This window comes from Sphaerodactylus townsendi, linkage group LG02 (genome assembly GCF_021028975.2).
Source record: "Sphaerodactylus townsendi isolate TG3544 linkage group LG02, MPM_Stown_v2.3, whole genome shotgun sequence".
Taxonomy (NCBI): Eukaryota; Metazoa; Chordata; class Lepidosauria; order Squamata; family Sphaerodactylidae; genus Sphaerodactylus; species Sphaerodactylus townsendi.
The window spans coordinates 75,846,156-76,055,017 of NC_059426.1; the positions used below are offsets into that span (position 1 = coordinate 75,846,156).

Genomic DNA, 208,862 nt, shown 5'->3' on the forward strand with positions numbered 1-208,862 from the left:
GGGATTCTTCCTGCCTCTATTTGCTGAAGGTTGCCCCAGGACATTGCTCTGCAAGCTCCGATCCTGGGCACTTTTTCAACCTGAAGTTTTTCCTGCTGATTCTGGCAATATATAGTTTTCCTTTTTAAAATTTTTTGGGGGAGCTGTATTTGAAGATATGCAGTCACAAATACAAGAATCTTAGCTAATTTGAAGACAGGTCTACCACCCATTGAAAAAGATTGAGTAGACCTGCCCCCTGTGGACCATCTTTATTTTTCTGTGCAGTAAGAGAAAACTAAGACTGTACATTTTTAACTTTCGTTATATTAGGTACAAAGGAAACTCTGGCAGCCCTTCCTTTCCCTGTTTGTTATTGTTTCAGTGGTTAGCATCACAAAACTAGGTCACAGTAATCCTAGGTATAGACTACTAAAGAGGGGAGAGGGAAAGTTTAAGATAGAGGGGCAGATGAAGGTAGGTTGGCTTTGGGAGGGAAGGAAATAGGGTTACCAACTCCAAGTTATGTAGTACCTGGGGATTTGACAGGGATGGGGAGGCTTGGAATGGTGGGGTTTGAGGAGAGGGGAGGAGGGATCTCAAGTAAACATCTGGAAAGAGAACTGGATAATAGAGAAAATGTGAATCCTACTTAATAGTAATAATAATTAAACATGAACTGAGTTATGATTTCATAATTGTAACTAGAGAGCAAGTGGCAAATTTTTAACCATGATTATATTTAGCACAGAGGAAATCAGGAGCCCTTCCTTTCCCTGTTTTTTGTTGTTTCAGCTTGTGCCAATAAAAAGAGATACATCTTCTCTGTTACAATATTACAACCATGTAAATATGGAGGTTCATGTATTATATTTTAATTGTACTTGAGCAAATACATACTTTACATAGCTCCTTGAGAATCAGCATCATAGTGTTGCACTTATAGAACTAATTTCTAATTTTCTAAAAGATTTTCAACTGAAATATATGGTCTGTTCAGGATAGACTTCTTCCTTAAGGCCCAAGTAAAATTTATATGTGTTTTCTTGTAAAAATTTTCTGTAACATATTTTGTAAATATTTAGCTACCCCAAAGATCTTGAGCAAAGACTGGGTTTCATGCCAATAATACTATGCAGTTTACTTAGTATGCTAATACTGTTACTGAAAATAGAACTGCATAGGAATATTTCCAGTTCTATTAATAATGCCTAGAAGTACATGTAACTAGTACATTCTTCCCAACGCTCTTTCTAATGCCATAATGTAGTAAAAGTAAAGGTAACCTTTCCCCTTCAGTTGTGTTCGACCCTGGGGTACCACTGCAAGCATAATGTAGTATGACGCTACAAAAATAACTCTATTGTTAAGACTATCTAAGCTAATAGAAAACTTAGGTGAAAATGTTTTGTTAATGTAGTGCTAAAAAGATAGTAATTAATACTCAGTTACCTGAATCAAGCATTTCTGTCCTGTTTTTGGGTTTTATTTTCAAAATGAAAAGCCAACAAACTTAACTTACATCGTCCTTTGAGGTACAGCATTGATTGTGGGCTCCAGTTTCTTGCTAGAATCTTACTCTGCAAAGAGAAAAATAGTCATTACTCACTAGAAAATGTCCTATATTATTGTGGGGGGGGGGAGTATTAACTTTAATTTTTTACCTTTCGAGCACATGATGATTTAACTACCAAAAAGACCATCATGAAGGTAAAAGTGCAGACAAATGCAGTTTTAACTCTCTGCAAGAGAAACAGCATTTATTTTGTCTTTTGGAATTCAGATAAAACATTAAAACGTTACAATCAAGCCTTATGCATATAGCTTAAGCTGCTTACCATGCTAGGAGGTCTTTTACACTCGCTTCTGTCACCAAAATGGTACCAAAAACTTGCTTGGGCACCTTGCTTTTAAATAGCTGACAATAAAACACATAAAGCTCAGTTTGGGTTGAGGATTTATTTTTTTCTGATGGCATTATGTTCCAGGGAAGGATTTATACTTACTTTAATATGTTGGAAAGGAGACAAATAGTATTTACCCTCTTTAGTGATCACCGCACCAAATTAGAGTTGGAGGCTTATTGATGAAAGGTAGCTAATGACAGTTGTTCTCCTGAGGCCTGGAAACAATCTGTACCTGCTGGGAAAAAAATACAAGACAAAAGATGGGTAAATGTCAAGCATTTGTACTTGGTACGTCACACATTTTACCTGTACCTTCCATTCATTCTTCTTCAACAGTGAATAACTGGCTAGGGATTTGGTTAAGCAACAGGCTGTTTCCACTTGCATGCAATGTGCTTACTTTTATGGAGATCTCTTTTGTTTTGGCAATCAAAGTTTATTCCTAAATCATGGGCAGCCCAATCCAAAGACTGAGGTGGCCAAGAATGGCACCACTACCATGCCTTCAGGCAGTGGTGGGATTCAATTAATTTAACAACAGGTTCCGGGGGTGGGATTCAAATAATTTCACAACTGGTTGTTTACAAGCACCATTTTAACAACCGTTTCTGCTGAAGTGGTGTGAACCTGCTGAATCCCACCACTGTCTTCAGGCCACCACCAGAGGGATTCCAAGCAGCATGGAGAGACAGCTAACATTTTTTTTTAAAAAACCCTGTGGCCTGGAAACCGTCCATGGGAGTTAGCAATGTATGTCTAAAGTCCCAGCCATGGCATTCCCAGTCCCAAAGGCCAGGTGGAAGTCAACTAAAGTTGACTCCACCCGCAGAAACGCCCTGGTCAAACCCGCAATGCAAGCAACTAATCGAATACCAGTGTTCCTCCATGGTGGTGCCCACTTCCAAATTTCTCTACCACAGAGCTGAGCAGCCCTCAACTCCTGGTGCCTTTGCCCTCTTTGCCAGCAGGGGTGCTCCTTATACCAGCAGAGGGTGCTGCTTCAATTGACCCATTCGCCTCCCTCCCATAGGACTGGGCTGTCAGAAACTAAATTACTGTGCATAAGTTTTTTGTTTGCAATGACGTTTTCTTTTTATCCTTTACTAGCGGGCCCGGCCATGCTTTGCTGTGGCAATTGTCCTTCTCATCACAGTCCGCAACCCACACAGCTGTCCATGCAGGTCCAATGATCCCCAGCATAACCTTTTTGGGTGGTCAAATGGAATCCCTCTTTCCCTTTCAATGCACATCGTTATATGGTGCTGTCTTGTTTTTTTAGTGTAAGGTAACCCTTCCCATTCCACAATGGAACAGTCCAGAGTGTGAATCCCACTGTCCATGAGGCTGGTTGACACGCACAGTCCTGGCTTGGGTAAGGCAGAACTGGGGCAAGCAGGCTATCCCAGTCAGGCAGCAGAGGCAGGGTGGTGAGGCGCTCAGATTGAGGCCAGCTCTCTGGGTTCCTTAAAGAGACCCGCGATGCAAAAGAAGCGGAGCGGTGAGTGATGTGGTTACTTGCCCCCACTTACAGATTTTCTTAGAAGAAAAGGCTAAACTCCAGCTCGCTTTTAGTAAAAGAGAGCTGTGGCGAATATGGGTGAGGAAGTGATAGGTGAGGGAGAGGTGGTGTGGTTGGCGTATGTGAGGAGGGGCAGAGTGAGGTGTGTGAGGATGAGCTGGATGTGTATTGTGTGGTAGCAGTGGGTGAGGCACAGAAATTGAAAGTTACCTGTGTGTGCTTGCTTGAGGAGGGAACCCCCACCTGGCGCCTCACACGACAGTAAAGTGATAATAATATGTGTTTCACTTCCCCTTGTATTACCTAACAGTATTACCTATTTACTGTTTTAACTGCTCATCTCTGGCCATCTGCGCAAACATTCTAAGGGCATACCAAGCCCTCAGGCCACAGACAGACAGGCTGCACAAACATTCTAAGGGTGACAGTTAAACACAGCCAGCTTCAGGCCTGGTGCTCCAGGAAAAAGACGTTTTACCTGGCTCAGGCATGAACTTTCAGTGATTTGAAGCTCTGATTACCTGCCCGCAACAGAGAGGGACGTCCTGTGAAAATTTGCGGGTGATCCATCCAGCAGCTTCTGAGAGAGACCATCAGGGACAAACACACTGTTAGATTTTTATATATATAGATTAGATCTTCAGTTTTAGCAAACCAGCCACATATTACACGAATGCATGTTGCACACAATCTTCTTGCTATGAATAGTTGCCATTTTGTGTGAATGGGGTAATGAATGAATCCCATATTTTGAGAGAATGCTTTCAGACATACTGAACATGTATGAAAAATACAAGCAATTCACACAAAATGATCATGTGTAGTGCTTATTCCTGTTATTCCTTGTTGGAGGGTCAAAAGTGAACTTCTGAAAAGTGATTTATAAAGGGGGATATCATAGAGCTGTTGGCTTGTCTCCTAGCCCTACAGAAGACAGGATACCAGAATATGACCCCTCCAACAGTGAAAATACGGAGAAATGTGATTTAATTGTGATTCTGAATGCTACATAAATCTAGACTTTCAATGTATGTATTTCATTATGTTCAAATAATTATATTTTATATATGTGACGCTCTCAGTATTCAGAGTGCTTTGCATATGTTAGCACAGCATTTCTTCTGAAGAATTCTTTCTGAAGGCACTCCTAGCAACATGCAAACTTTGGTGAATCCCCCCAACACACACGGACAGAACCTGCAGCCTCCCCTGTGAGCCTGAAGAAGGCAGTCTTGTATAATTGTCATCAGAGATTCAGGAAACTTTGGAGGGACTTTGGGCTGGCTTGGCTCTCCCAGACAACACCAGAGAATCCACAACTTCTTACTCCATCCAAATTGAATGACCACCCCCCCCCCTTCCTTCAAGTTTCCAACAATTGAAAACAATGGGGGTTTCTCCAAATAGTCTCTGGTGAGATGCAGAAATGTATTTCTTGTAAGAAATTTTAATTAGACTCACTAGGGTGGGAACTCTGATATATGCACAATTTCCTTGTTTACAGATTTCCTACTTACCGGTAGTTTTAGTTGGAGGAACCTGATGGATCCATGTAATTCATCCCTCTGTTGTTGTAGGCAGTAGACTCAGTACAGACATGCAATGTATATTTAATTTATGGATTTCACTATCACTAGATATTGTGAGGTCAACTGGTTTACATGATTTGAAAAAGAAATTAGACGAATTCATGGAGAATAGATCCATCTATAGTACTTAGCTGTGATGACTAAATGGATCCTCCATATTCAGAAGCAGTATACTTTTGAATACCAGTTGCTGGTAGTAGTAATAGAGGGAGTGAGATAAGGCTAGCCTGGGCCATCCAGGTCAGGACAACATGTGGACCTCTATGGTTTTCCATTCGGACTGTGAAGTAATATGATCCACCTTATAATCTTGGCCGTATTGTGTCAGTGTACAGTGCTATCAAGTTGCATCTGACCCAGTAGGGTTTTCAAGGCAAGAGACAGGCAGAGGGGATTGGTCATTGCCTTCCGCTGCATAGTGGCGTTGGTATTCTTTGGCTGTCTCCCATCCAAGTACTAACCACGGCCCATGCTGCTTAGCTTTTGAGGTCTGAGGAGGTCAGATTAGCCTGAGTCACCCAAGCTAGGGCTAATTAGCTTTTATGAAAGCAACCTTAATTAAAAAATCTATTTTCATAAGCTGTAATGTGACAAATTTATGGTGACAGTTGTGAGTTGATGCTGTTTAAGTAGTAGTTTTTTTAGCACAACACATATTGTATTTCTGGGTTTAGTGGGCTTTTTCACTAAATGACTTGTTTCATTTTGTGTATTAAATTACAGCTTGGAGAGTATTATTATCTGATACACAATAATGGAGAGGCTGATCACTGCATCTGTAACAATGAAATAAATGGTTGCCAAAAAAAAAAATCAGGCAGAATTGTCTATCCACTTGAACACAGGGAAATTATGCTTACAAAATGTGACTTCCCTCAAGGTTTTCTGTTCTATTTCATACTTTTTGGAAAGTTACATATATTCCTACCTTCAGAACTTCTGGCTTGACTGATACCAGCTAAATTTCTCACGTCTAGCAGTACAATGCTATGCAGAGTTACCAGTGGCGAAGCTCCCATGGGGACATCCGGGCACTCCCCGTGGGAGTCATGTGAAGGTGTGTGCAAAATCACCCGCCCTGCCCCCTCCTCTGCCTGATCGCGCCCCCTCATAGTTGTCCTCCTCCTTGTCCGCTCTCTCTGTTTCTTTCTCTATGGCTCATTCCGCACATGCAGAATAATGCACTTTCAAACTGCTTTCAGTGCTCTTTGAAGCTGTGTGGAATGGCAAAATCCACTTGCAAACAGTTGTGAAAGTGGTTTGAAAACACATTATTTTCCGTGTGCGGAAGGGGCCTAAATAAAAAAACTCATGTCTCTCTGCAAGGCTCCATTAACCCTTTCTCAGGCAAACTGTCAGCTGCAGCAGGGGCTTCCTCAGAGGAGCTATCAGTTGTGTGTGTGTGTGTGTGTGTGTGTGTGAGAGAGAGAGAGAGAGAGAGAGAGACAGAGACAGAGAGACAGAGAGAGAGAAATATGCTGATGGCATGCAGCTCTTCCTTCGAAATAAACAGCCAAGACAGATCTATCCCTATCCCACTGCCTGCATGTTATGGTTGGATGGTTGAGACAAAGCTGACTGAAGTTGAATGTAGCAAAAACTAATGGAGGTCAATACTCTGGGCTGATTGGTGGCCTGGGCTATTCAGTCTTGCCCTACCAGGAGACACCATCATTGGGGAATGCCCTATCTAATCCCTCAGCAGGTTCTGCAAGCTGCACAAGGTCCATCCTTTCTTGGGCCACATCAGACCTGCTTCACTGCTTTCATTATTATGGTGTGGATCTGCTTATTCTCACTCTTATTGACAATTTCAGTAGTTTTGATCAACTCTATCCCTGCACACTAGCAGTAGCCTCAGAATTCTCTGAGTGGCAAGCACCACTCCTTCATGACCAGCTCTTACACCTGTATGTGGAAAAGAGGCTGTAACAGGGTTTGGACCTGCATCTTGTGCTGTTGATTATGTTTTGGCCACTCATTAGGATTAAGACTCTTTAGACTTCCCTCTTCCTTACTGGATTTCTAAGGATGTTACAAACAGAGGCATAACCCCTCGTGGATTTTTTGCATTTCCCTGGTTCTTCATTATTATTATTTTTAAATATGCAGCACTTTCAGTTTTGGAATGAGGACACTGTGGGTTCTAATCTTTGCACCCTCCATTAATGAAGATTCACAAGGTAAGGGTGTTTCATGAACAGGCCAGGATTCCAGACTGGGGATTATCTCTCAGTCCTCATGTCTCACAACATTAACTTTATGCTTGTTTCTGATATCAAACATCTGTGCATTATTTAAATGTGATTTCTTTGGTTTGATTGGCTAGGGACCCAACACTATGTTGTACTCATCTCTCAGGCTCGAAGAAGGACTGCTCAGCACCCTCACACAACCCATTTTGTGGGTTGATATTGGCTATCACACTGTCTTTTGAGCACATAACTGTTCAATGCCACTTTAGCTATGATGACTCTCTCCAACACAGTGCTATTTTTCTTTGCCATGTTTCTCTATGTATTTTGGTTGGGACTTTTGTAGAGAGCTCCCTGTTCCTTTATAAGACAGTTCTGGGTGAATGTCCATATGCTCTGTTAAACAATTGTTTAAACATCTGACTGTAAATTGGTTTTTTTTAATTTCTTGAATGAACTCTTATCAAATCTGATAATATTTCAACATTTAACCCTTGGTTATCAATAAACAGGTCTCTCAAATACTATAAGTAATAAAAATAATATTTTCAAATAGATTTTAAAATGTTCAGTCATTAAATTAAAAGAGAAGAAAAGATACAAATAGCCTTAGAGGCAGATGCTGTCTGTGTGGTAAACTGAAAAATCCATCATGGGAAGACAGAAACAGCTGTGAAATGACTAACATAAATTGAGTCAGAATTGGCTTCGAAAAAGCCATTTAACCCTTTCTTGCTTAAGATATTGTTCAAGTCACTGAGTTTAAAAGGGGTGTATTATCGGTGAGATAGGCTAAATGAAGAATCTATAAACAGATAAATCTAAGCATTTTACAGCATCTCATTTCTTGACTGGGGTTTTAGCTCTTCACTGCCTCACCTAGCCCATACAAAACCAGTTTCTCCTGCTCTTTCACGTACCACTGCAAAAGGAACAAAAGGGCTGTTTGTTTTGCTGGAGTGATAGATTCTGAAATTGACATAAAATTTACATATAGCAGGTAAATAACAACAGCAGGCATGAGTGGATTAGGTGAGATAAGCAAAGGGGTAGTAGGCATGGAGAAATCAGCGCTGGTAATGAGACAGGAATCCTAGGTCTCTATTTAGTCTAGGAGAACATTTAGTCTAGCCTTGTACTTCAATATTACACATAATTAAGCAGTCTCTCCTTCTAAACTCCCATTGAAACCTTTTTAAGAGAACTGATACTCTTTCAGGGGGTCAGCACCATAGTGCCTCCTCTAAAGGCAGCACAGGTGCCAGGAGAGGCCAAAAACACTAATCTTAGTTTGTTCTCCCGAACAACTTATACCAGGCTTTTTGCTTGCGTAGGTCTATGTCCCTGGGAGGCAGCATTCCTTGGCCGAAAGGGCCCTGTGAACGTCCCTGGAACACTCCTTGGAACACTAACACAGGCATTTGTGGTGATGGCCAGCCACTGTAGGGCCCAGCTTCCAGGTTTGGGTTCTGCAGTGGCTGGCCGCCAAGGTGAGTTACTCAGTGCAAATGTCTGTATAACTCTATGCAATGGTGGTGGTACACACATTGACATAACCCTTCCACCACTTCCAATATGGCGTAGCTGGGCCAGAGTGCGCCCAGTGCATTTGCAAAAATGCTTGCTGTCTGTCCTTCAAGTGATTATCTCTGCCTGAGGGCTTGGAGCAGATGCAGTATAGAGACTAGTTTTTTTCCATGAAAACAACACCTTGTCTAAGAAAACTCCTTTTCTCCTAGGTACAGTGGAACAAGCTTCTATGCATGGGTTGTTTTTTTAAATTGTAACAGGACTCACTGGCTAAAAAGGATGTTCAGAAGTCTCATTAATCCCCTTTTAGATAATGGGATGTCAGGGAGTATTTGCATAATTAAAAGATTCCATTTTGCTCGGATAATTTATATTAATTGTTCATCTCAGTTTGGCTAAATATTAAAGATCTCTCCCCCCCCCACACACACACACATATAATTTCTAGTCACACAAATAGATGGTTTCATTCAGTGGAGATTATTTTTGAAAACCAGTTTACTGCAAATATGAATTACCAAGTCAAACTGAATTAGCACCATTCCTGCAAAGAACATTTAGATCATAATTCTCAACTAGTTTTAAGGAGAATTAAGGCAAGTCTAGACAGTTCTACCTTCTTTAGCACCTCCCACTGAAAACAAGCTAGTGCGTTGTTTAATAGGGGCTAGGGAGCACCTGCTGGGCCTGCGGAAGACCCAGAAGTAGATCATAACACTTGCTAATCAGTTTGGGGGGTCGGATTGGGGGACTCCTGATTGTGAACATGATACTCAATTACACCTCTGCATCTACTTTCCAGATGTCAAATGCAACCATTTTACATGCTTTAATGTAGCATTCAGACTATAACTACTGACTTTCATAACCTTGGATGTCATTTTATGGTGTATGACTACTACATTCATGCCCACCACCCTTTTCTGAGCACAATGTGGTTCCAAGTACATCTTTTTTAGCCTCCTGACGTGTTGGTGTGAAGATATTATTGTGAAATATTATGAGCAAAAAATAATTTGTTGACTGCTGTCTCCTTTTTATAGAGGCTTCTCATATATGTTAAATTGTACAGTTTGTCTCATTAAATGTAACTTGTTATAACACTTATTAATCACTCTCAGGATTCAGGAATGATGATTTAACAAAAAAAATGCTCATGTAGGTCCCTCCCTGTGCAAAGGTAAATTTTCACAAAGCACTGGTTGATGCAGGTTAGCATGGCATTCAGGGATTCAGAATGATACAGCACCAATCATCTGATGTGGGTGCACAACAGATAGGGATGCGCATCTTCATCTATACTGATTATCATTGTGCCAAACATCAGAGCTCAGTGATAAAATCTGCATGTTAATCACCTGTTTATGTGGCTCCGTGAAACCTGATCTTAGTGCTATCCAGTTCTGATCTATGTATACAGAAGTGCTAATCTGTGTATATCTTGTCCTTTTTGCCTGTACTCACCAGCATATCCTGGGGTTCTGTTAATTAGAATATTTATACTGCACTTTCCCTCTTGGCTCAAGTCAGCTAGTAAGTCCCCTCAAGTCACTGTATAAGTCAACCATATGTTGGACTGGAAAGTAAATCTGCTTATCTTATTTACCACAATAATGTTATTTTCCTTAAGCATAGTTAAAAGTTTTGCATCCAGAAAACTCCCCAATCCTCATTCCCACCATAATGTCATGAGAAACTGATATTTATATTTTAGGTTATACTGCCACCTAAAGGCTTGTTGACAGTCCCCGACTATGAAGCCACAAGTAAGGGTAATGCAGCCACACAGCATGAAAAAAGAATGAGAAGTAGTGAATTAAAGGATAACTATTACAAACATAATGAAATCCAACATTAATGCACAGATGAGAGTGTCAAAAGTCCCACCGAACAGTTAGTACAAAAGTTTTTATGTGTACAAAGAACAATGTACTTCTACTTGAACAATTTGCTCCGCTGTAGAGAGGGCTGCTTTCACTACCATTCCTCAGATGGAATTTCATTAGAGTATTTTGGAACACCATTCCCATATGTTTAGGTAGCATCACAGCTAATTATAAAGTAGCATATAATTTAATTACTCATTGAGTAAGGAAGCATTTCCTTTTGGCTGTCCTGTTCCTGTTGCCCATCAGTGTTCTTGAGTGCCCCTGAGTTCTAGTATTATAGGAAAGGAATAAAAAATTGTTGGAGTAGACAATGTCTAGAGCAGGGGTAGGGAACCTGCGGCTCTCCAGATGTTCAGGAACTACAATTGGCCATGCTGACAGAGGCTGATGGGAATTGTAGTTCCTGAACATCTGGAGAGCCGCAGGTTCCCTACCCCTGGTCTAGAGCATAAAGAAAAGAGAAGGTGGTAGCAAGAAGACAGGTTAGTAAGATCAGTACCTTATCTCCTGTTGTGCCATTCCTTATCTGTCTCCAGACTGCTACTTTTCTCACAACCACTCTTTGGGGTTCAGTCCATGTTAGGGCAATTTTCTGCTTCTTCTCAGAAGTTTCACTCTTTCTTTCTCTCAACTAGTGAGGTAGCTAGGATTCTAACTTTGACTCTTCTCTTTACTATCAAGTATGTTAGTTCCTGAATAAAGGTTAATCTATATTTTAATCAGGCTGTGCACCTCAGGCCCGCACATGCAGAATAATGCACTTTCAATCCACTTTCAATGCACTTTGCAGCTGAATTTTATTGTGCAGGATAGCAAAATCCACTAGCAAACAATTGTGGAAGTGGATTGAAAGTGCATTATTCTCCATATGCGGAAGGGGCCTCAGCTCAGTTCATTAATCTGCCAACAAAAGTTCTCTCTATCCACTTTCTCTCCTTGCATAATTTAATAAACCTCTATCCCCTTAACTATCTTTTTGCCTAGACTGAATAGTCCCAGAATCATCCAAGCATTTATAACCATTCATCATCCTCTTCCATACCTTCCACTTCTACAATATTCTTTTTGAGACATGATGACCAGAACTGCACACAGTATTGCAAATGAGTCCACACCATAGCCTTATACAAGGGTATTACAGTGTTGGCCATTTTTATTTTCAGTCCCTTCCCTAATAATTCCTCACATTCAGTTTGCATTTTTATTGCGTCTGTACACTGAATCAACATTTTCTTCAGCCTTTCGACTGTAGCCCCAAGAATTTTTTCATTCTAATTCTCAGCATATATTTAAAATTAATATGTTTTGTTCCTCTATGCACCACCTAACATTTGCCCATGTGGAACTTCATTTGTCACATAGTTACCCACTCAATGGAGCATTGCAACAATAAGCTTAGGAGGTTCTCTAAATTCCCAGCTTTTATTTTTCTTTTGAAAAGTACATCTCTAACCTCTTTGCTCGCAGAGATATAAGAAAAAAGACATATCTCCACCAAAGATTAGACTAGAGACCTACCTTTTAAAAGTGAAAGCTGGGAATCCGGAGAACCTCCTAAGCCTATTGTTACAAAGCTCCAGCAATAGACCACTATTTTAGTGCCTTGTGCTTAAAAGGTGGGGTGCTATGATGCCATTGATGATATCACCACCCTCCCTTGGAAATACTCATTATTGAAGTCATGTGCAGAAGAAAATAAGCTGGCTACACAACTATGAAAGTGTACAGGAAGGGCTGACATGCAGAACAGCCATACTCAAACTAACTTTTGATTCAAGTAACTGAAGTATGTAGAAAAGCCCCTTAGTTATTATTGAAGAAATATCAGCCACTAACCTGAGCTCTAACTGGGTTTGATTCCCTACTCTTTCACATGAGTGCCAGACTCTAATCTGGTGAGCTGGGTTGGTTACTCTGCTCCTCCACATGAAGCCTGCTGGGTGACCTTGGGCTAGTCACAGTTCTCTTTTAATTCTTTCAGCCCCACCTCCTCACAAGATATTTGTTGCAGGAAGGGGAAGGGAAGGTGATTGTAAGCCTCTTTGAGACTTCTTAAAGGTAGAGAAAAGTGGGGTATAAAAACTAACTCTTCTTCCTTTGTTAGGCTAGTACAGCAGCAATCTAACAAAAGAATGGTCAGTCAGCAGCCATAATATTGTGCTGCCCCTGGTGAAATTTTCAGAAATAAAAAAGTAATGTGCGGTTGCCCCATCACTATTCTTCGTCTCTGCCATCAACTTCATCATCAGTTGGCTGTATTAAACTGATGAATACTGGAACTAATTTGGAAATTGAGGGATGCCACCTTACTTTTGATCAAAACCCTACATGTAAATTTCCAAAAAAAGTTTCTTTCTCCAGACCCATGCTCTTGATGACTTTTTAAAGAACCAAATTTCTACAATTGCCTATTTTTTAATATAAGGTCTCAGCAGATAAGCAAAATATCTATTCAATCAAATCTGTTAGGCACATGTTAAATTGGGGTAATTTTAATTCCCTGTAGTCTGTGCAAAGCCCATTGCAAATATAGCAGCTGCAAGAAAAGAGATCCCCATAGAGCATAACACAACTTCTGGCAATATGTGCATTTGGCATGTGCCCAGGCACCACACAAAGCTTTTATGATGGCCTAGGAAGTTTGTGTATGGTTCCTATAGTCCCATACTGAGCTCCTGAGAGACCTAGCACTTTACTTAATGTTTTAACATGATGAATGCCTATGTATGTGCCATTGGGAGGGTCTAACAAGAAATACTTTTCAGTAGTTTTCCAAACTGGCATCAATAGCTTATACTTGTGGTGAATACTTGTGGTGAGCTGAACTGAGCTCTGCGTGCTTAATATTTGAATGAGCATTTCACCATCTGTACCATCTGTACTGTATGCTGTGCTGAAAGATACAATGACTCAAGTGCAAACTTGCACGCAAAAGACTACAGAAGAAAGTGGACAGAAAAGCCCTTATGTGAACATAGTAGATTCAGAGACCTTTATTAGACATATACATCATAGGGACAAAGAAGAACAAATCCAGTAAAGAACATTGAAAGTAATGTGAACAGAAGCCAAGGTAACCTAGTTCACAATGCACAGCAAAAATTTGGCTACCGTTTCAGTTATTTGGACCTCATAATTGTTGAGCAAAAAAGTAATCTTTGGCCCCTTCCGCACACGCAAAATAATGCGTTTTCAAACCACTTTCACAACTGTTTGCAAGTGGATTTTGCCATTCCGCACAGCTTCAAAGAGCACTGAAAGCAGTTTGAAAGTGCATTATTCTGCATGTGCAGAATGAGCCCAAGCGTTGATAGGAAGATCCGAGACACCAACCGTGGTTAAAGCAGAGAAGTCAGCCCAAAGACTGTTGTACTTAGGACAGAAGAGCAAGATGTGTTCAAGGGAGTCAGTATAAGAAGGGCAGAAAGAACTGTGTTGATCATGCTGAGGGATGTTTGAGAACCGGCCTTGAAGTAGTGACAATGGAAAAGAATTGCATCTTGCTCTTGAAAATGCCCATCTGAGTTTATGATTAAGAAGTTGGTTCAGGTAATGGGCAACATAGAGCTTTCAGGGAATAATCCCAAAGTACAAGGGTGAACAGGAACTCTGTGCCTTGGTCAGAAGGTATTGATATTCCTGCTCAAATAATTTATTTTTTAGTTGAAGATAAATCTTGTTGGCAACCAGCATAAGCAAGGAGTCCCAGGAAAGACCCAAGGAGGAGATCTTAGCCTCGATTAATAGCCACCAGGCAGAGATCTGGAGTTCACACATCACAAGTTGGACCAGGCTATGCGAGTCAGAATGAAAACAGAGGCAGACCCAAAATTTGAAAGTAGTGGCCCATGCCCTGGTTTCTAAAAGGTGTTGTCCTGCCTCAAGGCAGAGGACTGCGTAGGGGACACAGTGTGGAACTCCAAAGATTTTATATAAGAAGCTGGACTGCAACTGTTCAAGCTTGGATTTCCATGTGTGGATCCATATAGGAACCCCATACATTAGATGCTGAATCACTTTCATGTTGAATACCTTCAGGGCCGCCAGAATGAATCTGCCATCATTAAGGGTAAAAAACTTCAGAACAGCAGCAGAGGCACATTTGCTACCCTTCAAGATCCTGTTTAGGCCAGGCTTATGTTGGAAGACAACCCCTAAGTATTTGAAGGATCTGACTTGCTCAATAACTGAGCCCTGAATAGACAAAATCATAGGACTACGAGCGTTTGAGAAAACCATTTTGGATTTTGTTGGATTGATTGAAAGCTGATTAGATAAGCAGCAGTTGTTGCATTTGAGGAGTAAATTCTTGAGGCCAACCTTTGAGTGGAACAGCCGAACTGCATTGTCAGCATAAAAGAAGATTGGGACCAGAACATTATCCAAATGAGGACAATGAGATTTTATGCTGTTCAGGGTTGGGGCAAGATCGTGAACATAGTAGTCAAGCATATATAAAACATAAATATATTTTAGATTAATTTTCAATGCCTTGGGGAAGAGTATCTACCTTTGAAATAGCATTGACTCACATAGATGTAACTGGCCCAGATGACTTTGTTCTACTATTCTTTATTCCAGGGCAGCCTGACTCTCCACATAAACAATTCAGATGCTCCAGTGTTTTTGGTATGGTTATTTCCCTAAACTGTAGTACTTTAATCTTCAGCAACTGTCAAATTATCATGTAATGACAAGTACCGGTAGGTACACTGTGATTAAGTTGCGTAAAAGCAATCTATTTCTCTTCAAGAGACTTTACTTTTTTATGTAGGGTAACATCACCACTTAATGAATTGGATTGCATTACTTTTTCTGCTGCCTCAAGAAGGAGAGGTGATCTTGCCTGACTTCTGCACCATGAGACCTCCAGTATTGCCTTTGTGGGGATTAAAACAGGCTCCTCCTCACCCTTGTGCTAGCCAAAAAGCTGGTAGGATCCAACCCAATGGACAAACAAAAAGATCAATTAGATTCTTAATGCTTATCTAGTTATTTAGGAAATCTGTATGTGAATCTTCTTCAAGGAAGCTTTCAATTAAAATAATAAATATAAAACAATCTCATAGATATTGAGCATAAAACTATCCATAAAACATTTTAGATCAAATGGATATTTACACATGAACCTAAAACAAGAATCAAATTTTCCCCCTAAAGCTTCACGACATAGTCAAGACACATATATTACTGTATTCATGCTCCAAGTAGGCTGTCCACCTGATAGACAAAGTGCATCTTAAGAAATTCACTCTACTTTTCCAGTCATCATGAACCACTTCAAACATCAACCAATGCTATGGGCTCTTGAGAAACATATGTTAATAGGCCTTGGTTTACTAAAAAAGGGAGCAACTGTACTCAGGTTTCTCAGAGCTTCTCAAAAGAAAAAGCAGCATTGTGGTCTATCAGAGATGCTTTTTGAATAAGCAGCAAAACTGGCAAATGGTTTTAGTTTTCCAATCTGCAAAACAAGTACAAGTTCCACTTTCTCTGCTATGTTTTTATGTCCATCATTAGAAAATGGATAACTTTGACTAGATGGATTGATGCCCAGAAAAATCTCTGAATGAGTTAATCTATTGGTTTACAGTTTTGATTCATATATTTCTATGTGACATTTATTCTAAGCTCAGAGAAGAGCTCACCTCATACCATCAGAAGTGGTACATTGGAAGGTCATGTGGGTTTCACATAACTGGACCTGGCAGTGCAATCCAGAGGGGGGATCGAATCCTCCTCTAGAGGTAACACAGGCTTACATCAGCAGATTTGCTCTCTCCTGGGCACTTTCGCCGGTGGAGGGCGAACCCACTGGTGCCCAGCTGCAGCAGAACCCTGGGATACCTGTGGCAGCCAGCTCCCCGCCAGCGTGCCCGCATTTCCCAGAGTTACACTGAAAACTACACCTCCAGAGTCTCCATGGCCTCTGTATGCCAGTGGGGTTGCCAGCAGAGATACACCACAATTTTCATGGTGTAGGATTTTTTAACCTTTTGGGGCTTCCTGCTCCATGGAAAAGCCCTTTAGAGCGGGCAGAGCAGTGCCGTCTCCGCCTGTTAGCTCTGGATTGAGCTGTAAATAAGACAGCCACACTCAAAAAACATCTGAATCTCTCAGATGTGAGTTGCATAAGACTGACTAATCTTTCTGAAAACACTTTGGTAGTTCAGAATGGTACTTGGACAATTTATTAGGAGTTGTGGTCTATACTACTGTGTATAGTTTGCTGTAAACTGGATCTTGCTTACATCATTTAATGTGCCATGTTAACATTTATGTTGTGCTTCATTCTTGTTTTTTTTTAGATATCTAGTTGGTTTTACAATGCAGATTCAATTTCATTGTTTGTTGTCTGTTCCATCCCATTGATTTTATTGACTCACTCTGTGTAATCTGCCCTGAGTCCCAGTGGTAAATGCAGACTATAAATAACATAAATAAGAATGATATAAAAAGCTCATAAAATGTATTTTATCTTTTCATCTTTAGATAGGACAAGTAGGGGCTGTGCAAGTCTCACAGAAGGGAATCTCATGTCTTCCCCACTGGCATCTGGCATCTGACACTGCTGCTGAGTCCAGAGTCACTCCCAGTGTTCACTGATTTAGCCAGGTCTGAGGTGGCTCCCAGTATCCACCACCATGGCCAGTCTCAGAGCCTCTCCCAATGTCTGCCACTACTGTGGTTGGCCCACAGTGGGTCCCTGTGGCTGGTGAGGGTGAGCCTACAGTGGGTCCTAGTGGCCAGCATGGCTGTACCTGCAGCATCTCTTCCAATGTCCACCACCACCACTACAGGTGAGTCACAAACTGCATAATGGTTAGAATATATATATAGGTAATATATATATATATATATATATATATATATATATATATATATATATATATATATATATATATATATATATATATATATATATATATATATATATATATATATATATATATATATATTGTTAGTATTTTATCTTTGAGGTAATATATATATATATCTTTGAGGTAAAATATATATATATGAGGTAAAATATATATATATTGTTAGTGTGCAGCATTGCTGGAACTATTTTGTAGGTAAGGACACATTTAATTCAAGTAAGGAGACAACACTGGGCAGGATTCTTAATATGAAGTTTTATTCTTCTGTCCTTCTTATAGCTCCAGCTCTATTTCCTCCTCTACCCCCCTGCCTCTGTTTTTTCCTTCAGTATACAGGGAGCTAGTCTGCCCAGGCTTCCTAATAAGATACACTTCTACACTTCAACAACAAAATAACTTGCAAAACAATTATTAAAATACAATAGTCCATTCTGCCTGTATTAACTGACAGCACAGAATTTCTCATTCTCAGAAAGATCCTAAAGAAAAGAGTCAAGTAATGTAGTTGCTTGCTTCTCCAAAGCGAATGAAGAATTGCTTTCCACTGAATCTGAACTTTTGTTTCTTCTCATACATCCAGAATTCTGAAAATCTTGAGGACAGGTTGAGGTAGTGACAGGAGAACACACTGTGGCAAGAAAATAATGATTATAACAACAAAGTTATTGTGCCCTGTCAAGGCAATATTGAGAAACAGATGTTTAGGAGTTGGAGAGTGGTGATCACTATCCACTACTGATGAGGTAAAAGGACTATAAATGAAAACAGATTAAAGGATACATCACATACATTATTGATTTGCTATTATGGGTTATCGTGCACTATGTAAAAAATGACAAATTCTTCATGGACTATATCCTAATATATATTTCCTAAGGAATGGAATGTTGCGACAACTCACTTTGCACCAATCCCGCCCTCCCACTGGCCCTGGCAACAGCACTTGAAATCCCCCCACCCTCCTCTGGCTTCAAACCCAAGCCAGGCTCAATGTGGCAGAGGCACCAAGCTGCCCTCCTACCAGTCCTGGCAACAGCATCCCCAGTCCCCACCACCCTTCCACAGCCCAAAAACCAAGCCAGGCCTGACAGGGCAGAAGCACCAAGTTGCCTCCCCACTGGCCCTACCAATAGCATCCCAAGGTGAGGAGGTGTGGCCAAAGCAAGGAGTAAGTTGTTGAGTGGGGGGTTGGAAGAAGTGGTGACAGAATCATAGAATCATAGAGTTGAAAGATACTCCAAGGGCCATCAAGTCCACCCCATGCAATGCAGGAACCATAGGCGTAGGGGGGAAATGGTGTCAGGGGCAAAATGGTGCCTGGGCCCCGCCCCCACGCCTCACGCCCATTTACCTTAGTCCAGCCTGCTGAAAAGCTTCTGCTGGACCTGGCTGGGCGAGTGGGGAGGGTTGTGGGGTTGTCCCCCTGCGGTGCCCTGCCCCCACCCACTTACCTTAGTTCAACCAGCTGCAAAGTGCAGCTGGCTGAAAAGTTTCTGCCAGGCCTTGCAGGGCAGGCTGAGGGGAAGGGGAGGGATGTGAGGGTCAATTTTTCACTCCCCCCACGTAACTCACTGGGGGTGCCTGGGGTGTTTGTCTCCTGATGTCCCCATTATAGCCAAACCACTGGCAGGAATACATAATCAAGGCACTCCTGACAGATGGCCATCCAGCCTCTCCTTAAAAACCTACAAAAAAGGAGACTCCACCACACTTCGAGGTAATAAGAACATAAGAACATAAGAACCAGTTCCATGGTCCCCACTGCAGCCTGTGCCCCCTTCTTCCTGGAAACCAGCAGCCATGCAGGATTCCCCACTGTCAACTGATCCAACGCGCAATCAGCTCAGGGGGTGTCCTGATTGGCTGCTGCGTTGTGCTGGGGCGGGGAATTTTTTTTACTTTCAAAGTGACTGATCCACGTCTCTGCGAGCATGCGCAGAACAATCCTATACTCACACACACACACCCCTCTCCACAACAATGAAAGGCTCAGCCTGGTTGTGTTGTACTGCTTTGCACTGCACGCCCCTGCCTCATTTTTATTTAAAAACTCAAAAATCGGCCCCAGTTCCCTCATGCATGAAAACGAATTTTTAAAAAATTATTTGTCCTTGGTTGGACTAGAACCAGCAATCTATTACATGACAGCCCAATGCTCAAGCATCTGAACCACAGGAGCCTTGCTGGCTGAAGGGGGCACTTGGCTTTAAGTGAATGCAAGGTTAACTACCCCCTTGCATTGCTATGCAACAGACCACACGTTGCCTCGACTCCACGTTTCTTTAACTGTGCTAAACTGTGCATTTCTCCGTGATTTCTACACTAGTGGGGGTTGAAACATTTGTACAGGAGGTGAAGAGAGAGGTTCTCCTGGATCCCTTGCCCGATGTTGCATTGGGTGGTCCTCGCAAAACAACTTTTAAAAAACTGCTGAACCACTCCACCTCCCCCACCCCACAACATTTGTTTAAGAAGCTCCAAAGAAAAATGCATTTACAAACTGCCTTTTGCTGCATGCTCAGCCAAAAGGGGACCCAGCCAAAAGGGGAAGATATTTTAGAATCTCTCTGCGGAGATCACAGTTGTGTGTGTGTGTGTGTGTTTGCTGAAGCGCTGAGGGATCCCCGATTAGCCAATCAGCCCTGGGCTGGAGTCCCAGGGAGCTCAGAAAGGTTTTTCAGGAGGTGGCAAGCAGGACCTAGGGCACCAATCAGGCCAGATTGACTTCTGCCTACTTCCCAAGTGCATTTTTAGATCAACTTCTTCAATAGCCTCAATCAAACAATGTACGGTTCTGCAATAAATAAATAAAGGTAGACAACAGAAAACTTGTCCTGTTCAAAAATCGGCCCCAATTCCTTCATACATGAATTTTATTTACAAAAAAAAATTACTTGTCCCTGGCTGGCCTAGAACAGGCAAGCTATCACATTGCTCAACAAGGCTACTTTAGCTTTAGCACCCTGGGCAACAGAAGGACTATTGGCAAAAGGTGATAAATACTGGGCTTTAAGTGAATGCAAGGTTTACTATGTAACTGGCCACAGGTTACTTCAAACAGAGGTCAATCTTGGCTCAGGAAAAACTTTGAGGCTTCTTTCCCAGAGCCTCAAAATCCCTTCTGATGTCCCGAAAGCTACGTCTTGCTGTGTCATTTGTTCCCACGTGAATCAAAAGGAAGGGGTAATGGTCAAGTGGGTTTGACAAGTCTTGTCAGCCTCTCAGTGATATCATGGATTTTTGCCCAGGGAGACAGTATACCTCTCGTGACATCTTGTCAGGCCTGCAAATCACTGCTTCTGTTCCCCTCAGCAGGGATTCCCCAACCATGCCTACATGTCTCCTCTGAGGTTTTTCAGGGGCCATTCTATGGGCTGAACCTTCTATCGCTTGCACATTCTCTGAGGTCTGACTCTGGTCGTTTCCCCACTTACCTCGACCAAAGGTTGCTGCGCGCTACTCCCAGAGCGCGTCATTTCTGGCGCGCTCCTGGGCTTCCCCACGACCCTGCGCTCTGCGCGGGGTCATCAAAAAGCGCCATTCCGAGGAATGCCAGGAATTACGCGCACTGAGGCGGCACGACAGCGGCAGCGTCGGGGCAGATGCGTTGTTGCCGCCTCTGTAGTGGGGAGTGCCGGGGGATCCCGCGCTCCTTGGGGAGAGTAGCGCGCAGCAGCAGGTAACAGGGGAAACGACCTCTGTTACGTCTGTGCCTGTTCCTTACCCTCATTGAGAAGAGAAAGAACTTCAAATCAATTTTGTAGGTTTAAGCTCACAGAATGCTCCCCAGTCCCTCTACTTCTTTGTGTCACATTCCTCCAATTGCACACCTTCAGTGTTTGAGAGCTGCTATCTTCCTCGGAGAGATCCCAATGTGTTCCTCACCCAGTAACGTCTGTTCCACTCTGTCGAGGAAATCTTCCGTTTTGCTAATGTCTTGAAGGGTAGAAACTTGCTCCTCAAACTGCTGGACCTTCTCTTCTAAGAGAGCAACCAACTTAAACTTGCTGTAGATGTAAATACACAAATCCTCTGGCAAAAAAAATAATAACCCCACAGCTGTTGCAAGTAACTGCAGCAACTTTCCCACCAGCCATATTTAGCAGTTAAGTAGTGCAGGGCCTGCTTTCAAAAAGTCCTGTAAGAATTTCTCAACAAAATAGTGTTCCCCTTACCTTTTTAGTCAAGCCCCTGTTTACTGCTCTCCAAGGATGAGACCTAATGGCTAAACCCGTGGCCCCTAGTCAAGACTCCAACGTACCTTCTACTCTCCATCAAAATATACGTCCTTGTTCAGTAAAAGAACTATGCGCGTCACTGCTTCCAGAAAGTGAGCAATAGAGTTAATAGCAAGCCCCACCTCTCAGAAGCCTGAGGCAAGATATGGCCAGAACAAAGAACCCCCCCCACACACACACACAAACAAAAGCCTTCCCAAGCCCTCAAAGAACAAGCACACAAGCCCTCAGAAATACAAACTGTTAAAGATTTGGCTTTGAGAAAAACCCTCCAAAAAGATAACCAGAGCTCACCTAGTGCTTTCTGTCCCAATCCTCCTCTCCACTGCTACTCCTCTCCACTGCTTCCAGAGAGAGGTGGTGGAGAGAAAATGAGTGGCCAGGAAAAGTGGAGGTTGAAGCATGTGACAATTTTTTGCGGGGTGGGGGGGTATGAAAAGGCAGTGGGAGAAGGGGTGAGAGAAGGCAGGTGGCCAGGAAAAGCAGCAGCCCTTCCAACAGTCCCCCCTCTCCCCCATCTAGAGCACTTTTAATTTTAAATGGGCTTTACTGCTAGTAGCAAAATAATGCAGAACCAATTTCTTGTTCTGATAAGCATCAGGATACAGAATTCTAAAGACAAGAAGAAATGTCAGAAGAAATTCATGATAATTTTGCAACAAGTAGGAAGAAAAAATTACATGGAGCAATGCTGAACAATTTTTTCACCTAATTTTTTAAAAAAATTATAAATAATTCAGAACTACTGTGAAAATAATCCAGTTCTTTTAACACATGACTCCACCACTGCCATGAGAGCTATTTTGGGCCTGCCTTCATAACAGCCATTGGGTGGGACCCATCCTCATTCTTCCACAAAATTCCAAGTGTCTGAAGGCTTAACAAGTTTAAGGATTTCTATACTATGTCTATTTGTAAATCATTCAGTCATACATCCAACAAACCTGTAATGAATCTTGCAGCTTTCCATTAAGTTTTCTGGAGCACCAGAGCATTGTGGGCACTGATTACAACTCAAAATAGCATTTTCTTCCATTTTTATTGAACTCCATTTTGTTTTGTACTTTAATTTTGAAATGGGATACAGAAGAATTACTCTCCCTGTCGATATATGCTGGGATTTCTTTTATATGCATTAAACCAAGCTTCTATTCTTTTGTAAAATGTGTTCCCATGTGGTCCTGAATAATTTGCATTGAAGTGCTGTGTTACAGAACTGCATTGTCCAGATCTAACAAAAGGAGCCTAGTTTCCCTTGTGCTATTAGGCCATTAAAATGATAATTGAATTACATATACCCTAACTTATTACTGGCTTTTTAAAAACTCAGAGTCAAGCCTCCAGATGCTCCAAATCCCTATTCAGTACTCTGTTGCTGACAGCTACTTTATGACCTTTTGTTAAAGAGGCATATGGGACAAAACACCAATCATCTGCTTAATGAGTCTATCCCATTGAAGATGGATGTTTTATCCAGTTCAGAAACACTCACCTACAAAGGAATACTTTTTAAAATACTTTCCCAACCTGGTATCAGGATGTATTTTGTTAAAAACAACCCAATATTACCTTATAATGTACATTACTCAAGGTTTGTCACTCTTAATATGAAGAGTGCATAGGGACATGTTGAATAATGGTGAATAAAGAAATAATGGTGAATGGTGAATGAAGAAATAATGAGGAACATTCAAAGTCCTACAGCAATCAGTATATCAGTGTACAATTCAGCTTAAGTCAGAAGGCCCTTCTTTGGGGGGAACTAGAAAGCAAGCAGATAATCTACTTAGTATAACTTTAAAAACCAATTATAGATGCTCTCATGTCTTTAAAAACACTAATATGTCTGCTGAAAGTCAATATATTGTTCATGACTCATTCATAAGCCTGATGAGAAAACCTAAAAAGCATATACCCATAAACTGTTTCAGCACAAAGTAGAGATAAAGCCTAGTGATCAATTTAGGAAAATCTGCTTTGTATTCTAGCACCAAGCATAGACCCATCACATGCAAAATAGAAATGCATAATTTGTGGGAACCTCCTCCTTGTAATCAATGGGAGAAGACTCTCCAACATAATGAAAGCGGCTTGAACTTTTGATGCATTCTAAGGTATTGATTTCAGGACAATTTATATGTTGAAAATACATTCACCAGATTTAAAATGAGACAGGATAGCAAATGTTGACATTGGAGTGAATTATTGAGATAGGATCTCGCCTTGTTCAGAAAATTGCTCCCTTTTTTGTCAAGTCCAACCCCATCCAAATTTCACTGCAATTAATAATGAGCTGAACTGAGGACCTCACCAGCCAGTCCCCGTCTTTCTATGGCCCCTTCCGCACACGCAAAATAATGTGTTTTCAAACCACTTTCACAACAGTTTGCAAGTGGATTTTGCTATTCCGCACAGCTTCAAAGAGCACTGAAAGCAGTTTGAAAGTGCATTATTCTGCATGTGCGGAAATACTTACTGTGTCTTTATCCTTGTGAAGACTAGAAGTAGGTAGGGTCTAGTAGGCATAGGAAATTTTCCTCTCAGCATCCAAACCATCAGAAAGAGGCCTATAAGTAAAATACTATTTTCTGTACCCCATAATTAATAAAATAAACTCATTATTCCATTCAAACAAAAGTAAAAGAGGGTGAGGGTCTCTATACACACCACATAACTCTTTGTAACTGTGTGACTGCTCCTGGGTCTGCATCTGGCATTCTGTTTTTAAGAACTGAATAATGAATGATCAAATGTGACTGACTCAGGCCGTTTCCGCACGGGCGAAATATGACGTCGTGGAAACGGTAAAAGAACCGCCATAGCGAGAGCGTTCGCACGCGCAGCGGCGGAGGTGCGCATTCGCGCCGTCGCGGAAACGCTAAACCGGCGCAAAGACGCCGTATTCAGAAAACGCTTTAAACCACTCTTTTTCCCCATGTGACGCATCGACGCCGCACTCGTGCGAACAGCCGCAAGGGAGCCGTCTTCAAAATGGCGACTGCCAGACGGCCAAGCTGGGTCACCTTTTCCCCCCCCCCACACACACGTTTGTCCCTGGTGCTTTCCCTGCATGGCCAAGCACCTTTCCCAGACCCATGCACTGGGACTGACAGTAGCTGGGAGGGGAGGCACTGACAGATGGGGGACGGGCAGGACATCAGGGCAGTCACGTTGTCCATCGCACTGCTGCGTGGGCATGGCGTCGGGCCTGCACGGCTTCGCGAGTGCGCAGGCGCAACGTCGCGAGACGCCGCTTCCGCAGCGCTTCAGTGCGAACCGTCACATTTCTGCGGAGCTGCGGGCGTCCGCAGCTCCGCCTGTCTGTGTGAACGCTTTTTTTCGTATGCGTCGCAATTTGCGACGTCATCGCGTCGCTGCTTTTGGCCGTGCGGAAACGGCCTCAGTTTGTCTGCAACAAAATGTTAGCCAGTTGACGGTACCATTATTTTTACTAAAAGTTGTAAACTGCTAGGATTTTGCTGGGGTCTGTTTTTGTTTTCAAATAAGATGACCCTCTATTGTCTGTTTTTATTTTCCTTGAATACCCATGTGGTAATCAGACACCTACAGCAATCAGCTAGAGATCATGAGCATGAAGAACTGGCATAACAGCAGAGGCGTAGCTGGGCCAACCTGCGCCCATTTTCTCCCCCCCCCGGTGTCCCCCACTCCCCCTTGTGGTGCCCCCACTCCCCCTTGCAGCGCCCCCCTGCCCCCCCTGCGGCGCTCCCCTTTCCCCCCTTCCCCCCATTACCTTAGTTCCTTTCCTTTTTCAAAACTTTTTCAGGCTGCAAAAGGTCTGTTCTTAGTAAAAACGGCCTGATGGGAACTATACTTCCCAGGAGACTTTGTGAGCGCCAAGGTCTCCTGGGAACTGTAGTTCCTCAGGCTGTTTTTACTGAGAACAGGCCTTTTGCAGCCTGAAAAAGTTCTCAAAAAGGAAAGGAAATAAGGTAAGGGGGAAGGGGGGGTGCTAAGGGGGGGCGACACGGGGAGGGCACGGGGGTGCCACGGGGGGTGCCATGAAGGGGAAGGGGGAGGGGCCTTGAGGTGATTTTCTGAGTCAGCAGTCTGATATAGCAACCAAGGAAGCCTATGCAATTCTGGGCTGTATCAATAGGAGTGTAATGTCTAGATCAAGAGAACTAATTGTACCACTCTAATCTACATTGGTCAGACCTCACCTAGAGTACTGTGTTCAGTTCTGGGCACCCCAATTTAAGGATATTGACAAGCTGAAATGTGTCCAGAGGACAGCAACCAAAATGGTAAAAGGCCTGGAATCCATGCACTATGAAGAGAGACTTAGGGACCTGGGAACATTTAGTCTGGAGAAGTGAAGGTTAAGAGGGGACATGATAGGTATGTTTAAATATTTGAAGAGATGCTATGTCGAAAAGGGAGCAAGCTTGTTTTCTGCTGCCTCAGAGACTAGGACACGGAGTAATGGATTCAAGGTGCAGGAAAAGAGATCCACCTAAACATTAGGAAGCACTTTCTGACTGTCAGGGCTGCTCGACAGTGGAATTCATTGCCTCTGAGAGTGGTAAAGTCGCTTTCTCCAGACGTTTTTAAACAGAGGCTGAATGAACATACGTTGTGGATGCTTTGATTGTGTGTTCCTTCTGATTTTTCCACTTGGTCACTCCAAAATCATAATCACGTCACAGCCTGAGCCCTTAGCCACATGTCTGAACACAACAATCATGCATCCCATGCTCTGTGGTGCCGTAATGGCACAAAAATGTGGTAAAAATGCAGATCCTCATGGATCCTCCTGATTTTTCCACTTTGTCACCCCAAAATCACCATCACATCACAGCTCATGCCCCTTGCCAGATGTCTGAACATAATAATCATGCACACCATGCTCTGTGGCACTGCAGTGGCACAAAAAATTGCTTAAAAACATGGATCCCCGTGTATCCTTATGATTTTTGCACTGTCATCCCTAAATCACCATCACATCACACCCAAGCCCTTAGCCACATGTCTGAACACAACCAGCATGCATTCCATGCTCCATGGTGCTGCAGTGGATTCTCATGGATCCTCCTAATTTTTCCACTTGGGTGGATTCCGCATGGGCCAAAAACAACGGTGTGAAAATGGTGTAAACCATTTTACACCATTTTCACACCGCTTTCACACCACTGTTTTTGGCCCATGTGGAATCTGCCTCGGTCATCCCCAAATCACCATCACAGCTCATGCCCCATGCCAGATGTCTGGACACAACAATGATGCATCCCACACTCCATGTGAGAGATGTGGGATGGGGTGAGGCTTGCTGTTATGCCCAGCTGGCACTGTGGTACAGATTTCAATTGCAGGGGCTCTACTGGGGGTCTTGCTCTGGAAGAGCACCAACTTCTCCGCAGGGCTGCTGGGAAGTCTCCTGAAAGGAACCAGCCAACTTTGCTGAAATTTGCTTGGGAGGGGCAAATGCTGTGAGCACCCAATTGAAAGTGAAGCTGATACCCACAGAACAATTGCCCAGCCATCCAAACTGCAACAAAGTTGGCTGGGTCCTTTGAGGAGACTAATCAGCAGCCCTGAGGGAAATAGGTGCCCCTACCCAGAGCTAGACCCCCCACCAGAGCTCCCAATAAAATCTCCAGCACAGAGCCAGCAGGGCATAACAGCAAGCCCCATTGAAGTCTATGGTGGGAAAAGTTGATTAATTTTTCCCGCCACAGAACTTGCTGAAGAGCTGGGAGATTCTACGCTCTGAAGTGGCTCCATTGCAGACAATGGGGAATTTCTGGGTGTGTCTGTGGGGTGCACATTTTTAAGCTAGTGGCACCAAAATTCTATGGTATCTTCAGGAAACCCTCCTGGTGATACTACCCAGGTTTGGTGAACTTCAGTTCACGGGGTCCAAAGTTATGGACCATCAAAGGGGGGGACCATTGGAAACAATGGGGGATGGGGCCACCCCCTTTGGGGGTCCATAACTTTGGACCCTGTGAACCAAACTTCATCAAATTTGGATGGTATCATCAGGAGAATCTCCTGGAGATATCCTGAAGTTTTGATGCTACTAGCCTAAAATATGTGCCCCTTACAGGACGAAAATGGAAAAAACCTTAAAATGCCAAAAAATGCTAACGAACCCGAATTTTTCAGTATATTTTAAGGTTGAGCGATATTGGAAAAATTTGGGGAATTGTGGATTTGGCTTGATTCGGCCATAAAATTAACAGTATGGCCAAATTAGCCGAATCCCCGATTCAGTATACCCCAATAAATTAATTAGCAATTTTTTGGCATTTTTAGGGTTTTTTTTTTAAAAAAATTGGACCATAGGGAGTACTTTTCTAAAGTTAGCAGCACCTAAACGTAAAAAACTTTCAAGTTTTTAAAAGTTCTCCCAATCACTGGGGAGGGTGGAAGCAGAGCAGGAGAGCGGGGGAGGCAAAAAGAAACCCTACTTTATAGTTCCTTGGGAAAACTGTCTGTTTTTATTATATCAATACATTTATATATCGATATTAGCATTTAGAGAAACAGGAAGGAATTGGCAACATGGAACAGGGGTCAGGGGAAGGCATGGACAGCAGTGCAATGGAGTGGGAAGGCTGGCCATGGGCATAAAAAAGATGTCTGGGGCAAAGCTGGGCTCACTGGCAAATCTCTCCACTCTGGCAGCTAAGCAAATTAAAAGTCATGTTGAAGTGGTGTTGCTTGCCATGGAGAAACTGGAAAGTGAAAGCAGGGCTCTAGGAAATAGGTCCATACAAGAAATCTTGCTGCAATGGACATTTGTTTCCACTGTTCAGCAGACACCTTGTGCATAATCAGCCTCTGAGTATTTTTCCCCAGTTCAGCAGTAGTAGTAGTTGTTGCAATAGGTTCCTGTTTCTTTTTTCTCATTCTTTCTTATCTCTTCAACTTGATTTGACTGGGTCCTTGAATGTCTCAGAAATATAAAGTAATTAACGAAGAAAATGAGATTTAACTGTGCCACAATAAGAACAGTCTGTTAAGAAAAGCTCAGATGTTACAGACTGGTTACAAAGATGCCTGTGCTTCTATTTGCAAGGGGTGAGTGTGTGTCACTTTATCTGCTTCCCCCTGTGCTGCATCCCATGATGTTTCTGAACACCCCCCAGCATTCAGGAGCAGTGTTTAGGAGCAGAAGGTGAAGGATGCTGCAGTGGTGTCTTTTTATCAGCGCTTGAAATGATCTAAGAAAATAATGTAATCATTATTTTGAATGTAATCACTATTTTAACATCACATTCACAGTTGTTGCTAAATGGGCAGCTATGTTAGTCTGTAGCAGCAAAATAAAACACATGAAAGTATGTGCTAAAATCCATTTGGATAGTCTGTAAGATGCCTTACTCATCTTTTATTTTACTGTCATATTAAGTATATTTGATTCAAAGGTATGTTTCCTTAACAGAAATGCCTTTCTAGAGTCTTTAATGTGTTTGCAAACTACTATCAAATCGCATACCAAAGTGGAAAATAGATGATGTAACAGTACATTTGCAGTATTTCATGTTTGTTTAATCTGTTAAAACAGTGCTAGCAATGTACATAGCATTGTGTAGTGTGGAGGAACATTAGCAGTAGCGAAGAGACTGAAAATGAGGACAAGAGAGAAAAAGGCAAAAATAAGATCATATAGGGTGAGTCATCAAAAAGATGAGTTGAGGGAAGGCATTTGAAGGAAGGGTGAGTAAAGGAGTTTTAGAATGAAGCAAGCAGAAGACTTTCAAGCTCAGTGTATGAACCAGCGCTAGATAACCACAAGAATAACACTCCACAAACTAATTGCTGTTGAGTGACATAAAACAGAATTGTAAAGGAGTAGCATGGCCCTGTCTTTCCATTGTGCACACAGCAGACTCAACAGAACAGTAGAAATTATTCCTAGAGGTTTACCAAGGCCATGTTAGCTAGAAAAATCATGTGTTCCTTTTTTTCCTTCACTCCCTTCTTCTCGCTTTTCCTTTACTCTGCTATAGGCAGATGGCTCTCCCTATAGAGAAGCTGCTTGAAAAAACCCCTCGCTTCCTCTAGCCTGTCTTGGGGGGTCATATTTCAACAAAAGTAGTGTGGCCTAGTGACTATTATTTCAGTGGAACAGACTGGAGAAAATGGCTGCTTTGGAGGATTCTGTAGGTCCTTCCCTTTTCCAAACACCACCATCCCCGACTTCACTCCAAATCTCAAAAATTTACTCAACCCATAATCCAAACTTCGACATGTTTCCTTTAGGCAGAACAATGCAAATAGCAGCAGAACAGGAATGTCCAGAATGTAACTTTCAGCTGATGCTGGAGATCAGTGGGATGTTGACTTCTGATCAGCGTCCTGGGACACTTGGCTGGGTATTAGCCTTCCTGAGGGGCAGAAGCAGTGGTGGGATTCAGCAGGTTCACACCGCTTCAGCAGAACCGGTTGTTAACATGGTGCTTGTAAACACCCAGTTGTGAAATTATTTGAATCTCACCACCGGAATTGGTTGTTAAATTATTGGAATCCCACCACTGAACAGAAGGGGTTTAAGGGTGGGGGAGGGGAATCAGAAGCCTGCTGACACACCAGCCAACTGACAGTCAGTTTCTGACCTAGCTTTGAAAACTTAAAAAGAGGTTGGATTAGACTAGTGGTCTATTGAGACTGGCAAATTGTTTCACTCAGCCGTTGCCCTGTTGGGCCAACCAACCACGCTATGGAGTTCAAGGCTTTCCCCATGCTTCTTCCCAGCATTGGTGTACACAAGTTTGCTGCTTCTATATATATGAAGGTTTCCTTAACTAACGGCTAGTAGCCGTTGTTAGGCCTATCCCCCATAAATCCCCCTTTTAAAGCCACCTACAACTATGGACAGTGCAACTGCTGAAGTGAATTCCACATTATTTTTACTGTATTTGTTGCCCATTTTTATCCTCAGTGGCGACTTGCATTCTAGCATAAGTTAAAATTGAATAAAGTGGTCTGTGGAAGCTTAAGCTGGAACAAAATCATAATCATTGTGAAGGTGCCACAAAACTCCTGTTTCTTTAGGCACCAACTAGCATGAGTATCCCTCTGGATTTGGTTACTTTACAAGGGATACAAAGTTAAGTGACTATGGAACCAAAGAAGCTGGTGAGACAAATTTCTCCTCTTCAGGTAGTTTGTTCATTTTCTGCTGCCATGTTTGTTGGCTGCACTTACTCTCCTTTTCTTAGAGTTCCTTGGCCAAATGTATAGATTTATGCCTTTTTGTTGGGGAAGCATAGTAAAGTCTCACTGTTTTCCATCCTTTTTTTCTTACTGCAACTGCAGGTGTCATGAACAGATACATGTAATAGATTAGAGACTGTGAAAGTTTATGCCAAAATAAAATGGCTGCCTGCAGATAACACAGGATTCTGTGTTGTTTTTGCTATAATGGATAAGCATAACATTCAGCAATATTATATTGTTCCTGGTTACTCAGCCGAGTTGACAATCACCTTCGCCCTCTTAGAAGTCCAGAGAAGCTCAGGCCCATCCAGCTTTTGAAGCTGCTAGCCAGAATAAAAATAGAAAGATGACACATGATGTACATTAAAAATCTGCAAATTTGACAAATGCCAAGAATTTAAAAGAGATAAAGATAGCCATAGTAAATTATCTGTAAGACAAATAATTCATATGTATTCTCTTTAGGGCCATGGTAAATCTGGTTGAATTCCCCAATCATCACTACTAACCTTTGAAAAAGAAATTATTTATAAGATAATTTCCTCCTTTTGTTCCTTGTCTATACCTCTCTACAGAAGCTCCAAAATATTAAAGGAAAATGAAACAAGTCGCAGCTGCTAATTGTTTTTTATTTTGTAATTTATCCAAAGTCAAATAATTGTCAAATAACTGTTTTACAATATGACATCACAGAAGAAAGAAAAGACAAAAAGAGGTTTATCATGAGTAACTGTGTAGAAGATCAATGTAAACAAAAGACAACATTTGGTTTTGTTCAAAGTTCCAGTTAGATTATCTTAATTCATAACAGAGTATAAATACATTCTCTTTCAAGACTTATTTGTTTCTTCTGAAGAAACTGTTGTAGATATATTGTCAAGAGCACCAGTTTCTGCAAAATAAATAAAAATATATGAAAATGAGTGCAATAGATACATCAAAGAACGAAGTGGGGAAAGAGTTAGTTTTAAATCTGGACAACTAGTATTCATTTCTAAAATGATAGAAGGCGAAAATATCCTAGACATTTTTCCTCAGAAAATCAAGTAAATTTATACTTGTATTTGGCAACTCAGTTCCATGGAAATAGATTAACAGTAATGTTGCAGTTGTGTAGATGTAATTCTAGGACCCTTACTGGACAACAAAGACCTGTTCGGGACTAAAATTAAACGGCAAATGAATGGAGATGGTGGGAAGAGTGCTTACCTTGAATCTGGACAACTAGCATTGATTTCTAAAATGATAGAAGGCAAGGAGGTCTTATATATTTTCCCTCAAAAAACCGAGCAAATATATATATTTGTATATTGCAACTTAATTTGTTCCCTATAGACTGTTTCCCACAGTTGCAGCTGTGTAGATACAATGAAAAGACCTTTACTGGGCCAGAAAGCCCTGGTTCAGGACTAAAATTAAATGAACTCTGTATGTGTACAAGAAAACTAGAGTGAGAACAAAAATTCTGAGTATTTCCACTCAAACCAAAGAAGACAGGGGAGAGGTGACTGTTGGAATTTAAGGATGCATTTCTAAAATGTAGTTAATGTGTTGTACTTACTGTAGTGTTTTGTGGGGAAAGCCCTGCTTTTGTTTGCTCGTGTTCTGTTGTATATTAATCACAGGAGAATTTTACTCTACTATGATTATTTTAAAACTTTGCATTTGTTCATTATTACAGTACATCCACAGTGAGGCAAAATACTTATTCATGAGAAGAGGATGCATGGATTTGGGCACTTTTCAAGTTTTTCACTAATCACTTGTTAAAAGAGAATGCTTCAGAAAAAAAATCTTCAAAGTATGGCTATTTAGAGTTTGGAATAGAATTTTGAAATTATAATCTGAAAACCATTGTGACTGTCGGGATCATTAGGAATTAGAATGTCTGGCTGCTTGGTGGTGGTACAATAGAAATCTATTACTCGTAGTACCATTTATTTTGCACCAACAGTACACTATACCCTTGATAGAAGAAAGAAGCGATAAAGTCTTTAACCAGAGGACATTCAACCAGATGGAGTATGGTTCTGTTTCAAACTCAAATACCTGTGCACCACCTCACACACATCCATTTTCAAAGTGATAATGAATATAAAAACACAGAAACATGTATTTTTTGTTTCAATATTAAATAAAATGTTTCAATATAAAAACACAGTAACATGTATTTCTCTTGAACATTGAACCGTCATAATGAATGTATGGGATGCATGTTCTCTGCATAACTCTTCTTTCAAAAGCAAATGCAAGTTTCTTTCTCTTCCCCCCTCCCCCTCCATATATTATGGGGAGAATTTTGCCAGCTTCATTTTGTCTCTTTCCAGCCTGCAGACATAAGAGTTAAGAGAGGCCAGATGCTTAAGTCCTTAGTCATGAGCTGGAGACTAAGAGCATTTGGCCCTTTGGATTAGCCAATGGTTCACAGTCTGTGCTTTCAAATGAGTCAGTCACTGAATACAGGACACCCCAAGACTGGAATGTAGTTTGTCATTTTTTATTGTTTTATTTATAATGTGTTTCTCTAACTGCTGGAAGCTGCTTTGGGTCCCTTCAAGGGAAAAACCTAGAATATTTAAATAAGTAAATTTTAATATAATATCTATAGGAAGACCCCATGCTTTATAGAAATGTTTTTGCATGCAATATCAACCCAAAGAGATATAATTATATATTTTTCTAGTTTTCCCCTGATATTGTTTCAGCTGATGTAATGGTATGTTCAGAGGCAGTATCTCTCTGAAGACAAAGTGCTGAGGGGCAACAATGCAGGGAGCTTTAGCCTCCATGTATGGATTATAGATTCCCCAGAAGCATCTGGTGGCCACTGTGTAGTGCTGCCAACCCTCTGGTGAGGATAGAGATCCCCTGCTCCAGCCTCTCCACTGCCTAGAAAGGAGATTGGGACAATAGCATAACATCACTTCCACAAAAAACCTAGAAGTGAAGTCAGTCCCCTGAGATATAACCAGAAACTCTATAGTTCCACAATAGAATTTATGGTGATACCCATAGAGGTATGATATACCTTCTGGGTTTTCCCCAGACATGATGCCATACCAATGGCCATCCATGTCCCTGCTCCGCAGTCTCCTGCTGGTTGTCAAGTCATAACTGGCAGCCCTCCCATTGTGGGAAACAGGATATTGGGCTAAGTGGGCCACTGGACTGATCCAGCTTTTCTTATGCTCTTACAGATAAATATTTCTTATCATAGCATCAATCATTTGAATAATTGTGTTATAATCAATTCATATTATCCTCAGGAGGCACAATAAATTGAATTACAGTTTGCTGCTCCTTGAATATCTAGGATCTCTGAAGATGTAGTGTGGAGCTGTCCTCTGTAAGGTAATAGCGATGATGATGTATTTGTGCTGTCCTTGCTACTGCATAAGGCTGATTAATCCACGAACACCTTTGTTGTACCTCAGCCTGTGTCCCTAATTCCATATTGAGAAAATGTATGGTACCGAATTGGCAGGCTTTGAATCAAAGGCTACCTCATTGCTAACAGTACTATCATAATGCTTGCAATTACAGAGCTAGCCTTTCATCTCAACATCATTATTCCCTCCTAGTACAAACAATGTCTATACAGCAGACTTTTTAGCAGGCAATTCCATCTAGCCTAAATGACCTGATGAAATTTTGGAATGACAAAACAATTTATTTCATCAGCAATTTTCTGAAATAATTAGGAACTCATTTTGAACTGGAAAATCTACTTCTTTGATTCTTTATATTAAATCTTCAAGTAAAATGTTGAGACAATGCTAAATCTGAAGCGAAATTAAGTATTTTCGAAGATGGTAATTACAAGAATAAAGTGTGACAATTTAAAAATTATAACATTTATTTATTAATTGGACTTTTAGGCTGCCCTTCCTCTTTCAGACTCAAGATGGCTTACAACAATGATAATACAATTAAAATTCCAGTCAGCTATCAACATTAAAAAAAAACATGAAACTATCAAAACTCTGGCACTAAAAAATTCAGAATTTGGATTGGAATCAAAAAACCACTACAATGTCAACATAAAATGGAAAAAAGGGAAAGGGGGGGAAGGAAAGGAAAGGAAAGGAAAGGGGAAAGTAGGCCAGCTAGATGGAATACTCTTGCTGCCCTCAACCAACGGTTTGGTGGAATAGTTCTGTCTTACAGGCCCTGTGGAACTGTGATAAGTCCCATAGGGTCCAGGTCTCATTGACCGAGCATTGCACCAGACTGGGACCAGGGCCAAAAAGGCTCTGCCCCTGGTCAAGAACACCCAGATAACCTAGGAATGGGGACCACCAACAAGTTGGCAGTAGCAGAGCACAAAGCTCTCTGCAGGTGCTCCTGTCCAAATGTGTGGGGAATGGAATAAGGTTTTCTGTTCTTAGCTTGCCTTCAGCTACAAGCAAATGGATTGCAGAACACCACATATTGACTGATTTAAAATATTTAATTACTGCCTTTTTATAGCCTCAAAGCAGACATGTTCTTCTGGAAAGAACTTTTGCTATCACATCTAGGCTCATTTGATCTCAAATATTTGGTTGACATTTTCCTCTAAGACTTTGCATGTCAGGTTGAAGTACAATTCATCTTGCTTACTGAGTCACCCAGGGCAGGCCAAATGTGTAGCTCCCTTTTGTGAAGTAAATATCTATACATTTATTGATTTATTTACATTTATAACCCGCCCTCCCCCGAAGGGCTCAGGGCGGCGCACAAGAGGACCAACATTGTAACCTCAGTACAAATCAGGTCAATAAAAGGTCTTGGGTGAAAAGAAATGTTTTACAGGCCCTGTGCACTACTTGTGCATTTTGCTCCAAAGACCAGATTTAAACATGATGCAGGGCCCAGGGACACAGAGGAACTTACCTGCACTGGGACAACATCTTGCTTAAACTGGGCTGTGCACAGGCTATACATATAATAAATACCCCAGCTATATATATTTTCCACAAGTAGCAACTGATACCTCAGTTTAAACACAAAACTGGATAGTCCATTGCTTTTGCTTAAAGGAATAGTATTTTCACCTTTTCAGGACTTGCCTGTAGATTCCTAGATCTGAAATCTACAGTGCTTATTCTCTTTGACCACTCATTATCACCAGTGCTTACAGTTGGCAGCTAGATGACCAAGGTATAAGGCTTTCACGAGTGGAACATGAAATAATCCCTTTGGGGATTGGGCGGTATAGAAATCCCATAAATAAATAAAAATAAAATAAAAATAAAGCCTTATTGTATCAAAGCTGGCCAATCCTGAACCCAGGGCCTTATTATTATACTCAAGGTCTTTTTTCTGGTGAACAGAGGCATAGTTTTCAGGAGACAATTGTTTCTCAGCTACCCACCTTCTTTGAATACTATGATTAGTTCCAGCTGACCCTATGAACCTATAAATATCTCCTACCTACTCCTGTTTTGCACTGCATGGCCCCTCAGTCATACTCCATATTTTCAGTTCCAGTGTCCAAATGTTAATCTGCTTAGAAGGATATCCTAAGTATCAGTCCTAGCTTCATCTCTGATTACAGAAGCCAGGTTCTGGCATAACTGTCTCACCATAATGACTGTTGTTGATACTATCTACGGTTGCTGACACCATTATTAAATTTCTGAAAATTAAGTTCATGTTAGCAACACTGGAATCTAAGTGCTGAATTCTACAATATTCTAGGAACCTTAAAAGGCCCAGTTTATAATTAAGAATCTGATTTAAGTAAGGACTGAACAATAAGATATTCAATATTACTAATAAAGCTATACTACTAACCTTTAAGATGTAAGTAGGTCAAAAATTCAATAACTGTACGCACAACATTGTCATCTGTCTGTGTTCTTCCAAAAGTATCTGGAAAAATTAATCAGGAATTACTGCATTTGTTGTTTAGGTAACAAAATTCAAGTTGGAGGGGTGGGACTAATCACAATAACAGTACATCTGAAGATGTAAGGAGAATTTTTAGGAAACAGCATAACTCTGAACAGAATTATACTATTGTAAACACACTGACTTTAATAGATGAATCCAGAGTGTGGGGCAAATCCCCCTCTGGAGCTGACACACCCCTCTGCTGGTGTGGCTGCACACCCTGCTGGTGCAAGGGACAAATGTACCTGTGAGGGAGTTACTTAATCTTACAGGCAGGTGCCATACAGCTCTGGAGCGCCTGATCCAGAAACTGCCTATCTTGCCCACCCTGCTGGCACAAATTGCTGTGCTGGTGTGGTCAGGATGTTTTGGGGCAGACCAGAGGGTGAAGTCAACCTTAATTGGATTTCACTGGCCCACCCGGCCCCTGTGCACTGGCAGGGGTAGTTCAGAGATACACCACTTTTTCTGTGGCGTATCTGCTAATTCTTGGACCATTCTAACTTGCTTTTGTTTTTCAGGCTTCCCATTCCACGGGAAAGCCCTTTGGAGGAGGTAGGATGGCACTGGACTGGCACCATCCTCACCCAGCCCACTCAGGATTGGGTTGTTAGAATAGGATAATTCTGCTTGGGGCTGTACTATAGAATTGATAATGCATAGTTCTCTAGCTATGATCGGTCTCTCTTACCAACACAATAACATTGACCATTTCAGTATCTTTCTCCAACAGTGGAGCTTCATTTCAAAACCGGGTCAATTGCATTTTTGAAAAGTATTAAGGTGACCTAAAATAAATATGAAGTAATGGGGTGATGTCACATCATGACATTTACGAGGCAGATTGTGTTTAAGGGGTGGTTTGCTATTGCCTTCCCCAGCCATCTATGCTTTATCCCCAGAAAGCTGGGTACTCATTTTACTGACTTTGGAAGAATGGAAGGTTGAGTCACCTTTAAGCCAGCGACTTGAAACTGACTTCTGTTGAGCTCTAACTTGGGTCATGAGCAGAGCTTGGGCTGTAGTACTGCAGCCTACCAATTCTGTGCCATGGGGTCACTTTAGATGGCCTAATACAGTCTAAACAGGTTTACTGACCTCCAGGAGCCACTGAATCTGATGACAATTGGACGCCAGTTTAATTTTCTTAAAAGAAGGAACCTATGTATGTCTAGGTCAGTGATGGTGAACCTTTTCGAGACCGAGTGCCCAAACTGCAACCCAAAACCCACTTATTTATCGTAAAGTGCCAACATGGCAATTTAACCTGAATACTGAGGTTTTAGTTAAGAAAAAATGGTTGGCTCCAAAGCGTGCATTACCCGGGAGTAAGCTTGGTAGTAGTTGGTGGTTTTGCTTTGAAGCAACTGTGCAATGCTTTGAACGGGTGAATCACGACCCTAGGAGGGCTTAAGCAGAAGCAAGCCCCATTGCCAGCAACTGAGCTTACTCCCAGGTAAAAGAGTAAGCATAGGCACCAGCCCTCCCAGCCGAGTCCTACCTGCTCGCCACAGTGCGCATGTCGTGCCCAGTGGCTCAGCCCAGCCTAGATGTGTGCGTGGGATGATTTTCGCCCCCCCCCCATGACGAACTCTGTGTGCGTGTGCCCACAGAGAGGGCTCTGAGTGCCACCTCTGGCATGGGTGCCATAGATTCGCCACCACTGGTCGAGGTAAAGTAACTTGTCCTGCTTGAGCCTCTCATAGCTTAAAGTATCTCAGGAAGCATTCATCTCCCTAAACCTAGTTCAGCCTCCCTCCCAATCCAGGACTAGCTTGTAAGGTCTCTGGCCTTTAGCAACAGAAGGAATTTGGAAAGAAGAGGATTTATTTGGATCAGAGGAGAAACCCTTCTTCTGATCCTAATTAACTGCACCTCCTATGACTCTTTCTACAGAACTCTACAGAACAAAAAGGACAGAACTCTTAAAGTGTTGTGGTACCGCGGATTGAAGATGAGGACTCATGTCTCGTGGTCCCCCCCCCCCAGTTTTCTATGTAGCATAGAGAGCAAAAGGTAAAAATACCTCCTTTCTGTACTATTTATTTTTATAAAGATTTATATTCTTTTTTTCCGAATGGTTCAAGACTGCTTACAATGATAGTTAAAACATTTCCAGTTAAAACCACAATAAAATTACAAGCACCCATCTCTCTCACTCAAGTTCTCAGATTAAGATGGGCATTTTCTTGCTCACCTGTCTCTGAACCTCTACTGTCACTTCTGTAACATGCAACAGAGCACTGTTAAGCTAGTCTGCTGAAGTTTAGGGCGAGATGGACCAGAAATAGTGAAGAAAATTGTTTACCCCTAACCCTTGCATCAATTCCTAATGAGCCATAGTATTAAAAAATGGAGTATTAAGAAACAGACTGTGTATACATAGTATTAAGAAATGGAGATTGTTTACACTACATTCATTCAAAATCTGAGACCTGCCTGTGGTCAAAGTAGTCCTTAATAGACCAATAATCTGATTCAGTATAAAATTAAAGGCAGTTTTGTATTGTTCATTTATTCACATATTTATATCATTCCTTTTCTCATGGTTTAAAGTGGGTTATAAATTGCAATGCAGAATATAAAGGGCCTTTCTGTATTCTCGCTTTTCTTGCTATTGTTTTCCTGTTAAAAGAGGGCTCTTGTTCCACGTGTGTTTTGCTCCCTCTAGTGGATGGTTTGATATTACATGGCTTTATGTCCAGCAAGCGAAAGTCCTGGCAAATAAAATAGCTTACAGCACCTCCTAAATTTTTTTACAGATGGTGCCCCACTCACTTTAGGAAACCTGTCCCAGAGTGGGAGCTATAATATAAAAGGTATAGACTTTAGTTGATGATGGGCAGGGTACTTTAAGAGAGGGGAAGATGGTAGCCTAAAGATTATTGTGGGAGGAAATAATATTTTTGATATGTGGGTCATGATACAGCAAAACTTTCACTAAATGCCCTTTGGGAATGAGAGAATTGCAGCTATCAAGAAAAGTTTGAGGAAAGTCCCTGAGAGGGAGAGAAACTCTCAATGTAAATACCAGGAGGTAAAACAGGCTATACAATCTGCTACCAGCTATCTATCCTTGCTACCAGGTGATTAGAAAGATCAGAAACTATTCAAAGATGTCCATTTGGTGATCTCAGAAGGAGCCTCCCTTTACAAAAGTAACAAACATTGTTTGCTGGGCTGCTGATCAGCTGTCTCTGAAAGCCACACAAAGGAAGAAGGTAATTCTATTACCTGCTTTTATATTTTCTTCAGGCTCTATGTCACGTTTACCAGCTAGACCATGCTTGTCATTAAAAACTCTGTCTATTGCATCTGTTGAAAAATGAGACACAAAAGAGGTTTTATTGCTCTATAATAGTGCAGTGTGTTAGGAGATTCTTAATTATCAATATACTTGGTAAAGAGTAATTTTTTTTAATTTTTGAAAATGAATGTAACAGACACTTGTAATGGAATGATGCCAAGGTTAACAAATGGAAAGATGAATTTCACTTCACATCAGTTGTCTGACAGCAACACCATCACGTAACTAGCAGCACCAGCACAATATTACAAATTGCCATGGTGCAGCTGCATGTCACACTCCAGCCACCTATCCATTGGCTCAGCCAACTGTGGAACTGAGCCATCACTGCTGAATTTTAGCAAACACCTCCTTTAGAATATTACCCTTCTTTGTTCACTCCTGTAAAGTCTTGGTTGAAAGAGGGTGCACAAAGTATGCAGCCCATTGGTGTCAAGTCTTTTTTAAAAATTGATTCTACTGTTCTTCCCTCAGTTTTTCAGAATAAATTGTCAGTTGCTTCGACAGTAAACTGCAGTTAGTTTACATGAAAAATCTCCAAAAACCATCTTACATTCCCCAGGTAGCACTTCTCTCCCCCTTGTACTGGGCATTTCCTTGAGCAGCTGTTGAATACGACCTGAAACAGATGATGGCTATTACCCAACCTTAGAGAAAATGGAACTAGATAAGTACATCTCCTCTACTTGGCATGGAGAATTGTCTGCCTACAGTCTATTTTATCACTGTTCATTTGAAGCCAACAAATAGAACAAACCCTCATATCTGGCACGTATCTTTTACAGTTTACTTTTTTATAACTATTTTAAAGACCTTCATTATGGCTTTTACACCACCACCCCAAGTAAACTCAAATAATTGTAACCAAAATGCTGAGCAATTGCAAATATAAGCATGAAAGGGAGTGTATGTGAGACTTACAGTCAGACAAGTTTTTTGGGGAGAAGGTTGATTGTTTTTTATTAAAAGTATGTGTAGAACAATATGGTTTCACTTAATTTTAACCTGACTGTTGACTATTCTTTGAAGCAGTAGTTATTTCACAAGACAAAACATCTACAGTACTCATTCAAATATTTTCCTTTACATTACATTGTAATATTTACCCATTATTTTTGTTTCCAAGAAACAGCTTTTGTATTCTGTATTATTGCAGGAAAATAGTTCCTACCCCCAAAAAGTGCAAAGGAAAAAAAGAAAAGTGTTTGTGTTGTGTCCATTTTTTCTTGATTACTTTTTATGGTAGCTCATAATTAAAATCAAAATAAGGAACAGTCTTAGAGCACACTTTTCTTTTTTCCCTTTCCTCCTGCTCTTCCTTCCTCACAATTTATGCTGCAAAACCTGTTGCTGAATCAGACCAAAATTTGTAGAACAGCAAAAAAATAAATAAATAAGGGGGGGCTTTTGTCATCTGAAAACACTCTAAAAATGGTACAAAAAAGTTATACTATCAGTATTTCACACAATCCTTCGCTAGAGTGCTGGCCACCACCAGGCTTACATTTGTCCTTATTATGTATTTCAGAAATATTCATGGGAAAGAGTTTCACCACAATGCAACAATGATAGATTCTGCACTTCATATTTATAATGAATGTCAATCATGATAAATGAATTTATAATGATTGCATCTCGTTATACTGTAAATTTTCTGACATATGTGAAGTCATACTCTCACAGTGTGGTACTTATTTTAGAGTTCTTTAGGAGACAGCCTTCAGCCATCACCTCTAGAGAAATTTCAGTGGGTCTTTCTGTATAAATAGCACCCTCAGTTTTCATAGCTGCAGTGTCAAGAAAGGGGAAAACGGAATTTTAAGTAACTGACTGAAAGAAGCCTTGTGATAAAAACAGAGCATGTTAGTGCTGTATATGCTACCCTTTTTAATAGAAAATCAAAGATGGACAAAGTGTATCTAATGTAGCTACAGCTTCAAAGAAGAGAAATCGAAAACCTCTGTGTCAATTTCACCTCGTGCAGTAAATCCCCTATAGCTTCAAATTTGGGAATTAAAAGTAGAAGGTAGGCTGAACAGGGGATTCTGGAGGTATAACTAGGCAATAAAGAAGACAGGGCTCAACACTTTAGCTAAATATATTACAAAGCTCAACGATTGTTCTACAAGTGTTATGGAAACTCTTAGAACTTGCTGCCAAAAGTTTAAAAGCTTAGGATTGTGCAGGGAAATGACAGAAGGCGTCCAATGGTTTAGGAGAAATGACATCAGGCAAGGGAATGAATGATATCAGTACTGCAGAAAAACATTATAGTATGTGCACTGCAGGCTTTTGAACCTTATTGTGAATCCTTACCCTCAGCCATCACTTTGCCCTCTTCCAAATGGAAATGCTAAATGGCACACCTGATCAGTGCTGTGAAAATTATTTCCCAGATGTATGTACCATATAATATTATATAGCATAAGCCCAGGGCACAAACCAACCTAAATACTGTTCCATTGTTTTCGGCGGGATTCAGTTATTAATAACTTTTGCTGGATTGTGCCTTGAACAGTTACAAACTGACAGAAATAGGTCATCCTTGCCACTCAGTCACAGAAAGAAAGGAAGGCAGAAAATGAAAAGGTGCCCTTTTCCAGAATCCTCTTCGCACTAATTAGAAAATAAAATGAATTAATTCAGCAAAGGTGCCCAGAGATGCCAGTGTGTATACCTATTGAATTTGTGAAATAATCATTGCTTAGAACAATAATAAGAACTGTTGACATCGAACTGGCAGGGTAACACTGGACCCTAAACCCCACTGAATAGTCCAGAGTAGGTCTGCTTAAGATGGCACTGTAATTGGCATTCACAATATTCAAATGAAGGAGATTAAAACAAACATGACAGTGCAGTAATGATTTGCAGTGTAATCATATTATACTAGTTAGATATTAGGGATTGCACAGGATTGCACTGTTCACACCCTAGGTAGGGAAGAGAGCTGGCATGCAATGTTGATATTTATAGTATGCAAAGAGCTCGGCTATCTTTATGATACTTATTCTCTAGATTTGAATAATGTAAAATATTGGGACTCACGTGGGCCAAGCAGATAACCAGCACTATTCATAGTCCAGCCCCTTTTCTCTTTAGCCTTACAGAAGGGAAAATTGGAAGAAGATTATTAGGTGCTCATCTTACACCAAGCGTCATTTAAAAGAATAAGCTGGGGAAACAGATGATCTATAAGAGGCTGGTCATATGTTCTGCAAAACAAAACTTCCACTTCTAAACCTGTGAATGCAAAATAAATATATGGTGTTATATTTAATTTAGATGATCTGCTGGAATTTTTAAAATTAATTTCCCTGTTTCATCAAGTCACATTTTCCCCACAGAGGTATAAAATCTTCAGATTCAAATTATTCTTGAAAGGGTTTCGCCCTGCCTTTCATTGTGCTCTCAAGGAACAAGTATTTGCTTTGTTTTGAGTGCTGTCGTGGTTTATATTTGAAACGTTAATTTGGGATTGACGAGCAGAGCTAGGCAGAGGCAGAGCACACGCTTCATCCACTCCGCAGGAACTCGCGCCGAAGTCTGAAAAGTGATACTTACGGACAAAACCAGTCCGACCGTCTCTGAGAGGGCGGCACAGAAGAGGAACGAAACAAGCAGGAGACCAGCGCACCTCTGCATCTGAAAAGGAGACCAAGACCCCCGTCACCCCTCGCCTGCTAGCCTAAGTCTCTCAGCCGTGGACTTTGACAGCCCTCCTTCCCTTCCCGCCCATCCCAAAAGCATGGGGGAAAGCGAGCAAGCAAACCCCACTAGCCGCGACGATCCGCTCTTGGAGAGGGAGAAGGACTCGCCAAAGCCTCGGGCGCTCTCCCTCCGCAGTCGCCGCCGATGACTTCGTTTACGCGGTGGCTTAAAGGAGTTCCTTTTCTTGGAAGTTAACGCCCCCACCAAAAGTTGTCGCCAGAGGAGACCCGTGTACTTATCCTGAAAGCACCTTGGAGGGCCAAGGGATGCCGCTCTGATATTCAAGGAGCTGAGCTCGATCGTAGGTCGGGGGCTGTCGGATCTCCCTCGGGGACTCGTCACTGCATGTCTCGGAAGGAGTGCTTGGGCAGGTGTGCTTGGGGCGCCGGGAGAGAAGCGCGGGGAGGGTCTCGGCAGGTACCCGCTCCTTCGCAGCTATTTATGGGCTGCGGTTCAACCTTGCAAGAGCTGCTCATCTCTCCCCCGGGAATCAAGAGCCGCCCACATCCCTTGGTCATTTCCCCTCGCCATGGCAGTGCATTAGGAAGGGCAAAAAATTACAGCAATTCAATTAGTGGCTTTTCGAGGCAAGACGTAGGCTGCAGATGGATAACAGCCTGACCAATTACCTTTCATTACGCCTGGGCTGGCCACCGTGGCTGAGCAGTGAAAACAACTGTATTCTAGGTAGACTGCCCTCCCTTCTATCTTCCTCGGGCAACTTCAGAAGTTCTTTGTTGTTATAGGAGAAGGCGGCGGCTAAATTGAATAGAGTTATCTCTTTAGCTGATCAGACACCAAGTCGAACAAGATGGGAAAGGAGGTTTATTAGGTTCCTTAATAAGATCCACAGCTTGTCAATTACAGCATTCAGGCAAAGGCAGGATTTCAGTTTCTTTTCTAGGAGTCCCATCAACCTCACATATACTCAGATGATAAAGAGTTCATTTAAAATTCCTTTGAATCACGAGAGAGGCCATTAACTTTTCATACAGTATCAAGGTATCTATTATTAAGGTACAGGGCAGTCTGGTCTAGTTCCTTGTGAAGTCTACAGATTGCTGTCCTAAACTTCATTATGTAATTACACTATCCCCGAGTTCAGGATCAGTTTTGTTTGGAGCTGAAAACACTGGTAGAACACATTAAGGTGTTGCCAGGTATAGGAGCAAATACACAGGTAACTAATAGTAACCCAAACATGCAAACCTTTAAAAAAAACAACCCTACTCTTGCACACGCAATCTCCAAGCTACACATTTATTTGTGTCATTCAGTGTCAGGACTTACTTCCAAGTCACTCTTCAGTACCTGCTAGAATTGACTGCAATCCCATCCCTGGCAGGTGGGTGTGCCTCAACATGAATTATACATCAGTTAGAGCCCCATTTGTTGTTGCTAATCAGTAGAGCACTGGCGTAATGCCCATTGGGCAAGGTGGGCAGCTGCCCAGGGCATCACCTTGTGGGGGGCATCAAAATGCTGGGTTCGTTTTTGGGTATTTTAGTGGTTTTCCATTTTTGGCCTGCAGGGGGCGCAGTTTTAGGCTAGTGGCACCAAAATTTCAGTGTATCATCAGGAGACTATCCTTATGCTACCCCCCAAGTTTGGTGAGGTTTGGTTCAGGGAGTCCAAAGTTATGGACTCCCAAAGGGGGTGCCCCTATCCCCCATTGTTTCCAATGGGAGCTAATAGGAGATGGGGGCTACAGTTTTGAGGGTCCATAACTTTGGCCCCTGAACCAAACTGCACCAAACTTGGGGTATCATCAGGGCAGTCTCCGGGTGAGACCCTGAAAGTTTGGAGACTGGTGCCTCTCTCAGTGAAATGTGCCCCCCACAGCCTGCAGCAACCCCCATTGACAGCAATGCAGAAAACTCAATGCAGAACAAAGATTCTTGGACAAATTTCTAGGATGTTCCTGCAGGGGGTGCATTTTTGGATGTATCGGCACCAAAATTTCAGGGTATCATCTGGAGATGATGGCACCCCCCCAAGGTTTGGTGCAGTTTGGTTCAGGGGGGCCAAAGTTATGGATCCTCAAAACTGTAGCCCCCATCTCCTATTAGCTCCCATTGGAAACAATGGGGGATGGGGCACCCCCTTTGGGAGTCCATAACTTTGGACTCCTTGAACAAAACCTCACCAAACTTGGGGAGTAGCATAAGGACAGTCTCCTGATAATATGCTGAAATTTGGTGCTGATATGTCTAAAAATGCACCCCCTGCAGGCACCAATGTCCTGGTGCAAAAAAATTTGGTTGTGGTGGAGTGGCCGCCCATGGGGGGGGCATCCAACCCAGGTTTTGCCAGGGCTACAGTTTGCCCAGGGCTGCCTCGTTACACCCCTGCAGTAGAGGCATACGGTCTCTATAGGAACATGAGGTCAGCCATGTCACCAAGCGACAAGAGGCGTATCTAGGCAAACTGGAGCCCATGGGACAAAACCTGAGTTTGGTGGCACCCCCCTATGGGCAGCCACCCTCCCCCACCATGACCAAACAATGATTTTTGCATCAGCTCACAAAACACCTCCCACCCCCACTCCCACTGGGCTCACCAGCTGAGATAGCTGCCCCTCCCCGGTGCTGACTACCCCCCACCAGTGGTATTGTGGACTGATGATCACAGGGGCATAGCTACAGAAAATAGCACCAAGGGCAAGTACTGAAATTGTGCCCCCCAACACTTAAATATGTATCCATCTATTAATTGTCCCCTGGAGACCATAATAGCAATATAAATAAACCTTAACTGATTATAATTTTGGTATGTTGAATCTGTACCTGGAGCACAATCAATTAAAACCCCTGACATACTAGAACTGAATAGATACTGATTATGGTTGCCAACTGTCAGGAGAAAGATGTCTTATCCCTTTAATAGAGACTTAATAGCTTATTTACCTCTGTTCCAGTTCATAATAGCTTATTAACCTCTGTTCCACACATAAGCTATATCCTAAAATCTCCAGGAATTTCCTGACTTGGAGTTAGCAACCTCTGTTAAAGGAACACTGTGGTGTAATGGCTAAGGTCTTGGATTAGGATCTGACAAACCCAGGTTCATATCTCCACTCTGCCATGGAAACCTGTTGAGTGAGTTTGGATCCTGTAAACTTTGATTTTTTAAAAAATCAGTAATTTCTACAACTTACACTTTGGAAACAACTATTCAGTTTAACAGACATTGCTGTGTATTAGCCATATTAATTTGAGAATCAAATTAATAGCCAAAGCTATACCGAGTTTGCTGAGGTTCTCACCAGATGGTACGGCAGCAGAGGGAATGAGTTATTCCTATATCTTTGATAATTTTCCCACGTCTCTCAGAACTGGATTAGACAGCTTGGTGCCTGCTTTACTGATTCTTAATAAATACTTCTGTTACCAATACCAGAGTCTGGTTAATGATCAAAGTCAGTTGGCCTAACAATTAGATATTTTAGAGGTATCAGAGTTTCTACCAGATCCCAGGGTGCTATGGACATGCCATTTGCAATCTTCTGATGACTTGGGTTGTATTTTTATATGCCATATTCCATATATTCTGTAACAGCTTTAGAGGCTTCCTTCATTTTTTTCTCATTTGTAGGAACATTTATGATTTTTTTTAAAAAAGAACCAAGAACAGAGATATATTGATGAGGGAAAATGAAGATTGATGGTAATAAGGGAAGACTCATTTTCCTCATCCTCCCAAAGCGGTAACCATTGTTTTCTCATTTTCTAATCTAGCTATTTCTGTCCAATATACTCAGGAGAAATGTGGTTAGACTTAGATCAGTGAATCATTTGCCCATTTTGCATCAGCAACTCAGTGTCACACTGAGACAAATGTAAAAATATATGTTGAATTAAATCCTATCATCCTTTTCAGATCATCTAACTATGCATTAATCATCTTCACATGTTAAGAAAATCACTTTATTCTGTAGCTATTTCTTGACAATCTGTCTAAGCTCTAATATAAATGAAGACAACTAATTTTTCCACCCAAAAAAGCATTTATATAAAAGCCATATTGCTGTGAAGAAACATTATATTAAACTAAATGGCCAACTCAATTAACCCAAGTTGGTTAAGTTTACGACCATTTGCAACCCAGTCCAGGCACAGAAGGGCATAAGGATGTATGGCATTTGCCCTGAAGATTGGCAAACCATATAATATATGGACAGACCTGGTATAAATATTCAGAGCTTGGTTTTCTGCCCTAGCAGTAGTTTCTCCTGTTACATTTAACCAGCTCAAATATGCCCTTCTGTTCTAAATCAGTTCATTCTCCATCTGCTCCATCTACCAGGATAAAACTGCAGTAATACTTGCATAATGTTGTGTTTTGTAACTTTGCACTGATAGTTGTTGATGCACCTAACATTTGTATTTAGTGACTGGGTTTTAAATAAACATATTCAAAATATTTTGATTGATGGGGTTATGAATTGGGTTGAGTGGCATTTCAGAAAAATATCCAAGGAAAAACATTGATCCCCAATCCCCTCCCCCACAAACAGAACAGAATAAGACTAGTTTGGTAAAGTTGACCTGATAGTCTGAGGCACTCTTTGATGCAACATTAGCAAAGTGTTGAAAAACAAAATCAAACAAATCTTACATTTGTCACTCAGGACACACATAAAGGTTTTAGTCCTAGAACCAATTTATGCAGTAGGTTCAGTAGGTGCACATGGTGTGGAATTTTCATGCTTTTGCATGCGTCTCTCCTGTTAAGATGGTCTTTCAGTCCTAAAATCCAGTTCTCTTTCAGTTTGCATTACACCTGCAAGCTGGCTAGAGATCTATTTTCATAGACATGCAGGAAGGAAGCTCTCAGGAGATTTCATCAGGATTTAAACAATTTCCATCCCAACATCATGTTCACCATGGACCTAGTACACTTCATGGGCACCATTATGAAACTATGCTAAGGTTCATAAACACCACCTTATATTGGAAATCCGCTATCAAACATACCAGTATTCTTCCAGCTGCCATCTGAAATACATAAAACAATTCATAATCTATAACTAAGCACTTTTTTACAATCACACTTGTGGTAGGTGGGGCTGAGAGAGTTTCAACGAACTGTAACTAGCCCAAAGTAACCCATCAGGCATCATGTGTAGGAGCAGGGAACAAATCCACACCATCAGATAAGAGTCCTCTGCCAATGCCGAATTTAGATTCAAATTGCGCTGCCTGCACTGGCTCCCGGGAGACTTCTGGATCATCTTTAAGGTGTTGTTGTTGACCTTTAAGGCCCTTCACTGCCTGGGATCCTCATACCTTCAGGACCGTCTGACCCCATATGTCCCAAGTAGGCCTCTGCACTCTGCGGAGGCGAATCTTCTGGTAGTTGCCCACCCCTCAATGATACGGCTAGTCTCTACCCGGGCCAGGGCTTTTATGGCCCTGGCCCCTGCCTGGTAGAACATTCTTCCTCCATCTGTTAGGGCTCTGTGGGACCTTGGGGAGTTCCACAGAGCCTGTAAGACTGAGTTGTTCCACCGGGCTTTTTGGGGAGGCTGGCCGTGGATTTGCCGCCCCTCATGATACCCCCACTTTGATTCTGTTTATGTTATCTTCGGCTTTTTGCTGAGTTCCCTCCCAAGCTTGGGGTTGGGTGCCGCCAATAAAATTTTATGTGCCACTGCTACTGTATTTTAAACAATTTGAATGCTTATATATTTTCCTATTATTGTATTTTATATGTGCCTATTGCCCTTTGTTCACTGCTCAGAACGCTTCAGGGATTGGGTGGTATAAGAAAATTAATTAATGTAATAATAATAATGATAATAATAATGATGATGACGACGACAATAATAATAATAATAATAATAATAATAATAATAATAATAATAATAATAATAATAATAATAATAATAATAATAATAATAATAATAATAATAGAGTCCCTAGGCTATTCCACTGTGAGGCGCCTCCCAATCTCCCACCCTCCAGAAAATGGGCTTACAAAATGGTGTCCATTTCAGTGAAGTCCTGGAACAATAAAACCAGTTAAGAAATCAGTGCTAGTGTGGAGTTATTGGCTAATGGAGTGCAAGGAAAATTACTGAAGGGTTATTTAGAGACTACAGTGCATTATGACAGCATGTATAAGAAAGCCCTATGATGGTGTCAGAAATATTATATATCTTGGCTGGAGACCCCCTAGATTTTGAGGCCCTAGGCTTCAGTTTGCCAAGCCTATTGGTAAATTCAGTAAGAACATAAGAAAGAACCTGTTGGATCAGACCAGAGTCCATCTAGTCCAGGACTCTGCTACTCACAGTGGCCCACCAGATGCCTTTGGGAGCTCACATGCAGGATGTGAAAGCAATGGCCTTTTGCTACTGTTGTTCCTGGACACCTGGTCTGCTAAGGCATTTGCAATCTCTGATCAAGGAGGATCAAGATCGGTAGCCATAGATCGACTTCTCCTCCATAAATCTGTCCAAGCCCCTTTTAAAGCCTCTTTTAAAGCTACTGTCTGCCGCTCATGTGGAAGAGTAGGGAACATTCAGCTAAATTCTTCATCAGTGCCATAGTTTTGTTAATTAGCATCATACCCCAACAACTACTTCTAGATTGTTACTTGTATTTTATATCATAAGATACCAAGTATAGTGGAAAAAGTTAGTAAATGCTAACCACAAGTCAAATTTTGGCACCAAAATATCCTAGACTGATAATTTGGCATCTAAATAAAGGCCAAACTATAGCAACAAGAAATCAATAAATAGATTACCCACTTTTATAAATGAAATACCATGTTTCCCCAAAAATAAGACAGGGTCTTATATGAATTTTTGCACCAAAAGATGCAGTAGGGCTTAATTTCGGGGTAGGACTTATATTCGGGGAAATACAGTACCTTCAAAATTAATTAAGGCAGGCTCTCGGCAACCCATTGCTTCCCCGTCACATGTGACACAAGCTGCATCCTCATTGGCAGGGAGCACAGGGCATTGTCTGAGATTGTGATCTGTAACTACCGGTAGGGCTTATTTTTGGAGAAGGGCTTATATTTTAAGCATCCTCCAAAAATCCTGAAAAATCATGATAAGGCTTATTTTCGGGGGAGGGCTTATTTTGGGGAAAACATGGTAGCAGCTGTCGGATCTGAAATGAATCAAGGCTGTGACATAGCGGGATATGCTCTTAACCCTCTTCCCTGTGCTATTGTACTCTCAGTCGGCTCTTGAGGTAGTTACAGTGGTATTGTGGTGTAAGCCAGTGTTGTTGGACTGGGCCTGAGAGTTTCAGGTTCAAATCTGCAATGGCCATAAAATTTATTGGGTAATCTTGGGTCAGTCATTCTTTCTCAGCCAAGTCTAACTCACAGGGTCATTTGAATAAAACAAGAGAAAATGAACTCCTTGGAGAAACAGTGGTTAAAAATATACTTTCAGTCAATACATAAATTTGTTCAGTAGAACAATAAATTTGTTTAGCTACCCAAAATAGCATAGCCCTTTAAAATAAAAAGAATGCTATAAATATTAAGATTCATGATGTTTACCTGATGCCTTATTTTCTTAACTTTGTAAATGTTGTGGGTTTTAGAAATTGTTTATCTGTTAAGTTTGAAAATAATAAAAAATGGTAAAAAATAAATAGTAGTTCCCAGTATTCCAATAAATAGAACCCAGGGTGGGTTTATGAAGATAGCAACAGTCTTGATGCTCAAAGGGTAGTGTCAGTAAAGAGAGGGATCAAGAATAGCTCCTACCCCAATGGTATCTTGAAGTTCACATCTTAACTTACAAGAGCAAACTACTGTACAATGGGATGAAAAATGATTCTACACTTAGTATACAGAAATACACTGTGTCTTCAGGGGACTTTGCAATAGAAAAGTTCTATTTCCAATTATACATCAATTACTGTAATAAAAAGCAATTGCTTGCTAATTAAAATAATTAACAGTTCCAGGGGAGGTAGCATGCAGATATCCTAAACAAATAGATACAAAAGTAAGTAGTACTGTATGGTATAAGTCTAGAGGGATAGTTTTGCTAGTCCATTGTGACAAAAACAAACATCTTCAAGATACACAGTATTTTATTCCAGCATAAAGTCTTGTGGACTACAGCCTACTTGTTTAAGTTTATGGACAGGCATTTTTAAAAGTTTCCCTTATACTCAGTGGCAAGCCATACTTTTTCCTATCTTTCTGTTGTACCAAATAAAGTAATCATTTTGGCTACTGCAAATGATAATGCTTAACAGTATGAAGACTGATTGCTTTATGCCACATTACAGATAATACTGAGTTCTGTGTTTGAAAGCAGGAGCACCATAACTCAGCTAAAATTTCTGCAGCTGCTTAGAGAATACTTCTACTGAAGATTCAGGATGTCTCATTACTGAATTGGAATGTTACATTTATATGAGAGCCAAACAATTCTCCATTTCAAGTGCTTTGAATGGGTGAATGAATGGAAACCGTCTGATTTCAGTATCAAATACGTTTCCCCCTTAAAGTATATTTTAATGCTGAAAATGGAGTTAAATCTAAATATTGTCCATGAGGGTTGAATCACAGCAATAAATTATTAGAAACCTTCAATTTGCCTCGTAGAGAAGACTGGAATTATAATTTATCTGTTACTTTAATCTTCATGGCACAATTTAGACTCGAAGAAGGAATCTAATAAATACTACAGCATAAAAAGAATACACTCAAGACTGAAGCATATAAAATGCAACCAACAGCAGATAGGACTAAATGTCATTCAGCAATCCAATGTATGGAATTATTCTGTAGTTTTGGTGCCTTTGGTTTCCTAAGCAGTACACAGTGCAGGAGAACCTCCGAGAATAAGTTTCCTTTGGGTGATGCTTGACATCTCTTGTAATAACACATTTGGTTACAAATGTACAGATTATTCAGGCATTCTGGGAATATGGTTATAAGCACAAAGGCAGACTGTGCTAGTCCTAAAATAAAATCAAGACTTCAAAAAAACGAAACTCCCTTCCCACAAAACCCCTTAACATCTCTTCTAGACTAGGCAGACCTGACTAATGTCTCCATCCTTGCATTTGTAGCTTTGGTCAAAGGAACTCAAGTCCATCAACACCTCCCTCCCCCGTCAGTGACCAGACCATTCCAAATCTTAAAATGACCACTTTGCATAACAGGATAGCATGACTCACAGCTGCATATTAGGGATATGCAGCTGCATATTATTTCAGGGATACATTATTTCAGGGATACATAGCGCAGAGTTTTGGGATATCAGCAAACTTCAATATTCTATTTGTTGTCGAAAATAGAGATTCTTCCCCCATACACCTGGGTCTATGGGCACAGTGTCCAGGAGCTCTCAGGCTTAATTGCTGGATTCTTCAGGTAAAAGGTTTCAGATAGCAAGGCTGGAAAAGACCTGTGCATCATTCCTGGAGAATCACTGCTTGCCAGAGTAGGCAGTGGAATGATCTGACACACTATGAAAAAACTTCATGTTTGTATATTTTGGAGTTATTGGTGTAGCTGTATAGAATTACCTTTTGCTAACGCAGTTGGTTTTCATGACTTCTGTATTTCTGAGAATTCATTTGGATGCACAATGAATGTTCAGTCCTTTCAAAACAGTCAGTGTTTATGTATTTTTATTTTAACCCTGCCTTTCAGTTGTATGTTGGCTCCAGAAAAGCTCACAGGTATAAAATTCTAATATAAATAATAATTAAAGTACAATACAAAACATTCCTTGGGAGGGAATTTTCTGTTGCACTAGATCATAAAGTAGTGTTGCCAAGTTCCAGGTGCAGCCTGGAAATCTACAGGAATTACGACTGATCTCCAAACAACAATGATTCATTCTCCTGGAGAATTGCTTGGAGGGCAAATTCTATGGTTTTTCACTTCACTGAGATACCTCTTTCCCCTGGCTGCACCCAGAAAGTCCAGAAGATTCTCCATCTGGAGTTGGGAACTCTATTGTCAAAGAATGCCTATCTCCCCCACCCCTTTAGTGATAGCAATTGGGTTTTAGGCAGGAGGACCTCAGCTCCAAAATACAGATGCAGTCAGATCTTTGGACATATATGTTGAGCTGCTGGTCCTTTGCATAGCTGATGTGCTGATTAGTAGGCAAAATAAATGAGAAATCTCTCCAGTGGCACTTTAAACACTAACAACATTTATTCCATCATAAGCTTTTCTTAGTCAGAACTCAGATACATCAGACACATAAAGTGCACATCCATTATGCAAAATAACTAGCTCGTTTATTTCTGCTTAGAAATAAACAATTAAAAATCAGGCGCGTTTTGTTTGGGAGGGAAAGACGTTTGGAAACTGTTCTTGATTGCTTCACATTTAGCAGTTGGTCTCTAGTACCTCAAACAGGTTTGGTTATTTCAGAACAAATAAGCAACCAGACACATGACACAGTCTTCAGACTGTCGTTAGCAATGCATAATACTTCGTTGAGAGGCTGCTCTTTGTACAAACAGGGAGACCTTCCTCCATATGTTTCTTTCGGGTCTATTACATTCAAATACAGTGCCTCTGAACTCAATCTTTTCTCCCCCTGCTCCAGAGCAGCACCCCGTCCCCCACGCGCTCTCCCGAAGAACTAGTTGTTGAAGGAACACGCGACTCAGCCCACACCCTCCAGGCTTGAAGGCGCTTGAAATCTAACGGTTGCAGCTTGCAGCGGAGGGATCAACGACTGCCAAAGCGCAAGCAGTGGAATCACTGATGGTGTCGCGCGCAAAGCCTAACGATCTCTTGGAGGGCGTGTGAAAGGGTAGAGATTGCGAGGGGGAAAGGCCCGACTTCGCAGTGTGTTTTCAACCCTTTCCTCTGGAAGCCCTTAGCGCCGATGAGGGACGTGAAAAAGTGGTGCTCTGCCACATAGCGGGCGCGATGAATCCCTTCAACGTCAGCTTTCCTTTCGTGGGCAACAGCAGTTTAGACTTTTTCAGGGCTCGAGACCACATGAAGTCCGACTACACAGTCGTTGCTCGAGTTTACCACTACCTTCTACCAGAGTACTTGCCATTCTTGCTGCTCCTGGTATTTTTGGCTTGCACCACCGGAGGTAGGATGTCGCTGCTTACAGTTTATGGAATGCTGCGTGTTATCTACCACATCACCTACTGTCTAGACAAAATGCCTGGGGATAAAGCCCCGCCACTGTCCAAGAGCTGCGTTCCAAACGGCGGCTCTTGCCTTTCCATTTCCGACCTATTTAGGTGAGCCGCAGCCAGTAGCTGCACATCAGCCTTCTGTGAGACAGAAGCCATGTGTCAGATGGGCTATTTCAAGTGGGTGCAGCTTCGAACTAGATGTGAGGTAACCACGATCTGAAAGATAAAGCGAGGTAATTTTTTAGCAGTGGGCCTTTCCCCACTTACCTTAAGCCCCGCGCTACTTGAGAAGAGTAGCGCAGGGTCCCCCGGCACTCCCCACAACAGGGGCGGCGACAGCGCAGACGCCCCGACACTGCCGCTCTCACGCCCCCTCAGCGCGCAGCATCCCAGGCACTCTTCTTAACGGCGCCTTTTGATGACTCGAGGTCGTGGGGACGCCTGGGCGCGCACCTGGGATGCCGCCCGCTGAGAGCAGCGTGCGGCATAGGGGGGATCAAAGAGAGTGGGGAAAGGCCCAGTGTGAAGGCCGTTTTTATGTGGTAAGAATGAACCTGATACTCAAGGACGTAGGTAAGGGGTCTTTTTTCTCGGGGTTCAACCCCCCATTAAATGTCTGAAGCTCCACCCCCATTTGTGAGTTTTTTGTATTTTTAACTTTTTTTGGTTTTTGGCGTGCAGGGGGTGCAGTTTTTAGGCTAGCATCACCAAAATTTCAGGGATTTGTTCAGAGACTCTCCTGATAATACCACCCGGGATTGGCGAGGTTTGGTTCAGGGGGTCCAGAGTTATGGACTTCCAAAGGGAGTGCCCCATCCCCCATTGTTTCCAATAAGAACATAAGAACAAGCCAGCTGGATCAGACCAAAGTCCATCTAGTCCAGCTCTCTGCTACTCGCAGTGGCCCACCAGGTGCCTTTGGGAGCTCACATGTAGGATGTGAACACAATGGCCTTCTGCAGCTGTTGCTCCCGATCACCTGGTCTGTTAAGGCATTTGCAATCTCAGATCAAAGAGGATCAAGATTGGTAGCCATAAATCGACTTCTCCTCCATAAATCTGTCCAAGCCCCTTTTAAAGCTATCCAGGTTAGTGGCCATCACCACCTCCTGTGGCAGCATATTCCAAACACCAATCACACGTTGCGTGAAGAAGTGTTTCCTTTTATTAGTCCTACTTCTTCCCCCCAGCATTTTCAATGAATGCCCCCTGGTTCTAGTATTGTGAGAAAGAGAGAAAAATTTCTCTCTGTCAACATTTTCTACCCCATGCATAATTTTATAGACTTCAATCATATCCCCCCTCAGCCGCCGCCTCTCCAAACTAAAGAGCCCCAAACGCTGCAGCCTCTCCTCATAGGGAAGGTGCTCCAGTCCCTCAATCATCCATCCTTGTTGCCCTTCACTGCACTTCTTTTTTCTATCTCCTCAATATCCTTTTTGAGATGCGGCTACCCAGAACTGGGACACAGGTACTCCCTGCGCGGTCACACCCACTGCTTTTATAAGGGCATGACAATCTTTGCAGTTTTATTATCAATTCCTTTCCTAATGATCCCCAGCATAGAGTTTGCCTTTTTCACAGCTGCCATGCATTGAGTTGACATTCCCATGGAACTATCAACTAAGACGCCTAAATCCCTTTCCTGGTCTGTGACTGATAGCACTGACCCCTGTAGCGTGTATGTGAAGTTTGGATTTTTTGCCCCTGTGTGCATCACTTTACATTTTGCTACATTGAACTGCATTTGCCATTTCTGAGCCCACTCACCTAATTTATCAAGGTCCGCTTGGAGCTCTTCGCAATCCTTTGTGGTTCTCACCACCCTACATAATTTGGTATCATCTGCAAACTTGGCCACCACGCTACCCACCCCTACTTCCAGGTCATTTATGAATAGGTTAAAGAGCACTGGGGGCTAATAGAAGATATGGGGGCTAATAGGGGGCTAATAGAAGATAACTTTGGACCCATAACCTTTGAGGGTCCATAACTTTGGACCCCCTGAACCAAACTTCACCAAACCTGGGTGGTATCATTAGGAGAGTCTCCTAAAGATATCCTGAAAGTTTGGTGCTGCTAGCTTAACAATTGCACTCCTGACAGCAGGCACCTATCCAAATTTCTCCAGATTCTCCTTTTAAATGTACCCCCTTCATCATGGATTTAAAGGGAGAATCTGAGGTCCCCAGTTTAAACATTGAAAGTGATGCTGTTTCAGGGTGGTGGATAATCCACCCCAAAACAGCATCACTTTCAATGTTGTTTTAACTGGGGACCCCAGATTCTCCCTTTAAGGTGGATTTAAAAGGAGAATCTGGGCTCTCTAGTTTAAACACCATTGAAAGTGATGCTGTTTGGGGGTGGATTCCAGTATCAAGGTGGTCGCCCATCAGGTGGGGGGGGGGGGCAAAATTCAGATTTTGCACTGGGCTCCATTTTCCCTAGCTACGTGTTCCCAGAGGGGAGGGCAGAAAGGACTGCTGGCAGCCGGCTGGGAACCCAGCTGGGGGGGGGGCAGGGGAGTCTGCTGTCCCTGGCCTCGGAGAGCTGCTTTTATAAGCACTGAGGCTGGGGTGGGGCTTGGGGAGGCATGGCCACACCCCCAGGGGCAGGTGGGGCATGACCCCACCTTCGACCCCCCATAAAAATATATACCTACATCACTGCTGATACTTGATTCAGCCAATGTTGAGCATTTTGAGGTACCATTGATTTCAGTAGAAAATAAATGTAGTATATTTAAAGGTAAATCTCACTAAATTTAATGAGACTTTTTCTCACTAAAATTCGCTACATTTTCTAAACATGCACAAGCTGTGGGTGAGAAATTTGAATCCCTCCATTGAGTTCAACACTCCATGCGCCTGCAGCATTTTCAAGCATCCTCTGGCCTTTCCCCTCCATGTTAAATTACTATATATCTATATCTCCTTTCAGTGGCCTTGTTGTCTAGCTGAATGAACATAATGGGAAACAGTCACTTCAATATTAGGAAGAAAAGGCAGGGCCCTACAATTTTTTTTTGCAGAAATGGCGATCTCATCCACTACCTTTGCTTCCTTCCCTCTCCACACTTCTCTTGGTTTCTGTTTTTCTTCCTCCCCACTGCCTACTGCCAGTTTTCCCTCTTCTTTCTCCATTCTTCACCTCATTGATCTCTCTCCCTCCATCATTTACTTGTTCTTTGGACCTCCTGGATCCATGCTACAGTAACATCGAACCTAGACTACTTGAATGCACTGTACATTGGTGTTCCCTCAGAATCAATTCAGAAATTCACAACACCCTAGAGATTCTGGCCGTGAAAACCTTGGTCAATACATTTAGAGACTGTTAATCTTGAATTTCAGAATTCTGTTCAAAGCTAATATTTGGATGGGTCTGTGAGTTAATCTGAAAATGTGACTTTGTGCGTTGGATATGGGTATTGAATATTCAACAGCATATTCAACAGAGGAATAAAAAAAGGTTTATTTACTTTCCATAGAGTTGTTTTGATGTTATATAAATGCACTTTGATGACACAGTAATATTAATAACAGTAATATTTTTTCAGCCTTGTTGCGAACTGTTTTGAGAGATGCAAAAATTCCCATTCTTATTATAATGTCTGTCATAGGAGTTGGCCTTGGAATATCATCACATTATATACACAAGGTATTGTATAATCAGTTATTAGAGTGGGAGAAAATCAACAGATATATTTTACTGATATATTATAAATAAATTAAAAATAGAGATGGAAACACTAAGTTCAGAAGATGAATAGGGGAAGGAGAAAAATGAGCCTCCCTATTCTTTCTTTGGTTTTTCGTTAGGCTTCTGCCAGCAGAGTCCACTGTAAGTTGTTTCCATGGAGGTACCTCTCAACAAGCCAAACCCAAAGCATAGGCATTGTCAAGAAAAATATAGAGAGAGATGTGGTATCTTGTGGAATTAACGAGTGATTCTGATAAACTTTTCTGAAATGTGCAGCATGGTTGTGGAAGATCTGGGGGAAGCCAGTCAAGTGGCAGGGTGAGAGGAAGAAAGTGTCAGCAGTGGCAGACGTCAACAACCGTGGCATGAGTTCACTCATCATTTTTTTAATGGGTTCCCTGCCTGTCTTTTTTTTAAACTGAAAAGTTTAGTTGTTGGCTTTTTATTTTCAGCACCTTTTTGTTTTTTTACCTCCACATCCCACTTCATAGATCAGTCCATTAAGGTACCTGCCATGGCTTCAAAATTTCTTTCTTGATTGGCAATTGCCTGTTCAAGTCCTACCAGTCTATATTTGAAGTAAGGGATTTTTTTATCTTAGTAGGCATCCGTTTCCATTTAGTTACATTGAGCTTTATTTGCTATGTGGTGGCCCAGTTACCAAATATGGGGAAATACTTTTTCTAATTAAAATTTAATTTTATGTATTTTAAAATATAACAACAAAAAAAGGGAAATACACGAAATTCATGAAATTCAGAAAAAGGACAGTACTTTAACAATCCCATCTATAAATCCAATACAGAATAGATCAATTAGCAAACTTAGCAGTTAAAAACAAAAAACCTTCCATCATTGGCAGTAGATTCCAAATAGATTTGTTCTCCAAATCTGTATTTCTGAGACTGGTTCTCAACTTATTATTACATATTTTCAATTCAGGAGATCTCATTAAATACCTTGCAAAATTATTCCAAATTCTCCTAAAACCATCTTCCTTTTTTCTTCGTATTATTCTAGCATTATTAGTTAATTTTTCCAATACCATGAAATTCCTTACTTTTATCCACTATCATTCTAATGAAATATTATTTGCATTTTCCCAGCTTTTGGCAATAACCATCCTGGCTGATACAATAAGAAAATGTATCAGTATTTTTTGTTTTCAGTGCACATTACATTAGAAAATAAGTTTAACAGAGCTAATTCAATCATTGTTTATAACTATTCTTTGTAATTTTACTAACCTCTACAAAAACAGATTCCCAAAAACTTTACTATCACAGGGCAAGACCACCACATGTACTCAATCCCCCAAAATCTTTCCAAGAATTTTTATTTCCAACCTTCATCTATATATATAAAAATCTAAACGTGTGTTTGTCCCTGATGGTCTCCCTCAGAAGCTGCTGGATGGATCGCCCCCAAATTTTCACAGGATGTCCCTCCCTGTTGCGGGCAGGTAATCGGACCTTCAAATCACCGTAAGTCCATACCTGAGCCAGGTAAAATGTCTTTTTCCTGGCGCACCAGGCCTGAAGCTGGCTGTGTTTAACTGTCACCCTTAGAATGTTCGTGCAGCCTGTCTGTCTGTGGCCTGAGGGCTTGGTATGCCCTTAGAATGTTTGCGCAGATGGCCAGAGATGAGCAGTGAAAACAGTAAATAGGTAATACTGTTAGGTAATACGAGTGGAAGTGAAACACATACACACTTTGCCGTGTGAGGCGTCAGGTGGGGTCCCCCCCCCGCACACACAGGTAACTTTCACTCTCTGTGCCTCATCCACTGCTACCACACAATACACATCCAGCTCATCCTCACACACCTCACTCTGACCTCCCTCACATCCAACCACCACTTACCTACTTCCTCACCCATATTCGCCACAGCTCTCTTTTACTAAAAGCGAGCTGGAGTTTGCCTTTTCCTTCTAAGAAAATCCGCAGGGTGGGGGCGAACCAACACTACCGGCTCTGCTTCTTTTGCACGTGGCCCTTTAAGAACCCAGAGAGCTGGCCTCAATCTGAGCGCCTCACCACCCTGCCTCTGCTGCCTGACTGGGATAGCCTGCTTGCCCCAGTTCTGCCTTACCCAAGCCAGGACTGTGCGTGTCAACCAGCCTCATGGACAGTGGGATTCACACTCTGGACTGTTCCATTGTGGAATGGGAAGGGTTACCTTACACTAAAAAAACAAGACAGCACCATATAACGATGTGCATTGAAAGGGAAAGAGGGATTCCATTTGACCACCCAAAAAGGTTATGCTGGGGATCATTGGACCTGCATGGACAGCTGTGTGGGTTGCGGACTGTGATGAGAAGGACAATTGCCACAGCAAAGCATGGCCGGGGCTGCTAGTGATATGATAAATCCTAACTAGGGTATATTACCATATTTGAACGACCTTTACCTCATGCAATTGTACACTCATGAAATTAATGTGAATGGAACTTGCTGAAATATTCTGTCCATTCACTGTCATTTATAGTTAGAGTTTAGCCTTAGGGTGTTGTGGTTTCTTAGGCTTGGGGAGTGACATAGCCTAGTAGTAGCATTTTCTTCCCAGATATTTCAGAGTTATCTGTGGCTGGCATCTTCAGAGGATCCTCTGAAGATGCCAGCCACAGATGCAGGCGAAACATCAGGAGAAAATGCTACTGGAACACAGCCATACAACCCGAAAAACCCACAACACCCTAGTGATTCTAGCCACGAAAGCCTTTGACAATGTATTTAATTCTGTTTCCCAGTTCCTTTTAATAATCTGTGATAGCTTTTGTTCATGATTCAATAATATCTTATCTATTTTTGTTATTAGTTTCCCTTCTTCCTTTTCTACATTACATACTAGTTCTTCAAATTTAGTAAGGGTCTGTTCGTCTGATCTCTCATCTAGGCCTGGTGATTCGGATATCCTAATCACCAAAAATGGCCAAATTGTATTCAGGCAAAATACATTTTGCCTGAATACAAGCCTATCAGAATAGAAAGTATTTGGATTGGCGTGTATGTATTTGGTGGCATTTGGGGATTGCTTAAAAGATCCTTGAATGTTGCCACTTTCCCCCTTCCCCCAGCAAGTGCCTGCTAGCCGGAGTCCCTTTAAAGATTTCTGGCTTGCAGGTGTTTGGTGGGGGGAGGGGGATGGATTCTCTGTCAAACTGAAGAGAGTCCAGCCCCACTTCCCCGGCCAGTGCCTGCAAGCTGGGAAACTTTAAAGGGACTCTGGCTGACAGACGATGGTGAAGGGAAGCAGGGCTGGACTCTCTTCAGTTTGACAGTCTATTTAAAGATTCCCGGCTTACAGGCACTTGATGGGGGACTGGATTCTCTGTCAAACTGAAGAGAGTCAACCTTTCTGCCCCTGCTAGCCATCCCCACCTTCCCATCCCAGTGCCCCTGCTTGCCACCCCCCACTCAACAATCACCATCCTACGCTCTGTGGCCCCAAAGTGGTGCAAAAATGTGGTAAAAAAGCACAGATCCTCATGGATTCTCTTGATTTTTCCACTTGGCCACCCCAAAAATCATCACCAGATCCCAGCTCATGCCCCAAGTCACATGTCTGAAAACAACAATCACGCATCCCATGCTCCGTGGCCCTGCAGTGGCACAAAAAAGCAGTAGGATAGGGTGAGGCTTGCTGTTATGCCCAGCTGGCTCTGTGGTAGAGATTTCAATGGTGGGGCGCTTTGGTGGGGGGGTCTTGCTCTGGGTAGGGGCACCAAATTTCCCGCAGGGCTGCTGGTGAGTCTCCTGAAAGGAATCCGCCAACTTTGCTAAAGTTTGCATGGGAGGGGCAAATGCTGTGGGCATCCAATTGAAGGTGAACCTGATCACAGAACTAATGCCCAGCCATGCAAACGTCAGCAAAGTTGGCTGGTTCCTTTGTGGAGATTCATCAGCAGCCCTGCGGGAAATAAGCACCCCCACCCAGAGCAAGACCCCCTCCCAGAGCCCCCAATAACATTTCCAGTACAGAGCCGGCTAGACATAACAGCAAGCCCTATTGAAGTGTATGGTGGGAAAAACCGATTAATTTTTCTCACCATAGAACTTGCAGAAGAGTGTGGCAGATTCTGTGCTCTGAAGTGACTCCATTGCAGGCAATGTGGAAATTCTGGTGGTGTTTGTAAGGTGCAGATTTTTCAAGGTAGAGGCACAAAACTTTTATGGTATCTTCAGGAGACTCTCCTGATGACACCACCCAGGTTTGGTGAACTTTGTTTCAGAGGGGGTGGGAGATGAGCCCTACCCTTTGGGGGGGCATAAAATGTAACCCCCAAAAGCAAAGGTCACCAAACTTGGGTGGTGTCATCAGGAGAGTCTTCTGAAAATACCCTGAAAGTTTTGTGTCTCTACCTTGAAAAATGTGCAGTCTGCTTACACACCCAGAAATTCCCCATTGGCTGCAATGTGTCAAGACTCCCTTGACCAGACAATGGAACACTTGTAAAAAGTTCAAAGGTTTCTTTATTGCTGAAGTTGAAGTGAAGCATGGTTGGAAAAGAGTGATCTGGGGGCTGGTTACAGCATACAGAGATAATATAGAACAGCTATTCTCCCCACTTCCCTGTGAGAAGAGTAACAGCCAGGAATTCACACAGGAACACAGGCAGAGATAAGGCACCTGGAAAGCAAAACAAAAATGCAGCGCAAAGCAGTTCACAGTCTCCCAAGGCTCCCAACCCCCATATTACAATCACAGCCTGACATTTTCCGCCTTCTTTAAGGCCCTCCCCCGGGGCGGTTTGGGAATGCCCGATGGAACTGCTTCACTAGCTTAGGAGCTCTGACATCTTTAGCAAACACCCATTCATCATGGCTGGGCAAAAATCCCTTCCAGGAAACCAAATATTACAGGCGGTTACAATGCAAGCGAGAGTCCAGGATTTCTTGAATTTCATAATGTTGAGCCCCATCAATCATCTGAGGAGCTGGTTGAGTAGGTGTGGGGTGCCAAACATCTGAAGCATGAGCCTTTTTGAGCAAGCTGCAATGAAATACAGGATGAATTTTACTAAGAGCCTTAGGCAACTTAAGTTGTACAGTCTCATTATTAATAGCATGAATCACTTTAAAAGGACCAATAAACTTGTGTCCCAGTTTATTAGTGTACTTGCGAATATCTCTTATTTTTTTGGTGGAGAGGTACACTAAATCCCCCACTTTCAACTCCATGGGTTGGCGTTGTTTGTCAGCCTGTTTTTTTCTGGGAATCTTTAGCTTTCTGTAGAGCCCACAGGATAGGATCCCACCCATCCGCAATCCATTGGATCCAGTCTTGTAAATCAGGGGATATGACTGGAGCTTGCCCCAGAAAGGGGAGCGGCTTGGCTAATCAACTTGAAACCACTTCAAAAGAGTTTTTTCCAGTACCACTGTGCACTGCATTATTGTAAGCATATTCTGCATAAGGTAACAGGTCGATCCAATTGTCTTGGTGATAATTGCTGTAACACCTCAGTTACTGTTCCAGAGTCTGATTGGAGCATTCCGACTGGCCATCAGATTGGGCATAGTAAGGTGATGTCAGACCCTGTTCTAATTGTACCGTTGGAGAATATTACACCAAAACATACTGGATTTTGAAAAATTCATCTTTAAACCTAAAACTTGATTAAATTTTAAAAGTTTCTCTTTCAAAGATTTTATAGCTGCTTTCAAGTCATATATGGGTATTAACATATCATCTGCATACATGGTTAGAAGATACTCTTTCCTTTCACATGTAACTTTTCTAATCTTGATTAGATCTTAATTTATTAGCTAAAAGCTCTAAAACTAAAATGAAAAGCATCAGAGTAGGCATCCTTGCTTAGTCCCACATTTGATTTTACCCGATACGCAATATTTATTACTATATCTGCATAAGATGTAGAATAGATAGCTGAAATTGCATTGCTAAATCTGTTCCCAAATTTATAGTATTGTACTTTTTAAAATAATCCAAGTTCATGAAATCAAATGCTTTATAAATGTCCAATGATAATAAAGCCATAGTTGCTTTTTAAAAAAATGAAATGGAAATCCTATTACTTTCCTAATTGCATCTGTTAACATTTAGGAACAAATACATACTGATCCAATTTTATTAACCTTGAGATACACTCCTTAAACTGGAAGCTAATATCTCAGTAAAATTTTTATAATTTGTATTCATTAATGATATTGAACAATAAGCCCTTGATGCTGGGTCCCTTCCTGGTTTTGGAATTAGAACTAATTTTGCTTTCCACCAAGGAGGCAAAAGTGATCCCTCCATAATTTCATTTAACAGAAGGAGCAGATGAGGAGCTAAATATTTTTATGCTGCTTATAAAGTACTGGTGTGAATCCATCTGCTCAGGTACTAAGCCTTTAAAGAATTAATTGTTGTATTAATTTTCTTTAATAGTACTTCAATAGTTATTCATTTATTTAACAGATCTCTATTTTCAGAATTTATTCTGGGAATATATGTTGACAGGAAATATTAATTTATTAATTAAGATTGTATTGCATTCCCTGCATATAAATTATTATAAAATTCCAAGAAGGAGTACAATATGCTTTGGCTTATTAACCAAATTCTCCATTGAGGTCTTGATCGCCATAATCCACTCTTTTTTTGTAATGTCTCAATTTTATTTGCTAACATTTTAGAATATTTCCCATCAAATTCATAATATTTTTACTTTGTATAGTTTAATTTTAAAGTTGTTCTATTTATATTCAATTTGTTCTTTTGCAAAAATCTAATTAAATTTTATTCAGTGTCAATCCTGATGTATTATAATGTTCTGTAACTTACTGATTTCTTTATATCAATGCTTCCTTTTTTGTTTGCTTATTTTGGATACATTTTGAATACATGCTTCCCTTCATTATCACTTTCGTAGCTTTCCAATGTAGCCTATATGATATGGGGACATTCTCAGCAAAATATCTCAGCTAAACTGAAACATTATGTGAATTATGGCCAGAATTATATCCGTACTTTTTATTCTAATATACATGGCCCATTTTCTAGATTGGGTGCTATCCTTATAGCTAAAGAATCCTAATACTGGGTAAATAAAATGTTGATCATGCCCCTATCACAGCCAAGATTGATATAAAGCAGAATAATTGTAATTATACAAGGCAGTTTAATCCAATTTTAGTGACAGAAGAAAACATATTAAGAAAACATTAGAAAAATATTTTGCTGGCAAAATACTTTCTGAGTTCTTTAAAAATTTTAAAAATATATTGAGTAATGAAACCAAGCCTAGGAGAGCCACGCTTGTTTCAGTAAAAATCTGGGTCCTTTTCTCCAATAACTCCAACCAGCTGAGGTCTCAAGGATTTGTTGTAAAAGTTCAAAACAAAAAAATAAAACATAAATGCAGTTAAGAGATTGCTCAGCTGAATACATTCCTTTTGGTTCTTTTGTCCCCGTTCCGGGAACCCATGGCCCAGAGATGCTTCTCTGACCACGTCTCAAGATGGAATCTAAAATCATTTGTTTTCCCCCTCTCAGGAAAATTCTGTTCCGGCCACGAGGTAACTTAGGCCTTTGAAGTGGCATCCTGGCACCTTTGTATGGCTTCCTGTCCTCCCTCCAGGAGATCAAAAGGCAAAGATGCTTTTCACAGTCATATGTGATTTCCCTTTGCTGTAGCAATAGCATCATTCCATGAAACTCTCCTTTTCAGAGATGAAGTCTGTAAACTCCATGTTCACATACTTCAGCTTCCTAATAATACTGGTTGCATAATATCACATGTTCCTACCTAATACATAGTTCAGCTAACTATTTTCCATCACAGTCTGCAAAACTGCTTCTTCACTGTTACTCCTTTTAGTGAGATATGTTCCAGACTAGCAATAAAGCCTGTTGTGTGAAAATATACAACAGACACTGGAAAACTAGTCCTCCCAGGGCAAGAGACATGGACAGAGCATATCTACAGGACAGGCCACATCTACAGGACATATTGCACCCCCCGCCCCCATCCTTGCTTTACAAAGGAGGTGCAGGAAAGTGCCTATGAAGATGGGGAGAATTCTACCCATCTTCATAAGCACACTCACCCCTTTTGCAAAGTTGGATCCCAGCTTTGCAAAGGATGGAGCCAGCAGGGTGCCTCTGAAATTGGGGAGAGTTCTCCCAATTTTGTCATAGACGCATCCTCCTCCCCACCCCATTTGCAAAGCTGGATGCTGACTTTGCAAAGAAGGGAGCCAGCAGGGTGGCTGTGAAGATGGCAAACCTGATATGTGAAATAAGGAGTCTAGCAAGTGGAAACCCTCAAGTAGGGACTTGAGAAGATATTACCCCTACGTTTTTTCTTATTCTCCTCCTTCTCTTCCTCTCCCTCTCACTCCTGCCCACCCTTCACTTAATCATCTCTATTTTTGTCCCATTATCCTAACACTCTGGACCCCTAACCCAGCTCTATCTGTCAGCCCAATTATTCTGGCTGTCTCTTTCTTTCTTCCTACTCCAACTATCTATTCTCTATTTGTTTGCAACTCTACCCCAGCTTCTTTTATCCTTTTCTGGCCACCTACTCTAACTCTCTTTCTCTTTCTGCCCCTCCCTAGTACTCATTTTCTTTCTCTCTCTACTCCAACTCTCTCTTTTTTTCTCTTCCATCCCCTCAGCCCAATTCTTGGTCCCTTCATTGAGTACTCTGGGAGGGCATGGTGAGCCCCCCCCACGAGATCTGGATCTGGTGAAACTTTCCTCCTCTGTCCCAAACAGCTTGGGGCAGGATGTCCTCTTCAGTCCTGGCCCCTAGAACTGGGCTTACTGCTGACTTACTCAAGAGTTGGCTCAAGCAAGGAATAGGACCCTTCAATGACCCTTACTGGAGAGTTAGCTCAGGCAAGGAATAGGACAGCTCCATGAGAACCCCAGAGCTTTAAGAAGTATTACTAGCTGAGAAAAGGAATCTGGGAGTTGTACTTGCATCGGTTTCTCTGTACTCACAGAGTCCTTTGCTTTTCTGGTTCATTGTCAGAAACACACTGTTCAATTATATGTTAAGAAATGACAAAGTGGATAATTGTAGTATTTGTAGACTATATAGTAAGATAACTTATGAACAAGTTAAGTAGTACTGAACATAATACAGTTCCTTGGGCCTCCCCTCCACTTCCACTACTTCCTACAGTGTGGAAACTGTCAATTTAAGCTCTAATTCCTGTAATTTAACCAGTTTTTAGTTTGTGAGGACATGTTCTCTTTATCCCCTGACTTTCACATTTATTCAGAGTCCTTTGGTGAAAGACTATCAAAACTTTTTGGCACATTTTGTTTATATAATTAGTCTAATGTTGTTTTCACCCTTAATGTTAACTCCTACTAAGAATTCCAGTAAATTGTTGAGGCATAATTCTTTTGATTTTTTGTTCAGAAGGTTAAGAAGATTGTAATATTTACAATGCAAACCATTCTGTCAATAACTTTCCACTCTTTTTTGTGTTACCAGTTACAGATGCTCAAGGCAGTTGCAGAAATAGATCCTAATTTTTTTCTTCATATGTTTACACCAGTTATAATATTTACAGCTGCATTTGACATGGATTTTTATGTATTTCGAAAATCATTTTGGCAGGTAATATTTATTATTTTTCATTTCTGTTTAAAATTCATATCTCAAAATATTTAAAAAATATGATTTGACTACATCTAAATGATTTCTGACAATCCCTTCTTTCCAGAAAATGAAATTGATGGGGGACAGTTTGGAGCAGAGAGTCAGGTTCTTAATCTTTTCACCATCTGCCAGTTTTCTGCCTTAAATCACAAAAATAAGGTTTTCCTTCTTCGGGTTTTGCATTACTTGCAAAGGCAAATGTGCTTTTGAACTTGTGTGAATTTGGGGGGAAATTGCTTACTTATTTTAGCAACAACAAGAACAGCAATGACCTTTATTGGCATGAGTCTTTAAAATTACAGAGTGCTGCACTTCGACTCACAAATCCTCATAGAAGAAGAGAGGAACTTGGCCACCTCAACCATCATTTGAGAGTGCTGGCCATCAAGGAAGTACTATACTATCAGTGGCATAACTAGGCAAACTGGAGCCCTGGGCAAAACCTGAGTTTGATGTCCTCCCCAGGTGCATGCCTGGTGCAACGTGCACCCCCCGGCCCCCTTGTAGCTATGCCCAGTGGTGAATCTAGGCAAACTGGAGTTTGGCGCCCTCCCCATGGGCAGCCACCCTCCCCCCACTGTGACCAAACAATGATTTTTTACACCAGATCGTTTCAAAGTCACCATCACATTATAGAGTTCCTGGAGTAATGAACTAACTGCCTTTGCTGTGCTTTAAAAACATAACATCTGTGAGGAGAGTAGTTCAGTCAATATATGTAACTGGTTCTATTGATATCAGTCTGTGAACTTTGTGAAAGCAATAATATACACAGACTGAGAGAACTGGTGGTGGGATTTATTGAGGGGCCAAGGTGAAGGGGCATATAAATAAACCAGTGAGGAATATATCTTCTAGTGAGGGAAGAATTCCTGGGTACCTGTTAGTCTGGTGTACTGGATTTTTGCTTTGTATTTCCTCAAAAGAAAGTGATTAATGTTTAAGTTTGGGTTTCTTTCTGTGAGGGCTGTGCGGGGGTACTGAGTATATGTTCCAAGCCTGTTAGGACCCTGTGTGTGAGCAATCCATTAGCCAGCAACATCTTAAGTACTGTGCCATTTAATGAACATCTAAGTAACAACTGAATAACATCTAAGCAAACCAAGAACTGCAACTGAACAATCTTAATAAGCCTGTGCCTGAAAACTGAAAACTGAGTCTCTATGCCTAAGCTCTTTTGTATATATTATTCTTCTGCCTCATCCATTCCTCACCTCCAAGTTTTTTCCCTTTCCCATCTCCTCTCTGTTAATAAGCCTTTTATTATGTTAAAGTTTGAAATCTGTGTCAATATTATTATTTTGTGTGCCTTACTAAGGGATTTGCCAAAAGAAGTTAAAACAGCGGGCACCCTTCACCTTCTGGAATAGTTACAGGGCTGATGAATAGTGCTTTTGTTTCACTATATGCTACTATTTCTTAAGCACCTCAGTTTCTGAAGGGAAAAAGGAAGAAAAAAATCTAACAAAGAGGTCAGTGAGTTGTTTCCCTGCCTCAGTGATTTAAGAAGGTGAGGAGGTCCATCTCAGTAATGTATGGAAGTATATTGCTTATTAGTATACCATTACTATGTACACAAATGTACAATTACATCGAACTCTTTACTTTTGAGTTACATTTTGAGGGTTATCTTATGCTATAAATACCAGTATGCCATTAAAACTTCACTATGGTAAAGTGTAATTTAATGTAAATTTATCTAATAAACTATACTGAAGTAACATAAGATGCGGGATTATTTTTACTCAAGTAGCATATTCACAATTTGCTTTACAGGTGTTGGTCCTTGCAGTTCCTGGATTTTTGATGAATAGTGCTCTCATTGGTGGATTAACTTATAAAATCAATAGGTATGGCTGGGATTGGGATACTAGCATGCTATTTGGAATAATACTTAGTACAACGGACCCTATCCTTTCTGTTGTTTCTTTAAAAAACATAGGTAGGTCCAATTCTATACTGATTTTCTTATATAATGCTGAACAAAACAATAGTCTACTCTAGTTATGTTTTTTGGAAGCAATGCATGTCATTAAGTAAGAAACATTATTCTGCTCTGGAATATGAGTTAAACATTAGTTAACATGAATGATATATGGCAGAGATACGTAGCGGCAATCTCCAACAAATATAGTTTGATGGCTATTGACGAACATATCTCAATTTGTAACAGCAACAGATATGGGACTGAAGTCAGAGATCCCTCAGTGGAAGGGCAGGAAGTTAATAATGTTTGCTTTCCTCTCCCCTCAGCAGCAGTTTCCAACCCCAGGAAACTGATTCCTAGGCCACAGTTTCAGGACCTTCATGGATTTAATATCTATAAATGCTGGTGCGCTAGAATGAGGAGGCACCAAGATCTTCCTTACTGCCTTTACAGTTGGTGAATTTCTGATGAAAGAGGAAGCAATTTTGTTGCCTTATGTAGCCCACCAACCATTGGTGGGATTCAGCAGGTTTGCACCACTTAGGCAGAACCAGTTGTTAAAATGGTGCTTGTTAGCAACCAGTTGTTAAATTATTTGAATCCCACCACCAGAACCTGTTGTTAAATTATTTGAATCCCACCTCTGTCACCAACCCACGTGGCTCTTACTTCATGTGTGTCCCAGAAATCAGCTTTCCCTGGGGTCAGCAATGACTTTAGAGGAGGAGGAAAATGAGGAAAACCTGAGATTCTTCTGTCAGTCCATCCCAGAATCCAACACATAGTCTTTAATTTCTCCAGAATGGAAGACTTGCCATCTCTGGCCTGTACAGTTCAGTCAATGTCAGATGGCTGTACTGAAAATAAAGATAAAATAAGTATTATGCTGGACTGTCAATCATAAATCATAAATATTTGGTGGTAGTACTGAAGTTTGAAATTTGTGATTTACTAAGAATTATAGGCACAGCAAAGGAAACTTTTCAATCTTACACAGGCTTTTGTCTCTACAAGCTGAATGGAGCCTATTTGACAAGTATGACCTAGAAGTTTAGTAAATCCATGTTATCCTACTTCTCTGGGACTTCAGAGAATAAAGGGGACCATCAAGCACCCATAAGACCACAGTTCTTGATTAACAGACTGTGTTTAATTTGCTGGGTCACAAATTGTGCAGACCTGCTTATACCCATATGCTTATTGATTTCTTTACCACATATCCAACAGCACATAAGTGTAGCAGTCAGGATTGTGCACATGTATCCCTAGTTAAATAATTGTCAACAGCACCTATAAGTTGTTTGGGAGAGAGGGAAAAAGGAAAGTGATGTTAGTCAAGCCCTCTGCATTCACTCCTGGATAGTTAATAGACAATGTTATGCATTATCTGGCCAGGGCTAGAGGTGTGAAGGCAGATAGTTGAATTGGACCTGGAAGGAGCCAGGCATGTAATGTATGTTCTTTTTGTACAGCTCTGTGCCCAGGTGATATAAAAGCTTTTATAGTAAGTCCTGTGAGTTTTGGAGAACTGGCTCTTGAACCTGAAGATCTGAGTCTTTCTCTAGCTCTGGAGAATAGTTCCCTCTGTGAATCCCAAATACTTATACGTTTTGCTGAAGTCCCTGTTGAGACTGGCACTTTTGTTAGACTTTTGATTCTCAAATGAGATGCTCTTGAAACCATAGGTTGAATTAGGTTCATAGTGTTCTCTGAGGCCCTTTCCGCATGAGCAAAATAGAGCTTCCCAGAGACGTCAAAAACGCTGTCCCTGGGGAAGCATTTGCAGAGGAGGAGCTGCTGCAAAGGAGGGCAGTGTCCTGGCTGCCCCAGAGCAGCGTGAAGCCGCCACTTTAAACCTCGCAAAACTAGCAAGGTTTTTGCAAAGCGGCGGCTTCCCGCCGGTGCGGTGCGGACTGCACCGCCGGGACACCACCGCTTTCCCCATTGCCGCCACTGACCTGCCTGTCCAGCGTCACTCTGGAGGGCTGGAGGGACACGCCCATGCTGCCCTCTGACCCCTGGAGGTCGGAGGGCAGCGTTGGCAGGTCCCTGTAGCTCTCCAGAGCAACACTGGAAGACGAGGTCAGTGGAGGGGACTGGAGGAGAAGCGACTCTGTGTGGAGCCGCCTCTCTTGCTGGGAGGGAAGTCAGGGGCTGCTTGCATGCTGCGGTGCGAACAGCCTCGGAGCCTCCACCAGCATAATTCAGGCAATTATGGGGATGTGCCAGCTATTTTTAGCTGAATTACTATGTCCATGTAATTCAGGCCAAATTGTGGCACTGGATCACACTCTCTTTCATTGTGCGAGATTTGCCAAAGTTAGAATGAACCAATCCTCCCTCACGTCACTCCTAAATAATCAATGCCTTCAATTCGGTGCCGTTTGCATGGCACCGGCTGGGAAATACTGTTTCCCAAAAGTCTCACTCATTGAGTGAGGCAGGGAAACAGCGTTTCTGCCCTGGTTGGGCAGGGGGGAAAGCATGCCGCTGCCTTGATGTAGAGGCAGCAGCTGTGCAAACAACGCCCCTGGAACTGTGTTTTTACTGTTCCAGGGGCACTGTTTGTGGCCCATGCAGACTCCACCCTTGCGAGTCTCTAAGCAACAAATTAATGCAAGTAGACTTTTTGTGAACAACCTCAGCTAGAGCCAAGGCATTGTCAATTGTTGAGAAGACACACGTGGCTATGCTTCACTGCCCTACTTCTTGAAATCAACTCTAGAGTAGAGGACTTTTTTAAAAGAAAAAATAACATAATTGTATTCACTAATACAATATATAATTCAATGAAAATTACTTAAAGTACATGTGTATGTTGTTACACAAAGAAACAATAGTGGAGAAGAAAAAAGAAAAGATATATAAAAGAAAAAAGAATAGTAATAGAAAAATCAGCAAGTTGTTGTCATCGACTTCCCTCTATTTTCCCCCACAAATGCATATTCTTATATTATTCACTGTAAGATAATGAGATGTCTCCACTATATCATAATAAAATACTTCCAAACTTTCTAATAGTTGACTATATATTTTCAATATACATAATATTAATTAAAAATAACATGTTAATCTAATTCAGGATCATCATTCCTTATTCCTATACAATACTTTCCCACTGTTCACTCATCCTTCCAACATTTATTCTAATGTCTCTTCATTCCATTATTATGTATTCATAAGAGTATTCATATACTTAATAAATGGGAGCCACAGTTCATGACATTTTTCTGAGTCTTCTCTCAGGAGACAAGTCAATTTGTCTAATCTGACAACAGACCAAACTTTCTCAGCCCACACATCCACATTTGGTACTGTCTGCTTTTTCCAGTTTCTGGCCAAAACAATTCTTGCTGTTGTGATCAAATACAAAACCAAGGTACTATTACTCTTTCTCATCTGTGCCTCTGTTATTCCTAATAAGTAAGGTTCTGGTCTCATTTCATCTTCAGTATCTTTTGCACCTTCTTGTGCACAGCTTTGCAATATTGGTTTACTATCCTACGCTGCTACTACATGTGATAAAGGTTTTATTCCCTGCTCTAGAATATGTGTGTAGAGTTGCTGCATCTTGTTTAGTTTAGCCTCCCATACATAGTCTTTCTTTAAGGCACTGAAGTGATGTACATGTAAAGAATCATGGGCCAGCCCTTTCACTACAGCTTTTGAGAAAATTATAAATGTTAAAAACTATTTGTATAAATGCATCAAACCTTTGCAGTGACCTCACTTTTGGATTAAAGCATAATTTTTATTTGTCAAATTTAAAAAGAAAATTCATTTGCTTTGCTATTTTCTGGATTTTTCTTTAGGTCTTTCAAACATTATAATCAACATGATTACAGGAGAGTCTTTGTGTAATGATGCAACCACATCAATTCTTTTTGATCTGTATAGGGATCTTGTGGAGAATGTTCATACAGAGATAGGTAAGTCCATCATTTTCTGTTCTTACATGAAAATATTACCCACATAGTGCCATGAGCCTAGGTCAGGGGTCAGCAACCTTTACTATCAAAAGAGTCATTTTTGCCCCCTGCCCCTCCAGAAAAAAACTGTCTGGAGCTGCAAAACATATTTGATCCTTATAATGAAGGTTATGAAGGGAACACAGCCTATTAAATCTAAATTGGCCTATCAACATTACCAATAGGTCTAAGTGAGCATTCTATAATATGTTTTACATTTGGCTATATTCTGCAATGGACTATTTATGATTACTTTGTATTTTAACTTTGTATTTTCATTACAATAATACCATGTTTCATTGTATTTATAAATGACCCATGGACCATAATAACAGCAGAGGCTGACCAGCAGTAAAGTCAAGATGGTGTTGATAATGACTTTTTGATACAGCACATTGTGGTTAGGTACAGTGGACTAAGGTCTGTCAGAAGAGGGAGTGTGAACCTCTAAAGTAACATCTTTTCTGAAAAAAATCTTTCCTAAGTGACACCTGCGAGTGTTTGTGAATGTTTTCAACTGAAGTGCCAACTACATCTCTGCAACCATTAAGCTTTGAAACCAATACACTTTAAAATCCTCTCAGGTTACCTGAGAAGCCTACATCTAAGCCAGTAATAAACTTTTTCCAGTTTGTTTGATTTCCAACCGTTCCAATTTATTTTTGTCTGTGTGTGTCCTCAGAAAGGGTGGTGACCATTTAATCAGTTTGTGGGCTATAGTACAGATTGGTGGCAGCGAAAAACAAATTAATTAAGAGGAGGGTTCCTGAAACCAGCTACCAGGGATCCTTCCTATAGCAGAAGCTAACGACCTCCCGTTACATATGTGACGAATGTGACCTCCCGTTACATATGTGATGAATGCCCTTATAAAGCGTTCAGTTTCCAGGGTGAAAGTCTACCCTGAAGGGGTTAAGCCCTGGCCAGCCCTGATTGGCTAGGAAAAAAAATGGCAAGAATATAAATAGAGTCAGTCAGCGTGCTGAGGGTTTGATTTCAGAAATTCATCAGCACAAAATACAGTGATTATCATCAACACTTATTGCTTTAAAAGATAGGCAAGCTCATGAAGAGGAATGGTATTAGCTATACCAGCTAAACAGAGCCTCCAGGTTCACAGACACTATAACTCTAATCATCAACTGCAGGAGAAATGCTGCAAGGGAAGGCTATTGCCTGTAACCTTCAAATGTGGGATTCCTTGACATAGATGGGTTTTGATCTGATCCAGTAAGACTTTTCTTACATATTACCAATCCCACTTGCCTACATGCCTTAAAAAGATCAAGTAAAAAATGATAAAGGCCTTGCCAAAGGGATAGATACCTTTGTTCTGTTCTCAATCCCCCATCTGCTTTATACGGGGATGGGGCGGTATAGAAGCCTCAAAAATAAAAATAAAAAATAAATACCTGAAGTCTAGTCCTTTTCCTACAGCTGCTGCCCCAACAAGATTATCAATCTACATGGTGGGGCTGGGGGAGGGGAGAAGGCAGCAGTAAAAGAAAGCTGAATAAGCGGATCTCAAAAAATGCCTATTTTTGCTGGCATTTTTTTTGGCTGCTTTGGTCCACTGCCTTAAAAAAGAACCTTTCCCCTTACTTACCTCACTTACCTGCCATCTGTACACTAAATCTAGTGTCCAGCATTCAAACAGGATTTGAGTGGCCAGATCCATGTGGAGTTCAGGAGTGGGGGTGCCATTCAACACTAGGCTTGGTTTGGCTGGGTCCAGCTTTAAACTGCAGCCTTTGAGCCCACAGTTTAAAGCTGGACCCAGCTAGGCAGAGCACAGCATCAAAGTGCAAGGTTGGCTAGGTCAGGTCCAGCTTTATACTGCTGACTGTACCCTGAAGCTCCACCTGGCCAGAGAGTGCAGAGCAGTAATGGGATTCAGCAGGTTCGCACCACTTCGGCAGAACCGGTTGTTAAAATGGTGCTTGTAAACAGCCAGTTGTTAAATTATTTGAATCCCACCACTGGAACCGGTTGTTAAATTATTTGAATCCCATCACTGGTGCAGAGCCAGTAGTATAAAACTGGACCTGACATGTCCAAATTCACAGTTCAATGCTGGGCTCAGCCTGGTTGGGTCCAACTTTAAACTGCAGGCTTGATTAAAGCTGGACCTGGCCAAGCCATGCACAGCTTTGTATGGTGCACTCTGCCACATGTGGAATTTAAGGGCCAGCTCCTCAGGGAGCTACTGTAGAAGGCAAAAGAGCTAGCTACTTGTGGCTCTGAAACTTCAGACTGTCAGTCACAGGTTTAGGCAATAAGGCTGAAGAGCAAGTATGACAGAAGTTTCTTCTGATTGCTTATAATGAAACTGTTTGTTAAATTGTTAAATTTTGGATGCCTGAGCACAGGCTTCAGTCCTATATAGCCATAGTATGGGTAGAGGAAAAGCATGTACAGTGATTGGAATATTTTTATTACAGTCAATCCTCCTGTACCTCCAGCAACCTGGGATTTTGGTTTAGTAAAATAGGTCAGTTTAAACATGTATTAATGCAATAAACACATTTCTGAATACTTCCATCTACATTTGTGCTTTGCTCACACCACCGCTATGTAAAATGTCACTAAAAAGCTGGATCTCAAACAGTGGCGTACCTAGGCAAACTGGAGCCCTGGGCAAAACCTGAGTTTGATGGCCCCCCATGGGCAGCTACCCTCCCCCACTGTGACCAAACAAAGATTTTTTTCACCAGGTCGTTTCAAAGTCACCATCACATTATAGAACATCCCCCAACTCACAAATCTGAACACAGCAGAAATATTTTTTGAAAACATTTTCAAAATGCTTTCAAAATGTTTTATTACTGCTATGAAAACATTTTATGGTGTTGTATCCAGTTTCCCCAACTGGTGGAAACAGCATCACTTTCAATGTTTTTTAAACTGGGGACCCCAGATTCTCCCTTTAAGGTGGATTTAAAAGGAGAATCTGGGCTCCCTAGTTAAAACAAGTGATGCTGGAATCCACCCCCAAACAGCATTATTTTTAATGGTGTTTAAACTAGGAGCCCAGATTCTCCTTTTAAATCCCACCTTAAAGAGAGGGAGAATCTAGGGGTCCCTGGACTAAACTAACATTGAAGAGTGATGCTGTTTGGGGTGGATTATCTTCCACCCTGAAACAACATCACTTTCAATGTTTTCACTGGGGACCTCAGATTCTCCCTTTAAATCCATGCCGAAGGGGGTGGATTTAATAATAATAATAATAACCTTTATTAGGCATTGAGAGAATAAAAGAAAGAAAGAAAACAAGCATTGTTAGGAAAGGGGTGGATTTAAAAGGGAAATCTAGGGAAATGCCTGCTGTTAGGGAGTTACTTACCTGCTGTCAGGGGAGTGCAATTATTGAAGATAGCAGCACCAAAATGTCCAAGTATCTTCATGAGACCCTACTGATGATACCACCCAGGTTTGGTGAAGTTTGGTTCAGGGGATCCAAAGTTATCTACCCTCAAAGGTGTAGCCTCCATCTCCTATTAGCTCCGACCCCAAACAATGGGAGATAGAGCACTCCCACAGGGAGTCCATACAACTTTGAGACTCCTAGAACCCAAATCTCCTGGAAACCACAAGGTGAGATATCATCAGGAGAATCTCCCGAAAAATCCCTGAATTTTTGGTGCTGCTAGCCTAAAAGCTGCGCCCTCTGCAGGCCAAAAACAAAAAACACTGAAAATATTTTAAAAATCCCACAAACGAACCTGCAGTTTTTGCGTCCCCCACAAGGCGGCACCCAGGGCAACTGCCCACTTTGCCCAATGGGACGAAGCCTCTGCAGATGTTAGGGACCTAGTGGATGAAAAGCTGCACAACATAAGTGGTGAACTGAGGAGGAGAAAGTGAGCAATACTATTACTCTCTGCCTTCTCTGTCAATTTAACCTTTTGTGCAAATAGAAGTGCTGTTGGCAAGAAAAGGAAGGCAATTTCATTCTCTTTCCCCATACTATGTTGCTTTCTTGAACATGGATTTCTCAGCTTCTGGAATCACTTTTTAGAGCTCATGATTCATAGAATCATAAAGTTGGAAGAGGCCCCAAGGGCCATCAAGTCCAACCCCCTGCAGTGCAGGAATACAAAATCAAAGCACTCCCGACATATGTTCATCCAGCCTCTGTTTAAAAACCTCCAAAGAAGGAGGCTCCACAACTCTATGAGGCAGTGAATTCCACTGTTGAACAGCCCTGAATGTCAGGAAGTTCTTCCTATTGTTTAGGTGGAATCTCTTTTCCTGCACCTTAAATCCGTTACTTCGTGTCCTAGTCTGGCCACTGTTATCAAACAGTTCTTCTAAGATCTTTGGAATTTTTTTTTGCAATAAACCTAGCAAATTTGATTTTGGCATCAACAGAAAATTTTATTTTTAAAACTTTCTGAATTTCTACATGAATTTATTTCCAACTGTGTTAAGCTTTTTTACACATCCATTTTTTAATTTTTTAAAATTTTCAATACTATAGCACTACACAGATGGTGTACCTACAAGAAAAAAATAAGGTTGAAATATGTAGTTGTCAACCTAATTTCCCTGTACCTTTCCAATATCCCATTCAGTGACATTTAACTAAAAGATCAGAAAACAGAAAATTGAATGAGACCTGACTTGCCTTCACTTTAATCATAATTTCACTAAACTCTAATCATGTCTATTCTTATACCAGCTTTTATTTTAACTAATATCATCTTATCCTTTCATTTATATAACTACGTATCAATAAAAATCTAGAAAGAACAAAATCTTTTTTCTTCACTCAAATTTCTCTCCACCTATTACTTAAAACATTTGTATAACAGTACATTAACAAACCTTGGCATATCTACTTATTTTCTCTAATATAGTTAATCATTACACATCAATACAAGAAATATTGCTGTAAAAGTGTTTTCAGAAACAATGGAGAAAAGACGGCTGAAACATTTCTACCATAAGCGATTATTGTGTGTGTGAAGCGGACAGTACGGAACTCCACAGAGAAAATGTTCATTTGCAGGCTGGGAACAATGTAAATGGCATGTGCAAAAAAGGCCTAAATTTAGAATTGCATCCTGAACAGTAAAGTTAGTTTAGATTGTGGGTCCTATTATAAAATGTTTGGGAATCAGAGGGGTAAAGAGTTTAAAGTGTTGGACTAGGATGTAGTAATGCACTGCCGACCCAGCAGCACCGTGGTAGAACGTTGGAATACCAACGGACCCTCTGACCTTGCAGTGTACCCGCGCCCACTCCCTCATCCCATGGAGTCACGGTCATGAACTGCCGGCTCAATCGCGGTAGCAGGGACAATGGTCTTGCCCCCCAGGTGGAGATTAGGCTCAGGCAGCTTGCAGCTCCTTTCCATGCAGCCAGGTGAGATCATGCATCACATGATGATCTCTCCGACCTCCCGCCTCCCGCTCTCGAAACCCCGGTCCTCCCACCCTGCGCTGATAGAGATAACAATAAAGGTGCCAGGAACCCGGCATGCGGAGACCGCTGGAACCACCGCGGCGGACCTCGGTCTCCAGCAAGCGATCTCCACCAGATGTTATCTCGGCGTCACCGTCTGGTTCTTACGTGACGCGTGGGTGGAGCTACAAGCTGGTGCGAGAACCGGAATCCTCCGAACCTCCACCCTGCTCACCGTGCATACAGGGAAGGGCAGCGATACCGAGTCCGCTGGATGGCGCGTCCAGGACCACCGTTTGTTATCGCCTGTCCTCTGGTCAGCATCCAGGTCTGGCGATCTAGGACACTCTCTTGTCCGGCGGAACACCGGGTAGTATAGGAGCTTGCAAAAGCAGGGCTGCCCATGACAAACCTGCGTTGGCGAACTGGCGATTGAAATGCGTAGGGTCCCAGTAAAGAGAGAGGGAGCTGCGCCATGAAATTGGTTGAGAGATTGAAGCTCAGTGTCCATGGTACCCAGAGGGACGTGAATCTGGGACTGGGAAAACATCGAGCGCACTCTTCGCTGAGAGCCTGTAGCGCGCCGATGTGGCTATACAGACGTGGAGACAATGTTTTGTAGCCATCAGCCTGCAGACCACCTATGGCTCCCTTGCTGTAGAGCCGCCCTCGCTTTCGATCTTTCACCTTCAGAACAAGCCCGGAGTTTTCTCTATCCGCTAAATTGGGCGCCTGTCCTCCTTCACCGCCCCTCGCTCCCTCACCCCAATTCAAACTCTCCTTGACTCCAGCCGCCCCCTCCCCCTGCTCCGCCTTCATTTTCCGAAGCCACTGCACCTCCGTCAATACGTAATGGCGCGGGTTTCAGAGCTTTCCACAAGCAGAGCGTATTAGCCACGATCTGCAGAAGAAAGAAACCCTGACGGAAGAAGTGATGCCGAGATTCTTGCATTGTGCCGATGCTTCACCAGATACTGGGGGGGGGAGGGTGGCGTCATTCAGTGAGGTTAATGAAGATGGTCTACCGCCCTTTAAGCTATAACATCCTCACTGAGCTCCGCCAAAGCAATGCGGAGACTGATAGGGGTCACTAGCCCCTCACGGTAGAGAGGCATGCCCAGAGGCCATCGCGGGAACCACCTAATGGTTCCAGGCGACTGGAAAGACCACCTTTATAGCATGCTCTGGAGCCCTGCACAATTTGTGGTCTGGGAAAGTGAGTTCCATCAACTGGTCTTCAACAGAGCAGCCACCTCTGGCGGCGCCTACACCCTTGCGCGACTTTAAACCTTCGATGCTTTCGCTTCAACTAGCGATCAGATTGTCCTGCCTGAGGCCACCCCTTACGGTGCAGCCTCCAGAGTGCGCCTATAAGGCATTTGTTAAGGTCCCCAGCGCCGACCAATGAACCCAGAGTTTCTCACTCCATCCGGCAAAAACCCCAAGAGCCCTATGCCGAGTTTGTGAACAGGCTCCAGGAAGCGCTCGAGAGGCAGGTAGATGGCGGGGAGGCCTAAAAGCGAGAGCTCCTCGTAAGCCTCGCAAAAGCCTTCTCCACCGGAGTGCCGCAGGGCGATCGCGGGCCTGGGCAAAAATCCTGAACTGGCCGACATGCTTAGAACTTGCGCACTTGGGACATCGGGTCCTCCATACCAAGCTAGCCTCCCTACGCCGCAGCACTCTCCGCCGGCGGGAGGCAGTCTCAGGATGACTGCTTTAACTGCGGCAGACCCGGACACTTCCGAAGGGAGTGTAGAGCAGCCCGGTGGGGGGGCTTACAACTGGCCCGATGGAGGAGGGTCCTCCCCCAGGAGGAGAAGGCCACCCTAAGACCTGATGATGCCCGCGTTGCCAGAAAGGCTTCCACTGGAAAAGCGACTGCCCGTCGGGGAAACTCCCGCCAGGGCGTCTCCCAATGCCCAGGACCAAGGAGGGAATTACTAGAGCAGACCCAAACACCAAGGCCCCTGCCAAAACCACCCCCCTCTCGTGGCATCTGGCTCGCATACACCCAGCCCATCTGCTTTAAGTTCCCCCACGAGGGTTCTTGTCGCCCCTTTAACCCAGTATGGCGGAGCCCATCCCTACGGGACTATTGGGCTGGAGTGCTGCCAAAGAGAGCCTCTGCCGCTGAACAGGGACTGTTCATGGGTCCCGAGTGATCGACTCCACGCGCAAGGACCCATCCATCTCCAGGTCTGGACAAACATCCCACAGAAGAGTTGCCTGCAAGGGCCAGCTGCAGCTCAGCTGATTCTCTTGCCCCATGCGCTGCCAGCTGCCGACCCAATAAAGGGCCTCACGAGGCCCCAGCAGCCAACATAGGCGCCAGCCCTACACCACCGTCGCGGTGGAGAGGCATACTCGGGGAGCTCCAGCCGCATACCTGGGCTTCGCCATAGAAGGATGTAAGTTCAAGGGCACCAGTGTGAGGTGGACACCGGCGCTGATATTACCGTCATCAGAGCAGCCCGAGTGGCCCGACCAGTCAGCCGACCGAGGCTTACCAGCACATCTGGGGGGTGGTGGGGAGACAAAGCATGCGAAGAGGCAGACATCCGCCAGCTCACGGTCATGACGAGCCCAGGGCTCGAGCTGACAGCTCACAGTCCGCCCCATCGTCTTAGACATCCGCGTCCAATCTCTGGGAAGGGACCTCATTGGAGTCAGGTCAAAAGCGACTTTGGTCTGGGATGGGTAAGGCTATCACGGATCATTGAAGTCCCAACTGTGACTAAGAAGTTCACTTTCTATCTCATTAAAGGAAACTGTTTCCCTCCCCTCCCTTTCTCTTTCTGTTTTTTTTCGACCAGTAGAGGCGGGAGGGCCAATTAGCTGACTGGCCCTCCCTGGATTAAAATCTGGAGCCCGTCCTGGGTACACGCAGCACTGCCAGGACAGGCCCCAATAACTCAAGGGGTTGCTGCAAACACAGATCCACTCATGATTTGGGTGGGTGAGGTGTTTGCTCAAAGCATGGGGGGGCAGCTGTATGAATTCAGCTTGCCCAGGCCCTGGCGCTTCGGCCGAAGCGCCAGCCCCTTAAGGGAGTGGTCTCGGCGAGACGGCAATTCCCCAAAGATAGATTCGATCAAAGGAATTTTAGCACCATCAGCTTCCTGCGTTAGCCACCAAGGTGCACGGTGGAGTGCAACTCCCTTGCAAAGAACCCCCCCCCCTCTTTTTTTCCTTTGTGTGCGTAGGGAATTTGCCTCCTAATTGCCTGTTGCTTCATTCCCGGATGCACCCATCCCCAAAAAAAGGTGCTTCCAAAGCCCCCCCTTGTGTTGCTGATGATTAAGCATGCATACCCACAATCCCCCCAGGACCCGCCTGTTTCCCTCCCCTCGAGGCTCGGACCCTCACCTTGGCAGCACCCTGAGTGGCGGCTCTGAAGCCAATTCCCCACCAGGTGTAGCCTACCTCCCTGCCCTCCCTGTCAAAACAACTAAAGAAAGAGGGGTGGCCGGCCCCAGGAGGATTGCATTAAAAGCAACCTTCACAGGCTGCAAAACAAGCCTTCTTCCTTCTTATTAAATTCTAAAACTCTAAACCCGATCCCGATATCCTGCCATCCGGCTCTAGAACCCCGAGCCTGGCGGGACCATTCCCATAACCTGGGAAAAGGGGGTGTGTTTCAGTCCCTCTTCCTACAGGTCCCTGTGGACTCCGATTAAGCCATGACGGAGCCAACCCATGGAATGGCGCCAGGAGGAATACCAACCCCATCCCGGAGATGGAACACATCTCTCTAGAGGGGATCCCAGCCCAGCTGATCTCAACAGGAGCGCCGTCGCCAATGTAAAGACCAGAATGACCTGGGGAGACGTCAAGGCGACTACCAGCCAAGCCCTAGAACTGCTGCGCCAGCAAGACCACCCCGAGACACCCGAGAACCTCTGTGCCGCTCTCTTTGCCATCATCACCGCCAACTCGGCGGCCACCGTCCTTTGCCTGCTTTACTGCCTCCTGCCTATGGCGATCGGCCACCCCCTGACGAGCTTTCACCAGACCAACATCTGGGAGCAGTTTTGCTGCCGCTGCCATAGCGTCTCATCTTTCTGCCTGGGCCGGGTACCTGGGAGTCGAGGAGCCTGCCCAAAGCTCCTGCCTGCTCCCCGTCACCTTGCAGCGCCCGGAGACTTCCTAGCGGAGTCTGGGCTAAGCCCCTTCATGAATGCCTCATCCATCAGGTACTCTATGAGCGCCGACTGAGGGACCCGTCGTCCAGACCACTCCCGGCTGGCGCTCTCTCCCTTGTCCACCAAGACTGTTGCGCTAACCGCGGAGTCTAACACCTGCGCCCAGCATCACGAGGCGCCCAGCCAAAGCGGGGAACCGACCCGGGCCCATTCATCCGGCTACGGCCAGTTGGAGCTGCACACACACGGAAGACTATTCCCCATGTTCGGAAAGCATCCTGCTCCCCAGGGGCTGGTTCTGGACCTGCGAGGGAGAAAACGTTTAATTATATTCCTGCCCGGCTCTCTGCGGGAACTCTTTGTTGCCTCAGTTAAGCCTCACCATCGTCCTACCCCAGGCTCCACCCCGGGAGCCCGGACCGCCCGCCCGCCCGCCCGCTCCGCTCTGCCTTTCGACCCCTCACCAGCCGGGCGGCCAGCGGTCGCCCTCTCCCGAAGCGGAGTTCGTCTCCCTCGCCAACTTCCCACAATTAGGAGTCCCAGTCTCGCTTCTTACAATGCTAAGACTATTGGCGGCTGGCCTGTGCCCTTGCTGAAGTCCATCAACTCTACCTCCCGCAGCTCTGGATGCCCCTGGCCTCCGAGGCAGCAGGAACAGATCAAGCGACCCTAGACAATCGTGCAGCTATTGATTACCTGTTGTTGTTCCCTCACTGCAAGGTTGTGAGAATGTACATAATATGTGTTGTTTTTTAATCTTTCTGATAAATTCCCATTTGATTCACATGAAGAGTCACATTGAGCTGCAAGAAGTTTTATCTAATAATCTGAAGTATGATGTTTTGCCCCATTGGTGGTCAGCCCTCCTGGAGCTGGCTGCCGGGAGGGATGGTTGAGTGCCTGTTGTTACAGCTCTGCATTGGATTTAATTGTGTGCCTCGTTAGCCGGATCTTGTTTACGTTCAATGCGTGTCCCTAATGTGCCTGTAGCGTGTGTAAGAAGCCCCTCGAATTTCCCTTACCCATGGCTTAGAGTTCTAGTATGTGTTACACAAGCAGCTTGGTCAGCTTGACCAGGCAGTGGAGGAGACAAAGCGTCCCTTTAAATCGCCCCTTAGCATTTCGGTCCCCCTTTTTCTAAAATGTAAAGGAGGGAGATGTAGTAATGCACTGCCGACTAACTTAGCACCCGTGGTGGTAGAGCGTTGGAGGCATGCCAGCGGACCCTCCCCGAGCCTTGCCGGTAGCACCGCGCCCCACTCCTCATCCCCCATGAGTCACGGGTCATGAACTGCCCGGCTCAATCACCCGAGGCGCGCAGGGACAATGGTCTTGCCCCCAGGTGAGGATTAGGCTCAGACGCTTACGCTCCTTTCCGCACGTAGCCAGGTGAGATCATGCATCACATGATGATCTCCCGACCTCCCGCCTCCCGCTCTCCCGAAACCCCCCCGGTCCTCCCTCCTACACGCCCCCGATAGAATAACAATAAAAGGTGCCAGGAACCGGCATGCGGGAGACTCGCTAGGAACACGGACCTCCGGTCTCCCGCTGCTGGTGATCTCCACCAGATGTTATCTCCGCGTCTCGTCTCGTTCTTACGCTGACCGCGTGGGTCGACTACACTAGGATCTGGGAGACCTGCATTCAAATGCCTGGTCTAGATCAGTCACACACTCAATCTAATCTACTTTGCAGGATTATTTTAAAATGTGGGTGGGAGATTAATGCATGTTGCTCTGAGTTTCTTAGAGGAAAAGTGAGATAAATGCACTAAGTAGAGTTGTACATACTACCCTGATTGAAAGATGTCCTCAATAATAAAATCTTGTGTTTTGAGAAACAAACCTTGATATAGGAACCAATTAGTTATGTAACAGGAGATGTAATTCTTTGTCAATTATCAGTTGTAAAGCAAGTTGCAAAAACATATTTTTTCTTTCTCTTCTTCCTTTTACAGCTACTGAGATTTTTATAAAATTAACTCTGAAGTTTTTTGCAAGTGTCGTATTTGGATTTTTTTCATCAAGAGTTGTTATGTTTTGGCTGAAACATGTGTTCAATGATGGAATTGTTGAAGTAATTTTAAGCTTCTCAATGGCATATGTAATTTTCTTTGTTGGTAAGAGAACTATGCATAACTTTCAGATTTTAATAGGCATATCTAATCAGCAGTGAAAATAGTTTTCCAGAAAAATTAGAATCAGAAAATGATCTGATGCCCTAATAGAGTATAATCTAATTTAGGTTGTTTGTTTTGTCTTGTATTTAATAATTACTTAATAAAAGCACCTCATGCTAATTTTGCAGCCCACTAGACACAAATACTTCAAATGAAATAGTTGATTAGGAATAAAAATTGAATATGGTTTAAATAATATGTGCAAAAATTCAAAGCAGCATGTGTGAATTATTGTTATTGGAACAAAGTGCGCAGAAATTTAAAGGCAATGCAGCATGTATTTTCTTTATATTGTTTAAATTTAAGGAAAAAACTGAAGGTGCTAAAAACAATTGATACACTTCAGCAGCAATCTTAAGAATGTTTTCCTGGGAGTAAGATGTAAAATGTAATTTACTTCTGAGTAGACCACATGGGATTGCTCCCCAATGTTAGATACAATTAATATGGTTGTTTCTTTTGATTTCAATTGTGTGTCTTGTCTGTGATCTTAGTATTATATTGGTGATGGTATTCATTCATTAATTTCATGACACATTTAATCTTCAGAATTTGAAGCATTTCTTCAGAACAGTAGAGCATGGGAATGCTACCTTACATATGCACAAATATGAGATTAATTTTTGGTTGTTTTTTTTCAGCTGAATGGACTGGAATGTCTGGAGTTGTTTCTATTACTATTTTGGGTCTTCTTTTAGATTCTTTAAGCTTTAGTCCAGGAACCGACATCTTTCTTACTAAGTAAGTGTTTTTTCTCCTCTAAATGTTTGAGCCATTTTGAAAACACTGTTTCTAACTGAATTGTTCCCCTTTCCTGTCATGTAAGGAACTATATGTATTGTTGAAAACTTTCACTGCCGGAATCACTGGAGTTTTGTGGGGTTTCCGGTCTGTATGGCTGTGTTCCAGTAGCATTTTCTCCTGATGTTTCATCTGCATCTGTGGCTGGCACCTTCAGAGGATCTTCTGAAGACACCAGCCACAGATGCTGGCAAAACGCCAGGAGAAAATGCTACTGGAACACGGTCATATAGCCCGAAAACCCCACAACACCCCTAAGAAATTATACTTTATAAGATTGAAGTAGTTGTAGAAAACAGGTCTGACTAATTTGATTACCAGTATGTCATATACAGAATGTTCAGCACAGGGAATTTCAATTGTAAACCAAGCTGTCATGAAAGAAATAGCAGAAGATACATAAGTATTGGTAGGTGTGATGGGGACAGAAGATGTAATTGAGTAATCAAAACGTTAATGACTTTCAATAATGTTCTTAGCATAGTACATCACAGTCTTCGCACAGAGATGTGTGTGACTACTAAATTCTACACCTATGTATCCAAGACTTACACCAATCTTCAAGTTTTCTAGAGTTATGCCAGCAGGAAGCCCTACCAATTGGGCATAGGCCTAGGCAGAGCTCCCAGTGTAGATGCTATGCTGGTATAATGGTAGGTACCAAGGCATGCTGTGAAAGGAACTGGACTTCCTTTGCTCCCTAACTCTTTCCAAGACTTTCTCCCCCCAAGAAGCTGGCATAAAGTTATGTTGGCATAGTCTATAGGCATCCAAGCAAAGGTCAAAACCAAGTCACCCCTCAAGTCAAAACCAAGTCACCCCTCATTCAGACCTGCCCTAAAGTTCCACTGTAGCTTAGGATGACAACTCACAGCCCCATCCAGAGCCCAAGTCTCTGTTGCTACTGCATCACCCCACTACCTCCCAGGTTTTTTTTTTTTTGCCAGCGCAGGTACGCAAGAACAACAACAAATCTCCCTGGCCAGGCAAAAGCCCTCCATGGTTATTATCATCAGTTCCTCCTCCGAGAATGCCCTACCCTCCTACACTGACATCCAATCGGATGTCAATGCAGGGTGGAACACCAGCCAACCTTTGGGATCAGCCACCACAGACCTCCGTGATACCTGCCCACCTCCCTGGTTGCCCAACCTCAGGTGCATTTGCCAAATTTGCCAGCAGGGTGGTAACATTCACCAGTGTAAGCTCATGCCAACTCCAAAGAGCCATCCCCCTCCCCCCATTTAGATGCAGCTGTTAGTCTGCTGGCAATCATACCCTTTGGACACCCACACTAAATAAACACCATACAGAACATACAAAGTTGGTGTAGTAGGGCACAAGCACACATCTATGCCTCTCAGGCCCCTATGCTATACACAGAAAATGTAGCCTTGATTGTTGTTAATGGGAAATGCACAAAGAGGACACTAAACTTAAACACACAGGGGAGAGGACATACCTTTTGGGGCATTCCTAACACTTCTGTGCTCACAGCCCTTACAGATATTTCATCTCTGTAGGCTCACACTGAAGGGAAATTTCCATACTGCCAACAGTGTGTCTGAGTCAGTGCTCCTCATACAGATTATCACACATGGAAAAATGGTGGCCTCAAACTAGGATATCTGCAACCATGTCCCCGTCCCCTTTAAACCCGAAGCTAGGGCAAGCAGTAGCATATATCATGCTGAAGTGACTGCCAGCCCAAGAGAAGGCTATTGACATGATCATTCCAGGACACCACACCCTTTCCATGGGAAACACAGGAAGCCCAACTGCTTTCTGTTGTGACCATCTATTCCACCCTGGTCTGTTGAACTGCTCGCCAAACACTTAAGCGGTAATCTCAGATTTCCAAAACTTTCTAGTAGACTTCTCCCTCTGGTACTTTCCCACCAAAACAATCACATGACCAGGAGGAGGGGGCGCTACTCCCTAAGTTCTCTTTTTGGGTAAAATGTGGCACAAGCAATCAGACTTCAAGAAAGATGTAAAAGCTCTATTCTGTTTGTTAAAATGACCAGGATTTGATTGTGTTATATACCATGAATTGTTAATGTTACCATCTTGGACATCAAAGAATGCAGCAACTATCAAACTTTTGCATTAATTTCTCACACAAATAAAATGATGCCCAAAATCTTACAATAAAGACTATTACCATATGTGGAACAAGGAATGTCAAAATTCAGAAAAGGAAGAGGCACTAGAGATTATGTTGCAAATTTATGTTAGTTACTGGAGCATAGGAGAGAATTTCAGAAGGAAGTTAACTTGTGTTTCATAGATTTGAGCAAATCTTTTGCCTGTGTATCATGGAAAATTAAATAGTTTTAAAATAAATGGGTATGCCACAACATCTGGGAGTGCTGGCAGTGTTACGATTTAATTTCTTGTTTCTTTATCTTTATGTTATCTTTTGATTTCTCCTTTACCATGAAGAAGGGGTAGGATTGTGACAGTTAACAAATATAACAGCAACGTAGCTGTGATATAGCAGCTGCTGATATATCATAAGAACATAAGAAAGAGCCTGCTGGATCAGACCAGAGTCCTTCTAGTCCAGCACTCTGCTACTCGCAGTAGCCCACCAGATACCTTTGGGAGCTCCCATGCAGGATGTGAAAGCAATGGCCTTCTGTTGCTGTCGCCGCTCCTGATCACCTGGTCTAATAAAGCATTTGCAATCTCAGATCAAGGAGGATCAAGATTGGTAGCCATAGATCGACTTCTCCTCCATAAATCTGTCCAAGACCCTTTTAAAGCTATCCAGGTTAGTGGCCATCACCACCTCCTGTGGCAGCATATTCCAAACACCAATCACACGTTGCATGAAGAAGTGTTTCCTTTTATTAGTCCTAATTCTTCCCCCCAGCATTTTCAATGAAAGCCCCCTGGTTCTAGTATTGTGAGAAAGAGAGAAAAAATTCTCTCTGTCAACATTTTCTACCCCATGCATAATTTTATAGACTTCAATCATATCCCCTCTCAGATGTCTCCTCTCCAAACTAAAAAGTCCCAAACACTGCAGCCTCTCCTCATAAGGAAGGTGCTCCAATCCTGGGGAAAAGGATGCATATTATAACCATATGTAAATTGAATGTAAAGAGGTAAAAAGTTTTTGGGAAAGGGTATTTACATATATAGAGAAAATGGTAAAGGTTAAAATAGACAATGATCTATTGTTTACTGGTGTAATTGAGGATGGAAAGGATGATAAAAATATAGACAAAGGTATAAAATAATGGTTAGAGCGGTACATGCAGTAATAGCATATGGTTGGAAAGGTAAGAAAAAATGGACAATCCAGAAATGGCTAGATTATATTTGGGAACAAGTGCAATTAGACATATTTGACATAATATCACAGAACAAATTGTGGCAAGAAAAACAAAGAGAAAATATGAAGATATGGACATTATACGTAGATTGGATGAGAGAAGCCAGAGTCAAAGAAGAAATATGGGACAAGAGGCAACAAAGAATGAACTTACTGCTGTTTGGTTGAAAAGCCGTTAAGATATATATTTCAGGGGGAGGGATAAAAGAGGGAAATGTATGGCTTGGAAAACTGCAAAAAGTATAATAAATTGTATTGTGGTTCCAGAATATACCATAAAAATTATATTAAAAAAGGAAGGTGCTCCAATCCCTCAATCATCCTTGTTGCCCTTCTCTGCATTTTTTTCTATCTCTTCAATATCCTTTTTGAGATGTGGTGACCAGAACTGGACACAGTACTCCAAGTGCGGTCGCACCACTGCTTTATATAAGGGCATGACAATCTTTGCAGTTTTATTCTCAATTCCTTTCCTAATGATCCCCAGCATAGAGTTTGCCTTTTTCACAGCTGCCATGCATTGAGTTGACATTCCCATGGAACTATCAACTAAGACGCCCAAATTCCTTTCCTGGTCTGTGACTGTTAGCACTGACCCCTGTAGCGTGTATGTGAAGTTTGGATTTTTTGCCCCTATGTGTATCACTTTACATTTTGCTATATTGAACTGCATTTGCCATTTCTTAGCCCACTCACCTAATTTATCAAGGTTCGCTTGGAGCTCTTCACAATCTTTTGCTATTCTCACCACCCTACATAATTTGGTATCATCTGCAAACTTGGCCACCACGCTACCTACCCCAACTTCCAGGTCATTTATGAATAGGTTAAAGAGCACTGGTCCCAAAACGGACCCTTGGGGGACACCACTCCCTACATCTCTCCATTGTGAGAACTTCCCATTTGCACCCACCCTTTGCTTCCTGTTTCTCAAACAGTTTTTAATCCATAGGAGGACTTTCCTTCTCATTCCTTATTCTGTCAATGCCATAGAATGAACATTAAAGTCTTCCAGCTTCTGGCCCCATGATGGCTGCATCTCTTCTGAGGGAGAGACAACTCTGTTCTGTCTTTGCGCTTGGATAATATATCTGAGTGATGGTAGCCCCCTGGATTAAAGGAAATTACCAAAGAGAAAGGCACTGTGCTCTGCAGAGATGGGAATGGAGAAGGTGAGGGCACTGGAAAAAACCAGAGGCTTCACTCATGGAAGCCTGCCTACCAACATGGGAAATTAAGCAGTTTTTAACTCCTTTAAACAATAAGTGATGATTGGCCATGCTGGTAGGGGCTGATGGGAATTGTAGTTCCTGAACATCTGGAGAGCCGTAGGTTCCCTACCCCTGGTCTAGTTGGTTTGAGACACGATATCGTCCTTCCCTGGATTTCTATGCTGGCATAGGAATCCTTGCCTTCTTTGAGAACTTCTTCAGCTGAATTTAGGTAACGTATAAGTGCCTTCCTTCCCCCTCCTACTCTAACATCCAAACCTATCTTTTCTTCCCTGCTTATATCACTTAGGAACTGTGTGTATGCTTCTTAACGTCTCACTGTATGATTGTTTGCAACCAAAATTTATATAAAAATATTTCAACTACCATTTGGTCTCTTTTGCATTCTCTGTAGAACGTTTCAAAAGCCAATTCTGGTACAGTTGTCTAATAGATCATACCTAGCCTGCCTCTTGCACTGCCAAGCTGAGTTATTCCCCATTGCTACTTTGAGAAAAACATTCATACTGTTATGGAGCTAGGTAACAAGCAACAGCCAGTCTCCAGAGATGTGCTTTTATATTGGACTTCGCCCAAGGGGTTCCACCCTCGGATGGCAATTCTAATTGTCTCTAGACATTTGCTCACTCAGGCCAGATCAAATATGGCTGCTAGCTTGTTTTTTTGTGTGTTTTTTTGTGAATAGAGGCATTAGAGGCATGTGATAGGGGCATTCAATAGAGCAGGTCTAAGGCAAGAGAAGGTTCACCACTCAAACCCACAAAGCTACCCAAAATTTCCAATACAATGGAAGCATCCATCATCTGGACAGTCAAAACCTAATTTCTGTGTGGTACTGTGGTTCTACATAGGGGCACTTAAAATGTGAAGAAGGGGAACTATCATAGAAGATAGAGGTTGACAGTACTGGGTATTCACTTGTCCTTAGGCCTGTATCTTCAAAAAATTTCTACATTCTAAAACTCTACATTCCAGTCTTAATCTCAAGCAAAATCACATTTTGTAAGTAAATTGGGCAAACATCTCACCACAGTTCAGTCAAGACTGGGGACATTTTTCTAAATTTGGGTAATTGGCTTTATTTGATTCTGTTTTTCATGCTGTTCTAATTTATAACTAGTGACTGTTGTTGTGAATTCATCACCCTCTTAGTATCTAGTATACACTTGGATTTTGCATAGAAATGTAAAAACAAACATTTCATGACTTTTGGCCCCAGTGTTGCAGCTTTCTATACCTGTCATTTGTGCACCTATTTGTGTGTATGATCACATGTGTCTATATGACTAGATGCATCTGCCTGCTGAGAGCAATACTTATTTATTTATTTATTTATTTATTTATTTATTTATTTATTTATTTATTTATTTATTTATTATTTATTATTTAAATTTATAGACCGCCCCCTCCCAGAGGGGCTCTGGGCAGTGTACAACAATATCAATATATATACAACATGTAACAAGGGTCACAATAGTGACCGTTTACTAAAATCCATTAAAAACCATTAAAAACCATTTAAACAGCGGTCAAAACAAAACAATAGTAACAGCGTCCCATGACCCAATTCATTAAAAGCCTCTCCCAAAGAGGAGGGAACGGCAGACTCCCTTCCTAAAAAAGAATAACAAATATGTATATAAGAATGGAATTGTAAAAATTAGGGAGCAGAGGAGCAGAGCAAAGGAGGGGGGCGCACCTCAGCGACTGGGCACTCCAAAGGCCCAGCGGAACAACTCGGTCTTGCAGGCCCTGCGGAATTCACCAAGGTCCCGCAGGGCCTGGACAGCTAGAGGAAGAGGTGCTAAAGAGTCCTGGCCCATGTGGAGGCCGTCAAGCCTGGGCATCATTGAGGGGCCAGGGAACCACAGGAAGTGCAAATTGGCCTCTGCCCGCAGCATCTATGAGAGGCTTCCAGTAGGGGCATATGGGGTAATACGGTCTCTAAGGTACGAGGGTCCCAGGTCGTGTAAGGTCTTAAAGGTCAAAACCCACACCTTGAAGATGATTCGGAATTCCACTGGAAGCCAATGCAGCTGATGCAACACAGGCTGAATATGGTCATGAAAGGCGCCCCCTGTGAGCAAGCGTGCTGCTGCATGCTGGACCAGTTTCAGTTTCCGGATCATACGCAAGGGAAGTCCCGCGTAGAGCAAGTTACAATAGTCTAGCCTGGAGGTGACCATTGCATGGATCACCGTGGCTAGGTCTGCCTTTCTAATCCACAAAAAAGTATACCTCAGAATGGATAGTCTTTAAGGTTTTTCAAAATTTGTTGTTGTTTTGCAACATTCTAATAAAACTACCCCTTGGGAGCTTACTACATAACACACACTATGTCATCATTCACTTCCCATATAAGTAGAACAAACTGTATTTACCAACTTCTGTATTTAAAATCAGACTTCTACATTTCCCAACTCTTCTGTAATCAAACTGAAAATTAAAGCACAACTCATGTGGCATCGCAACTGGGCCTTCTCCTTACTCTTCTATTTCCATCCCTGCTAATGACTTTTGCAAACAATATCTCAGAGATGTAGTTTGTATATCCAATTAGTTACAATAAAAATAAAAAACAAGTCCTAGCGAAAGGTGCATCTTTGAGGTTCACAATTCCAGCAATATAATTTTTTTTCATTTTTATTCAAAGTGCATTTCAAATTTACTGTTACTGAATTTCTATGAAACATGTTAATGAAATAAAACATCATCCATGCTTGCTTATGGTTTAAAATTGTAGAAAAAATTGTTATGAGATGTTGTTTGAAGACTGTTATACTTCAACTAGTCTGTCTCTGCTAATGATATATTGATAACACTTTTGCTCGTTAGAATGATGTAACATCCTTTTTTTAAATCCAGGTTCTGGTCAATGATGACATTCGTGGCTCACCTTATGATATTCCTTATTGTAGGACTTGTGATAGCTGAAAAAACATTTCTGTATATGAATGCCCGTGTTTTATTTTATGTTGTGACAGCCTACCTTGCAATGAATCTTACAAGGTAAGAATTCATATTTTTCTCAGGAGACTTATGAGTCTTCTAGATTAATTGCCAAAAATATTTTGAAAAACAATTCAGTGCTGCCAGCCTACACGGACAGTTCCAAATGCACCATTGTATTATTTCCACTAATAGTATGAATGTGATGAGATGGGCATGCCAATCCAAAGGGGGAGGGTAGTTGCATGGCAGCCAGGGATGGCATCATTATGGTATCAAAGGTGTAGCCTCATCTCCTATTAGCTCCCATTGGAAACAAAACTGAGCCCTCTGCAGGCCAAAAATGAAAAAACTGAAAATACAAAAAATCCCACAAACGAAGCTGCAGTTTTTGCGCCCCCCACAAGGCAGCACCCTGGGCAACTGCTCACTTTGTCCAATGGGAGGAATGCCTCTGCCAAAACCAAAAACCCAAGCAGCATGTACAGTCAACTATCCATCAGTGGTGCTGATCAAAGATGCAGACTGGAGATCAAAATTCCCATCAGTTCTGAGAGGTCTGTCAGAATTACCTATCAAGAACTACTTGTCAGAACTACCTGTCAAGAACTGTAAAAGCAAGACTAAACTTACAGAATGCTCTAATTGTGCCCATAAGACTTATCAGAGAAGTTTGTGCTGAGGTCAGAAATAAGGCCCAAGCTGGAGAAGGTGCCTTTATAGGCACCTAGGACCCTGTTGGTACATTTGGTGTTGTCAGTTATTATTCTCTCAGAAGGGGAGGTGGAATCAGAACTGATGGTGCATTCAGAACTGAGACCATGTTGTTTAGGGTTTCTGCTGATTGCTGGCAAATGAGCGGTCCTTTGGCACTTTGGTCTTGCTGTAGATCTCAGGCATATCTTCCAGAAAGGAGTAACTTTGTTAGATCATAATTGAAACTGACAAACTGTTTGTCTGTAATGTCACCAGTTCTGGCAACCATTACTGTTCAGCAGATTTCATATGATTCATATAAGGAGGAGTAGGCGAAGTAATTGTCCAGTTCTGATGTAGGTTCTGAGGTTCTGTCAGACTCCTCTCCTGATGAGAGGGTTGTGGAAACTTCTGCCATTGAAAGATTTGAAGTTGTATGCACAGCAGATAGTGCCAAGTACACTCAAGTTCACCATAATAGAGCACTAAAGACAATTTTAAAGCATTTAAAACAAAAAAAGGGAAGCAAATGTTTGATTATTCCTTCTGGGTAGATAAGACTAGTGACTTGGTTCCATCTTGATGTGTAAGTCTGCCAAGGAATCAGCTTTGCATGCCAGGCCGTTTGAATGTAGTGGACTTCTGTGTGTTGTCAGTAGTTTCAGCTATATCGGAAGCCATTCAAAAGAGGAATGCATTATCCAGTAGCATCTCTTCTCTCTTACAGGGAACAACAAATTTATTTTTCTTATCTATCAAAGGTGTTTTACTTTTTTGCTTGACTTTGTAACACATAGTTTAATATTTTGAGTATATTTTAACTAATTATTTTCATCTTATATATTCAGGGCTTTGGTTATTTTTGCACTGAGCCCTTTTTTGAGCCGTCTTGGCTATGGATTTAATTGGCGTTGGGGAGCTGTTATTGCTTGGAGTGGAATGAGGGGCACATTTACTTTGAATATGGCTCTTGCAGTTGGTCAAGAAGAAGGTCTAGATAAACAGCAGTGGAAAAGCACGGTAAAGATAAATAAGTTTTTTTAAAAAAACATATTTTTGATCAGTGTGGAAGAAATCTGCTGGGAAGTCTACATTGTATTTACACATTTGTGTACTTGCACTGGTATATCTGAGCATACACATATTTTGCTAACTCTTCTATGAAAACCACTTGTGAAACAACGAACAGCATATTACATAAGGTAATTCAAATATATTTTGAATTTTGTAAAAGAAATCAAATGAGATCTCATGATTAAATTTCAGACTGAAAAATGTTATATTGAATTAGCGGGCCTGGCCACGCGTTGCTGTGGCTGAGTCTGGTGAAGTGGAAAAGAAAGAAAAGGGGAATCGAACGGTTAGAACATGTGTCCTTGCACAATGATTGCAAGGGAGGGGAGGGGCAAGGGGCCCCTCTCTCCCCTCCCTCTCTCCCGTTCCCTTGCATGGCAACCCAGCCAGTACCTCCCTAACATTCCCCTTCCTCTGCTAGGATGAGTGGGCCATGTGCTGGTGGCTGGTCCTGTCCCTTTCACTCCCTTCCCTTGCAGGTGAATTACCTAGCTTAATACACGCTGGGAGGTATGAGCTACATTGTGTTCAAATTTCAGAGCGTTTGGTCCAGCAGACCCCCGGACCCTCCCTCACCTTCCCCTTCCTCCGCTAGGGTGGGTGGGCCATGTGCAGATAGCCCACCCCATCCCTTTCACTCCATAAGGCAGTGGTTTTCAAGGAAGGCATGGTTGGTTCCCTTGTATCAGAGGGTGTTGCTTTGACGGCCGGCAGATGGCGCTGTTGCGGAACAGAACTGTGGTTCCAACTGTCACATGTGTGGCATGTACACAATAACTGGCACGGTTGTGACATGTACACAACAGGAGGTGTGGAAACAGTATGGAAACCTGGCCGCACGCAAATGTGACGTTGTGTGAAAATTTCAAAGCAATCGGTCCAGTAGTTTGGGAGATTACCTGTCAGCTGAAAAACGCACTGATAGATTTTTTTATATATAGATATTGAAACAAAGATGCATCAATAAATTAAAAAGCCACAATCTGTAGAATGGCTTAATTTTTCATTGCACAAGAAAGAGACTAGAATCTCTTAACTCATCATCCATTTTGTTCAGCCATTCAGTTTTCTAAAGTAGTGAACTACCCCTGATTTACACCAGATCTCTCTTTGCTTAATTTCTCTCTTTCCCCTTCCCTGCTCTATAATTTTCTCCATAAAATGAGGACCATGACTTTCCGTCATTCATGGCATTTGAGAAAGTGCACTCTGGCTTATGTCATCTATCTCAGTGATTTTTAAATTATTAATTGGTTAGGATTTATATTTTAATGTTTATTGATTATGGAATGTTTTTAAATCTATTGTAACCCACCCAGAGCCCTTCGGTGACAAGGTGGAATATAAATCCAACAAAATAAATAAATACTCATGCAGGAATAAACAGACTTCATTGAACCCCTATTTTATTTTTTTACAACACAGCATATTTTGCTTCTTTATTGCTTTTCCTCTGCAACTTTCCTTGCCAGCCACTTTCTCTCTAATTGTTTGTTCCTAAACTCATGTTTCTTTTGTCTCTGTTTATTATGAAACCAATTGCATTTTAAGATGTAAAAATGTGGCATAGCATGTAAGTTCTGGCTTCTTTTCAGTACTCTATATTGATTCTCTTAAGTAGAATTAAATGAAATATTTAATGTTTTATTGTAGCTTTTACTAATGATGGTAGTAGGCACTAATTGCTCAAAACTGCCTTTCAGGTATTATTGCATGCCGGAACAATATCTTTATTGACCTTGATGATTAATTCTACCACTGTGAAAAGGATGGTTATGGCTTTAGGTAATGTGCCTTAATTCACCTTTTTAAAGAAGTTTATATTCTATATAAATTAAATCTATTTGAAAAAGGATGTTCTGGTACATTTGATGTGGCAAGGCAAGTTCCTAAGCCTGGAAAGGAGACATATTGCAAATAAATACTCTCTCTCTCTCTCTCTCTCTCTCTCTCTCTCTCTCTCTCTCTCTCTCTCTCTCTGTACTCCCATCCTTGGTAAATTTCCCTTGAGTTGGCCCTAGGCATGCACTTTAACATCTCCGAAAGTCAGGTTCTTGATTGACCTTATTTCTGTCCTGCCAGATGTCCTGACACCTCTCAAGGTGTCCATATCTATTGAATATGATTCTTAAAACATTTGTTTCATATTTGTTCTCCCATTTTGTTTGCCGCAAATATAATAAACAACTAAAGTCTTGGGCAAGCTGGGAAAAATTAATTAAAATAGAACTGCCAAGTTGAACGAGAAACATGAACAGACTGCTGCTTTTAAAATGGTTTTACTTAAATGTGGAATTTAATCAGAGGACTGGCAGAATATGGGAAGACTTAGTCTTGGACTTTTCTACACACTTGACATCCTCTTGATTTTCTTGGCAGTCAAGCCACAAGCACTGGAATCAGTTTGGGCAGGGTTCTTCTGTAAGTCTACCCTCCCTCACCATTTTCACAGCTGTGGAGTCAATTTATTTTCTTCCACATTAGCCTTAAGTAATCAGATTTTTTAATCGGTGCCATCACAGCATACGCATGCATCCTTTTTTGAACTTTATATTGATTTATTTATATCACAGCTGTATTTTTAAAGGCAGTAAAATAGTGATATATTGTTGTAATGACAGATGAAGCAGTTTTTCTGAATCCCCAGCATTCTTTTTAAAAAAGAGGGCCAAGTGCAATCCTAAGTAGGAGGTAGGATGAAAGGAATAGATGTGTGGTAGCTGCGTGCAGAGAGAAGTTTGTGGCACCTTCCCAGCAAAAAAACCAAGAACTATTCCCCAAGGGCTGTGAAAGTCCCCTATGCAGTTCAATGGGCTGCACCATGCCTTTGGATGGGGTATGTCAATGCCAGCAAAAGGCATTCCCAGGCTGAAAGCCTCAGAAAGCTGACTGAAGTCAACTGTGCTCCTGGTAATGCCCCCATCAGCACCAGCACAGGCTCCTGAAACAGAGGAATGCTGGCACCATGGCAGCATTTGTGCCCAGTCATTGCATAGGCATAAGTTTCCAGTCACTGATGTATTTGCCACTTAGGCTGCATTGAGTGGCATTTACACCAGTAGCAGAGTAACACCACATCCAGAACTCTTCCCCCCTTCCCCAACTCAGAATTGCACTGTAATCCTTTCCCTTGCAAATATGCCTGTTTCATTATATCCCTGCAAGAGGCGGGTCTCTAGAGTCCTGCTTTTATAAAATGAAGATGGGGATTCAGAAAATATGCTTGACTTATCATTAACAATGGCCTATTAACAATAAAAACTGAAACCACTTTGGGCTGTCATTTAGGAAAAGTTGTGGTTTGCAAAGGGAGATCTGGAGGGAAGGATGGGCCCTTTCTCCCCAGTCATATTGGATACATTGAATATTGTATCCTTTCATCTTAGTTACTGGCCTATTTGTTTTATGCTATGCTGTGTATCATTATAAATAGATATCTCACTAAATTATACTAATTTCTCTTGTGAAACTTTATGCCTTTGCCACTGGTTGCTATTTTATTTCTGCAGAGAAAAGAAAATGAGACATAGGCCCTTTCTGCATGGGACAATAAACATGGGTGAAAGGCGGATTATATGAATCCATCCTCGCCCTGGCCAATTCGCATGCCTGGCTATCCTGTGGACAGTGAGCATTGCTGAGGAATACACTCCCACGTAGAGATGCTTTCCCCCACCACGATTACATAGCCCCACAGGCAGGCACGGCTGATCCCCCAGAGCAATTATAAGGCCCTGTGTGCCTTCGTGGCTGCGCAGAGAGGCACCAGGGAACACCAAACACACACAACGTGTTTTAACGTGCCTCCTACCCGGCTGTTTGCTGGAGAAAATTGCGATCCTTTAATAACCCGGGTTGGGGGAGGGATGCGGAGCATTAGGAGCAGAATCTGTGCGATGTCCCCCCCCCCCCAGGGTTTTTACTGATGTTATCCCGGTTTAATTGGTCCATGCAGAAAGGGCCATAGTGAATAGCCCTAGATTCTAGCAGTAGCTCTTGTTGAAATTACATATATAAATTCTTGATTTTCTTTTCCGCATCTCCATTATCTCAAGTCTCAAAGGACTACTTCAGGGTTCTATCTCCATTAACTACACCAGGGGTAGGGAACCTTTAACACTCAAAGAGCCATTTGGACCCGTTTTCCACGGGAAAAGAAAACACTTGGAGCCGCAAATAATTTTTGACATTTAAAATAAAGATAACACTGTATATATTGGGGTTTTGTTTTACCTTTTACTCCACTCATTCTGAGAAGCGCATGGATGCGCCTGCCCTGCTGCCTGCAGGGCGGGCAAGGATGAAGCCGGCAGCTCGGCCTTGCCGGTCGCCAGGAAAGCACCCGCCCCGCTCCAACGGGGCGGGCGAGAGGGGAAGCCCGCGGCGTGGCCCAGCTGGCTGTGGGCAATTGGTGCACCCGCCCTGCTGCCTGCAGGGTGGGCAAGGATGAAGCTGGCGGCTCGACTCGTGGAGCCGCAGTGCAAGGGCAGAAGAGCCGCATGCGGCTCTCGAGCCGCAGGTTCCCTACCCCTGAACTACACTTTATCAAGTTGTAGAAGGCCATGGACAATTTGGTTCTTGTTCTTTTTTAAAAAAAACAAGGATTTAGTGGGGTGCTTTTAGCCTTGAAGAAAGAAACGGAGAATGTTGTGCTTGTATCTGTAATGATGTCTTATTTTTAGCACAATGTTATCTTGCAGAGTTCAATGGATCACTCTTTTTATTCTCTTCTTGTCCTAAAGAGCCTTACTTAAAGCCATAAGTTCAGGGGTGTACCACCCAGGGGAACATATGGGGTCAAATGTCCCCGGGCTGCAGCCATTTAGTCATGTGAGTGGGCAGAAAATTGCCCCTACACCCCTCCTCCTTCCCTCCGGGTCCATACACTGACTTCAAGACCTGTTGCAAAAAAAAGTTGTTTGGTCAAGGTGGGAGGACAGCTGCCCATACAGGGCGGGGTGGTAAACTCAGATTTTGCACCCGGCTACATTTTCCCTAGATATGCCTCTGCATAAGGTAGAGAGGTAAAAATACAGTTGCAGTGTGTTTAGAGGAACAGAGCAAGTGTCGTACAGATGCATTTTGGAATTCCTGTTGTTGTTTAAGGACAGTTACTATTTTTCCAGGGCAAGTGATGAATAGTATGGCTGTTCCAGATAAAGACCACAAGAACAATGACCCTACCATTCTCCATGTACAAATAGTCTCTGCTCAGTAGTCATCTTATTTTTAAATTTTTATTAGGATATGTCTGTGTCCCTATTCTCCCCTACAGATCCAAAATCACAGAAATTTACAAAGTACAAAACATTTAGCATACAAAATACAGTTTAACTGAAACAAACACTGTAGATTATCATTCAGTGTGCTGACTAATACAGATCCAAGGCTACAAGTCATGGGCTAAGAGCTGGGACCAAGAACTCTGGCTCTTGCCTTTGGTGTCATACCCAAGGGCTTGCAACTCTGTGCATACCCAGGCTAAGTATCTACAAGAAGAGGAGAAAACAAATTTAGCTACTGTTAGTAAGCTATCAGAATATTTCCAGTTTCCACCCATGCCATTTCCATAGATTGTCATTGCATTCAGATACATTTTAATTATGGTGACTTTTTGTTAATCTCTATGTTTATAGGCCTCTGTGATATCACTCTTCCAAAACGAATGGCTATGAGTAATGCTATTCAGCGTATCATTCAAATGGAGACACACAGCTTTTCATTGCTGAAACTTGACAGATATTTGGCTGATGCAAATTGGGCAATGGCTGAAGAAACCATTAGAATTGATTACCCTTATAAAGTGAGTATCATCATATTATTTAAGATGTCAAATCCTCTCATATTTATTATCAGCTAGCCAACTCAAATTTGATTTATTAATAATGAAACATAATTACAGACTAATTAGCATAGTAACTGCAACAAAGGCACAAATAACTATCTGAAGTTCCTTTTAGTCTGTTCATGAAACAAATTGACACAATTTCGTTTCAATTGTGAAGGAAGCATCAAAGCAAGTATCTTATATCTCATATTATAATTAATCATATAGCACAATTGACAAAAAATCTTTTAATGTCATATTCCTCTGAATTGGATGGCCCAGGCTTCCCCAAGTTTGCCAGATCTTGGAAACTAAGCACAGTTGGCCCTGGTTAGTGTTTAGATGGGATACTGTGAGGTGGGAGCCTGGCATCAATCAGAGAAGCTCCAGGGGGATGGGGGATGAGCAGACTGATGGAAAATTACTTTCACTTTTCCTAGGTAGCCAAGTAGAGGCACCCAGGGTCAGGTGGCTTTATCTCAGTCCCCTGATCTTGAGTCCATACTGTATTCCTGTCTTTCACGCCTTCTGTAGTGTGGGCAGAGGTGTATAGGGAGGAAATGATGCCCAGGGACAACACCTGCTCCAGCCCCCCCCCACACCCACGCCCCCGTGTGCCACCCTGTGCTCAGGGGTGGCGCATGGGGGCAGGGCTCAGGGGCTGCTTGGACAGGCATAGCAGCAGCAGGCCAGCTCCTGGGCCGGCCTCCAGGGAGGGCAGAAGCTGGCCTGCAGGAAGGCAAGGGCAGGGGACTGAGGCAGGTGGCTCAGGAGCTGGCCTGCTGCTTCAGTGCCCGTCTGAGCTGCCCCTGCCCCTGAGTCCTGCCTCCAAGGGGCTGGGGAGTGAAAGAAGCAGCTCAGATGGGTGATGTGGCAGCAGGCCGGCTCCTGGCAGCAGGCCAGCTCTGTTTTAGGTGCCTTCCTCACACCGACCCAGCTCTTCCAAGCTGGGTTGGCGTGGGGGAGGAGGGGGGGTGGGGATGATTTTGCACACACCCCGCCGGTGCGTCCAGGGTCATTTGACCCTCCTGTGTCCATGGACAGTACACTCCTGAGTGTGGGATAGAATTAGGGGAAAGGGAGGGGGAGGCGAACAGGGGTTGATATATTGGGGTTGTTTGAATGTGCCAGCAGAACTGCCTTTTTCTCTCCAGCCACTGATGTCTGCCAATAAAGACTTCTAAACCTTCAAGTTGCAGAGTCTGATTTGAGTTACGGATCTGGGGCTTGACAGATACCACCAAGGAATTCCAGGGTACCTGTGCAGAGGAAGGCAATGGCAAACCATATATTAGTCTCTTGCCTTAAAAACACTATGGGGTTGCTGCAAGTCAGGTTTGACTTGAGGCAATTTTACACACACAATATTGTATTTCTTTGATTATTGTTTTTTATGTTATCATAGTTATATATCAGTAGCAGAGATGTAGCAGAGCCCAGTAGCAGAGCCCAGGAAATAAAAACAGAATTAAGGGTGGGGAATGGGTTTTCTAAGGACTTCTTCAATTTTGCCAGTAGAAAGATTGGGAGATTTTAGGCAGCGTGCGTGTGGAGACCCAGCCACTCAGGAGCCAGCAGCTCTGGAACTTTTCTCTGCGCTGTGACATGCCACAACCACTGCCATGCCAACTGCCTTCTGCTGCTGGGCCCCGGTGATGGCAGTCATGAGGGAGGTAGTGATGGGGTGCTGCTCTACCCACTGCTTGGCCATTGCAAAACAGCTTCCCTTCAGGCTGACTCCACAGAGCGTTGTTTGTCTCAGGTAGCTCCTGTTTGGAAACCAGTGGAGGTGGCAACAGTGAGGATGGTGGTGTTGGTGAGCGCAGTGGATAGTGCTGTCCTGGTGAGAGGGAGAGTCACTGCCATTTCCTCATTTGTGACTGCAGGAGCAGTCAAATGAGGGCAGCTGGCTCTGATTAGAAAAAGGATGGTGCCACCCCTGCCCCAATGCATGCAACTGCAAGATGGCAATTCTTGGAGATAAAATTGGGGGGGGGGGTTGGGGAGCAGAGAGCCCTTAGTGGCGCATACCCTGCCATTTTCTCCAGGGGAGCTGTCTGAAGAACAGTTGATATCTCCAGGTCTTACCTGGAGGTTAGGCAACCTTACAGAATCTCTGGGGGAGAGCGATCAGCTTCCCTACCAGCTGCTATGATGTCACATCCTTGCTGAACCCACTCACACTCCCCAAATCTCCAGGATCCCAGCTTTGCAAACAGGGGAAGCGGGGGTATCAAGATCAAGAGAAGTCTCCCCATCCTCACAAGCACCCCCCCCCTTGCACAGTCAGGGTACAACTTTGAAAATGGGGGGGTACAATGGAGTTGGAGACAACTCTCCCTATCTTGACAGGCACCCGTCCCCTTGCCAAAGCCAGGATCCAGTTTTACAAATGTTGTGTGTGTGTGTGTGTGTGTGTGTGTGTGTGTGTGTGTGTGTGTGTGTGTGTGTGTGTGTGTGTGTGTGTGTGTGTGTGTGTGTGTGTGTAAAGAATAGCAAGATGCAGGCAGACAAGGGGGAGAACAGATGAAAAAAGATGGCCAAAGGGAGAGGAAAGGCAGGTTAACTCACCAACTGTGAGAGATGGTATAATGTTGCTTTTACATATGTTTAAGTATACATGGGATTAGATGATTTTAAAATATACTTTTATATTTTAATATACTTTTATAAAATGTTAAAGGAAGGTCTGTGAAACAACTTGGCTTCAGAAATTGGAGAAGGGAGCATGGTGACCTTGGCAGCAGATAGGAGTACTTTTTATCTATCTTAAAGTTTGTTGGCTAATTGGGATGCAGGATAAAGCACACCTGCTCTGAGATCATATCTCCTCCTTTGAAGTCTGTTAGTACTAATTGAGAGAAAAAGGGAGTGTGATGATGACAAGTGTATTTCTTATGCTAGTTCAGTACATCTGCCCTAATGAGCTGGCAGGAAAAAGGGTTCAAGAGTTTAGTAGGGAATAGTTCATAATATGTTTCTATGTTTAAATGCTTTTATATTGTAGCTAAATAATGAAACTTAAAGAATATGTTAATCACTCATGTTCAATATATGTATCCTAATGCTTCATGTGTAATGAATCCTGCTATAAATGTTATTCTCTCAGTTTGAAGTGTAAAATAGTTAAAACAGCTTGCTTCTCTAGACCCTAATCAGTAGATGCTATTAAGCAGAAACTCCATTCAGAAGCTTCTTAAGGCCTCTAGCTCTTTTTCTAAGATGAATCTGAAGCCTGGTTTCAATAGTCATATACAGTAATGGAATGCAGGTCAGAAAAACCTGGGTTCTTGTGCCAAACAGACACCTGCTGATAAGAGGGCCCCTAACAAGCTTGGGATGGTGTCTTCAAAGCAGGGAAAACCTAGGTTCTTGTGCCAAGTGGTACCCGCTTATAGGAGGCTTAGAGAGAAGGCCTTTTGGATGAACCTGATGAGCTTGTTAAGAGGTGTTTGAAATATGATGGTGTCTTCACAGTAAGATAAGGGAACCAAAGACATGGCAGGTGCATGAACTAAATCATTAAGACACCAACGAGGGGTTGACAACTAAGAAGAACCAAATACTAATTACAGGAAATTACCATATAGAGATGTATCAATTGAAGGAGACACCACCTGGTATATGACATAGTATGCCTAGATGAATTGTAATAGGCTGGGCCCTCTCATCTCATAGCCAATGGAGAGGTGAGGGAGGGATTGGGTGGTCCTGAAAAAGTAGAGCAAAGGAACTGGGTGTCCACCACTGGGTGAACACCCGGGCTTGCAAAACCGTAAACCAATAAAAGCTTTGCTATCTGCTTCACCAACTTTGTCCAGATTATTTTGAGGGTCCTTGGACCCACGTTTCTAACAAGCTGGGTTAACCCACCAAAACATTGGGCCTTGCTGCTAGCAATAAAATAAACATACTCATTGGCCTATGGGGTCAATCACTCCTTAAACAATGAAGATGCCTTTGTCTGTATGCCCTAACATGAAACTTGCTGTATGGATCCAATTTAGTAGAAAGGAGTGGACATGGGTGCTTGGAAGAAAGGAATCCTCCTTTTTAAATGACTTCAGTAGGCATTTCTGTGAACAACTTTTATTTATTTTTTTAGTGTTAGCTTTTGCTTTTAGCTATGTGTTGTCTGTGTAACATGGAACATGATATAGTGAAATTTAAGCCATTTCTGTTGGTTCTCCCATTGTAATGTATGAGATGTCAACCTGGTTATTTGTGGTTTTCTGTGCAGTCCCACATTGGTATTGACATGAGCAGGCTGCCACAGAAAGATCTTCTTCTAGCTTAAAACCACTAGGGAGCAGTAGTGAATTGGCAGCACTACACTTTGACCTTCTATTCCTCATGACCTTTGGGGAGAGAGTAGCATTAAGATCCAACTTGCAATTTTTCCCTAATGTAGTGTCAAAATTTCACCTCATACAAGAAACTTCTAATGTGGAATGAGAACAGCACAGATGGATGTCAGAAGCTCTATTATTTCACTTAAAGAGAGCAAAATTTTTGATAAGGGATAATGCTGTATTTATTACTACTTTGGCCCCTCCAAATGGAAGAGATGTTCATCTCTGACATTGTCTCATTGGATTGTATCCACAATAAGGTTTATTATGCTGAGGCAGGTGTGCCATTACCATTAGTTGTGCATGCATATTCTGCAAGTGCAGGTATCTTCTGCAGCTTTCCTCAGAGATGTTTCAATCCAGGAGATTTGCAGAGTCACGATTGTCCACAGATACATTTATCAAGCATTTTGCCTTAGACTAAGATGGAAAAAAACGAAGCATTGGTTGGAAAAGTAGTACTGCAATCTATGGCCTTTTCTGCACGGCAACGATGGGGGTTGGGTCGGCGCATTCCACGTTCGTGCGAACGGTCCCAGAAACAACAGGGGAAGACGGCGCCGTGGAGTGCCGTCACCCGGCCGACCTACCGTGACCGTGGCCATCCAGCGCGTCGTCGAGGCCTGGGGACACTCTCGCTCCCGCGCCGAAAAGTGCTCTGGCTGCCACAGGGCAGGGGAGGCGGTCCCCAGGCTCCCCGCAACGCGCCGATCCGAATCGCCCACACGGACACGGTAGGTAGAGGTTGGGAAACGGCAGCTTCGCGCCATGAGGTGGTAGTAAGAGCTCTCTTCGCAGCTTCGCAGCCGCACCCCCTGTGCGAATGGCTCCCTGGGAACGGCGTTTTTGCCGTCCCCAGGGCGCCATAATCCGCCTGTGCGGAAAGGGCCTATGTTTCACTGAAATGATTCAGAGAGCTCTTACTACCACCTTGGTGAAGAGGTTGCTAGAATCTCAAAGTAGGATTGCACTGAACACTGAAAATGAAAACAGGGTTGCGCTTACCTGTACCTGCTGTTCATCAGGTGTCTTCAGCCCAGGCACACATTCCCTCCTACCACATTTGCTGTGAGCCCTCAGAATATTCCTTAAAGATTGTGCTTGCAGTGGCTCAGGTGGAAATGAGGGAGGGGGCAATGTTCCATTGGACCATAGGACCATTTAGGTGGGAACAGTTGCAATGGCTCCAAGTACTCCCTAGTGGTTTTAAGGTTGAAGATCTTTCTGTAGCAGGTCTGCTCATATGCAGTCCCAATGTGATCCTACAAAGAAGTCCCTTGATAAACAGAAGTTACAAATAAGTACAGCTTTGCTTTACACTGTGTGTGTGTGTTGTGTGGCAAATTCACTTGTGACTCATGGCAACCTATGAATCAATGCCATCTAAACTATTTTATTGTTAACAGTCTTGCTCAGATTAGCCATACTTTTGTGGTTGTTTCTTTTTCTTTACCCAGCTATCTGTAGAAGAAGATCTCGAGATGCATGAAACAGTTCAATGTCCAGACTGTGAACGTCATGTTTCATTTCAGAGGAGTCCTCAACAACATGGCGACTTAATGGAAGAAGCCAGGTTGCGTCTCTTAAATGCTCAAATAGTTAGTATTTTTCATTTTACTATTCTGACAGTACACTCCTAAGCCCCCCAACATTGGTGTTACCCAAAGTGGTGGGAAGTCTGCCCCTTTTAGTTTGGGGAATTAGCAGGAGTAGACTCTTGGCTTTGCAAAAGCCCAGAATCAGCTTTTTGCAGAAGAAACTTTCAGGAAAGCGAATAAAGTTTAACAATTTTTATTTAGGGATAATAAGCACATAATAAAAACAGCAGAACACACTCACAGTCCTAGGATATAAGCAGTTGTGAGGGGATAGATCTGAAATAGATGAGAAATAAATGGGGAAGGAAAATAAAAGTTATAAATGGGGAAGGCAATAAAAGTCACCTGGTCTTAGAATGGAACGATCCAATGAACATAGCTGAGCAACCTGCGCTTATTTCTGGGAGAAACAGTGCTGTGGAACAGTATCACGGGCAAATGTCCAGTGATACTGAACACTGTTTATTGGGAGAGAGGGCTTCTTGTAGGGAGAAACAGACCCTCAGGATTAGGCAGAGTGATACTTAATCTCCCTAAACAAAGAAAGGCCCCACCCTTCCTGGTTGGGTTGTTGGTCTAATGCACAGGTGTCAAACTTGCAGCCCTCCAGATGTTATGGACTACAGTTCCCATCATCCCCTACCAGCATAGGGGATGATGGGAACTATAGTCCATAACATCTGGAGTGCCACGAGTTTGACACCTATGGTCTAATGGGTTGAGACATCAGCCTGATATTTCCAGGCTTGGGAGTGTCTCTAAGGGGTAAGCTAGTTGATTAAATTACAGCTGGGAAACAATGGCAATCCAAAATAAGATGGTCGTTGAAGGTATTAGTCAAAGGAAGAAGCGTCAGTTAGTACAGCACTGGGCAGGTGATCACATTAACAGATCCTTTGTCTTCACTGGTGTGTACAGTCCAGGGCTGGAGATGGGAGCTCTCTCCAGGGCAAGGTCCTTTGTGCTGACCTAATCCTGTCAGGAAGGGTGTGAGAATGCATTATGCAAGTTGTTGTGGAGGAAGACAAGTCCAGACAAAGTTGATTTTCCTTTTGGTACACTGAGTCACTGCCCAAAACAGGCTCCCTTATTTTGACACTGTGCTGCTAGGCACCCCAAGTGTTGGCTGAGGTGGCTGAGGTATTTTGGAGCTGTATTCCAAAACCTATGGTGATCCCTTGAGTCCATTATAGGTTTGTCTAGTAACAGTGGCATCCTATGTTCACTTAGCAGTGTAGCAATGTGTAAAGAAATACCCGACTCTGATGTGCAGCGGTCATAGTAATTGCACTGGAGTCCATGTCAACCCTACTGCAACCCACCACTTTCCCTTGTGACAGCCATAGACTGAAGCATTCAACTACTCTATGCAAATGGTACCATCCTCCTCTGACATTAGCATACTACTACCCACATGCAGTAGACCATAAGGGAGAGAACAAACGGAACACAACACCCTCCACTAGAGGATATCTGGTCTGATTAATCAGAGCCCTGGAACAAACGTTGGTGTGGGTTTGATTCCAGTCTTTCAACCATGTTGCTTATTATCAGATGTACTTCACATGGCAGAGGCAACACTGTTAGTGATCCAACTACTCCCATGGTCCTAAGGGGAGTTATGAGAATGTTAACACCTGTTAAGATCCTATGATGACCTGTCAGTACTTCAGTCTTCCCTGGTTCCTGTCACAAGATTTTGAGAGAGGACCAGGAGCATGGAAGTTCATAATAATAAGAGTTTGGATTTATACCCGTCTTTCTCTCTTCTAAGTTGACTCAGGACGGCTTACAAACTGGTGAAAGCCAGCATGATGTAGTGGGAAAGTGAAATCTGAAGAACTGGATTTGATTCCCCACTCCTCCACATGAGTGGAAGAGTCTTATCTGGTGAACCAGATTTGTTTCCCCACTTTACATTCCTGCTGAGTGACCTTGGGCTAGTCAGTTCTTCAGAACTCTCAGCCCCACTTACCTTTCAAAGTATCTGTTGTGGGGAGAGGAAGAGAAAGGAGTTTGTAAGCCCCTTTGAGTCACTGAAAACTGAAGACAAGGGAAAATCAGGGACATACCTACCAGAGGGAAAATCAGGGACATACCGGGGCGCTCAAAATCACCCCAATGCACCCCTCCAGTGGAGAGGCATCCCTGCCTGGTGCTCCCCCCTCTGCCGGCTGTAGCGGCCCTGTCCATGGCTGGGACAGGTGTATCTGCCCAAAGCCGCAACCCCCCCCAGCACCCAACAGGCAGGGAGGGGGGGAGGGCAGACCGGGAGCCTGCCATGGGCCTGCCGGGGGCCCCTCTGTCTGGGCCCGACAGACCTGCCCGGCACTGCTGCCACTCCTGTTTCAGCCGCCGACTCTGCCTCTCTCCTGGTTGTGGGATCACCACCCCTGGAAAGAGCAGCCTGGCTCCTCAGCAACCTGCCACTGCAGGGTCCCAGGGGGGCAGAGCTAAAGGCTCGCCTGCTGGGCTCCCCCACCCCTTACTCAGCCTGAGATGCTGCCAATGGCGAGGGGGCAGGGAAGCTCCCACCGCTCTTGGCCCTGCAGTTCTGCCCCCAGGGCCTCCAAATCACTGGGACTCCATCAGCTTCACATCTTTCTCGAGGGGAAGCTGGGGTCCCACAGAGAAGGGAAGGCAGAGACCCCCTTTCCCCCTGCACAGATCTTAGTGAGTATTTCTGCTGCCAGAAGATCCTGTCTGGCCTGGGAGGTCTGCCTGCCACCACCCCACCCCGTGGGCCTGCCACCACCACCACCCCGTGCATCCCACTGTGGTGAAGTGAGTTGGAGTCCAAAAGGGACACTGGGAGGGGCCTATCGACACAAAATGGACCCTGAACAGGGAGTGCCCCCCCCCCCAACTCATTTCTTGCCCTGGGTGCCATTTGTGTCGATACACCTCTGGGGAAAATCCTAAAAGTCCAAATATTTGTGCTAAATGGAGTTGGACCTAAGCCAACCTCCTATCCAAGAATGACAAGGGGATGTCTCCCAATCCACACAAATCCCCATCTTTGAGGTCAGAAGCTACTTTTACCAATCACAGCCATATGCAATATAGTTCTATCTCCATCAAGCATGTGGTAAAGGCTGTTGTTGTGGTGTAGGGCTAGTCACAGTTCTTCAGAACTCTGACAACTCCACCCACCTCATAAGGTGTCTGCTGTGAGGAGAGGAAGGGAAGAGAATTTGCAAGCTCCTTTTAGTCTTCTTACAGAAGAGAAAGTGGAGGTATAAATCTAAACTCTTCTTTTTCCCACTCTTTTTTTAATCCATCCACCCTTTGTCTTTCTTTATTACAGTAAGCCTTTTAAATAAAGACCTTTTTCAGCTTCACAAAGTGTAATCTATTTCTCTGGGATATGTCTCTCAATCCCTTCCCCATGTGTGCTACCAGATTGGGTGCTACCAGGTTGGTTATAAGTTATTTTGTTATTGCTCTAGTACTGCATTGTAAGGTACCTTTTCAGTGGGTCAGTCCAGATGTTTTCAGGAGTTCTTGAGAAGTGGCAGCTGGTTACCAGGATACTTCTCAGGGACCCCTTGGTCTAAGGGAGTTTCCCAGCATGTAAAAGCATAATTTTCTCTTTCCCATGGTACAAATATAGCATACCCAAGACTTCAAGTTCTAGCCCAGTTTTGGGCTAGTTACCAGATATTCTTGCAGATGTCCCAATAAGAGTGGAGGCTTGCAACATCAAGCACAATTGTTTGGGACAGGCTGTTCATTCTGATTACCTGCCCCAGAAACAAATCCTTTTGATCAGTGTAGTATTCTTCTACTGCATTCAGGTTTCATTACCACGACTTTTCTTCTAAGCAACACATATTCTCTATCCATTTCTGCTTCACCATGCAGGCTGCCTGGCTTATATAGCGATCAAGAGGTAGTGTACCCTAAGGAACCTTCCCCTCACTTTTGCCAGAACATAACTGTGTATACCCTCTCAAACTCCTCTTACTGTGTGAACAGTATGATGAAGACAGCTAAAGTCAGTAACAAGTATCAATACCCAAACAAAGAACAACTGTAATTCAATCCACATTTGTATTAAAAAACATCAGGCATTTTGGTTTGATTTATGTGGTTATCAAAGCTGTTCTTTCAGTCAGACTCCTATTCTTTTCCAAACTACTTTGACAGACTTCAAAGTCAAATGTACTGTCCTGATTGGTGAATATCCATGACAAGGACAACCGTACTGGTCACACAATGGATTATTGAGCTGCTTGCAAGGGTGCAGGAGTTGGATTAGAACAAATCAGTTGACAAACCTATAGCAGAGCAAGTAGATGGTCACTGGTAACTGCATCTGTTGGTCAAGTTGTATGCTCAGAAGATTATTGTCATTTCACTGTAGATGGAGTCCATCCTGGCCCCTGCTCATATAGTGTAGCTGCCTAACCTCAGCTCTGACATGTTTTTCAGTGGAGTAAGTTCAGAGTCTCAGATGTGAATAGTATATGTTAGAGTGAAAATGAGAGTGCCAGAGAGAAAAATTGCCCCAGAAAATATATATGGGAGTCTGGCAGATATGTTTCATAAGTGCACCAAATTCTTTATTAGTATAATAGCTACAGATAGTAAATTTATTTGGAATTAATTTCATTTTTCAAAATTCAGGCAACTTATCAGAAGCAGTACAACACTGGGATTCTTAACCAAGAAGCTGCCCACACACTGATCGGTGCAGCAGAAAACTATATTGATATCCAAGGAAAGTAAGTACTCAATTTTAATTTGAAAAACTAGTGTTTCAACTAACTACTCCACTCTGCTAAGGCTGTAGCCTTCCTCCAACAGAAGAGGCATTTCCTCCATTTTCTAAACTATGATTGCCGTGTGTACTCATAACAATACTTCTCTCTTGTATTTTGGAAAGCTTTGATACTATGGCCTTCCCTAGTATATTTATTTTATTTGATTGTTCATTTATTTATTTATTTATTTATTCATTTATTTATTTATATCCCACCCTATCCCCATGGGGTTCATGGGTGGTAGAAAGTGCTGTTAAGCTGGTGGTAGAAAATGCTATCAAGCTGCAGCTGACTCAAGGAAATCCCATATGGTTTTCAAAGAAAAAGAATCAGGGGTGGTTTGCCATTGTTACCTCTGTGTAGCAACTGTGGACATCCCTGGTGGTCTCTAATCCAAATGCTAACCAGGGCCAACCCCACTTAGGATGTGAGGAAATGGCTCCTTTCTTCTCCCTGCCCCCTTTCCTCACCTTCTCCGAGCAGGTATCATAGATTTGGAGGACTTAAAAATGTTAGAAGGACATCAGGAAGGGCTACCTAACCTGCGGGGGGGGGAGATACTTTGACCCAGACTGATCGAGGTCAAAAAGAGATGGGGCCTGGGAACTGCTAAAACTCCTGGGAGCAAGGAGGGGAGGTCTCTGCTAGCTGGGCCACTGGAAGCAGAGCAGTCATTTTGGGATCATATGCTTGCCTAGGGAGCTGACCCAGAATTCCAGGTAATGGGAACTCTCTGTGGATTGTAACCTTCTAAGCTTAAGAGCCTACCCTATTATAACAGCGAGTGGGGTACATATGGAGAAAGGGATAAGGAATTGTGTTTATATCTCATTTGTTTTGGAAACCCTTGCTCGATCTGGTGCAGTTCTAAATGTCAAACTTCCTGTTCAGACAATAACTTGCTTGATGGGTTCAAGGATTTTATTGAGGACATGAGAGTAACAGCAAAATGCACCAAAACTGTTGATAATATGTTACAGTAATCCCCAATCCCCATGTGAAACAAAGCAATAATAAGAGTCCAGCCTGAGAGCTTGTTTCAAACACAGAGCTTCAAGGACAAGAACCAGATAAGCACCTGCAAAGCAAAAAGCAAAGCTCTTCCCCACAGCTCCCCCCCCCCCTTAGTAATGGCATCCTGGTACTGAAACATACTTGTATCCATTCTATTTTTAATACATACTTTTGAACCTTAGATGTGGGGAACAGTTCTCTGTACCACCTAGGCCTCTGTCATTGTGGATGTGCTGTCGGAATAGGAGGGCACGAGGAAGAAGGCTGGCAGTTGGCAAGCAGCGGTTCCTCCAGGGCCTCCAATCTGCCCTGTGGAGCATAGGAGAGGGGAAACAGGAAACCGAGGCTAGGGGAAAGAAGGCTAGGGAGCCATAACCCTGCCCAGTGGGAAGTTCCTCAAATGGTCAGTTGGTGACAGTGGTTTACTCAGAGAGAGAAAGCAAGCTGTGACGAATGCCCATATTAGGCATTTTGGTTTCCAGGGAGAGTCAGCCCTGAAGGGCTGGCATACAACAGGCCTAATGGAGAAGGCCTTTGCAACAGCCAGAGTAAGAGGGAAAAAAGGCTCCACAAGCAGAGAACCCACCTGATTGGTTGGGAAAGGACCAATAACATTTGGCCAGAGCTAGGGGGAGCTAGTGTGCTTACAGCACTTAGAGTGAGTTCAGAACAGAGTCTGTGAGAGACCAGTTGAGACTGAAGATCAGTCAGAACAGAGCAGAGTCTGGCAGAGAGGAGTCAGTTCTGGAAGAAGAGGATTCTGTCTCAGCCGAATTGGTTGACAGAAGTCCAGTTCCTGCCTCAGCTGTGTATGCTTGACAGAGAGAGGAGGCATTGAATTGGTGCTGGCTGAAGTGCCATTCAGGAGCTTGACAGTTTGAAACTGTCCAGACCTATCGAGTCTGCCTTGCCCCTGTGTGTATCAGCATTATCACCAAGTATGGGAGAATCTCCTGGGCTTAGACTGTGTGTTTAAGTGTGATCAGTGGGTATTAGTGCAGTAAAGTCTAGTGTCTGTGAGATAACAACTCAAAGCAAAACCTTTTGTGTAAGGGAAGCTGAAGTAAAGTGAAACCTCTTCGTGAGAAAGCTTAAGTTTTGAACCTCTTTCAAGAGAAGTGACACCTGTGTGTGATCACAGTTTTGTGTAACTATATGAAATAACATCTCAAGAAATAAGTTTTCCTTTTGTAACCGACAAGCTTTTGGAGCCTCTCAAATCACCTGAGAAGCCTGCATTTTAGCCAAAATAAACTTACAAACTCTGTTTAAGTTACCATCAGTTCCAGTCTGATTTCTCTCTGGGTGCCTAGAAAAGGTGGAGTCTTGCTAGCAGCTTATAAGCTACATCCCAGTTATATTTTTGGTGGCAGCGAACTTTAATATTTTTGTCAAGGGAGATCCTCACAGCCTTAAATTTCCTGAGTGAATATCTCCCTGGGGCTTGGCACCTTGAAACAGGTACCAAAAAGGGGAAATTTCCTTTTCTCTCCTTCGCCCCTGTTTGTTTGTAACGTGGTGACCTAAGGGTGGCTTAAGAGGTGGGTCAAAACAGTCTCCTCACCTTTTGGGGCTACCTGGGTTACCACACAAGCCCTTTCCAGAAAAAGGTGGCAACCCCTTGTGGAGGCTTGGGTTGGAGCAGGACCTGCCGGGCAAAGCAGGCCTGTTCCACTACAATTTGGCAGCAGCAGTGGAATAAGGACAAACAGAGAACTAGATTAAGCTGGTATTTTGGAATTGGGCACAGAGAGAGAGAGAGAGCAATTGAAGTTTTGGGTTTTTTTCTGGGTCAACTAGAGTAGGGTCAGAACAGGTTAGCTAGGTTGGAACTTGCAGAGCCACTGAGAATACTAAAAATGTCAAAGCAATAACTTCAGGAGGAAGGCCAGAAGCAGCATATACAATGTGAAAACAAGTCTGTAGATGAGATGAAGGCTGCCTTCATCAGCAGGGACAGCTTCATCTCTCACCACCCCAAGAAGCCCAAAGGAGGATGTCTGGCTCAGGAAGAGTTGGAAAAGCTGCAACTGCAGGCACAGAAGGAGATAGAGCTCCAGAGACTGAGAATGCAGGGTTAAAAAGAAAGGAGGAGCAATAAAAGGAAGACAGAGAAGCCCAAAGGGGAGAACTTGAGAAGGAGGAAAAGTCACAGGAGAGGAAGCAGAAGATGCAGGAGGAGCAGCTGAGACATGACCTCGAGATGTTACACCTGCAGGCAGAACACAGCAGGAAAATAAAAGTTACCCCCAAGGACTTTGTGCCAAACTGGGAGGGGGAGAACCCTTCCATATATCTTGCAAATTTGGAAAAAGCAGTTATGCAGTGGGGGATTGCAGAGGCCCAGTACATGTCATACCTTTGTTGCATCCTAACTGGAGAGCTAGCTGCCATCTATCATAGCATGCCTAGGGCAGATGTGGGAGTAACTTTTAAAGAATTCAAAGCCACCATGCTGAAAAGGTTCAAACTGGGGGCTGACCACTTTTGAAAACAAATTTGGGTCTTATTCCCCAGCAATGCCAAACTTATTCAGAATATGTGGTGAAAATGAGTAAGATGGGGAAGAGATGGGTGGAAGAAAAAAAATAGGGGACTGTGAAGCATTATTACAGTTACCAGTGATCCAACAATTCTATTCCAAACTCCCGAAGGAGCTGAAATGTCTTGTAAATGACAGAACGCCCGAAGATGCCACTCAGGCTTCAGAAATTGCAGATGAGTTGGTCCTGAACAGGGAGGGGTTGGACTGGAGGCCTTCCCAGTTGGGAAGGGAAGGGAAAGGACTCCAGAGGTGTGGGCAGATTCTCAATCAGATGTGCATGTACTGGCTAACAGCCTAGCTGCCAAATGCTGCACCAGTTCCAGCTTCTGGACTGTCTTCAAGAGCAGCCCCATGTAGAGTGCATTACAATATTCTGATTGAGAGGTTACCAGAGCATGTAACATTGTGGCCAGCTCCTCTTTGTCCAAAAATGGATGGAGCTGGTAAACCAGACAGAGCTGTTGGAAGGCCCTTGTGGCCATTACTGTCACCTGAACCTCAAAGGACAGCAGTGAATCCAGGAACACCCCAAAATCTCACACCCAGTCATTGTGGGCAATGCAATCCTACTCAGAACCAGGATGACTTCATGGACTTGGGAGCCTGGAACACACAGAAAATCTATATTGTCTGGATTTAGTCTCAGTTGTTTCTCATCCAGCCCATAACTGCTTCCTGGCAATGGTCTAGCACATGGGGTGCATGTCCTGACTCTGATGAAATCACACAGGGGCAAAAAAACCAAACTTCACATACACGCTACAGGGGTCAGTGCTATCAGTCACAGACCAGGAAAGGGATTTGGGTGTCTTAGTTGATAGTTCCATGGGAATGTCAATTCAATGCATGGCAGCTGTAAAAAAGACAAACTTTATGCTGTGGATAATTAGGAAAGGAATTGATAATAAAACTGCAAAGATTGTCATGCCCTTATATAAAGCAGTGGTGCGACCGCACTTGGAGTACTGTGTTCAGTCCTGGTCACCACATCTCAAAAAGGATATCGAAGAGATAGAAAAGGTGCAGAGAAGGGCAACAAGGATGATTGAGGGATTGGAGCACCTTCCTTATGAGGAGAGGCTGCAGTGTTTGGGACTCTATAGTTTGGAGAGGAGAGCTGGGTGTCTGCTGCATGTTGATGGCACTCGATTCCAAATCCCCTAATGACCTCACCCAGCAGCTTCATGTAGATGTTAAATAGTGTTGGGGACAGGACCGAGCCCTGGGGAACCCCACAAAGGAACTCTCAGTCCCCAAATGCTATCTTCTGGAAACGGCCCCAAAAGTAGGAGAATAACCACTGTAACACAATGCCCACCAACACCGTACCCTGGAGCAAGTCCAGTAAAATATCATAGTTCATGGTATCAAAAGCCACTGACTGATCAATAAGAATCAACAGAGTACGATTTCCCTGTCTCTCTCCTGATAAAGGTCATCCATAGTTTCCGTGCCGTAACCAAGCCTGAAGCCAGATTGACATAGGTCCAGAAAATCAGTTTCTCCCAAGTACGTTTGGTGTTGAGCCACAACCACCATCTCCAGGAATTTGACCAAGAGTGGGATGTTGGCCACCAGGTGATAATTGTCCAGCACCATAGATTCCAAAAAGGGCTCCTTCAGAAGGGGATGGACCATTACCTCTTTCAGAAGTGCTAGCACTACTTCCTTCATCAAAGAGGTGTTTACCACCTCCTGAACATACTGGATAACTTTTATCAGCCAAGATAGACAAGGATCCAGGGGACTAGTAGTAGGCAGGGGACTTGTCCACATCCTTGGACATCAAAAACTGAAATTGATCCAATAAAACCAGACCAGACAGTGCTCCAGACATGTCCACAGGATGCTGTTCAATGGTGGAGTCCAATACCATGCATATCTGAGCAACTTCATCAAGCTAGAGCGCAACAAAAACATAACTACAGATACCACAGCCACAGTCCTCCAACAGCAAACCATACACTGTCCTTGAATAACTCTGCTGTATGGTTACTTGCAGATGCCATGAAGGCAGAGAAATACATCTTTGCTGCTACCACAGTCACTTGGCAGATCTGATAATGGGCCTCTCACCAGTGTCCAGTCAGATCCACAGTGTGATTTCCACCACCTGTGCTCAAACTCTAACCCCCTCCTGCTTCATTGCTCTCAGATCCTCAGTATACCATGGGGCCCAACAGGCTCTACCATCAGGCCTGGGATACTCAGGAGTGATCATGTTAATGACCTTCCTGATCTCACTATTCCAAAATGAGACCAAAGCCTCAACAGGAGTGCCGGCCATGTCATAAATACATAGTTGATATAGTTCTAAAGATGTCTTGTCTTTCCCTAGAAAATGTGTGACATTTATATTTTTGTAATGGCAAATACTTAATAATGAAACCAGATGTATTTTCCCTAATAAAGGTTATCAGAAAATATGTAGAGTTGTAGTGTTTTCCAGTATTCCTTTTAATATACTTCATGATCTTTATTCTTAATTTCTATAGTTATACTAACTTCATTAGTATTGCAGCTATTATTGTGTTCACATGTTAGCTTGTTCTCTCACTTATGTATTATATTCCAGTTTATGAATATCCAAATATTCTAAAATATTCCAGGTTTATGAATATCCAAGAAGTAAAGACATACTGGGAAAGCAAAGGATTACTAGTAACAATTAAAAACTGGCTTCTGGATTGGTCTTATAATGTAAAAGAGGAAAAATTTAGGCCATCAAGGTTAGTACAAAATAATATTTTTGTGCTGAAAAGCCCCACTCGACTTATACGTAAATGAAGGTCCCACTTAATTCTTGTGTGGCATTCCCCCTCTCCCATTTTCGCTCTCTCCTGCCTTCTTCTCTGCCTTCCCCCTTTCAGCTGCTTTCTCTGTCTCTGCTTGGCTCTTCTCTGCCTTCTTCTCTGCCTCCCCTCTTTCAGCTGCTCTCCTCTGCTTTCTTCTCTACCTTTCCCCTTTCAGCTGCTTTCTCTGCTTCTGCCTTCTTCTCAGTGGCAGCCAGTCCCTGGCTCTCGGCGGGTGACAGCCAGTCAACCTGGGTGAGCTGGACAAGCTGCGGGATGGAGAGGTCGATGGCAGAGACCTTGGGATTGGTGAGATGGGGGGTGGCATCTCTCAGTGACAGAGACCCCCAAATAGCGCCTGACTGCATCTATTTTTTTAAAAAAAATACCAGTAGCTGCTGCATTTCCCACCCTAGACTTATACTTGAGTCAATAAGTTTCCCCAGTTTTTTGTGGTAAAATTAGGTGCCTCGACTTATATTTGGGTCGACTTATGCATGAGTATATGTGGTACATAATCTAACACTGGCAAGAGTTCACAATGCTAAATTAAGAGCAAATAATGTAATTCAAGGCAAGCAGATTAGGTAAGTTTCAAGGAAGCAGTGCTGTGGAAGAAAGCAAGAATTTAGCAATGTAGGGTTGCCTCCAATAAGACAGGTAGCTTGAATTGGTAATAAAACTGCAAAGATTGTCATGCCCTTATATAAAGCAGTGATGCGACTGCACTTGGAGTACTGTGTTCAGTTCTGGTTGCCACATCTCAAAAAGTATATAGAAGAGATAGAAAAAGTGCAGAGAAGGGCAATGAGGGTGATTGACGAACTGGAGCACCTTCCTTATGAGGAGAGGCTGCAGAGTTTGGGACTCTTTAGTTTGGAGAGGAGATGTCTGAGGGGGGTTATGGTTGAAGTCTATAAAATTATGCATGGGGTAGAAATTGTTGACAAAGAGACATTTTTCTCAACAACAACAACAACAAGCCTAGGATTGGTGTTTGGAATATGCTGCCACAGGAGGTGGTGATGGCCACTAACCTGGATAGCTTTAAAAGGGGCTTGGACAGATTTATGGAGGAGGAAGAGGAGGAGGAGGAGGAGGAAGAGGAGGAGTTTGGATGTATATCCCCCCTTTCTCTCCTGTAGGAGACTCAAAGGGGCTTACAATCTCCTTGCCCTTCCCCCCTCACAACAAACATCCTGTGAGGTGGGTGGGGCTGAGAGAGCTCCAAAAAGCTGTGACTAGCCCAAGGACACCCAGCTGGCATATGTGGGAGTGCACAGGCTAATCTGAATTCCCCAGATAAACCTCCACAGCTCAAGCAGCAGAGCAGAGAATCAAACCCAGTACCTCCAGATTAGAATGCAGCTGCTCTCAACCACTGTGCCACTGCTGCAAAGTCAATCCATGGCTACCATTCTTGATCCTCATTGATCTGAGGTTGCAAATGCCTTAGCAGGCCAAGTGCTCGAGAGCAACAGCAGCAGAAGGCCATTGCTTTCACATCATGCATGTGAGCTCCCAAAGGCACCTGGTGGGCCACTACAAGTATCAGAGTGCTGGACTAGATGGACTCTGGTCTGATCCAGCAGGCTCATTCTTATGTTTTTATGTTCTTATGAATGAAGAGTGAGCATTGAATTTAAACTTTCATAAGTCCAAGTGGACTGCATTTGTCCTCAGAATAAGATAATAGGACTTGTAGTACAATCTAGAAAATGCTGTTGAGTCTGAAAGGTGTGGGGTAGAATTGGAGCCCTGTGACACAAGAGGTAAGTCACCAGAGCCTGGATGCAGGGATATCACAGCCTTTCTAATACATTTCAGCATTACTTGTCACAGTCCATGTAGTAGGCAGTGATATCAAGTTCATGGGAATCTCTTTAACTTCCTCTTCCCTATGGAAAGGAATATTCTAGACCTCAGTATAAGACACATTTTTAAAGCTGCTTAGGTGATCTATAATGAAATGAATCTTCTACTCCCACCCCAACACACATTTACCACCAGTGCCATTTGCTTCTTCCACCCTCTTCTTTCTTACTGTTCCTATCACTCAGTTTAGTCCTTCTCTATATGCAGGACCGAGCTACTGGCAACTCCAACAGCACATCTCCACCCTGTTTGCTTTGGGAAAATGTATGAAACTGAGAAGACTTAAATGACACTAGGAGCAGATAGGAAGAAGTCTTGGGAAACTTTTGGTTCCTCTGTCATGAAGGCTAGTATTAGTACGGCTAAAAGAAGTAACACATAACCACACTTTACTCCTTGTGATGCCACAAGGTCACTCTATGTCAGACACTGAGAGGCTGACCCAGAGGCCACTCCTGTAAGATACTGAAGTGCTTTCACAGTGCTTTCATAGATAGTGGAAACATAGAGCTGGAAGGTGCCATACAGGCCATCTAGTCCAACTTTCTGCTCAATGCACAATCAGCCTCCAGCATCCCAGACAAATGTTTGTCCAGCCATTGCTTAAAGACTGGCAGTGAGGGGGAGCTCAACATCTCCCAAGGTAGCAGGTGCCACTGTTTCACAACTCTTACTATAAATGTTTTTCCCTAATATCTACTCGGAACTTTCCTTCCTGGTGTCATGAGCCAGCCCCTGGGTACTTACCAGGACACAGAGGACTCTGAGGCAGAACCTGAGGACACAGTGGCTGCTCCTGGAGAAGACCAGGCAGCAGAGTCAATTCCCAGTCCTTCTCTGCCTGATGACTTATAGATGGAGGAGCCTTAAGATCCTCCTAGAGAACCCAGTGATGAGCCAGCAGTGCACAGGAGGTAGAAGCAGAGGCTGCTACTGCAGAAGCACAGAAGGAGTGCTTGTTTGACAGCAAGGTATGGGAGATTAGAAGTCTTCATCTGGTGAGGACTAACTCCTCACAGAACAAGTCTGTCTATATAAGCCTTGCTGTGAGCTTGCTTCTCCCTTAGTGCAACAAGTGTGTTACTTGTCACCGCTGTGTGCCTGGTTCTTTGTTGATTCCTAGCCTGCTCCTCAGTTGTCCTTGACCTATTGGACTGTGACCTGACCACGCTTGTGCTTGCCGCCCACTTTGCCCTCTGGGTCAGACCTGGCCACGCCCCTGCCTGCTGGCAGCACACCTGAAATTTAAACCCATTATTGTGAGTTTTATCCTCTGTTGCCACCAGGAACAGCTCCCTAGCCTACTCTAAGTAACAGCCTTCCAAATACTTAAAACAAGCAATCATGTCCCACCTCAATCTCCTCTTCTTCAGATAAAACATTCCCAAATTCCTCAGTCTTTCTTCATAGGGCTTGGTTTTCAGGCCCCTGATCATCCTTGTCATTCTCTTCACCCACTCCATTTGTGTCCTCAGGTTCTGCCTCAGAGTCCTCTGAATGAATTCTTTGCATCTGTCTTCACCCAAGAGGAGGTGAGGAACATTCCTGCACCTGAACCAAGCTTCTTAGGAGGCGATTCTGAGGAACTAGCGATGATAGTGGTAGACAAGGAAGAAGTTCTGGCAGCCATTGATAAACTAAATGTTACCAAATCCCCAGGCCCAGATTGCATTCACCCAAGAGTTCTTAAAGAGCTCAAGCATGAAATTGCTGATCTTCTCACTTTAATATGCAACTTATCCCTGAAATCAGGCTCCATCCCTGATGACTGGAAGATGGCCAATGTCACACCAATCTTTAAGAAAGGATCTAGGGGGGACCCGGGAAATTACAGGCCAGTCAGTTTGACATCTGTTCCTGGTAAATTAGTAGAATCTATCATTAAAGATAAAATTATAAAACACGTAGAAAAGCAAGAGACCTGCTGAGGGAAGAGTCAGCATGGCTTTTTTGCAGAGGCCAAAATCCTGTCTTACAAATTTACTAGGAGTTCTTTGAGTGGGGTGTAAACAGGCATGTGGACAGGGTGAACCGGTGGACATTGTCTACTTGTGGATTTCCAAAGGCTTTTGACAAAAGTTCCTCACCAGAGACTGTTGAGAAAACTCCAGCAATGAAGGAATAAGAGGGAAGTCCTCCTATGGATTAAAAGCTGGTTGAGAAACAGGAAACAAAGAGTGGGTGTAAATGGGAAGTTCTCACAATGGAGAGATGTCGGGAGTGGTGTCCCCAAGGATCCCGTTTTGGGACCAGTGCTCTTTAACCTATTCATAAAATCGACCTGGAAGTAGGGGTGGGTAGCGTGAGTGGCCAAGTTTGCAGATGATACCAGAATTATGTAGGGTGGTGAGAACCACAAAGGTTATAAGAGCTACAAGCGGACCTTGATAAATTATGGGTGAGTGGGCTCAGAAATGGCAAATGCAGTTCAATGTGAGCAAAATGTAAAGTGATGCACATAGGGGCAAAAAATCCAAACTTCACACTTACACGCTTACAGGGGGTCAGTGCCATATCAGTCACAGACCAGGAAAGGGATTTGGGCATCTTAGTTGACAGTTCCATGGGAATGTCAACTCAATGCATGGCAGCTGTAAAAGGCAAAACTCTATGCTGGGGATCATTAGAGAAAGGAATTGATAATAAAACCTGCAAAGATTGTCATGCCCTTTATATAAAGCAGTGGTTAGAATGACTTGGAGTACTGTGTCCAGTTCTGGTCACAGCATCTCAAAAAAGGATATTGAGGAGATAGAAAAAAAGTGCAGAGAAAGGGCAACTTAAGGATGATTGAGGGACTGGAGCACCTTCCTATGAGGAGAGGCTGCAGCGTTTGGGACTCTTTAGTTTGGAGAGGAGGCGGCTGAGGGGGGATATCATTGAAGTCTACAAAATTATGCATGGGGTAGAAAATGTTGACAGAGAGAAATTTTTCTCTCTTTCTCACAATACTAGAACCAGGGGGCATTCATTGAAAATGCTGGGGGGAAGAAGTAGGACTAATAAAAGGAAACACTTCTTCACGCAACGTGTGATTGGTGTTTGGAATATGCTGCCACAGGAGGTGGTGATGGCCACTAACCTGGATAGCTTTAAAAGGGGCTTGGGACAGAATTTATGGAGGGAGAAGTCGATTTATGGCTACCAATCTTGATCCTCTTTGATCTGAGATTGCAAATGCCTTAACAGACCAGGTGATCGGGAGCAACAGCCGCAGAAGGCCATTGCGTTCACATCCTACATGTGAGCTCCCAAAGGCACCTGGTGGGTCACTGCGAGTAGCAGAGAGCTGGACTAGATGGACTTTGGTCTGATCCAGCTGGCTTGTTCTTATGTTCTTATGTCCACATTCTTTTTGAAGTGAGGCCTCCAGAACTGCACACAATACTCCAGTTGAGGCCTGACCAATGCAGTTTACAGCGGGACTATGACATTTTTGATTTGGATGTTATGCCTCTGTTAATACACCCCAAGATCACATTAGTCTTTTTGTCACTACATTGCATTGACTACTTGTATTTAAGTTACTGTTTACCCATATCCCAAGATCTTGTTCACACACATTGCAACTCAGTAGTGTAGCCCCCATCCAGTATGCATGTTCCTAATTTTTGTTACCCAAATGCAGAAGTTGGCATTTATCCTTGTTGAATTGCATCTTGTTCGCATATGCCCACTTGTCCAGTATGTTCTGATCTTGATGATTACTGAAATCCAGGTAAACAACATTGACAGCATTCCCTTGATCCAGTAAGTTTGTCACTCAATTAAAGAAAATGAAATTCGTCTGGCAGAACCTTTTGGGGACAAATCTATGCTAATATCACCAGATCACCAAGTTGTCATTTAAATCTTGGAGACTGATCTCTTTAAAAATCTGCTCCTGGGACAGACTGGTTTATAGTTTCCTGGGTCATCTCTCCTCCCTTTTTTGAAAACTGGAATAATGTTTGTCCTCCTCCAGTCTTGCAGCACATCTAACCACTGAGCAGTCTGGAAGATGATGGACAAAGGCTCAGCAAGCTCTCTAGAAAGTTCTTTCATCACTCTTGGATGCATACCATTTGGGATTTGTACTTATCCAATGCAGCCAAGTGCTTCTCAACTACCTCTCTGTCCATGTCAACCAGCAGCCTGGATGCCGTGCCTTGCCTACTACCATTTATAGATGAACCTGTTCTCTTCTTCAGAGAAAAAAACTGAGGAAAAACAGAAACTGAGCCTTTCTGTTTTTTCTCTTTCCTCTATCAGAGTTTCTCCAACAGTGGCCCTATTACCTCTTTTATCTTGCATTTTTTCCTCATATATCCGAAGAAGCTTTTCTTGTCATAGCGAGCCTCCCCAGCCAGCCTCAGCACACTTGAACTTTAGCCTCTTTCATGACTGACCCACAGTTCCTAGCAACCCTCAGATACTCTTATTTAGATGCATATAGTTGCCTCCATGTTTTGAACATTACCTTTTCCTTCTTTAGCTCATCATGGAATTCTGTGTTCATCTACATTGGCTTCATGGATCTTTTTTCCTTCTTAGAATAGTGATGCCTCAAGTTTGCAGGAACTCTTCTTTTAGGAGAGCCCACTCTTAAGTTGCTCCTTTCCCTTCTGGCAGTCTTGCCCATGGAATGACTTTCATAATGCCTCTGAGTTTATCAAAGTCTGCCCTTCTAAAATCCAATACACACATGTGGCTATGAACTTTCTTGGTCTTCCACAACAAAAAGAATTATAGGAGGGCATGGTCATTTCTCCATAAGGTCCACCACCACCTTTACCCCATCTACATCTATTGATTGTTGGTCAGCATTAAGCCAAGTATGATGAGCCCCTCATAGCATCTTCCACCATCTGATGAAGGAAGTTGCCAGGCAGAAAGGTCAGTAACTTGTGTAACTGTAGATGCTTTGCAGAGTTTATCTCCCAGCACACATCAAGGAAAGTCATCCATAGTTTCTGCCAAACACATTCTTCCCTGATCTTGATAGATGAAGTCAATCATGCTCGAGATGAACTGGACTATACATCCCAGGGATGCTCCATCCTCCACACAACCCAGTGGTGGGTTAAAATCGAAGCCAAACTTAATGAGTTGGGCATTTCCTTGGAGGACCTGCTAATGTTAACAGAGCAGGAGGTCTATGGGGCTATCAAGAAGAGACTTTTTGATAGAGAGTTTCAACAGATGCTAGAGGAAGCTAATAAAACCTGTTCCCTGATCTCTCTGGGAATACCTATGGATAGATTAATTGTAGCCTGGTACCTTTATCTCCTGGTTGAGGCCCGATGGCGTAGAGCAATCACCTTAGCTAGGTGTAATGCCCTGCCTTCTTCCTTTAGCCTTGGACACCACCTTGGAATCCCACATAAAGAAAGGAAATGCCCGTGTGGCATGGGTTCTGTGGAAACAGTATCTCATATGCTGTTGAATTGTCCTTTTTATGAGATAGGTAGGAAGAAGCACATAATCCCCTTCCTGAATGGAAGTGAAGGCATTACAGATAAACAGAAGGTTATATATCTTTTAAACAGCCACAACTACGAGCTGTTGGAAGCAGTGGCTAAATTTTTAAATGGTGTTATTTTAACTCGTCAGAAGTTGTAAAGGCTGTTATTATCTTGCTAAGTTAATCTTAAACTATCTATATGCCATTAAAGGTATTCGAAATCGAAATTGAAGTCAGTCATACACTAGTAGGTCATTGTTCAGAAAATTTAATGCAGACTGCAGTTCCTTTGTACTTCTTTTGGTTTCATTTACTTGGGCTCACATGATCTGCTCAACATCACTGGTCTACAGACCTAGGAACATTCCTTAACATCCTGATTATTAATGTGAAGCTGGGTATGATATGGAAAAGTGCATTTAATGTAATGATCCAGGTTTTTAAATGATTTGGTTGGCAACTGTATTCCCTTTTTGTCCACAGAAATAAGATTCTAAGGATGTCCCATTATGCAGTATTCATGGATGAATTCGAAGATACAGCTGCTGTCATAACGTTACTGAACATCTGCCCTATTATTTTTCATTTTATACCAGGAATTAAGACAGAATTTCATGAACAACTAAAACTATGCAACTACTATTTTTTGAGTTTGTATATAATCGAAGCAGTAATGAAGGTACGGATTCTATAAAGTTCTGACATTTTTGTATCATTAGTAATATTAATTACTAACATGTTTTATAAACTGGAGTTTAAATTTCCCTTTTACAACTAACCTATAAAATTGAAAATCCAGTTTCTTGGAAATATTGAACAGTACATTGCATCCCTTTGATTGGTATCGCCTTTATTTATTCTATTAGTGTTTTAAAGTTAACAACCAAGAAATCCATAAGGACTTGCAGGGGAACATTCCCCCCTCCCTTCTATTTCCTGTTTTTCTTACCTGACAGCCTCATAGCCTCTCCTCTTTTTCTGCTTCCTTCTCTCCTTCCCATCCATAAGTGAACTTACCTATGTCAGTCCCTCCGCTTCAGCTTTTCCTCATCCTTCCTCCACCTTGGCAGCCTCTCCCCAGGGAAATGTGGCTTAATTGCACACTGCTGCCATGTCTGGCAGAGCTGCTTAGACAGCAAGCTGTCAGGGTTGTATTGGTTACTACGTATTTACTCTCTGGGTATAATATCTGCTTGTGCCTTTTTCTGCTGCTTCAGCTAAGTTGAGACATGGCTCCTGCCAGGAAGTTGGCAGGTCAGGGCTGTTCTGTTAAAGAGAGGGGCTGGGGCCATCTGTAGGAGAAAGGGCCCAAGGGACTTTCAACGGCATTCCTGCTTTCTGTTGCTAGATAATGAGATAACGAGGTGCAACTTGTAGTCTATTCCAAAGCTGCTGGGAATCTCCTAAGATGGTATGGTGGGATGAGGGTTCGGCTGCTATTATATCTGTGGTAGTTTTCCCAGATTCCTCAGAAGCTTTAGCCAGTTAGGTACTTGCTTACTGAATCTTAATAAAGACTTCTATTATCAATACCAGAGTCTGTTTTGTGGAGCTATATAGAACAGGAACTGACATATCCAGATCTAGATCAGCAGCTGTCAAAGGCAAAATGTGCTAGTCAGCAGTTTTACCCACAAGCTGATTGGACGGTGGCTAGTATATAACCATCTGGCTTTTGCGCATATGTGACTTTGAATAAGTCAAAAGCCGAAATCCTCCCAGCAGAAAAAAATAAAACATTGGAACAGAATGAAAATATAGCAGGATCAAAGGAAAATCTTGGAAACCCCAATAAAAGAAGACATTGGGCATCTATCCAAGCCAGAAGAGAGCTGGTGGGTGATTTATAACTCATTAAAAAGCCAAGTAAATAGAAAGAATGATCATGATGCAGAATAACAAGCCGGTCACTAAACGGGACCTGGCAGTCTTTCAAAAACAAATAAAGGAGATAATGAAGGTCTTTTTAAAGACAGTAACACTAAATTACAGTGCTTTTGGGCAAAACTTAGAAATGATGAGGGATCAAATTGATCAGATCCCGGGAAAAGCTAAAGAAAGATAAGATGGGATGGGATTCTCAAGAACCCCCACAAACAAAAAGCGGACTGGCTGAGAAGTCAGTTCTGGAAAAAACGAGAAAACAGGGGAAGTTGAAGAAATCCAAGCATCTCAAAGATGAAAAGAAATTAAGTGCCCAAAAGACTGAACAAGCAAAAACATTTCTACAGAAGGTAGAAATGCAGACTCCGATACAAGTAACTCAGAAGCAGAGTACTTCCATGGAGGCGGGAGCAATTACATAGACGATATTAATCAAGGCCGGTATGCTAAGAAGAATGAAAAGAAGATAGAAGAAAGCAGAAATAGCCAGTTAAAGACTTCTTCCTAGTTTAAAAGCTATATATGTCTCTATTAACTTTTTCAATCTATTATTAACAACTTAAAAACTATATTAACAGACATGTGTAATAAACTAACTTGGTTTGTTATGTTCTCTAATGAATTAATTAGTAAAAAAACACCAGCTGTGGTTTACACTAAACATAGATATTGGTCAGATGCCCAGAAGACTCGGTAAGAAGAATAACATAGACTGTAGGAAAAATAAATATAAAGGGGAAAACAATAACAACTGACATAAGGGGTCAGAATTAGTGATTAAACAGATAAAGAAAAGTCTTTTATATGGCTGGAAATGTACTACATAAAATTATGATGTATTTGAATGTCGGGAGGGATCAGGGTGCGCTAGGGCCCACAGAAATACTCCAACATGGAGGAAGAAGTTTGCCTCCACAAGACCAGTTGGAGAAAGGGAGGGGGGATTCAAGGGGAAAGGAAAAATACGAAACTGAAATTACACAAACAGCAGAGTTCTAACAAAACAAGACTACAAAAAACCTTATGGTTGGCAATAAGATAAAAATAGACTCAATTAATATAAATGGTCTAAATTCTGACTCGAAAAGATAAACTTGCCAGGTTTATCAAACAAATACGTCCAGAAATTATCTGCCTTCAAGAGTCTCACAAAAAGAAGACAGATGAGAGAGATGTAATAAAAGTGCCAGGGTGGAAAATTATAGGTGTATCTAGATGCAATGCAAAAAGAAATGGTGTCGCCATTTTAATATGAGAGAATATGGATTTTCAGTTAGAAGAGTTAACTAGAGATCAGAATGGTCGTTGGATTATTGTCAAAGGGAAATTACATGGATTTCAAATAACAATAATGAATGCATATGCCCCAAATAAAAAACAAAAGACGTTCTTGGAAAAACTATTTGGGAGACTTCACGGATTATTTTCAGGTGATACGTTAATTATGGGATATTGCAATATGGATTTAAGGAGACATGAAATGTTAAAGAAATGGAACATATCAAATATGTATAGTGAACTGGGTGAATCTCAACAACCAACCTACTTCTCAAATAGACACAGAAAATTTACATATATTGACTATATTTTTGTAAAAAATATGAGTAATCTACACAGTGAGAAAATAGAGACGTATAACGAATGGATTTCAGATCACACCCCGTAGTCACGTTCAGGGTGGAGAGAGAAGAAAAACAATATAGATGGAGATACAAAAACATAGTATGGAAAAATGAGAAAGAGAGAAAAGATTTGCAAGAAAAAACAAGACAGTATTTTTCAGAAAACAAAGGAACAGTTACAGATGAAATTCTTTGGGATGCATCTAAAGCAGTAATGAGAGGGTACTGTATAGCTAGAGAAGCACAATGGAATAAAGAAATAAATAGGGAAAGGAAAGATTTAATAGAAGGGATTAAAATTAGAAGGACTCAACTTCAGGATAAATATGATAAAATAATAAAAAATGAATTAAACAAGTTACAAGCGCAGCTAGATGATTTAGATAAAGCTGAGATGTGGAAAAGGAAATTTGGGTTACAAACGAATTTCAAAGAGCAAATATAAATTCAGTGAAAAGACTGGCTAATTATTTGAAAAAGAGGAAGGAGAAACAGAATAAAAGGGATAAAAGTTGTTAGTAATCAATATATAACAGAAAATAAAGCAATAAGGAAGAAATTTGAAGAATGTTATAAAGAATTATTTAGTCAAGTCCAGAATGAAAAATATGACGAGAAACCAAAAAAGGTTTTAACACAGGAAGAGAGAGATCAAATGCAAGAAGCTATTAAACAAGAAGAAATAGCAAATGTTATTAAAGATTTGAAAAACAATAAATCCCCAGAATTAGATGGGTTTAATGCTGAGTATTATAAAGAAATGTCAGAAGTTTTAATTCCAGAGATGCGGGTATTGTTTAACCATGTTTTAAGAGGGCAGAGGGTTCCAGAGTCATGGAGGGAAACGGAAATAATAACAATTGAAAAACCAGGACAGAATCCAGAGCAGGTAGAATCATATAGGCCAATAAGTTTATTAAACCAAGATTATAAGATTTTTGCGAAAGTATTTGCAAATAGATTAAAAAACATCCTTCCAAAGTTAATTGGACAAGAGCAATATGGATTTATTAGAGGGTTAGGACTTGTCACCCGTTAAGGAATGTATTAAATGTAATAGAACATGGCAAAAACAAAAAAAATGCAATGATAAAGTTAAATGTATACAAAGCGTTTGATACAGTTAGTCATAATTACTTATTTCAAACTCTAGAAAATTTTGGGTTTGGAAAACAACTTATAAACATTTTACGAAAGATTTACAAAGGAGGAAGGGCAAAAATAAGAATTAACGATGGGTGGACAGGAATTGTAAATATTGAAAGGGGAGTGAAGCAAGGATGTCCATTATCACCACATCTGTTTATATTGGCAATGGAATTTCTGGCAGAAAGGATAAATAATAATGGAAGGATAAAAGGTTATAAAGTGAATCAAGAAGAAATAAGGTTAAACTTATTTGCAGATGATATTTTAGTAATAACAGTGAATCCAGCTGATACAATGAAAGAATTAAAAATAATTCTAGAAGACTTTCAGAAATTCTCAGGATTAAAAATCAACATGGAGAAAACAGAAATAATGGGGATTAATGTGGAAAAAAGACGATTAGAGAGAGGATTAGTAAAAAAGAAGATTAAATATTTGGGTATTATAACAACACATAGAAAAGAGAAGATGTTCAAATATAATTATGAAGCAAGGTGGAAAAAATATTAAAACAAATAAAAAAGCAATGGGATAAAGAAGACCTTATGCGATCACAGGAAAAATCAAGAAGCATTAAAAAATGTGTATAATGCCAAAAAAATGTTTTACTTATTTGAACTCTTCCGTTGCTGAGATTAAGAAGAAACAATTTGAGGAATGGGATAGAAAGCTACGAAGAAAGCCTGGGTGTTTAATAATAAAAAAGCAGAAGAATCATGAATAAGATTATATACATGACAAAAAAAATTCTTTAGGTTAGGGGGGATCCCAAAAAATGCAAAAAAGAATATTATGAAGCATTCATTCAGATTAAGAGTCTGATGTGAGTATAAACGAGGGATAATCAATAGAAAAAAATGGGTTAAGTTTGAAAATGAAATAAATGAAAAGGAGTTAGGCATTACATGGTATCTTCAATGAAGAGTTGAAGAAAAGGAAATCAAAAAAAAGCAATAAGACCAAAGAAAGGTCTTGCTAGATGTATAATAGGAGAAAAAATGGAGAGGTAAATGGATGTCGCCTGGCACCCTGGATGTGGCACCTTTTGGGAAGTGTGTGGCAAGAAGGGGAAAAAAGTGATAAAAATATTGAAAAGAAAAGGAAATTCAAAATTTGTGGCAAAATTTGATTAGGGAAGCGAGGAGAAATTATGACATTACAAAATTTTATAGAGATAGGAGAGGAAACTGAAGAACTAGTTGGTTTTGAGGAGACATTTGGAGAAGAAGAAGAGTAAAGGTTTCATGGTTAAAAGGAGGAATGTATAATGTCAAATGTCTGGAACTATATGGAAAACACAAAGGAGAAATTTTTTAGGGACATGTATACAAACATATATGGTAGATGATAAAGGAATTACATGATAAGAACATTGGAAACAAAAATGGGAAAAGAAAGGATTTCTAGACATTGGTAATACTGAAAAAATTAATAGACAGTTGGAAAAATATAAAGATTGAGAAATATATGGAGTTAAAAAGAAAAGTGATATTAAAATGGTATAGAACACCAAAACAACTAGCATATATGATAAAAGGACTTAGTTCTAAATGCTGGCACTGTGGAGACCAAGAGGCATATTATAGCCATATGTGGATAGAATGTGCAGAAGTGAAAAATTTTTGGACAACTGTATTAATATATATTGAAAAACTGGTGAAGATAAATATTGATTTAAATAATGACTTAATGTTCGTGGGTGTAATGGAAGGCAGAATATAGTTATATGTATAAAATAATGATTAAAGCAGCCCATGCAACAATAGCCTTGGGCTGGAAAGAAAAGAAAAAATGGACATTTCAGAAATGGTTAGAATATATCTGGGAACAAGTGACACTTGATATTTTTGATATACTATCCATAAATAAGATGTGGCAAGATAAACAGAATGAAATTTTGAAGATATGGATAATATGCGTGGACTGGATGAAAGAAGCTCGAGTCAATGAAGAAATATGGGAGAAGAGGCTACAGAGAATGAACTTACTGCTGTTTGTGTGACAAAACTATGAAGAAAAAGTAATGGGGGAGGGAGAAAAGGGGGGAAGTATTGTTTGAAAATGTATGAAGAAGAAAATTACTATAAACTGTAAAATTCAAACGATACAATAAAAATTAATTTAAAAGTATATAACCATCTAACAACACTATGTGTGTGTGGTGTGGTGAACAGTAGTGGGAGTGTTGATTGCTGAAAGCTGGAGAGTGGAGAAGCGGAGAGCAAAGTAAAACTGTACAGCACTGTAAATATTTTTATGCACCAAAAGACAAAGCCTTTCTTTGCAAAAGAGACTTGTGCTGTTTGTTTCTTTCTCCTGGGCAAACTGGTGTTCAGCTACCAGTGCGTTTATTTCACTGCACTAACAGGTTATGGGTCAAGACTCCCGCCAGTACTTGCTCGTGAGTATCCTGCATGTCTACTGTGTATGTGAAGACAAGTGTCCAGGATGGCTCATCAGTTGGCTAGTTTGCCTTTTGAGAGGATCACTCCAGATAATTACTCAGCATGGTGTGTGAAAATGAAGTGCTATCTCATGAGAGAGGACCTGTGGGATGTCATGGAGAACCCACCTGCTCAGTGGACTTCAGCAGAGAGGAAGGCCAATGCCAAGGCTAAAGCTTCCATTATGCTGGCTGTAGAGAACTCACAGCTTGTATATCTAAGGGATTCTGACACTGCAAAGGACTGCTGGACTTCATTAACGTGTGCTCTATCAACAACAGATGGCAGGCTCCAATGTAATTCTCACCAGAAGGCTTTACAATCTAAAACTCCAAGGAGGTGAGAATGTGGCCAGTCACATCCAGCAAATGTGCCTGTTATTTGCAGAGCTGGAAGATAGAGGTATGACTTATACGGTCCTTCAGTAAAGGACCAGTAAATGATCAATCAGCCAACCTAACACAAGCCTATCCCCATCAAGTCCTTCTTCAGCAAATGATATGGGAGGGGAGGGGAACATTTTCCAGACCTGTTTTGACCCCTAAGTTCCCCACTCCCCAGCTTTGCTTTTCAGAAACTAAGTTTTGGAAAAGCAAACTATATTGTTTTATGCTGTTTTAAAATCTGAATGCCAAAGGGATAAAGTGCTGTTGAAAAAAGAGGCCAATAGATCCTAAGATTTAAAACTCTAGTCCCTCATGGGTTAAACAAGAACCTTGAGCTGTTATCTTTCACACAAGATTAAAACTAAAACTCAAAAATGAAAGAGCCTCCCCTCCACTGAGAAGTCTCTATGGATCCCAAAAGACCTATGCCACCCAAAAAGATGACTCCAGAATGGCAGCAAAGGCCAGAACATAGCTGACCACTCCCAACAGTGGCAGGAGGCCTGGGACACTCACATGGCATTCAGCATCCCATTCCATCACTGGGGAGCAGCAGCAGCAGCAGCCACATGCTAGTGAGGTCAGTTTTCTGCTGGGGTAGGTGCCCCAGGGAGGGTGAATCTGCTGGAGTGGTGGTGCACTGCTCCCAGAATGGATTCACCTTCCCTCCCCCTTTGGATGGGACTCTAAAACTATTATACAGGTCAGAGTTTTTAAAAATATATTTTGTTATAATTTGTGAAAATTCAGGAGAGTTGTATAGAAATTTTGTTTTAAGAACAACCATGTATTATTATTATTATTATTATTATTATTATTACTATTACTATTACTATTACTATTACTATTACTATTATTAAATTAGATTTATAGGCCGCCTCATCCCCAAAGGGCTCGAGGCAGCTCACAGTATAACTGTTTCCAATAACAGCACATAAAATACATAACTAAAACTTAACCCCATTAAAACAAATTTCCAACAGCAGCAGTTACTTAAAATTTAAATTTTATTTAAAATTTAAATAACAAAATTTATTTAAAATTTAAATAACAAAGCTAAGAGCAAGCAAAATTTAAAGGTGCCTGATCAAAAAGGCTGGGAGGAGAAAGGCAGGGCCCAAGATGGAATCAAGGCCCTGCTAAGATGGAAAACTGGCAGCCTCAGTGGGGGGTGGTAGACCAGCAGCCAGCCCCACCATAGGCCCAGTGGAACAGCTCCGTCTTACAGGCCCTGCAGAACTCACCAAGGTCCTGCAGGGCCCAGACAGCTGGAGGGAGAGCGATCCACCAGGCAGGGGCCAGAGCCGTAAAGGCCCTGGCCCAGGTCGAGGCCAGCAGCATCGTCGCAGGGCTAGGGGTTTCCAGCAGTTCTGCCACTGCCAAACATAGCGGTCTATGCGAGATATAAGGGGTGATGCGGTCCCGCAGGTATGAGGGCCCCATGCCATGTAGGGCCTTAAAGGTCAATACCAGCCCCTTGAAAATGATCTGGAACTCCACTGGTAGTCAGTGCAGGCGGCGCAGCATGGGGGTGATATGATCTAAATAACCACCACCCGTCAAAAGCCGAGCCGCCGCATTTTGTACCAGCTTCAACTTCTGGATCAGTCGCAAGGGAAGGCCCGCGTAGAGCGAGTTACAGTAATCCAACCTCGAGGTGACCTTCGCATGGATCACAGTGGCCAGGTCGGACTGGGAGAGATAGGGAGCCAGCCACCGGGCCTGGCGAAGATGAAAAACGCAACCTGGGTAACATGGGCCACCTGGCCCTCCATTGATAGTGAAGAGTCCAGGCGGACCCCCAGGCTGCAAGCCAGGGACGTCGGGGCCAACACGACCCCTTCCAAAACAGGCAGCTGAAAATCCCTCAGTCTCTCCCCCCAGCCCAGCCAAAGGGCCTCCGTCTTCGTTGGATTAAGCTTTAACCTGCTCTGCCTCAACCAACCAGCAACCTACTCCAGACAATGCTGTAGAGCTGCAGGGGCAGAGGCCACCCCCCCCTCCATCAACAGAATGAGCTGGGTGTCATCCGCATATTGGTGACAGACCAGCCCTAAACTCCGCACCAGTCGAGAAAGGGGTCGCATGGAGATGTTAAATAAGAGCGAGGAAAGCAAGGCCCCCTGAGGAACCCCGCAAGTTAGCGGGGCCCTATGGGAGGCCTTATCTCCACACCAGACCTGCTTACCCTGACCCTGGAGAAACGAGGCAATCCACTGAATAGTATCTGTTTGGTTCTGTTTGGTATACATTAATGAGCTTTTCACATGCTCAGTGTGCACTGTCGTTTACTATTTCTTTTAATTATTTTATATTATATTCTTGTTTTTGTTTATATTTTTATTGATTCTCCTGAAAAAGTGCAGGTGAAATGTATGAGGGTAGTATAACAAAATAAAACTACTTTTTCCCCACTAACTAGCAATCCCCAAAATGACCCTCAGATCCCAGAACATTGTCACAGTGTGCATTTTCTCTATTGTTATATTATATTATATTATATTTTTCTTTTGTATTATTTTGGGAAGTTTTAATCCCCCAATTTTTTGCTTAGATTTCAGATTTATCTGCAAACCTCAGACTTCCTTCAAATTTGCAGCAAAATCTGCCCTTGTTTATCCCTGGCTCTGTTTTGTGGATTTTTTTTCATCCCCACTGCATGGCCCAGTTCAGAATTAGATATATGATGTTCTGCTGTAGTTTGAATGAGGCTACTGTAATTGTTTACATAGAAGCATGATCTGGACCAGGGGTGTCCAACTCTGGTGCCCCAGATGTTCATGGACTACGATTCCCATCAGCCCCTGCTGGCTTGGCCATGCTTTGCAGGGACTGATGGGAACCATAGTCCATGAACATCTGGGGTGCCAGAGTTGGACACCCCTGATCTAGATCTTTAAGACTGCAAAGCTATGTGTAACCTATAGGATCTGAATACTGGTGGTCCTCTTCTAATGTACCAACAGCTGTATGACATAGTGAGGGAAAGGTCCGAATTATCCCCCTAGTTATTTCTAGTTACCTTTGCAAACTCGTATTATAAGTACTGGTTTTATATTGAAAAGCTCAAAAGTACTCTCTTTGGATGCACTCCAGACATGCCTTGGATAGAATTTTTTTTTTTTGCTGTTGTGGAAATCTGTAGTTATTCTTGTGAAAAGACAGTAGCTTATGAATTATACAGGCAATCCCTGCCATTTGTGAACTTAAGCAATGTAATCTCTTGACATCAATAATTATATTTTCTTTCATTGTATAGAACTGAATAGAATCAGATCACCCACATGTATCCATTTGTTGTCTCAGTACCTTGAGTATGAGCAAGGTTCTGCTTTGCCTTATTCAAATATTTCTTTGGTAAGCATTTGGTGAAGGTTCTCATTCCAGAAATTTGCTGCCTGTTTCAATCCATAAATACTCTTTTGCGGTTTGCATACCAGCTGCTTTCCTTTATGTTGCTCAAATCCTGATGACTGTTCCATGTAGACATCTTCTCCAAGTAGAAAGGCAGTCTTTACATCTAGATTCTCCACTTGCATTTTTCTGGATTCTGCGATGCTCAAAAGTAGTCTCACCAAAGTGTTACTCACCACTGGTGTGAAGGTTTCATCATAGCCCTCCCAATATTTTTTTAGCCTTTAGCAATTAATTTTGCCATTTTTCAACTTCCCCTACTGCACCATGTCTTAAAGATCTGTTTGCAACCTACTTATTTCTTTCCAGGTGGTACTTCTGTACATGTCCATTTTTTGTTTTGAATTAATGCTTCAATTTCTGCAGTTCTTTTCCATTTTTCTCTTCCTCTGGCAGCCATTCTTGCAATGTATTCCCATATGGAGGACTTTGGAACAATTTCTGCCTTTGCAAGAAAGCATATCTCAAAGGTAGAGCCCCTTTGTTTGATCTGACTGAACATTTCAAACCTGGCTCTGTAACTCTGTCTGGCTGAAAAGGTTCTGTGGATGCTTCATGCATGCTGTCTATGGTGCTATGATCTTCAGGTGTTTCAAGTGTGCTGTCCATGGTACTCAGACTGCAGCTGTCTGCTGTGCTTGACTTTGTTCTGCTTATGAGGATTAATTGGAATCTGCTTCTCCATTTCATCAGTGTGGATCACATTGCAGATCTGTTTCTCATCTGTTTCTGGATTGAGGATTCTGTATCCTTTGCATCCTAGTGCATAGCCTACAAAATCCATTTTTCAGCTCTAAAATCCATTTTGGAGTGCTTTTCTTCTGGGATGTAAGCATATGCTTTTGATCCAAACACTCTCAAATGATTCAGACTGGGTGTGTGCCCATACTAAAGTTTATTTGGCATGTTATTTGCACCCATTGTGGGTAAACTATTTTGCAATAAGTTGCTGTATTAACAGTTTCTGCCCAATATTTTTCTGGCAATCTAGACATATGTAACATGCATCTAGCCATCTCAGAGAGAGAATGATTCTTCCCTTTGGCACAACTATGCATTTTAGGACATTAAGACACTGTTAAATGATGCTGTATTCCCTATTCAGCCAACAAAGCCTTTATCTCATTCCTAATGTATTCACCTTCATTGTCTATACATATGGTTAGTGGCAATCTCTGGAATCTATCACTAATGAGTGCATTAGAATTACATTTGTCCAGTACTTGGTTTTTGGGTCTAAGAAAGTTAGTCTTTGTATATCTTTTAAAAAATCTATAAAGGTGAAAACTTACTTGTCCCAGATGGAATTTGTATTTTTAAAAGTCTGCAAACATCACTGTGAATTAGTTTCAGAGAATGCTGGGTTCCCCCTCTGCTGAGGAGTTTTGAGAAGCTCAGCCTGAACCCCTTTGTTTTAATGTAACTTTCAAATTTTCCTCCTGCTGAGGGCATTTAACAATCTTCATATTCTTGGTAAATTCTGGCCCTCAAACTATTTGATTACATCAATATTTCTGTGTCCAAATGGTTTGCACCATACATTTGAGCACTGTCTATGAACACATTTCTGAACAAAATTCACTTTCTACACATATAGATCAAGTTGATAAAGTCCATATTTTCTTGCGTCTGTGCAATCAGTTCAGGACAACATAAACATTCCCTTCTCTGCTAAAGCACTTATTGAAATCAAGTTGTTTGCAAGTAAGGGAACAAAGAGGCAATTTTTTAATGGCAATCCCTCATAGAAATCCTGCTGGCAGTGTGCATATAATTGTGACTTACCCCATCCCCTCTGCTTGAACTGGATGTCATTTGCAACATAGCATTTGCAACATGTAGCATTTCTCATTTTTGCATGAAGTATCAAATAAACTTCAACCTCCACACCAATGATTGCATAAACCGGGTTTGATTCCCTGCTCCACCACCTGAGCTGTGGAGGTTTATCTGGGGAATTCAGATTAGCCTGTGCACTCCCACACATGCCAGCTGGGTGACCGTGGGCTAGTCACAGCTTTTCAGAGTTCTCTCAGCCCCACCTACCTCACAGGGTGTTTGTTGTGAGAGTGGAAGGGCAAGAATATTGTAAGCCCCTTTGAGTCTCCTACAGAAGAGAAAGGGGGATATAAATCCAAACTCCTCCTCCTCCTCCTCCTCCTCCTCCTCCTCCTCCTCCTCCTCCTCCTCCTCTTCTTCTTCCATTTCACCTGCATCTGTTGCTGGCATCAAAAAACCCCACAATAACCAATTTAAATGTGATTTTGCATTGGGCAAGTCTTGTTAATTGTGAATATTTGTTTTTAACAGGCTTTAGCAATGGGGTGGGCATACCTCTATCATCACTGGAACCAGTTTGAACTTTTAATAGTAATAGTGGGAATTATAGATGTCATCATTATGAATGTCCTTAAGCGAATTCAACCAGAATATTATGTGATAAAAACCATCAGTGTATTTCGAATTTTTCGTCTTCTAAGAATTCTGCGACTCTTGAAGGTAAAAGCATATTTCTGTAATTTTTCAGCAATGTTCTGCTTCCCTAACTGAGATGGTAATTGTTCATATTTACAAAATATAAATCTTTAATTTCAAATGTTTACAATATATTCATTAATATTTATTAATATAAATTTAGTTAGTTTGGTTTTTAAAACTGAAATCTAATAAAACCAGAACAAAACTCAAGTCCAATACTACCTTAAAGACCAACACAATTTCCAGGGTATAAGATTTTGTGAGGCAAAGCTTACTTCATGTTGAAATTATTGGGTTTTTTTTCCTGGAAGGTAAAATAATCTCCAATACAAAGGGAATCCTCCAAAAATATTTTATTTGTCTCTTTATTAATATCTGCCATAAGAAATTAAAGTCACTCTTTTCCTCAGTGCTGTATTTGGAAGGTCTTGAAATCTTTATATTTCAGTGTTGAATCACTAAAGGGTTTCTACAGATCATTTATTTTATTCTTCTATGTGAGAATTTCACTAGAATATCTCTAGGAACTTTGTTTTCATATGCATATCTGGAATTAATTCTATATGTCTGCTCAAATTCTGGGAACTCTTCATTCAACTTTACATAATCCTATAACAGTTTACAAAAGTTTCCTTCTAAATCTAGTTTCTTAATTTGTTCAGAAACTCCTCTAAATCACAGATTATTTCTTCTTCCTCAAAGGGAAGCCACATTTACTATTAGCTCCCATTGGAAACAATGGGGGATGGGGCACCCCCTTTGGGGGTCCATAACTTTGGATTCCCTAAATCAAACTTCACCAAACCTGGCTGGTATCAGCAAGAGACTATCCTGATGATACTACCCAGGTTTAGTGACGTTTGGTTCAGGGGATCCAAAGTTATGGACCCTCAAAGGGAAGCCCCATCTACTATTAGCTCCCATTGGAAACAATGGGGGATGGGGCACTCCTTTTGGGGGTCCATAACTTCGGGCCCGCTAAACCAAACTTCACCAAACCTGGCTGATATCATCAGGAGTGTCACCTGATAATAACCTGAAATTTTGGTGGTGCTAATCTCAAAACTGCACCCCCTGCCATTCAACAAAGTAAAACACTAAAATATTTTAAATACATTTTTAATTTTTGGTGCCCCCCTCAGGCGTGCGGCTAGTGCAACATGCCCCCCACGCTCCCTAATGGCTATGCCACTGTTTACAGGCCACTAAAATCCACTGGTCTTGTTGTTGTCACTTATTGCTTTAGGGTCTCCAACTGTTTGGAGAGGTAGAATGGTGAAGGAAACTCACCTACCACTGGCTAAAATCTCCCCCTCAGTGAATATAGCCAGAAGCTAAAATCAAAAACTCCTGATATGAGGTGCCATGTTCCAGGAGATGTTGTTCCAGAAGAGCCAACGTGGTTAAGTGATTAAAAGCCAATGCACTGTAATCTGGAGAACCAGGTTTAATTCCCTGCTCTGCCACTTGAGCTGTGGAGGCTTATCTGGGGAACCAGATTAGCTTGTGCACTCCAGCACATGCCAGCTGGGTGACCTTGGACTAGTCACAGTTCTTCAAAACTCTCTCAGCTTCACCCACCTCACAGGGTGTTTGTTCTGAGGGGAGAAGGGAAAGGCGATTGTAAGCCCCTTTGAGTCTCCTACTGGAGAGAAAGGGAGGATATAAATCCAAACTCTCTCAGCCTGCCTAGCACTGATTTCCACACCCACTACTGAATGGATCTGTTTTTTATCCTTTTTTGCCCATTCTCAGAATTATGGAGGAATGTGAGAATCATGATGATTGAGCATGGAAGTACTCTCTCTATTGTCTGTCTATTGCCTGGGACAATTGCCTTCCTCCCCTTTTCCTCTTGTAGCCAGGTAACTCTGGAAAATTGAAGAAAAACTGTCTTGGGAGCCTTCATTTTAACACTCTGGATATTACTAAAATATTCCTGCATATTTTCCTGAATCGATACCTGGTATTCTAGAATCCTGAATAATGTTTTGGTTTGTTTGTTTGTTTGTTTGTTTGTTCGTTCGTTTGTTCGTTCGCTTGCACATTCATTCGTTTGTTTGTTCGTTCATTATATTTATATACCGCCCTCCCCCGGAGGGCTCAGGGCAGTGAACAACACACATAGGTAGAGCACAATAAAACCAAAAACTAAAATCAGTTAAATATTAATTAATTTGGCTCTATATAAAATAACACACACACCCCCATTAAAATGCAGCACACTAACCAGCGTAACAGATGGCACCTACTTTAGTCAACACTGGGGGTCACAGCCAAAACAACTTCCACATCATGTTGAAGACGGGATAGCTAACAGAAGAACTAGAGAGAATGCACAAGTAGTCCTTCAATTATGATAGTACCAGATCATAAACCACTGCTCTCGTGTTTCTATGTGCTTCTCTTGCTGAGGCACATGGAGCTTAAGGTATGATACCGGTAATTTCTTTGACTGAATTATATCAAAAAAATACTGACAAGGTCTTTTTGGAGTATATTTTTGCCCTGAAAATATTCAGGTGTAAAACTCCAAACCCCACACTATGGATTGAAGGTTAAATGCCTAATAAAGGTTGTGTTGTGTTGTAAATTCAAGCTTAATTATTCATCATTTTGGTTGTATAGAGTTAGGTACAGAAGGTGGGTGGAGATCAGATGCAAAAATTAAAACATCTGTGTTTACTGTGTTCAACATAAGATATTGGTGGAACATCCAGGAAGAAATACCATCAACATATGATCATTTCTTTCTTCACATGTAATACATGGATCTTGTTTTTTACATATTTTTTACTTGACTATGACTTTCAGGTTGTGATACCAAAAGTTATTACCTTACTGGATAAACAAATAAACAAGCAGCTCACTTTTCGTTATGATATTGCCAAAGGATATGTTCAAGGTGAAGAAAATATAAGTTGTTTAATTGAGCAGATAGCTGGCAATGAAAGAGTTTATAGGGTGAGTAAATATATATATATTATAATGAAAAAAGTAAAAATTATTTGTGACAGTGTTCTTAATATAAATTATTTTAAACGTCATTTTAAACGTCAACAGTATTTTTAGAATGATTCTGCATAGTGGGATCACAAAACACTATTGTGTGCAGATAAAATATCAGTGTGGATGAGGAGTGTGGGTAGATCATCAACATATCTGGTATCAAGCCCAATAGCAGGGAACTGTACTTCAGAAAAGCAGTTTATCTTCATGGCTTCTGTGCACATGAGACTACCCACATGAGACTATGCATGCACAGTCCAGCCATGGAGATTAGATTGTTACGCTTCTGGAAGAATCTAAAACTAGAGTACTCCCACTCTATTTTGGGATGTAGTCTGATCCTTTCCCACTGAAATGATCATGTGAAGAAAAGGGAGAAAGCATTTTCCCCCTCCTACTGCCACCACAGTAGTAAGATGTGTTTTCTGCTTCTGGTGAGAAATTTCCTTCAGGCACCTTCTCCCTGAAGAGAAACACAGGCCCAGCATGGAGGAATACACGTGGCTGAAGGGTTTGATAGCTGTTTTTGGCCTAGGTACTCCCCTAGTCATGCACTCACACACCCAGGATTTTACTGTCAAAAAAAAATTCTGTCAGGGAAATTAATATATAAATGCTGCCACTAGAAACTGAGGTGAAAAATATAACTTATACAGAGGCTTTTTATAAATAAACACAAATGCTAGATTCTCTGAAGATGCCAGCCACGGATGCAGGCAAAATGTTGGAGAAAATGCTACTAGAACACAGCCATACAGCCTGGAAATCACACAATACCCCAGTGATTCCGGCTGTGAAAGCCTTCGATTTTGCCACCCGGGGAAGGGACCTGTACACTCTGGTTAAACGTGAAATAAATGCACTGAACAGCTTCTTTGTGGATAAAATTATTTTGGCCATAGCCAGAGACATGAAGTACAGGAAGCAAAAGGCGCAGCATGGGAGGGCTGATCCATGCAACTGGGCAGCCCGAGTGCTGTCCCCCAGTGCAACTGATTCCTCGAGCCTGTCTGCTAGAGGAAATATCATCAACAGCAAAATTAGGGGGAAAATTCCATTTGGGCAGAAGGCCTCTGTCTGGACCCCCTCCCATTTTGCTACTAAGGGACACAAACCTCCGTAGCCCCTGCTGGGTGTTCTGACCAATGGATTGCTCCACCTCAATCTCTTAAGGAGATGTCATAAATAGGGTTATCATACCAGCTTCCCCTTCCAAGCAGATCACCCCCCATGCGCAACCCACCAAAGAGCCGGGGGGAGACCCCTTCTCCCTTCCCCCTGCTCCTGCCAAATGCTTCCTACACCTCAAGCCAATCACACTGCCCTCAAGCTATGAAGCCACAAGCCCATACCCCATTGACACAGGTGAATGCCGTCTTCCCTAAACAGAATTTCTAGTCTGAATGAAATGTTGTGGTGAGGCACATACCTGCCCCCCAATTCCTGAATGAATCGCAATACTGTCCTGTAAGTCTTTACTCTGGTCTGGTTGACCCGATCTGGTGCCCTGGCTCCTCACCAGGAGCAACGTTCCAGCAGGTGGAACCAGAATAAAGTGGTTCCGGGCATTAACCAGGTAATAGAGCCGACATCCATGAGGATCATCTGGAGCAATTGGAAGCGTCTGACCATTGGTATGTTGTTCTCGCCAAATTGAAGCAACAGAATGTGTGGAGGATCGAAGACTCCCATTTTGTGCTCCCATTTGAGAACAGTGTTGCACTTCCCTGTAACTGTTGTTTGTAGAGTGGTCATATTTCAGGCACACATACCCTCCTGCCCGCCCATTGTGGTCTGTTCCTCAAGTGTGGCAATCTGCCTGTGTTATGACCTGTTTTGACTGTGGCAACTGGCGGAGAATTAAGGGGAGTGCTCCCTCCTGTCCTCACCTCTGATTGGGCAGGATATTTTTCTGCCTAATAAGGGGGGGAGTGAGAGGGTGTGCTTGGAGAGTTCTAGAAGGATCATTGCTAAAGGTGACAAGTCTTCTACTATAGTTGGCTCTGCACAAACACAAACCCATGTGTGCCTGCACAGAAGAACATTCTATGAACAATAGTTACAAGCACAACTTGTTCTTTCTTTAAACTATATGTACTGCTTCTGTCATCCGGGGAGAGGGCAATTATTTATTTTGGTTTGCAAATTTTTATGCAAACCTGGGTCTTTTCTCAAGTTTGCAGAAAGATCTGGCTTGTCTGTCTATGGCCCCAGACTCTGAAGTTAAGAGTCCATAAATGGGCCCACACTGAGAATTAGCTGTACTGATAATTATTATTGTTTAGTGACAGTACAAAATAACATCATGTTGCAATGGAGTTATGTATTTTTCTTATAATATATGTTTCCATTTCTTTAAATAAAAAGGATTTAAAAACAATATATGATAAGAACAAACAAGGAGCCATGAAGGAATTAGGTAAGCATTTAGAGAAGCATCTTACACTACAAATTTTTATGTTGTAATTAATTATTTCTTTGAAGGACTTTACATTTATTTAGTCCAAATATCCAGAGTTTAGATAAAACTTGCTTGATTGCATTGTTTTTAGGAGTCAATCAATTTTATACCAAAGAATTGATCTGAGACAAATTTTTCCATCATTCTCACAGTGGGGAAATTTTTCAGCAACATTGCACTCTTTGGAGAGTCTTTGTGGGGCTTGGGGCACTGGGTTTTTTTTAGGTAGATACACCAAATTTGCAGTTCAGCTGCTGGTGTCTCTACTTACAAGAGTTTGATAAAGGTTAGGTCAAAGGGTCCAATTTTTCCTCTTTTGGGTCCCATAAAATTGGGTCCCCTGACATAATCCTTACCAAAGTCAGAGATTCTTGTAAAGACAATCACTAGCAGCTGTGCTGCAAATTGGGTGCCTCTACTTCAAAAACCCACTCTGCTTGCTCTGGGCCTTCTATCTAAGGATAATCTTCTTATTTGGACTCTCTGGTTAGTTTAAAGTTATGTAGAAATTTAATGCATTCAATATTTAATTGCCCTATTTCAGTGGTTTTGTTGGGTCATCTGCTAAGGATCAATTTTTCAGGCAATGGATTTCTTGGTATATATCCTTTTGCAATGCCTTTATATGTCCCAACAGAGGCTAAAATGGATTGTACCATTTTTTGTAATGATCTATGTTTTCTTGAGCAACTTTAGAGCAAAAGATTCAGTTACTCTTCGAGGACTCTGTCCCTCAATGTACTTATTTAGTTGCTCATTTTTAGAAGCTGCAGAGAAGAGTCGAAGGGAAGTGCTTTTACAAATGGGTCTTGTGGTTGTATCATCAAAGACCTCGGTATAAGAATAGGAGATTAGAACGAAAGAATATTCTTTGAGTTGCATCCTGCAAAGGAAAGAGTTCATTCATCTTCCATGCTATCTCATTTATACCTCTTGCACTAAATTTTCCTGAGTCCTGTTAAACATATCCAATACAGTTTCTGAACAAATTTGTTTACACAACTTCAAGAAGGGACCCCTTTGGGGGTCAAATGACTCTTTCACAGGGGTCGCCTAAGACTCTCTGCATCAGTGTTGTCCATCTGTAAAATGGATAAATGTTAGGGTTGGGGGTCACCACAACATGAGGAACTGTATTAAAGGGTCGCGGCATTAGGAAGGTTGAGAACCACTGATCTAAAAGAACAAGTTCTCCTAGAAGCCTGCCTGAGTGGTAGAAGAAAGGAGCAGATTGCTTTTCTTTCACACCTCAGGACATTACCCTGTACTATGGCATTTTGACCATGAGTGATGTCTGACTCTCAGTATACAGTTTTTGGTGGTCACATAGTATTAAATGAGGAAAATGCAAATCAAGCAAGGACCAGCTGTACAAACTCCTTGCACTGGCAGTTTTTGGAATTGAAAAATATTATTTATTTAGTTTTCAAGAATCATACAGACACTGTAATAGTGTATGAACAGTACTGCACAGATAGTGTTACTTTATTATGCAGGTGGGGTTGTGAAAGGATGTCTTGGAGGTCACCATCTATTGCAACTAATATCAGAAGCATTTAATGCCCTCTATTCTGACATAGGAGCATAGGATTTCAATTTTATCATCCTTGTCTTCCCTAGGACAAAAAGTAAATAATAAGATCAATATTTCTTTTTGCTGGTTTTACCTTAGTTCCAAAGAGATTGGGGAAGAAAAATTCTTCAGAGGAAAGAGAAAAGGCATAATATCCCACAATCTGTTGTGAAACCATGACAGTTCCTCCTCATCATTCTTGAGGAATTTTCTTAATAAAAAAAGGGATGTTAGCCAGGTAAGGTGTGTTAGTCACACATACTCCTGTGGCCTCATCTTGAAAAACCTTTTGATCACTTGGTGCCACTTGAAGAGCTGTAGAAGGACCTCTTTGGTCACTAATACTAGGGACCACAGATCCAGCACATCTCTCTCTATAAAAAGCTAACAGTGTTTTTGTTGATGACAGTATGCCTCAGTAACTGCTGGGCCAATTCCCAGTCACTATAGTCAGCCAGGCAAGAGTATTTTTAGATGTTCACATATCTGAAATTTCACACCTGGCCCAGGTAAAACGCCTTTTTCCTGGCGCTCCCTGGTGAAGGACATGCAGCTGCCTGTGTGTAACTGTCACCCTTAGAATGTCCGTGCTGCTTAGAATGTTCACTCAAATGGCCAGATATGAGCAGTGGAAACAGTACATAGGCAGTAACTCGAGTGGAAGTGAAACACATACACACAAGGGAGAGGGGAGGGAGGGAGAAGAAGAAGAGTTTGGATTTATATTCCCTCTTTCTCTCCTGCAGGAGACTCAAAGGGGCTTACAATCTCCTTCCCCTTCCCCCCTCACAACAAACACCCTGTGAGGTAGGTGGGGCTGAGAGAGCTCTGAGAAGCTGTGACTAGCCCAAGGTCACCCAGCTGGCGGGTGTGGGAGTGTACAGGCTAATCTGAATTCCCCAGATAAGCCTCCATAGCTCAGGTGGCAGAGCTGGGAATCAAACCTGGTTCCTCCAGATTAGATACACGAGCTCTTAACCTCCTAGGCCACTGCCACTGAGAGGGAAGGGTGGCATCAGAGGTGGGATCCAGAAGGTTCTCACAGGTTCCCGAGAGTAGGTTACGAATTATTTGTGTGTGTCGAGAGGGGGTTACTAATTGGTAATTTTGCCACGTGATTTTTGCCTTAGTTACACCCCTCCTCTCAGCAGTAGCATGCAGAACTTGAAGCAATCTAGCAGGAGGTGCACTGGCATGTGTGGCAGCCTGCGCCTGTGTGCATTCGTTTCCTGCCCAAGGACCGGCGCAGCGGCTGCGTCCTTGCCACAGCCCCGCCCAGGAATGCCCCACCCCTGGAATACCCGACCACGCTCCCGTTGTGCCACGCCCAGCCCCATTGGCGCTATGCCACAGTTTGAATCCCATCACCATGGGAACCTGTTACTAAAATTTTTGGATCCCACCACTGGGTGGCATGCAAGGGAAGAGAGGGAGGGAGTGGAAAGGGATGGAGGGGGAGGCATGCAAGGGAAGAGAAGTGAGAGAGGGGAGACAGTGAGGGGTGGCATGCAAGGGAGGAGAGGCAGGGGGCCCAGCATCTTGATATGACCCACCCACCCTAGCAGAGGAGAAGGGAAGGAGGGGGAGGGGTGGCATGCAAGGGAAGAGAAGTGAGGGAGGGAAGAGAGTGAGGGGTGGCATGCAAGGGAGGGGAGGCAGGGGGCCCAGCATCTTGATATGACCCACCCACCCTAGCGGAGGGAAAGGGAAGGGAGGGAGGAGGAGGGGGCATGCAAGGGAAGAGAAGTGAGGGAGGGAAGAGAGTGAGGGGTGGCATGCAAGGGAGGGGAGGCAGGGGCCAGGCAACCTAGATTCCCTGAATACTGCGGTTACAGTTAAGAAAACCAGGCACACATTACTCAGGAGTAATCTCAGTACAGCATACTTTGAATGGCTGCGTCGCACCCCTCAGAGAGTTTCCTCAGAAGCGACACCCATTGCCACCAACCAAACTTACTCCCAGGTAAAGGATCATGCCAGCCAGCCTAGATGTATGGGAGGGGTGCCTTTCCATTCCCCCCCCCCAAGGAATGCGGGCACACACATCACTGAGATCGCACAGTATCAGGCTGCGTGTTTGCATGAGCACATGCTGCTGGCATCTGCAATTGATTTGCTGCTACTGTTCCTTTCCCATTTCACCACAATAAGCCACAGCATCGCGTGGCCGGGCCATGCTAGTATTACATATATTGTGTAGATGTACCCTCAGGCTCAAGGTAAGCACAAGGCAGCTGTCTTACTCTTCCCTCACGTTAAAAAACAGGACCAAAACAGCTACTACCCTGCTTTTATAGCTCAGAAAGGTGTTCTACCAAGGCACATGGCTGTTCTTGAGTTGACAGGGAGAGGCACTCACCTCATCATACTTTCTGAATGATATGGCTCATTTCTGGGGATAGAGAATGTTTATATCCTAAGATGTGCTTCTAGTAGCTTGAACTAAGTTTTTTTCTGCAATGGATTTTGTGCAGAAATTTGTGTTGGATATGTTTAATAGGATTGAGGGGACTTCATTCAGCAGGGATACTTCTCAGAATTCTAACAATTTTTCCATTACTGTACAAAGTTGTCCTTTTACAATGTGGCAACTTTCTCTTGCTTCCACCTCACCTCACAATTACAGATAAAAAATTGACAGATAAGAAGAATTTACAGATATCCCATTCATTAAGAAAAATCCTGTTGAAATCAGTGAAACTGATTGACAAAGTTCCTCACCAGAGACTATTGAGAAAACTCAGCAATGAAGGAATAAGAGGGGAAGTCCTCCTATGGATTAAAAACTGGTTGAGAAACAAGAAGCAAAGGGTGGGTGTAAATGGGAAATTCTCACAATGGAGAGATGTAGGATCCCCCAAGGATCCGTTTTGGGACCAGTGCTCTTTAACCTATTCATAAATGACCGGGAAGTAGGGGTGGGTAGCATGGTGGCCAAGTTTGCGGATGATACCAAATTATGTAGTGTGGTGAGAACCGCAAAGGATTGCAAAGAGCTTCAAGCGGCCCTTGATAAATTAGGTGAGTGGGCTAAGAAATGGCAAATGCAGTTCAATGTAGCAAAATGTAAAATGATGCACATAGGGGCAAAAAACCCAAACTTCACATACATACTACAGGGGTCAGTGCTATCAGTCACAGACCAGGAAAGGGATTTGGGCATCTTAGTTGATAGTTCCATGGGAATGTCAACTCAATGCATGGCAGCTGTGAAAAAGGCAAACTCTATGCTGGGGATCATTAGGAAAGGAATTGATAACAAAACTGCAAAGATTGTCACGCCCTTATATAAAACAGTGGTGCAACCGCACTTGGAGTACTGTGTTCAGTTCTGGTCGCCACATCTCAAAAGGATATTGAAGAGATAGAAAAAGTGCAGAGAAGGGCAGCAAGGATGATTGAGGGATTGAAGCACCTTCCTTATGAGGACAGGTTGCAGCGTTTGGGATTCTTTAGTTTGGAGAGGAGACGTCTGAGGGGGGATATGATTGAAGTCTATAAAATTATGCATGGGGTAGAAAACGTTGACAGAAATTTTTCTCTCTTTCTCACAATACTAGAACCAGGGGCATTCATTGAAAATGCTGGGGGGAAGAATAAGGACTAATAAAAGGAAACACTTCTTCACACAACGTGTGATTGGTGTTTGGAATATGCTGCCACAGGAGGTGGTGATGGCCACTTACCTGGATAGCTTTAAAAGGGGCTTGAACAGATTTATGGAGGAGAAGTCAATCTATGGCTACCAATCTTGATCCTCCTTGATCTGAGATTGCAAATGCCTTAGCATACCAGGTGCTCGGGAGCAGCAGCAGCAGCAGAAGGCCATTGCTTTCACACCCTGCATGTGAGCTCCCAAAGGCACCTGGTGTTCTTATGTTCTTAACTGAATGAAATGGGGCTTAAGAACATAAGAAAGAGCCTGCTGGATCAGACCAGAGTCCATCTAGTCCAGCACTCTGCTACTCGCAGTGGCCCACCAGGCTTGCAACAGTTCCCAAGTAAATAAGGGTTTTCATAAAAGGGATCAATGATTAGAATAGTAAACATTACTGTCTAGGTAATTTTCAATAGTTGAGCTATCATCAAACATTTCTTGCATGAAAAATTAACTTTTTTGTTGTTTTAGGACTAATTCAGCATGAGTATCCAGAAATTGTTACTGCTGTGAAAACTAAACAAGCGGTCCAAACAGTGCTAAACACAGCTTTTGAAACTCTTAAATTCATGGTTTCTGGAGGAATTGTTAATGAACATGAAGGGAGAGAACTGCATCAGGTACTTTTTTTAAAAATGCACAGATAGATATATGGTATATAATTTACACATTTACCAAGCACATTTATGGTGGGGCTGTTTTGGAGTCAAATGCTTTTGCAATAAACTCTTTAAAAATACAGTGCAATCCTAAGTTCTGCCATCATTGCCGCAGTTGGGCACTGATGTAAAAGGTTTTGTTAATGACTAGATAACAGGAAAAGGAGTGTGTAAAGGGGCATGGGGAGATGCTGAAAATAGTTTTGTGCAGTCATGGGTGTTCTCTACTCCCTAGAAGATGTGCCTCCCAGCAGCCCAACCATGCTGCCAAGGTCAACCCCCAGGCCAAGTCCCAGGCCACCCTTGCTAGACATTGCGCAGGAGGGGGGCTGCCAGGGTTGACGATAGTGTGAGGGCCATGTTCCCCAACAACCTCTCAATAAACACCCATCCATATCAATGTCCCTTGCAACAGCTAGCAAGCCCTCCAGATATGTCACAGCCACATCATAGATGCTGCCAGACCTTTCATGCACTGGTGCCTCCTGGAGAAAAAATCTCATGACTTGCAGAAGGTATCCAGCCATTCCCACTCAATTGCTAATCACATGGAAGAGATGGTGGTGGGAATGGATGAGCTGGCTGCAGGCCTCATGCTTGGGACCCAGGAAAGGGGTCAGAGTTCCCTGTATCACTAGGGCCTCCAAGGGTCACACCATCTATCTCTGAAAGCTGCTGTCCCCCTCGTTCCCCTGCACCCTCCCCATTCCCTCCCCTTCCCCATTGCCTTTCAAAGATATCAAGTCCACCCACTACATGGCCTTGCTCTCAGCTGTTGCCCAGATATCCTGTGATGCCCAATATCTACAGGATGACTGGCCCAGCTGCTTCAGTTTGTCTTGTTGAGATCAGGGCATGAAGATGGTCCACCACATCAGCTGCAAACATCAGGGAGAAGGGCCTTAAGGTGAGGGACGAGAGAGTGGTGCCTCTGTCCAGTTCTTTAGCCACAGCATCCTGCTCCATGCTGAAACCCAGACTCATAGTCACTTCACCTCTCTCAACTGTGGCTCAGCAGCCCAGGCACTTCAGTCCACCTCCCTGTCATTGAACTCCATTTCCTCCTGGCAGCACAATGGAATGGATGTGGCAGCATAATGGCAGCACAATGGACCCTCTGGGAGCTCCATGAACATCACTTTGTGCTCTGTGATGAAACAAAAATGTAATATAATTATTATCAATTTAGTATTCCAAGTCAGATTTTCCTGGGTTGTTTGGTGGTCAAAATCTAAATTTCCAAAACGCAACACGGGTTTGTTTGAGCTTTCAATAACTCTTCCTCAGTGAAGAAATCCTCAGTCAATAAGTACATTTAGCCAAGTTGGGACTACATTTCAAATGAATGGTACCAAGTTCCCCTGATGGCAATTTCAGTTGTATGACGTACTGAGGAGGAGTTATCGAAAGCGCAAACAAACTCGTGTTGCATTTTGGAAATTGTTGGAAATTGTCCATCACAGCTCATTAACAATGACTTTGGAGATTCTCATAGAGGAACTTAGATACAGGTGCAGCCAATTATATTTGTGGTTACGGTGGTCCTGAAGCTTCTAATTAGCTGCATAGGCTTGACAGTTACGCTGAAGTTTACTCATTTGGCTGGACACTTGAAGTTTTTGGAGTAACACTATAATTTTTGATATAGATCATCATGATCTTGATTGTACACAGTATACCACCTATGAAGTAATGGAAAGAGACATTATGGTTAGCTTCTATGAACAACTCTGTTCTGTGGACTTATATAAGGTTCTATATTCAAGATTCTTTCTATATATTAGATTGTTATAATTTATTTGTACACTGTTACACTTGAGGTGTTATAATATACAGTGTTGGTTTAGGAAATTACTAATGGTATAATATACTAGAATGATGCCATTGCAGCACCAATGTGCAACTTTTTTGCATTTTCTTGGTTCTAGTTACTCGTTGTTGTCTGTTCATATTGTTACTATATCTATTTCCTTGGGGATTAAATCCTCACCAGGGGACTTACCAGAGGCTAATGAAACAATAAGACCTCTGACCTTAAATTCAGTGATTGGGGACCATTATGATAGAGTACATAGGTTGCAAGAAAGAACCTGTGATGGTAGATCGTAGTCCAAGGAAGAAGTGATGACAGAAGCATTAAAAATATTACTAGAATGCAAAATCCAATATTTTACCAAGATTTGAGCTTCCATTAAAAGTAAAAATCTTACAAATCCAAAAGAAATACATTCCCCAAATCTCATCTCTTTCTTCTCATGCACACAGGTTCCTGCTATAATGTTTTAGCATGTTTATGTGTTTTTTGTGTGAGCAGTTATTCATAAACTGATCGGAGAGAAATAAGGTGATTTATAGATGTTTCAACTAAATTGTGTTGAACCCTGTTGCATGTATTTAGTCAATATTTTACTTGTAATTCTGCACTCATGGTCAAACCACCCACTGCGCAGATTGATTAAAGGTTTTAAAGCTTTTTCATTAGAGTGTGAAAAATAAGCTATTTCTTCATAATATTTAATATTGTTGGAACTAAACTGCATCAAGGTTTGATGCTGGGATAGCAAATCATCTCCCATCAGAGCTTACACTAATTTGGCAAATACCTGATCAGATCACTGAAGTTTTCTTATTCTGGTCTAAGTTCCTTCTAAAGGATTCAAAAGAACAGGGTTCAAAAGAACATTGTTACTAAAGCTCAGTAAGAGTCTTAACTGGCAATGATCACTCACAATTCTGTTAACAAACCTCAAAACAAATAATATGATACAATAACGATGAAATAGCGATATAATCGATAACACTGGCTTTTCTGGTAGATAAAAAAGTAAAAGTACCAATTGAGCTGTCCAGTATAGAATCATGCAAATTATTTAGCTAGTAAAAAGACAGAATTTGTTAGTAGCCCTTTCCTGGGATGACCAGTCCAGGAAACAAACCTGCTCAACAACTTGGCCATTTTAATCAGCTGAGGAGTCAGATCAACAAAGAGACTAACAGGATAGTGATTTCTTTTGAAATTTTCACTGAGTGAAAAAAATAAGAAAATCTTCAGGAAATCTGGATTATACAGTGTATTCCATCACCATCCTCAATTCAAAGAGAATAAATTTACTCTAATCTGGAGAACCAAGTTTGATTCCCCATTCCTCCATAAAAGTGGTGGACTCTAATTGGTGAATTAATTTGTTTCCCCACTCCTACACATGAAGCATGCTGGGTGACCTTGGGCTACTCACAGTTCTCTCAGGACTCTTTCGGCCGCATGTACATGTATATCTCTGTTGTAAGGAGGGGAAAGGAAGAAGTTGTAAGCCACTTTGAGACTCCTTACAGTAGATAAAAGCAGAGTATAAATCCAAACTACTACTGCAACTATTCACTTTCTGCCAGCAGCCTTTGCTTTGCTGACTTTAATGGAAACAAGATGTGGCTGGCTGGTATCAAATTGCATGCTTTACATGCTGGGAAGAGGAAACAAAAATTATATATATATATAAATATATATATATATATAATTAGAAATATATATATATAATTAGAAATATATATATATAATTATATATATATATGGGAGATGAACTACTTATATATATATATGTGTGTGTGTGTGTGTGTGTGTATATTATATATATATATATATATATATATATATATATATATATATATATATATATATATATATATATATATATATATATATATATATATATATATATATATATATATATATATATATTAGTAGTTTCATAGTAGATAAATCCTCATTTAACTAATCTGTACGAAAGTGCATATTTTATGTTAAAATAATTTTAAGTTAATTTGATATGTAGAAGGGTAATTTATTTTGTTTAGATACTCCTATTAAAAGAAAAACAGCTTGCAATGCTTCCGCCTATGATTGCACCACCTACTGCAGAGGAACTTCTATACAATATCGTATGGTTACAGAATGACAGAGACCGCATAGACTTTATTAAGGTAATATTTAAATTCAAAACCTTGCTGTCAAATATATGTTTTGCTTATGAAAATATGCTGTGTACTACTCCCAGTAGTTGTCAAACTTGTAGAGAGTTTAGATCAGGATCCCTTGAACATTGCTTACCCAGTCCCTAATCTGTAAAAGATCTTTCACAGTTTTCTAATTTGATCATTCTGCAAGTATTCCTTTTTCTCCTTTTGCTGTAATCTGAAACTAACCTTTCAAAGCATTCTTTAAAAATACAAAATTACACTTCATATATCATTTTATGTATGTGTTCAATAATCTTGATAATGCTTCCTAAATGTTGTTTATTTTGTTTGCCATTTTCAGAAAAAAGCAAAAATTATATGTTTTGACTATGGGGATATCATATGTGAAGAAGGTGAACTTCCACGTGGCATTCATTTAATTACATCTGGGATGACAAAGGTAAGCTACACTTACAGACTAAACCTTGAAACTATAACTGTCACAGGAAGAAAGAAAAATTTTGGGGGGGGGGATTTCCATGTCATTTCTATTTTATTTTTTTGTGGAATAAAATGTAATTAGTACTTCAAAATCTTTCTAACATCAAAACATCAAAGAAGAAAAATCACCATTAAAGTATTGTCCCCTTCTTGTATTTTCACAATGATTCTCTTTTCCTGTTCTTTTCTAAGTTTATATGCAAACCACTTCTCTGATTTACTGGCAAATTCAAAGTACTTTACCTATTTGCTTTACCTATTTCCACTTTGTTTCCATTGCCCTCATTGCTATCATAGATACCATCAAATTCTTTATTGCAGTCAAAGTACATGAACTAATGCAAATTTTATTGCTAAGTAATAAAGTTCTAAAATCTCAAAATTGCGGACAGAACAGTTAAAATTCTACATATGATGCTAAAAATCATACTTCTTAAAATATACAATTTAAAATGGTTTATTATCACTATCAAGGACCCTTATCTTACTCTGGACTTCAAGCACAAAAATTAGCCACATGCCTCAAAATATGAGGATTTTTTTGTCTATTATTCATTTTTCTAGACATGTCTTCTCTGAACAGTCAGGTAGTTTGGCTACTAATGGGGTGATAATTTTGTCCCTTAATCCACGGTAATAAGGAAAATGAAAAATGACACATTCTATCATTTCCACCTCTTCTGCTGTATATGGGCAAAGCTGTTCTGGGTATGGAATCTTTTTATATGTGCCTTCAAGTACAGCCAAGGCAGGGCCAAACATCTACCCAAAGTAAAAGCTCATCTGATTAAGTGGACATTAATTTGTGAAAGGTAAGGACTTTGTGCCATAATTTACTTAAATTTCTTAGGAGACCTATAACATGGTGACTTTATTAAGTCTACATTTTCTTTCCTTTAACTATCTATTAAGCCTACTTGGAGAGAGACCCCTCTCCCAAAGTTGTTCTTAACCACAAGAAACCACTTTGGCTGAAATAGGCAAAAATCATCCAGATGGATGGGCAGAAGGCTAGCTGAATGTCACTCTTTGCCAGGAGGGCCCTAGGGCCACAGAGCGAATGATGGACACGGTGTGGTCCAGGGATGCACAGCGCACAGAGCATAGGTCAGAAATCAATGACATCATTAACAGAGGAACCCTTGGGGTAGGATAGATGATAAATGAGGCAGTACTCCCCAGGAGCTTTCTTGGGGACTACCCCCAGTGGGGAGACCCTCAGATTTGCGAGGGAGGGTTCAGAAAAAGGACCAGTGACCTGGCCAGCCCTGCACTCTTTGGATTTGTCCCAGGAATGGTGCTCCAAGCCCTTGGCCATCCTGCTTGGCACCACCAGGCAGAACTGGCAAGAAAGCCATGCCCGAGGTCAGGGTGGAGCCTTTAGGAGTGGTCCTCTCCAGCCCAGGCCAGTGATGAGGGTCCCACAACAGGGGTGCAGACCATGTCTCCATGGCCCCATGCCTAGCTTCCACGGGGCCATGAGCTCTGGAACCCTGGTGGGCAGGTGAATGTGAGATGGCTGCAACCAACAGTCCCTAATGGGAGTGGCACTGGCATTCGCAACAGGCAAGCTGACTCCTTCTTCTCCTCCTCCTCCTGCTGCCCATCTTTTTATACCAGCCCCACAGCCCCAAACCTGTCCTCCTTCACCTCCCTCTACAGTCAGGACAGCCATACTTCAGTGGTGGGATTCAGCAGGTTCGCACCACTTAGGCAGAACCGGTTGTTAAAAAGGTGCTTGTAAACTTAATCAGTTACAATTATTTGGCCCCAGATCCCCATCACTGCATGCCAGGGGCTTCACATGGGGTCTATGTGGGATGGGGGAGGGGTTATGCTCAGAAGTAGTGAGGGAAGCCAGCTTGCCCACTGGGAGGAGGTGCAGGTTAATGGTTTGACCTGCCCTCTGCTGCTGAAACCATGGAGCTCCTGTGCTCTCTTCAGAGAGCATCCCTGGGGAGAGAAGCTCGCCCTTTCACAGCCCTGCTTGGGAAGAGAGTGGGAAGGGACTCAAGATTCCCTCAAGCCAAAGCATCTTGATCTTTCAACGAATCCAACAGCTCTCAGACTCTGGTGGCCCATGCTGTGCATCTCAAACATGCAGTCTCATGTCTGCCATGACCTACACTAAAAACACAGGGCTTGATTAACTGTTAAAATAAAGTAAACATTGTAAATATTTTATACAGAAATACTGGATTATACTGGCTCCTTTAAAAAATACTTTAAAATATTTCAGTATTTTATAAAATAAAGCTGATGTGTGTTTCTCTTAAACTATTCTGCTGTAAGAGGTCATGCACTTGTGGCTGCGCCAGTATCAGCCTGTGGACTTGCTCCTTTACTCTCAGATGTAAACATTCAGTTACTGTAATTAGGATCCTGATTTACATAAAGATCCCAGCCTGTCCAAATGTGATAATGAAAAAGAAGTCACCTTCTGAATGTCTGCAGATTAGGCATGCTAAGTGCACAGATGCCCGGACAGGGGGAAAAGTTGGCACTCTTCCACTGTGAGTAAACAGCATTCATATTCAGCATTGCCGCAGGATAGTTCTGGATGAGGAGTTGCAGATGTTGCCAACCTCCAGGTGGTTGCTAGACATCTCCTGGGATTACAACTGATCTTCACGTGATAAATGCCTACATTAAAATATAATAATAGTAGTAGTGGTAGTAGCAGTAGCAATTAAAAGCACAAAGAGAGGAGTCTCAACCCTCTTTCTTCAGCTATGCTAGTCTCCTGTTTGCACAGAGATCTTTATTCAATGGGACATCCAAAATTAGAATTTGCCATCTGTAATGGTGGAGTCTTTAATCCATAGCTTTCTCTGAATATGTGAACAAGGCCTTGGTTTCAGAAAGCAGCTTTTGTCTGTTTTCTGGTGTTCTGAGTTAGTGCAGAATAACATTTCAGACTTCTTGTTCATAACCATTAGAGGTTGTAAGGAATGTGGAAAGGGAGCTGCCATTTCATTTGCTCTTTAACCAGTCTAATATCACCATGGGGTATTTGAAGGGTAAGTAGTATGCCTCTTGGCTCCAAACATTGAGACAGTTTTCCTATTGATAAGTGTGTATGAGGCACTTGAAAGTTTTTCAGGTTTCTCACCTCAAACGTGGGAAATAAGGCTTTAAAAAGGAAAAGGGTTCTCCAGACTCGCATGGAAGTCTGTCTTTCTTTCTCTCCCTCTTTCATTCTCTCTTTCTGTCTCTCTTTCACTCTCTCTCTCTCTTTCACATACACACACATGCAAGCACACACAGAGAGATTCTTGTTGGACTGTTTAACTTAATATATTTAGCAGAGTAGCAGAAAAGAGACCAATAGACAGTTGCTGACTTTATATAAATGTTTACTATGTATTAGGAAGGATTTATATGGAAGAAAATAAAGAACAGCTTTCTATTCTAGCACTAACTTGGTTACGTAGCTTTGCACCATGTGATCCCACATGGCACCTACCTAGCAAGGCAATAGGTTTTACCTCACGTGGTTCAAACAAAGAAACATACTTTACTTTTACTTTACTTTTACTACATGACTCACATAGGCAATGCTGGGGTTAGCTGACCAATAGCTTAATCAAAGGACTGGCCATAAAATTCTGGCTTCAGTAGCTAATTAGCATGCACATAGTTAACCCCTTCATGTCTGAATTGTGACAGACACTTGCAAATACCAACAATTCTTTTAATTCCTTTGATGGATTTGAAGTCTGCAAAGGTAGCAGACCGTGCAAAGGGAGGTAAGAGCATCAACATGTGGAGGGGATCACTGAGTGGAGGAAGCCCTGGTTTCTAAACTAATCGCCTTGGATACAATCCAGTGAGTGGATTAAAGTCACCCAGTCCCAAGTCCTAAAATGGTAGTCTTACTACTATACCATGTTGATTGTCAGCTATGACTATCAAATCAGCAATGGATCCTTTTAACTACAGCTGGCCTATAAGCATGCTGAATTTTTTTCCGTTATTGGGATGAAGTTGAAGGGCTTTATTTTGTCTATATTGTTCAAACAGTTCAATGCATTTGTCAGAAGTGGAGCTGTTGGTTTACCATTGGGAATCTTTTCAATGCAAGTGCAGTGTTTAGGGGGAGGGCACAATTTCAGCGCTTGGCCTGGAAGCCATTTTCTGTAGCTATACCCCAGAGGCGTAGCTGGGCCAAGGAAATGGGACAGGCAAACGGTGGGTCCTCTTATTCCTGTGTATCAGGGTCTGGATATCTTGCTTGAGAACTGAGTCCCAGTGTAGAACTTGCAGCTGGTGCCTAATTGAAAATTCTTGAAGCAGACCTAGGTAGGACATGTGGAAAACATGTCAGCCTTAGATACTATGTTCCTATTAATGCAGCTAAAATTATATGGGGTGGGGTGGGGGGATGGACTTTCAACACATGCTCAGTTTCTGAATGACTGAAATTCTTTGAAGAACTACTGCCAAGCCAGGCATTACCCATTTTATACCAATTTATTATATTTTATTGAACTCTTTTTGCCCTTTCCCCCAGCAAACTTGGGCCACTGAAAAAGGGCTGTTTGCTATAGTGCATGGCATATTATATTTCGAATTGAATCTGCAAGTAGTAGTATATTTGTCACTGTTTTTCTTCGAGTGTTTGGAAAGTTCATCTCTGAGTTGATTTCCTTCAAATTTTGAAGAGCACCATGGTTTTATTTATTATTGAAATTTTGCAGGCTCCCTTTAATCCTAAATAATTTAATAAGGTGATATTAAATAAAACAGACAAGCACAAATATCACTGGCAGACAGCTAGTAAACCAGTTTTCCTGTATAATTTAATAACATTTATCCAAATGAAACGTGATTATATTGAAAAAGCAAGAAACATTTAGTACTGAGATACAAATATTTGTATTTTAATACTAATTGTTTCTTAATTTTTCAATACATTCTACTTCCATCATTATTTTTTGTGTATTTGAAAAGATGAGTGCATACTTCAGGTAATTACTATTGTAACATTGTGATATTTTTGTTTATAATTTCTATACACTTACATATCTAGCAATAAATTGATGTATGCCATGAAAAAAAATTACTAGTGATAAACATTTTCATATCACACCATTATGTTACTGGGTAATGTGTTCCATTCTTTCACTGTCTGCAGTTAATTTTATGGTCCTCCCCTTCCTTCCCTACCCCATATGCTCAAAGTAATTGGTTGCTTTCTTCTTCCCTGTTAGTTTTAAAAGGATAAAAGGATATCTGTTTATTCCTCATGGTCTCTCTGCAGTACCATAAATGGATTCTGCACAGAATTAGATCTACAGTTCTAACCAAATGAAGTCATGCTCAGAACCCTTCCTTGAGGAAGAATAGCATATGTCTGTACCTTCTCTGAGGCAGTGGCATGGTGCCAAGGAGGAGGCGCGATGCCCCAGGCACATGCCAGTGTGTGGGCGTGGTGGGGCGTGGTGGGATGTCTGCAGGAATTCTGGGGTGGGGTGGGGCAGGGCAGGGCAGGGGCAGGGGCAGGTGAGGGCATGGCAGGGGCAGAGAATGCAGGCATGCTCTGGGCGCAGTTCCCCCTCACTCCGCCCCTGCTCTGAGGGAAGGCATGAGTATCTTCCCACTCAGTTCTCTTCTGACCTCCCTACAGTGAGCAGCTCCACATTCATTCTCTGTGATTTCTTTCGCCCTTTCTATGTTTCTCTCTTAGTTTCTTAACTTTTCACCTAGCCCCTCAGTTTGGTTGCTTTTCTTTAGACATCACCCTCATTTTCTTTCTCCACATTTCTGGTTCCCCTCCAGATACATGTGGCACAGCAGCTTAATATCAAGCACTGTATGTCTGCTAGGGCAAATTCTCAATCACCATAAAATATTATCAAAGGCACTTGTGCTTGGGTCAAAGTACAAGGTATCAATTTTTGTGGCCATTGTATTTTTTATACTAAACAGATAAGATGGCCCTCCCAGATATTATTTATTTACGCTAACTCGTTTACACCAATGACCTCCAATACCATCTCAGGCTGGAGCATGGGCTCTAAGCTGTACTGGCCACAATTCCACCTTCAGTTGTAATTCAAGGACTAGATACCAAGGCACTAGCATCAATGCATGCCCTTATACAGAAATGACTAAGCATCACAAGGACCCTGAATCCCATGACAATTTGAAATTGGCCTGTGAAATGGACAGGAAAAATGACAACAATAAAACAGAAATACTCTGATTCAGACCACTTCTCTGAAGAAATGGGCACCCCAATCTCATTGTACCCCTTGGCTATGTGGAGACCATCAGTTCTGCTTCCATTGCAAACATCTCTGGAGGTTCCCATCAGCCGGGTGCCTATGACAATGGGGAGAATTCTCCCCATCTCCATAGGCAGCCTGCTGCTCCTCCTTGGCAAAGCTGGGATGTTTGGGGGGGAGGGTATGATTTCAGTGTTTGCATTGGGAATCATTTCCTATAGAAATGCCCCATTCACATCTCTTGTCCTGGGAGCATTAGTGTTTCTGGCTGAATGAGAAGGTGTCTGGGAGTTGTAATCCCATCAGCCCCTCTGTACATAAGAAATTGCATCCTCTGGACTGCATCTTCCAGAGTCATTTGCTTTTTCTGGTTTGTTGTCAGGAACACGCTTCTCAGTTATATAGTAAGATTTTAAAAAACTATTCTGACAAGAATAAAACACAAACACCAAGATGGTTTCAGCAAAAAGGAAAAGTCTTAAAATCAATAAAACCTGCCTACCAGTATTAAACCAAAGTCCAGGGGACTTTTCAAACACCATTCAGCAATCCACCAGATACTACAAAATCTTTCTGTCCCCTCCCCGCCTCGCCCACTGTATCTCACTGCAGTTGCTGAGATTAGTTGCACACATTCAAATCACCAGGACATATACAAATGCAACCTCAAATGAACTCCACCCAGACACTTGTAAATGCACTTCACCACCTTACCATGACATGCCTCTCAAGATGCCAGCCACAGATACAGGTGAATTGTTAGGAGCTAAAACCACCCGACCACAGGCACACAGCCCAGAAAAACCACAACAGCCTATTGCCATTAATTTAATTGAACAACTGAGATCTAGGGGAGGGGATTCTCTCTATCCATTGTTTTTGCATAATTTTATAAACCTCTATGATGACCCACTTTTGATTATTTTTTCTAAATGGAAAATCCCTATTTTAGCATTTCCTCATAGGAAAGATGCTCCAATGCCTTCATTATAAAAACATATGAATGTAAGAAGAGCCCTGCTAGATCAGACTGCTCATCTATCTACTCCAGCATCCTGTCTCATGTAGTGGCTAACCAGTTCCTCTAGAGCAGGGGTAGGGAACCTGCGGCTCTCCAGATGTTCAGGAACTACAATTCCCATCAGCCTCTGTCAGCATGGCCAATTGGCCATGCTGGTAGGGGCTGATGGGAATTGTAGTTCCTGAACATCTGGAGAGCCGCAGGTTCCCTACCCCTGCTCTAGAGATCCAATGACATAGAAGCTGAGGCCTTTCCCTGATGTTGCCTCCTGGCATTGGTTTTGGGAGGTTTATTGCCTTTTAATATGGATGTTCCCTTTAGTCACCATGTTGAGTGGCCATTGATAGACCTATCCTCCATGAATCTGCTTAATCCCCTTTTAACACCATCTATGCCTGTGGTTATCATTACATCCTCTGGCAGTGCATTTCACTCAAGAGGAGAAATACTTTCTTTTATCTATCCTGAATCTATTGCCCATCAGCTATATTGGATGCCCTTGAGTTGCAGAATTTTGGGAGGGGGGAAAAGTCCTCTTTGTGAACACTATCCACCCTATGCATAATTTTATATACCTAATTTTATAAATCATGTTCCCTCATAGTTGTTTCTCAGTCAGTATGGTTCATTCCCTTTCCCCAGGCTTAGGTTATCTCTCATTACCAAGTGAAGTTGATGAGTACCGGTACTTAAGTTTCTGTCCACATACTTCCTTTCCCACGTTTTCTTCGACATACTGCTTGCTGTAATTGTTGCCATGAAGCCTCCCTGATATCACCTGTTTATGCTGGTTTCCCACACAATAGCATGTGGTTCCCCTCTAGCATGTGGTTAGTGTTCTGGGGAGTTATAGGCAGTGGTGGGATTCAGCAGGTTCGCCCCGCTTCGGCAAAACTGGTTGTTAAAAAGGTTCTTGTAAATAACCAGTTGCTAAATTATTTTAATCCCTCCACCAGAACCGATTGTTAAATTATATGAATCCCACCACTGGTTATAGGTCTTGTCCAAAATTTGGGCATGGAGCAGCACATATCTGTATTCTACCATTCCTTGGCCAACTTCTGCCCTTTACAGTTACCATTAGTAACAGATGGGCATTTTGCCCACCCTGACAATTCCAGCTGTCACTGATGAAGAGCACAGCACCTTCTGTGCTTGGAAGCTATATCTTCAACTGATCTCTGCATACCCAGTACAATCTTGATTCTACTGCCTGTCAGCTTCATTAAATGCCTTCAAGTTGTAGTATTTTAATGAGAAAAATCAATCTTTGACATGTCTTTTTCAAAGAATCCTGTTTTCAAAGAAGCCTCTTTTTTGCCTTTTTTTTGCTTTTTGTCTTTTTTTGACTTTGTTATTAACTGTGCTGGCATTCTTTTGGACCTAATCTGCTGAATGCATTTTAAGTGGGATTCAATTAGTTTCATTCTAAATAGACTCCAAACATCCTCCAGGGATTTGACTAACTTGTGTTTCTCTTTCAGGTTCCTTTTATCTATTCTTATTTTTATAAAGTTCCCTCTTCTAAAATAAAATGTTACAGTTTTAAACTTTAGGGGTAACACCACTGACATAAATTTTGAACTTAATAGCATTGTGGTCACTGTTCCTAACTTGTTCAACAACCTCTATATCTTTCACCAGGCCTTGATCCATATTTAAAGTCAAGTTCAAGATCACTATCCCTCTTGCTGGCTCAGTGACCAACGGCTCCAGTGCAGTCATTCATAATGACTAGGAAACTCATTTCTGCACCATGACTTGAGCTCTTGTTTACCCAGTCAATGTGAAGATAGTTGAAGTCTTTTAATATCACATATGCTTTACAGCCCCATCCAAAGGGCCGGGTGGCAGGATGCAGCACCACAGTCACTCTGCCCTGTTGTTCCCAAGAGAGTTTTCCAGTGACATATAGAGGCAAAAAGCACAGAAAAGCCTCCCCACCACTGGAATCCCCCATTGGGCTTAATGGAGTTAGTTACCCTATTGAAAAAGGGGTGTCAGTTCAAAACCCCAGGCGCAAGTGTAGATTCCTCACCCCGTCCATGCCTCCGGACTGCCCGTGCTACACCAGTGGCAGGGGCAGAGGTGAGGGCACCAGAACACTGGCATGCCATGGAGAACTGCAGCAATCACCCATCAGCAGATCCACCCCTCTGTCAGGGTAAGCGCCCCAGAGATGGCCAAGTCTGCCAATGCAACCCCACGCTGCCTCCAATGGCATTCACACACCCCTCCCCCACTTTGGATTAGGCTATTAATCACCTCCCTTATTTCCTTCTCCATCTCAAGATCAGCCTCAAGGGGTTGATCAGGTGGGCAATAATGGACTCCCACTTTTATGTAAGCCTCAGGTCCAGTATTTCCACTCATGTCACTTGTGTTGGGTAGTTCATTCTCCTAATGTTTTCAAATTTGTTTGATTCTATGCCCTCTTTGATGTACAATGGATCTCCTCCCCCAACCTGTTCCTCCCTGACCTCCCTATAGAGCTTATATTTCTGAGATACCCACTATATCTAAACTGTCACTGATCATCAAGTACTCCAGTACCCCATTTGGGCTCAGAGACTTCTAACATTGACATATAGACACCTTTAATATGTTTCCCTCTCCAGCAACCCTCACGGATAGTACTCAAAATGGAGAATGATCAGTTCTTTGCTAAGTTCTGCCACACCCTGAGTTGACTTTTTAATTGAGCATCCCACCACAACCCTAATGTTTCATTCCTTCCTATTCTCTGCCAGAAGACCACATCAATCTATATTTGGGGCTATATGGTTTGGGACCAACATACATGAAGGAATGTCTACTCCCTTGTGAGCCTACCCAACCACTGCAATCATCTTCAGAGGCCCTGCTTCAGCCATAGCTTCTGAGATTAGACAGGTAGCCTAAGAGAAAAGCCTTCTCAGTAGTGATAGCAAGCTCTGGAACTCTTTCCCCAGAGCAATTCACTTGTCCCTTTCTGTTGCTATCTTCCATTGGCAGGTAAAGACATTTTTTAATTTCACATGACATTTCCTCAGTGATCCCTCTGTCTTCCCCCAATGTTTTCAGTGTTGATTTTATCTTTTGTATTTATTTTAAGACCTGATTTTAATTTGTGATATAGTTGTGTGTTAGTTTCAATGGCTTTTAAGATGAGATTTTAATATGTACATTTTAATTTGTTAACCGCCTTGGTGGTCCTATGTGGGCAGGGTAAAATATTGTTGAATAAATAAATGAATATATTTAAACTTAAGAGTTGTATGTCCCAGTGTCCACCACATAATATTTACTTACACTGAACATCATTTGCTACATTGTTGCCAACTCACCCAATTTACAGATCCTGGAGCTTTTCACAATCTGTCTTGATTTTCATCATGCTGAATAGTTTGGTATCATAAACAAACTTTGCCACTACACTGTTCATTCCCAGTACTGGGTAATTTATTAACAACTTAAATAGCATTGGTCACAGTACCAATTCTTGTAGAATGCTACACTTACTCAGAAATCTTTGGTGGCTTTATCAAAAGCTGTTTGGAAGTCCCAACTTTATTCTCTCTACCAGAACACATGCTTGTTAGCAATCTCAAACTAGCCAAAAAGGCAGATGGTGAAGGACTTCCTTTTGCAGAAACCATGTTCTTTTGTGCACCCACTAATCCTTTATTTAATATCATTTTCTACGAATGTACCCCTAGGAGATGTTCAGTTAACTGACCTGTAATTTCCTGCTTTCCCACTCTTTTTAAAAACTAGTGTAACATTTGCTATATAGATTGTTTGAAGATCAACAATGTCACATTTGATTTCTCTCTCTAAAGTCCTGACCCAGAGACTTATTGTTACAATTATCTGAGAGCTTCATCTCATGTCACCTTGATTTAGGTCAATCCTTTGGACACCCTTCAATGTGGGTAGGTGTCCCATATTTTCTACAGCGGAAAGAAAGAAATCACTCAGTTTCTCTGCTTTCTCCTCATTTTCTTTTACCATTTCACTTTTTGTAGTTTGGTTTTTCAACCACCTTCCTGGCTAGCTACTTGCCTAACATTTTAGCAATCTTTCTCTTTGGTTTTCTGTTTGTCAACTTACATATTTTGTTCTGTTTTGGCAAAACCAGCTGGGCAAACTTTCTACTTTTTCAAGGAAACTTGTTTTGCCTTTATGGCTTCTGCAATTTAGGTCACTGGCAGCTCTTTCTTTTCCTATCATGAAGCATGCATATTATATTTGGGCTTCAATTAGTGTCTTAGTTTCAGGGGCGTACCACCCAGGGGAGAAATATGGGGTCAAATGTCCCCGGGCTGTAGCCGTTTAGTCATGCCCCCCCACACACACACACCTCTCCTCTTCCCCCCAGGGTCCATACATTGACTTTAAGACCTGGTGCAAAAAATGTTGTTTGATCAAGGTGGGGAAGGGCAGCCACTCATATTAGAAGAACGTAAGAACACGCCAGCTGGATCAGACCAGAGTCCATCTAGTCCAGCTCTCTGCTACTCGCAGTGGCCCACCAGGTGCCATTGGGAGCTCGCATGCAGGATGTGAAAGCAATGGCCTTCTGGACTGTTAAGGCATTTGCAATCTCAGATCAAGGAGGATCAAGATTGGTAGCCATAAATCGACTTCTTTTCCATAAATCTGTCCAAGCCTCTTTTAAAGCTATCCAGGTTAGTGGCCATCACCACCTCTTGTGGCAGCATATTCCAAACACCAATCACACGTTGCTTGAAAAAGTGTTTCCTTTTATTAGTCCTAATTCTTCCCCCCAGCATTTTCAATGTATGCCCCCTGGTTCTAGTATTGTGAGAAAAAGAGAAAAAATTCTCTCTGTCAACATTTTCTACCCCATGCAAAATTTTATAGACTTCAATCATATCCCCCCTCAGACATCTCCTCTCCAAACTAAAGAGTCCCAAACGCTGCAACCTGTCCTCATAAGGAAGGTGCTCTAGTCCCTCAATCATCCTCGTTGCCCTTCTCTGCACTTTTTCTATCTCTTCAATATCCTTTTTGAGATGTGGCGACCAGAACTGAACACAGTACTCCAAGTGCGGTCGCACCACTGCTTTATACTCAAAGAGACGCATGACAATCTTTTGCGAAGTTTTATTCTCAATTCCTTTCCTAAATGATCCCACAGCATAGGGAGTTCTGCCTTTTTCACAGCTGCCATGCATTGAGTTGACATTCCCATGGAACTATCAACTAAGACAGCCTTAAAATCCCTTTCCTGGTCTGTGACTGATAGCACTGGACCCCTGTGAAGGCGTGTATGTGAAGTTTGGGTTTTTTGCCCCTATGTGCATCACTTTACATTTTGCTACATTGAACTGCATTTGCCATTTTCTGAGCCCACTCACCTAATTTATCAAAGGTCAGCTTGGAATCGCTCTTACGCCCAATCAACCTTTTGGCAGAGTTCTCACCACACCTACATGAATTTGGTATCATCACTGCAAATCTTAGCCACCACGCTACCCACCCCTACTTCCAGGTCATTTACTTGAATGGGTTAAAAGAGCACTGGTCCCCAAAGCGGATCCTTGGGGGACAGCACTCCTTACATCCTCCTCCATTGTGAGAATTTCCCATTTACATCCCAACTCTTTTGTTTCCCTGTTTCTCAACCAGTTTTTTTAATGCATAGGAGGGACTTCCCCTCTTATTCCTTTGGATTGCTGAGGTTTTCTCAATAGTCTCTGGTGAGGGAACTTTTGGCTCAAAAGCCTTTGGAAATCCAAGTAGACAATGTCCACTGGTTCCCCTTATCCACATGCCTGTTTACACCCTCAAAGAACTCTAGTAAGGATTTGTAAGACAGGATTTGCCTCTGCAAAAGCCATGCTGGACTCTCTTTTCTCAGCAGGTCTTGCTTTTTCCACCACTTGTTTTATAATTTTTATCTTTAATGATAGATTTCACCACAAATTTGCCAGGAACAGATGTAATCAAAGAGCCTGACTGGCCTGTAATTTCCCGGGTCCCCCCTAGATCCTTTTCTTAAAGATTGGTGTGACATTAGCCCATCTTCCAGTCTTCCAGGGATGGAAGACCTGAGTTTACCAGGGATAAGTTGCATATTAAAGTGAGGAAGATCAGCAATTTCATAGCTTGAGCTCTTTAAGAACTCTTGGGTTGAATGCAATCTGGGCCAGGGGATTTGAAATAGCAGCATTTAGATTTATCAATGGCTGCCAAGAACTTCTTCCTTGTCTACCACTATCGCCTTACCAGCTAGTTCCTCAGAATCACCCTCCCTAAGAAGCTTAGCGGATTTCCAGGTGCAGGAATTTTTCCTCACCTCCCTCTTGGGTGAAGACAGATGCAAAGGAATTCATTCAGCTTCTCCTGCAATCTCCCTGTCATCTTTTATCACACCCTTTGTTCCTTTGTCATCTAGCGGGCCTACCGCTTCCCCTTTGCTGGCTTCCCCTGCTTTTTGATGTACTTGAAGAACTGTTTGTTGCTGGTCTTGATGTTTTGCAGCCATGCGATTTCCCTCATAATCCTTTTGCCTCCCCTTACAGCTAACTTGCTTCTCTTTTGCCACCATTTGTGTTTCCCCTCTCATATTCTTCATCAGTCAAAGCTGGACTTCCATTTCTAAAGAAGACATTTTTCTTTTTTTCTGATAATTTCCTCAAGCCTCTCTTGTTAAACCATGGGTGGCTTTCTTTTTGGACTGGAGTGCTGCCTTTCCCTAACCTGCTTGGAACACGCATTCTCCCAGCTGGAAAGCTTTTTATGACTAATGTTGTGTTTTTAAATAACCTCCAAGCATCCTGGACAGTTTTGACTCTCTTGAGTTTTTCTCTTTCAGCTCTCCCTCGCACTATCCCCCCTCATCTTTGAGAAATTTCCCCTCTTCTGAAAGCGGCGAATGGTAACTACATTAGTAGTTGCCACTTGTTAGCATGCAGAGATACTGAATCTTGCAACAGCATTGTGAGTGCGGCTGTTCCCCTATCGGCTCAACAACACTGGACTTCCCTGCCACCAGGTCCTGGGTCCCACACCTTAGAATTAGATCTAGGATCACCTCTCCCCTGGTTGGTCTCCAGACAACTTAGCGTCGTGCTCTAAGCCACAGTCATTTACCATATCCAGGAATGCTCTCTCCTTACTATGACCTGAACATGCATTTTTCCAGTTTATATGGGGATGGATTAAAATCACCCATTACCACTACATTTTTTGTTTTTTGTTGGCCTCTCTAATTTCTTTTTCCATCTCAGAATCCCCTCTTGTGCACTTTTGGTCAGGGGGACGATAATATATTCCTAATATTAAACTGTCCTTCACACCTGGTATTGATATCCACGAAGTGATTCTGTAGAGGAACCAGCTCCCCTTGCATTGTCTATTTTATGTGACACTATGCTCTCTTTTATGTAAAGGGCAACTCCACCCCCAATTTGCCCTGTCCTATCCTTCCTATAGAACCTGTAGCCTGGTATAACAGCATCCCACTGGTTCTCCTCATTCCACCATGTCTCTGTGATGCCCACTATATCAATGTCCTCCTTCAAAACTCTGTACTCCAGCTCCCCCATTTTAGGTCGAAGGCTTCTACTATTAGCATAGGGACACCTGTATACCCTGGGGATGGGACCGGAAAACTCAGATTTTACACTGGGCTACATTTTCCCTGGATATGCCTCTGCATAGTTCCCAAGCATCTTGGAGGGATTTGAGTCTTGATTCACTTCTTTATTTTCTGACAAGTTATGTAATTATCTCTCATTTAAATTCAAATGTGATTGGGTTCAGCTTCAGGGCCAACTTCTGGTGATTTGAATAACATTGTAGTCACTGATAAGTACAAAGAAATTAAAGTTAAAACAAACATCTAAATAAAACAAAAGTAAAACTCCTGTCCTGTGGAGCATTGCCTACAAATGTCTCATTATACTCAACCAGAACTGGAAGTCCATGTGGTCATTGTTCTCAGATTGTGCATCAATATCTACATCTGTACTATGCCTCAATCATCACTCAAAAAATGTCAGGGTCACTATTCTTGTCAGAATCATTACTAACAGTTCCATGCACAGTCATTTTTTATGTTCAGAAGCCTTGTCTTGGTCACATATATACTATTCAATGCAAAGGTAGTTGAAATTATCCATTATTGCAACTTTTTTTTGCTTTGATTCCCTTCTTTATTTCCTTATCTATCTCAAAATCAGCTCAAGATCTGATCATACTATCCAGCCTTCTAGTTCTCACAAGCCCTATTTTCTGGACTTCCACCAACAGAGAAGAGATAGGTAATGCTCAGAAACAGGACTTTTTCAGCAATGGTATCTCCCCTGTCGAATACATTCCTATTGAGTCTTGTTTGCTGCCTACCCTCAGCTGTTTTAAGTACCAGGTCCTTTTAAAGCTATCTTCCTCCCTCCAAGCAAATTTATCTTTAAGAAAGAATGGAGGAACTGGCAGCAGTGGGAAGGAAATAGCACAAAGGGTTGGTTAGCATGGGTGAACTGAGCCTGATCTATAATGGAGGAGATCCCAAAACTGGAAAAATTTGTTCTGTATGCCCCAACTTCAAGTTCACCTCCATCACTAATTTTTGTTAGGTCAACTGTGATGTGTTTGTGCCCCTTCTTAGTTGAAAGTGCAGAACTCATGCTGCACATTTGGATGTCTCTTCAACCATAGATCTGGTGCAAAGTGGCCCATAATGTCAGAGTATAAAGTATAAAGCAGAATTGGGGAATTATTTGAAGCAGAGGAGAGCCAGGCAGGAAAGGAGAGCAGAATCTTTCTCCACCTAAAATGCTGCTGTTTCAGTTCGTTTCCCCAGTTACTTTATTTCAGCCAAGCTCCAAGACTAAATGTAGACAACTATATGGGTGATTCCCCACAGTACATTCTGAAGAGCTCGACTTGCATCCGCCTGATTTTCTCTTCATGAATTCGACTCGCTGTCATTACGCACAGCGGCTGAGCTCGTCGTTCCTCAGCCGAGCTCATACATCCTTAGCCGAGCTCAGAGGGCAGGATGAGCTGCCCTGCTGCACATTCTATTGGCTGTTGGCAGCCGAGCTCGATTCGCCGTTCATCCGCACATGCTGAGCTTGCTCTCCTTACCTGAGCTCATTGGGCAGGTTCTACTCTGTGCGTCATCCACCCCTTTGCGCCGATCGGTTCCCTTTTCCATGACAAGAGACTTGAAATTCCTTTTTTTGTGAGCATGTCGCAGTCGGAGGAACTATGCAACACCGTCGCAAAGTTGCGACTTTGCGTTCTTCCACAGAAACTGGCTGGTGAACCGCCATGAATCCAGAATTTGAGGAGCTGTTTGCCACCATTCTGGCTGTGCTTGCACATTTGAGCAACCTGCTGGAGACAGCAGCGACGGTTTGCTGCCGCATCGTCCGGTTGCTGAGCCACAGCTGCTCTGTTCCTCTTGCCCATTGTATGGCCCTTTCAGCGATTCCCTAGCATCCACGTCATTGGGTATATCACCACCGCTCCGCACACTGGTGGAAAAACTGCGTGTTGCTAGCTTAACAATTGCACCCCTGACAGAAGGCACCCCCCAAATTTCCTTAGATTCTCCTTTTAATCAGCATAGATTTAAAGGGAGAATCTGAGATCCTCAGTTTAAACTTTGAAAGTGATGCTGTTTCAGGGTGGGGGAGAATCCACCCCCAAACAGCAGGATGGATGCTTACATGCTTAAAGTGATGCTGTTTCAGGGTGGGGGAGAATCCACCTCCAAACAGCAGGATGGATGCTTACATGCGGCCTGGGACCCTCGTATCGGAGAGACCGCATTACCCCATATGCCCCTACTCGGCCTCTGCGATCAGCAGAGGCCAATTTGCTGGTGGTTCCTGGCCCCTCGATGATGCGGCTGGCCTCCACACGGGCCAGGACCTTTACGGCCCTGGCCCCAGCCTGGTGGAACACTCTTCCTCCAGCTGTCCAGGCCCTGCGGGACCTTGGTGAATTCCGCAGGGCCTGTAAGACCGAGTTGTTCCGCCGGGCCTTTGGAGTGTCCAGTCGCTGAGTGGCGCCCCCTTCCCCTCCCCCTCTCCTTCCTTCCCTGCTTTTTTGCACATACCATCTGATGCACTTTACCACCTTATTACCCTACCAGAGAGGAACCTGGCCCCTCCCTTTTCTTTTTACTGGGGTGATCTTAATTGAATTGGATTATAGGGCACCTTATGGTGATATTAACCGCTGTTTTTAAGTAGCTTTTAATGGAGTTTAGTATTATATTGTTGTTATCGATTTAATCAATTGTATATGTGAATGTTGTATACCTCCCAGAGCCCCCAGGGGATAGGGCGGTTTATAAATCGAAACAATAAATAAATAAATAAAAATAAATACAGAGAAATAACAGCCTCATTTAATATAGGCTTTCCTTCCTCCAGAGATTTCTGTTTGAACCAACTAACCACTGAACAAGCTGTCACAAGTTACAGTCCCTTGCTTCGTTTCAGTCCAGCAAATGCTTTTCGGCTCTGTGAGTTTCCGGCTGTACGCATGCTCTCAATGGTCGATCATGATTAGCTGGCCGAAAGCGCGCCATGATTGGTTAAAGGGAAACTAAGCCCTGATTGGGCAGAGACAAGAACGACGCAATTGGCTGGAGGGGTGAGTCAAGTCGAGCTCAACAGACAGTCCACAGAGAAAATAGGTTGACACAACTTGGCGAAAAAGTACTCCCTCGCAGCAGGATCGAGATAATCTGGTTTAGGCAGGTCGAAGGAGAGTCAGACTTGTGTCGAGATCTGCGGCTGTGCGGATGACCCGAGCTCGACACCAGTTGAGCTCTGCTGGTAACGTGCTGTGCGGAATTGCCCTATGGGTGATTCTGCACAGGCCAAGTAAAATCGATTGAAGCCCTTTTTAAAAGCGTGGGGGGGAAGTTCCCACAGAACTCCCCCCAAAATGCTTCTAACCCATTTTATTGGCCAGAACCTGGGTTAAATGATAATTGTTAAATTAGCGACTTTTTTCTTTAACCCAGGTTTCAAACGCTTCCTGCTTGCCTGTGTAAACTTACAGCAAGCACGATGCATTCAATCCCCACCCCCTTCCATCCACTGTTATGGTGATTCTATATGCAGCCACCATTAGAGTGGATACTCTAATAAGCAGGTAGGTGGGTGGGGGGATTCTCAGGTGGGGGTATTATCAGCTGCACAGTTCGCCTGGAAACAGTATTTCCATGCAAACCATGCTTCCTCCTGCCTCCAGGATCCCAGTGATCCCAGCTGGCCCCTTCCTCCACCGTGCAAATGATGGCACAGGCAATTAGAAGAGGTTCCGTGAACCCATGTTGCCTGTGTGGAAACAGCCTAGGAGTAGCATGACTTGTGGGAAAGTGATTTCTGTGGCCAACATGCTAATTAGTGAAATGGTTCAGCACTTTTCTTTCCATTGCATCTTCAACTTAAATTTCCCCATCTCCGTTTCATAGCTCTGCTGCATGACCCACATTCAGTGACATGGGTCCTTCCACTGCCACATGTAGTTAACATCTAAGTAAATACTATTTAGGAATTATTCAGTTCCTGAGTGAAGAGAAAATGTTATAGCAGCCAATCCAGTTCACAGTGTTTGAATAACTCGTGTGAATTTTCAGACATTTCAAAGGTAATGACTATTCCAGTGTGAGCTAGTGTCTGTACCATTGTGAGCTGACATGCAGCTTGTATCAGTAAATTGGGCTCATATTATCTCTATATTTTTAAACATCCTATCATTTTCCTGAACAGCCATAATTCAACTAGAACTTTTACCACTTTGGAATTGTTTTTATAAATGTAATATCTCAATGGGTGATCAAAAAATCTCCTTCATCTTTATATTCTCATTTACCCATGTGCATTTATCAACACATCTTATTTCATGAAGCAGTAGTACACATTCTGTTTGCAGAACCTGGAAATTCATTTTTATATCTTCTTCACAGGACTTTTTTTTACTGTCACCCTAGTCATCATGATGCCTTGCCTTAACTAATTTTAGTAATTTTTCTCACTCACATTTACAGCTTTCAGATAAAAAGCACGCAATATCTTTTTTCACCTCAGCAGAAAAAAACCCAGTAAAATAATAAATTACTTTTAGACTTCCATCGCTTATATTTTTGCTGTGCTCAGAGATGTCTCCCCCCCAAGCTTGTCTGAATTTGTATTAATAAAAGTTATGATTAATCTGTGGATAACGTAACCTTTCTCCAAATGTACCCTACTCAACAAACGAACAAGCTGCTTACAGTAATTAAAGTAATATCATCCTGTGCACAAATTGCTTGTGCTAATAAGGCTAATTGGCAACAGCAAGCATTAACCGTGATTACTCATATGTTTCTAATATCATCATCAGTGCCTGTAATTGTCTACATAGAGGAAAATTCACGTCTGTTTTAAATCATGTGTACACTTTCCAAAAAATGCTCATTCCTATATTATATGAAAGGGTTTCTTTAGATCTTGTGCAGTATTACAAATCGGTTCATTAAAAAAATTAATTGCTACATAACACTTTTAGATATTTTAATTGTTGTAGTGTGTTGTGTAACAAAAGGGTCACGTTTGATAGTAAATTTTACACAAGATAAAAATGGTTAAAAGATTAATACAAAATACTGAAATGTATGTCTAAAATATAACTTCCCGTGTCCCCTGACAATCAGTGTACCTCTGAATGATCACATCTTACATTATCTCTTGAAGTTTGTAAAGCAAAAGCCCTGAGCGTCAAACAGAGATAAGGAGTTCAAATCCATGAAAGGCTGCAGAGTGCTTGGTACATCCAATTTGAACATTTGGGTTCCAAATTGATATTGAGGAATCACAGTAATGCTAGTATCCTGATTCCAAATATTCCTGAAAATATTCAGGAACATCCAGGACCAGAGTTTTAAAGCACCAAACTTGAAGTTTGTTTATTTTTTTTACAGATTTTCCAGGTAACAGGAGGGAGGGAGGGTGGGTGGGTGGTAGGCAGTTCTCACAGGTGAATTGGATCACATGTTCCAAGGAGCTTGCAAGATTGGGGCTGCTGGGATTCTTTGGTTTGACATTGATCCTGTTGCCTTGCACTGCCACATTGGCCCTGGGATTTGTTTGGTTGTTGTGGATTAATCCTGGTTCTTTTGGGCTTGAAATAATGTCCCTTCAGTCAGTGTGACTTGGATTCTCTAGTTTGACATTGGATTTGGTAAATATGTCATGGTGGCATGTGGTTTTTAGGGATTATCTGGTTTGACATTGGTCCTGTTGGGTTTGTTGGTTCTTTTTTCATTGAGAGGCATTTAGTAAGACCACACCTATGGCCCATTCCACATGGGCCTTTGATGCGGCAGCCTACTGGAATAAACAATACTGGTGGACCCCCAGGACCTTTCACATGCTCCTGTGCAGGCAGCCTTGGAGCTGCTGCAGATCGCAGAGGCACCTTTGAATGAAAGCACCTCTGTTTTGCCTGTAAACTTCCCTTCCCCTATGGAGCGCTGCAAGGATGAGGGAACATACCCCATTGCCATGGCAACACCCCGGTGATCAGAGGCCAGGAGGCATGTCCCCTTGTCCATGCAGAGCGCCATAGGGGAAGGGAAGTTTACAGACAAAAGGGAGGCACCTAAAAGCAGTGCCTCTCACCTGGTGCCATTTGTATAACACATTGATGGATAACTTCCCACTTGGAGAGGGTGTTAGAACAATGACAGGCCACTGGAATTGCAGGGCAGGCAACACATGGATGACTAGAAGTGGCACCAGGCCAACTATTCTAGGTTCCACTGACAAAGTTCGGTTCCTACCCTATGATGATATAGATGTTCTTTTAGGAAACCATGCAAATGATGTCAGAGTCCCCTGCACCTTTGATAATGCCAATAATAATCCCCAGGTGCAAACACTTTGAACAGTGGAAATCCAGTCTCCATGATTCAGATGGAGTGTCTTTAAAAAAAAAACTGCTCAAGATATGAGAAGTGACGATGGCCTGCTTCACTGCCACACTAAGATATATCTGGTAGCGCACATCCAGGTGATATGGCTAGGCCAGCAGTAGAACATCAATGTAGCCTGGGTGCCCACCTTACCATTCCCATAGCTGGAGGACTGAGACACTCCCCAGTTCCCAGAACTACTGATTTGCATGGCCGATGACCCTGATTACCAATAAGAAGGAATCTCAGGAGGCATCACAGGAAGGTGAAGAGGTCCATGAGCCAGATTAATATGGGAACCTCCAAGAGGGCCTGATGATGCAGTGACCAGAGGAGTGGACTGGTGACCCGACATTCCTGCAAGTGTAGATCCAGGATGATTCCCCAGTCTTACCACAGAGAATTGTGGCAGTAAATGAGGAGAGGTGCAAGACTTCTGTCAGGTAGCCCACCTCCCCTACATCTGGCTGAAGTGTGGTGCATGGTACAGGTGTGGCAGCTGTTCATGCCCCAGCCCTACCCTGCATCATGCAGGACATGAAACGTGAGGTTTGCCAACGAATGACCAGAAGGCCAGCTCATGGCCACCTTTGGTGACCCTGCTTGTCATTCAAACTCCCTTTGAGCAAGTGGCCATGAACTTCATATGACTGCTGCCTCAGACCCCATGGGGATTCCAGTACCTACTCATGATTCCAGACTACACCACCCAATATCCCAAAGCCATATTCCTCTGAATCATTTGCACCAAAGGAGTGGTCTGAACTCTCATGCCATTCTTCGCTTAGGTGGGGCTCCTATGGGAGATCCTCACTGATAAAGGGATCCCTTTTATTTTCAAAAATTGAAAGCAATGCTACACAAGTTAACACATGACAAACCATGGCAATGGGACTTTTCTGTGGACCTGCTTCTATTTGAGGACCATGAGACCTCTCAAGCTTCAACTGGGTATTTGCCATTTGAGCCATTCTATGAGAGAAAGCTATGGAGTGTCCTAGCCATAATGGAAGATAGCTGCCCCCCTGGGAGTTGACCAAGGGCCAACCCACTCTCAACCACATTCAAAACCTCCAAGACTGCTTAGCCCAGACCCAACAAGCCACCCAACACCTTCCCAGTAGGAACATAACCCCAATACAATCATCAGGGCAACCCACAGACCTTAACAATAGACAATACTGTGTTCATCAGCAAAAGGGTTTTTCCTCCAGGACCCATGGAACCGTGGCAAAGGCCCTTTCAAGTCACTCGTATACTGGAACCCCTCTCCTGTAAGGTATAGTGAGGACCAGTGGAGTGTCAGAAAAGAAGGCTTCACATCAATGATCTGAAAGAACAGCACCTTTGGGAATAAGCCAGATTAGCAGGCCCAGCACGACTTGGAGAGGGGAAAGAGGAAGGGGATAAAAGGGAGGAGGGAAAAGAGAATGCAAAAAAAAAAGGACGGACGGACGGACAGTGATGGGGGTGGTGTGAGCAAGAACTGGTGGGAGAAAGAGCTGAAGCAAGAACAAGGAGAGCCAGGCCAGTGAGAGGGATAGAACTGGCAGGAATGGACTAGACCCCCCACAGAAGGAAAAGGAGGGACAGCTGATGGGGTAGGACCCAAGACCCATCCAGGGGTGCACCGTAATTACAATATACTTATTTTACAAATTGTAGAGGGTATTGTTTCTTGGTTCAATCCACGTGGTATTATCTGAGATGCATTTTTCTCTTTCCAATTTTTAATAGCTGCATGGATCTGCTCCTCGTTATGGAGTTGAGAAAGAATTGTATGAACAAAGACATCCAACAAGTCTTCCCTATACAGATTATTTGGTTACTGGAGCTATAATAGGAGAGCTGAATTGCTTAACTAAGCAAGAAATGGAGTTTACGGTTACATGTGAAACTGCTGTACAGGTCAGAGAATTCTGCTTTCCAATGGGTTTTACTAGATATATTCTACATTCTGATTTGCAATAGAATTATTTAGAGTAGAGCTGAAATAAGATTCTACTTACATTTGACATCTAGCTAATTTTAAAAAAATTGAATCCACATTTTGATTTTAAAATTTGATCTCAAGAACTTTAAAAAACAAATCTTAAGGACTGGATCTTATGAATAAGATCAGTATGCACTAGAAATAATCTGCACTTTCTCTTCCTTTAAAACTCTTTACACAAGATCAGTGGGTTTCAGTGGACTTTTGTGCAAATAGAAGGATCTAAGGAAATGCACTTTGCAGCAGATAGTATCTAGCACATGCAGGCCACTTTTATAGGATTTAAGGCATGAAGGATTTAAGGCATGATCTTGTAAACAGATTTTAAAGGAATAAGTATATAATACTTTTGTAAAAGTAGATGTAATTCTGTCAACTTTGTATTTTTCCAATACTCTAAACGCAGTAGCAAGAACAACATTTCTCCATGTGTCCATGTATGACAATATCTAGGAAAAGCTTTATTGTCAACCATCAAATTTGCTCTTGTGCCTTTAACAGCCTTGTGATGTGCAGATATCAGCAGGCAGTAGCTTTCCACAGCATGGTGATAAACATTATGTAGGGATGATTACACGGAAAAAGCATTCAACAAATTCATGAAGGATACATCTATCCATTTCTTTTAGCCATAATTACTAAATTCAACATGTACGTTTAGAGGTAATAAATCAGTTGGAATACCAGTGCTGGGGGAGCAGGGGAAGGGATACAGCAGGGCTGGCCTTGACCTCCATGCTTATTTGTAGACTTTACATGGGCATCTGGTTGGCCATTTTGGGGTACAGAATGTTGGTTTACATTAACCCTGATCCACAGGGTTGCCATTATGTTCTTATTTAGTAATGTCTGCATATGAAACGACTGTTAGAGACATGATCGGCTAACAATCTCAGAAGGGATACTCCAGCTACTTATATTGTGATTGTACAAAGTCACTTAGTCAATTTTTTTAATGCTAAATTGAATGACTGCCTATACTAATTAGGATACAGCTTATAATAGGTCACCTTGACTTTTTAGAATCTTTGGTAACCAGTATGTGCTGCAGCTGCCATTTGCTCTTCAAATTGAACAATATTTGCAAAGACCATTACAATATAGTACTGACTGATCATTATGTGCAGTCTTACATCGTTTATATAAGACAGGGACTCTTTAACTGGTCTTCTCATCCAGTTTATTTGGTGAATTTAAATAGTTTGCAGTGTTTTTTAAAAATTCCATTTGTGCAATTCCTCAGTGAGGAAACACTTCCTTGCTAGCCCTGAGTGAGTGACATTGCTCTCACCTGCTCTCTTTCCCACCCTTTCACTCCCTACCCCCAACTTTTTCTTTCCTTGCACCATTTATTTTTATCATCTCTAATACCCTGTTTGTATTTACTTTAACAGAGTGGCAAATAGCAGTTCTGGGATGAATGAAAGAAGTAACTGTCAGATGTGAGAACTTAACCAACCCTTACAATACCTTTATCTGGCTGTAGAAGTGAAAATGTTTAAAACATAGCGAATTAATACTTATTTTCTAATTGGTCTTGTTGTGTGCTTGCTGTTAAAATTGCAAATTCTTCATTTTGAGAACAAGTTTTTCATTAATCGGAAGCAGTTCTCATTTTAGAAAAGGTTGGCACCCCTAGTTTAGACATTCCAGTAATCATGATAAATTCTCAGACTTAGTCATTCTTTGGCATTTTTCTTGTGTTTTAATCCACCTATGGATTCACATTTGTTTTATTTATTTACAGAGGCATAGCTAGGGAAAATGGAGCCTGGTGCAAAATCTGAGTTTCCCCAATGTTCGTGTTTCTTGTATTTTTTAGTGTTTTTTCAGTTTTTGGCCTGCAGGGGATGCAGTTTTTAGGATAGCAGCACCAATGTTTCAGGATATCTTTAGGAGACTCTCCTGATGATACCACCCAGGTTTGGTAAAGTTTGGTTCAGGGGGTCCAAAGTTATGGACCCTCAAAGGTGTAGCTCCCATTTCCTATTAGCTCCCATTGGAAACAATGGGGGATGGGGCACCCCCTTGGGAAAGCATTTCAACAAACCTTATTCACGCACATTGCCATGTCAAAGTGAGCAGACCCACAGAACATGTAAAGTGACTTGAACACAAATCATTTTCAAGATCTACTATAAAATGAAAGAAATAAGATTGGTACTTTTTCAGGGAATCTGAAATAAATAAATCATAAATCTATGAGTTACACAGAATAGTGTCTTCTTTGTAATTCATATTTATAATGTAGTGAGCTAACTGTAATTTAAAATGCTTGGAAATGTGCCAACATATTTGCTCTAAAAAGATACTGCTAAATAATAGTTGTAACTTCTCATGAACTTATTTCTTTCCAGACATGTTTTATCTCTATAGAGGATTTGTTTGAAGCTTTTGATAAGTATTTGGAATATCCATCTTTAGAATATAAAATATGGCTGAAACTTTCTCTGGATGTTGCTCTCAAAACTTTCAAGGAAAACCTTCCTTATGAAGTAAGTATATGCATTCTTCTATGACTATGTGTAATAATATATCAGTGCTGTCTGGAACATTTTTTAGTAAATCTACAGAAATCAACAAGTGCAACATGATAGGATGATTTAAATCGAAAGATAAATTTAAAATATAATCAATAAATAAAGTTCAGGTTTAAATGTCAGGGAAGTATTAGGTTATTGACGTTTCTGGCCTCATTCATTATGTGATCATGAGTTTTAAAGTTTTTTTGATCTGGGTGCTTCTTTTTCCTGTAGCAATCCATTTTTTTAACACTGTGCTTTTTTCATCACTATAATAGATAAGATACACTGTATACTTTTGAGTCTAGACACATTGATGAAAGCAATCATTTAATCAAGATATCATTTTAAAGTTTAAGCATTTTGGTGTTAAAGAGATGAAAAGTGAAAGGTGATTGGGGCCTTTGATAGCCTAAAACTGATATTAACTGAGGGAGGTTGACTCATGAATGATTTTTAGGCATTACAGTTTTTTGGTGTGATATTTTGAATATTTTAGATATTTTAACTGATGTCACTTCTAGTCATCCTGTTGATTGGTATTTACACTGCTGGCCTTTTGGTTTGTACATTATGTACATTATGTACTTTTATTATTTTAATTGAATATTATAAGCTAGTTTGAACATTTTTTAATAAAAATGGAGTGTATAAAGTATTTTTTACTGTAAAAACCTTGAATGTGTCAAAAGAAGGAGATTGTCATAGGTTAACCATTATTATACTTTGATTTATTCCTTACTACTATCTCAGAGGATAGTATTGCTGTAGAGTATATCTGCATTTCATGGTTAAGGTCTGGCACTCCTAAGCATGATAAACATTACAGTAAACAAACCATGTGGACTAACTAATCACATTTAATGTACAGGGATTTTCTAAGAAAGTAGAGATAAATTCATCTCCTTCTGTTCAGTTTAGAATTGAGCTTGGTTTAACCAAATTATTTTGCTGGGGGGGGGGGGATTGAACAAGCTGCCCCTTGAGTTCTATTTCAAATCTCAGAAAGTCCATGTCACTCTTGGTAACATCACTGGAACTGTCAACAATTTTCCATATTGTCTCTAACGTGTACTCTGGCTTCTCTGTTCACCCTAACTCTATCTACCTGGCTACTCTTGTTCCTGATAAAGCAAGTTGATGAGGTTACATGTTCCCTGATAGATTAGGTGTAAAACTTGGGGATACTTCTAGACTCCATATTGTCTTTAAATATTCAAGAGTCAGACATTCCCTGGAATGCTGTTTACCAATTCAGACAAGATCTCCCTGTGACTTTTTCTGGAGAAAGGTGACCCAGTCACTATTATGCATGCCTTAGTAACATTCAGTTTTCACTATTGTCTGTGGAGGCGACCATAAAAGCAGTCCATCAACTTCAGCACATTCAATATACAGCAAATAAGAGCCTTACAGACAGTGCCCATATCAAGCCAGTATGATACAACTTAACACTGATGTATTTTCAAAGGCATTCATGGCTGAAATCAACCAGCTGTTGTTGGTTTTTTTGGCTGTGTGGTCATCAGAGGCGGAATGAGGGGAAATTGCATTCAGGGCGCATGTGCACCCTGCGCCCCTGCCGCAGCGGCGGCACCCACTCCTGCCCTGTCCTGGAACGCCCCCAGAATATCCCCGCCACAGCTCCGCCATGCCTTCACTGCAACTCCACCTGGGACGTCAACCCCCCCCCCACTCCGTGGGTGCTCTGCCACCGGTGGCCATGGTCTCGTAGTTTTTGTTGCTAACGTCAATGGCTGGCATCTTCAAAAGTATGCCACAGTAAGATATGTTTCTCTCCATGGCACACAAGTTTCTCTCCATGGCAAAAACGACAAGACCATAGCCACATAGCCTGAAAAGCCCATAACAGCCCAACTTACACTGACTTTCTAATCTGTTGCTGGACTTAATGCCAAATGTTGGTTTTGAGATTGCTCCAGGGAGCCTGGGAAACTGCCATAGCAGAGGTGCAGCTTTTGCAGTTGTTACCCCAAATGCTGAAATTCTGTCTCTCCATATGGGTTTGACAAACTGCCTTTTCTAGTAGTGCTTTGAGTTGGACAATAAGAAATAGGGGAGCAGCATTATTATATTATAATTGCATTATTTAACATTGTAGTTTAACCAAGCTTTTTTGAATTGTATTTTGTTGCTAATCATACTGAATATTTTTATTTGAAAGGTGGTGTTGAAATAAACCAATTATGTGGAATTAAATTTCTTCTTTGTAGACTGTGTTATCACACTCATGGGAACTGAAGTCTTTATTATCAATCACAAATTAGACCGCTAGTCTTAAAAGGGTTTTTGAGTGCTTGCCATATTCATCTTAGATTGCAAGCTCTTGACTGAATCCTGTGATCCACAGGTCAGATCTTTCAGACCTCAAGGAAGTATATTTCTGGTGTCACAGGATCCACATGAACTAACAGTCATGTAGACTGGGAAGCTGCCATGGAAAGGGGTAAAATCAGTCCCATCAGTGGAGCTGCACTGATTAGAGAGGCAAAAGTATAATTTTGTGTGTGTCCCCCCTCCTCCTTTTGGCAGCTTCTCAATTTGCATGGTTCAGAAAGGAGTACCAAGTGAAGAGAATCTGTAAGATATGTGGACAGGAGTTTTTTTCATTGGCAAATTGCAGGATCCAGTCTCTAGCTTGCATTCCAAGACACCGCCCCCAGTAAATATAACACAATTGGATAGATTTTAAATGTGGGATTTTTATGCAAAGATGGTTTTGTATCCGGTAAACAATTAAGTTTATATATCATTAATTATAAATGATTTTATAATTCATCTTCTATGGTTATGTATTCCAGGACTGGTCATATAAAATGTGTGGGCAGCTTTCCAACGTGTATGTGCTGGATGTACCCAATCATACCAAACATGACATTTATGATGGGACCATGCAATATGTGATTCTTGTTCATGGAACTGTACAAGACTGCCAGCTCCTACAGCTTTTTTGTGCACCATGCATTTTACCTAAAACCTGCCACCAGGTAAGGGAATTTTAAAAAGTGTCCACAGTATAGCTTCATTACTACGGAGAGATAGCAGGTATCCTGTAAAGGATACAAATATACACCTAAATTAAAAAAGAGGAAGGAAAACAGTAGAATAGAATATAGAATCATAGAGTTGGAAGAGACCCCAAGGCCCTTTCTGCACAGGCCGTTTACAGCGCCCTAGGGACGACAAAAATGCTGTCCCTAGGGAACTGTTCGCAAGGGGGAGCACAGCTGCACTGCCCTCGCTCCCCCTCAGTGGCGCAAAGCCGCCATTTTCCACCTCACTCCCCGAGTGAGGTTTTTGGAAAACAGCAGCTTCCAGCCGCTGCTGTGCGAATGGCAGCAGCTGGAAGGCACCATCCCCCCCTTTCCCAATCGACTTCCCTTTCCTGTGACCTTCCGGCGCATCGCCGAGGCCTGGGGACATGCCCCCCCACCCTGTGACTCCAGAGCGGTCGTGCAAGGCAGGGGGGCGTGTCCCCTGGCCTCAGCAACATGCCGGAAGGTCGCAGGGAAGGTAAGTCGATCGGGCGAAGGCGCAGTGTGGCGCCGTCTTCCCTGTTGTTACCAGGGCGGGGGGGGGGGGTTGGGTCAGCGTCATGTACGCCAACCCAACCCCCAGCGTGGTCTTGCAGAAGCGGCCCAAGAGCCATCAAGTCCAATCCCCTGAAATGCAGGAACACACAAACAATTGAAGCACTCCTGACAGATGGCCATCCAGCCTCTCTTTAAAAACCTCCAAAGAAGGAGACTTTACCACACTCCACTGTCGAACAGCCCGTAGTGTCAGGAAGTTTTTCCTGATGTTTAGGTGGAATCTCTTTTCCTTCACCTTGAACCTATTACTCCTGGTCCTAGTCTCTGGAGCAGCAGAAAACAAGCTTACTCCCTCATCAACATGACATCCCTTCAAATATCTAAACATGGCTATCATGTCACATCTTAATCTTCTCTTCACCAAACTAAACATACCCAGCTCCCTCAATCTCTCCTCATGGGGCATGAATTCCAGACCTTTTACCATTTTGGTTGTCCTCCTCTGGACCCCTTCCAGCTTGTCAATATCCCTCTTGAATTGAGATGCCCAGAACTCTACACAATATTCCAGGTGAGGTCTAACCAATACAGAATAGAGAGGTACAATTATATCCCTCAATCTAGACACTATACTCCTATTGATACAGCCCAGAATCGCATTGGCTTTCTTGGTTGCCGCATCACATTGCTGACTTATGTTCAGTCTGTGGTCTACTAAGACTCCCAGATCCCTTTCGCATGTAGTGTTGTCAAGCCAGGTGTCACCCATCCTGTATCTGTTCATTTCATTTTTTCTGCCTAAGTGTAGTATCTTACATTTATCTCTGTTAAAATTTATTTTGTTTATTTTGGCCCAGCTCTCTAATCTGTCCAGGTCATTTTGAATTCTGACTGTCCTCTGAGGTATTAGCTATCCCTCCTATTTTGGTGTCATCTGAAAATTTGATTAGCCATGCCCTTTATTCCATCATCCAAGTCGTTGATAAAAATATTGAATAGCACTGGGCCCAGGACAGAACCCTGTGGCACCCCACTAATCACTTCTCTCTGGGATGAAGGTGAGCCATTGATGAGCACCCTTTGAGTCCGATCAGTCAACCAATTAGAAATCCATCTAATAGCAGCATTGTCTAGTCCACATTTCATTAGCTAACTGGCAAGGATATTATGGGGCACCTCATCAAAAGCTTTACTAAAATCAAGGTATGCTACATCCACAGCATTCCCTTCATCTACCAAGTTTGTCACTGTATAAAAAAAAGAGATAAAATTAGTCTGGCATGACTTGTTTTTCAGAAACCCATGCTGACGTTTTATGATCACAGTATTCCCTTCTAAGTGCTGGCAGACCATCTGCTTAATGATCTGCTCCAGAATCTTCCCAGGTATTGACGTCAGGCTGACTGGACAGTAATTATAGCAAGTGGCTCTGAGATTAGTTCTGGGATGTAGTTCCTCAAGCCCTGGAGACTTGAAGTCATTTAAAGTAGCCAGGTGTTCCTGCACTAACTCTTTATTCTATGCTGAATTCCTCCTACTGTATGTTCTGTTTCATTTTCCCCTGGATGAGCTCCATTTCCTTTTTGGGAAAAGACTGAGGCAAAGAAGGTGTTGAGTAGTTCTGCCTTTTCTCCATCCTCTGTTAGCATTTTGTCAACTTCTCCATGCAATGACTCTGTCCTATCTTTTTTCTTCCTTTTGCTATGGACATAACCAAAAAAGCCTTTTTTATTGTTTTTAACTTCTTTGGCAAGCCTCAGCTCATTCTGAGCTTTGGCTTTTCTGACTTTCTCCCTACACATCCTGGTTATTTATGTGAATTCCTCTTTGGTGATTTCCCCCCTTTTCAATTTCTTGTACATGTCCTTTTTAAATCTTAGCTCAGCTTAAAAATCTTTGGACAGCCTTCCTGTTCTTCTTAGACACCTCCTATTTTTCCTCCTCATTGAAACTGTTTGCAATTGTTCTCTTAAGATCTCACTTTTAAGAAACTCTCAGCTATCAGGCACTCCCTCTTCTTTTAGTATTTTTGACTATTATCTGTAATTGGCAAACTATATGCAAAACTACTCCTTAGGAGAGTGGAAGATTGGGTCAAGCAAGCAGAAGTAATAGGACCAGAGCAAATTGGATTCACTAAAAATAAATCAACACTGGATCATGTAACAGTTTTAGCACACTTAGCTAACAAAAGTATAACTCATAATAACCGTAAACTTTTTGCAGCTTTCCTGGATTTAAAAGGGGCATTTGACTCCATATCTAGAGCCCTACTGTGGAGAAAATTGATGTATGCGTTACACATCGTAATTCCCAGACTACTGTTTCTTATAAAACAGCTACACACTTGCACTAGCTGCAGAATAAGAGCCGCAACAAAGGACCCAGCTTCACAGAAAATATCATCAAAACCAGAGGGGTCAAACAAGGCTGTACATTGGCCCCCACTTTGTTCAATATATTCCTTAGTGATCTAGTGCCAACCCTCCAGAAGGCCAATGGGCATGTCTCCCAAACTAAGCACTCAAACACGTTAGCCCGCGTTACTGTATGCTGACTGACACCCGTTCTTCTTTCCCACACTAAAGTTGGTCTCACTGGAGTCTCTTTAAATTGCTGTGCTGAATATTGTAAGAGGAACGAACTGGTAATTAACTATGAAAAAAAACCAAAATAATGGTCTTATGGCTAGAAGACCCTGAGTCATACATGGACCATCAATAACAGACCCATAGAACAAAGTTAACCAGTTCAAATATTTGGGCATAACTCTTACTAGCAACCTTAATTATGGGCGAGTACATAGGAAATTAGCACTTGCTGCAGCTAACTAACCAGTGCCCTAGCAATTCAGCGTTTCTTTTTCACTGTGGAGCCACCAGTATATACTCATATCCGCATTTGAAGGTGTTCAATGCTAAATGCGACTCTCAGCTCCTCTATGGAGCACCAATTTGGATCGGATGCTATAAACAAAAATATAAACACAGCTCCATGATCCCGTTTCTTCCACAAAATTATGGGCTTACCGAGGAAATTGTGCTTCATATGCAGCCCTAAAATGTTTACGGGAACTTCGGGCAAACATCATATGCCACGATGGGCTGGCTGAGAACTGTCAGATACGGGATACGTATCCACTATTTGCAGGATCACTCCAGTTTGTTACACCTCATGCTTTCCGACCTTATGCAAATTCTGGGGTGGCTGAGAAACTAGTTGAGGGAAAAATCAACACTCTTGGCTTTTTTTTCTTATTAGAGTTCGATTGAAGTCCCTCTTTCCCTATCAGAAGCATATAGCTGCTTGAAAACTAAGCTATTAAGAACAAAGAGTATCGGGGATATGATAACAGCCATGCTTGAGGAAAACGTGTTCCCCCCCCTGACCCTGCTTATTCCAATGGTCGAACAAGGACACATGGCCAATTATTTACATTGGATCACCAACCCTAAATTAAGAAGAGCTTTAACACTGGCCAGATTCAAATCTAATGCGGCTTCTATGCTGCTCTATGGCGAGATATCAACAAATTGATAAACAGAGGGAGGCTATGTCCATGCAATATGGGTCAGGTGGGAGCACACTTCGATCATCACCACTCTCTTTTTCATTGTGTAGCAAAGGTTTGCAAAAAATCAAGAATGTCACAATCTGCACTTATCCCATTTCTGTATGAACAATCTAACTGATGCTCTTAAAGATACCTATGCTTTTGAACAACATGGATCCCACAGGTGTGTGAGAATGTAGCAAAATTTCTGCTAACAATAATAGGCAGGTAAAATTCTAGATGAATACCAACCAATGTCTATGTATTATGACCACATATAGCCAGCAGTAATTTTTCTAGCTTCTGTCAGTATCCGATGACGTTTAAGTGAGTTAACTTAGCTGAAGGAATGTCCTATAGTTACAGAAGGACCATGCATATATTTTAGTATTTAGTATTTTAGTACCAGTGTCTATAATTGTGAGCAATAATGGGCAAATTTTGTATGCTGATTTTGTATGTTTATTTTATGCCAATAAAGGCTTGGAAAAAAAAAAGTATTTTTGACTACGGGACTGCACCCAGTAGATTCCTAAACTTACTGAAATCTGTTTTCTAAAAGTCTAGAATGCATCTATGACTACACTTAGCATCCCCTTTCCACTGTAAAACAAACTTGAGGCAAAGGTGTAGCTGGGCCATACTGCGCCCAGTGCATACTGTGTGTTTTCCGCACGACCTCTACCAACACTTACCTTAGTGAAACAGTGCAGGCTTGAGAATTGGCCTGTTCCCTTCAGGCTGAAAATGGCCTGGTGGGAACTACACTTCCCATGAGGCCTTGGGGGCACCACAGGGGGGCAGGGGTGATTTTCTGCCCCCGGCGCATGCCTGGTGCAATGCGCTCCCTTGTCTCTCCCTTGTCCCACTGACACCTGGAGAACATGCTCACATGACCACTTCCACTCCACTAATCAGGTCATCATTATTGGTTAAGAGCAGATCTAAAATTGCCATTCCTTGTTGCTTCTTCCACCTTCTGGACCATGAATTATTAATTAGTGTTAAGAGTAAATGAGCTCTCCCACACTTTTGTCATTAAAAATCTTTGACACCAGTGTAGGAGGTGGAAACAAAAGTGATCATTTGTTGATGGATCAGTGGGAAAACACTTAGCCTGTACAATTTTTTTGGAAAAACTTATCGTTTTGATGAAGTGGCTTAGGCAAGTGGGGACCCACAAAAAAACTTGCAGGAGCAACACTTCCATTCCCCCCACATTTGCTTCCTCCCCCTTTCTTCTACTTCTCTCAGTCTCTCTCCCTTCTACCACCCTGTTTGTTCGTTTCTCTCTCTCTCCTCCATGCATGGCTTGCTTGCTTGCTTGCTTGCTTTCCTTGCTTCCTTCCTTCCTTCCTTCCTTCCTTCCTTCCTTCCTTCCTTCCTTCCTTCCTTCCTTCCTTCCTTCCTTCCTTCCTTCCTTCCTTCTTTCTTTGTGCCCCATTTCCTTCTCATTCTGCACCCCCCACCTGCTTCCTCCTCCCCCCCAACATCAGCAGCTTTTCTGGAATCACAACAGATCTCTCCACTACAGAGATCAGTTCCACTTAGGGTTTCTAACTCCAGGTTCAGAAATTCCTGGAGACTGGGGGTGAAGTCTCTCTTAAATTTTCCACCACCACCCTCCTGCAGTCTCCACCTTGGAAAAATACAGTATTTTTTCCACATTGGGGACCAAACCGGCTTACATTAATCTCTTCTCCTTTTTATCTGCAGATCAACCTTGTGAAATAGATTAGGCTAAAAATATGTGATTGGTCCAAAATCATCCAGTGAGCTCCCACAGCAAGATAGAATTTTTTAAACATGGGTCTTGCAGATCCTACTCTGAAGCTCTAATCACTAAGGGTGTGCACCTTTTTTCTCAGTAATTTTTTTGGTTCAGTGTGCTGAGTCAGGCTCCAGGCATCTGGTGTCAGGTCTCTACCACCTGACCAGCAGTGAGCAACAGAGGCAGCTAGCAAACTGCTTGGAGCCAAATATAGTGAAGATAAAGTTCCAAATCTCAGAGAAGTCTAGGAGCAGAGAAGAGTGAAACAGAGCTGAGAGTCCATTATCCAATGTTGTAGTCTGATGGGCCCATCCAACCTGTAGTTCCTTCCTGCAACACTGTCTGCATCAATCAGCTGGCTGAGGTGACTGCCTGAGAAACTTCACCTGGTGCAGAGTCAGTGAAACAAGCTGCTTCTACAGGTATTTGGGACTCTGAGTCCTGGCTAGCCTGTTATTCAAGTCCACCCTGCTGGTGCTGTGCTGAGGTCACACTGTGTTGGAGTTCTGACTGAACTGAGCTCACCCCCTGTTGGGGTTCTGGCTGGACTGAACTCTCTTGTCCTAGCTCTCCCTCTGAGGGCTCCTCATTTCCCAGCGGTTGGCCATAACATTCAAGATTAATAGATTCCATTTTTTAAAAAAAACTATTATTATTGTATTATTAAATCAATAATGGGGGTACCCATTATTGTCAAGAAATGAGCCCAAATTCTTCTGCACCCCCAATGGTGGGTGCCTGGGACATTTGTCTCCGGATGTCCCCATTGTAGTTATGCCTCTGAGGGTACCTGATTAGGGTGCAGTTAAAAGTAGGGTATATTTTTTTTCTAAAAAGAGGTATGTGGTAGTAAAAATTGGGAAAGTCATGAGGACCTACAGTCACCTTACGGTATGGTCAATACTAGGTATGAAGCCCTCTACATTAGCCCTAGCAGAATAAATATTGTGTGTAACTATAACTATGGTGATATTCTAGGTACAAGGTACTGCAGCAGCATCAAAGCTATTTGTTGTACGGGCCATAGAGCCTATGAGGAGGAAGGATGGCAGAAAATTAAGCAGCATTTGCCAAATTCATGCAGGTCCTTCAAGACATGGTAAGATAGAGTGTTCAAACCTTTACCATCAAATTTCCAAAAATACAAAGTTCTAGTGAACAGCCTGCAAGAAAAAAATATTAGAATTACCGTAAGCCACAGGAAAAATTACACAGAAAAAAATATTGGGACCAAGCAACTGATGTCTGTTTTCCTGCACTTGCCCTTGTCAGCTATTCTGGATCTACAAAACTCAACTGTCACAACTGTCAACATCAGAATTGATTGATTGATTGATTGATTGATTGATTGATATTATGTCAATTCCTTTTTATGATCGGAATACATTTTTTAAAACTATTTTAGATTTTTATCCCTCTCTACCGGTTTAGGGCCGCCAAACCGGACTCAGGGGAGAGAACAATACAATAACAACAATACAATACAATCAATAGAATCCAATTTAAAATTATCCCTACTATCATTAAACATATCAAGCGCTTCCAGCAATCACAGTTACTGAAGTAGGGAGAAGGAGAAGAGAATAGAAAAGAGACCACAAATCTTTTCTTGCGTGGGTTGGAGAAAGGATTGTGTTCCAACTCCTGAAGAGAAACATTTACCAAAGTTCTGTTCTGACTCCAAACAGCTGTGAGTCCCTGGCACATTACAACAGGCCACATTTTTCTACAATAAAAGTATAGTTAGTGATTGATCCATCTCTTTATAAGGATCAGAATCCTTATCTTAAAGGTTGGGATAACAAAACTGAACACAGCATTCCAAATGAGGCCACACTGGGAAAAACTGTAAGGACATCATTATAACGCCAACTTTATGGTCAGTATTCATATTAATTTACTTTTGTGAGTCCTGGCATGCACTTTGTTGGTACTGGTCCTCACTTTAGGACAGTCTTTCCATGATATAAATTGCACAAAGTGGCTGATTTATTTTTAAAAAGTTCTCGCCAACAAAGTTTACACTGGTTATAACAGTGAAACTAATTTTGAAGACTGTAGACCAGAATAGTTAAGTACATCTTGTATTAATACAAATTCAGTTTGTCTTTATTGTGACTTGTTAGAAATATTTTTCAGTGCATTTGGATTTACATGAACACGAGCTGGGGGTTGGCAAGGAGTCACAGGGCAGGAGATGTTAAGGGAAACTCGCCCTCATCAGTTCTTCCCCTTGCAATTTAAACTAAGAACTGGCATCATGAGGTCTTAACTTTTTAAATTCTTAAAATTTCCCAGCCATCAAGCCAAGTGAAGGAAAATGTGGGGAAGTAAAAGGAAAGTCAAGGAAAAGGGAAGGATAAAGAAGGGGAAAGGGAAGGGGACCAAGAGGGAACGAGGGGGAAGGGTTCCATATGACCCTGGTCCCTCCTCTGCAGTTTTCAGAGAGTACTTTTTTTTATTCTGCTTATGATATCTCTAACTGCCAAGCAGACTTCACTTCATTGTTCAGAGGAGAGGCTGCAATGGTACATGATCAGGGTGCAGTTCAAAGTGTGTGTATGCTTGGGGGGGGGGGTGTTCTAGAAAGAGGGGTGTGGTAGTAAAAAGTGTAGGGATCTTGGTAGATGATGAGGGACAAAAGATCTTGGTAGATGATGAGGGACAAAAATAACAAGAAAAACCCTTTCATGTATCTTAAAAATTTTCTGCAGAAGAAATACACCAAAAACAAATTTGGTTATTGCAACATATTAGAAGCTTCAGGTACCTGAAAATTAAAATTAGAGCTATTAATATTAGGTAATCAGTCTGATAATTGTTCCCATTCATTTCAGTGGTAAACACATCTTCAATTGCGCCCCTTACCTGAACAATTTTTCTTCTCAAATTTCTGGCAGAAGGATAAAGTGTCCCTTTTGTGTAGGCAATTAAAATTTACACTTGCATCATGGCCACAGGCAGCTGTGAATTTGTATGCAGGTATTCCATCCATTTAAGGTGTCCTTAAATAAGAGTGGAGGGAACCTGTTTATTTTACAAAAAAGAAGCACACAGGCAATGGAATCCACCACCACACTACCCCATTCCTGGATGTAATGTCTCCTAGTCGCAGCAAACAAGCAATCCTCAGACATGTTCATAGGACAGCAGTTGAGTTTAATAAAGAGAGAAACCTGGAGACACGAAGTCTCTGAACATAGACAGAGAACAAAATCTACCAGCTCATGATAAAACACCAGGCTTAATTATCATCAATCAAATAAACCTTTAATCGGCATTAAAAATACAGAGTCAAAAACAAACAGTGCAAAATCTGAAATACAGGGGAGGATCAACTTACCAGAACCTTTCCCAAGAAATCTACAACCGTCTCCAATATCTCAAATGAGCTATTATTTAACAAAAAACAAGCCCAAAGGTTAGGAGCAGAATGCCTTAACAGAGGAGGAATAATGCAATGAAAATCAGGTTTAAAATTAGCATATTTGGGACAATCAAATAAAATGTGCAGCATCGTCTCAGGAGTATTGGTGCAATGAGAGCAAACCCAGTCTTGTTTAGGGGTCCTCAAAAAACGCCCTTGAAGAAAGGCTGAAGGGAAAGAGATGCACCTAGCTCTAGTAGGTGCCCACCTTTGTTTGGGATTGAATAGAATCTTTAAATAGCAAGCAATTTGGACTTTAGTAGGGATCATACCAAAGTATATAGGTGAGCATGAGACCCCAGCTCTTTGAACCAAGAGTTGAAGTTCTTGACTAAAGAGATGGGATTGCTTAATGATCATCAGGTGTGCTAGGGGAACAATCATACTTAAAGGAACATACATCACACTTTGCTGCATTCTAGTTCCACATTTTTCTTACAACTCAGCTCATTTTCTGTCATCTGGAAAATATACTTCAATCAGTGGAAGGAAGCAAGGTTTGGGGTGTGGGATGGTATAATTTGATTTTTTCACCCATGTCCTCCAGTTTTGTTTATGACTAGATAGCCCAGTTTTAATAACATACTAGGATTAGATCAGTGGTCCATCTAATCCAGGTTCCTGTCTCACACAATTGCCAAACAGTTCCTCTGGGGATCAAAAATAGGGCATGGTGGCCCTTCCCCTGATGTTGCCTCCTGGTCTGACATTCAGAGGTTTGCTGCCTCTGAATGTGGAGGCTCCCTTTAACCCCCATGTCTAATAGCCACTCTGATAGACCTATCCTCCATTAATCTAATCCACTTTTAAAGTTGTGTATGCCTATAGCCAACCTCACATCCTCTGACAGCGAATTTGATCAGTTTTATAAAGAAGTATTTCCTTTTGTCTGTCCTGAATCTACTGCCCATCAGCATCATTGGACGCCCTCATGTTTTAATAGTACTTTGGGAGAGTACTATTAAAAACAACCTAACCCTTTGTCTCTAGTTTTGCCCCCATCCAACCATATTGAATGAACAAGCAGCCACAGAATAAAATAGTGCAGGCCACAGAATAAAATACTGCCCAAAAAGATTTTGGTTTTTGTAGAATCAGAACGGCATCCAAAACCAGTGAGATGGTGCAATAATTGACAAATATATATATATATATAAATAACAAATGGAGGCATCCTGTTTGGCAAGAAGTTCAGCTAACTGTTCTGGTTGGATGATAACTTTGTCAAATATATATATCTGCAGAGTCATTCTCTTTACTTGCTACCTAAGAAAATGAAATCAGACAACAAGATGTTAGGTAACTATGAAAGTGGAAATTTCTAACTGCTGACAACTGTCAGAAACAATTATTTTTATTGGTTGTGGTGGGTAACAGACTTCCCTCTGTGCTATCCCTCTGAAGATGCCAGCCACAGATGCAGGCGAAATGTTAGAAACAAGATCCACCAGACCACGGCCACACAGCCCAGAAAACCCACCACAACCAGTTGAATCTGCCTGTGAAAGCCTTTGACAATACAATTATTTTTAGATCGGGAACATGAACATGATTTGGGTCAGATCACAATTAATCATTTTCTAGCTTCATGCCTAGTCTCCAGTTCTATGTTCTTATAAAGATCCTTGAAAACAGTTGCAGTGAAGCCACGGAATGTATAGGTTGTAATGTGCAAGTGTATGCAACAGCTAGGCTTTCAAACCATTTTACTAGCAAAATGAATAAACAATGATATAACTTTATGAGGTAGGCTGAACATTTGAAAAACCGTTATTCTGTGTGGTGATGTGAAGTAGGTGGTATTGGAAAGTATAATACTGCATGCGTATTTTTGATAGATCGTGAAAAAAAAGTAGCAAGGATAAGATTTCAGCTGCACTTAACTGAAATAAATGAACTGTACCTTGCTCATGAATAGCATTCCTTCACTCCTTCCCCAGTCAAGACATTATGCAGTATACGTCCAAGAAATGCACCAATGAAATCTTTAGCTAAATTTAACTTATTGTGAAGTCTGAATTGACAAATTTTATCCAATTGAGGTTTGTTTCCTTCCTATTGATTGCGATTCTATTGCGATTCTTAAACAAAGTTGAATCCTGGTTAAGAATCTTCATTACTGGGAAAGAAACAAAACTCAGTTAAGATGCATGCACTGAGATGTTATGGGGAAATGGAGTTGGTTGAAAACATCAGTCTTGGTGTGCTGTATGAGGCAAGTAAGGAGAGCACTTGTAAGCTGATAATTAATCATTTCATCACAGTCAAACTTCAGCTGGTTGACATCTAAATTGAGCCTCTGAAATATTCAAAGCCTGTTAAACAGGACATATGGAGAAAAGATGTAATATTGTAATGTAATGTTTTATGGTTTCTTGTGCTTTAGAGAAATAAAAATTCTTTGAATTTACAGGAACAGATGACAGCTTTCAAAGTATGCATAGTACAGTAAGTTTAAACTTATGCTAAATTTAAAGTTTAATATAATTTTGATATCTTCAATTTAAAGTTCAATGTTAAGACTTTCACAGTTATACTTAGAACTAAATGAGAAGAGGTATTCAAGTTAATTAGCTTTATCAAGTCCTGTTGCCTTCATGAGGAAATCATATCATCTCGTGGAATCCTTGCATGGCCAATAGACCACATTCTGGAAAGTAGCACAGGATAGTGTTGCCTGATTAACCTGATTAACAATTCTATAAACTGAGAGGTGAGAGGCCCTGGAGATTTGAATTCATTTAAGTTGCCACATATTCCTGTACTATCTCTTTATTTATTCTGTGCTGAATTTCCCTTACTGTATCTTCTGTTCCATTTCCCCCTGTTTGAGCACTGTTTTCCTTTTGGAAAAAGACTGAGGCAAAGAAAGTGTTGAGTAGTTCTGACTGTTCTCCATCCCGTTAGCATTTTGCCATCTTCTCCTCACAGTGACCTATCAAAACCTTTTTCTTCCTTTTGCTACAGACATAACTAAAAAAACCTTTTAAAATTGTTTTTAACCTCTCTGGCAAGCCTGAACTCATTCTGAACTTTAGCTTTTCCAACTTTCTCCCTACATATCCTGGTTATTTTGTTTGAATTCCTCTTTGGTGATTTCCCCATTTCTTGTACATGTCCCTTTTAAATTTTAGTTCAGTTGAAAGTTCTTTAGACATCCATCCTGGTTTCCTTAGATACATCCTGTTTTTCATCCTCATTGGAACTGTTTGAAATTGTGCCTTCAAGATCTGACTTTAAAAAAAATCTAATTCATCATGCATTCCCTTCTCTTTTAATATTCTTAACCAGAGGATCACCCCCAGTAGTTTCCTGAAATCAACTTTCTTAAAGTCTAGAATGTGTGTCTGACTATGCTTGGCATCCCCTTTCTATTGTATAACAAATTCCAGGAGAACATAATCACTCCCATCCAAGGATCCTACCACTTCTACCCCATTAACCAATTCATCATTATTGGTTTGGAGCCAATCTAAAATAGCCAATCCCATGGTTGCTTCTTCCACCTTCTGAACCATGAAACTGCCTGCACACAAGTGAAAAATGTATTGGACTTTAAAATCTTGGCAGAATTTGACTTCCAACACATTTCAGGACAATTGATATCTCCCATTACTACTATTTCTCTCCTTTCTGAAAGTTTGGTCATCTGTTCCAGAAAGGCATCATCCAACTCTTGCGGGTCTGTGATAGACCCTTACAATAAGATCACTGTTGTTTCCCTCCCAGTTAATTTTTACCCAAATGCTCTCAACCTGGCTTCCAGAATTTAAGACATGAACCTGCTCACAGGTGGAATCATTCCTGATGTATAATGCTCCTCCTCCTTTCCTAGTTGGTCTATTTCTCTGAAATAGGTTGTACCCCTCAATTATTACATTCTTATCATGAGAATCATCCCACCAGGTTTCAGTGATGCTTATTATATCATATTTGCTTTGCCATGTTAAAAGTTCAAGCTTGTCTTCTTTATTTCCAATACACTGTGCATTAGTGTAGAGACATCTAAGACCAGGGTTCATTCCCTCTGGCTGCATATTTAAGGTTTTTTCCTTCCCACTGTTGGGTTCCTGGACTATTTGCTCAGTTCTCTCTATAACCTTCAGAGTATTATCTCTTGTACTTGATGAATTTCTTCATACTTGAATACTCTCCCCCCTCGCCCACATAACTCAGTTTAAAGCCCTCCTGATAAGGTTTGTGAGCTTTCTAGCAAAATTGTTCCTACCTATCATCATGAGGTACAACCCATCCCTTCCCAGTAGTCCATCTTCATAAAACCACAGATCATGGTCCAACAAACCAAAACATTCCGGGTGGCACCACCTGTGAAGCCAGTTGTTTACCTCCATTCTTCTTCTTTCCCACCCTGGGCATGTCCTTCAACTGGGAATAGAGATGAAATGATGACTTGGGCATCCAGATCCTTCAGAGTCTCTAAATCCCTTGTGATTTCCCAAAAGCTATGTTTTGCAATTTCACTTGTTCTCACTTGGATCAAAAGGAAGGGGTAACAGTCAGTGGGCTTGACAAGTCTTGTCAGCCTCTCTGTGACATAACATATTTTTGCCCCAAGACAGGACACCTCTCAAGACATCTTAGCAGACCAGCATATCACTGCTTCTGTTCCCCTCAGCAGGAAGTTTCCTACCACCACCACACATCTCTTCTGCAGTTTTGCAGGGGCCGTTCCATGGGCTGAACCCTTCTGCCAATTGTACATTATCTGAAGGCTGACTCTGTTGCTCATGTGCCTGTTCCTTATTCTTACAGACAAGGGAGAGAACTTCAAATTGACTGTATAGCTTCAAACTCACTGAATGCTCCCTGGTCCCTCTACTTCTATAAGCCACAGTCCTTTAATTGCCCACCTCCTGTGTTTGAGAACTGCCGTGCTCCTCAGTGAGATTCCCAGTGTGTTCCCCACTCAGTACTGTCTGCTTCACCCTGTCCAGGAAATTTTCATTCTTCTTAAAGGGCTGAATAATAGATACTCATGCTTCAAGCTGATGGACATTCTTTTCCAAGAGAGCAACCAACTTGCATTTGCTGCCGATACAGCTGCAGCAAAAAAACAACAACAACACAGCACAGCTGTTGTAGGGGACTGCAGCAGCTTCCTGACTATCCATTTATAGTAGTCTTAAACAGTACAGAAACAGATCTATAGGTCCCCCTTTCAAAAAGTCCCCCACTAAACTCCCCCACCAAAAATGAGTGTTAGCCTTGCCTGTTTAACCAAGCCCTTGTTCATTGAGCTCCAGGGTCTGAGACCTTGTGGCTGAAGCCTCTACCCTCAATCGTCTCTAACTCACCTTCCACTCTCTCCCAAAAGATAGGTACTTACTGATAAAAACTGTACACCACTAGGTGCACACTGCTGCCCCTCAGAGACTGATCAAAAAAGCTGGATGGCAGTTAAATAGAGCTGGTGACTAACCAGAAACCCTACCTTTTAGAAGCCTGAGACAAGCACACAGTTAACAACAGAGAAAACCTCACATACAAACAAAAGCTTTCTCAAACCCTCCAAAAACAAACACACAAGCCCTCAAAAACACACCCAGTTAAGTTTTAACAACCCCCCAAAAGCAGAGCTCATCTTTGTATCTCTGTTCAGCTGTCTTCTGCTCCCTTCCACTGCCTCTCAGAGATTACAACATGTGCTGCTGCCTCTCAGAGATTGCTCAAAGGGCTGGATGGTAGCTAAACAGAGCTGGTGACTCACCAGATGCCCCACCTCTCAGAGGCCTGAGGCAAGCCACCGTTAAAAACAAAGAAAACCCCCACACAAACAATGGAAATGCAATGGGGCCCTAGCTAGAGTGCAGAAGCAGGCATTTCCCCCTGCAATGGACTTTACTGGAACAGGCATTTCCCTACACACACTCTCCCAGCACAACACTTCCCACCTACCTAGTCCTGGGTCTGTGATTGGGGGGTGGGAGAGGTTGGAAAAGTGTGGCTTGGGGTGAGTGAGAAGGTGAGGAGGGTGGAAAGGAAGGGTGGAAATCTGAGGTGCGGTGTGGGAAAGGGTGCCAAGGTGAGACTTGGGGTGGGAGAGGGTGGAATGGGGAATCTTGGGTGAGGGGAGAATTGGAAGGATTGGCTTGGGGTGTGGAAGGGTTGGAAGGTGTGGCTTGAGTTGGGGGGAGTCAAAAAGTGAGTATTGAGGTGAGTGAGGATGGAAAGGTGAAGCTTGGAGTGGGAGAATGGGGATGCTTGGGGTAGGGGAGCCAGTAGGGGTTGCTGCTCCATGGTCCAGGGGTGGGGGCAGATGGGAGGGCCTCTTTGGGTCCAGGAACCAACCCAGGGGTGGCCTGTTGGAGTGGGGGGAGGCAAGAGGATTTCTGCAAGCCCGGGGAGCAGCAGGCATCCAGATGCCACTGCTTTGTGACCTGGAGGTGGCCTGCTGGGGGGAGGCCAGAGAGCCTTTATTAAGACAGAAAGGCCTGCGGTCCATAAATACACAGCTCCAGCAAACTGCATACTTGCTATGGAGGCAGCATCAAAGTTCTGCTGCAGCGTGCAATTGATCTGTTTATCAGCTGGATTCCTTAGGAGCCCATCTGTTTCCTTCTGGACTGAATTAATTAAAAATCAGGTCATCTTCCAGAAAATCCACTCAGGATATGCAAAACTGCCTCCTAAGGGACCACAAATCAGAATTTAGACAATAATTGTAGTTTACTTTTAAAAATAGGGGATTACGTTCCCCTAAAAATAGGAGCAGCAGTGGCATAGTGGTTAAGAGCAGGTGTATTCTAATCTGGAGGAACTGGGTTTGATTCCCCACTCTGCCACTTGAGCTGTGGAGGCTTATCTGGGGAATTCAGATTAGCCTGTACACTCCAACACACGCCAGCTGGGTGACCTTGGGCTAGTCACAGTTGGGCTAGTCACACTCTCTATGTACCATACCATGTTACTTGGATGGAACATGGATGATCATTTGGAGTTCACTCTACCTCTCCACTCCTTCCCCAGAATAAGTGAAGCCTTAGATGGGGAAGGGACCTCTAGCAGAGTCAGCTGTTCTCCTGACTTCAGGATCTCAGCCAACGTCTTACTTTCCTCTAGTTGTGATGGGGGAAGGTAGTTGAAGAAAAAAAGGAAGACTGTGGATTAAGGAGCAATTTTGCTGCAACAGGAGTAAAGCCATTGACTTTCTGTATATGATCCAGACAGGGGCAGACTGAGGGTCTCAGGGTCATCAAAGAGCTACAATCCTGCAAATGACCATAAGAGGTGCTACTCCATGAAAACAGACTGCCCCATCTCTTCTACTTAAGAATCGTTGTTTTGAATCTGCATTCTATCAAATATTTATTTTTGTGTATTTTACACTGATTAAACCAAATGTTTTTACAGCAGACACATAAGAGGTTTTCTCAAGTATGCAATTTTTTCTTATACAGGATTATGCATATCTGGACTCAGTGAAACACAGCAGGTCATCAGAGTGATGACACACAAACACCACGTTCCAGGACCACAGTCAAGACAGGGAACACGGAATGTGGATGTAAGGCATAAATACATGTGTTAGCTCCCTGGTGAAACAAATTCTATTTTGTTGTTAATTTTTATGGTGAATATTTTAGATTAAACATTTTACATGTTTTAAAGGTTTTTCTTCAGAACAAATTTGCTGGTTAAAAAGTAACAGTTTAGATGTAAATTGATGATTCAACCTATCCTAATTGGTGAGAGTTTTGAAATACTGTTAATGTTGTTTTAATTGATGCAATAAAATTGAAACTGACTTAAGTTGCAGTGGATCTGAGATTACTTAGATCATTATTTACAACTGAAGGAGGAAATCCTGACTATATGTGTGCATTGGAGGGGGTGTTATTTCTGAGCATTTAACATTTCTCCTCACCCCACCCCTCTTCAAGCTCCCTTGGCCAAAGAAGGCCCGAAGAAAGTGTCCTCCCATCCCAACTCAAGCTAGGCCGTGGAGAGTCCAGCGAGAACTTTCCCACCCCATGAATTCCAGACCTTTTATCATTTTGGTTGCCCTCCTCTGGACCCATTCCAGCTTGTCAATATCCTTCTTGAATTGAGGTGCCCAGAACTGTACACAATATTCCAGGTGAGGTCTAACCAATGCAGAATAGAGAGGTACAATTACATCCCTTGATCTAGACACTACTATTGAAGCAGCTGAGAATCGCATTAGCTTTCTTGGCTGCCGCATCACACTGCTGACATCTCCTGCAAGGGAGGTCCTCCTGCATGGGAAAAAGGATTCAGTTCCCTTCCACCATTGCCCACACACTGGCAAACTACGCCCACCTATTCCAGAAAGGTGTGCCCGGACTACCCATAACCCTGTCCCCTTTTAGTTTTGCAACAACTCTGTTTAGTAGAGGGAATAAAGGAAACAGGCATAGGAAACCTCTGCCCTAGTGGAATTGGAAGGCATCGCTTATGGAGCCCTGACCTATGCCTGCCCTAGTGGAGGGACTGATGGGAATTGTAGTCCATGAACATCTGGAGAGCCACAGGTTACAGACCCCTGCTCTAGAGCAATATGTGGGACACTTGTTCTGGGAGGTGAAGAGGCCTATGTCCAGCCAACCCCATTGTTGAAATATGGGGGGAAGGTACTTGAAGTTGATACATCACTTGTGCTGAATATGATGCACTCTGCTCAGAGTGTCTGCTAATGTGGTGTCCCACCCTGCTATATAAATGGCAGACACATTTGTGTTGTGTATAGTCCAATGCCAGATATTGCCTGCCTCTTTGCAATGCACAAGGGATCTGGTACCACCTTGTTTAGTAATGTAGTATTTGGCAGTCATATTGTCCATGCCCCATTGATAGCTTTCCCTCAGATGAATGTTGCAAAAGTGACAAAGACGCATTTGATTCCTTGTAGTTTCAAAAGCTTAATGTGTAGGTTTGCTTCTACGGGGATCCAAAGCCCCCAGGTTGAAAACCTGCATAATACTTGCCACAATCAGCTAATGAGGCATCTGTATAGTGAAACACCCCAACATAACTCCTGGATGGAGATTATTGGGATTTTCCCTTCATGCCAATGAAGGAAGAACTGATGTTGGTATGGAGTGTTTTGACCATTATGGGTCTGAGATGGGATTAAATTTCAGAATTAACCAATTCTGCATAGGCACATGTGCAACCTAGCATATTGGACTACTGCACTAGCGGAAGCCATCAATCCCAATACTTTCTGGATGTGAATGCTATAAATTTTCCTGAGAAGTTGCCAAGGCCCCTGGTGTGGGTAGAAATGGCCTAGCCAGTGGAGTCTAAAGAGGAGTCTAAAAGGGCACCAATGAAATGTGTCAAACTGGATGGGTCAAACTGGAGACAATTTAGATTTTGAATCATTAATCACTAAACCCAGTCTTGCATTGTAAGAGAAATGTGTTTTGATTCACCAACCAATAACTAATTGTCTACCTAAGGGAAAATATTGCAGTCATGTAAAGAAAAGTGTGCTACCACTGCAGCCATACATTTGGTAAAGACCCTCAAGTTGGGAGCAACAATGAAAGGTAACATTCATACCGCTGGTCACCACAGGAAAAACAAAGGTAACATCTGCATCTCTCATGAACAGCAATGTGGAAGTATCTATCTCTGCGATCCAATACTGCAAAGCTCCTCTCCCTATTCAGAAAGGGGAGCACATCTGTAAAGGACAGCATCCTAAACTTCCTAATGTGGGGATGCTTATTGAAATTCTTGACCATGATCGGTCTTTTATCGCCACCCTTCTTCTCTATTAGAAAATATATGGGATTAAAAACCTTTCATAGAAGACACAGAATCAATCTTATTTTTAGCCCTCTTATGCAGCAATTCTTCCATTTCCTGCAATAGTGAGGGGGGGGGGGTGGCAAATGAGAATCAGGCACAGTAGGCGGACAGTGAGGCAGAGATTTAAATTCCAATCAAAACCAAACAATTTTTATATTCAAAATCCAGGAATCATTTTGTGATATTTTTCCATTCTGCCCAGAAACAGGCTAACCTATCTGCAGATGGACTTGGCTCATTTGTTCCCTTTGTTCTTCTGTCCCTTTCTTCCTTGTCTGGAAGCAGAAGAATGGGAAGATCTTTATCAACAGTGACGAACCTATGGCACGGATGCCAGAGGTGGCACTCACAAGCCCTTTCTGTGGGCACGCGAGCACAGAGTTCATCATGTGGGGGGGGGGCATAAAATCACCAACCACACACACACACACACACACACACACACACACACACACACACACACACACACACACACACCTCTAGGCTGACCTGGGCATGATCGTTTACCTGGGAGTAAGCTCGGTTGCTGGCAGTGGGGCTTGCTTCTGAGTAAAACCTCCTACGGTCGTGATGCACCCATTTGAAGCGTTGCACGGTTGCTTCACCAAGCTTACTCCTGAGTAACATGCGCCTCAGAGCCAACTGTTTTTCCTAAACTCAAACCTCAGTATTCAGGTTAAATTGCCATGTTGGCACTTTGCAATAAATAAGTGGGTTTTGGGTTGCAATTTGGGCACTCAGTCTCAAAAAGGTTCGCCATCACTGACCTATATTGTGACTGTTGTCCCTTTTGGCATAAGATTATTTTATTTAAGAGGGATGTAGATGATTTATAATTTTTGAAGATTTTTCTACTGTTTCTTTTATTGACTGGATGAATTCCGTCCATTCAGATGTATACAATTTTCTCATGCCTCTCACAAAGTGCTCCGCCAGACGGTGCGAAGACAAGTGTCTCACAATGCTAAGCACAGTGCTGCCTTATATACAGTTTACTAACCAATCACAGTCCTCTTCCAATTAATCCCAGAATGAGGCTGTGTCATGAGGCAACTGTCATTTAGATTTTGCTGATCAGACAGTTCCCTGGCAGTCCGCCGACCAGCGGTGCCTGGCAGTCAGGTTCTGGGGGCTTTGTCTGCTCTAAAGGGCTTGTCATTTTTGAAGGAGGGACAAAAGGAGTTATTGTTGTAATTGTTTTGCTTACGAAAGGACTGCTGGGGTTGCCAGCGCCTCCCGTCCCAGGGAGCCCTAGGCAATGTCTTGTGAGACCTGAATGTAGAACCAGGTCTTGTGTTCGAGGTGTTATGCTTGACCCTAATAGATTTGGGCATGGCTTTTTTCTTATCACAGGTCTCAATTAAGATTTGGTCTAGTTCCGATCCGAACAGCTTTCCCCCTTAGAAGAAATAACCTGAAACCAGTTGTTTTGAGTGAAAATCAGCTGGTCAGGATCGGAGCCACGTATTGTGTCTGGCAACCACTGCTGTCACCATAGATCTGGCCACCATCATTAGAGAGTTGAAGGTAGCATCTGCCAGGTATGAGACTCCCCAAAGGACCCTTTCCACACCTTCCCTTAAACCCTGTTCATTGGGAGGGATCAACTCTAGGATTCTGCACAGCCAACCTCTAATCCTAACCCTCTAACCCTAACGGCAAGGGCCAAACCCTCATGGGCTCTTTTCAGGATGGCATCAGTACACTTATCCATCGGGTCCTGTAAGGACCCCTCCCCATCCTTAGACACAAGTCCTCCTGACTGGAGGGCAGCTACAGCGGGTTTGAAGCATCCTATGGCCCTAGTTCGGCAGTGTGGAGCTTTTTAAAGTTAGATGGAAACCCTTTGTTGACTGCTGGGTTTGACCATTTCCTCCTGATGTACCTTTCAAAGTATTCTGGAAGGGGAAAGAAATCAGGGGCAGCTTCCTCATGTGTAAAGAAGTCCTTCTTTCCTTTGGAGCAACCCTTAGTGCATAGGTGTCAAACTCGTGCCCCTCCAGATGTTATGGACTACAGTTCCCATGCATGATGCTGGCAGGGGATTATGGGAACTGTAGCCCATAACATCTGGAGGGGCGCGAGTTTGACATCTGTGCCTTAGTGGATTTTGAAGAAGAGGAAGAGGGGACTAAGGGGTCCTCAGCATCCTCCGGATCCTGGAGATCCAAGGCAGAAATGGTTTTTGCAATCAGAAAACTGAGATCCTCTTGCCTAAAGAATCTTATAGCCTGTTCGCCTACAACTGTGGGAACGGCTTCTGGTTCAGAAAAATTGTCAGATGTTTCCCCCTCTTTCCCCTCACTAACTTCAACATCTCCAGGGAAGCGGAGAGAGTCCTGGTGAAGGAAGCCAGAAGCTGGAAGGGGGGACTGGGAAGGAGAACTGGAAGGATCTCTAGGGCGTCTGGAACTTCCACTGTGATAAAGGTGGATCTCTTCCCTAATAGTTTGTCTAAACATATTGATCAACTGTTGGGGGGAAGCATTTTGCCAAGACTGACCCTGAAGAAGGTTTGGGTGATGGGATTCCTCCCCCCCTCCTCCCCTCGATTTTACCTGAAGTAGAGTAGATTCGAAGCCTCTGTCTGGATGGAGGAATCGCCAATGCCCTCTGCAGCCCTATCTGGGGTGCTGGAATGGCTGAGATGATTATTGCACTGATCAGCGCGCCCCTGGCCCTATATGGGTTGGTAGCATGCTGCAACGATGCGGCCTCCAGGTCCACCACTTCTTGTGGCTGGATGGCACCTGCTGAGACCCTATATGGGACGCTGGTGTCGACCTCCTCCTCCATGTCTCCTGAAACAGCTCCCCGCTGCTTCTTGGGGCACAGGTCCTTCGGCTTGGCCAGAGACTTCTTAGATAGCTGGGAGACAGATCCCCCCCCCCTTACTTCTTTCCAACGTTGGAAACTCTGGCTGTTGATTTGGTCCCCTCTGCAGAAGACCTTGCAAAGGTCTCCTTGGAAGGAGAAAAGGTGCGGGCCGCCATCTTGAGCCCAGAGGTTTTGGCTGGAAGGAAGCTACGACTGCAAAATGCACAGCAAGAGGCTTCCTTGCCTTTCCTGAACTAAAAAAAGGACGAGGGAAGGCACCCAGACAGGAACACAGACAAAACAGAAAAATAACATATTATATAAGAAAAATACAACAGAGCCTAAACAAAGTTTCCTGCTGAGGCAGGAAAAATACTGGAGATAAGATAGGCATCCATGCCTTCACAGGAAGTGACAACTTTCAAGTTCCTGTCTCCCTGAGAAAGGGTTGGAAGATGTCCTCTGCCTCCAGGAGAAGAACAGATTTACTGAGTACCACCATCATACACGAGACAGTATATCAAGGTCCCACACCAAAGGAAAAGTTCAGGAGACATCCGTAGTGGTTGAATCAGAAATGAAATCCTTTTTAACCTGCAGGCCATCAATAGCAATAGAAGTAATTGGTAGAATCAAGCATATATTTGCTAAAGAATTGTAGTAAAGGCTCTAACATCCTCACCAGATACCCACAGCAGGTCATGTTGAGATAACAAGATGGGCACAAGATCTCAAATAATTTTTCAGACAGAATGGGCTTTGAACCTAGATCCTAGCCAAACACTCTGACTACTACACCACAAGGCTTTCACCACAATTGCTGTCACATAAGAGTGACTCCAAAGGCACTCTGAATTCAGTTGAAATATCAGCTGTCTCCCAGAAGAGAGAGTCAGTGCTATTTCCTGGTAAAAAAAAAACAGAGCAGAGGCATATATGAAACCAATAGGGGGGAAATGGCCTGCAAAAGGATTGGGCAAAGAGTTGTTTGCATATCACTGATACTGAAAACAGAAGCAGCTATGGAGCACCAAACATCATCATCAAGGAGCGTCACTGAAAATTCTGAAGGTTACCATGAGAACCAAGAGAAGCAAACTGTTCAGGCTTTCCTCCAAAAAGCATGCTTGGTGATTAGTTCTGAACTCCCCATGAAGAAGTAATAGCAAGCCTTGTCTCTGCTAGAAACAGTACCTGTGCTGAAAACCCCACAGAATTTTGTATTAGTGCTAAGAAACTTCAGGAAAATGATGGACCCAGGCTGCTGTGTTGAGTAGTAAAAAGCTCAGCAGGCCTTAAACCTGTTCACTGTCTCAGAACATAACAAACATGAATAAGAAATCTTCAGCAACTCTCCAAAAACCTCAGCGGGTAAAGAGGTCCAAACAACCAAACTGAAAAGCACCAAAACCCTCCTGATACCGAATACATTTTACAAAGAGACATTAAGAATTGCAAGGCATTGTTAACCCATGCCTCCAAAGATTTCCCCTGAAAACTGAGGGCACTTTCACCCATGCAGAATGCACTTTCAATGAACTTTCAATGCACTTTGCAGCTGGATTTTACAGTGCAAAATAGCAAAATCCAGAGGGCAGCCGGAAAAAGTTTCCTTCAATCAGGCATAGCTAAGCCTTTGAAAGAAGCATCCATCAAGCCACATCTAGCCTTCTCCCCTTAGAATGGACAGGAAGGGGAGGGAGGACTTTCGTCAGGCCATTCCTCCAGGCCTTCTGCTTTCAGATCTGACAGCCACACTCCCAGACTCTCAGATCCAAGAGGGGGAAGGAGGCTTTCAGTCACGCAGTCTCTGCCAGGCTTACCTCCAGGCTGTCAGATTCAACAGAGGTCTTTGGAGCTGATAGAAAGAGGGGTAGGGGATACTTCAGTCTTGCAGTTTGTGCTAGGCTATGCCTGCAGCCTTTTCCTTTGGAATGGACAGGGGAGGGAGTCCATCAGTCAGGCAGTCTCCACCAGGCCATGCCTCCAGGCTCCCAAATCCTACCAAGGTCAAGGAGAGGGATTTTTTCAGTTAAGACAGGCCAAAGCCTTAGAAAAGAGCCCTTCTGCATTGGAGGCTCTGTCATACAAGAGGTTTCTCCCTTCAGAACAGACATAGCCAAGAAAAGGGGATGTGGTTTTATTCAGCTGGTGCACAGCTAAAGCCTTAGAAAAGAGCCAGATGTTTTGTCCAGATAGATAAGAGTCCAGCTCTATCCAATCCTGTTTTCAGGGTGAATTGGTGACAGAAAGAACAGGCAGCTCTGCTGTGTTATCTTCCAGGCAGAAAAGGCACAGAGAACGGTCTGTTGGAAACTTACAGAGAAGGGTCCTTCTCCCTGAGAACAGGAGGACATCTTGCTTGGGTGATACTCACCACTTCATATAGGAAGGCAGAAACAAGTTTTTCTTCCACTTCCTGTAGTGGGAGCTGCCCTTGCCAGTTGCTTCTCTAACTTAGCAGATATAGCCGCAATGCAATTCTTAACCTTCTAACTTAAAAACTGAACATTAATATAAAATATGTAACATAAACATAGAACATAAAATATGTAACATAAAGTAGAAGATACAATGAACATTATACCCTACTTGTAGACCGGGGTAGGGAACCTGCGGCTCGAGAGCCGCATGCGGCTCTTCTGCCCTTGCACTGCGGCTCCACGAGCCGAGCCGCAGGCCCCATCCTTGCCCGCCCTGCAGGCAGTAGGGTGGGCACACCAACTGCCCGTGGTCGGCTGGGCCACGCCATGGGCTTCCCCTCTCGCCCACCCTGTTGGAACGGGATGGGCGCTTTCCCGGCGGCCGGTGAGGCCGAGCCACCGGCTTCATCCTTGCCCGCCCTGCAGGCAGCAGGGCAGGC

General features: G+C 42.4%; 2 protein-coding genes across 5 annotated transcripts; one reads left to right on the forward strand and one right to left on the reverse strand.

The window, feature by feature from the left end:
• Positions 1 to 31,536: 31,536 nt before the first annotated feature.
• Positions 31,537 to 44,508, reverse strand: GAL (galanin and GMAP prepropeptide). Of its 4 annotated transcripts, none has more exons than XM_048486210.1 (7): positions 44,441 to 44,508; positions 43,665 to 43,745; positions 43,149 to 43,203; positions 40,654 to 40,719; positions 40,028 to 40,108; positions 36,695 to 36,772; positions 31,537 to 31,808 (listed from the first exon to the last, which is right to left on the reverse strand). In XM_048486210.1, exons 2-7 carry the CDS (start codon positions 43,743 to 43,745, stop codon positions 31,747 to 31,749), a joined length of 423 nt encoding a protein of 140 aa, XP_048342167.1. In that variant the 5' UTR covers positions 44,441 to 44,508; the 3' UTR covers positions 31,537 to 31,746. The 4 variants fall into 4 exon arrangements, with proteins under 4 accessions (XP_048342167.1, XP_048342165.1, XP_048342166.1 ...); XM_048486208.1 differs by lacking the exon at positions 44,441 to 44,508 and adding an exon at positions 44,062 to 44,321; XM_048486209.1 differs by lacking the exon at positions 44,441 to 44,508 and adding an exon at positions 43,873 to 43,979.
• Positions 44,509 to 54,698: 10,190 nt separating this feature from the next.
• LOC125426302 (sodium/hydrogen exchanger 10-like) lies at positions 54,699 to 201,144 on the forward strand. Its single transcript, XM_048484560.1, has 27 exons — positions 54,699 to 54,873; positions 58,482 to 58,582; positions 68,104 to 68,214; positions 70,033 to 70,198; positions 73,996 to 74,112; positions 85,663 to 85,824; positions 86,526 to 86,625; positions 94,126 to 94,269; positions 95,754 to 95,925; positions 97,683 to 97,764; positions 101,616 to 101,808; positions 104,490 to 104,497; positions 107,653 to 107,756; positions 112,386 to 112,483; positions 118,691 to 118,810; positions 126,675 to 126,870; positions 139,401 to 139,589; positions 142,383 to 142,532; positions 144,945 to 144,996; positions 150,741 to 150,889; positions 154,781 to 154,906; positions 155,244 to 155,342; positions 178,302 to 178,472; positions 180,915 to 181,052; positions 183,902 to 184,087; positions 190,936 to 191,056; positions 200,803 to 201,144. Exons 1-27 carry the CDS (start codon positions 54,699 to 54,701, stop codon positions 200,931 to 200,933), a joined length of 3,561 nt encoding a protein of 1,186 aa, XP_048340517.1. The 3' UTR covers positions 200,934 to 201,144.
• Positions 201,145 to 208,862: the final 7,718 nt, after the last annotated feature.

Excerpts from the sequence above, each read along its gene's own strand:
- GAL (XM_048486210.1), bottom strand. The coding sequence starts at position 43,745 with ATGCAGAGGTGCGCTGGTCTCCTGCTTGTTTCGTTCCTCTTCTGTGCC. Across the intron at positions 40,109-40,653 it reads AGAAGTGCTACCTGGGGAAT|ATGCAATAGACAGAGTTTTT; the intron begins GTAAGATGGTTT and ends ATTTTTCAACAG. Across the intron at positions 36,773-40,027 it reads TGAAGAAAATATAAAAGCAG|ATACTTTTGGAAGAACACAG; the intron begins GTAATAGAATTA and ends TAATTTTTCCAG.
- LOC125426302 (XM_048484560.1), top strand. The coding sequence starts at position 54,699 with ATGAATCCCTTCAACGTCAGCTTTCCTTTCGTGGGCAACAGCAGTTTA. Across the intron at positions 70,199-73,995 it reads TGTTTCTTTAAAAAACATAG|GTCTTTCAAACATTATAATC; the intron begins GTAGGTCCAATT and ends ATTTTTCTTTAG. Across the intron at positions 97,765-101,615 it reads AAGGATGGTTATGGCTTTAG|GCCTCTGTGATATCACTCTT; the intron begins GTAATGTGCCTT and ends CTATGTTTATAG.